Source organism: Trachemys scripta, chromosome 11 (genome assembly GCF_013100865.1).
Source record: "Trachemys scripta elegans isolate TJP31775 chromosome 11, CAS_Tse_1.0, whole genome shotgun sequence".
NCBI classification, from domain to species: domain Eukaryota; kingdom Metazoa; phylum Chordata; order Testudines; family Emydidae; genus Trachemys; species Trachemys scripta.
Window position 1 is genome coordinate 30,811,260 of NC_048308.1, and position 288,358 is coordinate 31,099,617.

At 40.6% G+C, this 288,358-nt stretch overlaps 1 protein-coding gene across 5 annotated transcripts; it reads right to left on the bottom strand.

Moving 5' to 3' along the window:
- Positions 1 to 3,682: 3,682 nt before the first annotated feature.
- RBMS1 (RNA binding motif single stranded interacting protein 1) lies at positions 3,683 to 193,309 on the bottom strand. Of its 5 annotated transcripts, none has more exons than XM_034785626.1 (14): positions 192,899 to 193,307; positions 101,098 to 101,273; positions 65,181 to 65,239; positions 62,479 to 62,570; positions 42,445 to 42,602; positions 38,544 to 38,623; positions 23,163 to 23,269; positions 21,427 to 21,476; positions 21,230 to 21,323; positions 17,859 to 17,909; positions 11,316 to 11,426; positions 10,109 to 10,189; positions 8,397 to 8,479; positions 3,683 to 6,203 (listed from the first exon to the last, which is right to left on the bottom strand). In XM_034785626.1, the coding sequence occupies exons 1-13, from the start codon at positions 192,971 to 192,973 to the stop codon at positions 8,402 to 8,404; spliced, it is 1,212 nt and encodes a 403-aa protein (XP_034641517.1). In that variant the 5' UTR covers positions 192,974 to 193,307; the 3' UTR covers positions 3,683 to 6,203; positions 8,397 to 8,401. The 5 variants fall into 5 exon arrangements, with proteins under 5 accessions (XP_034641517.1, XP_034641516.1, XP_034641518.1 ...); XM_034785625.1 differs by having other exon boundaries at positions 23,154 to 23,269; XM_034785627.1 differs by lacking the exon at positions 192,899 to 193,307 and adding an exon at positions 131,066 to 131,695 and having other exon boundaries at positions 23,154 to 23,269.
- Between the last annotated feature and the right edge of the window lie 95,049 nt (positions 193,310 to 288,358).

A 288,358-nucleotide genomic window follows, 5' to 3' on the forward strand; every position in this document is an offset into this window, starting at 1 on the left:
ATATATTCACAGTATTTGTTGTAAAACCCCACTTATTTCTAAATTAATATTAGCAAAATCAACAAACAAAATACCCTTCCAAAAAACAGACACTCAACCAAGCAACAGAAACACACAGGAAGGACAAACCACATATACACGAAAAGCACCATTTGTTTCTGTGATTGAAGACTAAGCAGTAAATTAACCATAAGAGACATCATACAAACACAGGAAAACTAAAAAAGGAAGAATTAATAAAACGAATCCTTCTCAAAGTGTAGCAGTTACATTCCCAAGAGTACACAACATACTGTGGGTGTCCTGCAGATGAATCACAAAGTAGTGGCCAGATCTTTTCAAAGTGATATTTAGTTTAACCATTTATTTATTCATGATTCTCCTATTTACTTTTGTTTCCATTAGTTTTATCAAGGAGTAAGGATTTTTTCCTATCCCATTCGCATTTATATTTTTGGGCAAATATATAAATATTGGAAACTGTGGTTGAAGCTTTCAGAAACACCTAAGTCACGTAGGAGCTCACAGAAAGTTAATAGAACTAAGACATTTTTGAAAACTTTACCTTTCTTGAAATGACTTTGCAAAGACGTTCAGGAGATAAGGCCAACTGTAATATCAACTTGAGATCCAGATTCATTCAAGAGAAGAGGTATAACCAAAATGGCTCAACTCTTGGCCAGGCCCTAATAAGTGAACTTCAGAAACCTGCTGAACATCATGCAATTCATTCTTAAGCATATTATTTGGATTGGTATTCCAGTTACATTGTGATACTTTGCTTTTCATATCAAATTTATAAATCTTTTAAACTCAAATGGGAAGCCCAGGTCGGAATTGAGAAAGACCTTGTCTAGCGACACTAGACAACACAATCTAATTAGTTTGGGGAACTGGAACGAGAGCTAAATGGTCTTGGTCCAACATTTTCAGTAATAGGATTCCTTTCCTATTAATTTACCACCACGAGATATGATCAAAGTGTTATCCAGTGAACAAGTCTCACATGTGATTGTAGTTGCATAAAACTCTAGTTTTACAGAACTTTTGTAACTAATACTAATTTAGCTAACAATAGAGAGCATGTTTTTATTAACAGCATCTTGGCAAATAAGCTACAAAATAACAAAGCAAAACTGTGTTCAATGGTCAGTCAAGTCAATTTTTGAACAAGAGACCTGTTACCCGTTGGTGAAAGAAAGACCAGTTTTGAACTACAGAGCTCTTCTTCAGTAATTTTACGATATATAATAATATATATAATTGTGTGATACACACCTAAAACTCAGTGTATATTTAAAGTATATTGCATACAGAGCATGGACACCAGGACTGGAGGAATTGGGGGACGAAGCCCCCATGCACAACAGCCCAACCCTCTCAGAGCCTGAGCTCCCTCTCCTCCCACCTTACTAGAGCTCCTGCTCCTCCTACCACGTCCATCCTCCCACCCCACTCTCCTTACCTTACTCTCTCTGCTGATCAGTCCGAAGCCCTCTGGTGACAGGTCTTTCCTGCTTCCCAGACCTGGAGGGTCCCCGGCACCTTTCCGCTGTAGTTTTGCTAGCCAACAGGTGAGAGCTCAGTTGCTGGCATGTGGCTCAATGTGGAGTGGGACCCAAGTGCTGGCCAGGTCACAGTGCTCTCTCTCCCAGTCTGGTTTTAAGGGGTGGGGGACAATGGCTCTTTACACGCCGGAACCTTTGTAGAAGTGTGTATGGTGATGGTGATGGACATGGCCAAAGTGGCAGAGGAATTAATACTTAAATATCCCACAAAGCGCATATGTTTCTTTTGTTAAGAAGTGTGTGTGAGGGGTTATGGCACTCTGGCCTCCCCAACGCCGGTGATACAGAGATCTGTATTATTGAAGACTGGGTGATATATTGTGTGGCATATTCACCAGCCAGGCAGAAACCACTGATCTCAGAGTATTGATTCTTTTCAAATATATTTGATTATGTAATAAAGAGCTAAAGTGCATCATAGTGCTAATAAGAAAAGCTATTAAGACCCCATATAAAATTGGCAATAAAATAGAACATTCGTATTTGAATACATGAATACTATTTATTCATTCCAATTAATTTAAGAATGATAGTAAAGAGGAATATGGTCCCTCACAGATTTGTGTAAATCTTCACGCTCATTTAATTTTAGATGGGTGAATTGTTGAGCCACAGGTTAGATGAACAGCTCGACAAAGCAGTAAACACAGTATACATTCACTTATGGATCTCTCTAAATTTTATTTATCCTTCATTAGTATGCAGTATAGTCCAGTCTTTTCATTTATGCAATAAGAATTAGTACAGATGTTATTTTATTACGTAAGTCTAAAATAACAATCATCTCCCCTTGCCTGGCCCCCAGAGACAAACCGGAACTCAAAGCTCCTTTGATCAGCTCCAAAGGAGAAAAATCATGCTGTCAGCATCCTGGCTGTCACTACATCTGTATGTATGTGTTATAATAAAAAAGCAATTTTTTGTTATTTCCCCTTTTCTTGGAAACAGCCCTATATTATATATATATATAAAAATAGGGCTGTTTCTAAGGAGAGGGAAAGTAACAAAAATGGCTAGCGTGTAGTGAGTCTGCTTCACACCATATCTACAACATCCCAGAAACGGCTATATTTTAGATCAGGGGTCGACAACCTTTCAGAAGTGGTGTGCCAAGTCTTCATTTAGTCACTCTAATTTAAGGTTTTGCGTGCCAGTAATACATTTTAACATTTTTAGAAGGTCTCTTTCTATAAGTTTATAATATATAACTAAACTATTATTGTATGTAAAGTAAATAAGGTTTTAAAAATGTTTAAGAAGCTTCATTTAAAATTAAATTAAAATGCAGATCTCCCCAGACCGGTGGCCAGGGCATGGGCAGTGTGAGTGCCACTGAAAATCAGCTCGCGTGCCGTCTTCGGCACACATGCCATAGGTTGCCTACCCGTTTTAGATATTTGGCTATTTAATGCTTGGTCGGGGGAAAGAGTTTTTGATATTTTGCAGTAAGTTATTTGGTTTAGAAGCCTGGGGCAGGACAACACACACATACCACATGGAACAGCACCTCTTGCTACAGATAGCACAATTGGAGGGAAATCTCTTTAGAACATCAATACGTCTGTGTCCTTCTGTATGTTTTCTTTTTCAGACAGAGGCTAAAGGTGACCAATTAACATGATCCACTTGCACTGAAGTGATGCTAATGCTCTGAGTGAAATTCACTGGGATTGTACATCCTCAGCCAATTTAATTCACAGCAGCTGGCACTGGCAAAGCACTTTTATGCAGCAGTGTGATGTTAGTGACTGTAACTGTTAAATCCCATGTTGCTTGCAGACTTTTTATGGAGAAAGCTAGGCCTGAATTTACCATTATGTGCGTAGGCCTGAACTGAAGCAAAGAAGGGCATAGCTTTTGCATTCAAATCAGATATTTGATAAAACTATTATAATAAATCATTGCCTGTTTGCTCTTAAAGAACAATAAATAACCTGTAGTTTAAGAAAGCTAAAATTCCATTTTAAACAAACATTTGGGAGGGAAGGGGAGCCTCTGAGAAGTGGAATCCAAATTTGAGCAGTTCAACACGAAGAAACGCTAAAGTTTCACCATAAGCTGTTTGGGGTCCATCCGTTCTCCAGATATAGTCAGAATTGAAGAGAAAGAAGACATTTTCATTTTTTCAATCTTTTTTATTCAAAAGTTTTCAAAAGAAATAAAACAGAAAAAAGCTAACAATCTAATCAAATGTACAGTTCAAAAATGTCTTTTGGCGTTTAACAACAAGTCCTAGGAAACAAAACTACAGAGTTATCTTGAACCGGACAAATAAGTTACCACTGGCAAGTTTGTGGCACTAGAAAAACAAAAATAAAAAATTAACTCTCTTGATCATATAGATATCTCTATGAAAATCTTTTTTTTTCAATCTGTACAAAAGGTCTTTCTTCATAAATTAATTTTTTTTATAATTTAATGGCTGTCTACTATGTGATGTTTAAGTAACTGATTATTTCTTTATGTACAGAGGTTAAATTTCCCAAATCTTACCCAGACAATGAGTATGGCACTTAGTTCAGACGTTTCTAGCAGCAGCTCTTCCCTCCCTCTAACACAGCTATTATATTGCAATTTTAACGAATGCAAAAAATATCAAGTAGTGAGAGATCCAAGAATGGCAATATACCAGATACAGGGAAGGTGCTGCAGGAAGTCTGGACTTTTACAAAGCAGTAATATTCCAGGGAGCATAGAACCAATAATACCACAACTTTTTTTTTAAAAAAAGAAAAGAAAAAACAAACATCTCTTATGACTATGTAATTCACTAGAATCTACACTTCTCAGAGCAGCAATTTACTTTTGAAACTATGAAATGTCACCGACATCTATACTCCAATACTCACACAATTTAAAAACTAAAAAATACTTGAATGAAGTAACTGCTTAGCCCTAGCTCCTGAGCTAGGATGATTTGGTCTGTGGAAACAGGGAGGGCCAGCAACCTGTCCCAGTACAAAAAGAAATAAACTTTGAGGTAGATAACTGATCATATACAGCTGACCAGACAAGTACACAGTTTTGGAAGACAACTTAATTTATCATTTGATTTAAAACATATGCCATTGTAATAAAAGAGCTTAATAGCAGTGAATTATCTAATACGTAAAAATACAAATAACTGTGTATTTATGAATCAGGAATTTCATAGTTTCAAAATTGGTTTTCTTTACACTTAACACTTGTAGTGATGATGTAAAGCGTGGCACTGCTTGGATCCAAGTCTTCCTTCATGCTTTTTGTGTCCATACATCAATTAAAATTATAAAACCTAAATGCAAATGTACAAAAAAAGGCACATTCTCCTAACCGCAAACTGGTCCGGCAAAAATAAAGAGTACAGAAGACGTAATGCTGAGACAAATCAGAATTATTGGTTACTGGCTCTTTGTTCTTTGGTAAAGTTACCTTTAAAAGTGCCAAGTCTTTTTATTTTTATTTACCTACTATAGAGAGCTAGTACCCAATCAATTATGCGTCTACTTACATCTCAGCTTATGTTTGCAAACAAGTCCTTAGCTTTTGCCATTTTGCTGTAATAGCAAATTTTCTGTTTGCTAGGTCTCAGCACAATCATCAATCTAAAGCACTATCATTAGTATAAAGGAAGGACAAAAACATTCTGTGATATTCCCCCCGCAAATTCCCCCCTCTACCTACACTAAAACTAGAACATCAAGTTAGTTTCTGAAAAAAGGCAAAAAAAGATTTTACATTGCATCATACAGCAGAGTTCCTAAATCATTCAAACTATCAGAGGAAACTATTGGCATATGGCCTTACAAACAATTTATCCTATTAAAATTCCCCCAGTCAGAAAATGTGTTTCACACAAAACATTTTTCCCCTCTTGCATTTCACTACCTTACATATTATGTGAAAAAATCATTAAAAACACCTACTACACATTAAAAAAAGCCAAATTTTCAGCAATTTTTATTGACTACCTTTTAAAAGCCCTATGCTGCTGTTTTACAAGGCATAATAGACCAGCTCATTTGGTCAAAGCATTCTACACCATTAGTTTGGACTACTTACTGAAACAGCTACAGCATGAAAGATTTAAGGCAAACTGGAATTTATAGAAAAGGATAAGACACTTCACACTACGTTAAAAGAAAAACAGAAAGCTAAGAGAACAGACACTAACTGCAACACTGCACTGTAGCAACACTCACACACTGCAAGCACAGATCATCATTTTAGATGTTTTACTATTTTAAACTTCAGAAAACCCATTTCATACAATAAAAAAAAAAAAACAAAAGAAACAAAAACAAACAAACAAACAAAAACCCAAAATACAAATTCTGCCATGCACGTGAATAAGTCTTCGTGGTCATCTGTGCATACCCAGAAATTTGGAAAAAAAAAAATGCGTCATAACACTTGATAAAAATTTTCTTACTAAAATAAACCTGTTCACAGGAACAGCTACTAGATGAATTTAAGGATTTTTTTATGCACCTTATAGAACTTATAGCAAAAATAGTTTTAGTTGATTTCATTATAAATAATGTTTTCAAGAACCTGTGCAAAACTGTCAATAATTCCTAAAGCACAATTGATCAGTAAAATCCATGATTGTTTCAGCCTTTGCACCCTTCTCCAGGCAAGGTCAACACTGGATATCTGTAACATAAAGAAGTTGGAGCTAGAGCAGAGTTACTTTTGCATTGTCTTCTATTGTAGACATCTATGAACTAAATTGTTTCTTACCTCAGATGTAGTTTTGAGAGGACCAAGTGAGCCTATGTACATACTTGACACCTGATCAGGGAGGTGCCAAGTGCCCTGGGAGTTGAGGGTGCTCAGCACCTGCCCGGATAGGTCCTTTGCCTAATTACAACCTTTTTTTCCCCCTCACACACAACCATACTGATTCCCCACTGGAAGTTCTGCTTACGGAGAGCTTAGGGACTGTGACCCTGCACTCAAACTACTGTTTTTTTTTTTGTTTTTTTTTTAAATGGTAACTACTGTTGGCGCATTCATGGTGAGGAACATTATTTAGCAGATTCAGTTTAGTAATTTTAATACTCTTCTCCACCCTGCTATTCATTACTTATAGGGACCATACTGACTCATAGTGCATGTAAACACTGATAACAATGCTTCTTAAGACATTACGTTCATGCAATATTGACTTTTAAGGGGAGTGCTCAGTGTTTCCAATGGTGGCTACTATAATATGCCTCAGAGAAACTGGGTAGCAGTTTTACCATCTCTTCAAGAGGCCAAATGCTGTCCCTTCTGCTCTGTGAAAATGCAAAGCCCCAAACGAGTGGAGATAATACTTGTCTGTTGCTAGGGACAGGATATGAACAGCAGAACTTTGCTACCCTGTGGGCCCTGGATCACTGCTTGGCAGCAGCAATCTCCACAGGCCTACAGGGAAGGCTTAGGACAAGACCATGCATCCGATCTATACTGACCCACAAGCCAGATGCCCTGAATTGGGAGCATGCAGGGGCCATGGTGCAGTAATAGTCCACAGGATGTGCCTGGGTAATCGCGAAGTGTAGGATTTAGGCCCCTCAACCTCAAAAGGAAGAATGGGAATGTGCAAGGCCTGTTTACTTGGGATTCCTGTAGGGGCCAGTATTTGGCCGATATCAAGTAACAAACACGCAGACACGTTCACTATTATATGGAATCGGATAAAATGTGCTCAGCTACTGAATCTGTTTATATGACAATTATTAGACTTCTTGAGTACAGAAGAAATTCTTATCTGAATACTTGGGATGAGAGCAATGTTACCAGTTACCACAGAACATACTTGACCTGCAAAACCAAAGGTAATTGAGAAATGTATGTATCAGTGAATGTGCAGTAGGAAAACAGGATTTGGTTCAGAAGGAGAGGGTCATACGTACAGAAGGTGCACCATCATAAAACTGCTGGTGCTTTCTGTGTTTCTAATAAACCTGTATCATGAGAGCTATAGAAATGAACTTTTATGAACCTTTCGGGGCACATAAACAATGCAGCAAGAGATTCACTTTGTAGTGCATGAATAAAGTTCTTTCAGTGTGAAGTCTAACAAAACTTTATAAAAATGTATGCAACTGAAGTATAGGGTTCATGATGGTTGGGGGAAAGACAAAGCAGAGAAGCGTAGGTCTTGGAAGGATGGAATGAAGAAAATGGAATGCTAGGGAAATGGTCAAAGCAAACAACACTTTAAAGGTGGCAAGCTATAAAAAGCAGTGCTGCATGGAAGGGGTTACAGTCCAAACAAATGAGTGACTTATTAAGAAAAGCAAATGGAACATTCTCTATGAAAAGGAGGAAATTAACTAACTCTGAGACAAATTTAAGCCAGGACTAACGCTTTGTTGACCAGTCGGTCTCCTTTCTACAGTAGTAAAGACATGGAAGGGGAGTCTTTACAAGTGAAACTCAACAAGGATTTCCTTGAGGAGATTTCATTGCATCATCCCACTGGGGGTGGTACTGCTTCTCTGTAGGAAACCCACTTCCAAGTTAGTGCTGGGATTCAAACTGTTCCCTGAACAAGTCCGATGACATGCATGGAAGCACTGATGTCTCAATGTGAAAAGTTAAGGTAGAATGGCATGCAATTGTGCGCCAGAGAAAGTACTAATAAATTATTTCAGATAATTCATTAAGGGCCTAATCTTGAAGCCTGTACTCTATTTTTTCTAATTTCTTACTCTGGCAAAAGTCAAATTGACGCTGGGCACTGGCCCTAAATTATTAGCAGTTTTATTTAGATTACATCACTTTTGTAAGCTGCAGTATATTGTACATTTAGTTTTGAATTCATGTCTTTTTCAGAGTAACAGGACAAGCCCCTACCTCAGTTATTTGTTTTGCTGATACGTATATGGAGAATGGTCACTGGACGTCTCTACTGTAACCTGCTGTTGACCACTAGCTTCCTGTAAAAGAGGAAAAGGGGTTGAGACATGATGCCCAGCAATGCCTAGAGATTTTGGATGCCTCTGTATTCTGTTGACACAAGACACTTGACTGGGCCTGGCTTTCAGAAACTGTTAAGCATCTTCTCCTCCAGCCTTCTAAAAAAAACCAAGCCTCTCTCTAAGGTTTCTCAAGTTAGGCACCCCAAATCTGATGCATCCATCTTGGCCTTAATTTTTATTTATAATAGAAGATCTAATTAAATATAAAGTGATCAAGTACAAGTTCTATTTCCTAAATTGCTATAGCAATAACTAGACAATGTGATGAGATTAACAGAATAGAACCAAACAAACATATTAAAAAATGAGTGAATAAATTCTGAAGTTTTCTGTAGACCACTACAAGTCACCATCTTTGTGCTGTGAGTCAGTGTGAAAAACAGATGTCTGTATTCCCATAAATTTTGTGTCTATCTGCTTGAGTACTGTAGTGTGGCTGGCTCTATGGAACACTAAGGATTAGTTCCGCTAGAGCTCTCAACACATATCCCAGTAACCAGGCGATGACTAATTCAACTGCTAGAGACACAAGGTGAGTGGGCTAGTATTTTTTATTGGACCAACTTCTGTTGGTGAGAGAGACAAGTTTTCAAGCTTATACAGAGCTCTTCTTTAGGCCAATGAAAGCTAGTCTCTTTCACCAACATAAGTTGGTCCAATAAAAGATATCAGATGAGATAAGATGAAATGAGATGAGGTAATATCACGGTACCTGCACAGCTACAATACCACAGCATAATTCAATGTCTGGTACTTAAAAGGACAATATAATGAATCCACCACTGGAAGTTTGCCTCTGACACCTCTGGGGAGATGTGTAAATCATACTGACCAGGACAAGTGTCTCAGGACAAACGGACTCTGAAATGGATAAAAGCTGGCCTGTAAACTTCAGGGTGTGGGCAGAGGGAGATAAAAGAAACACTAGGGAATGAGAAGGTGCAGGGATGAAATCTGCCTTGCCCAGCCCCAATGCTGGGGGTTCTTGGGATAAGTGGGGCCTATGTAAACTTGCAAGGAAATGCTAAGGTTTAAGTAAGATAATACACATATAGGCTTTTTGTTCCTTAACCCTTTTCCTTCCTGTGGATGAATAAATAATACTTTGATTTGAACACGCTATTCTCTGTCACTACATTTTTTTAGTGGCCATGGGTCAGAAGTCTAAGCAGGGGCCAAAATCCAGCTGGACCTGTTGAGGACATGGTTGATGGACAGGAGTGGTGTACATAGTGTGATTACACCCTAAGAGTTAAAGGCCTGTAACTGGGAAAGACTGCCCAAGGAGACACTGAGAATGGTCAATGGTATAGCTCCCCCTGGAACTGCAACATGCAGTCACATCTCAAAGCTAAGCAGGGCGGGGCTGGATCGCTGCTTGGATGGAAGAACTAACCATTAGACGTTCACGTTGGTGCAGTACATTTATTAGATGAAAATAATGACATGGTGGTAGTTTAGTAAAACTGAATTTGTTCTTAAAGGTCCTGCATAATGTAACGTTTTCATCTGTATGTTTTTTTCTGGCAAAACAATAAATAAAACAATTTTGGCTATAATAGCCTGCCTCGTATAAAATTTACCAACCTCAACAGGAACAGCTGCTGTCTGAACATGTGTATACTGGGGTATGTAGGCTCCTTGCATAGCTGTTGTGGCTGGCATGTACTAAAAAGATAGAGAATACGTTCAGCTAAAATAAAATCTGATACACACCCCATAACATTTTTTAAAATATATATTTGAGTGCTTTGGTAAGGAAGAGGATTCAAAGCAAGCTTCATCAAAATGCAGAGAGGTGAGGTGTACAGTGTTGTTACACAAACTCAACTTTGGCCTTCAGAAACAAAGAGGTTAAGTATTTTCCTTCTAAAAAAATTCCAGTCTGAGTCTTTTTCTTAACAGTATGTACCCAAGGAGGAAGAATGATCTTATGGTTAAGGAACTGGCTTGTAACAGAAGATCTGTGTCAAATTCTTGTTCTGCCATACACCGTATGACTTTGAGCAAGGCTCTTATCTTTGTGCCTTAGTTTCAAATCTGTGAACATAGAGGATAGTATTTCTCTGCTTGACAGAGGTGTTATGAGGATAATTACATTTATATTTGAGAAGTGGCAATAAAGTACACTGATGGAGGCCAGACTTTATCTAAATAAAGTATGCCATGTATTTTTTATTAATTTAGTGTATTTGTTTCCATGAGGAATGCAGTTTAAACTAGGAAGCTCATGGTGTTCCTTTAGGTCAGTGGTTCAAATTTAGCTTAAGTCAATAACGAGCAAAAGTTACCATCAGACGGGTCTCTTCAATCATCTGTATTAAATGAATTGGTATAGGTACTTCTCTATGTCAAACTACCATCTGGTATGCTAGATATAACATTGCACAGAATTTAATATTCAGATGTAAGAGGTTTTTAGCAGATCAAATGTTTTAATATCAGACAAATGTATGTGAATCAAAATTTATTTACAACACTGAACCCTTCAGAGTGAACTCAGCACCATTGTTTCTGCTTCAAGTCCAGTTCTAGAATTAAAACTGCTTAAACTGGGCTACTTTCATTTGCTTTGTTCCATGTATTTGGAGTGCATTTCACACGACTACACTAGCTTGTTTGCTTACTCTTCTGCCCTAAAGAATCTGTACTGAAGTGTGGAAACAGCTATTTACATTTTGAGGAGGAAAAACACTTAGTGGGCTGGTTTTCATGTACCCTACACAGATATTGTAATCAATACACAACATTTGCCCTTTGTATATGCTGAGCTTTATATTAAATTGCCACATACTGTTCCAGTACTGCCTAATGAAAGGTGACTCATCTGTTGTGTCAGAGGGTTTATCATTGATGCAGGCTGTAGTGACATGGTGTGGTCCATGGAGGGAGTCAATACAGCACCCTATAGGAGAAAAAAAACAAGTTTAAGAATGAGACCATCCAGATTTTAATAACACTTCTCTTTTGGCTCAGGCACGTAGAACATGGACTTTAATTCCGAGAGCGTATACCAATGGGTTTTCCCTAACCCGCAACAATGAGTCTGGATACTAGCTGGTCTTGAAGATCCTAAGGATTTTACTCCATTTTATAGCTAACTAGCCGATTTATACATGCACCAATCTGAATTTGTAAACTAATTGCTTAACTACCAACCAAAAGTGCAAGATTTGATGTACAATGGATAGACCTGCAAATACACCTCTACCCCGATATAACGCTGTCCTCGGGAGCCAAAAAATCTTACCGTGTTATAGGTGAAACCGCGTTATATCGAACTTGCTTTGATCCGCCAGAGTGCACAGCCCCGCCTCCCCGGAGCGCTGCTTTACTGCGTTATATCCGAATTCATGTTATATCGGGTCGCGTTATATCGGGGTAGAGGTGTATTTCATGTGCCACTGTCTTATAGAGAGAATATTTTCCTCAACAGCAACAAATGATGCACTTCCATGACTGCCTGTGCAAGTTTCATACCCTTGAGTTAGGCATTGTAACTTTTGATCAGGGAAGAAACCGTTTCACTAGGGCACGAGTACCAGAGGGCTATGTTGTAAATACCATTTCTTCTGTAGAAAGTCTATCTAACATGATGGGATTATCACATTCGTGTCACGTCTCTCCATCTTCGTATGTACAGTAGACATAGTTTTTAAGCAGCTGAAGTTGCCAAATATTCAGTTGCTGTACAGGTGCTCAGAAAACTCATAAGAATGCATGGTGGTTAATTTAAATGGATGGATACAGATGGGGTTTATTTCCACCCTAAGATATTCCTATAAAATTAGGTTTCTAAATATATTGTATGTGTTATATATGCAGGTGTGTGACCGAAAAGTGGCTTAGGCTGAAAATTAATAGAAATAATTATAGCATACTGAAAGTCAGTGTTTTTGAATGAATAATTTATTCCTTTTACAGCAGGTCTTATATTTTGTATAAAGTACTGAGTGTAGTTAGAAAAACAACCATGTGACCAGTGTCGATGAAATGAGTCACAGGCACAAACACTGCAAGAATTTCCTGTTCTGCAGACTGCAAGCGTCTCTGCAAAGCAAATGAGAGAGAGAGAGCGAGAGAGAGCGAGAGCACGCACAAGCTTCCACACAGGCCGAAAACCAAAACTGAGAAGTCAGGAATCTAGATCTTTCATTTCACCGAGATAATAGCTAGAATTGCACACCTGTAAATGGAATATCCCTAATAGCATGATAACCTATTAATTTGCATTTCTCACAGGATAACTTGCAGGCTTTCATCCTTGTTTATCATTTCAAAACTCTACATTGATAAAGGGTGTAAATAAAATCAGTTGTCTCCATTAATGACAAACTTGGAAAAAATATGCATCAGTTGGGCATGTTGAAAGGATGTAAGTGTTCAACACCATCTTTTTTGCTTGCACAAACAGAAAACACTTTGCCAAAAAGATTTACATTTTCCAGCCTGCATAAGGAGGTTAATTAAAGTCAAGGCAATTTCCTTGCTAAATTTGAAAATGTGCTTGTTTGTCAGCCATGGCACTGCATATATTAAAGCACGAGTCAGTGTATATAATGTCAGTACCAATAAACTCAGTCATTTTGATGTGGAATGGTACTGATGAGGGGGGAAATATGATGGGCAAATTATATATATAAAAATACATGACTGTGTGATATAAAAATATCATAGCCACGAGGGGGGTGACCTGCATTACTCATGAGCGGGGAAGCCATGGGCAACTAAATGAGTGCCCATAAATCTGTGTATATCATACCATATATTTTGCTTCTGTAAAACAGGTGGCCTGAATTATTTTAGATCTGCTCTAGAGCATTTTTAAAATTGGCTCTGCAATTTATCACATGGATATTACCACCACATGGGCTATGTCACAAAGTGTTTAATCTCAGCATCCTAAAAAAAGGATGTACTTATCCCTCGGGAAATTGGCGCTAGGGATAAATGTAGTTGTCCTCATCAACCTGCCTTTCTGAACACACAGACCATGTCCCTTTTCCTTTCTATCTTTCACTTTCAAAGTGACAAAAAAAAAAAAAAAAAAAAAAAAAAAAAAAAAGAGAATGACTATAGCCCAGTGGTTAGGGCCCTCACTTGAGAGGTTCAAGTTCTCTCATCTCATCATTTGGGAGTGGAGAGGAATTGAACTGGGCGTCTCCCACATCTCAGGTGAGTTTCCTAACCACTAGGGTGAAGATTATAAGGAAGGCCACTGCCACCTCTTCCTCCTGGCTGTTTTGTATGGGGATAGACAGGCTCTGAGTATATCTACTGGATTAGCTCCCACAGGCAAAATAGGTAGGGACATGACCATCTCCATCTGGACTGAAGATCATGTTGGGACTTAGGCATACAATGCATCTTGGCGTCTGCCTGAGAAGCAGTGCACATGCCCAGAGACAGAAACTTAGGCACCTAAGAGAATTCTACAGCAAATATTTAGGTGATGAATGAGCTTAGGTACCTAGTGTTCAGTGGCAGCTGAGCAGGATTTTGTGGATTGCAGTGGTGCCTAAATATTGGCGTTAGGCACTTAACTTAAGTCCCTTAGTGAATCTGGGCCATTGTTATTGAGGACCAGCAAAGGGGAGAGCTGAGCTCTGACACAGAAAGGCTGGGCTAGTTAAAATGTGAAGTAGCAGGAGTCATGACTGAGCCCCAGTTCCAACTGATCACCTCCTCTTCCCTCCTTCTTAGCCTACAGAGTCCCACGCTGGAATCACCAAAATCCAAGAAAAAATATGGAAAGGAGAGTTACTTACCTTGTAGAGAAATTGTAATTCTTTTAGATGTTTTGTCCCTATGGTGCTCCCACTTCAGGATGTGTGCACAAATGTGCACTCTTGATTGGAGATTTTGTCAGCAGCACCCATGGGGCCACACCTGCCTCTTACGCAACTTTGTGCTCCAGTGTGAGGATGTTTAGGTGAAAGTGGACCTGCCACTGCTCCAGTTCCTTCTGAACCCCAAAGCTCAAGAATAACTCCAGAACATAGGGAAGGAGGGCAGGTAATGCATCAGCTCTGTAAGCATGCACAAGAGCACCATGCTGGGAAAAAGCATGCACTGATGACCAAGTGGCAGCTCTGCAAATGTCTGAGACATGTCCCTTCTTCAGTAAGGCTATAGAAGTAGACTGCACTCTGGTGGAGTGAGCCATCACTCCAGGAGTGGGATGCACCCCTGAAACTTAGTAATCCTGAAACCCATTTAGACAGTCTTTGGGTGGAGATCGGGTGCCCTTTTGTTCTTTCTGTGGTGGAAAGTAAACATCTAGGAGAAGCCCTGAAGGGCTTAGTCCTATCAAAGTTAAAAGCAAAAGCTCTTCTTATGTCTAGTGTATGGAGACTAGCTCTTTCTCTTGAAGGGTAAGGCTTGAGATAAACCATCGGCAGATTAATTAGGACATTCATGTGGAACTCTGAAGATACCGTAGGTAGGAAATGGGGGTGAGGGAAATGATGTCCCTTTGTCACAATAAACACCATGTCTAGTGGGTCAGCCATAAGGGCCTCCTAGCTCTTCTACTATCCTGGCTGAGGAGATGGCTATAAGGAATGAGATCTTGAGAGATAGATAAAGGAGGCAACAGCTCTCCAGAGGTTCAAATGGGCTTTTCTTAGCATGTTAAGAACTAAATTGAGGTCCCTTGGAGGAACTGGTTTCTTGACAGTAAGAAAAAGGTTAAACAGGCTTTTAATGAACTTTGCAGCGGTTGGGTGAGCAAAGACTGAAAACTCTTCAAAGGGGTGTGTGTGTGTGTGTGAGTGTGAGAGAGAGAGAGAGAGAGAGAGAGAGAGAGAGAGAGAGAGAGGAAGGATTCTTCTAGCTGCCATTAGAGCCTATCTGAATTCAGCTATAATCCTGCAGTTTGCAAATTTACAAATTATGAATGTTGGAAAGGCGAGACTCGAGAGGCGGTACCAGATCAGAAAATGTTTCTATATTTGGGTTTCCCATTACTGAGTAGCAGTCTGGATCTCTGGAGAGCTGACCTGGTTTATGTTCCAGAGAGCCATCTAATACCCATGCCTTGAAATGACGTAACAAGAGGCTGGGGTGAATCATGGATCCGGATTCCTGGGTGTAACGATTCACTGACAGAGGAAGACAGAAAGATGGTTGCAGGAACAGTCAAAGAAGCTCTGGGAACCATATTTGCCTTATCTATGATTGTGCGAAGAGGATAGCCACTGATCTCTCCCGTTTCAGCTTATTCAGGAGATTGAAGAGTAATGACATCGGGGATAAGCACAGAGGAATACACTAGGCCGACGGATACTGACAGCACCTCCCAGTGAATTGCGACAATGTCCTCCCCTTGACCAGAACCATTGGCACTCATCAGTTAGTGACAGTAGAGTGTTGTTGATGGTAAGGCTATTTTGCCCTGCAGTGAGGCCTGGAGAATGTCCAGCAAGGAATGCTGAGATTTTGCATATCCTCTAGTGGGATTTGTAAGATCTCTGTAGTTCTTTTCACAAGTTCCTGGAAGGCCTTGAAATCATCTAGGATGGGAAGCGGGGACATAACAGTCTCTTCTGGTGAGGAGGAGGATTTGTGGGAAGGAGGTGTCTCCTCTTCTGAACCTGGCTGCTCCTCCCCTGGAGGCTCCTCCTGTGAACTAAGACTGGTGACAGTTGTTGCTGTTCTTGAGGAGTCCTCTTATGAGGGTATCCTGTAAAAGTGCTCAACATAGGGGACCCACTGTAGTGGGATGTAAAGAAAAGAGGTAGGACCCCAAGGTTGTTTCTGCCAGATGTATATGCTACTGGGACTCTCCTCCTTGGGATGCACTCCAAGGGAAAGAGACTGTAATGTAAAGTGTGAGAAACCTTAAACCAACAACTCAGAAGTCAGATGATGTCTTGGGGGCAAGTGGTGTTTGCACAGGTTTCCAGCGAGGGACCAGTGACTGCATCAGTACTGGCTGTTGAGAATTCACAGATGGAACCATCAGCTCTGGAGCTATGAATTGGTACCAGCGGGAAGTCTCTCTCAGTACCCTTCCTGTGGGTAGCCAGAGAGCACATCAATGCCAGAGGTCAAGTCCCCCTGTGTATACCTGGAGACCACACTGATACCAGAGGTCAAGTTGTCATGGAAGGGTAAGTAGACTCTAGAAGATAAACTGGTGCTGGAGGGAAATCCCTGCCAGTACCTCTCAAAGGAGAGAATTCAGTTTCTTCTAGGTACTGGGAAGTTTGGATAGTGTTCCTTGGGAGGCTGCACGTTGGGAGGTACCAGAGACAATATCAAGGAATGGTCCATGCATTCTTTACCATTAGCTGAGGAAGACAGTACCAAGGAGTTGAACACCTTGATGTTTGAGGAGTCCTTATATTTCACAGGCACTGAGTCCAGTACCATCTCTGATGCCCCTTGAAGTTGCTTGCTGGATGCTTATCAGTATTCAGCAAGGTCTTTTGAGCCAGTGCTGGGGTCTCAGTACTAGAGGGAGTAGAAGCCTCAGCAGCATCCACACTGGGATGTGAGGACTCATTAATCCCAGTTTGAGGGGGTGACTTTCCACTCCTCTTGGGTTTCTTGTTTTTTGGTGTTTTGGAAGAATCTGAAGGGCCTCCACAGTCTTTGCTTACTGGAGCAGAAACAGTCACCAGGGAGCTCTGAGGTCTGAAGCTGATGTACAGTGGGTGGGAAACTGACTCAGACCCCACAAGTCTCAGAGAACTTTCCATAAGAGGAAGTTTTAGTTTATCCTCCCTCTGTTTATTTTTTTAGATCTTTTGAATCCAGTGCAGATCTCACACCTGGAGGGGATTTGGAGTCTCCCCAAGGCAGCCAAAGTGCCTGTCGCTACAGGGCAAAGGTATGTGGCAAGTCAGACAGGTTTGAAGCCTAGTATCTTGGCATAACCCATTAGGAAAGTCTGCAGAAGAGAGCCAAGTTGGACTATAGACCTACCCCAGGCAAAAAAGGGAGGGGGAATCCCCCAAAGCACAAACTGTACTAAACAAATGAAAAACTAAGAGAAAAAAGTTAGCAAGCTGTGCAGCTAGCTAAGTGGGCACTGCAACACTCCAGCTCAAGCTGCAGGTGGCTGAGAAGGAACTGAAATGGTAATGGGCCTGTCTTCCCTATATACCATCGCACCAGATCATGAGGAATGTGTAAGGTGCAGTCATGGACTCCCAGGCACTGCTGGCAAAATATCCACTCAAGAGTGTACAGGCGCGTGCACATCCTGAAGTGGAGCATTGGTAGGGACAATTACTTGAAGAAGAATGTTTGAGATCTTCAGAAAGCTGTGAAGTGTTTTATATCTACACAAACACAAGCGACAGTGGGAGAAGGAAGCATAAGAACTTACGGGGTGCTGCATTATATATGGTTGAGGTTGCATCCAAGAAGGACTCTGAACCTAGAACAAAAATAAGATTTAATTTTCATCATCACACTATTTTTCTTGAATGCACCCATTTTAAATATCATGATTATTTTATCAATCATAACATAAAAAGCCTTCACTCGTTCATCTGCTTACCTAAACCAGCCTCTGTCTGATGTAGACTAGGAAACACGGATTCTTATTAAAACTTCTATTTACAAACCTCAGCTCTGTTGGAAGGAGTAAAACTACAGCCTAATGGGAAGGCAAGATATGGACATAACATATCATGTGCAACTCTCAAAGCAGTATGTTTTATTCACTTTAATCTAATTTGTAGTGCAGCCCTTAGAAACTCTTTGGAATACTCTGTAAAGGTCACAGTGGAAAGAGAAGTTTGGCTTCCACTCATGTTGAAATGTGAAATGCCTATGTGTCCTTGGAAATCCCAAAGGGAAAAGTAACCAGGAAGACTTGGAAAGCACAAGAGTTTATGCTCACGTGGCATTGGAATGAAAGGACTGGCTAGTCTGATAGTAGTTTCTATTCAGTTTGCAATGGATAAAATACAGTAATTCTGCTTCAATCTGTTACAGGGACAAGAATAATGATTAGCAAAGTTGGGTTTCTCCTGATAGGCCAAAAGAGTACAGTACTTTCAAATACCAGGAAGAGGGAGTGTGGTTCTGACAAGCACTCTCTCCTCAACAGCAAGCAGCTCTTTGATTTTCAGAGAAAATGAGATTGACTGTCTGAGACTTTCTGACTTAAGGCAGGATAACTTTAAAAGAGTCTTATAACTACACTGATAAGCTAGTCTGCTTCTCTAAGTTGAAAGAGGCCCAGTTTAAAGAACCATCTATTACTCCTGCTTTTACAAAAAACTTTTTTGTGAGAGAAGTCAAGGCAGGCTAGAAACATGGAGCTGTCACCTCTCCATCGCCTACCAAGAAAGTATGCAGAGGATGAGGAAGGTTTCTGATCTCTTCTGTGCACCTAAAATAGGTTAATTAGTGCTGCTGGAGACTTAAGGCCACAAGGTGCCTAAACCACCTCACATGGAGTCCTGTGAGGAGTAAAGGCAGTTAGACCTTGTTGGGAATTGAGGTGACTTTCTGCAAGATCAATATTTCCTGCCCTTCTTTCTCAATTATTTTTCTGTTGAGTCACACTGAATGACTCTTCCTTTTCAATCATTAAAGAGCAGAAGCCTGCTTCTGCAACTCACTTTATAGAAGGCAGATCGAGGACCAGGGAATTCAGGAACCCAGACTCTTTAATGCCAAAACGGTTAGTGCAATTTCACTGGTGCTTTGACTGATCTCTTCACCTGACTCATGACTTTCATCTGGGTGTATCAGAGGTGCAGAAAGAGTACAAACAAACACTAACCAAACGTTATGAAATCTGATGTCCTTCAGTAAAACTAACTCTAAGAACAGGTTTTGCTGCACCTCAAGGAAAAAAAGTCTCATTTTCATGATGCATTCTGATTGTGTAAGTGATAGAATGTTCAGCAAGCATGGATCTGTAATTAAGATGTGACTAATACACATATTATGAAACTCTTTTGGCCAGAAAAAATATCACTTCCTTCTACACAGAATTATTCTTTCATTTTCATTTCTAATTAAAAGGATGCAACCATTTCAGATAGTACAGTGTGAACAGTGTTTAAACTGTTTCATTCTCTAGAATCTGAGCCTTGTGCCACATGTTGAAAAACACTGCTAGTAACAGATATTTGGAAATATGCAATACCATATGCTACAGATTTGAATGGGAAATAGCCTAGAAAACCTGCATTTTATTCACAAGTAACTTCTCAGTGTTTCCATGTCAAATTCCAGTTTTCACATGCAACGAAGGAAAGAATCGGAGAGATTCCCTGAAGCACAGTGAGAGCCTAACAAGGATTCGCTTTGTGTTTTTAACAAGGAATAAAAAACTAAAATCACTGGAATTTTGCAGGGTAGGCGGGCGGAATGGTGGAAGCCAATAATAATTCTCAAAATTTACTATCAAGGCAGTACCATAATGTCCCCCCCACCCCCCCGCAGGATGACCAATTTTCAATAGGTAGTGGAAGCACAGATTAATAGGCCCAGTCTCGTTCGCTTTCCTCACCTGGGGCTGCTGAACCATCTGAAGTTTCTACAAGGGGACAATATAGGCCTTAAGTGGGAACAGAGGAACATGCAGGTCTTGTGCTGACTCTCTGTATGGGGCGGTATTTCACCTGTTCTGCACAAATGGTTCAGTTTTGCCCTTAAACTCAGTTTTATGCTAGGAAATGGGAGGTAATTGCTAAATTTAACAAAACCAAAATCTTCAGCACTTCATATGTTAGGATTTTTTACTCCCTTGGTTTAATCTTTGAACAAATCTACTTTGCTTTTGGATGTCTCTCCTATATGAAGTAAATGTCTACAATAGCTAAATTAGAGAGACATGGTGGGTGAGGTCATATATTTTATTGCACCAACTTCTGGTGAAAGAGAGAAGCTTTTAAGCTTACGCAAAGCTCTTCTTCAGACCCGAGGAAGAAGTGAAGCTCTGTGTAAGCTTGAAAGCTTGTCTCTTTCACCAACAGAAGTTGGTGCAATAAAAGATAATACCTTACCCAACGTGTCTCTCAAATATCCTGGGCCCAACACAGCTACAACAGCACTACAAACAGCAACAGCTAAATGTCTCTTTAAGCGGTGGTGTGGCAAGTCGGCCTTTCCCTAATGCTACTGAACTGCAGCAGTAAATCCGGACTCCTGCTTTGCTCATATGTGGAAATATTTGTACTTGACCTCACGGCTGTCCATGACTTTCTCCCAGACATCTGAACTCTTCTTCAAGCTCTCTCCCCTAAGGTGTAGTGAGTGTCTAAATCTCTTCTCAGGACTCCTTACGCTTAAAGGAAGCCCCAGCTTCATGGGCAAATCTTCAAGCAAAAGCTGGCCAACCAAATCAAAGAGAGTTTAAATAAAGGTATTCTCTTACAAATACACCACAGACACAAAAAGGATTCAGCAAACTGCCACAGAGGACAATAGAAGCTATATATGAAATCTACAAGTGGCCAACAAATACCTTAGCTGTAACCACAAGCAACAGCCTTTACTTTGCAAGATCCCTTACATCTAATTACATTGCTGTGCTACATAAAATAAGCAGCACTTCAAAACAAGCACCCTGTTAGTCACTCATGTGGCATTTGTGCTAATCCTGTATGGAATTTAATAGCTATTATTCATTTAAGTTTAGCATCTTTGTAGAGACCCATAAAAAAAGATGTAGCAGCTAGTAAATAAGCATCAGTCCCTATGAATCAATTCCGCGACTGAGCTCTAAGTACAAACCTGGTACGTAGAAACCGGAGAAGCAATATATGGCGTAATAGATGTTTGAGTGATCATCCTGTTTGTTGCAATACTGTATGGGGAAGGATAAAATCTACAAAATAAAATAAAAAAAAATTAACCCTACAAATATAATAACTCTATGTATCTTTCATAATGCAGAAAATTCTTTTGTTTAGTGTCACCACTTGACGTACCCATTTTGTAAAGCAGCTGTAGTTGGATCATAAGTAAGCGTCATTCCAGCCTTTAAGGAAAAAAATAAATATGTACATATATATATATATATAAAAAATGGAAGAGTTGACAAAATTCTATTTTGGAAATTGTTTACATAAATCCTTCTTTAAATATATTATTTTTAGTAAAAAAAATAATCAGCGATATTTTATTTTCTTGTGCTGAGGGAAAGGTTAACAGTAGGCGAAAGTAATTAAATAGTAAAAGGAGTCACTGAACTATAACGTTGGCTCAGAATACAGAGTTTCAGTATGAAGAGAGAAATGCACTATCTGAAAAATTGGGGTGTGTGTGTGTGTGTTTCGCCTGTGTGCATTAACTGTAAAAATGAATGTGGAGAACTGTTCTTCAGAAGATAGATGTGAACATTTTCATAGCCTCAAATGTTTAATCTTACTAAAGACAGTAAAAGCATATGGAAGAATTATCTTGGATATTAAAATTTAAGAAAGACTATGATATCAGTGTGATTGGGAAAAACAGCATGTTGCCCTGTATTTGTGTATTTCTCTCATATGTTGTAAAATACGTACAGCACTGTATTTCAATCTTAATTGACTTACAACATTCACATGACTTAACCCATTTCAATGCTGTATGAACAAAATGTTTAGTTATATATGACTGAAGTTATGTTTTTTGGCAGTTTTACACTGGATGTATATATTTTGGGTAAAATCCTGCTCCCCTGCAAACTTCAATTGAGTTCAAGAGGATCAGGATTTCATCTTTTGCATTTACATAGGGACACAGGACTGGAATGGGCCTCCTGGGTCACCAAGCTCAGTTCCTTACTATCACAGTCAACTCTGTCATATAAATCCCATTCATAAATTTATCAAAAACCGTCCTATAACCAGTTAAGATTGTTTGCCCCCACTAGTCCGATTGGGAGGCTGTTCCAGAACCTCCCTCCTCTGCGGGTTAGAAATCTTCTTCTAAATTTCCAGCCTAAAAATTATTCATGTCTAGCTTGTATCCATCTGTTCTTGTGCCAACACTATCCTCTAGCTTAAATAGCTCTTCTCCCTCCCTGGTATTTACTCCCTCAACGTATTTATAGAGAGCAGTCATATCCCCTCTTAGCCTTCCCTTTACTAGGCTAAACAAGCGAAGCTCTCTTAGTCTCCTCTTGCAAGGACTCATCGATTACCAGAACTGTACAAAGTATTCCAGATGAGATCTTACCAGTACAATGGCATTAATACTTCCCAATCTTTACTGGAAATACATTCCCTGATATATCCTAGAATTGCATTTACTGTTTTCATGGTCACATTACATTGGCTACTCATAGTCTTCCTGTCATTCCCAATACGTCAGGTCTTTTTCATCCTCTGTTGTTTCCAAATGATGAGCCCCAAATTTATTAGAAATTTTTTTTAGTCCCTAAATGAATGACCTTGTACTATTAAATTTCATCTATTTCTATTACTCTAGTCCTCAAGGCCATCCAATTCCTCCTGTATAATATTCCAATCCTCCTTTGCATTGATGATCAAGTTTTTTAAAAGAAAAATAAAGATGCATTTAAATATTTTATAAAAAGTTACAAACTGGCATGAGAGAGGTGCTGGTACATATTTAATATGCCAAAAGGCCAAGCCAAGAAGTCTATATACTTATCATTTTTGTAAGTATTCATCATCACACACCCATACTGAAGCTTGAAGGAAGGACTTACAAGTCTCACCTCGCCTTCTCTATGCCACGCTCTCCCGTTCTGTATGTATTTGTTCTGATTCTGTCTCTTTTTCTGTCCTCCATCTGCAAATTTGCACAATAAAGGTTCTGCAGGAGCTAAAGGAATAAGGAATATTTTGAATTAGGCATTTTTGTATAAAATGTATTAGGCATTCCAAATATTGTATACATTTATAAGTAAAACACATTAAATTTTATTTACTTTTAAAAATACTTAATGTTAAAATTACAGCATTAACACAGACCCTTGATAGAGCATCAACTAGTGGGCAGGACTGAACATGAGAATACCTATTCCACAATACAGTGTACCATCAATAATTGACAATCAAGTCACATGCAACTAAAGAATACAAATCTTGAGGGATACGGGGACCAATCAATTTTCTTCTAACCATATATATCCAAAACTGTTTAAACTACTTTTCTTTTTTTAATTTTTTAAAATAGTTTAATGTGTTGTAAAGGGGCATTCTCAATGTAAAATCTAGTCAGTTTCTAAAAGTCAATGGGGGTCTACATGGGCACTGTGGTGTGCAATATGGAATTAGTTGTGAGACAGGTGCTTAACTATCTATGGAGGGTAAATAGCTAAACTGATCACATACAAATACCGTCAAATGCCGAAAGCAAACTAAATGGAAAAATAAATAACATTTTCTCTACAGAGAATCTCTTTCAGTTACAGTCATCATGTGTTACTTCTAACAACAGGTTAAATGAGATATAAAATGAAAAATTTAAATTGACTTGTCCCTTTAAGATAGAGATATAACAAGACGGTAACATCAGGTACAGCTATGGACTAGTTTCTTCTTAGCTCTTCTAGTTAAATTATTATATTTCAATTTAAAATGCTGATATAGTAAGACTGTTAGCAAGACACACGGCCATGATGTGTTCTACCATGTATCCCAGGTGTGTTCCATTGTTCTGTGAACTAATGAAGACTGTGGATCTAGTTCTGAGCTGTGCCTTTCATGAGGTGCAGTCCAGGAAGATAGTGGGTTGGGGCGTGGGGCTTTATGTCACTTTTGGGCTTCTTGCATTCTGGGTCAGGTTCCCATTGTCAGTTATAGCAGCCCTTAGACGTTTCAGTAGCTTCTCACAGGTGCATACATTCTGCTGGGCTAGGCCAGAATAGCCAGAACTCAAGCACTCTGGCACAAAACTCCCTTTCTTAACACTGCTTCTGCTCCCCCTGTCATGCCACAACACTGAAGGTTTGATGAGGAAGCAGTGTAGGCTGTTAATCCAGTCTTACGCCACTTTACACTGGCAGATTCCCAGCTGCTTTCCCCTTTTCACCTCTGCAGCATAGAGGGGACAGAGCCCAGAACTGAAACCTGAAATTATTGACTATTTTCCTTTTACCCCACTCTTTGGTCAGCCTCAGAAAATGGGATCACCTACAGCTTGATGGTGTTTTCCCTTTTCTAGTCTTTACATAGCAGACTAACCATGATCACTTCTATTTCTTATCTCAAAATGTAAGCAGTCATAATGAGAAAATATAGGTGGAAAAGTTTGCATCTTACTTTTTCCCTATTATTACCCTAATTATCACCCTTCTGAGCACCTTTCACTGATGCACAGTCTTTTCCCACGCCACCTCTCCCACAGGGTGGAAGTATTATTGTGACTTGGCTCTTCACAAATCACTGCCAATAATTCCTACTACATCAGCTGTCTATGCTGTTTCATGACACTCCTTTATCGTTTCTCTAATAGGTAACACTCCAGTGAGAGAAGGCTGGATCTAAAAACGTGTAGGTTTCCAAATGTGAAGTAGACATATAGGATTAGGAGACAAGAATCAAAATGGTAGCACACCTATAACAAAATAAGCAAAAATCTTTCAATATAGATATAATTAGTGCCCAAACGCTATTCATACTGTCTAAAGGTGCTAAAGCTGATTGCTTCTTTCATCTTTTGTATGACTTGTTTCTGAACCTTCAAACAGTGTGGACTGGATAGCTCAGAGGATTAATAACAAGGCAAAGACTTTCACCTCTAAGCCATCAGTTTAAGTCTGCCTCAGGCTGGGTGGTCAAGTCATTATCTGGGGCTGGCCTATATGAAATCAATTATTGATACTATTTCTGGTTATACTGGGAAAATACTCACATCAGACCTGCATACTTCTTGGCAGTCTTTCCATGAAAGATGCATGGACTCAGAGGCAGAAACACCCTCACAGGTGGTCCCTCGTGGTCAAGGTTGAATATGAGGCATATCAGTGAGGAAGCTTGCACCGCTACTGCCTACATTGTATATACACCTCTACCTCGATATAATGCTGTCCTTGGGAGCCAAAAAAATCTTACTGCATTATAGGTGAAACAGCGTTATATCGAACTTGGTTTGCTCCGCCGGAGTGCGCAGCCCCGCCCCCCCAGAGCGCTGCTTTACCGCATTATATCCGAATTCGTGTTATATTGGGTCGTGTTATATCGGAGTAGAGGTGTATTCAGTAGACAAATGGAAATATTCAGTGTCTGGGTCTAGAAATCTGGCACCTTCCATGAAAACACTTAAAAATAAATGTTAAGGGGAAATTACTTAATATTGCATAGTGATAAATTAAGATAGGGACAATTTAGGCTGACAATATGGAAAAAAAATTCTTTGAGATGTATAGGACCATAGAGTAGTCCCACAAGGGAAGTGGTGGAAGCCCCAAATGGAAAGGACAAATACTGACAAACATACTATAGGGAGCAATGCTGCACTAGCAAGGAAATGGACTCTAAAGCCAAGAGTCATTTCCCATCTCTGATGTCTACTGTTGTTAGAAGGGGCTTTTTATTTCTTATCCTTCTGTATCTTTTTGGGGAAAGTCTCTTATGAAGGTACTGAAGGACGTGTACTAGAAAGGCCATATTTCTATACTCCTGCCCATGTTGGATAGCATCTTACTCCACAAATTGTCCCATTGAAGTCAATGGGACTACTCTGGATCAGGCGCTACTCATAGTGAGTAAAGATATTGGACTCTGGCCCTAAATATTTTTAACTCCTTGATTTCAGCATTTTGATGCATCCATTGTAATGCATGTAAGCTTATGATTTAACACAGGGAAACATTTATGGCACAGAAGGAGACAGTGATCCTATATATGTCTGGTTTTTTTATAGGTTACTTTAAACTGTGTCTAATGATACAGGAAGGAGATGTATTTTCTAAAAATATACTGTAAATTTTGATGTGGTGAAGAGAAATTGGCTTGAGTCATATAAAGGTGTTAAAAAATTCCCGCTATATACTTCCAACCACACGGGTATATATTAGTATAGCGTTCACAGACAGTGAACACTTACAGCTGCATTATTCTTTCTTTATAAACCCCTACAGTGAGATGTGCAAAACTTTAACACAAGGGTTCCTTTGGAAGTTATGTTTTCCACCTGTGTTCTTATACCAAAAGAGTGATTTACTTTGTATTGTCCAAACAAAATCTGATCAAACATTTGAAAAAAGAAAACACAAAACTTTCTGCATAGCTCAGTGGAAACAGTCCCCTGACAAATTTAAGAAGAAAAAAAGTCAAACAAACGATGTATAAATGATTGAAAAATTACTTTTATGTATTGGACTCTCAATAGCCAAATAGCCATGGCAAAAAACAAACAACAAAAAAACCCAGCAACCCACATCCACCTGCAACTTGCCTGAAGATTGTGCCCCACCTTTTGGGCATGGACCTGGCCGTGGTGATCCATGTGTTTTTGCCTTCCAGGCTTGCTTATTGCTACTTATACCCAGAAATGAAGCCATATGCTTTGCAAGTTCCAACTGGTATAAAATGCAGCCACCCATAGGGTTAAGTCCACAAACTGCTGTGAGCACACTGCATAGTGCTCTGGTTTTTGAATTGACTCCCCAGTCCAATTGGACTGACCCATTGCAATTCAAGTTCTCTGTCCAGACCCCCACATGCATCACCTGTTTGAGCCTAACTATTAGCTCCCCCTCTGCAACCATGACTTCCCACAAAAGCTATGTTCATCAGAACCATGAACCAGTCAGCCACCAATGGGAGGCTCTTGAATACAGGACACAACCTGCAGAGAATCTGATCCTACACTATGGAACTCACTCCTGAAACACATAAGAATGACAGGCCTCGCTGCATTCAGATATTTAAAATAATAATTATAATAATAATAATTAAAAAAAAGAAAAAATTAATTTCTGCAGCATAGATTTCCTTTAGTAAGTTCCACAAATACACATTTCACTTGAACATACAGACATATAAAAACCAACTACCTGCTAGTCAAGCTATTTTTCCATCAGGCTGGGAAGGAAGAAAGATATATAGTTATTTCTATTTTTTAATAGTTGGGAAGTGCTCAGGCACCTAACATGATGGGGACCATTTAATTACCTAGATAGACATTAGACAGATTTGTAGTATAGAAACTGTCGTTATATCGTTGAAAGAGAGTGGAATTTTAAAAAACACCTCAGTGGGTTAGAAACAAGTCTCATGACTTCCAATTGAATTTGTGCTCCTAAATCACTGAGGTGCTTTTGAAAATCCCATCCTATATAATTACCGGTAGTTGTAATAAGCTACTATAGTGATGTCCTTTGTGCTATTAGACTGAGGTGTTCTTTATCTGTTGCATGCATTTTTCCTCAGTTAAACTGGTAGAGTGATTAGTGCTTCATGGCTGGAAGTACAGAACACCTGCACCTCTCATGAAGTCTTTTTCATCTTACCACAAATTTCTTCTCTCCCTCCCCCCTTTAAAAGGAGAAGAAGACTGTAATGTTACTCAGGCAATTCAAATGCTACGTTTTCTATAAGGATGTAAATTCTTCTGTTGCATATACAGGACATGTATGTACAATAGCAGTCTGTGTTGCTTGTTAAATGTATACCTTCATATACTCTGAACTGAGCTGTCAAATATTTACCATAAAATATACAGTGGCAAAGTTAGTGTTACTGTAGCACACTAAAGTTTTGAATTCCTTTTCTTCTGAATGCTAATTTTCTCAACATTACAGTTGCATTCACTTTTGCATTTAAAATACAGAAAACTCAACAAGGTGGTTTTAAAATACTACTTTTTTAAACGGTTTGCTTAAATGCTGCATATTTTAGTATTTTTTTCACAGCATATTGCCAAGGAACAAAGCATATGGTACCAATGAATTCTGACATTAAAACATCACTACAACGATGCAGAAAGACCATACAGCTAGACACTTTTGCCAAAAACTGGATTTTTTTTTTTTTAAATTAAATCGTGTCTGTCTAGTGCAGGCCCAAAATCATAACAAATATCGGTAGCTTTATTTTTTTTGAGAGAGAAACTGAATGGACTCCACTGTCATCAAATTAATCCTCGTTTTGTTGAATATAAAGCCCAGGGGCCAAACGTCATCTCCCTGATCCTTCTAACAGTGCCACAGTAGCACATTTTGAGTTGTCACAATTAACTTCTCTCTCTCTTCAATTACTGTTCCTTAAAATTAAACAGCAGGCACAAGATGAGAGAATTAAGAAAAAAATAAAATGTTATCCTAAATTTAACATTTTATTCTAGACTTAACAGGTGAAATCCTGGCCCCACTGACTTCAGAGGGGCCAAGGTTTTACCCAATAACTCCAAGGCCTACAGTAACTGTGGTTCTTTCAAAGGTGCTGTCCACATGTATTCCACCTCTGGTACATACGCGTTCCATGCCCACAAGATCTGAATTTTTTTGAATAGTATTGTCCATTGGGGCCGCATCTGAACCCTGTAGCTGAGGGCACAGAGTGGGTCAGCTGCAACCGTCCATCAGTTCTTTCACTAAAGCAGAGTTCACCTGAGATAGAACTCCATAATATCAGGGAAGGAAGGCAGTTCATGGAATGCATGTGGAAAGCATATTTTGAAGAACCAGTTACTATAGGCTGAGTAACCGGCCTTTCTCCTTCTAGTGATTGTCCATATGGATTCAATTCCTGGTGACTCACAAACAGGGAGCTCATTTCCTGGAGATGGGTGCTCTGAACTGGAACACTCTACCAAAGAGGAATGCTGAGTGAAGCTGTGAACAGAACTCCAGGTAGCTAGGTAGATCTGAATCCCTGTCTCCTTAGATGAGCTGTCACAACTGCCAACCACTTGGTGAATTCGCTCAAAGCCATGGAGAGTCTGAAGGGAAGCACCTTGTGTTGAGACTTTCCCACCAGGAACCTGAGGTATTTTCTGTGAGCCAGATGAACTGTAATGTGCAAAAAGATGTCTTGCAAGTCAAAAGACATAAATCAATGTTGCAGATCTAAGCCGGGAATTATAGAAGCTAATGTTACCATCCTGAACTTGAAATGACTGACAAATTAGAGTTGAAGGACCAGAACGAGGCACCAAAACACTTTTCTTTTTTGGGATCAGGAAAAAATGAGAGTAAAACTCTCTGCCTTGGAACTCCATGATTACTTCTACAGCTCCATTTTGCAGAAGGGAGTCCACTTGCTTTCTTAGCAATACCTTGTGAGACCGGTCCTGAAGAGTGATGGAGAAAGGGAGATGGCGGGACTGGAACTGGATGGGAGTACCCCTTGTCGGCTGTTTCCAGGACCCACTGGTCTGAGGTTATCTGTTTTCAGGACTCCCCAAAACAGTTCCTAAACAGAGATGGGATGTGAGAGGGGCAAGGAGGAAGGAGAGAAAGGTAGATCCTGTGGGTTTAAGCGACTCTTGACTGTACTATCAGAACTGCTGATAGAAGGTCGATGCAGAATGTGTGGTGGAGGAGAAACGGGAAGAGTGTCTCTTCCTCTGAAACCTCAGCCTCTTCCTTAGAGGCTTGGACAATCTTTGCTAGCTGCAGTAGTATGAAGGAGGTTGTCTCTGTTCGATAGTTCTGAGACCTATATTATTTTCTCCTGGGGACTAGGATGTACACCCCCAGAGAGCACATGGTGGCCCATGAGTCCTTTCATATGTCCAGAGCTCTGTCAGGAAGAAGAGATCGCAGCCTTCAAAGCGTTGGTCCTTGATGGTCATTTGGACCTCCTTCAGTATTCCAGAGGGGCCCGGTGCATTGTGATTGCAGTTGCCATACCATGAGCTACTATGTCCACGGCATTAGTGGCCTGTAATGAGGTCCATGCAACCAGTTACCCTTCTAACACCAGCGACTTGAGCTCCTTTGTGTGTTCCTGCAGGAGCGACAGTTGATGCGAGTTCAGGAAGGTGTATTTAGCCATGAGTGCTTGGTAATTTGATATGGGTATCCGTATACTGGCTGAGGAGTATGTCTTATGCTCAAAGAGCTCCAGCTTTTTGGGGTCCTTGTCCCGAGATGTTGCCTTAAGTGGTCCCTGCTGTTTAGATTTCTTTTGGAGTCAGCCACTTCCAAGGACGGGTGTTGGATGCTTATAAAAATATTCAACTCCCTTAGTGGAGACTTGGTAGTGTCTTTGACATGGGTGCCATGGGCGGATGTTGCTCCCAAGAAAGTCTCAATGTCTTTGCAATGTAAGAGCATCTTCTGGATTCCCTGTCTGAATAGCTTGGTTTATGGGGCAATGAGTGGGCAAATACATGAGTGACATTTTCTCAAGCCCTTCAGAAGTAGAGGAGGAACAGGAATATAATGCTTTCATAGGTGGAGCCATTTTTGGGGGATTTTAAGGTCCCACAATATCCTGTACTGGGATAGAGGTGGTGGCTGTAGTCAGTGCTGGGGCCAATAATGTCCCAGTGGAGGCCAAAAATGATGACTGGCTGGTTGGATACTGTGTCCTGCTCTGGTGAACCTCGTGGGCAACAACAAAGTCAGCTCTGAGAATGTTCCTGGCACTCCGGAAGTGTGTTCAGTACTGCAAAGCGCAGTCTGGGATGCTCTGATGTCAGTACTGAGGGTGGGAGCTTAGATGCTTGTGCTGGGTTCTTTGGTGCTGGCAAGGGAAGCTCTGTTGATTGTGCCCATTGCTTTGGTGCTGCAGTTTTGGTGTTGAGATCTTTGGTGCCAGATACTTGGATTCCAATGTATCTGAGTGGTGTTGAGGCAACAGTTGGACCTACTCTGGGCTTTGAACTGCTTCCTAAGCTAGATCTATTCAGTGCAGGAGAGGGAGATCTAGGTCTCTGGTCACCATGAATGTGATATTCCTTACTTCCTCTTTCCTCAGAGAAGAGGGTATGGAAACTTCGGTGAATTCGATAGTTGAGGAGTAAGGCTTTCTCAATGCTAAATGAGCTCTGGATCTCGAGGTAAATCCTTGGCTTACCAAGGTACTAAGAGTCAGTCTGATCCTGTGTGGCTGTCTTTTCCCCTTCAGGAACCGATAAAGCAGTCACGAACCTCTACGAGGAAAAGCTTCAGGTGGAATTTTCACTTTTTGGGTCCTTTTGGTAAAGGAGCATATACAGCATATGTGTGGTATATGTGCTTCCCTGTGGCAGATGATGTGTTTTTAGACTGTCATCATTAATGGAAATAATTACCTCGCAGAAAGGACAGGATTTGAATGTTGGAGACTTCAATGCCTCCATGTCCAGGACGGTCCAGTGCCAGGGCACCTCCCGGATTTGAAGACTTCTTTCTTTGTCAAAGAGCTTAAAAGTCTGTAAATCTAATTGCACTAACTATATACTAACTAAAGAGAAAACAACTGCACAGTGTGCAGAGATGGGGACATTATAGGGTTCTGTCTCAAAGCGTCGGGGGTAAGAAGGAATTTAAGCGTAAATGGAACTGCCCTGACGTTTATGCCCTTGGCTATGGGTTCCAGGGGGCATGCAAAGTGCAGGTGCAGTCCCAATGGATACTACTATTCAAAAAGATTCTGATCCCTCATTCGTGGTGTGCACACTCACCAGAAGTGGAATACACATGGACAATCCCTAGAAAAACTATTTCACAGCCATGCAATTCACCTCTTGCCACATAATTATGCTTCAGAATCTAAGCTTTCATTTAAAATAATAAAATGGTTGTGAAGAAAGCCTTTGAAACTTAACCAAGTGCAAAACTGATGTTGTGGTGTCTGCCCAATAGCTCAGAGATGTTAACTGCCCTATTATTCTCCATGGAGTATTAACTTTTGAAACCTAATGACGACAATTTACATTTTAGCATTTAACTATTTCAGCTTATCATTTTAGCAGGAACATCCAGGTAATGTGCACATCCATCAATTCCAAATTGCATTCCACATCTTCCTAGGTGCCAAACCTTATCTGTCCCCACCACTGAGCTGCCAAAATTTCCAGGCTCCCTCTGACAATTTCAGTTACATGTTTTCTATATATATATTTTTTTAAATCAGTAGTACTTTGAAAACTAAAGACTATGGGTCTGTTTAAAATTAAATATTACACAGGATACTATAATTGACTTTCATTTTCATTAAGTCAAGAAAAAAAAACCCCTCAATTTAAAATGTATTTGTGACAGGCAAATACATTTCCAGAATGCTGCACTTTTTTGTCTGAGAATTTAGATCAAGATTGTGAGAACATGCACAGGCACTTGCCTGTATCTAACTCTCTAACAGAACCTCAAAGTTACGAACTGAATGGTCAACCACACAACCTCATTTGGAACCATAAGTATGCAATCAGGCAGCAGCAGAGACCAAAAAAAAAAAAAAGGGCAAATACAGTACAGTACTGTGTTAAACAAATTACTAAAAAAATAAAGGGTAAGTTTAAAAAAAGATTTCACAAGAAAAGGAAACTGTTTCTGTGCTTGTTTCATTTAAATTAAGATGGTTAAAAGCAGCATTTTTCTTCTGCATAATAAAGTTTCAAAGCTGCATTAAATCAATTTCCAGCTGTAAACTTTTGAAAGAACAACCATAATGTTTTGTTCAGTTACAAACATTTCAGAGTTATGAACATTCGTAACTGTGAGATTCTACTATATATTGATAGTTAATAGAGATCACTGCTACAGATAGTACCAAACAACTTTATGGAAACAAATTGTTCTATAAATGACCTAATAATAAAAATTAAGGGTCAGATTCTGATTCCCATACTCGCAGTGAATAGTACCTTACACCATGGATAGTCCCAATGACTTCAATGGAACTACTCATGGAGAAAGGAGCCACTTGGTGTGAAGTATGATGAAAGCAACAGGCTTAACCTAGTGGATTCATAAGAAAATTAAAATTAATTTACAAAATTAAAAACACACAGCGCTGATCTCTTCTGGTAGTTAAAAGAATTTTCCAGCTCTGACTCCTAAATCTTTTGAGAAGGAGAAGAGAGATAAGGACCTAAATCTGGATTTAGGGTCTTCTGAAAATTCTTTTGCTACTTCTGTTCTCTACCAATTTACCAAGGGCCAGATTCTTACATTGAGCAGTACCTTACTCTATGAGTAGTCTCACTAATTTCATGAGATTATTCATGGAGGAAGGCATTACGTAGCATGAGTAAAGGTGGCAGAGTATGGCTCCAAATTAGGGCAAAACTAAAATACTGCCCCCCCCCCTTTTTTTGGTCTTCCAGCTCAGAACTTCAAACCATAAATCAGACCAATTTTATAGAACCTCTGGATTGGCTTTTAGCTCTGGAATGAGCTATAAAACAGATTTCACACAAAAAATGTCTGGGATTTGCTTTCATGAGTTGTTGTGGAGAAGACATTCAAACACTTGAGTTCTGATGCACACACAGACACACTTACATTCCAGATCACTGATGAAAGATTAAATTTAAAACACAATTTAAGTTAACTTGGGTTAAATTTGGATAATGGGCCAGATTGACTATGATGGCAGATAGTGAAACTTGTAAAAGTCAGCTGTGTGTGTTGTAGTTGTGCAAGGTACTTGCAATGCTCACTTCACTGGAGATCTGCAGTTGGTCAATGCCACCTAAAAAATAGCTAGTACTGGTTGGCAGAAGCTGGAACACACCACAAATTATAGAAACTAATCCATGTAAACTCCCATTTTGCTAATTAATCAGAATATGAATTAAATTGGACTTAATATTTTTAAATAAAACTTAGGCACCCTTTTTAAAACTGTAGAAAGTTACTTTAAACTCAATGGACCAAAATCTGCCTTCAGTTATACTCATGCAACCCAATTCTTCCAGCCAGAGCACAACTATAACTTTAAAGGAGCTGCTCTAACTACCGACCATCTTGAATATTTGGGCCAAATTCTGTTAATTGACCACAATGGAGATCAGAAAGGTCCATACCTCAATCTGCCAAATATTTTATGTGATATGAAAAAAAAATCCAAAACCGAGGGAAAAAAACAACACAATCATTTCTGCAGGGAAAGTCACAGTGCTATGGGATTCATTTCCTAAATGTAAATTCACTTCAGTGACACAATTCACTTCAGTGACATTCAGATTTCACAGCTTGAGAACCTTTAAACACTCCATTCTTCAGTAAAGACAATTACTTTTCTTAAAAAAGAAAAAGGAAATTAAATGCAAGTTATGTTAAGGTAATATCGAAACTAACTAATTGCACAGGTAAAGTTAAAAAGGCAGCATATGCAAAAGTTAAGGCTCTCCCAGTAATGTTACATGAGTCATGGCACATCTCATTTTATGGCATAAAATGAGAGAGAAATATTCATCTAACATAGTTAACAAAATCCCAGGAAAAGAAACAATTGTTAAAAGAAATCATACTTTAGTGTTCGGCACATTAGAAATGCTTCAAGAGATAGTAGGTACTACTGTGGATTTATAACATGGTTGATTTAACATTGACCTTTGAGCCTTATCTTTTTGCATGACTTAAAAAACCCCAAACCAAAACAACCCTTTGTAATCTTGACACCACATCAATATTGGGGTGAGGGAGTGAGTTTGCACTTAATACAGGATATAGGTATTTGGGTAAAGAACCAGCTTAATATTAATCTTGGTTAACTCTCAGGGTTGGGCACTTGTAACTGTTGATTGTTTAATAGTCTGCATAAGGAAATAGTTCTATCCTGCACCTCCCTTAGAAGTTCCACTGTCAGGATACATACTTGAGCCGCATTCATTATTTTTGCCTTTACAGGGCACTTTGCATTAAGGTTTCCTGATCTGTCTTCTCATGCTGCCCAGGAGGTCCAGCTCTGTTTCCTATAACTTCTTTCATTTAAAACCAATCTTTGTTATTTTGACTAAAAGAGATGTTCTTCCTCCTACACCTATTTCATTACAATCCTCCTCTCCTACACTCTCCATCCTGGAAACAGTGTTTAAATATCCGGCTCCGTTTGCTGATTTTAGCCAAGTTTTTAGTACACAGTGTTTCAGTTTAAACATGCAGTTCTACTTTTGCAGTTTCATTTTGTATGGCTCTAAACTTGCTCCCTTCTCACTCCCCCAAAGGATAATCATCTACTTTGTACAACTTTTACCCTCTTGCTATCCATTTAGGAGCAGACTGTGCCTGGAGCTTACATGGGTGTGAGCCTTCTCCACTGCCTTTGCATGGCCTGCTAAGGGCCAGGAAGCTGCCCCATGGCCTAGTCCCCTTCTGTGTCAGACTGCAGTGCAGGGTCGGGAATCGGCTGCGCCTCCTGCAGGACTACAGTAACTCCTCACTTAACGTCGACCCGCGTCGCTGATCAATTAGAGAACATGCTTGTGTAAAGTTGCGCAATGCTCCCTTATAACATTGTTTGGCAGCCACCTGGTTTGTCCACTGGTTGCAGAAAGAGCAACCCGTTGGAGCTATCTGGTGGGGACTTGGAACCAGGGAGGACCAGCAGTGCCCCAACAGCTCCCCTAAGTTCCCTGTGCGGCAGCTGCCCAGCAGGCTATCAACTGCCGGCAGTTCAGCTGTCCCTTCCCCCACTGCCATGTGCTGCTCCTGCCCTCTGCCTTGGAGCTGCTCCTGGGAGCCTCCTGCTTGCTGTGCAGGGGTGGGAGGGGGAAAAGGGGTACCCCCTCCCCCTGCTCCTGTACCTTATCTCCACAGAGGGGGGCACAGGAAGGAGGGAGCTTGCTGGCAGCAGCTGCTGTCTCAACTTGCTGATCTACTTAAAAAGGCAATGTACTTAGAGTGGGGTCAGCGTACTTAACGGGGCAATGCACGTCTCTCTCACACACACACAGTGTAGGTCTCTGACTCTCCCTCCCTCCCTCCCTCTCTCTCTCTCACACACACACACACACACAGTGTGAGTCTGTCTGTCTCTCTCTGCCATGCTGTCATTTCCCTCCATTCGTGCTGCCTTGTAGAGTGCGAGGCTACAACAACAACATGTTAACTCTTGAAGGCTCAGCCAAGTGCTAGTTCATCATTTAGCAGCAAGGCATTCCCTGGGAAATATCCCACCCTCTTGCACCCTCTGACTCCACCACCTCAGCAAGCGTCACAATCATCATTGCTGTGTAAAGTATTAAATTGTTTGTTTAAAATTTATACTGTGTGTGTATACATATACACACATATACATATACATGCAGTCTTTTGTCTGTTGAAAAATTTCCCCCTGGAACCTAATCACCTCTATTTACATTAATTCTTACGGGGAGACTGGATTCGCTTAACATCGTTTCGCTTAAAGTAGCATTTTTCAGGAACATAACTACAACGTTAAGCGAGGAGTTACTGTATATCAAGAACTCCGCCTGTGTCAGGGAGCATTAGGAGCAATTCTACCGCCACAGAAATCCTCCCCAAGGGACAGGGCAGCTTCTCACCACCCACAACTCCAGACTGTGCCTACATGGTAGTACCACTGAGCTTTTAATGATGTAGCTTCTCTCAGTGATGTCCTTCCTCACCTACTTATTTGAATAATGAGCAGTGGAATACTAAGTATTTGTAGTATTAACAATGAGTGCATCTTAGTGTCCCCGGATAGTCACATTTACACAGTGTGTGCCCCCATCCCACTTGTTCTACAAATCACTCCTATAATATAATCCTGCCCAATAACTTGCTGCTTCTACCTGGTAAAAGCAGATAGTACAAGGGTGTAACTCTGGCTTCAAAAAGGGCCCACTGTAGGCAGGGTGTGATCAGCTATGATAAGCTGACAGCTGCCCATCCAGGCGTGGGTAGGACACAGAGCTGCAAATGAGCAAGCTAAAAAGCACTAGCAGGAGCTCCCACAATTTTGCAGTTGCCAGTTTTGAACAGAATCTACACAGTCCTTTCCTTTTGGTTAGAAATATCTAAATATTGATTAGAGCTTTGTCTGCTCCTACTCATGAGACTTTTAGTGGTGTCTAAGCAATTTCAGTATTATAAAACAAAGCAAAATGAAAGGGGACAAGAGAGCAGTTAACATTCAGTGAAAATAGTACCATTATCTACCTGCTGCCTCATGGATTTTCCACCTCACAAAATAATTATAACTAAATAGTTATTAAACAAGCTAAATTATTTTTTTGCTGTTTGTTGTTTTCCTTTTCCTGTGTTCTCTGTGCCAAGGTTTGGGCATGAAGGATGTGTCATCAATGGGAGGAGAACTCCAGTAAATGTGTTAATAGAACCTTAAGTTGTCAAATTCTTTCTTGAATGTCCCTGTAAAATAGTTACCAAAGGAAGCCTGGAATCTTAGCCATGTATTCTTTCCTCATGTATTGTCCCATTTTGCTTCCTAATTTACTCTGCTGCTCTGTGTGATAAAATTCTCTTTCCGTGTTATATAGAGTGACTTCAAATTTAATTCATGGAATATGTGTTTTCCTGTAATTATATTTTTAACAGGCAAGATATCAGTGAAGGTGGTGTGAGCATAGTCTCTCGCCACTGAGCTCCTATGCATTTTGACTCTGAATTCTTTTGTATTTTTCTGGCATTTTCTGTGGGTCTCTTTTTTCCCTTGCTCAAGAACTTGAAAATCTGTTTCTGATGCCAGAGTGGAAAAATTCAATGCACTTCAAAAGGATTTTCTGTAGGCAGGCCACAAAGATGTTGCTCATGGGATCCAGTTTGCCAGGAAGTGAATGACTTCAAACAAAAGCATGGGTAGATGGCAAAAGCATGGTAGTAAGTTTAGGTCACTTTGTTTAAAAAAAAAAAAAAAAAAAAAAAAAAAAAAAACAGCAACTAATTGACCCATGGATCACCAATCAACCTCTGCTCTAATGAGTATACAATTAACTTCAGTTGGGGTTACACAGGATGTAAGTTAGTGCAGAATTTGGCTCAAGCCTGCTTTTCTACTTCGTAGAGTGGAACACAACAGCACAGCTTCCCAGTGAAGCTCTACTGTGAAAATGAAAACAATCATGGTGTTATTTTCTACAGAAGTGGCATTACTGTGTTCCAGACCAGCAAAATTCTAGCTATCCAGGGAAGCAGTGTTACATTTTAATGAATGACAAACCAGGTATAACAATCCCCAGGACTATCCTTACAGTTTAAGCATATCATCTATTGATATATGTTGTCAGAATAGCAATATAAGCAACATACCAGAAACTCCCGGTGGTGTCTTAATGAATTTTCCATTAAAATGAGCAATCACTGCTTCACATTTTTCTGTTGATTCCATCCTATATAAATAAAGGATAAAATAGAAATTAAACTTTTGTCTGGTTTCTGCGTTTGAAAAAGAAACAAAAACAGATTTATTATGGTTTCTTGCTCTCCTTTCACTTTTGTGACTTCCTTTTGTGTGTGAGAGCAACAGGGTAAAATTAAGGGTAAAATTAAAAAGAATTAACTTTTTGTGCAAAGTGATAGACTCGACACTCTGAAAATTTAATTTCTCTGTTTATTAGGTCATGCCCTGCAGAGCTCAGATAATATGGGTTATACAAGTTAGGCCATGTATACTCAATTTCCAAGGGTTGGCAATGGGACTATTACTACAGGATTCTTGGTGTTTGGATCCTAAACCCAATGCTTCAAGAAACCCTCCCTAATTTCTTCCTTCCGCCCACCTTCTTAAAGGTTGAGAGGCATGTAACAGGAAAACCCTCACCCCTGAATTCTCCTCAAGAGGGTCTCTCTTTCACCATCTTCCAACTTTATAAGGAAGGACAAAGAAAGGCCAATGCCTTAACCCAAAATTTAGTTAGGTTCTGCAGTAAGTGGAACAGAAAGCAGCTTAGCATCTCAATGATGCAGAAGGAGCAGGAACACTCGCTCCCGCAAAATCCTAGATAATGCAAAAACAGAGATGCCCAGTAAACCTTATAATGGAAGTTAGGGAATCCACCGGCTTCCCTGGCAATGACATAATAGCTGGAACTGCTCATAATTGCTAGCCAGAGTTGCCCTAGAAGAACTAAGCCACAAGGGGTGTGGCCATTGCTTTGCTTAGTATAGGAGCCACAGCAGGCACAGTAGTGTTTCCCCATTCCTGCTGTTGGGGGGGGGGGAGGGAACACAGTGGCCCTGACCTAATTACTCCATTGCTCCTTCAGAAAGTCCTACGGGAAGGGCAACTTGCACCAGGTGGAGTGGGAATAGGATGTGTCAGGACAGCAAAAAGGTAAGGGTAGGCTAAGAGGCGACCTCAAGGCATCTAACAGTAGATGCTATGGGGTGAGTTTAGAAGGCCAGAACTGCAAATAGCATGGACTTAGCTCAGCACATATGTTGTGAATCCAAGAAGATCTTCATGAGCTCAGACAGAGTTTGAACCCGTTTGTGATTATCGGCAGATTCGGGATTCTAGCCAAACACATCTAGTATGGCATGGGCAATAGCAGTGAAAAGTCCATTCAATGAGACCAAACAGACGGGTTAATTCACATTCATTCATTCAAATTTCAAACCACAGCCTCTTTGAGACAGACACCAAAGGGCAGTACCACTGTTGGCAGTGGTTTTTGCAATGTCCACTAGGCATTAGAGTAAGAAAGCCAACTCCATTCACACAGCACACTGAACTACCTTCAGACAGTCCCGACTTTTAGTCATTACCAACCTGCTCACCCAGAGATGAAAAGCAAAGAGACAGCAATTTTAATAGGAGTATAAATTTAACAGCTGTTTGTAAAATGAAGTCAAGGTAATATATACAAAATCATTAAAGGGGATTATTATCTGCATATTACATTTGTGAAACTCAGATCCACAAGTTAGACCATATGACTAAATCACCTTCCATTCATCAGCAAACTACAGTAACCAATGAGAGGTAAAAATTGGTGCTTTTGGACTCCTGGTAGTCTTCCCACTCAGACCCTGGGAAATTCTTCCATAGCCAAGAACCAGGATCAGCAAATGGGCAGACAGAACAAAAGGGTTTGTTCACAAATGTAATTGGAGAACCAAGAGAACTTGGAGAGGGCTCTGGATTGCTGGATCTGAATCACTGTGTTAGTCTCAGATTCAAATCTAGACTTGACAAAATCTATTCTGAGGTTACTTTCTACTAACCTCCTAAAACATCATGGACACAAGAACTGAAAGCTTACTGTACATTCATTCGCATGTCCCTTAAAAACCTTCAGTCTCAAAAAGGCATTCACCCATTAATGTTCAGACATCTAACTTGCAGTACTTGAGTATATGTGGATAGATGTCAAAATATGGTCTTATACAACTCATCTATATAGGTTTCCTCTCCTGTTACTGTAAAAGCCAGACATATTTCTAAATGAACATAGAGCTGTTTCAGTCTTAGTATAGTAGAGAACCCACTCAGAAAGTACAGATTTTGAAGCTAAGGTCTTTTTTCCAACACACCCACAACACAAATGGTGATTTGGATTTGCAGATCTCTTGTGCACTTTCCAGAATTTTAATGCTCTTCTGGCATCTAATGCCACAAGAGTTTAGGGTAAAATCTTGCCCCAAATACCTCTTGTTTAACAGAATGAGAAGCAACTTGCAAAGAGAACCATTTCAGGGAGACCCTATCATCTTGTTAATTTCCCATAAGCAAACTCACTCTCTAAAATATTTGGATTTGACTGAACAAATCAACAGACTTCTGACTATATGTCAGGTGGCATACAATGTTCAGATTCTTCTCTATACAGTTCATGAGAGCACCAACAATTTTATATTCTCCTACTTTTTCAAATACAAAACTACCACAACATAGACAAACTATCAGAAATGCTTATCCAGTCATCTGGTCTTCGAAATCCAAGAGGACTAATTCTACCTATCATCAGTGTTTTTGTGGCACATCTATATGCTTAATCATACATCTTTTAGGCTCTACTTCCTACATATATTCAAGGAGTGCTCCCCACTGCAGACACTGTTAACAGAAATCTCCAATCCAGTTCTCAAATGTGGTCATTCAGCTTGCACACAAAAGAGATCTTGACTGTTTTAAAGAGTGACCATGAGTTGATCTAGGCTTAATGCAGGACATAGAGACAGAGAAAATAAATGCTAAAGGGCCACAGGAGAACTCTGGGCATGGAAATCTGCTATAGTCAAATAGCCAGTAACTAAAGGAAATGCAGACCCCCAGGGGCGGGATATTTGAGAGCTGAGTTGACCATGGAAATAGTGTTTGTTCTTATTGACTCAAAGGGAGAACCATTCCCATTTAGAGGTCAAATGCTTTTGGTGTAAGATTTATTATGGAGGATCAAAAATATATTTTTCTCCAAAATGGCAACAGGCGCATGAGCCAGAATATGCCAAGCACTCACAATACAGAGTGATGGGTCTCTTTCTTCAGAAAAACTGATGCAAAGAAAGGTATTTCAGTAGTGCAGGAGACCTCCCACATCTCCTCCATCAGGAAATCTAGCCTCAAAACTGGATTATAGAGGCCAGGGTGGGGTTCTGCTCATACAGTACTTAACAGGGAGAATTTCCCTTTGCACTTGAAGAGGCCCTATTTAGGGGAAGTAGAGGTCTGATTATCAGCCTGAGGCACTGTTATAAGTTTTCCTAATGGATGGGCTTAGGGGGATGTGGAAAGGAGGGTCTGTGATGAGAGGATTTCAGCCCAAATCCTTCCATGGATGTTGGCTATCATTAGGGGTGGTTGAGAAGGCTCCACATACTTCCTGCCCACTTACTCAGGTGTGGGGGAGGTAGGAGCAATAGCTGTGCAAGGAGACCCCTGCAGAAGTGAAAAGTGGAGTCTTGTTCCCACTTGAACCCCTGCACTGGTGCCCAGAGCAAGCCAAAATTAGCCCCAAATCTTAGTTGGGAGTCTGGCATATTTGGCTAAGCAAGGCACAAATTACCAAAGTCCCGCTGCATCTCTTAATTAAAAAGGGATTCAAATTAAAAGTATGGTATGCTTTCTGTAATCACTTCTTCTTTCTCCTATTCTGGGTAAATCTGATTGACAATAGCTAGAAAAAGACATTTGTATGATGAACACTATTGATGGACACATGGTTTACGTAGTACAGAATGAAAAAAGCAAATAAGCAAACTACAATACCTTGCAAAGCCAACACCACGACTTGTGCCACTGGAATCACGAAGTATCCTTGTAGAGATAACTTGCCCAAATGGCTTAAGCATATTCTCAAGCTCCTGCTCGTCCATTGACAGCGGCAAATTGGAAATATATAAGTTAGTTGGATCTTGTTCTTGTTGCTGAAACAGAATTAAAAACTGCCATTTAATTTTCAAAATCAATAGAGTTGAAAGAAATCTTAAGAATAAACTATGTCTATCATTACATCTGTTTTTCTATGTTTATGATTCTCAGGTCCCATATACAAGCCTTTCTTTCCCTGCATCACCCACTTTAAACAACTGTCTCAGTATAATTATTCAAGCAAGGAAAAAAACCGCTTAAAGCATGTCTAGAGTGACTTTTTATTAATCTTAACCATTCAGAAAAAAAGTGGAGATTAGTACGAACAAATGACCAGTCTTAACATATATATCATATCTTTGTTTTAAGGTTTTTGGAAAGAGGGAAAAATATTAGAGAGGAGCAACTCAGGGAAAAACAGGATTGAAGCTGGGAGAAAAGAAAAATTAGACTGAAGGAATGGCACCCTGAAAATGGAGGAGGAAAAGAGATAAGACAAATAATAGGAAAGGAAGAAAAAACTGGAGTGAAGAGATAAAAGGGATGGAAAAGACAAATGATAGAGTGCATTTTTTTTTTAAAGTATACTGGCAAAATGTAACAATAAAAATAGGCAGTTGTCCGATGCAGATAAAGCTGGGCAGGAAATGGTTTTCCTAACCTGTGAAAATTCTCTCATTCCACATTGGGACGACAAACAGACACACAAGCACACAGTGAGATGGAGCATGAGCAGAACAGTCAATAACCCAGCTGTTAAGACATGCACCTGGGATCTGGGAGACCGGATTCACACCCGAGATTTGAACTTAGGTCTCCCACATCCCAGATGAGAGCCTTGACCACCAGGCTATTAGCTGTTCTGGGCTCTCCCTCTCTCTCACTGGTTTTGATCAGAAATTCCATCCTGGACCTGATAAACCTTTTTGTCAAAATGAATACATTCCAGAAAAATTCCTGACCAGCTCCAGATTTATCCAAACAAAATTATTTGAGTGAGCTATAGAAATCCATGAATTTAGTCAAATAATGTGTGTCCAGTTTTATATTACCTGGAATACTAAATATAGTTAATTAAATACTGCTTCCTCCCTGGATTCACCAGAATCAGGGCTGGATGAGCTTTAGGACATATTGCAAGGTACACCTATATTCCTTGGCTTTTACAGAAGACATAGGGAGGGATGAGTGGAGTGTGATTGGTATTGTGTGAGAGCTTGTGATGGAAGCGGCTTTTTAATATTACTAATTATTATCGTACAATACCCCAAAATGTGCTTCACAAAGAAGAGGAACACAGTCTCTGTCCCAAAGAGCTTGCAGTCTAAATATAATATAAAAGAACAAGTCAGAACAAATAACGAGTGGGGAAGAAAGGGAGGACGAAGGACAGAGTGACAAGGTCACACAGTTACTCAGGTTGATTGTGCACATTTGGTAGTCTAACAGGTTTTCCCTCCATTATACTTAATTTTATACAGAATTTTAATTGTCCCATTTCTCTCTGAGAAAGGACACAAGAGGGAAAAAATTTTTTTGCCGCACCTTCAGCCATTGCTCTAAGCTTTATTACTGACCAAATCCTTCTCTATAAACTTGTGATTACTTTGATTTTTTTTTCTTGAAGATAAATCCACTTAAATCCTGGCCCACGATCCCTCACAATCTAACTACAGGATAATGCCTCAACAAAGCATGCCTTTGTCATCTCCCATCTGAAATACAGCAACGAAACATACGTGAGCATGACTCTAACAACCCTTAGGGAGCTTTCTACCATAGGGTAAAGCTCATCTGTGCAGGAAACAGAACCTTCTCGGGGCTGGTCTAGGAGTCAGGAACAATTCACAAAGGAACTAAGGACAATTACAAACCCCACCATCTTCTGCTCCATGTGCAATGCACATTTCTTTACCCTTCCTTCCCCAATATAAACTCACAGCAGTGTGTACATTTAAAAAAATAAAAAACAAAAACAGAAAAGAAACCCAAAACCCTACCAAAAGAACCCCCTGCACAATACACACAGTTCTCACCCTGGATACAAGGTCTGGTCTAGGTCTACACTACAGACTGATGCCAGCAAAGCTATGTCAGTCCAGGGTGTGAAGAGGCAGCACAGTTGTATCGGTCAGGGATCGCACCAGAAGTCCCTAGTGTAGACACAGCTATATTGGCAAAACTGAGCTTTTACTAGTATTGCTTGTTATGCTTGTGTGGGATGGTTTTATTATGCCAGGAGAAAGCACAACTTTGCCAATGTAGCTGTGTCAACACTAGGAACTCTTTGCCAGTATAGTACACCAGTATTTCTATACCATTGAGGCAGTGCTAGTGTAGACATGGCCAGGATGAGAGACAGAATGAATCCCATGTGACAAGATGTTAGTTACTTCACTTAATGTACTACTGGAAGATGCTCAGATGATGATGAGGATGATATAAGAACCTATACAGAATTACACACAACCCCTCCTCTGTGTTAAAAGAACATTAATAAGGTCGCAAAGTCAAGCACCGAAAAGTTAGGAAATGCCAGAATTAAGGCTGACTGGGCAACCTTATTTCAACCTCTTTGTGCCTTTAAATTAAAATACAGTCTTTCTTTACATGAAACCGTACTATTTTCCCTGCCTCACTGAGTGAGCAGAATGGATGGTGCTTACTTAAACAGTTATTCAATATTTTGTTTTATCCACCTTGTTCCATGTGGGGCCCTACATCTTACTTACTGCCCACTATTCAAACCCCACTCTGATGTTGGAATTATTAATTTCCTCACGAGTTTGTCTATGGTGCTCATCCCCTTTGTATAATTTATTCAAATATTAATGAATTTATTTTCAAAACACTCCTATGAGATGAAGGGGTATTATTATCCTCATTTTTCAAATAAGAAATTAAGGAACAGAGATTAAGGTCAAAATATGTGGTAATTTTGGGTTCCCAATTTGAGATTCCTAGAACCTCATTTTTCAGAGTACTTAGCATTATAGATCACTGTAGCCTTGAATGGGTGCATGCTCAGTGCAGACTGAATCTTCGAGGAATTTTGCTACTAGAATTTAAGAACCTTTTTCTAAGCATATGTGAACTGAACTGTGATTTTCCAATGATTTATAACTTGGCCAAATTGGTGCAGAGATTCATGGGGACAATAAATGGCACATTCTTGATAAAATGGCTGCCAAATTCCTGCTCCAAAGCATAGGGGTGCTAAAGCTTTTCAAGTAAAAGGTTGACAGAATTTTTAAAATAGGCAACAGTGTATTTTTTTCCTAGCCTTCTTCTCAGAAATAATAGAGCCATTTGGAAGAAATTTTCCAACAATATTCAGCTGAGGTAGATACTTGGAATTGAAAATTTCACTCCAGATTGCTGAAGTTTGGCAAAGTTATAAGCAATTGAAAAAAGTCTTATTAACATTGACCAACACTTCCATTACAATAGGGGTGCTCCCAGCTCTGCCTGTAAACAGAACATATCCGAACCCCTGATCTTCCCTCCACATAGTACATATCAGCCATGCCCCCTGCATCTTTCTACACACTTTGATGTTCCCCTATACAAGTATCCATCCTCTCCACAGCTGCAGAATTCAGAAAAGTCACTTCTAACAGAGGGTCTAGGGAACATGGCTTGAGAGGGGGCTTCAAAGAAAGCCACAAATATTGGGATTGTGAGCTTTGCTTTAAAGATACCTTTGAGATTAAATTGTTGCATTATATTAAAAATTTGTGTTTACACAAAATTATGTAGCATACGAGACAGACCCAATGAAAGTTTGCATCAACATACAGTACCATTTGTTTTTATACACATACTCTGTACACAAACCATTCTGGGAAAACAACAACTGAGGCAGAATTTTATGAGCCAGATTATGTTCTTTTGAGCAGGAGGCTTTCACCTTCCAGTCTAGCCCTAGGTGAAAGTTGGGTGAGGAATATTTGAGATGGAGCAGAAGAGGTTCTACCAATCTCAGCTGAGAGTATTTGGTGTTCAGAAAAGGCTGGTAAGAATGTTTTCTGGGGGGTCTCAAGCTATGTTGTGCCCCTGCTGCCCTATGATACTACTAATGCTGGCCACGTATCAAGATAACATTAATCCTTTACCTGTGAAAAGATGTACAAGGGCAGACCCTTATGCTCATGTGAAGTTCTAATTAAGTTATAATTAAGTCAATGGGACTCTAAGTGGATGCAAGGGTCCATTTTAGTGAACCCCTGTGCTGGAACTATTATATTCCCTTGTCCACATGGGCAAGTGTTTTTTGGTAAGAGGGTGTTTTTTGGTTTAGCTGATCTCACTGGGAAAGGAGTTTAAGCCAAACTGGAGGGTGGGGTGGGGAGGGGAGGGGGGTAGGAGGGAGGGGGAGACCGCAAACACTCATACCAGAATAAGAGTGTGCAAACAAAGTACAACTATACCACCGTAACTATGCCAGTGTAACTTGTAAGCAATTTTCCTGTGTAGATAAGACCGATACAGGTTCTTATATCATCTGTATGATTGTAATAGCTGAGTGCCTTCCAGGAGCTCATTAACACCAACAGATATTAAAGATATTACCTCACCAACCTTGTCTTCGATGACAAACATCTGTCATGGATCAAGGTCACAGATAGCAGCTCTCAGCTGTGGTGGGGGTGGGGGAGTGGGGTGTTTCCAAGGAAAAAATTTGGTCAGGACCTGTGGTGCTCCAAAACCTCTCAAATTTGTAAAGTGTGTGCATCTAAATATATTATACACACACACACACACATATATATATATAAAAATAAAGATTGAAAAATGAATATTACAAGTTATATATTTGTATGCCAAAGAAAACATGCTATATTCAGAAACAAGGAATATTTTATATATATTTTTATATATATAAAATATGTGTGTGTATATATACACACACACACACAAACGTACGTACATAGATATATACACACATATATAAAAATATCTTCATTGTTCATTTATTCACCTTGACTCTTACTTTCCAAAGAAGTGAGTGCTTTGTTTTCAAATCTCCTCTAATGGGGTTGAATAACTCTCAAGTTCAAAGAATCCTCCAAAGAGAAATGTATTCCCATCCCAGAGACTCTTCCCTTGTCTGTTCACTCTCGTCAATAGGATTTTAATTCTCAATCAAATCATATCACCACATCACAACTGATAATTTTCTGGGTTCAACAAAATTTGTGTTGTCTTAATGATGTCTCCTTCACTGCATTTCAAATGGTCAGTGAGTGACAAACATGATGGGTTTATTATTATTATTATTTTGTATTGAAAAAATGATTTACCTAGTCTGAGGCAGGTCATGCAGCAATCTGATGGCTTCAGGCACTTACTGAAAATAATACTGAATCCATATAGTATACAGTGAGGGCCTGTGGCTTCAGTTATCTTAGATCATCTCATTTCTCCTTTGCATTAGACGAGTCAGCAGAAAAAGAAGACAAGAAAATGGATCCACTGAGAGTCTACAGCTCACATTAATATTCATTACTGTGCACTGTTCAAACCACGAGGGAAAAAGCCTACATTACGATAGCAATATTTTTGACATAAAGTTCAGATTTCTCTGCTACAAATTTGAGATGAGGATAGCTTTAATGATTTTAGAATTAGCTTGTTATTTAGGTTCTATTAGACAATTATATTTTTATACATTGAGCTGGGTGAGCTGTGGGTTTTCAGTTTCTTCTTTAATGAACGCTATTAGTAAAGGATTTAATTGAAGTTTCTGCCTTGGGCAACACAACGTTTTATTCCCAGTCATATTTTAATTTTCTGAAACTCAGGCTGTTCTTCGCAAGAATACTTCATTTGGATTTTTCACATTTTAGTACTGGATGTAAAATATGTTTGCACTCAAGTGTCCTAAAACTTATCACTTTAAAATGTATATCGTACAAGTCTGAAATTAGCTCCTTAGAGTGTTTTACTAACATTATTACTGTATAATAAACAGGCTTGCATTAAAATCTGAGACTCTCTCATTACAAAAGCTTGCCAAAATTTGGGAAGATTGAAAAATAAATATTACAAATTATATACTTGTATACTGTATTCAGAAACAAGGAATAAAGGGGGATATTCACTTTACTCACATAAGTCAGAATAATTAGGCTTTATGTAGGTGAATTGGAGGGTCCCCCTGTCTGGAGCTGCTTCTCCAATCCAGGGGTTGGAGTTGCTGCTACTGCTCCTTCGTGCTGCATGTAAGGTGCATTAAGGCTGGTAGATCACAATCATCCTTGGCAAGTAGGGGGAACTAAGCCCTCTCCACATTCACTATGCCATAGATGGCTCTCCCTACACAGCTTCAACACAGCGCCTTAACCCTTCTGCCCATCCTCCTCTCCAAAGTGAATTTCACTCTAGAAGAGCACAAGTGTTCCACAAAAGCATATCAATTGTTTGTCAGAGGAAGAGTCTAGATTATTTAATACATTTCCAGGGTTAGCAAGAATATCACCAGCTATACATGTAAATCCCTTTCAAGTTGGAAATGCAAAAATATTAAATTATTCCCTCTAAAAGAGGTGACATTTCTTGAAGGAAATGTAAGAGCTCTTATGCTTTAAAAATTTTCTGTACTCAAATTGCTTATTTTGCATCCAAAAAAATGGTTGTTTTAAAAATAAGCAAAATTTTCTAAAGATACCTGGGGTGAATTATGGCCAAGTTTGTAAGCCAAGCTACATATTATCAGCATCAAATCATCTCGCTTCACAAATGAGGGGGTGTACCATGTAAAACAAAGGAAAGTCTTTTTATTTAGAATATGTATTAGAACATTACAGCAACATGACATTTATAGTAAACAGCGTAAAGGTTTGATGCCTGACACTGAAATGCACTGGACCATCCTTATGGTCTTAAAACCTATGGGATTTAATTGAGACTTTTCTGAATCACCCTAGATAGAGCAGTAAAATATATTTAAATTCTATAGGATGGTACAAAAAACAATGAAAAGGTTATCATTTTCTATTTAATTATATAGGACATATCTATAAGGACAAATTCATTGCTGAGTGCACTGCATCTTTAATTGCAATGGAATTGTGCTCCCTTACTTCAGTGGTAAATTTAGCTCATTGGGAGGTCTGCATTAAGGAAAAGTTCTGTGCTCCAAGACAAGAACTCAGATATCTACGGAAAACGCCAAAAATATAATGAGTCTTTGTTTATTTTTCTTCTATTTTTTGCACATGCAAACAAACGCATACTGTTAATACTAGGTTTCCCAGCCCCTCCAAATTTGCTCAGTCTTTTTCCTGTGTTATAACCTGTATTCCAAATGAGCACATTAGATTGGGGTTCTCTGAGGTCTGAAAGCCTAAGAGGGCAATTGCAGATGACGTCAATAAAAATTCTACCTTCTTGAAGTGTGTGTGCGAGAGAGAATTACAGCCACCCGCATCACCTAGAAGGGCTTCCTTCAAAGCTCAGTTAACTCCATTCCTGATACTCCAACAGGACATCCCAACCATATTGTCAGAGTGGATGGCACAGCGAGAAGACAGGACTCTGAGGTGCTCTCTCCTCTCCCCACAACTAGACAAATAAAAGTATGGAAGTGGTAGCAGTGTTGCCAGCTCCACATAGCAGGAAGTCACCAGACAAGCCCTTAAAAGTTGCTAGATGTAGTTGTTTAAGCACTCAAAAGGAGTCAAAAGTGTCACCAAACAAAATTTCCAGAGAATTCAACAGAAGAAGAAGATATATATATACACACACACACACACATATACACACACACACAGGCGAGTACAGTCACAAAACCATTCACAAGCAGCTCAACAGTGCCGATAAGATCCATTCCATGCTCTTCTTACTACATTCTGTTGCACACCAGAAGCAACTAAAACAGTACGCTGTCAACATCAGGAGGCTCCAAGGCACCCTCTGCTCATTGGGAAGGAAACTGCAGCCCTCTGCTAATTGGGAAGAGCGCTCTGTACACTGCAGTCCAGGTTGGCTGGGGTTGGTTAATTTCAGCTGAGCCTTGCCTTTCTTGCCAGCCTGGATTTAAGCCAACAGGTTAGTGAAAGGGAGAGCCCAGAACCAGGGGGAAGAGGGCATTCGCCTGACCTGAGCTCAACGCTGCAGGGAGCTAAGAAAGTAGATTTAAAAACAAAAGTCTGCTAGCCGGACCCCTTCCCCCCGTTTCCAGGGTTTCATTTCTGAAAACAGCTGGGCAGCTAACCCCAGGCCAACCCAGGGGAAGGAGTAAAGGGGAACTGAAATCAAGCTCGCTCCACCTTTGATCCTGTAGTAAGAGTTTCATTCTGGGAGGCATGGTGCCCCCTACCCCATTGGGGCACATGGTCCTGTCTCATTCCACTCCACCTTCCATCTGTGTGGCTCTCCTCGCTGGCTAACCTGCCTCCCCCACCCAGCCCGCTTCATTAGCCATCTTTCCCTGCATTACAGGGGGTGCTGCCTAATATGGAGCAGTGAGAAAGAACACATTTGGGTAAAAACAAGCCCTGGCTAATGTGCTGCTCTCTCCAAAGTGCGCCTGGCTTTAGCAAAGTGTTTAATTAGCCTCCACAAACTTCTTTTCCTCGCCTGCAGATTATAGTGATCTCAGCCCAAGAAGCCCTGGAATGTGATTCCTTTCGAGGACATGCTCAATTGAGACATGACGACATTGGCGTACAACAGAATGTAGTACAAAGAGCATGGAATGGATTTTATTAACATTACTGAGCTGCTTGGGAATGATTTTGTAACTACATATTGGTGACTCCTTTCTCTGAATGTCTCTGTATTTGGCAGTGAAAGTCACTAGATTTGTCACTGGTCACTGACACTTATTTTCTTGCTAGGGAAACCAAAAAGTCATTAAATCTAGTGACAAAGTCGCTAAGTTGGAAACACTGATGGTAGGGAGGGCAAAAATAAAATAAAGAGTGTGAGAGAGAGCGCGCAGACACAGGACAGAAAGGGAGGGCTGGGGATCTCCCTGTGAAAAGTCGGGAATACTACGTAAAATTTCCTGCATCTTAGACTAAAATGTTTTATGCAAAAAGCAAATAAACTGAACATAAAACAATAAAAGGAATCCTATCTGGGATTTCAGAATAACTTGACAGTGGAAAAATTATATTACAAAATGTGCACCAGAAACCCAGATGTGATCATCCAGCTTCTGTCACACTCACAAACCTAGAAAACCTTTAAAAAAAATCCATCAGGAATTATATCCTTCTCCCTAGGACACTAGATTTCCACACCCACTTCCAAACTACAACCATAACCAGGGCTCCCAATGTTTCTTTGTCCTACACAAAAGAGTACCATACAAACCAGATGTTTGCTTTTATGTAATATTTTGGCACCAAACTTGGTTAAACAGTTTAAAATTCAGGAAGTCAGGAGAACAAACAAACAAACTTGTTAACTTGTCCCTCTGTCTGACTCTGGCAGGCAGTGGCCTAGTACATTATTAACTTCTGTAATTCCCCACCTTACTGAGAACTGTCTCATTGTACTTTGTTTCACATCAAAATTATACACCAATTTTACAAGGGAAAATTGGTTTCTTTGAGTTCATAGTTATGTTGTTTCACCACAGTTGAGGTCTACCCTCACTTCCATGTCTGGCAAATCAGTAAACTGTGGCAAACACATGCAAGCAAGCACAAACCCACAACTTGCCTCTGGTATTAGAGATTTGACTGTGAAAAACCTGAGTTTATTCAAATGTAAATCTTTCATGAACAAATGATGAACCAAGCAGGGTTTGCATAGCTCTAAGGACCTGATCCAAAAGTTCACTAAAATCAATGGAAAGACTGCCACTGACTTCATTGGGCTTTGGATCAGGCACCAAGGAAATCAATCATGACATTCACACGTGTTTCTCATCTGACAGTACACACAGTACTAAATTCTAAGCCACTGAGCCATCCAGATTTCATAAATTTTGATTCAGTAATTTATAGGGCTGTTTATTAATTGCAGTTAACGTATTTGATTAACTCAAAAAAATTAATCGCGATTTAATCAGTTTTAATTGCACTGTTAAACAACAGAATACCAATTGAAATTTATTAAATATTTTGGATGTTTTTCTACATTTTCATATTGTATTCTGTGTTGTAATTGAAATCAAAGTGTATATTATTTTTGATTACAAATATTTGCACTGTAAAAATTATAAAAGAAATAGTATTTTTCAATTCGCCTCACACAAGTACTGTAGTACAATCTCTGTCATGTAAGTGGAACTTTCAAATGTATATATTTTTTGTTACATAACTGCACTTAAAAGCAAAACAATATAAAACTTCAGAGCCTACAAGTCCACTCAGTCCTACTACTTGTTCTGCAATCGCTAAGACAAACAAGTTTGTTTACATTTACAGGAGATAATGCTGCCCTCTTCTTATTTACGTCACCAAAAAATGAGAACAGGCATTTGCATGGCACTTTTGTAGCCAGCATTGCAACAGGCATTTACATGCCAGATCTGCTAAACATTCGTATGCCCCTTCATGCTTTGGCCATCATTCCAGAGGACATGCTTCCATGCTGATGACACTAGTTAAAAAAATAATGTGTTAATTAAATTTGTGACTGAACTCCTTGGGGGAGAACTGTATGTCCCCTGCTCTGGTTTACTTGCATTCTGCTATATATTTTATCTTATAGCAGTCTTGGATGATGACCCAGCACATGTTGTTCATTTTAAGAACACTTTCACTGCAGATTTCACAAAACACAAAGAAGGTACCAATGTGAGATTTCTAAAGACACCTATAGCACTCGACCCAAGGTTTAAGAATCTGAAGTGCCTTCCAAAATCTGAGAGGGACGAGGTGTGGAACATGCTTTCAGACGTCTTAAAAGAGCAACACTCCAATGTGGAAACTACAGAACCCGAACCACCAAAAAAAATCAACCGTCTGCTGGTGGCATCTGACTCAGATAATGAAAATTAACATGCATCTGTCCGCACTGGTTTGGATTCTTTTTCAGCAGTACCCGCCATCAGCATGGACGCATGGCCCCTGGAGTGGTGGTTGAAGCATGAAAGGACATGTGAATCTTTAGTGCATCTGGCACGTAAATATCTTGTGTCGCCAGCTACAACAGTGCCATGAGAATGCCTATTCTCACTGTCAGGTGACACTGTAAATAAGAAGCGGGCAGTATTATCGCCTGCAAATGTAAACAAACTTGTTTGTCTGAGTGATTGGCTGACCAAGAAGTAGGACTGAGTGGACTTGCAGGCTCTAAAATTTTACATTGTTTTATTTTTGAATGCAGTTAGTTTTGTACATAATTCTACATTTGTAAGTTCAACTTTCATGATGAAGAGATTGCACTACAGTATTTGTATTAGGTGAATTGAAAAATACTATTGCTGTTTTTTTTTACAGTGCAAATACTTGTAATAAAAAATAAAGTGAGCATTGTACACTTTGTATTCTGTGTTGTAATTGAAATCACTATATTTGAAAATGTAGAAAACATCCAAAAATATTTAAATAAATATTTGTTGTTTGACAGTGCAATTAATTGTGATTAATTTTTTTAATTGCTTGACAGGCCCTAGTAATCTACGTAGAGCATTTTACCTCATAATTGGCACAATGCGATCATATGCCCAGCACCCTCAACTCCCATCGACTTCAGTGGGTGCCCTCTGAGGGCACTCAGCCCCCTTCAGGAAATGGCCTAATGTTGGGGGCTTCGGGAGCATAATAAATGATTGCTCTAGTGAAAAAAAAATAGGAAGGTTTACTTTTAGCAACAGGAATCAGAATGTTTCCCTTACTCTTTTCTCACCACACACTTCCAAGTTTGTCTCAGAGACATGTCTGATTGGACATGATAAGACAAACATAGAAAGAGTGCTCCTTTAGATTAATGCATGCCATATTCCTCAAGGCACTGAAGGGTTAAATGTCTACCTTAATAAGCTGAAAGCTAGGTTCAACATTTGTTGTAAAAGGGACAGGAACAAACAGCCACTAATGTTAATTTAAGTAGAAAAGTGGTGATGAGGGGTCCTACATGGTGTAAAATGCTCAGCCATCATCTGAAAGAAATTAATAAAAGCCTCCCTGTGCATGTGGAACAGATCCTGAAACACAAGAAAGAAACTTGGCAAAATGATAAGACATCTGTTTTCTCTTGCTCTGGACAGGGTCACAGCTAACAGATAGCTATTCAGAAACATGTGACTCGGCAGTGCTCGCAGCATGGAAGATCCTCTGGCTGATACAGCAGGGATTAAATGCTTGTCTGCCTTTTTACAGAAACTCTTCAAGTTTACAACTGGCCCATATCTAATTTAAATATCAGTTGTAGCTCCAGCTTTAAGACAGTTTGTCCAATGACTGTAAGTGAGTTGAAACGGCATTAGCTTAATTTTGACTTGCTATCTAGCATTCCAAACAAACGGTATATTTTTAATTAGCTGCCTAAATATCTTAATTTGTTTTCACAAAGCACAGCTATAGTATAAATGATTAGAGCAAGACAGGTTTAAAAGGTAGTTTTTAACTACAGTACAACACTGCAATCAAGTTTGCAACCATCTATGTAATCATATGCTTCTTGTCTTCCTTGACACTCTTGCTTTCTCCTTAAATCTACTGCAGGGGAACACGCAGCAATTCTGTAACATGGCCCATTATCATCCTCATCTTCAACACAGACCTACAGCCCACCAAGAGGTCCCAGCATGGGAACAAAATGCAGCACCACAGGCTGAGATGGGTAATTTCTGTGGGCTGCAGCTCTGAATTGAAGACAAGTAATTGCTAACTGTTCCATTTTATGCAAATTAGGTTTTAGCCCTTGGGCTCCTGAAATGATGGTCATTCAGTCCTCAGGTGGGAAAGGTTTGGCCCTCCTTTAATCTACTGTATAAACAATTTTAATCAACTTTCTTGTAAAGTAATATTCTCTACAAGTTCCCTGTGTTTTCTATACAGCTAATTAGAGTTTGCTAGTGGGAAAGTTAAGGAAAACTGCTTAATTTTCTTAAACTAATCCATCGTCATTCTAATATGGGTTTTTATTGTACTGTCTATAGAAATGCCTGCAAAATGGGCAGATAAAATATATTTATGCAAAGTATTCAGTGTCCATAAACGGCTGTGAAAAAAGTTTGCTAGAACTCGCCTGTTTGCATGTAACCTGTTTTAGACATTCAGGAGTCAGAGTCCACTTGCAAAATAAAACGTTGTAATATTCCTCACCATATTTTTACTACCCTAACTAATCAGATTTAGTGCACTAGTTACCATGGTAACCCACAATTATTTACTTCCCTTTCTCTGCAGGAATGTAAACTGACTTAATTCTCCAGCAGGCTGACATGGTGAAGACCAGTACAAAAACCCAGTACATTCTCAAAAGTCATATGAGTTAGCCATTTGCCATAGTTGTTCACTCAAAACCATGTTCTTTGGCAGTGACCTAAGGGGATGTCTGCCCTACAACATTAAACAGAGATAAAAAATGGTTAACCTTTAACTTCTCTTACAGAGATGGTTACAGGTGGCACACAAGGTCTTTTTTAGATACAAGCAGGGACAACAATGTGCAAGTCAGATTTTATGTAATGGTGACAATGCATATCTCCCAAATACGTTTAAAAAATAAAATGTCAACTAAAAGTGAGTTAGTGCATTAAAAAATGATTGTGTAACATTTCTGGCTGGGCTGTCAGCATGTGGTGAGTGCTTCATGGCTCTGTCTTCTTAACTGTTAGGAAAAGAATATAAAGATTACTGGCCGACATTTGCACACAGATCATTCTGGGACGAGACAGTGGCCTAATATTAGCTCATTACATTGTCATGTGGGAGATATTTGGTCTTCTGCTTTCTGAGCCAGCAGAACTTGGCAGAACAGAGAGATGATGCTCTCAAGGATAGAGGGAGAAACAGGGAAAGAGTGGGATGGAAAATGTGCTTTGCATTGCTATCACAGGCATCCCTAATAGACAATCTGGGTGGGAAACAGTGTTCTATAAGGGCCCTGTTACCTGCTCATCCCTGGAGGATGTTGGGATGGCTGGAATTGTTTTAGCTGGAGATCTGATGCTATGTCCTGTAAGGCAGAGGCATTCCCCAGTTGTTATGGAGTCAGAAAGTAAGGGAAGGTTTAAAAGGGAGGAAAATATGACAATATGAAACTCGAAGTCCTGGTTCCTAGGAAGGTGCTGCTATGGGGGCAGTATAAAGCCAACAGCAGTTGAGTAGGATTGGGCAAATCTCTAAATGGATTAGCAGTAGCTCCTTCCTCCACAAAAATTAAATGTAAACATTAACACATGGAACACCCATCTCTGCTATTGGTTTAAGCTACATAAACCTTCTCAATCCATCCTGTGAAATTCTTACTGAATATATTAAAAGCTCTTTATGAGGAAGAAAAATTTCAAATATTATCCAATAAAGACTCAACATACAGAATAGTTATTAAAAACAAACCATACACCTTTCACCATATTACTTAAGAAACCTGAACCAAATAAAATATGTCATTGTTATACTAGCAACCTAGGTGAGCTCAACAAAGGAGAAACCAAAATGCCATGTGAAATAAGTAGAAAACTCTGGATTCGAAAAACAGTCAGCTAATTACTGACCCTGAAAAATGGAAGGTTATCTCTCTGTTCCTTAAGGGTCCCATTCTCTCTTATTCAATTCAACAGGAGCAGGATTGGCACTAATTGTTTTCTATCCACTTCAACAAGCAGTATACAAAATACCATGCCATCACACAGTAAACTCCATTATTTATAATCTAAGAATGCCCTAACACACATTTTTGCACAGTTATATTTTATTGCAGTTAACATCATATACAGTATTACAAGATTTAAGTTAACTGGAGACTGCAGAAGCAATCCTTCAGTTATATCCCAGTTTATGTATCTTCCAGGTTATCTATCTCAGAATTATGGAGGGCTAAATCCACTCTACCAGGATTCAATAGTATGATTTCAGGGAATAAGTAGTTTAATCCTAGTCCTTAAAGCCTCTAAACCTTTTCCCACTGGCATTTAAAGTATGATATGTTAATTTCAAGATGGCATTTTAAACATCACTTCTACAAAAGGCCTTTTTCAACAACATTCTAATGCTCTGAGGAGAGTCTATGTATGCCAAAACCTGGCTTACCTCCATAGATCCCTGAACATTACAGCATTCAAACAAGACAAGAGGCATGCTTAAAAGGGATCTTTATTTCTTGTCAATCCGTAGTAATGGAATATTGCTGAACAAGTCTTAGACACAATTCATTGTCAATTCATGAGGATGGAGACATTCCTAAGTGCCTCTTTGACAAAAGGACAATCCTTACTATGAAGATGCTGTGCAGAGCTTTCAAAGAATACAAAGTAGTAGGTTCCTTCAGAGCTATTAAGGTCTCTTTTATTAATCTGATTTAGGGAGCCAAAGCAGAGCACAATCACTAAATTTGAAATAGTAAATGAGAGATTTTTATTTTTATTTTATATGTTGAAGTGTTTGTCTAGATACTCCAAGTGCATGTACAATTAGGCAATTACCTGCGTTTCAAAAAGAATATAAAATAATTAGAAATTGGACTCTCCGTTTTGGATAGTCAATTAATTCATCAAGACTAAAAACACCTTCATCTGCACTATTAGTATTCATGCCTGGTACACACCTTGTCTTCCTGCCTCAAGAGCCTGTGATGAGATCCAGGCCTTGCATTATGCCCTGAAGGTCATCAGACTCTGGTTCTGTCAGATCAAGTGAGGAAGGTGAGAATGCCCCTCACAGAAAAATTATCCTCCGGGAGGGTGAGAGTTTGAGTGCCACAGCTGATCAATGAGGGCATCTCTCAGCTATTCAGGGCCAAACTATTTAGAATATTACACAAAGCCAACGTCTCAAGTTGCACCCAGAAACCAACTGGAGGCCACCACCTCCTAATTCACCTCATAGCTTACATCACAACAGCTCCATATACACACTGAAAAAGAGGGGTAACACGATGGGATCCTACATGAAATACCACTTGGGACAATTGCTCAATACCCACCCTCGGGGAATCTTCCAGAATAAAAAGGAATTAAGCCACTTGAATCCACAGGTGAGTCAATAACATCTCATGGTAAACAGTATGAAAGACCTCTGACAGCTTTAGAAGAATCAAGATGGACACCTGATCGCCATCACCGAGAGCCATCATCAACCAACACAACCAGACACTGTTGAAGTTGCCTCACCACAAACTTCCCAATAATGTTCCCTAAGTTTAGAAAGAGGGGTAGAATTGAAAACATCAGAACCAAGAGATAGTTTCTTGTGCAAGAGCTAACGATTGCATCTTAAACAGACGCTGGCATTTCAACATCCCTAAGGAAGATAAATGCCAATTATCTACAATGACCCATATCCATAGTAGTATTCAGCAACCAGGGAGGACGCGGATCTAATTCGCAGGATGTGGGTTGAATCCTATGACTCAGGCCCCCAAATCACCTCAGTGAGGAACAATAGCTGAAACACAAGTAGAGAAGATTATGTTCTCTTGCCACGAGATCCACTTCCAAAGCACAAAGCTCAGTCAGATTCTGAATGATCTTATCCACAAAATAGCTTGACAGCACACCAAGTCAAATATTTAACATAATCACTGGGAATAAACAACTTGGCTTAATTATACTGTTCACAACTTGAAGAGTTCTACCAACTGGGACTTGCAGATGCTGTAGTGGAAGCAAATCATTTTTAATTCAGATCCTGCACAGCTACAGCATGAGATTGCAAAAGTGCTGCCACAGTCAGATTTAGAACAAGACTTCCGCCAGCTAGATTTCTTTCCTACTGCTTTATCTGCTGAAGGTCCTCAGAATACCATACTGACTGTGAGCAAGATGAGGGTGTTTAGGAGCCACATTATTGATCATTTGGCGAATACGGTCTTATTATATCAATGACAGGTCAAGTCAATCAGTTGACCAGTATTCCTCCCCAAGCTCACTTGAAACTGGTTGCATCAGTCTCTGAGGCAGACCATGAGCAAGTAGGGTGACCAGATGTCCCAATTTTATAGGGACAGTCCCGATTTTGGGGTCTTTTTCTTATATAGGTTCCTATTACTCCCCACCCCCGTCCCGATTTTTCACACTTGCTCTCTGGTCACCCTATGAGCAAGTGGTTGTTATGGAAAAGGTACACCCCAACCTTTTCAAATGACAAGGCTGTAAACTACACTGTGAGCAAATTGGACCGCACAATTTAATTATAACAAAATTTAAAGCAGAAGGCAGCATGCAAAATGGGTAAAAATATACATACTATTTTATATAGTTCCCTGTATATAAAAAGACTGATTTTCCAAATCTTGGCCAAAATTATTTTAAAATGACTAGTGATTCTGAATGCCTCAATTTTTAGGCATCCAAGATGAGACATCTTAAATAGGCCTGATTTGCAGAGAGAAGCAGGCCCTCTTAAGGTATTACAGATTAGATGATCAATATTGAGGCACTTAAAATCACTGGGCACCTTGGAAAATCTTGGGCTTGGTTCACATTTTGAAAAGAAACAAAAATTACTCTCATATCAAAAGTTGGCATACCAATTTCCAGTACAAAACAAACTTGTACGGATGCAATGACTTATTTTAGGCACTCAAGTTTGAAAAATGTGGCCTGTGTGTTCTTGAGTGGTTCAGAAATTCAACAAAATTTTTACATATTCAGGACTCAGTTTTAACATTAGTGCTTACATAAAGCAATATCAACATATTTCATTGCTATTCAAAACCTGCTCCTGTTTGCTACCAGGTAGGGTAGACCCATTATATACGTATTTCAAAATGATTGTCTCAAACTAGAATGCTGGTCTTGCTCTGAAGGCATTATTGGTCATCAAAAATTATATTATTTATTTAGACAAAACATTCATCATCATTTTAACATACCATATCTTAAAAAAAATATTTAAAATATTAAATGACCACCAATGAAAACACACACATGCACACACAAAGAAATTTCACACCTCCCTGTATGTACGTACGTTCATGTGTGTCCGTCTGTGGTGAAATATACATTAAGTACTAAACATTTGGTTTCTATTTTGTTGACCTGGAACCTGTCCAAACACATCTCGTGTTGTTAGCTTAACTGTCCTCCTCAGCTGAGGAACTGTGGAAAAAATATCTCAACCGGAAAAAAAAAAAAAATCTGTACATAGAACCCCATGAATAGCTCCTAAGGCTTTCTTGATCTGTTGTATACTGTAATATTTTTTAAAAAACAGATTTAATCACTTGAATATTTTGTCTAGCTAGAATTCCACCTCAGAATTATTGGTTTTAAGAACTACTAAAAACTATTTATATACACAAAATATGCACAAATATTGTCTTTATTTATAAATTTGCATCGGTTTTTACGGCATTCTACTGGAAACAGGGCATTTAACAAAATGATTATTCATGTATTACCTCCCCAAATTTATGTCTTTCTGAATTTACAAAACTCACCCTCTATTAAAAAAACAAGAGTAATTGTTAACTGCAAATCTGATGCACAGGCAGGTACCATGAAAGGCAGACATTATAGCTGTTCAGAGAAAGATAATTCAGCTTCATGGAAGATTTTGATATTTTGGAATGGAGAACCAAAAATTTTGAAATTCTCCAAAAACTTGAATGGATCCCTGGCCCTGAGGCAGTCTGTCATGCGGTTCTGGGACAGCACACTCTGGAAGCCTGGGGTCCCTGGCTCTCAGCTGGTGGGCTGCCCCAGGGCAACAGACCCTGGAAGTTCTGGGGTCCCTAGCCCCGGTGCATCCACTTGGTGGGATGCTCCTGAGCCACAAACCATGTAAGCCTCTGGGATCCCAAAAAGCCCACCAGGCAGGCTATTGGAAAGCCAAGTGGTCTAGCAGGAAACCAGGCAGGTTTTGAAACCTGCCTGAGCCCCACTCCTATCAGAATTTTGGTGAAGCCAGTCTGTCTTCAAGGAACATTTTTTTATTTTGATAAATCTGAAGAAACACTGTTCTGTTGGAATTTTTCCAATTACCTGTCCAATTACCTTGACACCCTATACAAGAATACCTCGACAAATATTTTGGGACTTTCAATTATCTATGTGCACCTAACTCCTACAGGCTTCTGAAAATCCCACATTTAAGTTTTAATTCAGTTAACATAAAATATACTACAAGCCCTACAATTCCAGTATATGCTGTTGAAAATTCACACCCCCGCCCACCCCCCAAAAAAAGAAATTTAGAGTGTGCTTCCCTATCATTACTGAGGCTCACCATCTGTAGATACATTAGGAACCGTCTCTACTCCTGGATTCTTTGGTAACTAGAACTGCTATTTTTCTCCTTCTGTACCAACCAGAAACTTGTAATCTATCATGTTAGCTGTGGATTTAGCTACAGTTATATAGAGTGGATTTCTCCAATGTGTTCTATTTGAAGATCCCCATAATGACAACTTGAAAGATTCAGCTAGTAAAGAATATGGCAGACCGATTACTCCGTGGTGCTCCACATACCGAGCACATAATAGCTGTGTCCTACAAACTACAGAAACTACTAATTTGTTTCCAGCTACAATTTGAGATGTTGACTTTAATCTGTGAAGTTTTATAGTGGTTATTTTAGGGCCTACTCTTTCTCCTACTGCAATCAGTGGCCAAAAAAAAAAAAAAAAAATCCCATTCAGTTCAGCTGGGGTGGGGGGGGAGGGTACCTTTCTAAGACTGAGTTCTAGCTAACTATCCCCATTTTTAAATTCTGAAGTATGGTGGGGATTGGAGACACTGCATCCTCAATAGCGGGCCTTCAGCTTTTGAATGTGTGTTGCCAATGATCTAAAAAAGCACAAGTTTGTTCACTTTCAGGTTACACTGCAAGAATTTGCAGAGTACTTTTAAAAACTTACCTTTGCCATCTGTGCTTGGACTCCGCTAGCCTTCAGAGCGGAAACAGCCTTCTGAGCAGCTGCTGGGCTGTCAAAATCTACAAAACCGTAACCTGAAATTTAAAACATCTTTTACTGAGAAGCAAACAACCATTTTATAATGAAACAGTGCAAAAGCATTTTTTTTTTTTAAAACACGAAATTTGTGCTGGTGGAAGGGGACAATTTGATAGCCTTGGAAGCTGAAGATATTCATTTAGTCACAGAACAGAACAGCAGGCGGGTAAGTTGCCCAGCACTGTCCCACCAATGTCCTTCAACCACGAGTTGGAGGAACTACTTCTCGCAGTAAGAAGACAAGTCAGTTTTCATGCCCATTCATTTGTGGCTTATGCCAAAGCTTCCAACAATTATTATAATACTTTGTGTGATCTGGTTATTAGTCCATTAGGAACTAACCTGAGATCATATAGGCCACTAAATAGCAATCTCACGTTAACTTTTGGTCACTAAAATCCTTGCCCAGATTTTAACAAGCAACCTAGAAATGAAAGCCTCTGTACCCTATTACCAATCACCTAAACCATGGTGTGCTGATAAAATTGGTAAGCTATAGTTATTCCATAACGTGTACACAAGAGACAGTAGTTAGTTTAATTATACGATACGTGAAATCCTGTCCGCCAGTGAAGTCAATGGGAGCTTTGCATTGACCTCATTGGGGCCAAGATTTCACCAAGTGTTTCTAAAATGCTTTATATTGTAGCAACACAGAGAGATGCTATAGACAACACCAGATTTTTTATTTTTAAGTACAATAAACTAAATAAATAACAGTCATTTTTAATTCTAAAAATTGTCCCTGATAATTCTGGGAAGTACAAGAATTTTTTACATATTACAAGTTGGTTATTAAGAAGGAATCTACCAATAGACTCCAGTGGAATTGGATGGCAAACAAATGACGCCTTTTATCAGGCAGTAACCTTACAGGCTAGGGTTTTCAAAGCTATCTAGGTGTTGGGTGCCATTACCTAATGAAACTAGCCACTGTCTGTCTTCAGGTCCCACTGAAAATCACTAGGAGTTAGGTGACTTAATCCCCTTGGTGCTTTTCAAAATCCCACTCAAAATAAACAGCCCTGTAAAAACAAGAGCAATCTTTGACTCAAGTCTACTTTGATAACAATAAATAAAATCCCAGTGCAGCAGAAAATGGCCCTGTGTCTCAGAAAGTGGCACTATTCGCTCTTAAGTATTGAAGCAAATCACGAAATAGGTCATTACAGCACACTGTGCTGCTGGAAATGCCACATTTTAGATGAGATGTAAAACTAATCCACTGGCTGCTTGTAATCATTAAAAATCCCACATCACTTTTGGAAAGAGTAAGGGTGTTATCAGAATGAAAATTTAGCTTCAAATACTAAACATATAAGGCTTGCAATACAATTAAATGTACCTTATGGATTCTGTATAGAGAAAACTATGTGCCAAAACATAACTTCTCGGAAGGAATATTGCCATTAAAAGGACACCCATCAGCTTTAAATCTGGTCACTTAAAAATTATTATAAGTAATTTCATGCAAAAGTGTTAGCAGGATTCGAGCCATAAACAGTACTCATCAGTTGACTTCCATAAGTCTTTTCTGGATTGGTGTGGGTGTGAGACAAACTAAGTACTGTCAAACGCATTAATAAATTGAAAGTATAGAAAAATAGTTCTCTATTTTTTCCCCAGTTACAGTATAGCAGGTGTATATGTAAAACTTGGAGGTAAAAAGTTTTCAGATAAGTACAGATTTTGAATTCAGTGTTCCTTTGATTGATTGATTGATCCTGTGTTTAGAACCCATTCTGCATCATTGCCTCTAAGTTCCCCATAAAAAGATGGAACTCTATTAATGATGAGCTTTCCTTTCCTGCCCCTGCTTGTCAGCTTTGTACTCGTTCATGAGGTCAGTAGTTAACATTGCTAAGTCAGCCGACTCCATTCTTCCCTTTGCTTAGAAATTATCCTCATTATTGTCAGAAAGAATGTCTGAAACCTGATACGTGAGTGTCTGTTGCTACACCTCCACACACCACTTGTGTTGCTGGAGTATGCTCTCATAATAATATATGAAATTTTGAAGGACAGTGCACTAAATTAACATATCCAGTGTATCTGAAAGAAGTTTATTATTTTTTCCAGCTATAATTATGTTCATGAAAACAAACCCTTTCTCTCCCACCAATATATTCAACAGGCATAGAACAGAAACACAATTAGGGTATTGGAACATGTAATTAAGTACTGCTTAAAACTACTCTGTTCTAATTAATAGAGCCAATTTGCACAATGTGTAATGTTTCCAGATACTTAGTGCAGTCTAATGGTCTTTTGTAAAGCACTCTAATCTCCCCAAGCAAGGGGGAAAAAAAAGCTGTTTTCTAACTCCATTCTCCTTTTTTAAAGCAGGGGCTAAATATCAGCAGTGCTGTGCCTATTAACTTAACTGGAGTCATCTGAAGTTTTGGCACACTGCTTGGGCATGGACTATTTGCCAATTGTACTGGGGACAAATATACAGACATTGGGCAAGACTAAACTTTGGTTTGGAATAAGAATGTATTTCATACATTCACTCACTCACTCTCTCCCTCTCTCACACACACGTTAAGAATATTTTAAAATCATTTGAAAACAAGTAGGCAAATATAATTTAAAGACAAACATACCTTTGCATTTGTTTGTTGTCTTATCCAAAATAGCCTTTGTGGATACAATTTTCCCATATCTAAAATTTTTTTAAAAAGGAAATAAAATATTATACTTGTGACATCCTGTTACAACAGAGTCCAAGATTGTGTAATTTTATTATTAAAATGTATTATTAAATCTTTATTATAAATTATTAAATCTTCCGTTCACTTAATTTATAATGTAACAAAATATAAGAATATATTGATAGAAACAGAAAAAAAAATCATAAAGAAAAAACTTCAAACTTTAATCCTTGATTTATTAGATTTATATAGTAAGGTTTCCACTCTAATGTTCCATAAGTATATAAAGATGACAAATGTAATATGTTAAAGATGGAGCTTATTCTCACTTTTCATCTACAAGTCTGAAACCACTTTAAAAAGGTGGGCATACATCATTATTCCTATGTTACCTTATGTGTAACACATACTGCTTACCCAAACTCGGGAAAAGTATGTGTGTAATTTTAAACAAACAAAAACATGTGCTAGCTAACATGTTAAAACCCTAAACATGATAAGTGGTTTTAACAAGTGTTAGCTGATTTAGATGAACTCCACCAGATAATACATGGACCAGTAACAATGTGTTAAAACTAGAAGCTGTCCTGACTTCACTAGGATTCTAAAACATATTTGCTGACACTTTAAAACTAAAAATAACCACACTCTCTTTTCCCTAGTACTGACAACCCCAAAAGGAAAGAAATTCTCAGACCTGCAAAGTGCTGAATAGAACTGGTCAGGAATTTTCCACTGAAAAACTCACTTTCCACAGAATCAAAATTTTCCACCGAAATTTTTTGATTTTCCATCTGAAAATCATTTACAGTTCCATGGCTTTCCCACTCGTTGGCAGCCAGTCTAGGCTTCCCAGGCATTTTGTTTCCACTGGCGTGCAGCCAGGAATCCAAGGGCGTTTATTTTGTTTCAGAAACATCATATTGTCCTGTTATGGGATGTTCTGCACTTCTGAAACAAAATACTGTGGGATTTCAATTCCATGAAGAATTTCTAGTGGAAGTGGAGGGGTGAGCAGTTTGCCCAGATTTGGGATGTAAATATTTCCAAAAAAATTTAAATTTTTCATAGTATGGAGATTTTGTTTCCCAGTTCACCTCTAGTACTAAGTACTCAACTCCACTTTGCTGCTGGCATTCAGCACTTCACACGCTCAGGACCAGAAGTCATTGAGAGAGTTAGTGGCAGAATTAGGAACAGAACGTGGGTCTCTTGACTCCCACTAGACCACAACTTCCTCTATTTGCTTTCAAACTACATGTAATCCAGACACAAGCAGTACACAAGAAGGAGGAATATGGAACACAGCTAGTTCTTTACACAGAACAATAATATACTGTATTACATTAATACCTAACAGGATACTGTGCTTTCAATGTACAAGAACTGAAAATGCTAACTGAATTACACAAGTTGGAAAATGCTAAAACTCATCACAAATATGCATAAACCAACATATTATGGAATGCAGGAGAGAGTGCAGCATAGGCAGCTCGTCAGCTGATATATAACCACAATAAAGAGGGGGAGGCAACTTTGAGTTGCCGGGTTCTTATGGAGCTCAGTAAGCAGTCAGACAGCAATAGGGATGGTGAGAAGGCAACATGTTAGACCACAGCAGCCACATAGTCTAAAAGTTATTTCATTTCCTGGTATAATACAGGAATATATGCAGATCTTTGCATATTTAGCATATTATGTAAAAAGTTGTAATGTAGCAATAGCAAGTTGTCACAATTCAGGGCAACTGCACTTGTATTCATGAAGTTTCACTGAAATGTTTCTGAAAGAGGCAGGAATGTACTTATGAGTCAAGAAGCCAGGTTGTCAAAGCCCTGGGATCTAACAGAGGCCAGTGCTAGTTGCATAGAGGCCCTGTACCGTCACCAGTACTATGGGTACCCTGCCTCCTTGCCTCCTAGACAGCATAGCTCCTACAAATAACCAGCTGCCCTGGAAACCCATAAAGGGGTTTCAATAGTATGAAGCTGTGCTAGTTGCTGGAGACCTGTCAAGCCACAGGGCTAGAACTCTAGAGCCATCACAGTATTTCTGTGATAGTCATACAGCAGAGGTGGCACTTTCCCTTTTTAATTCCCCATCTCCAAGCTAGAATATGAGGTTGTAGACTTTCCTGTACTCACAGAAACATTCTGGTCCTTTATTTAGCTGGGTATGTATACATAGTAATGTAAATCACAGGAGTTGTTTCCTAAATATACAAGTGACTGAAGGAAGCTGAGAGGTTCTGGTAGGTACACTAGAAATGAGACACTGCCCTTCTACATTAGAGTAGCACATTTACCAACTTTTTGTCAGACTGTACATCTCACAGTTATTTAGGGTTTTGTGTGCCACACAGAGGGATTCATGAAAACTTTTATGATCCCCGAGCATGCCCAATCCTTGTTTCTCTAGGGAATTAATATTGGGGAAATCACTTGTGTTTTAAAAGAGGTACAAGGAGGAAATAACCCAGTTTGATTCTCAGATCCCAAACTTAGTTTTCATGGCTCACAGTCGGAAATCCCCACCATCCTTTTATTTGTGAACTGGACGTGAAACTCATCGGATAGATGACAGACAGTAAACCCACTCTGCCATTTTTACAGAGTAGAACCATCTTCAGAGTAGAATCACACTTTATGAAAAACAGTGCTTTAAAAATACTGGAAAATCTCAAAATACTGAATGACTGCTAAGATGATGATAATAAATTGGTGCATAATATTTTTCCCCCAGATGAATTGTTCTCCCTCCCTACCAGGACTGATCTTGTGTGTTATCTTCTCCTTCTAACTGATTCAGCCTCACTTGCTTAATGTTATTAAGCCTTCTTTACACATGACCTTGTTTTAAAATATGCTTTTTTGAAACAGTATAGCAAAAAAGTACATCCACACCCTTTGTTTATTCTAGCTTAAACTACTTCTCTTGAGAATCATTGCATCTATGCAGCTCTGCATTTTTTTTTGAAACAGTCACAAGGCACTGTTGTTGCTGTTTTTTGCTCCATTGTGGGATGCCTACTGGAATCTACTGGAATTCTGGGATTTGATGTCAAATGAAACTCCCATCATTCCCCTCCTGGCATCCCTATAAATCATCTCTTTTTGTCAGGCCACGCCATTTTTGAGCTACTGATAGGTATCCTGGAGAAAACACTGCTCACTGTTAGGGTTGAGATTAATTCTGATAAGCTTATTGGCATACATGTAGGTTCTTCTATTATTTTAAATTCGTTTTTTCTGCAATGCTTTTTACCTCAAGAATAAAGTAGGTTTGCATAGGAAGTACTGTTTGGTAACTTACAGCTGTTGACAATCACTCTTATCAGTCTCTGAAGAGAAAACAGGCAGGTATCCTTGGCAAGCTGTCTGCTGGGAAATACAAAGTGAAGACCAGGAGCAGTGCAGCCAGGGAATACCCTGGTCAGAAGGAAGAGAGATGTGGGTCCCCATGAAGAAAGGCAATGGCTGGGGAGCTGGAAGCCGAGTGTGGGTGCTCTTGCTGAGTCACTGAGAGGTTAGATGCAGAGTCATCACTTTGTAAAACACATTTACACACTGGTGATGTGGTGTTTTCATCTTTTATCATTTAACATTTTATTAGGAATTGATATTGGGGGAATTCCAATGAAACTTCTCAGCCTAATTTTTCATAATAAAACTTTTATTGATTCAGTGTAATATTACAAACTTAAAACCAGTGGAACCGTGGCCAAGCATGCATAAAGTATTGAAGTGCTTCCATAGCTCGACTGATGAGCTCATATAGGTGTGTTGGTGGGGAAGGAGGGCTCCAAACCATTCTCCTTTTTCTGGGGATGGAATGGCTTGGGTTGGGATCAGATTTGGTGTCTAAGAATGGGATCCCCCTGTAATCTGGAGGGCTAAAAGTCAGCTGCCAGTATTCTGTATTCCCCACATGGTGCAGGACATAGCTAGGTGGGGGGACATTGATCACAACCAGAACCACAATATGCTCTAGAAGAGCTGCTTGCTTGTGAATCATTGCCAGCAGCCTTTCCTGCAGGTCCCTTTCTGTGTCTCGGTACTCCCTTGAAAGCCTCTGGGCCCTCTGCCAAGATGCACTGACAAAGTCAGCAAACATCTCCTGCCTTGTCTTCTTTTGCTTCACTTGAAAGGTTTTTCAGGTGCTCAGCAGCTAATAAGCCTCCTATCCACAAGGACTGGGGCACTTCAGGTGCTACAGGAACAGACAAATGATACAAGATGCTGTTGGCCCAATAGTGGTCTCCACACCAACAGTGATAAAAAGTTATTTGTCCCCCTCACATTTGGAATCCTACTGTCATCTTCTCTTCCCAGGCTGGAGAGATGGTATGTGGTTTTCCTGCCTCATTTCCCTTTTCTATAGGGCTCCGGTACTAATGCAGGCTTGAGTATTGGTGGTGAGCTGTGGGTGGGTGAAGAAGGGGTAGGTTAGTAACTGCATGTCCCTCTCTGCAGGTTGTCTTTACGCTGGAGGATGTTTTCTCGAGGCATGTCCCCAAGAGGCAGAGAAGAGTCTTGTTCACTGAGGTAATAAGCAAACTGGGAAGATATGCAATGCCACTATTTGCTTCCAGTTTGTGCAGAAGTGGAAGGGATACACCATCTCTCTTGGCTGCCCTGAGAAAGCTGCAAGTGCCTTGCAACATCCATGTAAAAATAGAGCATCGCCTTTGCTTTAAATTCTCTTTCATAACTTCTACATAGCAGTACAAAGTGCACTACAAAATAGACTTCTGCAGTAATTGGTTTGAACCTACAGGGTTAATTCTGAGAGTCTCATTAAAAATAGTCATGAATGCTGTACAATTTCTATGCATTTTGAAATGTGTCAGTAGCCTAGTTTTAGCAGTTTACTTCATAGATTGTAAAGGCAGCTAAAAGCTGAGGGCAGTGATTAAGTTGTGAGCCCAAGTACTTTTTCTATTGCTTTTTCTGTTTCTGTATTTGCTGTTACAATAAACATGCCAGCATTGCATGTGTTTTATTTTTAACCCCTGCAGGGCCATCATCTTGAGCAGGGGCATGGCAGTCGACCAGAAGGAAGGAAGAATTACATGACGCAAGGGGGTGGCATGTTTGGCCAAAGGTTTTGGGACATGATACTTCACAGAACTAAACGCTTTAGAGCTTAAAGTCTCTGCTAAAGATGCCACTTTGAGCAGGGCTGGTGTTTTGGGGGGGGAGGGTATGAGAGGGAAACAGGGTAGCTGAGCATGTGGTGAGAGGCTCTGTTCAAAATGGTAGCTGCCAGATAGTACACGAAACAAAATTGTTTAAATCCCCCTTTACTGTTGTATTGTAATTCAGCACATAATATTTACTAGTAGTCTCCCCTATGCAGTAATTTCAGGCTGGCTCTCAGCCTGGGTTTTGGAGGGCATCTCTGGCACCTGAGTGTCTGGCTCAGAATTTGGCATCCTGAAGAGATCTTGGCTATTCAGGAGAGTCTCCTCCTGGTCGGTGCCTTTGAAGATTGCTTGGGTACCTTCTGTAGCCCTCCTCCCCAGCTTGCCCAGAAGCCTATCCCAGGGTTTGATGTTGGCTTTCCTTGCCAAAATTTGGGTTGGTTCCTCACGGAACAGGCAGGTAGCTGGAGGCTTACTGGAGGTCCTGTTGCTGTCCCTTGTGTTACCGTAGCCCTGCAGAGCCCCTTCGCTCTGTGACAGCACTGTTCCATATCCTGGGAATACCCCTTTTCCTTCATTTGCTCTGACAGACATTCATAGATTCAAGGACTGGAAGGGACTTCGAGAGGTCATCGAGTCCAGTCCCCTTCCCGCATGGCAGGACCAAATACTGTCTAGACCATCCCTGATAGACATTTATCTAACGTATTCTTAAATATCTCCAAAGATGGAGATTCCACAACCTCCCTAGGCAATTTATTCCAGTGTTTAACCACCCTGACAATTAGGAACTTTTTCTTAATGTCCAACCTAGACCTCCCTCGCTGCAGTTTAAGCCCATTGCTTCTTGTTCTATCCTTAGAGGCTAAGGTGAACAAGTTTTCTCCCTCCTCCTTATGACACCCTTTTAGATACCTGAAAACTGCTATCATGTCCCCTCTCAGTCTTCTCTTTTCCAAACTAAACAAACCCAATTCCTTCAGCCTTCCTTCATAGGTCATGTTCTCAAGACCTTTAATCATTCTTGTTGCTCTTCTCTGGACTCTTTCCAATTTCTCCACATCTTTCTTGAAATGCGGTGCCCAGAACTGGACACAATACTCCAGCTGAGGCCTAACCAGAGCAGATTCGTAGATTGTGGCATTCCAGTGACAACTGTTCAGATGGGCCTGGATATGCACCTCTGTCTAGAGGGCAAGGAAGTGCAGGATCTCCATACAGGATCACGCAGACACACAGGGCATGGCTGATATAAATGATATGTGGCTCCACGTGTGTGAACTCGCCACGATTTGGAATCTCAAAGGGGAGCTCTTGGCCAGGGGCGGCTCCAGGCACCAGTGCATGTGCCTTGGGCGGCAAGCTGCAGGGGGCGGCCTGACGGTCGCCGTGAGGGCGGCAGTCAGGCTGCCTTCAACGGCATGCCTGCGGGAGTTCCACCAGTCCTGCAGCTTTGGCGGCAATTACACCGAAGGTGTGGGACCGGCAGACCTCCCGCAGGCATGCCACCGAACCCGCATTACCAGCGGACCTCTCACGGGCATGCCGCCGAAAGCTGCCTGACTGCCATGCTTGGGGCGGCAAAATACATAGAGCCGCCCCTGCTCTTGGATGAATGCTAGCATTTAATTGTGGAGATGACGTGCAGTAAAAATGACCCTGACGCAGTACAGGGCACAGAAATAAACAGACAAGCCAATCCAGGCAAGAAACCATGCAGTGTGGGATAACAGTGGGAGGACCGCCAGAAGCAGAATAGTTAATCCAAAATGCTACCGCTGTTGCACACATCCACATGTACCCTATTCAAAAAACAAACAAAACCCACCCTCATTCCAGTCTAGAGTTAATTAATCCACTTTGGAAGTGCAATTATGCAAAATAAGGTATCAGATAATTCAAAAAAATAAACTTGTGTGTGGACGCAAAACAGTTTATCTGGAAAAAAATAAGGTAGCCCAAAGAATAAAACAAAAAGCTTTGCCATGTAGACAAGGCCTTACTGTGTACCTTATGTGGTCTCTATGCAACTTATACACATTCTGCATGTTGCTAGATCCCTTTCTGTTTAAAAAGGGGGAGGAAAGACTACATTTAAGTACCTCCCCAAGTGAACATGGATAGCACAACAGTGCATGTAACTTTTTTTGGGGGGGGGGGGGGGGGGGGGGTAGGGGAGGCGGCGTGGCGCAAATCAGTACTTTGCTCTTTTCCAGGAGACAAAATACTTTATTTATGTATCTACACACACATACATAATATTTTATATAAATAAATAAATAAAACAAATCATCCTATTTTGGAGCAACATGGCTTAAAATATTTCACATGAAATATAGTAAGCAAGTTCTATGTCACAAACCTTATCACACACTGAGATGAAATGCCAGACAGAACAGCTACATTCAAATAAGTGTGAAGCGAGAAATCTTAAGGGAGATTCTCATCCCTGCTCTGCTCTTTTTGCACTGCCCAGGAGGTACAAAGAAAATGGAGACTGCCTATAAGCACACTACTGGGGATGACAGCAGCATGAGGGAGTTTCCAACAAGCACAGTCAGCAGAGGTGGTTCCTGCATCTCCCCTGCTCACAACCGCAGTGCAGGAAATTGCCAAGGCAGGAGCATGTTGGGAAGGGCATGTAGGGAGTTTAGCTGAAGCGCAAGTAACTCCCGCAATCTCAGGTTGGCATATGGCCCCTTGGATGCAATAGCCAGCTGGTACAGTTTAGAGCAGGCCTAAAGCTAAGGTTGAGGAGAAAAATCAAGGAGCAGTATCTGGCTCCCAGACAGAGGCATGCGCCGCTGCCACGCCAGAGCCCGAAGCCCTCCTGCACCCTGCCCCCCAACTCCCTACCCTGAGCCCCCCCTGCTGCACCCCACACCCCAACCCCCTGCCCTGAGCCCCCTGACACATCCCACACCCCTCCTGCACTCAAACCATGAGCCCCCTGCTGCACCCCAATCCCCTGCCTGCACCTCAACTCCCTGCCCTGAGCCCCCGTCACACCCCTCATACACCCTCTGGGAGAGGACGGAGTTGGGGTGGGGACTTTGGGGAAGGGGTTGGAATGGGGGCAGAGAAGGGGTGGGAAGAGGCGGGGCCCCATGGAAGAGGTGGAGTGGGGGCAGGGCTGGGGGCAGCGACGGAGGGAGGTGTCAGTGATGCAACCATTGGGCCAATGAACTAGCCCTCATGTGGCCCTCGTGGTCATTTGAGTTTGAGACCCCTGATTTAGTCTGACTTTCTTATAACACTGGCCTCTGGATTTACCTCAATTAATTCTTGTTTGAACTAGAGCATTTCTCTTTGTATTTGTCCCTTTGAATCTCCACCATTTCAGAATGAAGGATGGGATTTTCAAAAACTCAGAATTCATTTAATTTAAGTCTCACTGTTTTTAAGTAACTCATTTCAGTGCTTTTGAAAGTCTCACTTGAAGTGTTTTATAGGGAATAAATACCATCTAACCCAGTGGATTACATTTACTAGTGATACCAAGTAATCAAGGAATTTATGAGAATATTTTTGCTGATTCATGCATATGTTTTGACTAGGCCTACAAAATGATGGAGATGATATTTTTTGTCGGTTTGTAGAAAGTCTACTTTTTCATGCTGTAGAAGGATCTTAAATACAAAGGTTTGGTTAGAGTGCAATTTTTACAATTATTATGATGAAATCCAATCCCTGAGCGTGTATATTCCCTGGAATACCAAGAATACTCCTTCTTTGCATTTTCCCCACCTTTAATTCAACATTTAGATGAAAATATCAATATGTACAATTGACAGTTATTGTAGGAACTAGATATTATTATTGACGTATAGCAATTACCAATAATAATTTGGTACAAACAGGTGAGCTGCTCTTCAGGTTCAAAACCAATAATTGGAAGGTTTGGTTGTGTATATCATACTTTAAGAATTGTTGTAGAGGAGCAAAAAGGAATCTCAGTCACTGGAGGTTTTTAAGAACAAGTTAGACAAATACCTGTCAGGAACAGTCTAGATCCTGCCTCAGTGCAAGAAGGATGGATTAGATGACCTCCTGAGGTCCCTTCCAGCCCTACATTTCTATGCATCTATGAAAAGCAGAAACAGCTATTCTATTAACCCTTGTAGTTTAGTAATCTCTTTGGATCTAATCACTGAAGTTAATTTTTTGAGGTGTAATATGTAGAAAAGCAGATATACTGCAGTATAAAATTATATAACTTATCAATAGAGAACTGGGAAACAGCTTCCAAATTTTTGTGCAATGTTGAATACAATAGATAAAAAGGTCACTATGTACTTTAAGAATAGGTATTTTGTTATATAGTGGTCTAGCTCTTTATACACTAATAAATTTTGAATGATGAGTCTGTAATTCTTTCTTTGGGTTCTGGTGATTTCACATGTGACTATAGCCTAGTCTTTTAAGCTATGGCATCACCAAAAACACGCCATGGAATTATGGCTCCACTATTCAGTCACCTGTCATTTAGGGTAGGATTTTCAAAGGAGCTCAGCATGGGTCTAACTCTGCTCCCACTCCAAAAGGAGTTTTACCATGGGACCAATTCTACTCCCACTGAAGTCAAGGTAATCACCCACTGATTTCAAAAGGGATCACAGGTAGGTCAAAACTGAGCACTTCTGAAAATTACACCCCAAATCTAACCGTAAGCAGAAAGCCACACAGCGAGGATGCTCAACATTAACACAGCAGTGAAATTACTAAACTTAGTTTGGTGTGCACCTATTCAGGCAGTAGTTTCCTCATAATCAAGTAACATACTGCTTGCTTGACTTACCATATTACCAGTATGAATAGATAGAAATTAAGACGAAGGAAACTGGAAAAGTGAAAAAAAAAAATCATCAACTAGCAACTCTCCCCCTTTAACTTTACCTCTCCCAAAGAGGTCATTTTATATGTATGTAACTCAGTAAACATGCAAAGATCTCTGTCATAAGAACATAAGAATGGCCATACTGGGTCAGACCAAAGGTCCATCCAGCCCAGTATCCGGTCTTCTGACAGTGGCCAATGCCAGGTGCCCCAGAGGGAATGAACATAACAGGTAATGATCACGTGAACGCTCTCCTGCCATCCATCTCCACCCTCTGACAAACAGAGGCTAGGGACACCATTCTTGAATTTCTCATAAACGTGAGGTCACACGTTATTTATACCAGTTCCCACTTCCTACCAAAAAAGTGTCCATGTGCTGAGGGAACATAAGGAGAGTTGGAGTTTAAGCAGCAAACTATAAAATGAGAAAAGAATACTTTTCTGTATTCTTTACAGACCCTTCCACTCCAGGAACCCAACCTATTTTCTGACAACCTAAGGTGATTTAGCATAAGCTCTGAACCATCTGCCAGGGTGTCTATCAGTTTAATAGTCTGGTTTCCTTACAGTTTATGGGTTAAGAAGGATAAACCATCTAGCAGAAACACGAAGTGATTTGATCTTTGACTCACACTTCAGAAGTACATATGTAGTCTAAGTAATTGTGCCATACTTAATTTTTTTCAAATACTAACGTATGTGTCAATCAAAACATTTTTATCTTAACAGAACAGAGGTAAATATGTTATTTGACTAGGCAGAATTTGATATTATATTTTTTATAATACAGATGTTTATTTTTAAACATTTTTTCTATTTTTACCTATTTAGATGTTCACAGTTGCAGGAAATTATGGGTTTGAGGGGGTCAGACAATTATTTAATGATAGTAGACTTTGAGAAACAAGAAAGGACAGTTACTTGTTCCATAACTGGTGTTCTTCGAGATGTTTTGCTCATGTGTATTCCACAGTAGGTGACTCCAAGCTATACCTGATGGAGGCGGGTAGGAGTTTAAGGGTTACCCGGGCGGAGCACCGCCCCACCAAACCCGGCATCATCCCTTGTTTGGGAGACGATGACATAGTGCGATGAAAAGGTGTGGACAGAGGACCACGTAGCAGCCCTGCAGATGTCCCAAATGGGGACATAAGCCACGTAGGCTGCTGACGAGGCCTGAGCTCTCGTCAAATGAGCCTTCACTATATTAGGCGGGGGAACCCCTGTGAGGTCATAACACGAGGTGATCCAGCAGGAGATCTGCTGGGTGGAAACCGGTCGCCCCCTCATGCGCTCAGCTGAAGCAATGAAAAGCTGAGGGGATTTCCGAAATGGGCTGGTTCTGTCTAGGTAAAAGGACAGCGCTCTACACGCATCTAGCATGTGTAGGCGTTGTTCCTCATTGGAGGAATGGGGCTTAGGACAGAAGACCAGGAGGAAAATGTCCTGATCCATGTGAAAAGCCAAGACTACTTTTGGCAGGAAGGCCAGGTGCAGGCGGAGCTGGACCTTATCCCTATGGAAGACCATATACGGGGGCTCGGAGATCAGGGCCTTAAGCTCCGAGACCCGGCTGGCTGAGGTGATAGCCACCAGGAACACCACTTTCCACGACAAGTGGGACCAAGAACATGTGGCCAAGGGCTCGAAGGGAGGCCCTGTGAGGTGGGAGAGCACTAGGTTCAGGTCCCAGGGCGGAACCAGTGGTCTAGCGTAAGGGAAAGACCAATCCAGCCCTTTTAGGAACCGGGATGTCATGTGGTGTGAAAACACTGAGTGGCCCTGCACTGGTGGGTGGAAGGCAGAAATGGCTGCCAGGTGACCCTGACCGAGGAGGGCACCAGCCCCTGGGACCTAAGAGATGAGAGGTAGTCGAGAATGAGTTGGAGAGATGCGGAGGAGGGGAGGAGCCCCTCTCCCTCGCCCACATGGAGAACTGATATCATTTGGCCAGAAGGAACTGAGGGTGGGGGGGAGCATGCAGCCCCCTTTATGGCGTGACAAAGAGGTGCCACTCCGGGGGTCGCAGCGGTGCTCCCCGCTACGGGTACTGCTAAGGGAAAAACTTCCGGCACCGGTGCACGTGGCGAGCACGCACACCTACTGTGGAATACACATGAGCAATCACTCGAAGAAGTTGTTAAAACTTTATAACCATGAAAACATATCATCATCACGTCAAAAAATACATATACACACGATAAATGTCCTAAAAAACAAACCCCAACACACTCTAGTAGGTTATCAAGCAGCATTTTCCCTACTTTGCTATAAATTCAATCATCATCCATGTTCAGTTTGTGTGTATATGGTGAAATCAACATTTACAGATAAAAATCTAATCCTGCCAAACTTATATTCTACCATAAAATATTTGGTAGTAACATTTTCCTTTTTACATTAGGTGAAATTGACAGCTTAGCAGAGTTTACTAAAAAGTTCAAAGTATATTTTTGTTTACATAAAATAGGAGCGTTTCTATTTATTCTATGAATCTATTAAATATTTTTGAGGGGCATGAATTTACATTTACTGTCTAATAAATACTCTAATCACAAATGCTGGCCGATATTGAAGACTAGTACTCTTGTTATTTTATTGCATGAAAGCATATCCAAAGTTAAATAATTTAGGTCAGTATGAACATCAAAAGCTACTTCTATTAAGTATTGCAAATATGCATTTTATGTTGATTAGGCAGCATTTTGTTCTATTTAGGAACACTATTTTTAAAGCAGATTAAATGTGCAGTTGTATGTGGATGTTTATTAGACAGATCTATTTAGAAACTGACATACTACCATTATATTTTCAGTGTGGCACAATGCAGCTGGCAACTAACGTAAGGTAGTTCTACAATCAAAAGATTATAAACGTCCAAAACAAAGTCACTTGGTGAGGGTCATTTCTGTTATCTAATGAAAATATTTTTACAGCTACTCAGCAGCACTTACAGATGGTCAAACCAAATCTACAAATGCTATTTAATCAAAATGTAAGAATATATATTGTTAAAACAATCACACAAAATATCAGCAGTAATTATTATTAGAAAAATCAGGTTAACATCAACCAGTCCCTATTTTCTTTCTTCCAGACTAATCGGTATCTAGTTTAATAAAGGAAACTCTTTGGAAAACTCTTAACATAGATATAGAAAAATGATTACAAAAAGACCTGGAATTCTTACCTGCTTACCTTTACAAAAAAAGGTACAAAAATTCCTTATGTCATTATCAATAAATTCATAAATGAGAATCTATATTTTGCTACAGAATATTCACAACATATGCCTGTGTCCTAACTAGCTTAAAGGCATTTCAGTACATGGAAGGGGCTTGCTGTTTCATACAGCTATGCAGAGTAAGTGTTCTAAGCACAAAATACACTTCAATCTAAAAAGATGATCTGAAAATAATCCCAGTTTTGGGGGGAATGTGTGTGTGGGGGAGAGAGAGGTGTCAGTGCATTGTGGAAAGAAATGGAAGAGCAAAGTGGTATTTATTTTTTAAAAAAGCAAACAGTCTCACCCTGTTCTCTTGCTTTAAGACTACAGAATTCACAGGAAGTATTTGTGAATTAGGACTAAAACGCTGAATAAAAGCTGCATTTCAAAACACCCCCCACAAAAAAGGAAAGCCATCTATTAAATACAACAAACCAACAATAACATTGTTCGTGTGGCTCATACCAGAAGTATAAAAAGGGAGAAAGAAAATGGAGTTCCGCATAAACAATAGAAAAATGAACTCATTTGGAGGCAAAAAGAAGAAGTCCTCCTCAGCTTTAAGTAACTCAACCCTGGAGCGTTTTTACTACAGTCTGACAACTTCTTTTAGCTCTTGGTTTCCTGTCCAGACGTGATCCCAAATCTACGTAAGGAATCTGGAAGCTGAGAAATTAAACAAGGCGGAATGCTAATATATGTTTACAGACAAGCATATGATAACTATGTAGACCTACACATGTGGATTTACAAATGCACGTTGCCCTAATCTGAAGACAAGGAAACATTTGTATATTCAGTCATAAATCCTAGCAACAAAGTCTGAAAGCTAGTTGGGAAATGGAGTTAAAGGGAAAAGGTCCATTTCATGAAGCCCAGACTAAAAGCTCACCAGGAATAATTGTGAACAGACACAGAATGCAGTTAAAGAACATGCAACACAGTATGTAACCCTCTCCTTTCCCTTCATGCTCTAACCAGTCAAGATCAGCTGGAAAGCGTGAGTTGATGATTCCTAGATTTGTATATCTAGAGGCTGGTTAAGGTATGTTGTCAGTGGGAGGCCTCTGAAAGCATGCCACACAAGTCAAAGAAAGACCTACTGCCAGTTTGTATGACTAAGATGACACAAAGCAGACTTAATGGGCCTTAGATCTGGTGCACTGGTGTTCAAACCATTTTTAGGCAAAGGTACTCATTTGTTCTTAAATCAAGCTCTCATGAGGAGCTAAGTGACTTCAGCTCTGTTGGGCGGGCAGGGGGGGAAGCCTTACTTGTTCAAATAATCTTTGATCCCTTTCAACTTTATGTGAACTGTAGTATATAACTAGATTAATGCCATAAATCTATTAGTAAAACATGCAGAACAATATATGCTCTGCTTTAAACTAGCAGTAGTATGATGGTACTTAACTCCTGATTAAAAGGTCTGTGAATTAACTTCTAACTAACATTATGGGGTTTCTGTTGTATCCATTAGCACTCTGATTATTTTCTTTAACGTCTAATAACTTAATGTCAATCTTATTGAAACTGCATTAAAAGGACAAGTTATTCTAAATCACTGCTTGAACCTCCACAGGCACCATTTCTTGTCACCTTAATAAGCTAGCACATAGATTTGATTCTGACTTGGTACTGCTTCCCTGGTCTCAAATCACAGCTGTGCTGAATAGCAAATATCTCAGTTTCAATAGGGAAAAGGTTGGCTCTCAAGTAGTTCACCCCAGGGGTCAAAATACTGCAGCAGGGCATTTAAGTGCCTTTATGTTATTGAGCGGAAACATCAACTCACATATTATTGATCATAATTGGGTAGCTCTGTTGCAAGATGTCTGCAGTAGTCTTAAGTGCTGAGAGACTGGGGCAGAGGAATGTTATGCTTTTAGAAAAAATGCAATCCATCTGCTGCCCAATTTTAGATACACAAGAGCAATAGCTAGTTCTAGCACAAAATCTAAAATGCAACCTTGGTTGTTGATGCATCAGGGTCATATTCAGTACCACTTCCTTAGGTTTTCACTGCGGAAGAAAGGCAGACCTGTGAATACTGATTAAAACAAGCAGGAGGCAGAGCTTGCTTTCTACAGTTTTGCAGCCAGAAGAAATGGTAGTTACTTATCTGGAAATTTGTTTTCTGTAACCTAGACATATACTGTTTCAGTTCAAATCACCATTATGCAGCTCTGGTCCCATTAGTCAAGTAACCTTAGCCAATCCTGACTGAAGTCTTTTGGAGTTCTCAACCTAATTTTATTCTCAGATGACCACTCCATTGCTTGTGAAAGGATCAGCAGTGTGAACCTTCCCCCTTTAGGATGCTAAATGACTATCTGAAAGAAACCAAAAGCTGAACATGAGGATGAATTACAGTGTCTGAATCTTTGCTACTGAAGTGGTTATCTGACAATGCCCTCTTCTAAGTCTAACTGGAAAACTTTGAACATGCTTGGATGAAAGCTACTCAGAAGGGGGGAAACATAACGGACAATGCAATCTTTTATTTATTTTATTTTATTTTTTTTAAAGAAAGAAAAAGAAGATAGAATCCAGAGAAACTATGTGGACATGTGAGGAGGAACTAATTCTTCAATAACCCTGTAATGTCTGCATCCAGCGTCAGAAAACTACTCCTTATACTGTATCTACGTCAGTCTGCAGTTCTTCCTGCATACCCATAGGATCACTACAGAGGGGAAATGCTGTGTGGGAAGGCCAGGGAATGAACCTTGCAGATCAAATGACTCAGACCACAGTATCTCAAAAAAAGTTTAGTAGCAGTTAGACATCTAACAATGAATGCCAGTGAAAATGAAGTAGGATCAGAAGCTAAAAGAGAGAAAGAACAAGTTAAAAATTACTTAGAAAAGTTAGATGTTTTCAAGTCACCAGGGCCTATTAAATACATCCTAGAATACTCAAGGAGCTGACTCAGGAGATAACTGAGCCATTGGCGATTATCTTTGCAAAGTCATGGAAGGCGGGTGAGATTCCAGAGGACTGGAAAAGGACAAATATAGTGCCAATCTGTAAAAAAGGGAATAAGGACAACCTGGGGAATTACAAACCAGTCAGCTTAACTTCAATAGCTGGAAAGATAATGGAGCAACTAATCAGGCAATCAATTTGCAAACACCTAAAAGATAATATGGTGCTAAGTAACAGTCAGCATGGATTTGTCAAGAACAAATCATATTTAAGCAACCTAATAGTTTCTTTGACAGAGTAACAAGCCTTGTGGATGGGGAGGCTGGAGGGGGAAAAAGCCAGATGTGGTATATATTGACTTTAGTTAACACTTTTGATACTGGCTCGCATGACCTTCTCATAAAACAAACTAGAGAAATACAACCTAGATGGAGCTACATAGGGTGGGAGCATAACTGGTTGGAAAACCATTCTCAGAAAGTAGTTATCAGTGGTTCACAGTCAAGCTGGAAGGGCATATTGAGTGGGGTCCCGCCGGGATCAGTTCTGGGTCTGGTTCTGTTCAATATCTTGACCAACGATTTAGATAATGGCATAGAGAGTACACTTATAAAGTTGGTGGACGATACCAAGCTGGGAGGGGTTGCGAGTGCTTTGGATGATAGGTTTAAAATTCAAAATGATCTGGACAAACTGGAGAAATGGTCTGAAGTAAATAGGATGAATTTTCAATGGTCTGAAGTAAATAGGATGAAATTCAATACGGACAAATGCAATACTCCACTTAGGAAGGAACAATCAGTTTCACACATACAAAATGGGAAATGATTGCCTAGGAAGGAGTACTGCAGAAAGTGATCTCGGGGTCATAGTGGATCAAAAGCTAAATATGAGTCAACGGTGTAAAACTGTTGCAAAAAAGCCAAACATCATTCCAGGAGTGTCGTAAGGAAGACATGAGAAGTAATTCTTCTGCTCTACTCCATACTAATTAGGCCTCAACTGAAGTACTGTGTTTGGGCACCGCATTTCAGGAAAGATGTGGATAAACTGGAGAAAGTCCAGAGAAGAACAAAAAAAATGATTAAAGGTCTAGAAAACATGACCTATGAGGGAAGATTGAAAATAAGAGAAGATTGAGGCAGGACATCATAACAGTTTTCAAGTACACCTCTACCTCTTTATAACGCTGTCCTCGGGAGCCAAAAAATCTTACTGGGTTATAGGTGAAACCGCGTTATATCGATCCACCGGAGTGTGCAGCCCCCCCCCTACCCCCAGGAGCACTGCTTTACTGCATTATAGCCAAATTCGTGTTATATCGGGTGGCGTTATATCGGGGTAAAGGTGTATATAAAAGGTTGTTAGAAGAAGGAGGGCAAAAAATTGTTCTCTTTAACCTTTGAGGATAGGACAAGAAGCAATGGGCTTAAACTGCAGCAAGGGCAGTTTAGGTTAGACATTTGGAAAAACTTCCTGGCAGGGTGGTTAAGCACTGAAATAAATAGCCTAAAAAGGTTGTGGAATTTCCATCATTGGAGATTTTTAAGAGCAGGTTAGACAAACACCTATTAGGAATGGTCTAGATAATACTTAGTCCTGCCTTGAGTGCAGGGGACTGGACGAGATGACCTCTCGAGGTCCCTTCTGATCCTATGATTCTATGAATTCAGTCATTTTTTTCAAAAGCTGTTCCAGGGATTAAAAGAACCCACACCTTTCAAAGGTATAATATGAAACCCAATTACAGTGAACCACAAATTCACAGACTACTGGGTCAATAAGAGAGATCTGCAAGCAAATTAATGCTTACTGAGAAAGGACTGGGACTGTCTTCTATACCACACTATATTGCCAGACCGTCAGAGGGTGAAGAAATTGACACTCAGTCAGATGTTCTTCTGAAACCCCTAGTTGGGATGACCTCAGCAAGGAGCATGCCAGGGAACTGCCTGCCAGAAAAATAAAGGAGAGCAGTTACTGCCAAGTTCTGACCTCTACCACTATAGCAAAGCAACTTGAAGGAAAAATCCTCAGTATGTGTCTTCCATACTAAAGGAGATGAAACTTAGGGTTGTCAAAATGAGACAAACAAGGATGAGCAGAAAAGAACTCTCTTGGATTCTGCAGCGATAGGAATCACTGACTCAAGCACCTATCATGACACTCTCATGGTAAGCTTCCCAAGAACCATTTACAATTCTACTGACCTAAGTCTCTCCCACTGATGAAAACTGGGAACAAAGGCGAACACTGCGATGAGAGGTACTCTTCTCTGGACCACGAGCTAAAGTTAGGACAGTTTATTATATTCTTCCCCAAAAAGTATTTCAGTTTCTGCCTGTTGCTTATGGAAAGAAGAGGGTTAGTCTAACTACCAGAGAGATGAAATGGAAAAAATAAATGCCCTTGAGACACTACAATGTCTGCTACCGTAGAAGCGCATTAATTCTCCATTCACAGAATCACTAACCCACAGCTTTTGCCTTAAAACCTGGTGGCCCTCTCCTCCCTTTGCAGCAGAGATGTAAACAAGTGTCTGGATTCTCTACAATGATTTCTGTGGAGCAGCACTGTTTAAGTGAACCAGAACATATGCTCTGCACTAAATTACTGTACACCAATGGGCTAGTTCTCCAGCCCAGCATGAATCCATACCACACCACTATAGTTCAGGGCCTTGCCTCAGGACACAATTTATTAGTTAAAAGAAGAACTTAGGCAAAGTATCAAAATAAAGCATTTTCTTTGCCAAACACAGGCTATAATTGCCTGAGGCTTTCCCCCACTCGCCTCTCAGCCAGAGCCCAGACCCAGCAACTTCCATAGGAGTCTTTCTACACCCTCAAGTTCTCACTCCTCAAGCATCCTGGGACCTACGGCTGGGTTCTTTCTCCTAACCCAGGGACTCCTGCCATTCTCCAGTTCAACTGACCTCTTTATAAGGACTAAGTGCTCTTTAAGCCATCACCTGACCCCTAACTCCACAGCCTCAGCTGATAAGCCACAGGTGGGGCTGGGCCCATCTCCCCTTAAAAGGCCTAGTCACCCTGCAACACCCTGTTCGGTCCAAAAAGCAAACAGAATGTTAGGGATCATTAAAAAGGGGATAGAGAATAAGACTGAGAATATATTATTGCCCTTATGTAAATCGATGGTACGCCCACATCTCAAACACTGCGTACAGATGTGGTCTCCTCATCTCAAAAAAGATATACTGGCACTAGAAAAAGTTCAGAAAAGGGCAACTAAAATGATTAGGGGTTTGGAATGGGTCCCATATGAGGAAAGATTAAAGAGGCTAGGACTCTTCAGCTTGGAAAAGAGGAGACTAAGGGGGGATATAATAGAGGTATATAAAATCATGAGTGATGTGGAGAAAGTGGATAAGGAAAAGTTATTTACTTATTCCCATAATACAAGAACTAGGGGTCACCAAATGAAATTAATAGGCAGCAGGTTTAAAACAAATACAAGGAAGTTCTTCTTCATGCAGCACACAGTCAACTTGTGGAACTCCTTACCTGAGGAGGTTGTAAAGGCTCGGACTATAACAGCATTTAAAAGAGAACTGGATAAATTCACAGAGGTTAAGTCCAATAATGGCTATTAGCCAGGATGGGTAAGGAATGGTGTCCCTAACCTCTGTTTATCAGAGGGTGGAGATGGATGGCAGGAAAGAGATCACTTGATCATTGCCTGTTAGGTCCACTCCCTCTGGGGCACCTGACATTGGCCACTGTCGGTAGATAGGATACTAGGCTAAATGGACCTTTGGTCTGACCCGGTACGGCCGTTCTTATGCTCTAACAGTTACACCTTTCAAAATAACACTACTCTACAGCCAAAATGCTTCTGAAATAAATGTAGTCTAACTTTACTAATTCTGGGTCACTGAGAACGAAAATGATGCTTAAAATTGTTGATTGGCTCTAGTTTTCAAGATATGCTATTGGGTCAGTATATACGACCCTTCACTTGGGAATGGCGGAGGATAAGTGAGTTATAAAGGGAAGGGATCTCAATTTAAACCAGAAATGACTAAAATACAGCTTTGACTGGATCTATGAATAAATCTATGACTGGGTTTGGACAGTACTTGCTTTTTAGGCAAAACAAGGAATGATGCAATCTGAAGCTGGTATTGCATCATACATGATATGAATTGCATCATGTTATTCCTAGAAGTCATGGATGATGCAATCATAACGAAGCTTACATCACTCTGCTGAACAAATTGCCCCATATCAGCTCTAGAAATCATAGTGTCGTGCTCTCTTATTTGTCAGTGTTTGATTTTGCAAAGGGACACATTTCTGTTTAGCCAAAGTGAGCAGAGATGCCTCGTACTTGTGTGAACAGTGCAGATAACTTCTGCTATGTTTGTGGTGAAGTGACTTTTGCATCACAAAAGCGCAGTATAACTACTAAGGTTAAGAAAGCCTATCACCTTTATTTTGGCTGCAAAATTGGAGATCAGGACAAGAGGTGGGCCCCACACATATGCTGCAACACTTGTGCAACAAATCTTCGCCAGTGGTTGAACAGGAAAAGGAAATCTATGCCTTTTGCAGTGCCAATGATTTGAAGAGAGCCAAGAGATCATACCAGCAATTGTTACTTCTGCATGGTGCCTCCAGTTGGGAAAGGTGTGTCAAAGAAGAAAAAGTGGACTGTGCATTATCCAAACATTCCATCAGCTATACACCCAGTACCCCACGGAGAAGGATTGCCGGTTCCCGATGCACCAGAATCATTCTCACTTGAGTCAGACCATGAAGAGGAAGAGGATGAAACTTCTGGTCCTGAACTATCAATGTCAAAGGACCCACATTTTCTCCCATCCTCCTCCTCTGAGCCACACCTCATAACACAAGGTGAACTAAATGACCTGTCAGGGATTTGGAACTACCCAAGAGTAAGGCAGAGCTGTTGGGCTCCAGACTACAGCAGTGGAATCTCCTGGCAGGTGATGTTGGGGTTTCCATGTTCCGTGACCGTCAAAAGGATCTTGTCCCATTCTTCTTCATGGAAGCGTGTAGCCTGCAACAACATTGATGGTGTGATGGCAGCCCTCAACATCTTTCACGATCCAGATGAGTGGAGACTGTTCATTGATTCATCGAAGACGAGTCTTAAAGCTGTTTTACTGCATAATGGCAATGTTTTGCCATCAATTCCAGTTGGTCATGCAGTCCATATGAAGGAAACCTATGACAACATGAAACAACTTTTGAGGTGCATAAACTATGACCAACATCAGTGGCAGCTTTGTGGCGATTTGAAGGTTGTTGCTCTCTTGCTTGGTCTGCAGACTGGATACACAAAGTACTGCTGTTTTCTCTGCGAATGGGATAGTCGTGCAAGAGATTCCCACTACATCAAGAAATATTGGCCACTCCGACAGTCATTGGAGCCTGGGAGGAAAAGTGTTCAGCATCCACCACTTGTTGAATCAAGGAAGATTTTGTTACCACCCTTACACATCAAGCTGGTCCGATGAAGAACTTTGTCAAGGCCATTGACAAAACACAAGCAGCTTTCAAGTACCTCCGTGGAAAATTTCCAAGGTTAAGTGAAGCTAAGATAAAGGAAGGTGTCTTTGTTGGTCCTCAGATTCATGAACTTCTTCGAGATGATGCATTTGACCATGCACTGCGTGGCAAGGAAAAGACGGAATGGAAAGCCTTCCAGTTAGTGGCAATAAATTTTCTTGGAAACAAGAAGGCAGAGAACTACAGGTTGGTGGTGGAAAACCTCCTCAAGGCATACAAAAGCCTTGGTTGCAACATGTCACTAAAAGATACATTTTTTGCACTCTCATCTAGATTTTTTCCACCGAACTGCGGAGCAGTGAGCGACGAGCACGGCGAGCAATTTCACCAGGACATTGCAACAATGGAGAAACGCTATCAGGGCAAATGGAGCCCATCAATGCTTGCAGACTATTGCTGGACAGTGACAAGAGATGCTCCATTTAATGAATACAAGAGACAAGCCAAGAAGTGCCGAGTAGACACTGAATAGGACTAAACTATGTACAGAATAGTTTTTTGCCTTTTGTTTCATAATACATTTTATTTATATAACCCTTTTGCTGATTTTTAAAGTGTTACATAAACAGGACAGGTGAAATATTATCATGTAAAGCAACCATAAACACATGAAAAGGTGTTTACAATTTATGATTAAAACTCTACTATCTACACAATATACATAGACATAAAATGTAAAAACTTAAATATCTTAGAAACAGTAGCCAGTTGTTTTAATTGTCATATTTGAATTCAGCACATCAAAATACATAATAAATAGCACATTTTATCTCTGAAGCAGGCGACTTCTCAAAAATTGTAGACCAGTGTAATTTGACAGAGAGCATTTTGTGATGCCATATCCTTGATTGTATCATCCTATTTGCTCACATACTTGCTCTTCTGCAAAATTCTGTAATGTGCAGTGGCTGTCCCTGATTTTAAGAGGAATTAGTGAAGTTTGACTGCATAAGCAATTTAAGAAATTGGTGGAAATAACCCTAAAATTCCCTATGGAACAAAACAACACACAGCTCATCTGGGAAGAAGCAGAAAACTCATCTTGAGTCTCTTCGCATCATTTTTATATTGGCATAGCACTGTATAGTCAAGTGGCATGACTTTCAACAAGTTACTCATGATTAATCTCAATGTAAGAAACAGCAGAATCAGGCCCAGCCGCCTGACATCAATATACGTTTAAAATAGTTTAATTCTGGTATGCTATCTGCAATAATACAAAGGTTCATAAACCTCAGAGAGACAAAACCTGCTATCTACTTTACAGGTGCAGAAGTCTATTTTGCAGCAGAACTAGCATGGTTCTACTGTGCAGGCGGGGGTGAGAGGTATAGGGTGGTGAGTAACTGAAATCATCACACATGGGTTACACACACCCTATGCACAAGCCATTGATCCATAAAGGAGCTCTGTACAGTATTATACAGAGAGATGTGATGTGGGGCAGGAGGATCAGATACTACATGGCTCCCCTCCACCCCCCGCTATGCTGAAGGGGAAAGAATGCTTATAGTACAGAAGTGACATACAGAAACTCTGCTACCACTCTGACCTTGACAGGAGGAGTGCTCTCTCACTTTACCTCGGACAGTTTCCAAGCACCCAGCCAAATTATTCAGGCTGAATACTATGGAGAAGATTTTTGCTTTAGTGTACCGTGCAACAAGGGGGGCGGGGGGAGACAGTGAGCATGCAGTTCAACTGGCAGTGCACTTTTATACTGCTTAAATGCTAAGCCTTTTGCAACACAGACCTAACATTAGTTTGATAGCAAACTGGGGAGTCTTCTTGCTCCCATTACAGCCAATGGGAATGGTAGGCTCTTGCAGGTGGTGATCAGTGCTTTCCAGGATTAGGCCCTTGGGATCATACTGCAAATATATAACAAGCAAAAATTAAGGCTGCTGTTCTCTTGTGGGCATATTATTTTTTTACACACACACCCCATTTGTTAACATGGAGTGAAACAAGCTAAGATGCCAGTTCAAATGATGGAAAGGGGGGGGGGGGGAGTAGGAAAAAAGAAAGCACAATGATATGAAATATTGTTTATATCCAAATCCTAAATAATGTCTTTTTAAAAATAAAACATAATTAACTACAATGTATTTTAAAGTAGCATGTCTCTATATACACACAAGATACAAAAAATTAACATTCTTTGGAATAAAAAGGTCACAATTTTTTGCCCAAAATATATGGCAATGTCATTCTAATATGAGAGGTTAAGAGGGAACTTTTGGTAGCAGCTTAAATTAAAAACAAGTGAAAGATCAGATCCTCTGCAAAATATTTATCTTGTTCTCAGCAAATCAGTGTACTTCAAAGCTTTTTCTCTGGGGATAATGGAGTTGGATTCTAAACTAGATGAAAGAGAGGACATGGAAACAACAGGATAAAAGTGCAGAACACACATTGCAATTTATTTCTGTTACTAAAGTCATGATCCTGCAACCCATTGCACAAGTAGCCCTTACTCACATGAGTTGCCCCACTTACTTCAATGAAACTGTTTGTGTGAGTAAAGGTTACAAGAACAGTCTCCAAAATCAGCTGTTTCATTTTATCATCATCACAAATGATTCTTTTGTATTTCCTGTACTGTAACATTTGGCATTCCAATTAATTGTTTTCTCTATACAATATATCTGTTTGCAAGCATTAATATTTTAAATGGCAGGGTGTTAGCTACATTCCAGAGGGGGGGAAAATTCTATAGGTTTGATTTGCGTCAAGGGTTGTTTAAATTACACCAATGCAAGAGGCACTGTTTTGAACGTCATTACAAGATAGAATGGTAGGGATTGTGGGAAAGATTTCAAGCCCTCGGTTAACATTTTATACCATACTCTGAAGATAATTTACAGTTTTCTCTCCACTTCCTCAGTAACAAAGGACAGTCAGAGCTGGCAGGGTCTGAATTTGCTTGTTTGTTTACATTTGCTGTTCTTTTTAAATGCAAAGAAACATTGTAATGGTTTATTTTTCATTTTGCTTATGATTTGGGCATAGGGTTATTTTATCAAACCTACCGAGAGTGCTGAACATTAGCAATGCTGCACTAAAATCCCCCTAATAAAATGTTACCAATATAAATAATTGGTCTTAGAATGTGACAAGAGAAAACTGTTCACTTTTCTCCTTCACAGGGCTGGATAATTTTAACATTACATCGTTCAGACTTTAGTAGAATGAGCTTTTTACAATATGGGTAACAAGACAACTATTGTTTCAAAGAGTTAAGTGAAACTGCATTGGAGCCTAAACTGTATTTGATTTTAAAATCTTGTTCTCATATGTGACCTCCTTTTCTTTACAGAAAACTGCCCCCATTTTTGTCAAGATAGCAGTCTGAAAGTTCATGTGGGGAGAATCCAACTCAGAGTCCAAGCTGTGAAGCACTTTTGAAGAGTCTGTAGCTGAAAATGAACATGTCTGAATCTTCGGATCATGCCGGATAGCTTATGGAGAAGTGACAGTTTTTGGAATCTAAACTGCCAGCTAAACTGATTGTTTTAATACTTGTTAACATTTATAGTAGCCTACATTGATGCTACTTATTAAGGATCATGTTCCCATATCCCACGTGAGACCAGACCACACCCTGCCACAGAAAAACCTCCAAGAAGGGTCCTTGGGGAAGAATACACCATAAGCTGCCCCTAGCAGATTTTTCCCTAAGCTCTTCTGCAGGGGAGAAGGATTGCCCCGCCACAGAATGAAAGCCTGTGGATCCCACAGCATGTACAGGCAACATGCTGCCATATCAACTCTCTCCTACTTGATATCCTCAGCTGAGTGGCTGCAGACCACTGCAGCCAGTGCTTCCTTCACCAGCAGCTGCCTTTGAAACATAAAGAGTGAATTCCCCTCCCATAGTCCATGCCTCACCCTGCATCAGAACCCTGACCCCACAGACGACTTTCCATGGGATGCGGCCTGGGGTCGAGTGCTGAGGTGGCTGACTCCCACTTCTGTGAGCAAAGAACAAGCTGTGCATGCTGACTGACTCATCCATGTGTGGATCTCGCTGAAGGGTGGGAACAACTGGACCCAGGGTTGCCAATGTGCTGTTGCCATCAAAGGAAATTCTGACTCCGGCTGTCAAAATTATTATTTGACTTATTCTTACATCTAAATAAATTTAATCATCACAGTGAAGATGGAGTTTAAAATGGTCGCTATTATTAAGTTAAGATTTTACCTGCTTTTGCTTTAAACACAAAAGCCTCTCAGGAGGTGCACAGCACCTCAAAGGATCAGGCGTGAAATGACAACTCTCTCTTCCCTTCCGGGTCTTCCTTCAAGCTCCCCCTAAAAACATACAAAGCCTTTCAATAATAATCCACTAGAAGATATGAATCTAGAACAAAAAGATCCATGCACCCATCAAGATTACTTTGAGAGTGGGCCTTTATTTGATCATGCACTATAAACATCTTTCAACTTTACTTTCTGTCCAGTTAATATGTAATCACTTAGGAGAGGGGACAGTGTCTTCCTTCGTCTGTGCAATGTCAGTACAGCCACTCATTATAACCCACACAAGAAGCTTTGATTGCTTACAGTTAAATTTGCTCAAGTGCACTAGCAAATCACCACAAGTAACGGAAATTACCACTTTAGACAACATTAACTAACACCTTATGCCAAGCACAATTCCCATGACATGCCACCCAAACGCCATTATTCACAAATGCCTCTATGCTGACTTGAAAAGATAACCCGTCAGTCTCGGGCCTCTTTATTAAAAATGACAACAAGGGCTCCTATAGAAATGAGGTCCCTTCTTTTTTCAGCTCAACTCAGCTGAGAATCAGTGGCAACCACCAACAGGCAGAAAAGGTTTTAAATGAAATACTGGTTTTAGAAAATAGACGAGTGAAGCGCCAGGGCAAGTGGAGAAGGCACAATTAAGAGAGTTATGTGTTGCAAACTCTGTGTTAAATAAGGCCAACAGCAGCAGTCCTTGAAGGAACACAGAGTAGCTTCTGGTACCAGACAGTATATAACTGAACATAGTCATTTACTGTGAAGTTCTATTTTTTCCCCCCAAATAAAAAGTAGAATAAAACTCTTCTATAAACAAGATGTTACTCATTTCTTGTCCAGAGATGTTTGCAAAAAGTAATAAAATAAATATAAATCTCTTAAGAATTATTTAAAAACCTCCCCCCCCAACATATTTCACTATTCTGTTTAATTATAATGCAAAATGAATGTGAAGTTTCACTGCAACTATGAGATACAGACACACCTAGATTCATATACTCCAAGACCAGAAGGAACCACTGTGATCATCTAGTCTGACTTCCTGTATGACACAGGCCACAGAACTTCCCCAAAACAATTCCTAAAGAGTATCTTTTAGAAAAAAAATCCAATCTGGATTTAAAAGTTGTCAGTAACGGAGAATCCACCACAACCCTTGGTAAATTGATGTTAAAAATGTACACCTTATTTCCAGTCTGGATTCATCAAGCTTTAACTTCCAGCCACTGAATGGTGTTACAACTTTCTCGGCTAGACTGAAAATCCCTTTATTAAATATTTGTTTCCCATGTAGATACTCAGATTAATCAAGTCACTCCTTTATCTATTTAACTTAACAAAAAGAAGCTTGACTCAAGGAGCTCTATCGTTATAGTCTCTAGTCCAAAAGGAAAGGAGTGAATAAGTAGAGAAAAAGGAATACAGGAGAACTACAGAACGGGAAGATACTCAGAGAAAATACTTTTGTGAATTTAGCTTTTAATTCCCCCATTTCCTTGAACTGTATATCCATTAAAAATCTGAATGAGATGTACAAGGTTCTTTAAAGATTGTGATCAGAGAGAACACCTTTCTGAATGAGTTAAAAACAAAACAGAATTGGTAAAGCTGTTCACTATATCCCAACCACATCTATCTCCTAATGAATTTCACGGTGTAAAAAAAGGTGTCTGTACCGATCTTAACTGACTGGAGTGGCAGCAGCTCCCTCCTACAGTAAATCTGAAAACTCTAATTCACATCATATCAATACTGAACGTAAATGAACAGCGCAGACAAATGACAACCCAATCAGAGGTCATAATCACATAGCAGCAAAGAACAGTGAAGCAGAAGCATGTCAAATGGCTGGTCACATGACAAGTTTCAGTTATAAAATGATATTAATATTTCTTTTTGCACATTTTTGGACGCTCTTGACCAACACAAATAAAAATTAAACTAGTCAACAAAAATCTTAGATTGTGAAAACAAAGCTGTCTGCCACATCTGATTCGATCATTTCAATATGAACAGGCCCCTTCCAGGAAAACAGTTTTAGTTACCTCTCTGCCACAATGCTGAATTTTTAAAGTTGTGCAGCTACTTTTTTGCTGAAACAAGTGCTTAAAATAAAAAAAAACTCTACAAGATTTATGATTTCCCGTGTACATATAAAACAAGGCCAACCATTACAAGATTGTGTTTCAATGTTCTGACCATCCTGGAACAGAACAATGGTCTGCAGTGGTAATTATATCACTAATTTTATTATCTGAAACCAGCTGCTTTCCTAGTTGTAATCCAATTAAACATCTACATAATATCCAGTACAACAATAACATAATAAGGAGGAAGCCCCCTAAGTGAAGCTATCCAGAGCAAAAATGGTTTAAAAATATATTAAACTAGTTTGTGAACAGTTTATAAGCGATGCAGTGCTACCAACCAGGCTTGGAACTGAACATACCTAAGCTGGTCTGGTGATTTAGGCTGCACTGGAATACAAGTAATTTAAGTTCAGCAGCAATAGTTAAACGCTCTTCCTGGGATTATGGAGCATCAATGAGAAGGAGGAAGGCCTGCTGCATTACTCTCTGTACTCCCATCCTGAATTAGTGATGTAATGCAGTGGTCCCCAGGCTTTTCAGGGTCAGCCCCCAAGCAAGTGGCTGGGGTCAGAGCTGCAGCCTGGGCCTGCCACACCTCCTTGAACACTCCTCTGCACCCTCCCTCCCCTGCTCCAGTTTGGGGACCTCTGATACAATGGCAGTAGAAGAGGACCTGGGACCTTTCAGATCTTCCTGCTGAAGATGATGCAACACTGCAGAGGAGAGTGGCAGGTAAACTGTAGGCAAAAAGAAAGAGGAGGATGAAGGGCTAACAACCATGTGGATTGAGCATAAAGGTCACGAGTGGTAAGGCACGGTTCACACGGAGAGCTGGAAAGCACCTAGAGTACATGTCAGAGCAAGTTACCAATTAGGGGCTGAATCCTGCAAGCTCTGGCTCACATTAGTGGACCTTAATCCCATCAGTCGTCTCACTCGAGTCAGTGTGACTGCTGGTATGAGTAAGAATTTGCAATTTCAGATCCTCATACATTAACTGTAAACTGTAAGTAATGAGCTTTTGCATAACAGTGCCCAAATAAAAGCTATAGTTAAAACAAGCCCCATATAATGTATTCTGGAGTGCAAAAACCAGCACAGCACACTTTCACCAGCTACTTCTGCACTGAAGGAGAGGGTGTAAAATGAGACCCAGATGGTACCAACCCTACATCCCAGAACTGTGCAGGGGAGATCTATTCCAGGGCATGAGAACCTATGTGGCACTCCCAGCCATATGGGCTTGGGGAAAGAAACTGCAGGAAGGAGCCAGCCAGAAATTGAAGACAGCAGAACAGCTGCAAAAACAGTTCATGCAGGGACAGACAGAGACTGATGATATCATCACTGCTTTCTGCAGTTTTCACTGTGAGCATTCTCGCCTGGGCTGATTGGCTGTTTGCTACAACCCCTCCTGTTTCCCCCCCTTCCTTTGTCTTTCCACTTAACTAATATCCTCCTAACATAACATCACCCCCACCACTCCACATACTGAAAACATGACGACATTTGCCAGCCATCACACTGATCATGCTGTTTGTATGTTACATTCATTTCCTCTGCCCTCCATCTGTATTGTCTATTTAGATTGTAAGCTCTTGGGGGCAGGGGCAGTCTACTGCAGATTTGTACAGGTGCCTAGCACAATGGGGCCCTGTTCCCAGATGACCCCTAGGCACTACCCTAATAAACATGATAAATATTTTACTTTTTCAATACTTCTGCCCCTGGCAGACCAGATATGTTTTTGCTTTTACAGTGCAGGATTGGAATAGTAGGCTTGTGTTTAAAAGGCCTATTCAGAAATGTAGGTTTTTCATTTTCAATGGAAATGCCACTAATACCATCTGAAAATATCTGCACTCCCAGGTGATCCACCTTCACAAAAAGTACAATACGCTGTTTCAATCTGGCAGAAAAAGGACAAGCTGCTCCTACTGGTATGTTGTTAAAAGGGCCAGAGGAAAGGAGGTGGGGAGCAGTAGATTTCTATAGTGGGAAAAATATTGGCCAAAAAATGTTCTATTTCTCCAGAAAACTACCATACTTCTCAAAAAATCATAAAAGCATTATTTAAAGTGGTGCATAAATGAATACAATTTACATATAAACTATAGGGCCTCACTGCAAATAGAACAACAAGCTCTACCGTTCTATAGTTAGATAAGAGCTTTCTATAGCAACTTTCCAAAAGAATGTAATCAAAATAAAAACCACCGTTCATGTTCATCACTGCCAGCTCCTCAATGCCAGAACTGAACTTACTGAATGAAGCAATGAGAAGAAAAACGAAGTCTTTGTACCACCAGAACCACATATGCAACTTTTTATAGAAGAATCTGTATAGTAACTCAAATACTCTGATTAATTATATTTAAAGATTGGTTATTTTGCTATAAAATAATCCCAATTGAATATGACCTTTCAATATTATAGTATAATGTGCAAAGCTGTTTTGGAAAGGGAAATAAAAATTGATATGCATGACAAGTAGCTTGTGCTCTAACTGTTTTTTATTTGGATGCTTAAAACATCTATATATAGCACAATAAATGTATAACTATTTATTTTATGGACAAAATTAACTCCTCTCTCCATGAGGCCTGAAGAAACGGGCATAGCACAAAGAATTAAGTAGGAGTTGGTGGATGGAATTCAGCTCGTAGCATCAAGGCAGGCTATGAGACTACAGCTTAATCCTTCCACACTCTTGTTGTATAGGTTTCTAGATCCTGGATCTGCCAAAGAGTATATCTATTAGGCCACTTCCTAACCTACTCACCACACACCTATTAACCACTGCTTATTGTGAGCCAGAGAGGAAACCACTTCTGCACCATGCAGGTATACTGTGGACTCTGCACTCACACACCTTGCTCAAGACTATCCCTGGAGTTTGACAGCTCAGGGGACTTTGTGTAGGCCTTCTTGTAAGAGAGTGAATTCCATTCTATAAAGGGACATTGTCCAGTTAAAATTATTACAGGTGTTTCTAATAACATCTTAAATTATAAGAACAACCAACATTTAAAGATCTAAGGTAAGATCCTGATTCCTTTAGCATCAATGACAGCTTTGCAACTGACTTTAATGGGTCAAGGATTTCACCCCGGTTTAATTTTGTATTTGACTCAGTCTGAACAAAGAAAACAGACCATCAGTTTCACTTCGTGGCTTTTATGTGACAGCACAATGATACAGTGTTTTGTTGTAAACACTTCAAGGAAAGGTCTGAATACACATAAAAACCTGTTTTCAGTTAATCAAATCAAACATACCACATTTTTACTAATTTTATGTTCTATAATAAATACATAAATGAGAACACCGTTTTTCCTGAAAGCAGCCTGGCAATATCTGATTAGTAAAAAAAAATTAAATAAAGTGTGAGTAATTAATGTCGGATTAATATAAACTGAGTTAGACAAGACAAAAACAGAATTTCTCTTGACTTCTCATTTACCAAGTGCATGTTAAAGGTTGTTTATGAATTTTTTAGCAGTTATAAGATCAGTAAGTGGCAAGGAAGCCCCAGTAGAGCAGCTGGATATTGCAAAACCCAGTTTGGAAACTAAATACCATGTCTCCCAACTACTTCCTGGAAGGCTGAACAGTTTAGACAGAATTGCAGAAAGTGAGAATTTGGCATCTGGAACTTTCCACAATTCATAAAATTGAGCCTCTAATACTAAGCCTCTGAATCAGAAGAGTCTTGTTTCCAGAGGATAGAACTGACATCAACTTCAGTTGCTAAAGGGCTATGTTGGCAGAGAAGCCTACAGTTTTTAATAAACTACCCAGATTTTTGATCAAATGTTCCAAACCTTGGATTTTAAAATCTTCTGGAAATCTCACTTGGTTCCTCAGCAGAAATGGAGACTTTTGAGATAGGACATTCTCCTCTTCTAACATAGCAATCTCTTACCAGAGAAATTACTCATAGAAACCAAACTCTCAAAAGCTTCATCTATCCTCAGAGGTCTCAAGCTCACATTCAGGAACCATTTGTCTTGCCACCAAAAAAGGCAAGAGCCAGCAGCTCATGAACTGCAGCTAGGTACAGAAGAGTTATCCCAGAATAGGCTCTGTAGCAAAGACATAGCCAAAGATCATTCTATAATGAACTACAGATTGAGCAAATAATTCAGAACCTTTGCCCAATTCAAGAGGCAAAGAACAAAACCAGAAAAAGATCACAATTTTTTTCTATGATTGCCAGAAACACACACACACACAAACAAACTGGGGAAGCTCCAAGAGAGATAAGAGAAGTCTGCTCAAGATGACAAAATGTTTAAAGTTATGAGTGCTTCCTGATACCAGTCAAGCTACTGAAGAGAAGCAACAACCCCTTCAATCTCAACTTGGAGGATCCTGAAGGTGCTTCTGTATTGTTTTTTTTTTTTAAAAACACACAAATTAAAAAAAAAATAAGGGGGAAGAGGGAACTCTTCTACCACACATGTATCTAGAATGAGTTAAATCTCAGAGAAGTCATCTTCATGTGCAAGGCTGTAGTATTTCATAAGTTATGAATGGCTCCTTTCACAAAATTAATTATCTGCTCCATTTTTAGTAAGATTTATGAGAATCTTTTTCTGTTTGGAATATGTCCAAATGGAGCCAGTTTATTCTTTCAGGACATACACTATAATAAGTCTATTTTTTTCTGTTAGGTGGTCCAGCTCTTTCATTACAATCACAAGACTATTGAAACAGTGAGTATTATCCTGAAAGCAAGAAGTTTTATTTTTGCAATAAACATAAAATTTCTCAAACCAGAAGTTGGTAATTTTCTCTCAATAAAAATTTCATTTTTCTAAATTAGGCGTAATATTATTTTCTCTCTACAGATACAATATTCAGCCATGAAGATTTGGAACTGTTATAATAATATCTTTCAAACAAACCAGTCCTTAATACAAATTTATTTTGAAAATCTAAAAGTCTAAAAGTTCTTCTGACCATATTATGTCATTCAAGAAAGAGCTATTATATAGTTTTAGATTTTTATATTCTTGTTTTTTTCCCCCCTTACCCCCCCCCCATCCCTACCACTTTTTGCATTGGTAGCCCAGGATTTTTAATTATGCTATCTTTGTATATAATTTGATCTGAACTGGATATAAAGACTACAGGAATAATGGACGCTGCCTGTTTAAGAAAATAAGGAGAACAAAATTATGAGAAATGGGACAAAAATGCAACAACAAAAACACTGCTGGAAGTAGCTAGACAACTGGTAGTAATATTTGGTAGTGGCAGGCAGGAACTATTGCTGAGCAGGTAAACAAAGTTAGGAGGGATATGAATGTGGCAGAAAAGAAAGAGAAAGAACAGTAAGAAGAGAGGACCTGTGAGCCTGATGTTTACAGTGATGCCAAAATTTTCAAAAACAGCCACTTATTTTAGATGCTGCAATTTTTGGGTACTCAATATCTTTGGGCCTGATTTTTTATAAGTGCTGAGCACTTTTATAGGAGTTGTAAGTATTTAGATCTATCCAGCTGAACATACCTTCCCATAACAGGAAGTTGATGAGCTATTTGAAGAGGGAGGAGATCATGGAAATATACCAGCATTGTGCAGCCACTATTTGGGAAGAGGACAAGTGGTGCCCATGAAACAGGCATGTAGTCAGGGAGGTGTGAAGAACTTCTGAGAGCGAGCCATAAAGGCAGATATGGATTGGTACAGTCTCTGGAATAACTAATTCTGGACTCATTTTCATCAGTGAAAATGATAAGAATACTGGCATAACATACGCCGATCTAATTAGTATAAAACAAAGCTTCATCAACTGACCTGCACTACTCACACTACTTTTAAGGAAAAAAAGTAAAATAAACTTCAGTAAGATTATTGACAGTTATATGGGCACCAAAATTGATCAAAGAATCCTGTTTTTATAAGAGGGAGCAAGAAGGGGGGAAACCCAGCCCTCCTTAAAAGAGAGAGGCTCTACTTGCATGTAGGAGAGCAAGGACTCTAAAAATAAAAAAGTGAACAAATGTCATGTATGCATTTAATTGCACCTTTTGAACACAATTTGAAAATCTGGAAACTGAGATCATTTAGACTTTGGAATACAGTTTAGAGAAAGTGGTGAAAGCTCCATCACTGGGATAATGAAATGCAGAGGACAACATTCAAAGATATAATACAGAACAATCCTGCTTTGCCAGACGAATTGACAAGATCAAACTAATATGAGTGATTAGGCTGGAAAGATTTATTTTTATCTGTAAGTGTCAGTAAACGTTGATTCCACCACATACGCACACAATTTTTTCAAATCAATAACAACTGTAATTTATAGACAAAGTCAGAAAAATGTTTCTTGAGAACTTAGAGTCTGATTTAAGGATATTTACTTTGCATATTGTAATGTGATGTTGACAATTTGTGTTTTAATTTTTATAAAGCTTCAACCTTTTGAATCTGAATGACTACTGTCATTAATTATTGGCTGATATCTCCGCCCATAATTTCACAGCAACTGTGAAAATTTAAAATAGATAAAAATAGAAAAAATGCTTAAAAACATAGATATTATCCATTGAAATTATAAATCAAATTCTAGCAAACCTAAATATGACCCCTCCAGATTTAATTTACATGAATTTATGAAATTACAGACAGAACGGCAAAAAAGTTTTGCTAAAGTACAAATCAACAGTCCAGCATCTATTTTTCCAGAGTGTCATCTAATGGTTCAAATAAACTGGGGGCCAGGACTTATGGTTCTTTTCCTGGCTGTGTTGCTGATTAGTGGTGACACCAGTGACAAGTCTTTTGACATATCCTCATTTACTAATCTGTTAAATGGGGGACAAAAGCTTGTGTAATTAATAAGGTTATTTGAGGTTTAATCAGTGTTTGAGAATCTCAAAGAGGTTCCTTATAAATCTAAACTATTGAAGTGTACTTTTGCAGGAATGAAAAATTCGGGGCTTTCCTTGTTTACCAGATAGCCTGTAAGTTTCAGTTTCCACTTTCCATCAGTGAATTTTACAAGTATAATATTTTGTTTCAATAATAGTCTGGCAAGTCTTTTGTGAATCTTGAAATTTTTTCATTTTTTAGAAAGTCAATGTAGCAGTCAAGAATTATATGTTCCAGAGAAGAAAGTGATTGAAAAAAAATAGTGTAACTAATATAATTACACACCCACCCCATATTCAGAAATGCCCCAAATGCATGGATTTATACAACAGCCCATTGATATGAACTTTGCTAAACACTGTTGTCTGTAAAAAGATTCTTTAGGTTATGTCCACACAGTGTTTTTTAGCCCTGATGTAGCTGCACTATAGCAAACCCCCAGTGCAATCGTACAGCACTAGTGTAAATCCTAGTTTGAAATTGGTGAAAGCTGCCCCAGTGCAAGTTTACACTGGTGCAGCTTTATTACACTAGAGGTTTGTCTTGGTGCAGCTACATCAGTTGCTAACGGAGAAGATCTTAATCATATGCTTTTAAAAACAAGCTACACAATTGTTTGATAATTTTCAAATGTTTTTAATCTTTTGTGATTACAGCAGATAAACAAGCAGTCAGGAGCATGGGTGTCCATGGTTTTTAAATCAGGAACCTGGGATACACGTCTTTACTATATATTTAGTCTGTTCTCTGCTTCTGAAGGTGCCACACACGCTCAGCTCCTACTGATTTCAAAAGCTGACATTTTGCATCACATCGCAGAATCAAGAATACTAAACATGGGGCTAGATTTCTTCTCGCCTCATAACATTAGCACTTACATCACAAACGTCCTGTAAGTTTTAAAAGACTGAATTTTAAGAGTAGTACTTACGGTTGACATAGTTTTACCAGGTCCTGGTCAGTGGTGTTTGGAGGCAGTCCTCTTATGTAAAGGTTTGTTTTACTTAATTGATCCCAACCTGAGTTGCTGCTGCTACTGCTGTTGTTATTACTGCTGGTGGTGCTGGGGCTAGGAGGAGCCATTGGGTGGGATGGTACAATGGACGGCTGCAAAATAAAGACAGAGCGAATTGTCAGAATGAAATACAGACTAATTGCAGAATGAACAACACATTTGCCACTCTGAACATGTTAACTCTGTGCAGTTACTCGTATTCTAAATACACCCGTTTTCACCATATTGGCATGGGATCATTAGGCATACTCTAATACACAGAGTAATAATCTCAAAACACTCTAAATGCAGGACACTGATTCAAATTACATATACCCTCTGCATGTCTTCTGAATCCCTCTTTCTGGGCTGTTCTGATCAGGACACCTCTCAGGATTAGGATGAAAATGGTCTGGGCTCCCAGGAGATGGGGGGGGAGGGGTGGCAGCCATGATAGTGAATCTCACGCCAGTAGACTCCATATGATCTCTTATTTTCCCCCAAAGTCTGATGTCAAAAAGAGAGTGGCGAGTGAAATATCCTTTCCCCCTCATTATTTTGTCCACCAGTTAAGCCTAATATCTGATACATCAATTTTGGTCCATTAATTCCTGGTTTCACATTTTCCATTATTCCGAAGCATGATTTTAACATTGTGCTTGATCATATCAGTGGGCCCTTTTTGTTGGGTTAATCCAGTGTTTCTTTCTCCTTTTCCCATCAACATTTATTATAGGGTATTTTGACATCTTACAAACTTTCACATACTTATTTACAGTGAGTTCACAACTAGAGTAAATGTGTACTTCTAATGACAACAGAACTATAGAAGGTAAAAATTAAATTTCATAGCAAAAAATCCTCCTTTATCACTCTTGCCTCTGCGTACCTTACACAGATTGATCTATCCTCAACTCCCCTGCATAGTAGGGAAGTATTTTTATTATGTCACTATTTTACAGACAGAGAACAAAGGTTACAGGCCAGATTTTTAAACGTATTTAAACACCTGGGTACCCAGTGGAATTTTCAGGAATGCCTATGTGACTAATTCCTACTGATTTCAGTATTTTTGAAATACTTTGAGAATCTCAGATAAAGGGCTCATAGAAATCCAAATTATTAAAGTTTCAGTGGGAGTTAGGAACCAAGGCATGGTGAAATACCAGTAGGCACCTCTCAGCATCTTTAGGCACCTAAATACTTTTTAATGATCTGGCCCTAAGTGACCTGCCTACAGTCCTACAGAAAGTATGTGGCTGAGCTGGGAACTGATTTCAGAACTCCCGAATCCTAATCCTGTGCCTTAACCACAGCACAATATGACACACTATAACCAGAAAGGAATTCCCTTACAAAAAAGTATGTGATGTTGTAATTAAAGAGCATTTTAATGCATATGCATAGACATGGGGCAGAGCTAAGGTTACATATGTAAATTCCATAAATTGCAAGGTTTATCCTGGTAGAGTGTGTCCACAGGGCAGAGCCCCTTTCCTGAAAAACTTCAGAGCTACACAGCTTGGGAAGGTAGGAGTAAAGAGTTACAAGAGATTAGGATGGAAGACAAGATGAAAAAAAGTGAATTCTAATATAGATTTGGAGGTGGACACTTAGGACACAAGAAGAGTGAAACTATTCAGGAGTCATGCGGGGTCATGTATTTCTCTCTTTTGTGTTTTCTTGGGAGGATACTGTAATCTCTTTTAATTCAGTATATTAAAAAGGTTTATTATACAATAACAATAAAATTTAGTTGCAACATCCAGTTTAACACCATAAAATTAGGTTTGAAATGCAGAAATATGAATTTTGGACAACATCGATACCCAACTGAAATGTTATGTAAAGGAGCTCTCATGCATGCTCAACTGCTAAAAAACGTCAAATTTAAATCTCAAAGGATTATTTTAAATATGAAAAAAATCTGTCCCCTAAAGCATTTTTTTTTTTGCAATTTTATAATTCAAAAGCAGTCACTGTAGAAAACTTTTCATAAAATATCAAATTTCTTTTGAAAGATTTACATTTTGAGCTCAAGCCTTGACCCAAAGTTTTGTCCAGGAATGATTCAAAATCGGAAAGAAATTAAACTCTCCCTTCAAATTTGTAATAGAAACACTGAGGGATTCTTAACTGTAGCATCACTACACATGCAGTTAGAGCATACTGCTTCCACTAACGCAAAGCAATTTTTTTAGGGTTGTAAGCTAGGCGCAAAGCAGTTAACTTCAAAATATTTTCATACTGCACTAAAAGCTAGGCTTGCATAATGCTATTCCCTTCCCTAAATCGGTCTCTTTTGAAAGGTACACTAATGTATAAGTTGACGAAAGATACAATTGTTCTGTTTAAAGTTTCACAGTCAACTGCTTATCTCATATTATATTATACATACACACACACACACACACACACACACACACACACACACACACTCCTTCCACTGAAATCAGTCACACCCATGCATATATGTCTGAGGCCAAAATTTGGCTCCCAGATGGCAATTATAATATACACATAGCAAACAGAAACTATTTTCAACGCTTTTTTTCTGTGAGCTTTGTATACAATTCGGATCATAAAATCTTGTTATATTATGAAGAGTGTAAACATTATAACAGGGATGGCCAAACAGGGCTCTTTTACAGTTAAAGCGCAGCTCGTAGAGCCCCCTACATCCCCTCATCCACTACCAGACCAGGGGAGTGGGAGAAGCTTGGTATCTCTGCCTTGCATCAGGGTGATGGAGTAGGGGCTTCTGCCCAGCAGGGAGGGAGGTCTCAGGGCTTCAGCCCCGCAGGGCATGCCTCTCGGGGCTTGGGGCTTCAGCAGGAGCAGAGCTGAAGCCCAAAGTCCTGGCAGGTACTTCCCGTGGGGCTGAAGCCTCATCAGGTGTGTCCCAGCTCTCAAAATTCAGAAGATTGTCGCATTGTCATGGCTCAGAGGGTCAGTCAGTAAGTTTGGCCACCCCAGCACTATAAACTGGTTGGGGGCGGAGGGGGGGGGGGGGGGGGTAGACAAAAAAAAACAAAAACAAAGAACACCTCACTTACTAGTCTGTGGCAAGTGGAGAGTGAGTTTTTCCTCGTGAATGCAGGGGGAAAGTCCCAGGACACATATTTATGAAGAAATTAAGCTTTTTCTTAAATATGAAATTGCTTCTAGTCCTAGTGGTTATATTCAAATAGGAAGTGAATGTAAGTCTATTCAGTGTTGTGTTCTTAAAGCTACAGACAGCTTTCAGTGGCTGCCAGCTTCTCCTAACTTTACCAACCTCAAAATGCATTACAATTACAGATGTTCAAAAGAGTGACTTAGAAACACACAATCACTGGATTAAAGGGACAGTGACATCTTAAAACCATATACTGTAAGCAAATTTCTTTACCTATTTTATTAGTAACACTGTTATATTAAGAATGAAATAACTGAAAAAGTAAAATTCATTTACTATTATTTACATTCTTTACTTAAAAAGCAACAGAGGGTCCTGTGGCACCTTTGAGACTAACAGAAGTACTGGGAGCATAAGCTTTCGTGGGTAAGAACCTCACTTCTTCAGATGCAAGACGTGAGGTTCTTACCCACGAAAGCTTATGCTCCCAGTACTTCTGTTAGTCTCAAAGGTGCCACAGGACCCTCTGTTGCTTTTTACAGATTCAGACTAACACGGCTACCCCTCTGATTCTTTACTTACTTCCTATACTACTTTTAGCATGTACAATGCGAAATCAATTATGCTAGTTTCACTTTTGTTTGTTGCTAGTTTTACTTTCAAATTCTTATTGTTGCGTAGCTTGGGTTTGAAACACTGTTGAGAAATGTGTTTGATTAATAGCAGATTTTATTAACAATAACTGCAAATGTTTCGATTGGTTTTAAGTTTTAAAAGCTTATTTTACAAAACAAATTCTGCTCCAAATTAAAATGAAGTCTCTTTAAGAGCAGCAGTTAATCTAGTGATATGAACTTAAACATTTTGCAATGTAATTTTTAAACTGGAATCTACAAGGCAACACATTAATTCCTAATGTTCCTATAGGAACATTTTTCGAATTAAAATGAATTACAGAATCTGAAAATTAACGCTAAATCAGTGTAAATTATTAATAAAGCTGAAGAATAGATGGTCTTTGCTGTGTAGTGACAATACCTCTTTTCATTATGTCATTCCCAGTCCACATTGGTTTACCATTTCCTTCCTACTACTCATTCCCAGAACTAATCAGCAATTAGACTTTCCCCCAGGAGTTTCCTCTATATCCCCTTCAACACGCACTGACTCACCTTCTACGTAAAATAGGTCACTCTATTGCTATACTGTGCCTCCTTGTTCCATTGGTAAGAATCTTCAAAACCCTCAGAGGCTCACTCAGAGACCCTACTGCTAATCCTTCACAACCTCATCCTGAGAGCAGTGATCAATGGAAAAGTTACAGGTAATAGTCACTAAGGTGAAATTTTTCAAGGGCTGAGCATTCCCAGTGGAAGGCCCTCATCTGAGAAAGGCAAAGCCTTTGCTCCTCTTATGTGATTGTGACAGGTCATCCTTTTTGGCATTTTTGTAACAGCAGAATTGCCTGTCAGCTTTTCCTCTGCATATAAAAACAAACAACAGGAATAATCAGAGAATCATATAAGTGTAAGACCATAAGGGACCTCGAGATCTTCTAGTCCAGTCCCCTACACTCAAGACAGGATTAAGTATTATCTTCTAGACCATCCGTGACAGGTGTTTGTCTAACCTGCTCTTAAAAATTTCCAATGATGGAGATTCCACAACCACCCTAGGCAATGTATTGCAGTGCTTATCCCCCCGGACAGTTAGGAAGTTTTTCCTAATGTCCAACCTAAACCTCCCTTGCTGCAATTTAAGCCCATTGCTTCTTGTCCTATTCTCAGAGGTTAACAAGAACAATTTTTCTCCCTCCTCCTTTTAAACAATCTTATAACCATATGTAATCCCGAATAAGAAAGCAGCACAAAGTGATGGGAGTTTATGGTCTTTAGGACTGAACCATTCTTTCTTTAAATTTCATATACTAGATACTACAGTGATGGGTTTATTAGTAATTTATAGATAAACTCATCTGTATTTGAGGACTTGGGTCACAGCCATCATCGTTCCAGACAAGGAGAAGTGGGCTCCTTTCACAATCAAAGGGAAAGGCTGCTGTTTGGTGCTTCGAGATATTCCTCTGACCCAGGAGTCCAGCAGACTGCCCTTTGGTGCTCCCAGTCTCTAATTGCCCTGGGAAACTCAAACAAGGAGACTTGAACCTGAATATCCCGCATGCTGACAACAAAATGCTACTCCTGTCCCAGCCTTCTATAGCTCTCTAATTTAATTCAGACTATAAAAGCATGTTTATGGAGTTGAATATCGTGTATTTAATTATATTTTACTGTTTAATTGATATGCTCCATGTGGGGTGGAGGGGGGAGAAGATCACATTTTTAATAAAAGACTTTTTTATGTTGTTTAATAGAAGTACAGATTGTAAGTTACTTACAGCACACACAAGGTGCCTCTTTTAGTCTAAAATGCCACTTGGATGGTTCTAGAGAATCTTGTCATTGGCATTCAGCTAGTTATAGTCAAGTAATTACGTATGAAGTACCTACCACTTAATCCACTTAAAATATTGGGATGATGAAAGGTAGGTAGGTTGGTTGAGATAATATACAAATTGGTATTGATGCAAAATTACTGAACTCTGTGTGTGTGTGTGTGTGTGCGTGCACGCGCACGCAGATGAGTGGGGTGAATGTAATTAAATTATAACATTACTTCTGAAAGGTTCTGGATAGGTATTAAACTGGAGGATGAAATCCTCTGTCCACAGTTTAGGTAAAGTTCCACATGCACAAAGATGCCTTGGACTGAGGGAAATGGAACATGTCATATCCACTGAAGTACTAAGTTACTATCCTTTACTCAAAAGCAATCAATGAGCTAACAGGAGGAGGTTGGAAATAGGATGTATGTTCTGGGCTAAAAATAAATGCCAAAGAGAAATTAGTCTGACTGCTCTCTGATGAAGACAGTTGACTATCCCGCTTCCTTTTGAATCAGCAAACATTGAACCTGGGCCATTGCATTCCAAGGTGCTCCTTATCCCAACAAACTGATGTCTGTAGTGAGGATTTCACTGGGAGAGTCCCACAGGCTTCCCTTTAATTAATTTCCATCTTTCAACCACCCTCTCTGATGCAGTATGACAGATTGAGCAAAGGTGGTGATTTCTGGAAGTCTTTGGAGTCCAACTTCCACTGAGCAAAAAGAATACCCAATGGATGACACAGAAGGACCTGCTGTTGCAGTTTGCATCTTCTGTCTTGAGGCAGGCTCTCTGGCCCTCTCTGCAGTCTGTCAGCTCTCTGACACAGAGTCAGAAAGCACTTCCAGTACCCAACTCAACAGAAAGAGTTTCAGGAAGCTGGGTCCTCTGGATCCTCTCACAGTTGAGAAAGTCCTCAGGCTTACATGGCCCCTTCCATACCCACAACCTATCAACCTCCTAAACTCTTGTGGGGAGTGGAAGGACCCTGCAGTGGAGGGGAGAGTGGTACCTGCTTTATATGTGAGGCCTACACATCTTCCTAGGTCTCTCAGACTTACTCCATTCTCCCCTTTCACATAGGGCTATGGGCCTGACATCTGGACGACTCACAGTGCCAAAGAGATAGCTGCAAACCAGTGTATGTCTGGAAATCCCCATTGATATTCAAAGCCTACTCCATTATTTCCTTTGTTCAGACCTTTCTCCTCATCTGGCAAGGGTACTGATGCTCCAGAGGCTGGAAACAGAAACAAGTGCATTCTGAGAGCAGGCAAGTCCCTTCCATGCAGGTGACATCATCACACAAAAGCTCTGCATTATTATTAAACACTATTGAACCAGGTGTGAGGACCAGTGCAAGCAGCAAGAGGTAAAGGGAGCCATTCACAGTTGGGCTGCTTTGAAAGAATCTCTAACGTTTCAATGGAAGCAGAAGAATGAGCCTTTCTTTCCTTGAGGACCTTGCTCCTGGATCTGCTTGTTCTCCCCAAGCAGTGTTTCTGAAAACTTCACTGACTGGCTCGTCCATCAGTGCCAATAGAGGTGCACACTCCTCCTGCCTCTTGTCTCTGGGACCCAGGACTACCAACACTAAAGCATATAAGCTATCGCCAGAAGAGAGCAGGCAGAGAGAAAAAGAGCTGAGCTAATTCCCCTGCTGCTTTGCACAAGCTATCAGTGACTTCCCGCAACAACTCTCCTGCACATGGCTGCTGACAGCCTTTTCCATACCCATCCTTTCTTCCTCTCAGCCCTGCCTCTCAACTCCCTGGAGGAAGCTCTGAAGTTTCTGCTGTCTATATCAGAACAGAACCTTGCACCAGCCAGGCAACTGAGGCATGACATGGCAATTTAAATAATCTAAAACTAAACTAAATTGACACTCAGAAAGTTAATTCACATTTTACTGTCTAGGGCCTCAGTGGGCTTCTTGGTGAGATCCATGAATGCAGCATTACCATGGGTAATCTAGGGGAGTTAGTCAGGAGGAAACCAGGGAAGGTAAAGAAGCTCAAGTGCCTGAAGGAAGATGAGAGCTTTCTGCTGGGAACTGTGAGCTGCTGGGACAGATGATATCTGCATGCTTTTGTGGTCAACCCTTCATTTAGTAGGAAGATATGGAGCACTTGTTGCCAAGTTTTAGCCCAGGCAAAAAGGAATCAAGCTGTGATTACAACAAAAACCAAACAAAAGCTCTTTGGAGCAATTTTATTTAATTAAATATTAATAAGTTTATACAGGAGCTATAAGGTAGGAGCACAATATTGAATGCAAATAATAAAGCATGAGCTTTACTTTATACAACAGCTAGGGAATGTATTCCATTTGTTGGTGTAAATCAGAATCAGGGAATGCAATATTACAATGTTCTCCATCACTGGAAATTTTAAAATAAAAGATTGGGTGTTTTTCTGAAAGATACGCTCTACTTCTAACAGGAACTTTAGGGAAGTCCCCTGGCCTGCAATATGCAAGAGGTCAGACTAAATGATACAATGGTCCCTTTTGGCTTATCCTCAGAGATTGTCCTCCACAACTCCCTTGTATGTGCTTCTGACGTATCAGCCCAGAATGTGGATGACAAAAATCAGCCTATATAAAATACAGTTTCAGGCATTTATTCTACCTCATGGAAAATTATCCAAAACTCCAACGCACAAAAACATCAAGCTAGATCAGAGCTGGCATGTTCAGAATTTTCTTATAGTTTCACTTCTCTGCAAGTCAGCAAATATCTTATTGTTGTGAAATACCCTCTCTGAAACTCGTGCTCTCCTGACAGACATTAAGATATCCATTAAATACTGTTTTCAAAACTTCAGATCTCCCTACCAACACAGATGCCAAGCATAGCAATCACAAGTTATCTCAAGAAAACAGTGCAGCTCAGCTTTCATTGGGGGCATTAACTATCCCTTTGGAGGCTGCAAAAACACAGGCACCCCCGGTATTCAACTGACCGGAAAGCTCCAGCATTAGGGTTCTAGGAGTTAACCTAAGGTAACACTTGAGTAGGTACATCATGAATCCACACTCTGCTCTTACCTTCTCAGGGTGCTAGGCATCATTTTGCTTTGAAGTCTGCTGTTTGCCCCAGCTACACATCTGTGTATGTCTCAAAAGGCCAAAAAGACCCATATCCCAACAAACAGCGTTTAGGATTATGGGAACCTTTTTGATACAAGAGCACTGTACTGAGATTCGGATACCATAAACTAACTTAAATTTATTCAGAGACCTGCCCAATGCCTTTTTGTTTGAATAATGGTACTAGTGTAAAATAGTAGACTAGTAAATTTTCCCCCAAAAAACTATTTTTAGAAGAAAAATGGCTTTTTTGTCAACACAAAAATTTCTGCAGCAAGAGTCTTTTTAATAAACCTCTTCTTTCCCCCTTTCCCCTCTCCAGTCCCCCCCTAAACAAAACCTTTGGTTTTCAGCTGTTGAAAACCTGAAAACTTTTAAAGACTAATTCTGACAAAAAATAAAACCTTTCTCCATTTTCATCTAAAGTTTTGAAGAGATCAAAAACAATTCCCGAACAGCTCTAGTAAATAGTCTCTCTTTCCTACCCCAACTCCACAGAGTTAGGGGTTCCATAGGGAATACTGATGAACACTAGAAATGTTGATTTCAGCTTGTTTGATACTTGCACTGAATATCGCATGTAATGGGGATTAGATGCTGCTAATAAACACATTTTACCAATTAATACTATATTTCTGTTACAAAGTCTATATCCTGTTAAAATACAAACTAAAAATATTTAAAAATCAAATTATACAAATGTTAATCATTAGATGAAATGAAAGATTAAGTATTTTTATTTAAATTAAAATGTTGTGTTCCTGTTCATTTTGCAATATCCTGCCATTCCCCTCTTCCCTTTAGACAGTAATTACAGGACACAAATGTTAAGCCATAAAAGATATCTGTCGGAAGAAGCATCTGCTTTTTTGGCAAACTCCATAGCGTTGGTAGCACTGGAACTGTTGCTAGATTGTTTGTCACAGGGTTAGACCACAGATGCGTTTTCTGGCTGATATGAGAGCCGGCATGTCATTTTCTATTTATTCTATATAATTTTAAACACTGAAGAACTTGTGCATGTCTGTGTATACGGCAATCAAGTCCTATTAAAAACACATTGTACATGACTGCAAGTCTGCTGTGTCTGCTGCTTATTACACTTAGCATAACTGTCTCACTGTTACTATGTGCATACCACCACCCCAATCTTAAAATTAGAATGTAATCTCTTTGGATAAGGACCAACTTTTTGTTATGTACGTGTCCTGTACCTAACACATAGTTCCCCAGCCCCTTCCGCATTTCTGAGCAAAGCCTTTAGGCACTACAAATAATGTTTTCACCTCTCAGCTCATTGTGTAGACTGAGACATCCATAGCAACTCATTTGGATACTGTCTACGAATTAAGCATTAATTCCATACACTTTCTGTTGCTTGAACATGCAGTTTTTTATTTAAGCTTCATAAATACATCCTTACACGTAGTAAGTGACAGTTACTCTAAAATCAGTACTTACGCCATTCACTTATTTTACATTATGTGTAATTTTGGATACATTTCCCAACAGCACGTGGTTCTAGCTATTTCCAGCATTTACAAGAATAGCTATGTTGGCATGGCCTCTTCACATAAATGCAGTGTATACCAACTGTAGGAGCTTTTCTTATCTGTGTAGGAACACCACCTCCCTAGCTACACTGACAGAAGCACTCTTCCAGCAGCTTAGCTGTGTCTACACTAGGGATTTTGTTGGCATAGCTGTGTCTGTCAGGAGTATGTTTTTTTTCAGATCTTTGACCAACATAGCTAAGCCAATATAAGGTTTTAGTGTAGATCAAGCCTCAGAGACTGAATAAGACTTGGAGACTAATTACTGCACAGCTGCTAATAAGCAATGTCAAATATTGGCTGATAACTTTAAATACTCTGCTCACAAACACAGTAATTACCATTTGTAAGAGGCCAATGGGACACCTAATATACCACCCTGTTCTAGTGCCAGAATCACCCCATACCAAGAGTGAGTAGTCTGGTCTCATCCGCGGGGGGACATGAAGGGGAAACATTTCCTCACCCCAAGCCACTGATTGGTAATGGAGCTGTTCTAAAGCCACTGCTGCAACCTCTGCAGATGCTACAACCTCCATCCTCAGTGTGTTTAATGGGTGCATCAACTCTCCATATATTGTATAGCAGCGGATATACCAGCCCTACTCCTGCTTTTGCCTGGCCTGCCCCTTCTCCCTGTATGGAAACACAGTCGGAGCCTATCTGCAACTGGGCTCCCAAATCTTGATCTTCACCTAACAGAGCTGCACCGATTCCTCTGTGGAAGAGGAGGAGGAACCAATCACACAAAGAACCTAGCTATGCAAGTTTGTATCATGGAGGTTGGAAGTTAGGAAGGGGGATGTACTTTTTGTCCCCACCTGAATATATATTATTTAGCACTAGATTAGATTATACACTGAAGTACAGATCAGCTTTGTAATTTATCCTGTCTAGCATAATAGCTCCCTCGTTGAGGCATCTAGTCTATTTTGAAATCTCAGAGCCTGTCTATCCTGGGGATATTCATATCGCTGTAGGCCCACTCCTCTTCTGTAGATGTGGTGAACCAACATAACACAAGGCTTGCAGCAGTATGGCTTACTCTGGTTGGTGTGGGGCCCTCTACCCTGGAGCCTGAATCTCGGTTGCTCTGCACTTCATGCTGTCATTTACACCCAGGCAAGAAGAGCTAACTGGGTGCACAATGGTACCAAATCAGAATGGTAGTATCTTACACGACCTTGCACTAGAGTGAATGACCACACAAGGTGCGGACAATAGAGAATCATGTGCCGGGGTTCTCACTGTGAAGCTACGCAAGTACAAATATTTCCTTGTTATACTTTTGCCGTGGCGGAAAATTGCGCAGATTATGTTGAGCAAAAGGTTCTATAATCATTTTTGAATTGCTTGCTTTTTAATTTCAACAAGCACTCATTTGTCTCTGTATTATGCAACATGATAAAAATGCAACTGCTACCATTTATTATAGGAAGAAGTCACAACAGGATGTGCATTATTTTATTAGGAGGCTACTGGTGCATGGCTCAAATTCATCTACCAGAGAAGTGCACCAGTAGCCTACTAATACATAGCCAGGAGTGCATAATTGCTAGCAAAGTTTGGCTTGTTTTTTTTTTTTTTTTTTTTTTTAAGAACTGTTTTGATTGATGTTTACGTATACCTATGCTTCCACCATGAAAAGTAGCTCCTCACTAAGAGAAAGTAGTAGGGAAAAGGCTATAAATGGAATTTCTCTACAGTTTTGAGATTATATACATATATATTAATTTTACCAATAATTTTCTCTTTGTAAGGACCTAGACTATTTATTTAGTCAGACCCCTTCTCCTAACTCCCTTTTCCCAGAAGCTCAGCTGGCTAAGCAACTGTAGTTTGTGTCCCAGGAGTAAATTCAATTCATTTTCTTCTATGAAAACTATTTTGTAATAGCAAATAGCTTCCAACTTAGCCTTTACACTTGAAGAAGAGATAAAAGTGGATGAAAGGGCAACAAACTGCTGTTGAAATGGTAGTTTGGGCCTTCAACGGAAAGGGATGGAACTTCAAACGTGTCACTATTTTCTCCTTCAGCCCCTTCACGCTTACCACCCTTTTCCATACCATATATTCCTGCAATCAATGTTGCCCCATTCATCCATCTCATATAATGGGGTGCAGACATTTGAGGGACCAGGCCCCAGCTGTATGTCTGATATCATCTGAAGAGACCAGCCAGCCATATTTGAAATCTATATGCTGGTACTGCATATTCCTGATCCTTCTATGCATCTCCTTTCCAAATTGTTATAAGTATACAGAACTACATGGGGCTGTTTCAAGAATGTTTCCATAAACAATCAGCAGCTCTTTAAGGATGGATTAAAGAACTTAAATTGCTAGACTTTTCTCTAACAATTTAAAAACCAAACCACATTTGTTTAAGGTTGTTAAGATTAAAAAAAAAAAATACTAGCGGTGTAGTTTAAATACACTTCATAGATATGATTCTCCATTATCTTGCATCTTGTGTAATCATTTACATCTGTACAAAGTGAGCACAAAATAGGTATACAATACTGTCAAATCAGTTTTACGTCTTTTTCACACATGTAAATGACAGGCAATAGAGAATAAACCCCAGGTATGGCAGTAAGAGTACAACTGTACTAAATGTACTGTCCTGGTAAATATTTTAAAATGCAAGGAAGATAAGGTATACAACTTGCTCCCTTCAAAAAAGGGTCATTTTTGCTGTAGGTCACGCTGAACTTTAGTGATATTGAGTTTGCAGTTCTCCATGTGAAGGAGAACATAGCATCCAGGAAAGTAAATTTCCTCCATAGGAAGAGACACAAACTGAAGAGAGACAAATGGAATATAAGCCGCTGAATATTATTATAACACTATGCAACATTTGCTGGTTTCTATTTTGGAGTGGGGGGGAGGGGGGGGGAGAGTTAGGGACGTGGAACTGACCTCGCAGAATGCCCTGAAGCTTCCTACTTAAGGACCAGATTCTCATTTGGTGCCAATCAGCTTAGTGCCATTTACTACACTGGCGCTGATTTATACCAGCTGAAAACATGGCCCTGGTGTTTTTTGCAAATATCAGTAATGTACAATACCTATGGCTTGGAAAAGGCTAGTTAAGCTGCAGAAGTGTATTAAAATGGAATAAAAATGTGCAAGACAGCAACAACATGTGAGTTAGCGTCTAATACAAAAGACTGAGGAATAAGTTCCGCTTTGACTTACCTACTGATTTCTCAATTTCATTGTGACTGTATGCAGTGTAAATAAGGCCATGGGTAAAATTTTCAAAAGTTCCTAAGTGACTTAGAAACCTAAGTCCCATTTTTCAAAATTGACTCAGGCACTTGGAACCTAAGTCTTATTGCAAGACAATGGGACTTAGGAGTGTAAGCATCTAAGTTACTTTTGAAAATCGGCCTTTGATGCTCTTAAAAAAAAAAAAAAAAAAAGTACTCATTGTCTGTAACAGTGGTGTGCAAACCGCGGCCCATCAGGGTGATCTGCTGGCTGGCCGACAGACAGTTTGTTTACATTGACCGTCCGCAGGCATGGCTGTCCGCAGCTCCCAGTGGCCCCGGTTTGCTGTTCCTGGCCAATGGGAGCTGCAGGAAGCGGTGGCCAGCATGTCCCTGCAGCCCGCACTGATTTCCTGCAGCTCCTATTGGCTGGGAATGGCAAACTGCGGCCACTGGGAGCTGCGGGTGGCCATGCCTGTGGATGGTCAGTGTAAACCAAATGTCTCGCAGCCTGCCAATGGATTACCCTGATGGGCCGCGTGCTGGTCTATAGGGGGGCTTTTGGCACTGAGGTAGCTGCACCAATGCAAACCCTTGGTATAGATGTATGGCATCAGTGTAAACAATGGCCTGCAGCTTATGCAGATGTAAGTTGCACAGGTGCAAATCAGGCTAGCAGTTCTATACAAGGAATTTGCTCTAGTGCAGACAAGGTCTTACAAAAGTGCTTTCACTGAACAAAAACACATTGTTTAGTATACCTCAGAAGGACAGCCAAAGTGAATTCTGTTTAAGCCTAGAGGTGGGAGAGACAAGAGAACTTATCTCCATAGTTTCAAAGGAGAGAATATGATTTAGAAGTGCAATTCCCTAATGTCTAGGGAAATCTGGCTAGATAGCAATGAGGAACAGGAAGAGTGTGCTTCTCTGGGTTGCTTTCTCTTTTTAATAAGAAATATGTGCATGAGGACAACATCTTTGCTTTTTTGAGATCTATCTATCATAGCTGCTCAATCCTCTACTGAAGTTATGGTGTTCACTTGTATGATGTTACAATAACCCCTTCTACATTCAAACTCCTGGATTCGGGACGGCGGAAGGGGATACTTTAGGTTACACTGCATAATAACCCATTTTCCTGAAAACAGATATTCTACAAAAGGTGAAGAAAATGATAAATTAAATGGTCTTAGAAAAATTTCTACTAAAGGGATAGTCAATTTAAAAAAATAGGAATTAAAAATCCCACACATTTTTGTCTGAAAAAGGTCTAATACCCACTGGTATTTGTAACTTCCAAGATTTCTGGAACTGAAAGAGGTTATAAGGGAACGTATTCTTTTCATTTTTCCACTTTGTTTGCTTTGTGCATTTGGCAGCACTTTGTGTACCTAATCACTGAAACTCTCTGTGTAGCCAGCCAATTTCTCTTTGTGAGAATGACAGGGGAGAGACAAAACATTTTTAAAAATAGGAAAATGTGACTGTAAAACAAAACTGGCAGGGGGATATAGGGACAGGTGTAATACCTGAAACTACTTTAAACACTATTTTTTTTTTAAAGTGTATACTTTATGTTGAGAGTTTCCCTTTAAGTATCAGCAAGTCCTACATGGTTCTTATGTGCTACTTCCAATAAACAGATCCCATATTTGTGGCTGGTACCACCATTTTTATGTGCAGGTCAGATGACCAGCGTTCTTTATTTCCACATCTACATGACAGTCTTGAATTCACAGCCTGATTCATGTCCTGGTAGAATGGTAACCTACCCAAATTCCTGTTAAATCCAATAGCTGTTGGATCCGAAGGTGGCTTTATTTTTGTTTGATGTTAGTTAGCTCAATGACACTGGTATATGACTACCTAAAGTGGCCCACCAGAGCAGTTAGGCTCCTGATATCAGCAAAAAGCCTTATGGTCGGATATTCAAAGCTGCTAAGCATCTACAGCTCCAACTGACTTCAACAGAATTTGTGGGTGCTCAGCACTTTTGAAAAATCAAGTCATTAGTGACTACCAGCTGAAAAGATGAGATATGTTATGGCAAAGCATAGTCAGGGGGCTTACTCTCCCTTGCACTACATCAGTAAGAATAAATTTGATGGTCTGGGTCCACAGTTTTGAAGCAGCATTTCCATTCATCAATGATTTACTGAAATAATTATAGAAGTGGTAAGGATACTGTGAAATGCAATCAATCTGCATGTGCACAACTTTTTAAAACCTTTTGGTAATTTTCACATCTTCAAGTCACCAGTGTAGACTGCAGAACATATTAAGCACAATGACAAACTTTCTAAAGTCACCAATATAAAATGTAACATACCAGCTTCTACCCAATGCAAAACACAGGGGGATACACTCACCTAAAACAGACATAAAAACCAACAATATTTTACCAACAGAACCAAAGCAAAAGAACATTCCCAGTCTAGTTTTACACTTGCCAAGCTCTACACATAGAACAAGTGAAAAAGCACTGGTTGTCCAGAGGACTCCACTAATGCCCCAAAGAGGACACCCCTCCTGTAACTGCTGGTGGGGCTCCCCAATAGGTTTAAACTAGTGCAATAGGAATGGACTTATGTCTAGGTCCAAGCAGGTTTTGAAGAAGGAGCTGGAGTTGTTGCAATGTCCTGGACAAAGGGTATTGAGGGGAAAAAAAAAAAATCAGATCTTGACAAGGTTGTGGGATGGAAAGTGGATTGTAGGGAAGAGGGATCAGACAGGAGCTTTAGGCTTCGAATATCAGGAGTTAACAGTTCCTCGGTCGGGTACGAGAGCTGTTGTAATGTCAAAAAGTGTTAATACAGTTGGCCACATTCTAAGGTCTGGCCAAACTGTGCTTAGTGCATGCCCCAAGGGGGGAAACAAAGATGATTTTACATCACCTTTAGGCCCCTCGATTCTAGGGCCAGCAGAGATATGATTACGCCTCCAGTGCAATTTTCACCCTACTGTTAATGGCCATTCTCGTAGCAGCAAATCACTTAGCACCCTTTCCCCAGCTGAGCACCTTACCCCAGCAGCTTCAAGGTGGGGTGGCACAGAGCCAGCATAAGCATGCTGAGAGAACCCCAACCTGGCCTGTTAAGCCAGCTTTATGTCCCCTTTATGCAGCTAGAGTGGCACAAAGGATTCTTGGCACTCTTAGAATCAGACCCATTATAGGGACATAACGGTGCAAAAGATTCTTAGTGACCTTAAAAATCAAGCTCATTATAGGAAACAGACTTTAAACTGACATGTATACACTAATTTAAAGGTAGCAAATACATTTGATATTCATGTCTCTCAAACAGACCCACAATTGAATTGTACCAAAATGTTTTTCCTGTGGCTGATCATCATGAGTGGAAGGGAAAAATGCACACAGGGCATGAACATAACAACATACCACATGTGGCAACATCGACTTATTTGAAAAAAAAAAATAGTATAAAAATAAAGCTGCAACACAGGGAAAAGATTAAATTTGAATTTAAAAAACATCTGTTTGAAAATAGTACTTGTAAATCCGCATCAACAAATGATTATATGTGGAGGTATTTTTAGCATGAGCTTGTCCCTTATCAGAATCAACTAACATCAGAATAATTTCCTTTATAAGTAACATCTTCCATTCTGAAGGTCTCACTGTCATATTACAATTGTGTTTTATTCTACACTTCCCGTTATCCTTGAAATCAGAAGTTATGACAATTATATAGTGATAGTTGAGGTGGCACATCCATTCTAAACACAGTATGTCCCTAACACAGTATGTCTCAACCGGTGGTACATATACTCAGAGGTCTTCCAGGGGGTACCCAATTCATCTAGATCAGTGTTTCTCGACCCAGTGCTTGCAGCCTCAAGGGCGGTCATGGGACGGGTTTATGGGGTTTGCAAGTGGAGGGCTGACATTAGGAGGTGGTAAGCAGGGTAACTGCCCCATGCCATAGCTGAAGCTAAGTTACTCGTTTCAGCACCAGGAGGCGGAGCTCAGGCTTCAGACAAGGGTCACAAGTGCAAAACAGGCTCAGTCTCACATTGAAATGCAAGTACAATATCTATATTCCAATGGATAGATTTTATAATTATATGCTAAAATTAGAAAGTAAGCAATTTTTCAGTAATAGTGTGTGCTGACACACTTTTGTATTTTTAGGTCTGATTCTGTAACAAGGTAGTTTTTAAGTGAGGTGAAACTGGGGGTACTCAACACAAGTCAGACTCCTGAAAGGGGCACAGTCGTCCACAAAGGTTGAAAACCACTGCCTTAACTTATTCCCAACAATTTGCCTTTGGGGCTGAAACTTCATTTTTTGCTGGAGCCCAGAGATAATTTTTTTTAAAGCGATGATGAAGAAACACAGACATTTTTTAGTTATCAGAGTATAAAAATGGTTTTAAGTTATTAGGAACTTTGTTCAGATGTTTGGAGCTCAAAATAACTGAAACTGCCTTGTCTTAAAACTGAAGTGTTGGCATACACTTAGTCCAGAATTATTAACATATCCTTCACATGAAGAAATCTGGATTTGAAATAAAATTATGAACGTTCAACAAGAGCAGGACACTGCTCTTCAGTGCATGCTTAAGTCAATAAGTAGCACCCAAAATGCTGCCGGGATGGATGTGTGATAGTACAATTAATCATTTTCATAGCCATTGCTGAGCATGGTCTACTTCAAAAGGAGAAGAAGAACAAAGTTAGATCTGAAAACCTTTCTAAGTATTATTTAATGTACGTAAAGCAGTAGAGGGTCAAGATCCTCAGCTGGTGTAAACTGATGTAGCTCTACTTAAGTTAATGGAGCTATACTGATTTACGCTAGATGTGGGTATGGTCCTATTAGTGCTAAATACTGATACTATAATACAGTCATTATACAGCTCCACTATAATCACAGAGTGCCAGAACAGCAACCACGGTACTAACACATGTGCAGGCAGTTGGCCAGGATACTAGCACTATTGCTGGCATCACAGCTGGTGCACATGAGCTCAGCACCTGCCTAAAACAGTGTTCCGTTGTGGGGTGGGAGGACATTTCACTCCATCTCTACTTCTCCCACCCTGCCTTGGCACCAGTCTCCTGTCAAACACATGCAAAAAAACCAAAACTGCTCGAAGTGGCCACTGAGCCTGCCTTCGCTGTATTTTTACCAATGATGCTCTAGTCCTTGGTACATCAGCACTGCTTAGAAATCCTGTCCCTAAACAGGAAAGGAAATCATTGGTGGGGCCTTGGACTGTAGAGGAAAATTCAAGAATGTATTTGTCAAATATAGTAAAGGGGATCTGCTTGCAGATATTCCATGAGTGGATAGATGCTAAATGACAATTATTCACTCAGCTGTAGTCACATTATTATAGTCACTTCCCATGTATGTAAACTCTAAAGAAATTGGTCCTGGAATACCAGATAAGAACTGCTCAACTTCATTTTCCTATAGCAATAATCCTATCTTTGCAACATGTCAAGCTGTGTAACTGTGGAATGCTTAATGTTTATAACCAACTATAATAATGATTTACAAGTGCATCCCAAATAAGTAAACAATTATGGAGCCATATTACCTTGAAATTGAAAGATTAGGGGCTGGATCCATAAGAGGATAAACTGTGAGTCTGAGTATCTCTGATTTCATAAGCTTTGTAGGTTGGGCCCGTTCAATATTTGGAAAGGAGACATCAAGGGGGAAAAGAAGTTAATGAAACATATAGGTTCATAAGTTTTAACGCCTTTGTGATCACATAGTTAGACCTCCTGCATAATACTAGGTGAAATCCTAGAGCCTGTAACTCCTGCATTAAGACCAATAATTTGTGACTGAATTAAGTACATTTCATACACAAAACTTTTGCTTACTAGACAGAAATAGGACTCCTGCTGAAAGAAACGTACTTTCTCCTTTAACTGAATAAGCAAACTACAGACTTCGGCACTGGTGTCACCAGTCCAATTTCTTACTGGAACAGATTTATTATAAACAACCATAATCCTAATTTGGGGGCAAATCCCAATTATTTTACTAACACGAGTATTCCCCTGGACATCAATGAGACTACTCCTGTATGTATGGCAGGCAGTATTTGAACACTGAATTTAGTCACTTGGATTCTGAACTGTGCACACGAAGCTTTATGACTAATTTATTCTTGCATCAATGCATACATATATATTTATGGCTGCGATTACACTTGGACGCTGAACCATTAATTTCAGTGATTTAGAACTTTTTGGGGTGGGGAGAGTCTTTGTAGAGCTAATAATTCCGGGTTATTCTAGATGGGGGGCGTCATCCCCTCACCCCAATTTTTTTTTGGGGGGGAGGGCGGGGGCGTAGTTGACTGAATGGAATATCTTCAAACCACTCCAACCCATCTTACAGGCTCAAATACTCAGATAAATGAGTGCATTTCAAAAACAACATAAATTAGTACTGAAATATATTATATATAATGTATATCTTTATAAAAGCAACAATGATGTTAATAAAGGGCAACATTAGAACTGAGATCACACAAGGTCAGAAACTTTGAAAGAGTGGACTGCACAGCAAGAAGAGGTTACTCAGTTTGTGCAGTAACTGCAGTTCTTCAAGATGCGTCCCCTTATGGGTGCGCCATTTCAGGTGTACATGCAACTCTTGAGCCCTGTATCAGAGATTTTTCTACTAGCAGTGCTCGTTCAACCCATACATGCGCCTCCTTGTGCCAGGCACCTATATAAGGATGTGCGAGAGAACTGCCCTCAGTTCCTTCTCCAGCTGAATGTCTCCACAGAGAGCAGTCCAAAGAAGAGGGGAAGGAGGGTGGGTTGTGGAGCACCCATAGGGGGGACACACCTTGAAGAACTGCAGTTACTGCACAAGGTGAGTAACTCCTCTCCTTCTCTGAGTAGTGTCCCTGTGGGTTGTCCACTTCAGGTGATTTCTAAGCAGTTTCTCCAGAGAGAGAAGTGGTCTCCGAGAAAAGGCTACAATTGGTGAATGGAAACCCCAGGAGATGGAGCTATGATGTCCTGGGCATAACTACTGCCAGGGAAATGGACCTGGCGGCAGTGTCTGCAGCATCCACGGATGCCTGAAGAGCCGTCCTGGCCAATAATTAGCCCTTTGAAATGATGGATTGGAATTGCCCCCTCTGTTCCTGTGCCTCGTGTTCAATAAAGGCCGTCAAGCTATTCTACTTTGTGAAACTGAATTTGGCCATGACCGCCTGCTAATTTTCAATCCTGCAGTGCAGAATTAGGTAGAAGGTGGGAAAATAAGAGTCTTTAGGGGGAATGTAATACTTTTTAATCCGCCCCTTTGCACATTGATAGAATAGTAGCAGGTGTTTGCTACACAGTTTTACCTGGATCCAGGATTGCCTTGCTGATGCATATGCCACCCTTAAGTGTGTTGTTGACTGTAGGACAGCCAACATCTCATGTTGTGAATCCCTGACCTCTTCCAGTAGAATTTGAAGAGTGACAGCTATCTTCTTTATGAGGTCTTGCAATTGCTGAAAATTGTTGGCCATGGAAGGTGGTGGAGGCACAACTGCTTTTTCTGAGGCAGCTGGTTGTGGAGGAGAGGACTGAACAACCCTAGTCTCCCTTTGAGATGGTATCAGTGGTCTGGAGAATTGCTGTTGGTAAGCAGCTGAAGGAACCCAGTATGGCTGTGAGGGGGGGGGAAGAGGCATACAGGAGAGGTGGTGGCATGCAGGGTTGGTTCTACCATCCTTGATGATGGTCATTATCTTTTCTGTAACTGTCAACAAATGGGTTCCTGACAGGACATGTTGGGGAACCCTGGACTGAAATAGAAAAGACTAATTGCAAGTCCCCTTCATCATCTTCATCCAGTGGAAAAGCCCCCAGAGAAAAGAGTCTTGCAGAACAGGGGACAGTAGCAGGCTGGAGACTGAGGTCTTGGTACCAAGAGAGACTTCATACCCATGAGGAGCAGGGATTCAGGTACATCTGATATGGACGGGTTCCTTGTGTATCGACACTCTTATGGTACTGAGTAGGGAATTGGTACCAACACAGTAGCAGAAATGCAGTAGCTTAAGCTGATGATACCATCAATGGCAGGTGTGCCGATGTAAGTCCCCCCCCGGGAAGGAGTCTGGCACTACTGCTTGCTCTGTACTGAGGGTATCAAATTGGTAGGTGCAGACTGAGGGATTGAGTCTGCTGGTACTAGAAAGGGTCGCTTACCCTTCTTGCCTCTGAGAGAGGGTACTGAAGCCCTGTCAGAGCTATGTCTCTCCCTCAACCTCTGGGGCTTTCCAGCTCCATTGGTATCAGTGAAAGAGTCCTTTGACTCAACGGTACTGAGCCAAGAGGTAGAGGTTGTAGATCTCGTAGGGGACCTGGGCTTTTACAAAGCAAGCTCCTTCAGATGAGAGTACATACTTCTCTTTTTGGGAGCCTGCTCAGAAGCCTCCAATGATCTTTCCCTTCTCAGGGGAAGCCTGCACCAAAATAGATGGGGAGCTGGATTTGTCCGGAGACAGATGTACGAGGGCAGTCTCCTAACCTGACTCAGACGCTGGTTGAGTGCTCCGTCATTAACAATCTCAGCTTAATCTCCTAGTTCTTCCTTGCCTTCAACCTGAGAGGTAGTCAGGGGAGCCTTCAACCTGAGAGGGAGACATGGGACTCTTCCAAACAATGAACACACTTAGAGTAGCCATCATTTACTGGGATAGCCTCTCGGCAGCACAGGCTGCATGTGAAACCTGGTCAGCCAGGCATGCCCCTTCAGGAAGACAAGGCTTCCCAATGAAAGAGAGGAGGAGAAAAAACAAAAACAAACAAACTATCCTCTTACTGTTAACACTTATGTAATAAATATAACTATTGAGGCTGTCAAGCGATTAAAAAAAATTAATCGCGTGATTAATCACACTGTTAACCAATAATAGAATAAATATTTTGGATCTTTTCTACATTTTCAAATATATTGATTTCAATTACAACACAGACTACAAAGTGTACAGTGCTCACTTTATTTTGCTTACAAGTATTTGTACTGTTAAAAAACAGAAATAGTATTTTTTCAATACACCTAAGTACTGTAGTGCAATCTCTTTATCATGAAAGTTGAACTTACAAATGTAGAATTATGTACAAAAAAACCTGCATTCAAAAATAAAACAATGTAAAATTTTAGAGCCTCAAGTCCACTCAGTCCTACTTCTTGTTCAGCCAATCGCTCAGACAAACAAGTTAATTTATATTTCTGAGAGATAATGCTGCCCGCTTCTTGTTTACAGTGTCATCTGAAAGTGAGAACAGGCATTGGCATGGCACTTTTGTAGCTGACATTGCAAGGTATTTACATGCCAGATCTGCTAAACATTTGTATGCCCCTTCATACTTCGGCCACCATTCCAGGGGACACACTTCCATGCTGATAACGCTCGTTAAAAAAATTGTGTGTTAATTAAAATTTTGACTGAACACCTTGGAGGAGAATTGTATGTCCCCATCTGTTTTACTAGCATTCTGCCATATATTTCATGTTATAGCAGTCTTGGATGATGACCCAGCACATGTTCATTTTAAGAACCCTTTCACTGCCTATCTGAGAAAACGCAAAGAAGGTACCAATGTGAAATTTCTGAAGATAGCTACAGCACTCAACCCAAGATTTAAGAATCTGAAGTGCCATCCAAAATCTGATTAGGACAAAGTGTGAAGCATGCTTTCAGAATTCTTAAAAGAGAAGTCTTAAATAGAAACTACAGAACCCAAACCACCAGATAATGAAAATGAACATGCGTCGAGCTGTACTAAAAACAACTAATGATACTAACAAAATGAACTATAAAAAGAACATGAAATAGCGGAGGCACACTTAAGTTGGGCACGCTAGAGCTAGGCTGAGGCAGTAGAGAAGGAACTGAATGCAGTTCACCTGTGCATCCCTATACAGACTCAGCATCCAGCATGACGAGGCATACGGTGCATGTGCAGGCCGAAGAGGCATTGTTAGCGGAAAAATCTCCAATCAAGGGCTAGAGAGATGCCTGTGCACCTGAAATGGAGAGCCCAAAGGGACTTAACTGGAATAAGAACTATAAATAAATAAATAAATATCTCTACCCTACTGCACACTTTCTATATGAATTCATAAAGAATCTGAAAGCCTCCTGCAATTGGACCAACCACCCTCAGCTCTCATTGACTGCAGCAAGAGCGCCTTGCAAAATTGAGCTTTCTATCCGTGTTGTGGGCAATTAAAAAAAAAAAAAAAAAGAAAGAGAGAGAGCTGGGGAGACCATAATTTTGACATCTGTTCTATTAACATTTCAGAATTAACATCGAAGTAATGCCTGACTTTATTTTCCCCTAACCTTTTTACCTTGTATTAAACATCCATAATCCCACGGTAAGTAGAACATGAAACTGTGGAATATTTGAAGCAGCTCCCCAGGTCACTACATAAAAGAAAGCAGTATTTCTTCATTTGTTTTATTACTGTTATACTGTATTTCTGTTGTTAAATAGCACTTTTAATAAGTTCAAATCAACAAAAATATTATACAGTGAATTAGGATTCTGCATTCCTTTCCATGAAAGTTTCCCAACTTTTTAACATGTTTAGAGTTTTTAAACACCCAAACAAGTTAAACTGTAGTTCTGATTCCTTCAAAAGTTTTCCCTAAATTTGGAACACATTTTGAGAGCAATTAACTTTTCGCCAAGGCTAAGACCAGGCCTATACTTTAATTAAACCAGTGCAACTCTGTGTAAAGCAGTGTTAAATCCATGTAGTTAAACCAGTGAAAACTCCTGTATAGACACACGAACTGATTTAAACCTGGTTTACGTTGATTTTAGCTTAAGTTAGTGGTGCAAGCTAAATCTATAGAAGCCGATTTTTAAATTGGTTTAAGAGTGACCACACAGGAGTTTACACTGGTTTAAACCAAAATCTACTAGAACCAATTTGGTGAAACGTGTGCAAGTTGTGTGCAGATAAGCCCTCTAACATTTGAGTTAAAAACAGTGTTAGTTTAAGTTCTCTGCCTAGCTAACACATGGCTCTCCCCCCACTCTTCTCCTCTCTCTATTTGTAACTCATCCGTTCCCTTTCCTGTTGCATCAGGAAACTCTAAATACAGTGGCTTCTGCAGGGCGCTGTTATAATTACCACAGTGTACTGCAACTGTGAAACTTATGCAAAGTATGTAACAACTACTTCAACAAGCTAGAACAGGCAGAATTTAATGTGGTTATTTTGGCTTTCTAGAAATCCTTTCTGGCTAACAGTTCACCAAGAATGAAAATGATACATTTTTTGGAAAATATTTAATTTGGCATAAAATTTTTAAGACATAACATTTTCCCCTAAGCAGCTCTCGTTATAAAATAAAAGCATCTGCTTTACAGACCACTAAAAACTTTCATAAGAAGTTGAAGATAGTGAGCTCTGAAGGAATGCTAGTACAGAGTTCCTAGTCTCCATGACTTTTTATAACTTTTGTTTTATCCTGTTTCTCAAAACAAATCTAGACCAATAATAGAATCTTTAGAGCTGTGAAAAATGCACTCACCAGTACAAAAGAGATGTATTAGCAACAGCTACCATTTTCACCAACTCCTGTGAGAACATATTTTAAACCACCTTCTGAGGATTTTATTTACTTGACTTTAGTTCTGTGGTGATGTATTATAAACCCTGTCAAGCCTCTGGAAAAGGTTCCCCCCCACCCACTGAGTAATCCTAGTTTAAAGTTTACTACACTTTCTGAAATGTGTTAAGTCAAGCATTCATCAGAGTTGAAAGTTTGAAAAAAAGAAACAGCAGACATTCAAGACAAAACATACATTTCTGTTTTCTCCCAATAAGCAAATATATATGTTTGTGTATACACACACACACACACAATCATATAATATACATATACACACACTTTAAAACAAACAATTAAGCATTCAAACAAATAGACAAAAGGATAATCCATCAACCTGTAAGAAATCTTAAACAGCAATTTCAAATTTTTCAAAATACAGAAAACATAATCAATCACTTTTTCTAATCTATAATGTCGTATCTGACAGGTTAGGGCGCTTCCTTTTATTTTCTTTCGTTCAAGTTTGTATTATACCTATAGAAACGCAATGATTGTTTATGCTTGAGAGATCAGATTTGCTCAGTGCTATACAAACATCTTTATAAGACATTACAAAAAAATAATAAATGTAAGATTTCTCTGCACTGATGTTTAATAGAAAAGCTGAGAGTCTGTAAGGTCATTAATGTCAAACATACTTCATATGCAACTGATCAGGTCAATGTAAGGAATAAAATAATACAAGTCTTACCAATTTGAAAAAACTATTTAATCATAATACAGCAAACTAACAGTTATAAACTAAATGTGTATTTGGTCTCTTTCTCCAATCCCTTCCCCTCCCCCATACATGCACACTCATAGAACAGTACTGTGTAAGAACTATTTCTTAGATTTTTCTACAGAGTTTCATGCTTTAAAATTCTGACCATGCCAGTTATACTCCTTGATCTCTCATAAATTTAATGAGGTCGCTTGACATACACGTTTACAAAAAAGAAAACTGAAGCAAGAGGAGAAAAAAAACCCACGGATGGTATATAGGATTACAGGTATAGCATCTTGATACTTTAAACCCATCATCCTGAAAATGAAACATTTTTTTATCTGAGACTAGCAATGGTTTGCTTAATTTAAATGTTTTCTAAATGCCAGTTTTATCTTCAAACTCCAAGAAAACCCCGTCTATGACATAGAAATTGCTGTGAACAGAGCTACATGAAAGGATTAATCAACAGCATTGTATGTCAGTCTCTAAACAAGGCCAAACACTGAATCAGAGTTAGATTCATCACGTGCAGTTACACCCAGTTAATCTGCTTAAAAGCAGCAAACTATGTAAATCTACTTATACTGGTGAGATAAACATTACACTCATCAAAATATAACAAGAACCATTGTTACCAGGCAAAACTGTTAAAAATAAATTAAAAAAAAAAATCACTAGGCTTTCTAACAGCAGCTCAGATACTGATCCAGCATCTACTGGTAAGTCTCAATGGTTACTTCATCCTAAACCTAAATAGCTACTTGCGCTGGCCCCCAAAAATCAGAGATGAGGAAAAGTGGGCTGAACACAGTGATTTAAAATCCCAAATCAAATGACTACAGCAGCTCTACAAAGAGCAGATGGAAGGGAGGAGGCCCAATTTTCCATCACATTGGCATTACACGGGCGTAAATATGTTGACTTCATTGTTGCTATCTTGGATTTACACAGGCAAAACTGAAAGGGGAAAATTCAGGCTCCCTATATACGTAGGTTGTAATGAAGAGAGATCTAAAAGAGTCTACAGCAGAGGGTGAAGAGGTATTACCACTTATTATAGACTCTTCACAGTAAATAGAATATCCTCCTTTAAAAGAAGAGTGAAAATATTAGACTGTATTTAGCCACTTTCACATAGCACGTATGATCACAACTGTTTTGACAGACAAACTACTGAAGGATAAAACCAACTGGGATAGGCAATGCATTCTTCAGCCAGACTTGAACTTGCATTCTGTTTTTGTCAGGGCATTACCTGCCAAGTTACTATTCACTTCTGCAGCTTTAAACTTTGACATGAGCTCAGTAAGAGCACTTTTAACGTGTTCATCTGTCCGCAATGCAGGCAAATCCTATTTAACACAGATGACTTCAGAGACCAGAGCTTGCTACTCACCCTACCACTATAGAAGAGGAAAAGATTAGGCACCACCCACCTCTGTCTGACCTGAAAATGAAGTAGCTGACTGGCTCCTAGGAGCCTGCGTACACAGAGAGATAGAAACAGATAGCAAGCATAGTACTATAATCACAGATTCCTTTGTAAAATGAACATTACTTTTAGGCGACATATAGATTTTATCAGTGAAATCCTGGCCCCATTGAAACCATTGGGATTTTTGCTATGGATTACAATGGGCAAAATTATATTATAATTCCTTCCCACTAAAGCTGACAGCATACTTCTTTCCTTTTGCTGATAGATTGCAGTCAACTTTCAGCAACAATCTGGCACCAACCAGAAATTTTGACAGAAAAAACAGATTTTATCAAAGATTCAGGATTCTATTAACATCTTACACCATTCTGCTACCACTTATAAACACATTATAATTGAAAAGCCAGCACGGGCTATCCCAGAGTATTTACTTTTCATTTTTAAAATTCTTTTAACTTCTTCTCTGGCTCATATACTGGATACTCCCCTTTAACATAAAAGAAAACCAGCCTCTTAGAATACAAATACAATTTTTTTGAAAATGGATTACATTAAATTGTACATCAATAAATCTACTTTATATCAAATGGAGGGTTAGACTCATATCCTGTGACACTAATTCACCCATGCAGGTGAAGTCTAAGTGAAAATAAAATCACCAAGTCACTCTTATTCCCAATGAAGTCAATAGGAGTTTTGCACAGACTTCAATGGGAAAAGGCTCAAACCACAGCTCCCTATGTAGGAAATGTTTGAATAGAGAATGGCTAAACACTAACAAAAGAAAGCTCTGGTACCCAGGGTCTAAGGTCTACATAATACCCATGCATTCATTTCTTCCTCTACTACTGAAAAAGAAAAAAAAAGTCTGTTTGTTTTTCTAATTTAGTCAGGCCTTTTAGTTCTTTGAATCTAAGGAGTGCACTGTGAAAAGAAGAGCATCTTATCAGCATGCTCCAGACCAGCAGGCTAACTCAGATCCTTACACAAAACATACAGCCCTTCAGTAAAGAGGCCTCACCCTTAGAGTTGTCCTCCCTATTTCCTTGCTAACACCCTGTTGCACGCTAACAAACAAATGAACACACCAGACCCTAAGGTGCCTTACTTAATTAACTATCCTTTCAGGTAATGTAAGAAAATAGTGTCTAATACATTGGCTTCCCTTACAAAGTATGCAAACACACGATACAAGAGCTGAACTATGATTGCATCTGGGGGATTTGTTTATTTTTTTTTAAATCACCACCCAATAATCATATTTTATTACATACAGACACACACTTCAAATGCGAGAAGCAATGATCACACATTGTTGGATGTCATCTGCAGAATGTTGTTGAGATATCATCATAAGTGATTTGTATTGTAAGGATGTTTCTTTAAAATGGGGGAAGAGAGCAGCAAATTATGAAAGCTCACTTAAACTCTAAGTAAAGATAAACCTAATGTACACTGTTGCACTGATTAATTATCATAATCCTAATCATTCACATGCTTACCTATCAGAGAAACATACATGAATTTTAATTTTTTTAAAATTAAAATCAGTAATTCCATGAAACCCTGTAGTAAAGTGACGCTCTGTTACAATGTGATGTGATCTGATATTTCTATCTTTAATGCATCCCCACTCCAGACAGAATGACAATGCCTCCTGCACCATTATGATGATAAATTAATTTGTTTTCACTGCTGGGGGGGGGGGGGACTCAAAAGGTGATTTGTGTTTCCCCCTCCCCAGCCCACAAGAAAATAAATGACAGTGTGTGGTGGTCGTGAGTTGGTTGGGGGTTTTTTTGGTCAACCAAGCATCTTGCCACTGACTTCTAATCCATGTAACCTTTTCTATACAAGCACAGGGTCCTCACTTTTTCTGACAAACCTAAAGCACATGCTTTTTGTTTGTTTGTTCGGTCAAAGGTTTAATTAAAACTGGTCTGTTTTGTAATAAATACTATGTGACAAAGCCAATACTAAAAATCAGAAACAGGAAACAGTTTTCCTAGTCTCTCCCACCCCCACCGCAGCAAAGGATGTTGGTCTAACCATTCCAGCTGTTTCCAAAACTTAAGATGCTAAAATGTCCGTTTCAAAACAGTTCCATAGATGTGAATGGTTCAAGTTTATCAAAACTATCTGTCTGCTCATAAAATGTCACAGGATTTCCCTTGTACTGCTAGGGGAAAGGGAAGGGGAAGGGGAAGGGGAGAGGGGGGCTGGGGGGGCTGAAGCTCAGCCGCGACAGCCGAGGTTTTTTGGAGGGTATGGGGTTTTTTGTTTGTTTTGAAAGCACGTTCGTCCTTTTTGTCATTTTATCAGAAAGGAAAACATTCAGCCTGAAGTTTCGATTTTCAATGCATGTTGCAACTTCACTCCTTACCAAAAAAAAAAAAGTGTTGCAGAGCTCAGCAAAGCCAGGGCTCCCTGGGCGTCACACAACACGCCTCTCCGCTGCTAAGGCCACCCGGCTGAAGTCGCCTGACCGACACCAGATCTCCTCTCTTTCGGGTACTCAGCAAGGTCACCACCACGCAGCCTCGGAGAGGGGACTCTCCGTACAAGGCAGCGGGACGGGCGCAGCTGATCGCTAAGAGACTGGAAGTTACAGCCCCTGGCATTCACCCCCCCCCCCCCCCCCCCCCCCCCCCCCCCGACGTACCCACTCCTCCCCCTCCCGGGGAGGGGGAGCGCTACTCTCTTACCTGTTTCCTATAGGGAGTCCTGCTGCCGCCCGCCGGGTTACTGCTGCTATTGGGGAAAATCATCGCCCCGCCTAAGCCCCAGCTTCCCCTCGGGATGGGCAGCAAGTTTTGTGCCAACTTGCGCGCAGGGGCGGCTGCGGTGCGGGGCGAGGTGCCTCCCTCCCTCCCCGGCGGCGGCTGCTGCTGCTGCTGCCTCCGAGCCGGAGTTCCGCGCACGACGACGCCTCTCTCCCCCTTCCGCTCCGGGGATCAGCCGCGCGGCGCCTACCCGAGCAGCAGCAGCCGCGACCGAAGAGAGTTCATTGATCTGGCGGCGGCGGCAGCAGCGGGCGCTTCCCCAGCAGCGGCAGAGCCGATCCCACCTACCAGCGGCCTCAACCACCGCCCAGAGAGAGAGAGAGCAGCGCCGCAGGAGACAGCCCACAGCAGGCTCTGCGCCCGGCCCCTGCGCCCGGCCTGCCCCGCACGCCGCCGCCTCCTGCCCTGGCCGCTCTGCTCTGCGCAGCGGCGCTCGGCTGCCGCCCACTGCGCGGGACCCCGGAGGAGCAGGCGGCGGCCGCCCCTGTCCCGCCGAATGGTTGCTTCTGGCCCCCGCATACCGCACATTCCACGGTGCAGCCAGCAGCTCCCTGCGCACCAGCGGCGGCAGCACTGCGCCCCTGGGCTAGGCGCTCCGCGGCCAGGCGAGCGCTCCGGGGGGGCGACGCCTCCGCTGCACCTGGGGAAGGGCCCGAATATGCAGCCAGCAGGGGTCTAGTCTAGCCCTTTAATTTGCAGGGCCAGCAGCAAAGCACCCCCCCGCAGCCCTCCTTCCCCGGGCTGGGCAGAGCTGCGCCTTCGCTAAAGCTGTTCAGCCTGGCCCGGACGCACAGTTCAGTCTCACAAACGCAGGGGGAGACAGGGCCAGAACCGGCCAGCCTAAGGTTTTGCATGCTCGACCTCTAGACCAAGGTGGAAACCAGGCGCAAATCCAGAATGGATCGAAACTCGTTAAATGGCTGAGAAGGGGGCAACTTCTCATGGGGCCAGGGGTCTGAAAACTAACACCTGGATCTGGAATTTTGCAGTGGCTCAAACCAAAACCTTGGATCCAAACAACCCTAAACTTTGGGGCTAGAAGCCACCATGCTCGTGAGCCTGTTTAAAAACGTACATAGTCAGAAATCTAGTTCAAAACTTTGCAGTTTGTGTACATCTCTTCAAATATGTGATTCCCTTTCTTACACAGGATCAGAGAGAGACTGCAAGTTTACTTTTCAAAAGGACCAAAACCCTGTTCCCCTTGTAGTCAATAAGAGTTTTGCCAGTGATTGATTTTGCCTGTGTGACATCTACTGGATTGTCCCTCATGGCCTGAAAGAAGAACTAAAGTCATTAAGTCCAAAATCTCGCCTTATGGTCTGAGATAGATAGCACAGTTTTGGGGAATTCATCCATCCTAAATCCCACCAATCCCTCCAAATAATTTTTTTTTAAGTTTGAGGGAAATCCTATTCCCCCATAAAATTTAGGGCCTTGGGGAGTTTCGCAATTACTGGAAAATTAGATTCCTAACGTTTGTTGAGGAAAAGGGAGGCAAATGCCTTCCAAATTTTAGATGTGTTATTCAGAACTCTCAACCCTTTTTGTTGTGCCCTATCATTGGTTATGACTGGTTTATCTATAAAATAAAATTAGACTTTATTCAACTCCGTAGTTTCATAGAGGTGACTCTGTAAGAGGACCTTCCAGTGAGGACACCTAGTTCCAAGGTTTTCTTTGGTATTTTTTATTCTCTTTGATAGTAAGCACTCCAAAAATGGATTAGGAACATGGATTGCTGGGAAGAAACATAGATTTGCCATTTGGTTCAGCACTGAAATGTTGAGCTGCATACCAAAACTGCTATGCCAGCTCTATAGTGTTTGGTGCTGGTAGCAACTTGGAAAATGTCCACCCCTCTGAACCTTCAGTTTCTTTTTGCAATAAGCAGTCACTAAATATTTTGGTGCCATAGCACTTTGCTGCCCTAGACAACAGCATACTCTAGTATAGCCAACACTGAAAAAGCAGTGCCTCTTGGCAGAACTGTTATCTGTGTAACAGTAAACATCACCAAAACACACAAAAAAACCCACACAGCACTTAAAAACTGAACTCATCCACAGTTACATTCCATGTTAAACCTGACCTTTGAATAACTGTTCAGAACTAGTCAAAAACCACTCCCGATGTGTGGTATGTGCACGTGCTATCTTACTTCTGCATGCTTTGAATTAGTATTTCCAAGGGAAAAGAAGAACTGCACAAGGCTGGCAGCACAGTCTTCTAGTACAGGCGAGTCCCATCTTACGCAGGGGTTCCGTTCCGCGGTTAGTGCGTAAAGCAAAAACCGCGTATAGTCAAAATTACATTGAGTTGAATGGCGGGCAGAATCGCCCGCACTACAAGTACAGTATTAAAATTGTTATTTTTCTCTTTTTTTTTTCGACCGCGTAAAGCTGAAATTGTGCATGTTAAATGCGCGTAAGATGCAACAGACTTGTAGTCAATAAAAGTGAGAAAGATCTTCACGAATCCTCTACTCTTACAAAATGACTTTGGGAGTAGGAGACACCTGAATTGATATCTTCCTCCTGCCCCCAGATAACAAAGGCTTCTGAGGAACTTCAGTTTTCCCTTTCCCAATACACTTAAAAACTGGCAGGATGTAGACATTCCATATTCCATCACAGGTATTTTTAAAGCACCAATCATTGTGGTACTTAGATATCATTACAGGAATTAAAAGATTTAAGAACATTTCAAAAGGGAACTCTAAAAGCGGGAACTCTGCACTTTCATCCCCAGGTTGCTATTCTTTAGAGAGGATGTGGATTTCCCTCTTGTGAATTCAGTATGTGGCACGTGTTTTTTCAGGGACACTATATATAATGTTTGTGGTATAAAACATGTAACATTAAACCATTCTGTGAAAATTTGAATAGAAAACATCACCCTCAAGAGAGATTTCTTTTATTTATACTTTTGTTTAAAGGAGATTTGCAATGGCATTGTCGGAGGAGAAAGTGTATTAGCCTTGATGTCCTGGCCAAAGTAGCATTCAGCCTACCAAAATTCTCCCTGCATATCCAAATGTATACAGTAATCTTCCTCAATTCTTGCCCTAAATTATGAAATAGTCTTGCCTTGTGTGCTGTTAAACAATAGCTATGTTCTACCCCAGAGCTGGCAGTGGCATTTTAGTGATGTAATGGTGGGTGAAGTGATTTCTGTGTCTGAGACCGAGTGTGCGTGAGAGAGAGAGAGAGAGAGAGAAGACTAATAAGGCTCGACGGTACCTTCTGGGAGGAAAAGTGTTCTATATGTTTAAGATTTTACTGAGCACTTTTCCCACATCTTTTCTAGGATAAAAGGATCATCACTTGTTTGCAAATAAGACCCTCAGTCTTACCCTGCTAAGAGTAAAAATATTGAAACAGGCTCTTTGAAATGTATACAGAAGTGGACATTTAAATCACATTTGTCAAGGAAATTAATATTAATTGTGTTATAACCGATGTGAACATATGTGTTAGTATGCAGGCACCTTCCTGGTTAAAGTTATAAATATGCAATTCAGTTTGTTCCTGAGGGGAATTGGTAAGCATGGAGGTTCTAAAGGTACCTTGATTAATATTTTGACAGTTTCTTTAACTACCAGGAGTTGCTTAGTCAAAAAAGAAGGCAGCTTGCGGAGCAGAGCTAGTTACATTTTGTGGTTAAAATCTTCGTTCATTGCATGTTTATTGTTCAGAGATAGTTAAAAGATGTGTATTTGTGGATAAATTAAGGCCAGATCTGAGTTGAGCATACCACCAAGGGGTATCTGAACACCTAGACAGCAACAGGAAGCCTTCAAAGGAGCTAGAGAATATCTGGAAAACTTGGAAGCTTCCAAGTAATTACCATCAATCTCAGCAAACAGCAGATTGGTGAAACTAAACTCTTATTCTGTAAACAGTTCCACATACATAAATCACAGCTTCATGATTCAAATCAAATCCATGGTTTCTTACTGTACACAAAGCTAAATGAACTCTGTGGAAACCCTCCATCAAAGGTCATTCACTGCTGTGGTGGGACAGGTAGTGTTTCTGCCACTTCCCTCCCTAGAGGGTTCTGTTTTAGTAGGGTAACTTTAGTTTCCACTAGGGGCTCCTAGGAGCCTAGTCTGGATGTGCTGAATTCATGCATTCCACCAGCTGCCCTGGCCATGTCCCCTTGTGAGCCAGTGCCACCCATATGGGGGGGCTGTCTACACACACCCCTGGTGCAGGGAAGGTTATGAGCACTTTGCACTCTCCCCTTCCAGTTGGGTCTTTCTACCATCATGGTCCTTTGTCACAGTATGTGTCAATTTATGAAGCCCAGCCCACTGAGCAAAAGGATAAAATCTGTAATCACTTCTGCAGTCAGCGCTGTTCCAAAGATGTTTCTCCTTGTAATTTAATTTACTTTATTCCACATATCATGAACAGTGACATCTAAATCTAAAAGTGGGTGTGCCATACTGACACAAAGAAATGCTCAGAGTCAATTTACCGCACTGGGTAAAGATCTTCCAGTGTATGACACAAAACAGGTCATGCAGGTGGATGCTGAGAAGCAGAACAATGCATAAGAAACATTTTAAAATATGCTAGATGGGATATGAAAACAAACTGCATGTTAGGAGTGCTGAGCATTTCCTGGGGGGGAAATGCTGTCAAGGGAGCTGACAGCATCACACAAAATCAGACTTTAACTTTAGCACTAAACTGTTAAGAGATGGAGCAAGAAAAGCATTTAAGATAATGGCCCATGGAATAAAGCAAACTAAATTACAAGGAAAGCTGCCTCAGTGACTGTTAAATAATCTCCCAATTAATTGCTTTTGTTTAAGCTTTATGTATCATAAGTTAAGTGTCCGGATGACCAAAAGTAAAAAATAAATAAATCATATTTTGCTAAATGAGAAAGTGAGGGAGAAGTCAGCAGAACATGGAAGAAATTAAAGTCATGAACATGCAAAGTGCTTCTATTCATAAACTACAATATGACATTTTTCTTGGGAAAAGGAAGGACATACTGAAGAAACAATGATTTCTGCAAAAAAACTTACAACTTACTAAGAGGCAGAAGAAAGATACACAAGCAGAGAAAACTAAGAGAATGAGAAACAGTTGTTTAAGAACATATTCCTAACATTACAAAAATAGTCACAGGAATATATACAGAAGTCAAATAGTCAAAAGTAAGAATGCAACCTCCTGCCTACGTTCAAGAGCAAAAAGTAAAGACAGATCAGACTCTTCAGGGAAACCATTTTCACCAGGGCTGACTCAAAACAGCTGCAGCAAGATATCCAGATTTAAATTTTGGAATTTGATTTTTAAAAATGCTGTATCACGACTGATATCACACCCATTCTTTGTCATCTTCACCTATCCAGAAATCCAGTTCTAATCCCACCCTACCATTTCATCTCCTTTTTCAAAACAAGTTCTTCCTCTAGCGTAAATCTCTGATTCCCTCTCCCCTTTTTTCCATCTGTTCCACAGCTCTATGCTGTCTTTTCTCTGTAACTCTCTGAGTAAAATTCACTCTTTTATTAATGCTGCCAAATTTAGTGTATGTGAAATGCTCTGGCCATTGAGTTGGTTCTTCTTTTGAAATTTCCCCTTAAAATCTACCTTTCCATTGTAATTTATGTCTGACTTCTTGTTTTGTGAAATGTTGTATGAAGGACATATTATAAAAGCAAATCACACCATAATAGGTAATTTTTTTTTATTTTCTTCATTGATTATTAGTGCAAAGAATGTGAATATAGTGAACGATACAATCTATTGTTAATACCATACCAGCACTTTGTAATATTATGGAATGTATTATTTATTTCTTGAAAGCCATGGTCAAGACATTACTTCATAAGAGCATTTCCACTGTCAAAACAAATGCCCCTTTGCTTATCATATGCTGTACATTCTGGGAAGTTTAAGTCTGAAAGATATTACTGTAATGCATTATACTACAACAGGAATCTAAGGAAGTTGCTTATATTTGACAAATTAGGTAATGACAACACAGGACAAAAACCAACCGTGGTTTGTGAAACTAACCAAAGTGACTCAAAAGAGCTGAACTCTGCCATTGGTATGATAATGCCAGACACTTGTTGGAACCTATAAAACAATTCAGATTCTATAAACAATTGCCAGAATTACTGTAAAACAAAGTGATAAAGATGGAGTGAGATGACAAAGTATATAGGTAATATTAACCAGTAAAGCAGTGAAAACAGTGCAAATTCATTACTTCATCAAGAGTTGCATACACTTAAAGAAAGACTTAAAATATCCAGCTACTCTGATATAATTATTTGCTCACTGTTTTGTATATTTAGGGAGGGGGGAGGAGTAGGTGGAGACAGGGAAAAGTTACCTACTACTTAACATTTTTTATGAAATGATAAATGATCTCTTGGAAATATTTGTGTGCATAATTATGAGTATGTTGAAACTAAGGATGGTAATAAAAGAGAGAGAAAATCTGGAAATACCCAAACATACTTTGTAAAGCATCAAAATAAAGGTGTTCCATAAAGCAAAGCTTGGTTACATATGCTGATGCTCCAGCAGAGGATGGACCATGTGAACCAATATTTTTCTCCTACTACAAACTGGCTAAGTTTTATTTATTTCTTAGAAACTTCAGAAATAAGGAAGAGACAGAAAGAAATGCAAAGAAACCTACAATCAAAATGTGTTTGAAGATAAAATAAATAGTCAGAAATACTAAAGAAAGGGAATGTTGTTTAGTGGTTAGAGTACGGAACCGAGAGTCAGTAAAATTTATGCATTTTATTCCCTTCTGTGTCACTGTTTTCATATCTGGGACTGTGAACTGACATCAGTGGGGTATTTCAGAGCTCAGAACTTCTGAAAATCCGACCCCAAATCTCTCTGTGGCTCAGTTTTCATAACTATAAAATTGGGAGAGTGCTTAAGTGATTCACAGAGATGTTGTGAAGATGTTTGTAAAGAACTTTGAACCCTTGAATTAAAGTTAAATGCTATTAACTGAAACAAATTCTCTAATAAAACAATGAAGAAGACTGGCATAGCTACATACATCCTATCATCATTGGTTGCCAAAATAGGTCATTATAAAAAAAGGAAATAGAGGCAGAAAAAAGGAGTAACTTAAAATATGGCATAGCATACAAAAGAATAGCAAGCATGTGACAAACTGGAACATGGGACATTATTGCCATTAATGGCAAGACTAGGCCACCAGCCCCAAGCTGCATGCTTGCAGAAACCTTGAAGAAAATAAAGGGCAAAAGTTTCCTCTGTACTCTGGATAACTATCCCCAGTTCTGAACTTGCAAAAGATCCACATGGCAGACTGGAGAGAAGAATTTCCCACTCCACAGATGATAGTATTCACATCAATAGCTTAGATCAAAAACAAAATCATGACTCCTTCCCAACTATGCCTTTGTCCCAACATTGACACTTGCTAATTTTTAAAACCATGATTTCAGAAAATGTTCCCTGGAACCAAGTACTGTTGTATTTGTTTGACATGCTGATTCAGCTCTTGGCCTCCAAGCTGCCAAGAAGGTATCTGTGAGTGTCAGCTGCTGTGTGAAAAGGAGGAGGTCATCAAACTCATTTCATAATTCACTGAACAGCTATCAACTAAAAACAATTTTTGGCTACCACCATTCAGAACTATAACTAGCAATGAACTTCTTGATCATCCCCCCAATTACTACCTCAACTCCCATGACAAGAACTAAATATCAGTCCAACCAATAGTTCCAGCACCAATTTCCACTTTCAAAGATTGCATTTTTCCACTTATTATTCTGAGGTGCATGTCGTGCAGTAGACATAAGAAAACAAATTTCCATTTATGTGCAAAATTATTTACGGTGCTCCTCATTAGAGCCATCATAGGATATGGGAGACAGTTAAGATTTACAAATGCACATATAATTGGGCCCCAGAAAAGTCAGGAAGTTTCTAGTTAAGGTTGCTACAATGATCTGACCTCATCCCCATTGTGAAGTTGTATTACAATAGGTTTGGGTGAACTAGTCTGGGCAAAGAAAGAACAAACCTGAACTTTTGCCCATTACCTGAACGTTCTTTGACATTCTCCACTGCTTTAGTAACTCTTCTTTATCTTAGCCAGTTACAGCTCTGCTCTGGGGCTCCACACAGCAAGGGGTCTCCCAATTCCAAGATCTCAAAGGGAGACTTCCATCAGAGCCAGTGATAGGATCTTCACACTGTCCCGCTGCCAGCAGTCCAAGTGACTTACAGTTATTTCTGAGCATAGTGCTTACTACCAAATGTAGGTCCATAGAGTTCAATGCAAACACTTCAGAGTTTATGGAATTCTAGAACAGCGGTTCCAAACTGTGGATCAGGACACCAAAGTGGGTCATGACCCCATTTTAATGGGGTCACCAGGACTGGTGTTAGACTTGCTGGTGCCTGGGACTGAAGGTCCAAAGCCCAAGTCCAAGCCCCGCCACCCGGGGCCAAAGCCCGACTCCCACCGCCTGGGGCTGAAGCCAAAGCCTGAGGCTTCACCCCTGGGTGGTGGGGTATGGGCTTCGGCTTCAGTGCTGGGTGGCGGGATTCAGGTTATAGGTCCCCTGCCCCAGGCTGAAACTCTTGGGCTTTGGCCTCCCACCTAGGATGGGCCCAGGCTTCATTCTCCCCTCCCATCCCCCCAGGGTTGTGTAGTAATTTTTGTTGTCAGAAAGGGGTTGTGGTGCAATGACGTTTCAGAAACGCTGCTCTGGAACATTAAGGATTTCAGCAGCTGGCAATAGGGTCACTCCAGGGTTTGTTACTGGGAAGAACTAGGGAATGGATCTGGCAGGTAGAATTGGACTATTTTCTCCATGGTATTTAATTGTGCAACTACCCAGACATCTGCATTTGCACACATTGGTTTCTATGTTTCTTTATCAAGTTCATCTCTGGTGTAACTGGACACAACTCCAATAAAGCCAGTGGATTAACACCAGGGTTAAAACTTGGTCCATTATGTTTATGTGATACCTTTTCTGGTGATGTGCCAACAAGAGGTGAAAGTCAATAAATACCACCTTCCATCCTATTAAAAGATAAGTATTTTACCCCTCCAAATCATAAATATCACTGAAAAGATACGGCTTGGGAGTTTGTAAAATCATAATCACACACTGCTTTGGACTATGTTATGTCTTTCAGGTCATTAATGTAATCTAGTGTGCCACAGTCTAGTCCAAAACAACATCCCATTATGTTTGATGAAGTAAGCTGTGAAAAACAGGTGAGTTTTGTACACCCACAGGTAGCTTGTGTGCTGTAATACTGATATGTACTTTATAAACTATGAGAGGTTACCAACTTTGAAAAGCAAACATACCCGCTTCTTATATTTTCATTGTAATCAGCTACTTTAAAGCAGGCAGTCTCATTACTATAAATTGCACTGGAGGCATTTTTGACTTGCAAAGGAATTCATAAAAATCATGTCAGATCATGTCAACTAAGAGGTTATATAAATCACATTTTTCTACAAAGTGAAAAATACATTTCACATCCAAGAAATTTCAGATTGGTTTATGAATAGAGCCCACTGTTTTAGAACTTTGTGATGAATCTTAACATGACTGTGGGCCCCAATAAACCAGACAATATGAAAAGGAAGTTAAAAACCTAAAAAAGGCTGGATCTTTGTATATTATTCCTCCTACCCACTATACTTTCACCAAGGCTGTTATTCCATTCCATAGAAAGACCAGTTCCTGAGAGGTCCTAATCCTGCAAGGCATTATGTTCACTGCATACACACAGAGAAATTAGATAAAAACCTAACTACTCTTGCTGGAAGACTGCAAAGTAACACTACTTTATTTCTTAGAAATCAAATTGCTAACACACAAGAACCATAAAACAGAGAGAGACAAAGCAAGCTGCTCCCTAAAACAACGAGACACAATTCACCCCAAGCTAGCTGTTTACAGACTGACTGCTGCTCCCAGATACTTCACTACAAAGCCCTTTAGTCTGCAAGCCAGGTCAGGAAAAACCCTTACCACCCCCACCCTTGAAGTGATAACTTGCAATTCCAACATAGTCCTCAATATACCACACAAAGCAATTAAGCATGCACACAATTTAAGCATATGTTCATATAAATGGTCTTCTTGAAGATACTACAGCCTTTGTCTACACTAGGAAAAAAGGTGTGTTCTTAACTCAAGTTAGCTAAATCCAAGTGACAAATCAATTTGTAGTTTTCACATGTGTTATTGGGTCAAGGTAAACCCTAGGTTCCCCCATAGTCTTTAACTCAACCTGCTAGTATGTGTTAAAACTACAAACTGACTTGTGTTACTTCGTGTTACCTTGTGCTAGCTAACTCCAGGTAAGAACCCACCCTTTTTCCAAGTGAAGGTGCACCCTAAGATTTCTCATGTGAGCACAATTTCTATGTGCATGGTTTTGCAGGATTTGGACGAGCGTGAATAAAAAAAGGAGGCAAAATTAATTTCTGGTGTAATTCACACATACTGATTATCTTCAACACATATTATACCACAGATGAATTTGGTCAAATGCTCTTAATTCATGTAAAGAAAACAGGAAGCTTGTGAGGCTATTACCTGAAATAGAGATAATTACTTAAAATGCAAACACAGCTAGATGTCTATGGAAAAATATTTTTTAAACAAAAAAAGGTAAAGTTTTGTCTGAAAGCTAAGGCCCTATCGGAAATCCCTTTGAGCAGATTCACTCAAAAGAAAAAACTCATTTTTGTAACAATTTTCAGATGAAATATTTTGACATTATACCAATGTAGCAGACAGCGAAGAAAGTACTAATTTCCCCAGAAATGATGCCTCTATTCCTCAGAATATATACATCAATAATTTAGACTACTTTTGAAGTCTTTAATAAAACAAATTGCACCATTTGTCAATTTACCAAAAGGTTAATGGAAACATGTATTACTCAAACATTTCAATTTAAGACAATTATATCACCTTACTATCAATATACTGTATTCTATCTTCCACAGTACAATTATTCTGTTGGCTTAATTGATGAAAATTAGTTAATTAATGATTTTCCATTACATCAATCTGTCAAAATTCAAGCACTGAATCAATTGCACTACAATTGGTTTGTTAAAATATAAAACTGTTAAACAATCAACAACTCATTAACTACCAGCTATACCTGATTCTCAGTGCTGATTACATGAAATTAGCAGCTCACTTAGTGATGGGAATTATTTTATGATACATTGCTCCAGATGTTATTTTGTGGTGTACTACTAAATTGTTACTTTTTAAAATTTCTTTCAAGAGTTGTGAACCATAAAATAAAAGCACCTAATAAGCAAAAAAATAATATCTTCATGCAGAGAAACTCCAGGTTTCAAGTACAGGATTTAATGCTATTTACTGTACTATTAAGCTTATTTGGTAGCTGATCAAACTAATCAAAATGTAATTTGGAAGAGTTGGTAGAAACATGTGGTGAATGTATACTCTCTTTTCACTGAACTCTCAGCTCTGACCACAGTCAAAACAGAAAGTAAATACCTACTTACAGTTTTAACTACTGGAATATAAGATCTATAAATCATAGAATCATAGTACTAGAAGGGATCAGAACGATCATCTAGTCTAACCCCTTGCCAAGATGCAGGATTTGTTGTGTCTACACCATCCAAGACAGATGGCTATCCAGTGTCCTTTTGAAAATCTCAAAAATACATTAGCAAAATGCCCATGCCTTTTGTCCTCAGATCTGAAACCTGGTCTACACCTAAAAATGAGATCAACCTACATCACTCAGGGCTGTGAAAAACTGTGCACCCTGCATGACTTAATTAGGTCAACCTAATCTCCCCACACTGTAAACTCAGCTAGGGCAATGGAAGAATTCTTCCGTCAATTAACTACTGCCTCTTGGAGAGGGGGATTACCAACATCTATGGAAAAATCCCTTCCGTCAATCCAGGAAGCACCTACACTACAGCACTACAGTGGCACAGTTTCAGCACTGCAGCTGAGCCACTGTAGCTGTCCTGTGGAAGACATACCCTCAGTTGGATTTGCAAATGAAGCCATCTTTGTTTAAAAACAATACTGCAATACTAAACAGAGTACCATGTACTACCGTATGTTTGAAATCTGATTAATAAAGTTGTGTAACTGTTAACATAAGAGTGTAAAAATGGTGTGATTTAGCAATCTGAATCTAATATCTGAATATTAGTGTCTTATACATATAAAAGGAGTGTGCGTGTGTTTAGAACATGTGTATAATGAGAAAACTTAACTTCAAAATTTCACTCTATACAAATCTTCCTTTAAAGGCTAAGCTCATGGTTACACTTATTTCCTATTCAGTCATTTTCTTATTTAAAACCATTGAACTTTAATGTGAAATACAATCATTACAAAACCAGAAAGGAATTTGAACAGTAACAGACTTAGGCACGTGGACAATATAATAATCATAAGTGATGTAAATAACAATTGCTGTTACTGTCTGGTCTGATTGAATCAGAAGATAGCAAGAGTCAAAACCTATCTCCTGCATAGATAATAGCCTCTTTACAGCTCTTTGGTTGTATAGGCAAGTCACACGTGCAAGATTTGTTGCACAGAAAGCCAGCCTTCTCCAAGATGATTGGCTCTTCAGCTTCTTTGGAGTGGGTTGGAGAGGAACTCACAACTAAATGCTCAACAGACTCTAAGATGACATAGTCTATGTCTACTTAGCACTTTTGTCAGTCAAACTTTAGTCAGCCAGGGTGTGAATAAACGACCCCCTAAGCATAAATTTTACTGACAGAAGCACAGGTGTGGACAGTGCTATGTCAGCGGAAGACGCTCTCACGCCGACATAGCTACCACCTCTCATGGAGGTGGCTTTATTATGCCAACAGGAGAGCACTCCCGTCGACATAGACCATCTGCATAAGACACACTACAGCAGTGCAGCTGAGCCACTGTAGTGCTTCCAGTGTAGAGTAGCCCTAAGACATCATGACTGACAGCATAGGCCTTAGTTTAGGGAGGAGTTACTATACATCATCATAAAAAAGAGTGAGGAGACCAGTTCATAGCCTGAATAATATTAGAACTCTGGCTTCCTGCTGCCTGCAGTTCCTACAAAGGATTATCATATTTGGCCAGAAAGATGCCATTTCTGATTGGAATAGTCAAAAGGTTTGAAAAATAGCCGCACAAATATTACATTTGACAAGTTTAGTATAACACATATTACATTATTTAGCACTTAAAAGTGAAAGACAATTTCTCACTACAAGGCTTACAGGGAAGGTAGGTACCTAGAACTGATTAATCTAACAGATCCTAAAGTAACCTCCATGCCTACACTGGTTTGGGTTACACTTTAACTTTAATTATTAGCTAACTATACAATGCTTGATTGTTAAGCTTGAAAATCTTGTTGCAAAAAAACAAACAAAAAATCCATATGATATCACAGTCAAATATTCAGAGAAATGGGTCTACTATGTCTTACTGTATCAGAGGGGTAGCCGTGTTAGTCTGGATCTGTAAAAAGCGACAGAGTCCCATGGCACCTTTAGTCTATAAGGTGCCACAGGCTTCTTTGTTGCTTTTTATGTCTTACTGATTATTTTTTCAGCTACCAGTATACTCTTAAGAATTTCTAAAACAAAGTGAAAACCGAGATTTTCAGATTTATATCCAGGAAGATAATGATTATGCAAACTTTAAGGTGAGACATGATTTTTTTTCTTCATTTTGCCCCAAAGATAGTATTTCTTTCAATTACTTCTCCCAGCTCATTTGGGTTTTTTTTAACTGCATTGAATTAAAATTTTAAAAAAGATAAAACGGAAAAAACCTCTCATGTTAATTTTTAATACGTATGTAGTTTTATGTGTCTAATTTTGAGGTTCTTTCTGCCAGTTAATGGGATTTTTTTTCCACTGATTTCAATGGGAGCGGTGTCAAGTCCTTGATCCTACCATCTGATATGTGCAGGCAAACTTATGTGGAGATCCGTTAAAGTCAATTGGTCTCTGCATGCTGCACAAGATTGGGTATGAAGGATAGATCCTGCAAATGGATCTATGTGTGTGCATGGGGCTCTCCCCATGGGCCCCTGCACAACGTCAGGCTTGTGCCCAAACAGATCAATTTGTAGGACCTAGTCCTTAGATTGTAAACTTATCAAAGAAGGGATTTAGGGACAAACTGAGGTCTCATCTATTCCTGGTGTACATCCAAAGTGATTCCTTAGTCCAAATGTTAATGGGTGTAATTGGGAGCAGAATTAGCACTTCTTTCTTCACACACAATTTTAAAGAGCCATGTACATCAATGGCATAATAATAATATTGTTAATTGATATTGCCATAGCAGCAGACAGAAACATAAAAAAGAAACAAGAAGAGAAAATAGCGAAGTACGAAGAACTCTGCCACGGAGTGGAATGATTATGAAAAACTAGTACAAAGACAGTCCCAGCGATTAGTCGAGCACTTGCAGCAATCCCTAAGGATATGAATGAGCAGCTCAAGGACACTTTAGGAGTTATATCCTGAAGACAGTGCTCTTTGGCATTGTGAAAATGTTAAGGAAAATCAAAGGAGAACAAGTGCATTTGAGCACCTAATGCAGGAATACTGCAGAGGGTTTTAATGAAACTCCTGACTACGCGTCAGTTTGTGGTCAGGATTGATGATGACTCATGGGGATAAATTTTAGACAGTAGCTTTCCCCTTTTTATGCTTAAAGACCTTATCTGTTGTGAAGGCTATTTGTTTAAAAATACAAAAACAAAACAAAACATCCCCTTGATGTAATACTGAGGGATGATAATGTGGGGGACAGCATGAAATATCAGATTTGCATCTACTTTATGTAACTCATTTGTACTATGTATAAGGCCTGATCCTGCCATGTAATGTGCACTGTGATCACTGGCTTCTTTTCTGAAATTAAAGGGAAATATAAATGAAATTCAACAACATCTGGGTATTAAAAGTATTTTCATTTGAAAAGCTCTACAACAGTAAATGAATTCCACTTATTGTTATAAAATACTGGATAACAAGCTTGTTACACAAATGGACTAATGCAGACAGATATTTCATTTTTGTGCATAATTATGATACTTTAATAAGGGTGGGGGTAAAGTCCCTTCTTGGCTGGATCTCCAAATTGAAAGGGTTTTGAAGGTAATGGAAGTAAGCATTGTGCTAGGACTCAGGCATGATTACTTCCTGCAGGCATGTTTTTGTCATTGTGCCGCCACCCCTCCCTGTGACTTCTAAACAACCCAGGGTCACAGTGTCCTCTCTTTAATTAGTATCTCACTGCTGGAGGGAGGGGAGCATGTCAAGGAAAAAAGAATGAGAAGACACAGTAAACAAAGGTCCTCAAGGGCAACTTAATGATTTGGGCAAGCAATGGAAAAAATGCTCAGTACTTTGTTGGAGGTAAAGTTAAAAAAAACAGAAGATGGTTGGGGTTGGATATAATTTTAATATTAGCTATATCTATTTGGACAAAATAGAAGGAAGTCATGTTGAAATAGGAACACATTCTGTTCCCAGAAGGATTTATCTCCCATCAGATGAGTATATAATCTGTATTTTACAAGAAGGCCAACTAAAATATCGGTTTTACCCATAAAGCTGTTGAAAGCCTGAGGTACACTCTGTGGGTGTTTCGTTTATTTATTTATTTAAGTATAATTGAGTTGTGTGGGTGAAAATAATTATTTTTATTTTCACTAAAACTTCTAATGCTCAATACTTTATATGGAAAAGTATTTCTGCTGCAAGGCCTAAATAATTGATATATTATGGCTGAATAATTTACATCTGCATTTTCCATATTTGCCAACACTAGAAATGTATGAATAGGGATATCTGAGGAGAAAATAAGGATATGACAGGATATAAAATAACGTTATAAGAACTACACCAATTTACACCAGCACAGAATTTGGCCCAAAGAGGCTTTTAGAGGGACAAATCAGAAAAATGGCAAATGTCACTAAAATTAGGGGCTGTCCCTATTAAATGGGGTGGGGGACTGGTGTATGAGTTAAATATTTAACTGTTACAAGGCCTGCTTTACATTTTTTGAAGGAAAATTGGGTCTGAATTCACAAGATGACACAAGAGAGAAATTCTGCATACATCTTGATAGCTAAATGTAGCCCAGGATTCAGCACTCAATTATTTTCAAGGGTTGGGAATGTAAATTCTTCTGCTTAAAATCAATGCATTCAGAGCATTCTCTGGTGCTCTTACAATATTTCAAATACATTCCTCTCTGTCTTTTCCTGTTTGTTTGAGTTACTAAACTTTACATGCCATATCATGCCACTGTTCTTTCAGCAGAACTCCTCATTCAAAGCAATGTAGAGTATGGGTTTAAAGATGGTGGCATGATATGAAGCTAAGTATTCTGTTACTCTACTTGAAATTTAAATATAGTTATACCAGTGGTGCCAACCCTTGTGATTTTATCATCAGCCTCACAATATATGGTATTTTTCTTCAAGCCCCAAATTCTGGAGTCAGGTGATTACATCAGAATCTCACCATTCATTTAAAAAAAAAAAAGTTAAGTTGCTAGCCCTCAGGGTTATGGGAAATAGCTTAAAATCGGGAACTCTAAAGGCTCAAACACCAGAAAGCAAATAAAAAGAATCCAAAATGATGCCAATACTCTTATACCCATGTGAGTGGAAACTGAATGTATATTAATACACCTAATTCACCCTGCAGGTCTCCTCAGTTCCTCTTTTTGTCAAACGGAGAAAATAAGGTGCCTACAGTGGTGGTTGAGTAAAGGGTCTAGGCTATCTTAGCTGAGAGGTACCAAGTTCATCCTCTATGTCATCCAAACGCACCTATTTGGGCAACCCAGCCATGCAAATTAGGAACAAACCCATAATTTGGACGAACTGGTTGAACAGGAACATTGTATGGATTCAATTTCCCAATTTGTCTGTGATGAGGACTCTGTCACTTTTCTAATACTAAAGCAATATTATGACCTGGCACCCTCCATAGAGTGGCAGCATTTACAACTAAGACATTTGCTTACACATCAATTTTGCCCTAGATCTGCCAGACACTCCAGAACTACTGGGAACCTTAGAAATGCTTCATAAACTCCTCAGGGCCATGTCATCTAGGTATACTTTGTTAATGAAGAGGAACTCCATTAGTCCAGAGTTCTTTGTGAACGTGTCACAGTCTTTATGAGAACCCTAATGGCAGACCATATTATGTAATGTTAGAAATGCTTCTGAGGGTCTCAGACTACACTTGCTACAACAAAAGATTTTGTTCAAAATGTACTGGGCGCCACAGGAGTTGCACAAGATAAAGGCCTTGTCCTTTGATGTTTGTGGCGCTGTAACAAAGGAAAAGAAACCTTGATGCATATACTATGAGACTGTCCAACAGTCAGGCAGCTGTGGAAAGAGGTGAACACGAGTTAAAATAGGGCTCGACTTCAGAAGCCAAACATTATATCCTAGGTTATTTCCCTGATAAACTGGGTTAATTTTCACCACAAAGCCTTTGGTTCTTGAGCACTTCAATGATCACCAAGAGCATGATTTTACAAAAAATGAAAGAGAAGGCTTATGCCCAAAACAGAGTTGTGGTATTTGGATCTGAGTTAGCAGCTAAACAAATAATAACTTATCTCCAGAGAGAGCAATTATAATGAATTTGAAGAAACTTGGACCCTGTTTCTAGGTACATTTGGATAAAAATGTTCAGATGGCTCAAATAATGCCAGACCTTCATTCCACCTACCCAGTTCTCTTTTTCCCACCCCTCCTCTCCCTATTCATGTATGTCTTCGCTTCGCCTATTTTATTACAGTTACCTTCACCCAAGTTATGTCTATATAGTTTTGTACTGTCTGGTCTTGCAGCTTTAACAAGATGTAGAATTGCGTAAGTGCATAATGCTATTTGAGATTCTGTGAAGTATGCAGTATTTGGAAACATACACAAGTTGTAAGTCATTTACCTTTTTGTACTTTTTATTGTCTGTTCCTTTATGAAAATAATAATAAAAAAAATTAATCACACACACATACACAAACAAAAGAACCCAAAATGTTTTATTTTTGAAATCTCATTATTTTTAGGTCAATCTCATGATTTTTAGCAACTTGACTCATGCTTGTAGATAACACTCAGGGGGTAGATGATATTGTAATTCTTCAATGCCTGCAGGACCCCCAAATAACTGTATCAGAAAATGTCTAATTAACTAATGAAAAATCCAGCAAACAACACTTAGCTCTAAACTGATGAGAAATAAAAAGTATATTTAAAACATATGAATGTTAGTTTTAAAAACACTGACATTGATTAAAGATTTGCATAGTGAACCACTTACAAGAAATTACCTCAGCAGGGTGCGTGTGTTCAGTTTCATAATCACAAAGCGCCCTGACTCCATGGTATTAAATTCCAAGCAAGCGTGCATATTAAGCTGAATTTAACTTTTTTCAGGAAATGACTTTACTCAAGATTGAATACAGCTGTTAGCAAAGTCCACTGTTCCAAAAAATGCTTTTATGCAAACTGAAAAAAATGGTTCTAGAGGTGTGGATTCACTTTTCACTGGTCCCACAAGCAAGATTCTGATCGAGTGGCAAACTTCATGGAAGCCAGGCTGTATTTTTAGAAAGTATTATTGAAAAAATATTATTTAAATATTAAAAGATTCTAACTATAAGAAAAAGTTGTCTATGCAACAGTTGTGGTTATTTAAACAACTATTCAATTTTTTAAACAACAGAATGCTAAGAGTCTTGTTATTTATATTATTTTCTAGTGCAGGAAAGACTACGATGTACCACCCTTTGCTTTGTTTCAGACACAAATATTAAAATCTCATTGGTAGCTCTTTTGTTCCACTCACTATTTCATTTTGGTTCTGATCTGGTTTAATATACACAGAAATGCACCATGGCATATAGAGTGAGGCCTCTACAGAGGAAATGCTGCCAGCTAAAAACACAGGATGTAATCGAGACCACAAGAGAGACATACTCAGTTATAAATGTTGAACTGTGTTGGAGGTATGGGAAAGAAACGACAACTAATTTTTCACTGGCTGTTTTAATCGTTTCAGTGAAATTCTTCCACTCTCTAATACCTCCAAAATAAGAAGCATAATATATAAATGATTACATTTAAAGCTATATAACTTCTGTGCCCATCTTTCAAAATCTATGTAGTTATTTTTCTTTGGGATAATTTACAATTTGCTGTTTTTTTCATATCACATATCTCCAGCAACAACAAACTACATTCTTTATGTATTATAGTCTTTAAAGGGACACTGACAGGTCAAATTAGCCCAAAATGTAGATTTTTAAAAAATTAAGCCTTTAACAAAATTAAAACAAATGGAATTTTTGTGTGTGACATAAACACAAACAAATTCCCCTTCAGTGTTTGCAGTTCAAACACTGTGTTAGTATAGGAGAATCAGAATATGAAATAGACATCACTAGAAAACTGACTATAAATAAAAGTTTTAACTGATTAGCCTCTTTTCTATCACAGTCTTCTCTATAATAAATGGTCAAGAGTGAATGAGATTTCTAAAGTTCTTTCAGTGTTAATCATCTACAGTGTTTATCACAACATAGGTTAGTACATTTGTTTTGTTTTTTATAAATATATATATATAGGGCTATCCCATCCCCTGCAGGGATGGGGCAGAGAATGGGGTCAGGGACCCAGCCACTCTGTGGCACTGTACCAACCCCAACCCCGGGAGCTTTCGAGGATAAGTCAATACTGACACTGTTGGCAGTAACTTACCCATTTTCCTTACTGCAATATGAAAGCATTCCCTAGGAGGGGCTGTGTTTGGGTCAGTGACTGGTGGGAGACTCTTTAGCAGCACAATTGTGCGGACACAGGACAATGGGGGCAGAAAAGTGCCAGGAGTCAGTGCAGGGCACAGAGTGTTCATGCAGATAGCCCTGTGTCTTGGGGATCTGCTGTTTGGGGGGTTTCTGCAGGGAAAGGGACAAATCCAACCTTCCTCCCAGAAGAATTTATAGTAAATTCCAAAGAGTTGAAACTCACTGCATTTCCTGTTTCCTCTGCAGGTGTAGCCTTTGCAGGCTACAATGAGGATCATGATTTTTAACCTGATGCCATTTTACAATACACATTAAGGAAATTTTATTTTATGAGGTTCTATTAAATTCATTCTACATCATAGCCTCTGCTTTCAGACAAGTTCAATTAGAACGAGCGCATTGTACTTGCTGTGTAACTTTTTTTTTATTGAAAACAAAGAAAATATCAGCAACAGACTTTGAACAGGATTTTTTGCATCTAGAGTCTTTTGTAGCTTATGTCAGCCATCTTATTTATCAGCTACATAGTCTGAAGAAGAAGAAAAAAAAAAACCACACACACACACAACACTTTTCAGTTGTTCAATTAGCCACTAGAGGGAGCTCAGAAATTCTTAGGCTAGTAGGAATAAAATTATACTTAACTTGACTAAGGAAATGAAATTTTTAATTGGTCAAAGCCTTTGTACATTTGTGTTTATGTGCACTCCATACCCTCTTCAACATACATGCATTAACCCCGATCCTGCAAAGACTTATGAACATGCTTAACTTTACACCTTGTGAAGACTTCAATGGGACTCTTCACAAGGCGTAATGTTAAGCATGGGACTAAGTGCTTGTCCACACTTGAAATGCTACAGCAGTGCAGCTGTGCCACTGTAGTACTTTAGCAAAGATGCTACCATGCCGACAGGAGAGTTTCTCCCATTGGCATAGTTAATCCACCTCCACAAGAGGCGGTAGCTATGTCAACGGGAGAGCTTCTCAGACATCGCTCTGTCTACACTGGCGGTTAGGTCGATAGAACTGCATCACTCAGGGGAGTGGATTTTTCAGTGTAAGTAAGTTTGAGGTGTAGACCTAGCCTAAGTCTTTGCAGGACGAGGGTTATATTTAGTGTTAACAACAGTGTACTGGGCATGTAACAACTTTACAGATATAATGGAAGGCAAGGTCCCTGCATCAAAGACGTTTTTATGTAATGTTTGTATGTATGTATGTATGTATGTATGTAAAAACACAGAGACATACACACTCTCTTTCACACACACATATATACGTATGTACAAATTCCCCTTCAGTGTTTGCAGTTCAAACACTGTTAGTATAGGAGAACCAGGATGTGAAATGGACATCACTAGAAAACGGACTATAAATAAAAGCCCTACATATTATAAACACTCAATAATTGCTTAAGTCCCACAGTGGGGCTGCGTTGGGGTACGTGGGTGGAATAGGGATGAAATCCTGGCCTCACTGAAGTCAATAGGCATTTTGCCATTGAGTTAAATGGGATCAGGATTTGTCTCTACAAGAACAGATGGGGCCTCTCTACCAACTAAACAGATCCAGTGTCCCTAATACCCTATATTTTGGGTGAAGATTGGAAGGGCCATTATTCCAGCCCATGGATTGCAGTAGCAGTCATGGATGCACACAGATCTGTGACCTGCCTGCAGGTAGGGAGAATAAATTCCAGTCCCCACCTGCCCAAGCACTCACTCAGTGCCTCACACAAAGCAGGCTTTGTGTAGGAGAGGTGAATTTCGCCTTTATCAAGTGAACTAAGAGCAAAGCCAGAATTGTCTGCTTTTCCCATTAAAAATTCCTCCTCTGGTAATATACCTATTATAATTATTTCCTCCATGTGAGAGAAGGGTGAACAAGTTTGTACAAAAATTTGAGATTTGCATTCATCCGTTAAAAAAAGACCCTGAAGGTGTTAAGCGCTCTGGCCCTGATCCTGCAAAGCACTTACACACATGCTTACATTTAAGCCCAGGAGAAGTCCCACTGCAGTCAATGGAACGATCCATTTGCTTAAAGCTAAGCACATGCCTAAATCTTTGCAGGACTGGGTACAGATTGTATGGCAGTTATGCTTCCACTTCCCTCAACCCACATGCACAGGAATGAAACCCAAATAAATCATGGAGAATTATTTCCTCCAAAACATATTAGCCCAGTAGAAATCAACTAAAAATCATATGACGACAGATCCATCTTGGGAATTTATGAATACTTAAAACGTGTAAGTCATACAAATAACCAAAGTGTATTAAAACTATATTTTTTGCCTATCTAAAGGTCAATCTATTCTTTACAAATTGTATTTTATTAAAGTTTTGAATAAAGCTACAGATTTATCAGTTTGTTCATGCCACATAAAATCAAAAAATAATTCTTTTGTGTCAGTTAATTCCCTGAGTTTGCATCAGTGCTTGACCTACAGAAGGCCAAAGTCCGCTCTCTTGTAATGCACATGGGTGCAAACCCACTGACCACTGTGCTACATGGGAGTGTTAATGTACTACATGACTAGCAAAACTATATGTGAATACAAAGGCTTTTAGTAAGAATGAGTGATTTATTTGGAAAATCCTTTTACCGTTTTGACCTACATTTATGAACTGATGTTTGGAGTTTGCTAGTTCTTAGGGCTCGTCTACACTGGGGGGGGGGGGGGGAAATAGCGTAGCTGAAGTCTAAGTATCTTGGATCGAATTACCTTGGGTCCACACGGCGTGGGATCGACAGCCGCGGCTCCCCCGTCGACTGCGCTACCGCCACTCGCTCTGGTGGAGTTCCGGAGTCGACGGCGAGCGCGTTATCGCGTCTTAACGAGACACGATATATCGATCCCGGATAAATCGATTGCTACCCGCCGATACGGCGGGTAGTGAAGACGTACCCTCAGTTTCTAAAGGCCTACAGCCTTTATACCAACTTTGAATTAATTTATTTCACCTAAACAGTTAGGGTAAAATTCACCCATGTTCAAAGAGGACCAGCACAAGTGGGACTTACAAGATCCATAGCCTTGTGTTGGCCCTTAGTGAATCATGCATTCAGTAGTAGGTGTGCCCTACTGCACAGAGTACAACATTGGAACATGCGAGACCAGGGTTCTATTCTTGGCTCTGCCACTAGCTTGCTGAGTGACTGGGGCAAGTCACCTGAGTGCTCCATGCCTCAGTTTCCCCATCTAAAATCGAGAGAAGGATGTTGACCCTCCTTTGTAAGATGCTTTGGGATCTACTAACAAAAAGTACTATGTAAGAGCTACATGTTATTATGGGATGGGAAGCTATGGTTATTCTTCACAGCTGATTTTACTGTTATTTTTCTGTTCACACTACATAACTCTTTGAAATGTTGGGAAAAGTTATCATGCATCACTCTACGGACAGCTTTTAATTATATTCTGTATGTTTAAACACAACATCTACTTATCAAATTATTGTTTTAATTTTAATACACACCAATAATAGTCCTTAAAATATTGACTTTAAGTAAAAAGGCTATAAGCTTAAATTGCTTATATGCTGCATTCTTCTTGCACAATACAAGAGTGTGATGCATGTTACGCAATGCAATGTGCAGGGTATCGTGTGAGTTGTTCAGACATCTTGATGTTTATTCTAAACTCCTTTTTGATAGTGGATTGTTGTACAGCATTTAAAGATGCTAATTCAGTAAAACATTTTAGTGGAACTATTCACATGCTTTAAGTTAAGGAAGTACTTGAGTTCTGGCTGAATCAGGGCCAGATCTGGGCCCCTGGACAATAAAGCAGAGATAGAGAAAACAGTAGATGACATATGCTTTAAAATTCTCTGGATATTGTGACAGAAAATGAGAGTTACTGAAGTATTTAATTAAGGCCTATTTGACAGGTTGTGTTAGCACCAGGGCAAATAGGAACTGGAAAACCACTAGATGGACTGATTTTTTTAATTCTTCCATTGACCTAAGGGACTTTACCCTTATATTTTATGCCCTTCCAGAACAGGCAAAAAAGAGGCAATATTTGGGACTAGGAACATACTATTCACTGGTCCCATCTTACTCCTACTACATTATTGATTATTAATATAATAATAATGCCAAAAGGCCTTACTCTGGGGGGAGTGGCCTCATTGTGCTTGGAGTGGTGCAAATACAGATCAAGAGACAGTCCCTGACCCAGAAACCTTACAGTCTAAAAGACACAGGAACAGATGAATGGCTGGGGTTGATGATAGTACATTCAAGTAATTGAACATGGTGATGACTCACACAGTTTTGTGTTACTGATGTTTTTAACTTGGAGTAAAGGTAGGTTATGGGGCAGTGACAGGAATAAGGGACTTAGTATAAATGAGGAAAGGAAGGGGAAGAGTGAAATCATCCCTTGGCACCTGCCTAGCCATGATGATCTAGCAGGGTTTTGTATGCACCAGATCACCTTTAGTTAAAGGACTTGTATATACCGGAAATTAGTCCTGATTTCAGCAACTGGTGGTCAGCAAAGCTGCACCAGTGCAAATCCCTACTGTAGTCAATGACAGCCGCAACTTGCACTGAGAGCTTAACCCTGTTTGAACCCAGGATTTGCTCCACCAGTACAAATTCCAACTTTGTCTACACTAGAGGTCTGCACTGGAGCAACTACATCAGTTTCTAATCACCAACTGCTGAAATCAGGTCTAATCCCTATTATAGAGAAGACCTTTCAAAGCCTGAAAATGCAAAGTTTCCTAGTCTGGTGACTAATTCCATCAGTTCTGATGTGATGCCTACAAAACCCTGCCAGAACATCATGGTACCCTCTAAGCATTGATATAAATGACTGTACAAGATGCAGGGTAATTCAGGATCAGGCTCCTCAGTTAAAGAAGGGCACATTCCCATTTGAAATCTAGAGGGGGAGAATTTTTGTTTTACAAGACTTTAGATAAACCCTGTGGCATGAAGGGCATTTCATTTGGACTATGACTCAATGGACTAGTGAATTATTTGTTTGTTGGACTCTTGGTTGCACCCTATGGCTTTGCTCTTCGTTTTCTTTGGGGTTAGGCTGCTCCTGCCTCTGGAGAGGGAGAACCTGCCCTGTGACAAGGAGATCTTCTGCACAGGAAATATTTCATTTACACAATATTTTCAAAGGGAGGCTGCATACAAACATTACGCAGTTCCCTATATTGAGGAATAGTCTTAAGCAGGTTGTTAGTAACTGATATATTTTGAATGAACAAAGGAGAACTATCTGCTTTATTTCTGGGTCACATAGCTAGTGGCCATATAGTTTCTATTAAGACATACTGACAAAGGGCGGAAGATTTACAAAAACAAAGGCTCTGATAAAGATACATAAGTGCACATGCCAATTTTGGATCCTGCAGAAAGAGGCAGAAAGGGGCAAACTGTTATTGACTAATATAAACTTAATGTTCTCATTTAATTAAAAATAAGAGGAAGGGAGTAAATGATAATTCCAGCTCTTAGAAAGCATTTAAATGCAAGTGAACAGAATCAGGCATAGGTCAGATCTGCTCTCGTATATTGACAACGATGCACTTAATAAGAATTATTATTATTATTATTACTACTACTGAGGGTTTAAAAATCATTCAAACAATTCTTGTGTAAAAAAGCATGTGTGTTGTTGTACATATAGTTCTCTATATTACTAGTGTTGAGAGTTGCCTACCATTGTATTTCAGACTTGCTTTTCTCCTTCCAATGGCAGTTAAAATGAACCAGTCCTTTGTTCAAATAAGGCAGCAGTACTCCTCTCCTCCTTCTCCCACCCACACTGCATGAAGCCCTTCTGCATGATCTTCAGGAATTTGGTCTCTGTTGTGTGAAAAGATATGGCCAAATTTGGAGGTAGAGAGAACCACTGAGCATCACCATTCCCTTCCAAGCTCAGGGGAATTCTCCAGAGTAAGATAATACTGACTCTTATTATATTACATGAAGGACCCTTCCACATTCTCAGACTCCCTTGGTGTCATGGAGAGCAGAGTTGGGCCCTACGTGGGAAGGGAATTCATGGGGGCAATTATGTATGAAGGTTCAAAGGTGCTGCACAAACATCACATAAGGACTTGGTTTAAATGCTGATACCCCACAATCTGTGGGATTTGCCCCATATAATAAAACTTTCACAGGTTTGGAAGGCTCTCTCTCAGTCTGCTCTTTGGGAAGCAAACGATGCCTTACTAGGATGACTCGCAGTAAAGTCCATGAATTTCATCTTAGATTCCTTGCATCCCCATTGGCTTTTCTTCATGGAGGGTAGGATTTGGTCCAAAGTAACTAAGAAGTGTATTGTGTGTCAATGAGGGGAAAGTAGCATCCTCAGCAGATCCAGGATTCCCCTTTTTTAATCCCCACTCCCTTTTTTAATCCTCACAAAGGCCTGATCACATTGATCTTATGCTAGCGAAGGAGGGCTGGATAGGGCTCACTCTTGGGAGGATAGAGATTGTCACTAGAGCCCAATAGGTGGTGTTTCCTAAATGTGTTCTTATTTTCAAGTGCCACATTCTAAAGCCATGTTGGCTGTCTAGAAAAGCAGACATTTGTTTGCAGTCCCATATAGTAATTTAGCACTTCCGGAGTTGTATGTGCTGATGAACATTATATTCTACATGTAAAATAACATGCCTTTAAAAAAAATTAACAAAAATAGACCAAAATAGGGAATGATCGTATTGGCTAACAACTTTCCAATCCAAGCCCACACACACACTTAAGATTTATACAACACTTTCCATTTCTGAAGCATTGCACAAATAATGAATTCCCCCAACACTCATGTTGTTAGGTATTATTGCCTCCATTTCATAGATGGTGAAATACCCAAAGAAATGTCTTTAGCTGACTACCCAAGAATAAACTGCAGGGGGTAAATCTAAGTTTTCCCCCCACTTGTTAATTGCTTATTAAAATTGTTCAATAATGGAGCACAAAATTGTTCAGTTGCAATACTAAGCATAAAAAGCTTTGAGAATTTTTAAATCTCCAGAATGAATTTTTTCCCTGACCTACACAGTACATACATTGATTATGGCTAGCAATAATTACCATCCCAATTTTAACCACCCCAATTAAAACAGATAGACATTAACAACTGCCAATGTTAGCTAAAACTGTTTATTTCTATACCAGGTGCATGGAACAATATGCTGCTCTTTCTCCACCTCACTGATGCCCTCTCACACCTTAAAATCTAACTGATGACTCAACTGTTCTAGACTAACCTACAAGGTGTTCCTGTTGACCAACCTCCCTTGAATTCAAGGAGTGGAGGAGACAGGCCATTCTCAGTAAAGGGGTTTTCTAGCTGTGGAACCAGGGCCGGCTCCAGGGTTTTGGCCCAAGCAGCCAAACAAACAAAAAAAAGCCACGAGCACGATCTGTAGCGGCAATTCGGCGGGAGGTCCTTCGCTCCAAGCAGGAGTGAGGGACCGTCTGCCGACTTGCCGCCGAACAGCTGGACGTGCCGCCCCTCTCCGAAGTGGCCGCCCCAAGCACCTGCTTGGTAAGCTAGTGCCTGGAGCCGGCCCTATGTGGAACTCATGTCCTCTAACCCAGCATAGGAATTAGAGTTTGCTAGCTTTCACAAGGTTCATCTTCTCAGACAACCATTTGCTTGAACTTTGGACTAAGATCTTGAGTTTTAACTTTCAAATCCTTTTCCCCTCCTTTATATTTTTAAAGTAAATTTAGGGCTGATCTGACAGCTGTGGAGAGAACAGTACTCCATTTAGCCACAAAGGAGATCCAGTATGGCCATTCCCCATACAGCCCTGCCAATGTGCCTCAAACTTGTTCTGGGAGAACTGCCTTTAGAGCGAAATGAGTGATTCATTAAAGCTTTAACCTTTCTGCTGAGACTACCATAAAGAGTGATAATGAGTGGCCTTCCTAACACGAATTACTGCAAAATAAGACCAGCATCTCATGTCACAGACACCAATAAACTGCCATTTAGCTCCCAGGTCTCTGCTACTTCTCATAGCTACGCCAGGCAGGTCAGATTGAAATTAACAAGACCTATTCAGAACCTTATGGAAATCATGCCGTTTTCATGTTGTTGCTGCGTGGTGGAGTAGTACACTCTGGAGGAGCAGCAGTAGATTAGCAGTGATTTCTCTTCCATCATTATGCTCAGCCCCACCCTTTGCATCAGCCAGGTAGAGGAGACAGAAAGCTCCTCTGCCTTCTAGCATGGAAGGAATGGAGTGGAGCTTCACATTTAGAGGACACCCACTAGCTAGACACCAGACAAGAAAGATGGAACCCTGAAACAGGGTCCAGGGACAGCATGTTGATAGAAAATTCAGGAAATTCCCCCTTCCTAGACAGTGCTTTGATCCTCATTGGTAGTTTCCGCCCCTCCAATCCCTAGCACCATCTTCTTCATATGTAGGTCAGGGGCGGAAGCTTTAGTTTTCTGTCTAGTAAGGGTCAGGGAAATCTTTGAAGCATTACCAATCCACTGAGCTATCAAGTTCCTTTGTGCTATTTATGAATCATTAAAACACACACGTTAAAATACTGACTATGTTTTAAACTGCATAATTACACTCAAACTAATAAATAGTTTCCCATCTTACTATTTCTTAAAACTATTTTTAAAATGCTCTCCTTTATAAGCAGAACACTCTACTCTAGGGCACTGTGATGTTATGAGAGGTTGGCAAACAGTTCCTTGGGTGTGGGAGGAACTCTGCCTTTGGCGTGGTGCCTCACTATGTACCGAAAGTGTGCCAACATCTCAACATCCACACACCCTGTCACGTTTCTTTTTTAACTAACCACAGAAATGAAACATAGTATGCCATGCCTTATTTACATTAACCAAGATTGCTATTTACAAATACTTCAGCTGTGGTATCTTAGCCTTTATAGATATGATTATTTTTTCCAGCTATAGCAGACTACCTTCATTCATTTTCACTTGATGAGTTTGTTTCATGTCCAGTGGTGACAAAACAATTTAATCAATGAGAGCAGAATGGTTGGTCCTTTTTACAAAAACAAAAACACCTATGGTACTATATCTGTTAATCTTTACTGAAGACAAGTCACACCCCATTTCCATACATTGCAATGGATACTAGCTAAGCTATTCATTTCTCAATGTTGAGTTCTTGGTTCATTTGTCATCATGAAAATACAGAGCAACTCATTTGTATATTTTAATTAATCTTTTACCAAGACTGTGCGCTGCTGGTTAGGGAATACTACACAGTTTTTGAGAAGCAATCCGATCTAATGCTTAGAGCACAAGCCTGGGAGCCAGGAACTCCCAGATTTTAATCCTGGCTCCATCACTACCCCGTGTCCCTTTTCCCCACTGTAAAATGGAGTAATTTGTACTACTTATTATTTGTAATACATTAATGCCTACAGGCCCCAATTCAAGAGAAGGGCCCCTCTACAGGTATACTATTCAGAAAGGTGTTTTTAATGGCATGCCGAGGTCCTGGCCGCCAGCCCCGCTCAGCCCGCTGCTGGCCTGGGTGAAGGGAACCCCAAGCCGGTAGCGGGCTGAGCAGAGCCAGCGGTCAGAACCCCAGACCAGCAGCAGTCTCAGCCGCTTAGCCCGCTGCCGCTCTGGGGTCCTGGCCGCTGGACCTGCTCAGCCCGCCGTTGCTCTGGGGTTCCGGCTGCCGGCCCCTAGAAGTGAAAGTAAGGCAGAGCGTGCACGCTCGGAGCCGGCCGATGCTGGGGCGCTCTGCTGTGGCTGGAGGCATGGTGCATGGCACGCTCCCAGCTGGGGTCCTGATGGCTGCTGGAACTCTCCTGCAGGCTGGCGCAGGCTGCCCCGTGCACTGGACTAAGCAGCTGGCAGTCAGGAAACTGAAAGGGGCCGGCGGGAGGCGCGGTGGAGGTTTCCACGTCCCAGCCTGTCCTGCTGCACTACAGGGCACTACAGGCACGTGCCGTCCCTGTGGCGTGCACAGCTGCGGCCTCTGGGGGGGGGGGAAGGGAACAGCAGGCCAGGAGGCCTTTTGCTGCTGCCCCCCTTTTGCCTGCAGATGCAGTGTCCCCACACAGCCCCAGCTCCTTGCTGAGTTTTCCAATGTGGGCTATAGCAGGGACTCAGCGTGCCATTAAAAATCGGCTCGCAGCCATGGTTCCAGCCACTGACCCAGCTCAGCCCGCTGCTGGCCCGGGGTTCTGTCCATCCAGGCCAGCAGCGGGCTGAGCGGGACCAGCGGCCGGACCCTGGGCTGGCAGCGGGCTGAGCAGGGCAGGGGCCCCGCTCAGCCCGCTGCCGGTCTGGGGTTCTGGCCACCAGCTCCTTCCAGCCGTGGTTTCAGCCGCCAGGTCCGCTCAGCCCGCTACCAGCCTGGGATTCCCTTCACCAAGGCTGGCAGTGGGCTGAGCGGGGCTGGCGGCCGGGACCTCAGCATGCCATTAAAAATCAGCTCTCGTGCCACCTTTGGCACGCGTGCCGTAGGTTGTCAACCCCCTGCACTAAACTGATAAGATCTGCATTTTAATTTTATTTTAAATGAAACTTCTTAAATATTTTTAAAACCTTATTTACTTTAAATACAAAAATAGTTTATTTATATAATGTAGCTTTATAGAGAGAGACCTTCTAAAAATATTTAAATGTATTACCAGCACGCGAAACCTTAAATTACAGTGAACTTGGCATACCACTTCTGAAACGTTGCCTAACCCTGCCCTATCCTAAAAGTTTAGCTCCTACTTGTGGTGGGGATTAGAAAGTAGGAGTGAGAGTCCATTGCCATTTCTATGCTATTGGCATTTTTAAAACAATATGAATTATGATTCAAACAGAATAGTTTATGACCAAGCTAAATAAAAACTAGAAACCAGTTGATCAACACTGTCACTCGATAAATCGAAGTTTTAGTCCTATTGTCAATAGCTCTCATTAGGGTGTTTCCAGTTAAAGGTTGTTGCAGAAAGTGCTCTGTAGTTTGACAATCAGATGTGACCATTTAATAATAAATTTGTTGGTGTTCATTATATCATATTTACCATATGCTTCTATGTGATTCAGTTTTAAAAACAGTTACAAGTCTCTTTATAGCTAATGAAAATATCACCAAAACAACAAAAAACATCTTTAACCAAAGGATATTTCTGTCAATATTAATCTCAAACTGTGTTTCTGCCAGGGGTTTTAAAATAAAGTCATCTGAAAATCATCCAATATGAGAAATCATAAAACAAACAATGGAGAAAAAAAAGTTAAATAAGTTATTCTTTCTTTAGAGCTACAGTATTCCAAAGAAGACAAAGAGTAGGTAGCAAACATGCTAATCATTCTATCAGAGCCACTACAATGGAATTTCCACCACAAAGTCCAATTTTCAGGTTTTATTGACTAAAATACAATATGTAATTTGTCTCCCCAATTGCAAAGTTTGCAGTTAACATTTTAGTTGCTATCATCATAATTAATTGCATTAACTCAGTAAACATTCAAATCCTTCCATCCAGAACACAGTCCCAAATCTAAACTGTGTGCTGGGTATCTCCAAGAGAAGGCTGGAAGGAAAACAAAAATCAGTATGTGGGCTCCATATAAGCACATAAAAAGCTGTACAGAATCAGGCCCCTAGTGTTTAGTATAGCTCACTGCCACCTGGAGACACATTCAACATTCCCTGCATGACTACAGTAATTCAACCACTTTCCTGCATTCCACAGCTGGCCTCCCACCACCATTCAGCTAGCAGCACAGAACATAGGTCATATTTTTTTCATCAATTTTTATGCAGAACATGCCACTGAAAGCAGTGGGGAATTTTGCTTAAAAACTGATGGCTCAGAGTTCTTGGTGCCTCGAGGTAGATATTCACTGGCAAAATAAAAAAAACTCTTCTTAGCTTGGGTTAGCTAACTCCGGTTAAAATAGCAATGAAGACACAGCAACTCAGCTTTTAATTTAGGTTAACAGATCGAGTTAAAAGCCTATTTACTATTTTAACCCAAGTTAGCTAACACAGGCTAGCTAACCCGAGTTAAGAACACACTTTTCACTGAAGGGGGGTAGAGGGGGAGAAAGACACACTCTCAGTAGCGTGACTGTGTATAAAAAAAGTTATATTTGTTCTTTGTTTTCTGTATGTTAAAACTACTAACTTTCTAGAAGATATGCGTACCCTGGGAGCAATAAAATGGTTGTTTGGAAACCCTGCAACAATCCTAGGGCAAATGCTTACTACTAAACATAGTGCTTCAGCTGTGAGTAATCTTATTGCCTTCAGTAGAGTGACATGCTTGGTAGTAAGTGTTTTAGGATCACATCCTTAGAGGTTTTATTGAAAACTAAAGTGTATTGATAGTTCTCTTTTCTTCTAATTGCAAATTCATGTAGTGTCACAGACTCTGTCAATTTTTGTCTAATTTCTGCAAAAATGAAAGGAAGACGAGCATCTGAAGATGCTTTATTTTAATACCACAATTAGTTTAGTAAGTTATGGGGTTTTATATTTTTCTAGTTCTAGAAGATGGCCTGGTTCTTGCTGCTTTATCTCCTAAACTTACTTATTTATTTATTAAATCTATCAAATCTCAAAGGGAGTTAGTATTTAAGGCAAACTAAGCCTTTATTTCTTTGAATCAGTAAAGATATTTAAATTTGAGAAATACTTAATGAGGCTATGTGATAGCAACATTCTGGGAACTCATACTATAAGCATTTGCTTGCATGGAATTTAGCATAATTTTAATTCTTTTAAGACTATATCAGTGCAACTTTATGGAAATAATGTTATAATCTCAAGGGAACTTCATTTTATGGTCCATGTCTACAACCCTTACTCATCTGAGCAATTCCACTGATGCTGATGGGACCACTCTGCATGACTTAAATTACTGGGTCCAAAGTTCTTCAGACAAAACAAAGAACCAAACCCTGCTCACACAGTATTTCCCCCATGAAGTGAATGGGAGGAGTGACTGAAGTCAGTACCATGACTTCTTTCCGAGCAATGCTGGACTCTTAGTCCCACTGAGAGCATGAGACTATACGTGGGACTGAGGTGAGCAGGATTTGCCTCAGTATGGGGGCAATTCAGATCTACTGAGATCATCTTCTTAAACAATATCAGTGAAACTAATGTATGGCTCTGCAAGTAGGATGAAATTCACCTCTGGTGTAGAGGACCAGATCAATGCCTGTGCACCACTTAAGCCCTATTTTGAGGGCATAATAGCATTCAAGTGGTACATATGTTTTGTGTTAACCCTCTGTACAGGAATCAATCAGATCCAGAAAGAGAGAGTCTACATTAAGATGTAGGTTACGTTATTTGTGGTTTATTCTGCATGTGCATGTCATTTTTACTAATGATTTGTGTTAATGTGAATTTTTGACTTTTAATTTTATTATTATTATTATTGTCTAAAGGCACTAACCCAAAATTCTGGAGTAGCACATCACTCCATTTTCATTTCTTTAAAAACTGTTTTTATATTACAGATGTGATAGTAAAGCATGGAAAAAGAAAAAGTCTCTTTTGTCCTCCTGCAATTAAAAAGATCACAGAACATTGTTTCCAGTTTTTAAAAAGTATTATTGGAGTGGAGTTCCTGTTTGTTTGGGTTTTTTTCAGTTTTAACCCAGAAAGAAACTTTGCAGTCTAGCACTAATCCTTGCTAATGGGGATTTATTATGGAAACACTGTTAGCCCGTTATCTACAGTAGAATGAATAGCACCAGTACAAAGAGAAGATAGTGTATAACTACCACTGAATACCATCAAGTATTTTTAAAGAAAAATGTGCTGGCAATGAGCAGAAAGTAAAAGTATATACCTGGTCAAGAAAACTCAAGACAGAGTTACATTTAAAAGCAATTATATGTTAATTTAGTACGTCATTTTTAGAATATTAAAGTTATCAAAATCATATGTTTCAAAGTGAGGAATTTCACAGATAAGTCAAAATTCTGTTAAAATCAGTGGTGTTACTTTGGATTTATGTTAGTGCAAAAAAGCAGAATGTAGCCTAAGACTCCTATATCAACCTCATTTTGGGGCCAGTACCAGAAAATACAGATATCCTCCTTCGCAGTGCTCAGTGCCTTCTTCATTTAAGAGAAAGGAAGTTCTGAATATTTAAGATGTGAGATGCTGTGATAGCTCTCCTTTCCCAGGACACTGGGAAGAGAAGAGGACTGGGATAAATTAAATCAGTTTTTAATCCAATTTACTTAAATTGGTTCAAAGCCCTGTGTGGACACTTAATTCAGTTCACGAGTGGCTTATTTCAGTTTAGCTTAAACCTGTCCTAAATTACTTAAAACTAAATCTTTATAAGTTATATTTATATTGATTTAAGAGTGACCACACAGCTTGTTGCACCAGTTTAACTAAATCAATTTAAACATCACACTTTTAATTACATACTACAACTCAGCATGTAGACAAGCCCTCAGGTTTGCTAGGGCTTTTAAAATGCACTAATCTGAACCAGGCCAATAGAAACAGGGACTCTCTGCAGTGGTGAAGTTGATAGGTACTGGCTGCTGTTTGGTAGTTTACAAGGTCCCAATTCAGGCTTGAGTTGCTGCTTCAGTTCCTCTTTAACTAGTGGGCCAAGAAGCTCCATTGAGGGAGCTTACATGACAGGCCAAATCCTCACACCAGCGCCCAGCCTAAGCATTCAGCATCGGAGAGATGTGCACGGAGGTGGGGATAGAAATCCTCCTTGCCCAGAGGCTGCAGGAGTGGCTGCAGCAAGTTTCCACACCTCATACAGCTATACTGGTGGCTCCATTCCTCCCCACACTTTGCTGTGTCTGAAGTCACCATGGAATTGCCAAGGGAAAGCATTGGTGCAGCTGCCAGGGGGCCCTCTGTGGCCATGGAGGAAGAAACAGGATTTACCCAGGATGCAGAGTTTTATAACTGTGTAGAACACTGGCCTCCCAGCAGCCATTACTGATACACAATAGAGAATAAAAAAATATTCTCTAAATGAGCTAGCAAAGCTTGATGATCCACAGTGGACACAGCTATTACTACTCCATCATGGTGCCAACCCTCCACTGTAACGACCAGCAGCATATCACAGACGATCCTTTAGCTTTAAAAAGCAACAGAGGGTCCTGTGGCACCTTTGAGACTAACAGAAGTACTGGGAGCATAAGCTTTCGTGGGTCAGAACCTCACTTCTTCAGATGCAAGTAATGGAAATCTCCAGAGGCAGGTATAAATCAGTGTGGAGATAACGAGGTTAGTTCAATCAGGGAGGGTGAGGTGCTCTGCTAGCAGTTGAGGTGTGAACACCAAGGGAGGAGAAACTGCTTCTGTAGTTGGATAGCCATTCACAGTCTTTGTTTAATCCTGATCTGATGGTGTCAAATTTGCAAATGAACTGGAGCTCAGCAGTTTCTCTTTGGAGTCTGGTCCTGAAGTTTTTTTGCTGTAAGATGGCTACCTTAACATCTGCTATTGTGTGACCAGGGAGGTTGAAGTGTTCTCCTACAGGTTTTTGTATATTGCCAAACTGCTGAGCTCCCTCCCTGATTGAACTAACCTCGTTATCTCCACACTGATTTATACCTGCCTCTGGAGATTTCCATTACTTGCATCTGAAGAAGTGAGGTTCTTACCCACGAAAGCTTATGCTCCCAATACTTCTGTTAGTCTCAAAGGTGCCACAGGACCCTCTGTTGCTTTTTACAGATTCAGACTAACACGGCTACCCCTCTGATACCTTTAGCTTTAGACATTCTTCTTTCATTCTTCACCCAATAGGTGACTGTTTCTGTACAGCTGAATAACGATCCCTGCCTCAAACCATGGATGGCCTCAGCTGTGTAGGCATATTATGCAAAACAGTCCCCACCCACCCAGTATGAACTTAGTTTATTTTACATTCAACACATATGAATCCCACTCAAATGTTACACTGTTACTGGTGCTTAATTTACACAGTTCGGGTACGAATGCATGTCAGTCTCACTTTAAATGCTAGCTCTATTGGAACCTCCCACTCTGTAGAAAGACCTACTTGTTTTGGAAAGGAAGAATTCGTTAGCTACTCAATGAGCATTCGCTTATTAAAAAAGACTATGTGGGATACAACGTGGCAGCAGTTGGTGCACAATGATGACACCTTGCTCTCCATCCAGGGAAAAAAGAACTAATTCAAAGAACAGTGAATATCGGTTGAGAAAATAGATTTTAAACAGCCTTAAAGTCATTGTGTATGCATATAATACAGATCACCTGATGGTTCTGCTTGGGAAAGCTCCATCTAACATCGTTAGCAAATATGCTGCAAGACTGCTAATGAATTTCTGTTTACTTTCCTATTTTCAGAAAAGCACCTCCACCAACTGCCTATAGCTCAGTTCTCTGTGTTAAGCAACAATACTATCAAGCCTGTGCTCTCCATATTAATAGTATTTTATTTTTGAATTACAAGATGGCACTTTCTCAAAACTGGAAAGAAAGAAAGAAAGAAAGAAAGAAAGAAAGAAAGAAAGAAAGAAAGAAAGAAAGAACCTTCAAAGAACACTTAACTCAACTCTGCATCCTTATCAGCCTAAACTGGATTATTATTCCCCTTACCACCATCTCTACTACAGTGTAGAAAACATTTTACAGATATTATGACATAAATTGTAAATGCAAATCAATATAGTTATCATTCTACTTATACGGCTCTCTGAACCTAAAGAGAAAAGGTAGTTCAAACATGTCAATTTCAATTGATATTTTATTTCTACAATAATTAATTCTAATATAGCTGAATGATTATCTGAAATTACCTTTTCTACTCCTAGAAAATACCATAGGCCAAATGGTTATTCTGCTCAGTTAAGGACAGAATTTGACCCCAAACTGTATGTAGAGTATTTTGGGCATATGGATTCCTTCTGTTACTCACATGCTTTCAAACTGTGCTCCATCAGTTGTAGATACTTATGAAAACTTGGAGCAGAATGCTTTGAAGGATAGTCTGATTGGTGTTAATCTTTTTACAGTCCACCATAAATGTCACCCAATCTAATTAATTTCCCTAGATTTAGATAGTTCAAATATTGCAAATTTAAACCCATATACTGCCATAATTCCATGCATGAACTTCCACTAATATCAACAGGAATTTTTCATAAAAAAGTAGCAGAATATGGTCCTTATATTTCTTAACAGACACTTAGTTTTAAAAAAATTAGATTAGTTTAGAATTAGAAACACATTTAGAACTTTAATGATTCACAGATTTATAAACTTATTCTCCTTCACAAAGTTTCATCATTCTTTAAAAAAAAAAAATTAATAGAAAAAACAGAATTACCTATGTCACTATATTTCTGTTGTTATTATGAACTGCTCTGAAACATTTATTGTATTATTGGCATACCAAATTGAAATTTCAATTCAATTTAATCCAATTTTAAAAAAACACTGATCTGCCCGTCACTTTAAAAATACCTTTATTTTTTTCCATCTATAGTCTATTTGCATTTGATATCTCTGAGTCACTGTATCAAGGGAGGGACCAATGTGTTGATCTTAATTTATTGCAGATGTGAAGGTGCACAATAAGAATCAAAATTAACTTTGCAATAAACTGATTAGCTGAATACCGAGCAATGGTTGCAAACAAATGCAAATATCCACAAGTCAAAAGAAAGCTTGTGTTTTTCTATGCCCTTATTATTGTATACCTAATTCGTCTCTAGTTTCAAAATGTAAAATTATGTTCCCCATGCACTCAGATATCATGGGATAAAATTACAAATTAATATATTCTGTTCTTGTTTATGTTAAAAGTTCCAAGAATGACTATTATATGAGTACAATGAAGGTCTTTTAGCTGTATGCAGACATGAAAGCTCAGTTCAACTGCTGTTTAATTGTGTACACTCCAGTGCTAGGCAACTCTCCAATGCTTATTGTAAACATTGTATAAGGTTTGTCAGGATCAGCACAATAATGAAGCTTGTGCTTTTTACACTTAACTTTAAGTGACAGTTACCTTTTCTTTAGGATTTTATGTTTATCTTGTGCTAGATCACAGCTAGGGACGTCCTAGTGGGTCGGCTGTTTCCTTGTTCAGCATGACAAGCTGCCATTTATAGCCGTAGCCTAATACTCCGTTCATGTGGTGCCATTTTTCCGAACAGAGACAAGCTCTGTTATCTTTGGCTTGCTTGTCTCTTTTGCATTGGAGAAGATATTCATTACAAGCTAACAAATGATGGCTTCAATAAATGAAAAATGAATGCACATATTCTGCAAATGCAGCATGTACATTTTGAGAGCAATCAGAAATACTTCAGTGCTTTCACAATTTATAGTTAGTCTGAAAATATCTCTGCCAAGTTCTAACAGGTATTCTCCCACATAAGCCATATGAAATTGGCACCATCAATCATAATCTATAATCACTATGAAGTTATATTTTTCTCAATGTAAAGGAATCTTCTGACTACAAAAATATACATCTGCGGCAAGAAATACAAGAATATGTGCAGTCCCTGAGTGGTGAGTTATTAGAAACTGCAGATTGGGTGTGTAGACAGAAAATTGTAGGACAAAGAACAGTACATTCCTGAACTTTAATTCTATATAAGAAGAAAGTTCACTTATTGTCCAAAGGATCTCACTTACACATTCCAAGTTTCCATTATATAATTGCTTCTGTATTTAGTACATAAAGGAAAGAAAATCCCAGCAGGGCAGTGAAATTTCTCCAAAGAAATAACTGTTTAGAACTGGTATAAAATGCCAGTCTTCTTAGCTGCAGAAGCCTTTTTCTGTGCTAAATACTGCAAGATGTGCTCTTCATAACTAGCTGTCTTACAACAAAATAAAATAATGAATTTCTCCAGCTTGCCCTCAACCTCTTACATGTATATCTAACAACCAACACAATGTTCAGTCTCACATAACAGATAAACTTTCAGATAAACAGATAAACTAAAGTCTGCCACCATAGAATTACAGGTAAAACAGAGGTTGCACTTAGGTCTAAACCTGCAAAACTTTAATCACGTGAGTAGTTTTTACTCACAGAAATAGTTCCAAGCCCACTGTTCACATGATTACATGTTTGGGGGATCATGCACAGAAGAGCTCAATATTGTGAAAATTGATATAAGAGCCAAGCTAATCACTTAGGCCCCAGTCCTGCAAGCTATTCCACAAAGGTGCATCCCTGAACAGAATCCCCCTGATTTTAGCAGCACTCAGCATGAACAACTCTTATACCCGCAAAAAGAAGAACAGGAGTACTTGTGGCACCTTAGAGACTAACAAATTTATTAGTTAGTCTCTCAGGTGCCACAAGTACTCCTGTTCTTCTTTTTGCGGATACAGACTAACACGGCTGTTACTCTGAAACCTGTCTTATACCCGCAATGACCCAATGAAGCCCAGAAGGTTCTGCATGGTCACAGGGGGTCTGTTCACACTGAACATATGACAGGGCAGAGACTTAACTTGTCAATTTGCCATAGCTTAAAGTAAGCAATATTTTATAAATGTATTTAGATACTAAAGAAATTGCAGAAAAATATCTTTATTTTAGTATGGAGTTTACTTTGCAGAAAAAGTTCTTCATATGCTTAGTCTTTGACAGTTACAAAATTATTAATTTGAAATATATGGAGGAGGAGATATAGGAATAACAACAGTATTTTCCTTGCTGTTGATTCCAGTTCCGAATATACTCTTTACTATTTGAGAAAAAATCCCAAAACATTTTGTCTCTCTTCAAATAAAGTTACTGGGCCAGATCCTCAGCAATTCTTTGTGCTGACCCAGTGGCAGCAGCTGAGAATTCCCCTTCTGCCTCCCCTCATGGGATAGGAAGAATTCTGGAATAGGCTGGGGTTGGAAGGAGTCAAGGCAAGAGAAAGAGGGGCTGGCGAACAACGTGTTCTTGCAATCCAGAGCTCCAGTTTATACTAGGACTTGATTCAGCAGCAGCCTGCATGATCAGAAGGCAAGTAAAAGGGGCACAGAGCTACCTATGGCTCCACTTTCCCCATGTGCACCAAGTGCTGCTCTGATACACTCCCTAACCCATTGAGAAGATGAATTCATACAATTCTTGTTGATCTTAGTGGCACTGAATGTGGATAACCAAGTTCAATAACGCCGTACTTTTTTCTGTTGTAGATTATTTTTATATGCAAATTTCACTTGATAAGGCTGCAGATGCTTCTGTGCAGATGCCAATGAGGATTTAGGACCAAATTCTCCTTCCTTGTAGGAACAGTTATCTGTATGTTTGGAAATGCGTTACTTAACATCACAAATTTAGACCTTCCCTGATCAACAGCAAAATAAAAACTTGGATGCTCAGGAGAGTCCAACTAAAAAACAAAAAAGGCTAAACCAACTACACAAAATAAAATGTCTAATTTCTCATCAAACAAATTAATTTGAAGTAGAATAAGCAGAAAATGAATACATATACATTTAAAAACCACAAATATATATCCCCTTCCCCGCTGCTAACCTGTGTTTACAGTTAACTGATTTAAACTTTTGGCCCTTCTTGAAAGAACTGAAAAACATTAATTAGTTACATAATGATCTGTTTCTTTGCAAAAAGAATTATCTGTTTCAACTATTTCTAATGCATAATTTGATTATGAATTCTTAGCTACATATCAGTCATGGGATACATTCCATCCTTATGAAGTAGTAATTGGAGAGAACTTATGCTTTCAAACAGAAGGCCAAATTCTGCCTTTGGATGCAAAACAATTCCATTTGAAGTCAATGGGAGCTGCACTTGTATATCTGAAACAGAATTTGACATATAGCAAAATGGAGCCCTTTCTTCATATTGGGGTCAAATTCTACTCTCGAACTCTTATGCATCCTCATTATACTCTGTGGATTTGCATGGATGTAACACGGCAGAATGTGTCTCCTGCTCCAATAATTACAGTACTTTAATTACAGCTCATAAAAGATCATTATGTATGTGGTATATTATATATTTAACAACTTTAAATTTGTACTTGTATGTAACATGAAGGAACCTATTCCTGGTTTGCTCTCTCATTATAAGGCCTGAGTTTCTTATGATAAAACTATAACTTCTTAAATTGAAATTACAAATAAAAGTAGTTATATAGCTTTTGAATATAACTTACAAAAAAAGCACAATACAAGGGCATGAAGAAGATGGCTGCATGTGGAAGCTGTGGTATGTATATGGTTCTAGCAGGGGAGCTGGAACACAGGTATGTGTGTATGAAGTGTCGCCTGATAGTGTTACTGGAGGAAAAGATTAAGGGGCTAGAGATGCAGGTAGAGACCATGGTGGAGTTTAGGCGGGGGTTTGAGCAGCTGATGGAGGACAGGCAAGGAGGGGCTGAAGGAGAGTGTCCTGCAGCGCAGGTAGAGGCAGAGGACGGTGAGAGGGGAATGGAAGGGGGAGAACATGGGAGGTGGAAGCATGTGACTGTGAGAAGCAGGCCAAGGAAAAGAAGGGCCAGCGAGGGGGGAATAGAACTCAGGAATAGGTTCGAGTGTTTGGATAGCGAGGTGGAGGGGCAGCAGGTGGCGGCTGAAGGTGGGAGAGTGAGGAAGAAGAGAAGAGCGGCTAGTCCGAGAGAGAGAGGGGAGGAGTTGATGGAGACAGCACCAATTCTGGGCCCCGGGAGGAATCAGGAAGGCATAAGGGGGAGCATAAGGGAAGATAGGAACAGGCACAGGTCAGGACTAGAGGGACTAGAGACTAGATTACTAGATCGCACTGTTGCCAGGCGAAGGCAGGTGTATGTAATTGGAGACTCTTTACTGAGGAGATTGGACAGGCCTGTGACCAGGGCGGACCCGGAGAACAGAAGGGTGTGCTGTCTACCGGGGGCAAAGATACGCGATGTGGACCTGCGGTTGAAAAGGATCCTAAAAGGAGCAGGTAAGAACCCCTTGATAATCCTTCATGTAGGAACGAATGACACGGCTAGGTTCTCGTTAGAGAGAATCAAGGGAGATTATGCCAGGCTGGGGAAGACGCTCAAGGAGATAGAGGCTCAGATTATCTTTAGTGGGATTCTGCCCGTTCCAAGGGAAGGGCAGCAAAGGGCTGATAGGATTGTGAGAATAAATAGTTGGCTAAGAGAGTGGTGCTATAAGGAGGGCTTTGGGATGTATGGCCACTGGGAGGCTTTCGGGGACAGACACCTGTTCTCGCGGGATGGGCTTCACCTGAGTAGGGAAGGAAATAGACTTCTGGGAGGGAGGCTGGCTCATCTTATCAAAAGAGCTTTAAACTAGGAAGTTTGGGGAGAAGGTTGGGAGATGCACAGTTAATCTCCACGCCAGATTCCAGTATGGAAAAGGTGAGTAAAATGAGAGGAGACATAGCCGGGGAGATGAGATTGGACATAGGAAGGACAGGGGGGACGGACGCAAGGAGGCCCGCAACTTATAGTGCTACGAATGGGAGACAGGCTAAACGACATACATTAGGGTGTTTATACACCAATGCCAGAAGCCTAGGTAATAAAATGGAGGAATTGGAGCTCTTGGTCCAAGAGCTGAAACCAGATATCGTAGGAATAACGGAAACGTGGTGGAATGGCAGTCACGACTGGAACGCAGGTATGGAGGGGTATGCGCTGTTTAGGAAAGACCGGAATAAAGGTAAAGGTGGGGGGGTGGCATTGTATGTCAATAGTGAAATAAGCTGTAAAGAAATAATAGTTGATGGATTAGATAACACAGAGTCCGTCTGGGCAATACTCACACTGGGTAATAGGACTACTAGAGCCTCTCCGGGGATAGTGCTCGGAGTGTGCTATAGACCGCCGGGATCGACCCAGGATATGGATAAGGAACTATTTAATGTGTTTAGAGAAGTAATTACTAATAGAAACTGTGTAATTATGGGGGACTTTAACTTCCCAGATATAGATTGGGGCACAAACGCTAGTAGTAATAATAGGGCTCAGATGTTCCTAGATGTGCTTGCTGATCAATTCCTTCATCAAGTGGTAGCTGAACCGACGAGGGGGGAGGCCATTTTAGATTTGATTCTGGTAAGTAGTGAGGACCTCGTTGAGGAAGTGGTAGTGGGGGACAATTTGGGCTCCAGTGATCATGAGCTAATTCGGTTTAAAATACATGGGAGGAGTAACAGAATTAAGTCAAAGACTAGGATTTATAATTTTAAAAAGGCCAATTTTAACAAATTAAGGGGACTGGTAAGGGAAGTGGATTGGGCAAACGTATTAATGGATCTAAAGGCAGAAGAAGCCTGGGATTACTTCAAGTTAAAGATGCATGAGCTGTCGGAGGCCTGCATTCCAAAAAAGGGAAAAAGATTACAAAGCAGGAGATTTAGACCGAGCTGGATGAGCGACCGACTCAAAGGGGCGATTAGGAAGAAACAGAAAGCGTACAAAGAGTGGAAGAGGGGAGGGATTAGTAAAGAAACTTACCTTAGCGAAGTCAGAGAATGTAGAGATAGAGTGAGAAAGGCCAAAGGCCGTGTAGAGTTGGACCTAGCGAGGGGAATTAAAAGCAATAGTAAGAGGTTTTACAGCCACATAAATAGGAAGAAAGCAAAGAAAGAAGAAGTGGGACCGCTGAAGACTATTGCCGGAGAGGAGATTAAAGACAATCTAGGCATGGCGCAATATCTCAATGAATATTTTGCATCGGTGTTTAATGAGGCCAATGAAGGTATTAGGGATACTAGCACCACTACAGAGGGGCATTCGGGATGGGGGATTACCGTATCCGAGGTAGAAACAAAACTTGAATGCCTTAATGGGGCTAAGTCGGGAGGACAGGACGATTTTCATCCGAGAATATTGAAGGAATTGGCGCGGGAAATAGCAGGCCCGTTAGCGATAATATTTAATGAATCTGTAAACTCGGGGGTGGTCCCGTTAGACTGGAGAATAGCTAATGTGGTTCCTATTTTCAAGAAAGGGAAAAAAAGTGATCCGGGTAACTACAGGCCTGTTAGTTTAACATCTGTAGTGTGCAAGGAGTTAGAGAAAATTCTGAAAGAGAAACTAGTTGAGGACCTGGAGGTTAGTGGCAATTGCGATAAATTACAACATGGTTTTACGAAGGGCAGATCGTGCCAAACGAATCTGATCTCCTTCTTTGAGAAAGTAACGGATTTATTAGATAAGGGAAATGCGGTGGACCTAATATACCTGGATTTCAGTAAAGCGTTTGATACTGTACCCCATGAGGAATTATTGGTTAAACTGAAAAACATGGGGATCGATATGAAACTCCAGAGGTGGATAAGGAATTGGTTAATGGGGAGAATGCAGCGGGTCGTATTAAAGGGTGAACTGTCGGGTTGGAGGGAGGTTACTAGTGGAGTGCCTCAAGGTTCGGTTTTGGGACCCATTTTATTTAATTTATTTATAACTGACCTCGGGACCGATTGCAGGAGTGGGCTGATAAAGTTTGCGGATGATACGAAGGTGGGAGGCGTTGTAAATTCGGAGGAGGATAGGGATATCCTGCAGGGAGACTTGAATGAGCTTGTGAATTGGAGTATCAGGAATAGGATGAAATTTAATAGTAAAAAGTGTAAGGTGATGCATTTGGGGATGACTAATAAAAATTTTAGTTACAAGATGGGGACGCATTGGTTAGAAGTAACGGAAGAGGAGAAGGACCTAGGGGTCCTGGTAGACCGCAGGATGACTATGAGTCGACAATGCGACGTGGCGGTGAAAAAAGCCAATGCTGTCTTGGGAAGCATTAGGCGAGGTATATCTAGTAGGGATAAGGAGGTCCTGCTTCCGTTGTACAAGGCACTGGTGAGACCTCATTTGGAGTACTGTGTGCAGTTCTGGTCTCCCATGTTTAAAAAAGATGAACTTAAACTGGAACGGGTGCAGAGAAGGGCCACTAGGATGATCGGAGGAATGGAAAACCTGTCGTATGAAAAGAGACTAGAGGAGCTTGGGTTGTTTAGTCTGACAAAGCGAAGGCTGAGGGGGGATATGATTGCTATCTTTAACTATATTAGAGGGATCAATACGAGGGAGGGAGAAGAATTATTCCAGCTTAGTACTAATGTGGATACGAGAACGAATGGATATAAACTGGCCGTGGGGAGGTTCAGGCTTGAAATTAGACGAAGGTTTCTGACCGTCAGAGGGGTGAAATATTGGAACGGCCTTCCGAGGGAAACGGTGGGGGCGACGGACCTGTCTGGTTTTAAGATTAAGTTAGATAAATTTATGGAGGGAATGGTTTAATGGTAAAACATAGTAGTCAAGGAAAACCAAGAAATGGTAGGTAAATTGTATAATGGCTGACAGGGGTCAGGCTGGAGACTCTTGCCTATATGCTCGGGGTTTTACTGATCGCCATATTTGGGGTCGGGAAGGAATTTTCCTCCAGGGCAGATTGGCTGAGCCTCTGGAGGTTTTTCGCCTTCCTCCGCAGCATGGGGCAGGGATCTCTAGCAGGAGGGTTTCTGCCGATTGAAGTCACCTAAAACAGGATTGGGGACTTCAACAGCAGAGTCCAGGGAAGGGGTAGGGACGGTTTTATGGCCTGCAGCATGCAGGGGGTCAGACCAGATGATCATAATGGTCCCTTCTGACCTTAAAGTCTATGAGTCTATGAGTCTATGAAGAATCTCATTTGTATTCCCAAGAAAAATTTGGGGTCCAATGATGTGTTCTGTACTCAGGCAAAGTTCCCAGTGACTTGAGTGAATGAATATTTACAGATTGTATAGTTATTTATTTACCTTTCCATTGTATTAGCAGATTTAGCAACACAACAAAAAACAAATTGAAAAAAAATATTAACTACCGAATAATGTAGTCAATGGAGGTTACAGGAAGGATGAATTTGGCCCACTCTATCTGATTAACTAAAGGGCTTGTCTACTCTTGGGAATTTACTGAAATAGCTTTACCAGAATTATTCCAGAATAGCAACAATATACTGCACCTTGCAGTCCTTAGTTGTGGTGTGACTTAGTTTGCTTCAATGTCAATAATTCATTTTAGGGCCCAGTGCTTCTCCCACTGAAGTGAATGGGAGAAGTAGCAGGCACAGAGTTCCTACCTCTGGCCTTTCACCAATGCTTTCTGCTACTGAAGTTGGGCATCAAAAGACCAGTAGTATGGCTATCACCTAAGGGTCAGTGGTGTCAAAGTAACCAAAAGTTACCAAATTCTAACCTCAAAGGATTATTGCTATTGAGGAAGGTGGAAGAGAGGGCTGCCTGTCACGATTTTTTTTAATTCATTGTCATATTTTCAATCAGCAGCATCAACAGTACTGTGAGAGATTTAAAAACAAAAACGAAAAATAAAAACTATCAGAACTCTGCAACCTGTACTAGAAATAGATACTAGACCTGGGGGAAATTAGCAGGAGAACAGGTGATGTTATCATCAACACTTACCCTCAGGGTTTTCTGACAAGTAAGAGGGAAGGATACTTTATGTGCCAGGATTCATAAGACACTTGCTGTCAGAGGCTACTGAAGAGATGCACTGAATCACTGCATCCCACATCTACCCTCTTTCCCAAACAGCAGCATCCACTTTTTGGGTCATGATGGTCCCCTGTGGCAGACCACCACCAGAAAAATGTGAGTTGTATGTGACCTCTTGGTGACAGCCTCCCCATGATGGGCTACAATGGGAACAGAGAGCACTCAACAATTAAAAAAAATCAGGCATTAAAATAATAAAATAATGTTCCTTTATATCCAGTATTTGTCATGAGATGCTAAGAAGCTATCCTGTGGTGCACTCAGCAGTCCAAATCTTCAGCTGGACCTGCTATTCACTCCATAGGAGGGATAACTGAGCCTTTAAGCTAAGCATTCAGCTCTTCTATCCACTCACTGGAGGAAGCTGGGATATTGCTTCTACTCCAAGTAACAGATCCACCCATCCAATTGATGGCTTTTTTCCCCTTCAAGCAAACTTCTTGTGAATTTCCTTGGCTATCGACACATAACCAGCATAACATGCTCTGGCACATGCCTGCTGAATTCACATTGATTTAAGAAAGACAGGTAAGTATTTTGGAATGGCACAAATAGGAGAGGTGTATAACTATAAATACACCTCTACCCCGATATAATGTTGTCCTCGGGAGCCAAAAAAATCTTACCGCGTTATAAGTGAAACCGTGTTATATTGAAGTTGCTTTGATCCGCCGGGAGTGCACCCCCCTCCCCCCGCTTTACCGCGTTATATCCGAATTCATGTTATATTGGGCCGCGTTATATCGGGGTAGAGGTGTAATATAAACTTTGATGTATGAAAGCACATATCTATGTGCACACAATTTGAGGACATGAAAATATAAAGCTTAGGTCACTGATATTTTGGCTGATGTGCTGATGTGCTGCACATTTTGGATTGCAATACAACATTTACTATACATATTGTTCGTGCTGTGATAGATGCTTGTTTCACTGCTCACCTGTCTACTCATTTGTGAGGAGGTATGTTAACAGTCTGACTGGTGGTGGGTGTGTATTTTGTTTAGTTTTTGCTTTATTAATTTTTTCTTTTATTTGGATTTGTACATATGCCCAGGGACATTGTGATGGGTGAATTTTTGAAAATCTAAAACTAAATATGTATTTAAAAAGGAGGAAGGGGGTGACTTTAAGAGTTTTTGGAAACTTCATTTGTTCAGAATCTTTTTTTATATCCTCTCCTCTTCCTTCCGTCAGGAAATCCCTGACATTCACCCCATTCTCAGGCACTAGACACAAATGGAAAAGTCCTGCAATAAACTACAGGAAATGAATAGAAATAGTAACCTTCAATTCCAAGCAAGGAATTACCCAAGTCACACAACTCCGTGGCATGGATAATTTCTCACAGCATGGCTGGAGCAGCTCAGGACTGCCAATATAAACCCCCACATCCTTCCTCCAAAGCACCTTATCCACTCTGACAATCCTATCAGAACAACCCACACAACAGCAGTCCTGCCCACCAGCTAAACAGCCAGGCAAAACTCAGCTCTTTCAGAAAAATCACGCCTTTCACTCTGACTGAACTTTATTAGAGACTAGAACATAAGCTCCTACAGAACACTGCTTCCAACCTCTCTGTATTGAAACAGGAACTCCCCTTGGCTAGCTGGCAGCTAGAGGTATCTCCAGACAGATGCCGTACTCTCTCCTTTATTCTGTGCATTTTCTTTCTCCTTCCCTTTCCTGCCCGATTCTTTCCCTTTGTCTTTTTTTCCCCTAGCAATTTTCCTCTTTTATATTTATTTTCTTTTTATTCATTTCCTTTCTCCTGCTTTGTGCTCTCTCCCTTTCTCCCCTCACCTCTTTCCCATCTAAAAAGGCAACATAAGACTGAGGACTGGTCCACTCTTAGCTTTATGGGCCACTTAATGCACCTCCCCCGATGAACTGAATACCAAGGGAGCAGAGAAATGTGAGCTAGCAGGCTGATCCCTGAGCATGCAGCCCTGTAAATGCAAGCTACTTCTGTGGCTAGATGCAAGAAGCCACTGCCAGAGCAAGGGAGGGATGGAATGTGGCTTTCAAGAAGATGCCTATGGTTTTACCTGCCACCAAAGGAGAACACATGTAATGGAGGCTAGGCTAATCCTGTCATGCACCTTTTTGGAGCCTTCCCCCATTCCTTTCCTCTTCTTTCTTGCCCATGCTATTCTTATAAATACTGATCACAAGCCTCACATTAAAACCACAGGGGTTGACAACACCATCATCCGCAGCTTCTCATTCCCAGACACCCTCCAGCACATACTCCAGCCACAGCTGCCCAGTTTTGCACAGCTTCATGTCCTACCTCTGCCATGTCACAAGAAATGTTACATATGGAGCTGCACAGACACTGGCAGCTATGTGCACATGACAGAAATAATCAGGACAAGAGGCACTATTTAGCACCCTTGATATCAGCAAGGCCCCATGTGCTCCATAGCAAGTTGCATCTAAATTCTGATTTAAAATCCCTGGATTGGCATAAACAGTAACCTGGTGCAGCCTGGACATTCTGCAGCAACCTCATGTAAATTAAAAATGGAAGTTTTAATAAAATGCATCTGAAATTTATTTTGATACTAAATTCAATTTATTTAGAAAAACTGAAAGCTTAGATTCTGGCACAGTATTCTACAGCAGGGGGTGGATTCTGTGGCTAAGGAATTACAAAATAAATGGGATACTGGATACCAGTCTTAGCAGAAAGACCAAGATTTGAATGAACTTGGAAAATGACCTATTTTTTCAATCCAAGAGGTATTCCCTCTAGATCAGAGATCGAACACATGGGTGAGGCAGTGTAGAAAAAGTTACCATGTGTGTCCATCCGTGTTACCCATGATGGAATTCACAGATAACAATCCAGCATCTTTTATAAATAATAATTTCACAAGCATACCATATCAGATCATTCATTTAAATGAGCTGGCCATAATTTAGGGTTATAGCACACAAAGAACTCACACTGTGGTCATTAGTTCTTTTGAGCAAACATGGTATTGAGTGTAAAAACTGTGTAAATGTAACATTATTGTTGATCACTTAAAGTCAAAATTAGGAAATCCAAAGTTATGGCTCCAGCCCCCGTCAGCTGTTTTGCTTTTATATGTATAGAATTTTGTATAATTTTACCAAACTTTCCTAACAAATTCACCTCTCGTACAAGAACAAGAATGGGAAATGTCTGCCTAAAGGGGTGGTTTTTCTAGTTTATAAGTGCCTGAAAACAAACTCGTAATGAAATTGCTGTCTCAACCATAATTTATTTACTGTAACACAGTAGTGTTGTGCCAGCAGAAGAAACTCACATTTTAAACAGTTTACCCCAGATATTGGCCCAAAGAGGATGAGGAATGGAGTCTGAAACCATTAGTAAAATGCCATCTGCATATTTGTAGACTGTATACACTAGAAAAGGGAATCCCTTTTATGTCTTTATTCTGCACATGCCATGCCAAGAGTTCACAGTGATGAAACAGAAGGAGGAAAGGCAACAAACCTTCAGATCCTCTCTTTTTAAAACAATGATACTGATATTAGACCTACCTTGTATGAGGCACCTCAGAGTCTCTGATCCTGTTAACAGAGATGTCCCCCAACAAATGCTCCCATGCAATCAATTTTTTTCTCTAATCTTCTGCATTTATCAAAAGCCTTTTTGTCATTAATCAGTACTGCTACCAAGTGGAAATCAGAAGGTCACAGACATTATTCATGAAATTCAAAGTTTATGTCATATGCCCCCTCTTAAATGCTTTTTCTTAGAGACAGAATGTTTTAGCCACTGCTTTTCCAAATGAGTCACTAATACCCTTGTTTTAATTCTGCAGCTACTGATAATTTGAAGTACTAACCTCCTCCACTACCACCCTGATTGAAATAAAATATCAATATTACAGTACGCTGAAAATGGAAAATTAGATGTGACATTTTGCTGCAAGGCCTCCGAAAGTCCCATTCTCATTCATTTGATTTATTTCTTTGTAGGTCATTTTGGATGGCTTTAGAGCTGAAATATTGTATCTATTTTTTAAAAATCTCACAGCATGTATTAAGACAGCTTGTTCCATTTCCCTCAACACCCTTCAGTCACAAATATTGAAACAATAACTCTACTGTGGCTGGAATAGTTTGTACCATTTGATGCTCAGATACCTAAACAAAGAACTTAAAATGTTTAATAGCATGCAGTGGGCTAAATACTGCTCTCAGTTACATACAAACAACTTCACTCAATAGATACCGGCAACCTAAGAGCTATATTCTGCCCTCTTTCAGGGTCGGCTCATGCCGCCTCACTCCCATGGATGTGAGAAGCCATAAACCCAGCCAAGTAAACCCCATGGTTCTGTCAGACAGGAGACTCTCAGCAGAGAGGCAGCAGTGTGGAACAGGCCAGTAATACAGAGGGAAAGTGCCCAGTGGGGCCATAACTGTGAGAATCCAAAACACCTCACATGCAACTCAACAAAATATTCCACACTGAGGGAAAGAAGGAGCTAAGGATGCTATTACAGCCCATGGGTTGTTATAGAGATTGTGCTGGTGCTGCACAGCCTGAGATACAGGGGAATTCTGTTCTCAACCCCCATGGAAATTCCAACAGCAAAGGCCATTTACTCTGGCTTAGCACAGATTCCACACCATTGTGATCATCTAATCTGACCTGCCTTATAACACAGCTCCCCCAACATAATTCCTAGAGCATAGCTTTTAGAAAAACATCCAATCTTGACTTAAAAATTGACAGTGATGGAGACTCCACCAAGACACTGGTAAATTGTTCTAATGGTTAATTATGCTCACTTTTTAAAATATACACCTTATTTCCAGTCCAAATGTGTCTAGCTTAAATTTCCAGTCATTGGATCATGTTATACCTTTGTCTGCTAGATTGAAGAGTCCATTGTCAAATATTTGTTCCCCATGTAGGTACTTACAGACTGTAATCACCACCCCTTTCTCTTTGTTAAGCTAAACAAATTGAGCGCCTTAAATCTATCACTAAGACAGCTTTTCTGATATTTCAATCATTCTTGTCTTGGCTCTTCTCTGAACCCTCTCCAATTTATCAACATCCTTCCTGAATTGTGGACACACAATATTCTAGCAGCGGTCACACCAGAGCCAAATACAGAAGTAAAATAACCACTCTACCCCTACTCAAGATTTCCCTATTTAGGCATCCAAGATTCGCATTAGCCCTTTTAGTCACAGTGTCGCACTGGGAACTCACATTCAGTTGATTATCTACCGCAACCTCAAAATCTTTTTCAGAGGATCAGGATTTTGTCTTCAGTTCACTCAAGTCCCATTAACATCAATAGGATTTGTGTATGAGGAAAAAGGGCAAAATATGGCTGTAAGTTCCTACCCTAGGTATAATGCTTCTGATATGTTTGTAATGGATTCTGTATTTCTCCCTTTCTTTCTGTCGTAGGCCTTGAAGTTGCACTGATTTAACTTAAACCAGTTTTTAACCCAAATTTCTTTATACCAATGCAAAACCCTGTATGGACACTCTTATTTCACTTTAAGAGCAGCTTATTTCAATTTAGCTTAAACCTGTTCCTAATCAGCATAAGATAAAGTGATATTAGCCAAGTTTATATCAGTTTAAGAGTGTCCACACAGCTTGTTGCACCAGTTTAACTCCATTATAAATCAACCACACTTTTAGTTAAACTGCTGCAACTTTGCATGTAGATAAACATGTAGCCTTTTGCATGTAGTCTAACAGATAGACAACCTATGCCATAGCAGAATGGAGGGTGGTGGATGAATTTGAATAGATTTTTATTTTTGTCATATGCTCAGCCTGGCCAAAAATTATTTTCAAAAAAGACTACTATGCATGCAATATAACATAATAATTTCACTAAAAATAGATTAAAGGGCCCTCTTAAAACTGAACAGTAACCTTTGGTAACTAATCGTGTCACCATTAATACGAGTATCATGGCCAGACAAGTCCATAGGAAGAAATATAGAAGAGAGTATTTCACCAGTTTATAACCAACTAATCTAAAATTATATTTCTGTCTGTTACCTGCTTGTGACTTTGTTTAGCCTCTATTAAAACATAAGCCACAGTGTTCTCGATACCATATTGATTTCAATCTCCTCTGAACACAGGCCTCTGTCACTGCATCTCAGTCAGGTGGATTTCTGTTGTATCGAAACTTAATTGAGCTGGGATTGTCTACCACAAAGCTTCTCAGCTCAGGGGGCACCTCCAACTGATGACTATTCCTAACCTGGCCCTAGACACTAGCCCCTAACCCCACTTCCTAAAGCAACTCCTAACCCCACTTCCCCATCAGAGAAAACAGGACTTAAAGTTGGTGTCATTTTCACAATCTTGCAAAAAATACAAAGGCCTCTACATTGATTCTCTCCAGGGGACCCATGTTACCTCAGCCCATTCCTGTGCTGCTCACCAGGTTTCCTGGGCCTCTAACAGTTGTTTATAATGATTTTCATCTTCAGGATTAAGAAGGCTATCTTACTTCATGGTTGTGTCTGTGCTCCATGTTCAGGAAACATGCTTCCATACGGTCTATTTGACCATATAGATAATTAATTTTCTCTATTTGCATTTCAAACCTCCCGTAGAGAAAAGGGGAAACCTAACTAGACTGGCACATCTATTTAATGTATTTCTCATATGGAAGCATCCTTCACTGGATGGGGAGAAAGAGGCTGGCTCCAACTCCTCAATAACCAGGGAAATAGAGCCATCCCCTTAAATAAAGGGTCATGTTAGTCTGTTTGTTCTTTCATTTTTTACCACATACAGGGCACTTTATTTATACTCAATAAATTCATCAGCAAAAGATGTTTGTGAGATTATTCCGAAAACACTGAATTGGGGACACACATCTTTCAGTAGAAAATGGTACCGTACAGACATCAATCTTAAACCGTACTCTATTGAACCATGGAGCTCATTCTCTCATGTTCCCATAACTGAACTGATAAGAATACCCTGTGTCTTACACTGACAGTGCCTTACCAGGTATAAAATCCTCTATCCCCCAATGACTTTCAGAGAATAATCCCTTCTACTCCAAGTCCAGGTAGAATGCATCCTAATCTCTGAAGTCAGATTGTGTAGCCATGGATTGTATAACATGATTTGATATAATTCCCACAGTACTTACCTGGTTAAAATAATACATGATAGCATGCAACACACAGGGCCAAATTGTGTATTCTCTGCTCACACGCACAGTCACACTGAAGTCAAAGGTAAGTGCCTACCAGTGTGAATAAGGATTCTACAGTCAGGCTCTGTATATAAATATTGCTCCAAAAATCAAATGTTTTTTTTTCTTCCAATTCTTGTGCTTTAAAACATTTTCAAAGCAATTTTAGCAGAGGGGGTATTGCTCCTCTTACTGAACTTAGTGACATGTACTGTAGTTGCTATCATGTCAGACTTATGAAAGAATAAAAACCCACTGGCCCAGGAAAAGGAGTTTTTAATTGCAGAAGAGGGGCAGCAAAGATGGTGATCTCCTACCATAAGCAAAGTCAGTGGCTTCACCACAGAATCTGGATTTGTGGATATCTAAAAGACCAGACACTATTCACAAATGACTTGGTAATTTAAAAGAATCAATGGAACTGTCAAGATCACAGTTGAGGGATTTTCTGAACGTTGTCCTGGAATGGACCAGAGAACTACCATTCTAAAATCTATAGTTTTCACTCCACACATTATTGGTCTAATAAGAGATTGCTTCCTATACATTGTTGAAATGAAACAGAAATCCTAGATTAGGTTTGAAAAATTAGCAGTGTTCCAAGGGGATTTTATTCTCCAATCTTCCTATTTTCAGGGGGGGGGGGAGTGGAATGGTTAATTCTGTTGTTACAACTGCCTGAATTGGAGACCTCTGCTCCACTGATTTCACCCAGGAGACTCTCACAGGTAGGTGGAGACAGACAGAGCCCTAAATTATAACCATACCATATGTTGTGCTGATAGAATGAGGATTCCTGTTGATCATATGTTATTCTGTAATATGATTTGCAAACCTGCTAAAACAATTAATAAATTATTCCAAAATTCTCACCATATACACCCTGGTTATTAAAAAGGAAAGACATACTTTGTTTCTACTAAGAGGATATTTGGGAAAATGTGCATTAAATCATAGCTTTCTATCCCATCCACATTTGTGGAGGTAGACAATCTTATATCTTCATGACTGTGAAAGCAGCAAAGAATGTTGTTTCAGCTAAAAACCAGAAGAGAGAGGAGCAGATATGGATTTGACACTATTTGATTAGTTAGATATGGAGTCTAAGACTGCCACTAATCCATTTTTACAGTTCTTATAGAAAAATGATTTAACATAATACTATTATAAAGTCAAGTCAATATTGTAGTAATTTTTATGCTCTCTGCCATGGCAAGCTTGAAAACTATGAAAAACCTGTTTATTATGGTAATATGAACCCTTCGGAAAAAAAATATTTCCTTTTCTCTCTTTATTTAAGTATGCTTAAGTTCCCAGTAGTTTTGAGAAACAATTTAAGGGCCTGATCCTGAGATGTGCTGACCACCTGCTGGACCAGAACCAAAAATATAAATATAAATTACATTTAAAAGGTTATTATTGAGCTTTCCTCTTGTAAAAGGCAAAGAGCAGGGCATGAAATTCCACTTTGGGTAAGTAGGGATCTTTCCTGAGTGAGAGCCATCAACTTCTGCTGAATTTAAGCTTTCATTAAAAATAAAATAATAATAATTAAAAAAAAGAAAGAGATTTTAGGCCTTGTGGGTGTATGATAACCAGTGAAGTGCTGTCTTCTTGAATCTGCAGAGACAAATCTGGCTGCCGTCACTGCTAGAGAAGTTAGGATGTCTCAGCTCCTGCTGCAGTTAGGGTGGCTGACAGGGTCATCCACCATTGTCATTAGGAGTAGCATTACCCTGGGTGAGTTGCCATACCCATACTCAGATGGGGCATGACTGGAGACAGAAGCCTGGCCCAGGAGGGGTTGCGGTTAGGGGCAGAAGTGTCTTTGAGTCTGGTGAATAGGCTGAGCCTTGGGAAGCAAGCATTGGGTAAATTTTTCAAAGCTTTGCAAAAGAGTATCTCTGCTTCTCATTGCTGCTTAATGGCACATCCTTCCCATAAGATTGGTAGCACCAAATCATGGTCCCATTTAAGTCTATTGCATAGCTGATTCACAGAGAAGGACCAGGATTTGGTTTGTAGTTGTTAAATTAGTGCTATCACAGTGCCAAATCCAGCTTATGCCTGGGATGACTCAGGCCTTCATTTTCATACATACTGGAAAGAAGTCGCTCACTTTATTGTTACACTTCTGCACTAGCCTCACAGCTTTATTTCAACTCCTTGTTAATAGTCAGCTACCAAAACAAGCCATAAAGCTAAAAGGAGATTTAACTGGGACAAGAGTAGAGGTTGCCTCTCTAAATGTTTTGGTTTGAAAAACCAAACACAAATATATCCTTACACTTTCTTTAACAAACTGATATATGCGGAGGGAAGGGGGGGGGGAGAGTGTGTGTGTGTGTGTGTGCACGTGCGCGCGCACAATAACTGGGTCATTTTTCAAGCGGAGGGAAGCCTGAACCTGCAGACATAGGCCTGGGAAGTCAGGAAAAAGAGAGAGTGCCACCTCTGCAGAATGTTTCTTCTGCCCCCTGCAGAAGTCTCTGTGAGGACTCCACAGAGTTGGAGGAGGTAGGTAACTGTCATGGCTCTGCTGGATTCTTCCCCCTCCAAACACAGCTGGAGTCTGTAGTAACTTAGACTTCTTCCTCTTCCATAATTTGGAACCTCCTTGAAGGGATTCTTTGGGCAGCTACATTTGTGGGAGATGACAAAAGCACAACCCTTGCCAGAGCATGCTGTCCAAAAGCCAATGCAGCCACCAGGACTAGGCAGAGTGCAGAAGCAATGTGCCTGCCTGAGATGCCCCTGGCTTCCAGTGGATTCTCAGTTCAAGAGAAATCCAGAGGTTAAAGAAAGGAACATCCAAGCTTCTCCCATTGAGAAATGGTGGGGGGAAGTTTTATCTTCTGTGGAAGAATGGCATGAAATTTCACAAGTTAAAACTCATGGTATTTCTACTCCTCTGTGTTGATTATTCCTGTGTCGAGTATTAAAAATGAAAATAAGTTTTAAAATGCTGATACACACAGTGTGATAGAGGACTATTAAATCTTGCAAACTACTCTGGCTACAGACAGTTCTATATATTATTGTAATATTTAACTTGCCAGAACAAATTTAGTATGTAGAGATACTACACAGAATCATAATACATGTAGAATAAAGTCTGACTAATTACACCTCTACCCAGATATAACACTGTCCTCGGGAGCCAAAAAAATCTTACCGAGTTATAGGTGAAACCACGTTATATCGAACTTACTTCGATCCGCCGGAGTGCGCAGCCCCGCACTCCCGGAGCACTGCTTTACCGCGTTATATACGAATTCGTGTTCTATCGGGTCGCGTTATATTGGGGTAGAGGTGTACTTAGAATTAGGAATAATTTATTGTAGTGAAATGTGGCAAATACATTAATGGGCACAAAACAAAAGTTAAAGTTATCTGAACTTAAACTTTTTAGAGAATAATGGGATTCAGTTTTGATTAAAAACCAGACTATGGTCACATATCACAATTTTGAAAAACCTCTTAATTTATCTTTAAATGTCTCTCTTGCATAGCTCAGGAATAAGATCACAAGCCATTACAAACTTTTTAGCAGTTTTATGGCAGAGCTGAAAGTGGGCCAGTACAGTATACTGGTAAGAAGTGGCCACCAACGGAGGGGTGGGGGGGAGGAGGGGAAGAGGAACAAAAGGGGCAGCTGCCCCAGAGCCCAGAGATTTAAAAGGGTCTGGTGCTCCCAGACACCGCTACCGCAGCTGGAGCCTCGGGCCCTTTAAATCGCTGCCGGAGCCCCAGGTAGTGTGGAAGGGATGGCTGGGGGAAGCTGACCCCCAACCCCACCAGGCCCCCGTACTGGTAAGTCTTTTATCTTACTTTCACCCCTGTCTTATGGTACATTTAAAAGGATGACAGATTTATGTGGAGTATAGAGCTCTCTGAATACAGTAGCGAAGATGTTTGTACTAGCAAGATACCATGCTGCATTAGACACTTCCACCGCAATATGTTGCTTAGTTTGACACACAAAAGTGAGGACTGTCCTTTGTCACTTCATAAGACAATTTCATATCTACTTTAACAGCAATGTAAACATTCGTTTCAATAAATTCTCTGTTCGCTTTTTCATCACCAGTGAGGCTTGTGTAAAACTTTAATTTCCCCTTTTAAATTTGGCTATCAGCCTGTAAAATAAATTATTTTACCTAATGAAATGTATCTGCTTTCTGCATCAATTTACAATCTTTGCTACTACCTCTAAAGTTAGAGTAATACTTCATAGGGATAAAACCTGCACCATCAAGTTCTATAAATATTAGTTCCTTTCATAGTTGCTACAATGTTAATTTTGCTGATATTAAGTTACCCAGTTGAAGCATGCTACAAAAATATTACAACAAAACTTCATTCTGAGATACAACCTTTCATTTCTGAAAGGTTGTATCTTATTACTGTACCGTTTAGGAAATATGATTCTATAATCATAAATAGTATTAATTAATTACTGTAAAGTGTTTGGTAACTAAACAGACCACCACAAAATCATTGTCTAAATTAAAAATAAAGATTAATAAAAATCTTTAAAGAAATATTGTCAAACAGCACAAAGAAATGAATATCTTCATGCACAGACAATAAATTTTGTATAAACAGATCACCACTGTAAAATGGAAACCAGTCAATAGAATTAGAATGTAATATGGCAAAGTGTAAGGAAAGCTGTCTATCTGCTTATGATATTTAGTTGGTAGTCCATCCTTTGAGATTTTCCTGAATCCCACTTCATATTCAACAAAGGGAAAACAAAGCATGAATATATTTTTAAAAACTATGTACTGTATATATATTTATTGTAAAACCAGTATTCATGAAAATTCTCACTTGAGTAAGGTAAGCAGGATTTGGCCCATTGCTGTGATATGAACTGACATAATAAAATGGATTGTCTCTGTATAGCACCTATCCCAATAGGGCTTTGATCCTGACTGAAGCCTCTGGGCATTACTACAATACAGACACTTGCTGAATTTTTTTTATTTGAAAGTTGAGAATCTCTCTTAGAAACCTAAGAGTTCAATAATAAAGTTTATTAAAAAAAGTAATTGAAATGTGAAAAACAAATAGTCTCATTTATCGCAACACATGCAGGGATATATAGAAACTTCAAAGAGTTGATACTCTGTACAATGATGCTTCAAAAATTGCATCTCTGAGGTATCACACATAATGTGATACAGGAATTGTCAAAATAAACACACATTTATTACACAGTACAAAAGACTAAGTAGACATGTCAAATCATAACTCATTGGATTGTATGTATACTGCTGCTCCTCAGAGGACACCGAATGTTGTTCAATTTCTATTTTGAACAAAATTTCAAACTTTTTTTTAAATAGCCACAAATATTTATTTTACATGCTAAAGCCAGGACTCTCTCTTTCATTGTTTATTCTATACATTTTTTGGAGTCCATGGGCTCAATAATCTATTTTACTGTGTTCAGCATCTGGATCTGGAGGGGTCATTGAATCACAGCAAACTATTTCCCTTCTCCCTATTTCAGCAGAGTATACTGCTGAAATAACTGAATATTTCATTAATAGGGCCATGGAGATGTTAATAAAAATATAAAGACTGGATCATTTTAATTGCATAATGTATTTTTGAGGCAAAGTCCTTTACAATATGAAAATTCAACCTTACAGGTCCACTAAATTTTTTTGTAATTTCTAATTAATACTTCTGTGGAAAGATTCATCTTCTAAACAGTCCCAGCAATCTCCTACTATAAATTTGCAGCTCATCTGTTAATCAGTGTCTATTCCATTATTATTCAGATCTGGACAAAATGTGAAGCAAAAAAGCTCTGGTTTAGGAGAGTATATTCCTTTAACAAGAGTAATATCTCACCCTCATGCTACAGCTTTAGCAAATGCTGTCCAGCACAGTTGCAATTGTTGTTTAATGAAGACCACAGACATTTTACTTCAATTACTAGAGAATGTAGACTGTCACCTAATATGTTGGTTTCTGATCTAAACAATAGTGCAATTGAATTTTGTGAATTAAAGTAATTTTTCTACACTTTCAGATCAGGTTTATGAAGAGAAACTGGCTTACATCAGCTGAATTATGCATACTTTTATGCATACTGAGGCATACAGTTATCTGCCTTTTTATTTATTGTGAGGAACTACAATTTTCTTTTTTTTTTTTTTTTTAAACCCAGGACATCTCAAACATAGGAAATTTGGATTTAATCACCAAATCTGTGATTTCATGTATGTAGGTCAAATGGATGTGGGTTCCACTCAGCTGAAAAAAAAAGATGAGGAGTAATGTGATTTCAGTCTGAGTAATTTTATAGCAAAGACTGCAAGATATGTTTTGAAGATGTCATTGACTGCGACACAAATCAATATTAAAAACTTATACAGGAAGCACACTTTTAGAAGATGGTCCTTAAAGCTATTTCATAGGCTCACAGATTTCTAGAATCATAAATTACAATAGCTTGCACTTGTAATTAGGGTATCTTCTTCAGTTTCCCTCTTCAATTATTTACAGGCCAAAAACAAAAAACAAACAAAGCGGCATTGCATTATCTATATTAAATGTTATGTACTTTGTTTCTAACTTACTAATGGTACATAAAAATCACTAAGGTGAATGTTCCAGTATAAAAGTGTTTTTTTCACCTGAGTGTATTTATTTATTATTCATCCAGCTCAGTGTTGAATGATACAGCAGGCTGCTCTTTAGGCATGCTATGCTGCATTATTTTTAAAAGATACATTAAGCATACATGGCATCTAAAAAGTAGTTTTGATTATTCCACAATATTTCTTTAAACTACAATACTATGTACACAAAGTAGTCTTCACTTTCATATCTTTGAAAATGTGGATTACACATTTGAGAGAAAATTTAGTAATTCAATATCATTTAAATGTCTTTCACCATAATATTCCTACCAGTTTCGGTCTACAATTAAATACATTTCAATGCCTTATCACTGTTGACTTTTAAACTCTCTCATGATTGTCAAACTTTATTTTTCAGCCAAATACTGTAATTCATATTTTACTTTAAAACAGGGGGTACAACAAACAAGACATTTGATCAAGTTCACAATTTAAGAGGAGATTGTTCTGCAAGTGCCACAAAGCCAGATATATTTTCACTAGCAAGCAAAGCTTGATTATAACCTGCACAAGCAAGTTCACACACTGTATCCACACATGACCTGTTGTGATTTGTGAGGAGTGACATTGGTGGTTGAAGAGGCTTATGCTAAATGTTCCAGACAGCTGATGCAACCACCTCTGCATTTGCCAATTTGCAGCATGATGCTTCTAGAGCGGTGGGACTGTCGGCCCTTACAGGCTCCAAAAAAGGGCGGAAAGAGACTTCAAATCCACCCAAATTAACAAAAACCAACTGAACAACCGTTTATCTGCAATCAGCAGGTCACTGGGCACAACATTAAAGGCAGAAGTTGGATTTTGACACTCTCTTTAAATTCAGGAGTTCAGCAATTGTGAAAAATGATTTTTGAAGGTCTAACCAACAGACAAGGAAAACCAATGTGTGGGTGAAACCAGCCTAGCGAGTATATTACATTTAAAACACACACTTTTTTTTTTAAAATGAGATCTAGCAGCTGAGCTGAAAGCACCCTCCCTCCCAGTTGAAAGTTACAAAGCAGCTACAATGGAGAGCAGCAGCCTGGGCGCTGGGCGTTAAACTTCGGCTCCGTTTTTTGCTTAAAATGAAGGTTTTAACAGCGGACGGAGGCGACACCAAATCCTAGGAGCTGCCCAATAAAGCCCGACAAGGGCACAGAAATGCCCTTCGCAGCCCTGATCTCTATTTAACGGGGAGGGGTATTGAGGACACGGCTCTGGAGGAGACACGCCACTGATCCCTGGGAGGAGGAGGAGGATGGGGGAGCGGCGGAGAGGGCAAGGCAGAGTTGGGCGAGGAGGGACAGCACGGGGTGGGTGGGGAGAGGAGGAGAAGGCAGCTGTGCAGCCTGCAGCGAAGCCAGCCCCCGCCCCGCTCCCCCTCACCCCGGCTGGAGGGACAGGAGCAGCGGTGGCAGAGGCAGGAAGGGGCTGCCGGCTCTTTCCTGTCTGAGTGTGTAACCCGATCCCGCCCCCCGCCGCAGCCCCCTCCTGGCCTCGGGCTATAGTTAGCAACATCCAGCAAGTACAGCTGCAGCCCAGCCCAGCCCGGCCGCCGGTACCGTACCTTAGCCTGCAGATACTGGGGGTAGTAGTAGGTGGTGTACTGGGGGTACATCTGCTGTTTCCACACTTTGCCCATGAAGCTGGAAATGTCGCCTGCAGTGCAGGGGCGGGGGGCACTTTAGGGGGCTCCAAATGCCTCGCTCTTGCCTCTTCCTTTCTGGCTGCTGCAGCTTCTCCTCAGCGGAGCCCAAACCTTCCTCCTCCTCCTCCTCCTCCCAGCAGCAGCAGGGAGAGACCGCAGCGCGCCCCCAACACAGGCTCGCTCTCTCCTCCCCCCACAAGTTTCCTCAAGTCCCTGCCCAGCCACAGCCCGGCAGCAGCGCCAGCCCGGTTCCGACGGCCCGGCGCACTGGGAAACGATCAATACAAGTGTGAACTGCAGCCGCGGCAGCGCTCGGTGCCAGGCAGCTGAGGGAGGGGGCCAGGGGAGGGAAGGGGGGCAAGGGGCGGTGCTTAGGCCCAGCTGGGCTCGAGCTGTGGGCTGGAGTTTAACCACTGAGGACTTACTGGCATTAGGGAGCCGCAGGAGCTGGGCAAGGATGCTCGCTTCCAGGCGCAGGCTGCAGCATCGTTGCAGCCGACAAGTGATCTAGGATCAGGGCAAGCGCGGTTCTAACCCTGGAAAAGTCATTCGGCGTTAACGCTTCTGGGTAGGAAGGACTCCATATTCCTGCTCTGCCGAAGGGGGAGTGCAACACACACACTGTGCATGACCTTGCTGGCTGGATTCTGCTTTATCATCTCCTTTGAGCCTTGAGATAGCTGGCACGAATGCAGTGGTGCAGGGCACAAGCCTCAGTGCAGAAGTGGATCTAGTTCAGAAAAAACTAGCATCGCTTTAACATTTCCTTGCAGGGGGGACATGTTCCTGGCTAAAATTTCTCAGGACACCAGTACTTCACTTACCAGATTTGCCTGAAGTGTAGATTAACTGGTGTGCCTCATCCTCAAGTGTAATCAAATAGGGGGGGGGAAATGACATCCATTCTAACAGATGGTGGTGTATATTTTCCTTTGGAATATAAGCATGCTTGTTTGTTTGTTTCTTTAAAAGAATTTCACAAGTTTAGTTTAGAGAAAGAAAGGAAAGGCAAACAGGTTACAATGTAATAAAAAACATTTACTTCAGATTGTTTTTGCTTCTGATCAGCATATATCCTCCTCCTACCCAATGCTGCATTTTCCAACATGCACTTAATGAATTCTCAGAGAGTCTAAACAGATGTCACTTCTTGTCAGGCTGTGAAAATTATGGTTTGTGTCCCAGGAGCGCTGGTTTATTAATTAAATATATAGGCAAGCTCCATGAAAGCTGCTGTGCTTATTAGGGTTAACCTAGCTAAAAATGGGGGGAAAGGGAAAGATGTGGCATAAAAGCTGAGTATTCACAAGTATCCCTGCATAGAGTGTAAAGGCAGCTTTTAAGCAGTCCTGCATCCTGCTACCATCAAATCTTGTTACTAGCCCAGGTGTGGATAGGTGATTGCAGATAGTCACCAAATCCTAGAGAAGAGATTTAGGTTTCTGCTCTGAGGTTTGCAGCAAAATGATGCTGCAAATTAGCTGATCTGTCACTAAAAGACAGATCTATTTGCAAGTTTGGTCATGGGAGGAAATTCTTACTATACTTTATGGACCACACTGATTCAAAGACTAGTAGAGGAGGTTCTGCATCCAGGAAGATGGAACAGGAGTTCCTTGGTTTTTAGGCTACCACATGACTGGAACCCCAAAGGGAATGGGGCTGAACTCAGGAGGGGTAATTAATATTAAATTTGTACCTGAACTGGTGATGTTCCTGGTGAGAAAAACAAAGGTCATGGACAGAGAGAAGTCTGGCAAAAGGGAACTATCAGGTGGCTGAGAAGGGCCAATGCCATAATAATCCCGTGCTCCGGGATTGCACAAGTAGTACGACAGACAGTTGAAAAAGCCAAGTCAGCACAGGACAGAAGCAGTTGCCTTCTGGAAAAGATGCAGTTCAAGGACTCCAAGTTTATGCTGTGAAATCTGGACTGTGTAGTGGTTGAAGTGAGGAGGCTGTAATGTGTGGTCACCTGTTGGTGCGGGTGGGGTTTCAGAAACTGATGACAAGTGTGTGGCCATGGCCAAAATATTTGATGCTACTCACCAACTTGGCAATTATACACCAGAGGCTTCCAAACTGTGGTTCAAGGATCTCTGGTGGTCAGCAGAGAGAGCTCAAAGATCGCAGAGTGTTGATTCTCCTGGTTTCCTATTGAGAGAGGCAGATTAGGATAGGGGGAGGGAGGCAAGAGAGGGAAAAGAAAAGCAACAGTAGCCGGTGTGAATAACTCTTTTTTTTAAGGAAGGGATAACACTCTTACTGCACTAAAGACAATTAGAAATACCAGGAAAACAGTTGTGTATTCCTTTCTACCTAAGCAACTATTGTAGTTGCCACAAGAATGTTAACAGTCTAATGTGGAGGGTCATGAATGGGAAGTATCCAGAAGACAAAATCTCTTAACTGTGATCCACACAATTAAAAAGTTTGAGAACTTCTGGTATACATAGTTCCAGCAGTTATGACTGCAGCAATCTCAACTTAGTTGTGTCAAGTTACTGGAAATACACGATAGCTGCCAATGAGATGAGTAGTAATACGCACTGTTACTATGACTGCTGAAAGCATGAAAGAACAAATCTGGCTAAGAGTATTTTATTACTGTGATCATTAATATCAACTGCTATAACTAAAGATGGGCTCCTAATTCCTTTCAGTTGCTTATAGCTACCCACCCCCAAGTTTTTTTAATCTGAAATGTTCCCTGCTTGGTTTCTGCCCAAAAAACGTGATTTATTTAAAGATGGAGCAAAATTGGGTCCAACTTTAAGCTATAGAAGCTAGATATTCTACCAACCCTACTCCCCACACACACGCACTTACTTCCAATTGAAATATTTGCTTTTATTTATTTTTAAAATAACTTTGAAATTTGTAATATATTCTATCGGGTACTGTAATTACCACTGAGAATTTAAAAATTAAGGAAAGGACCTGATGGTGCAAAATTCCACTCTTCTAAGCAGTCCTTCAGTCCTATAGAAGATGAGTGAGGATTTGCAGATCATGCCGCAGTTTGAATAACATGAGTTCAGAAGATGACTTCTTCTTGGCTTGGTCCCAACTATACGGAGTCAGCTCTTCCAGTCATTCTTCTCCATTCCAGTCTTGAAGCAGTTCATCAGAAACTCCATAGCTAATTGAACCCTTTAGTACAATATCCATGCAACTAATTTTGGGTTTTCCAGCCCTTCTCTTACCCTCCACTTCTAACTTTAACACCTTGTTTCTGGTGTATTCTTCCCATTTCTTTTTACTCACCGAAACAATCTGAACATGGAATCCCTCAGCTTTTGTAATTGGTACCACCTTCACACTTCCGCTAATTCATTCATTCCAAACATGTAATTCCAAGCATCCATCTTAATATTTTCATTTCCAGTGTACTGAAGATCTGATCCTGTCTCTTCCACAGATTCAGAGCTAGAATTCAGAATGAGTTAGAAGATTTAAAGAAATTACATTTTAAAATCAGCATAAATTACATGCATGCCCATTAGAATTTATCTGTTTGTTCTCAAAGATGCATTTTAAGGCAGACTGCTCCTAAATACATATTTGTTAAGCATGGATCAGTAGAGGAAGCCTCAGGTAAGACATCTTTACCTTAGAGTGACTCAGTGGTGTCCCTTTAATATAGAATGAGTTAATTACTGATATTCTGTGATTAAATGGAGAAGAAACTCATTTTGCTTTAATGCAAAGTTAAGTCAGAAGAATCCAGTATTCAGAAGTCAGGAATTTCCCCAGAGTTAAGGTTCTAACACATAGCTCCTCCATAGTGCACATAAAGATATATTTCCTATACCCATTTTCCTTGCTAAATGCAAACAGTTTACACAAGATGTAAATTTTCAAAAATGACCCCAATTTTTGGGTGTCCAACCTAACACACATTATCATAGCATATCAGGGTTGGAAGGGACCTCAGTTATCTAGTCCAACCTCCTGCTCAAAGCAGGACCAATCCCCAACTAAATCATCCCAGCCAGGGCTTTGTCAAGCCTGACCTTAAAAACCTCTAAGGAAGGAGATTCCACCACCTCCGTATGTAACCCATTCCAGTGCTTCACCATCCTCCTAGTGAAAAAGTTTTTCCTAATATCCAACCTAAACCTCCCTCACAGGGGGGTGGATTTCCAGAGGGTGGGCGCTCAGCACTTTGTGAAAATCAGGCCCTTTTTAGATGTCTAAAGTCAGGCACCTGAAAACTGAGGTACCCAAAAACATTTATACATTTTCAAAGTGACTAATGTTTATTGTTATTTTATAGAGAAGCAGAAAATTAAATGCAAATGACAGAGTTTTAAACTTTGACACAGTATTGATGCTTTTTGACTTAATAGCCTATCATGTGTCCATAATTATGGGGCATGAGTGCATCACACTAAAACAAACGTTACAGGTTGCACAATGTACCTCAGATAATATTGAGTAATAATGACTGAATTGTCAAATTTAATGTTGCCCTGATGGTAATGTTTGCATTTAATACCTTATACTGTGACCATAAGCATGGCATTTGGGTGCATCAAGCAAAACAATCAAATTAAGACTGCTTACAATGGACTAACCACTCACTAGGAAAAAAAAACATAATAAAAATTAACGAAAGTGCTTCCTTTCCCTAGTTTAGGCCTTATCAGGTGACGGATTGGCTAAAAAGAAAACCCTGCTCTGATGGCTAACAGGTTTGGGTTCTGCAGGCCTCCAGAGATTGAATAAACTCTATAGCTGGGAACCTTCCTTTAAGAATTCCCTGCCTCCAGAGCTCGTGAGTGAGTGTCTGTGCACCAATGTTAACCATGTTAGGGAGTGCAGCTTCAACATGGTTGTGTCCTATCCATGTTATAATGTGGCTGGGTTGTGCCTATCCAGACCAGATCAAATTGTGTTATAATCATATGGAGGGAATAATGCTAAACTCTGTTGTTCTAACGTTGTTCCCTCAACAGATAACAATGTGACTTGGTCTGGTCTAGACAGAAAAGACTAAACTGTGCTAAAATAGGATTAAGAGAGAGCAATATTTTAATTGTGTGGCCATATGGCTAGCGCACTGGCCTGGGGACTCTGGAAACCTGGGCTCTGTTCCCAGCTCTGCTGTTGCCCTACTGAGTGATGTGAGGCAAGTCACTTCATTCCTCTATGCCTGTAAAATGGGAATACTGAGTCCCTTGGTAAAGTTGTACTAATAAAAAGCTACACAAGATCTAGGTGTTGCTATTATTATTGTTATTAACACAGTAATTGTAGTGTAAACAAGGCCTGTGAGTAAAAGCACATCACATGCTCCCATCAATAGCAATGATGTTTAGGGAGAAGCATTTTGTCTTATCAAGGTCCAAAAATCACATAGGGCTTTATCAATTAAATCCAATACCTTGAAATTTACCAAGAAGTAGATGGGAATCAAATGCAATGCAGAGTGTGCAGTTGAAATATATTCAGCAGAACTCATTCCATTAATTGCGTGCATGACACTGTTCATCAGCTGACTGTACTGACCTGAAAATGACCAAAGTGTTGATACCAAAAATGTCATCGCTTCTGAATAATCAGGAAGAAGTGAACAAGAATGGACTTGTGGTTAGGCTGAGATCTTAAAAGTTAAGCGATCTGGGTTCAGTTCCCAGCTCTGTCCCAGACTTTGTATGATCTTTTGCAAGTCACTCCACCTCCCTGTGCCTGTTTCCCCATATGTAGAATGAGGATAATAGTCCTTTTCTCCCACTCCTTGTCTCTCTTGTATATTAGCTTGTAGGCTCTTCAGGGCATGGACTGTATCTTGCTATGTGTTTATACACTGCATAGCATAATGTGGCCTCTAGGTGTGACCATAATATACATCAGGGTAGGCAACCTATGGCATGCATGCCGAAGTCGGCACACGAGCTGATTTTCAGTGGCACTCACACTACCTGGATCCTGGCCACCGGTCCAGGGGGGCTCTGCATTTTAATTTAATTTTAAATGAAGCTTGTTAAACATTTTAAAAACCTTATTTACTTTACATACAACAATAGTTTAGTTATATATTATAGACTTATAGAAAGAGACCGTCTAAAAACGTTAAAATGTATTACTGGCACGCGAAACCTTAAATTAGAGTGAATAAATGAAGACTCGGCTCACCACTTCTGAAAGGTTGCCCACCCCGATATCCATAGTAACAGCAGCAGAAGCAGGGTATTGTTTTTACTGGGAGAGTGCTGAGGTGATACAGGATACTCACTGTGTCCTAATCTTCTCTCAAGTGGGATAACAAAAAAATCAAACTGCAGTTCATAACTCACAGGACTAGCATACTGCAGCTTCAAATCCTCAGCCAGTCTGGTTTTTGCTCTGTTTTCACACACTGTTCCAATTACTTTCTAGTTGTAAAACCTTCCAGTTGTAATGCCACCCTTAGCCCTAGCCTATGGCCTTGACTGTATTGCAATGCAGATGAAAGACCCTTCAGTTTAGGTGGCAATTGGCTACCCTCCTAAGCACAAAGGCTAAATAAATGGTCCTGTTAATAGGCCACCCAGATGAAAAGCATTTAATTGTCTTTGTCATTTAAATCAGCACAATAGCTGCAGCAGCTATTAACCTCTTCCAGACTCAGATATTTATTTCAATTAAGTGAAGAGATGAAACTATCTTTACCTTAACACCTACCAAGGTTTAACAACACTTAGCTGACACCCACCTGAATATGGTTTGTTCTGGTCTACACTTACCACTTAACCACCTTCTCCACTGGTTCAGCTGGACTTGCTACTGACAGCTGTGTTCAGTAACAATTCGGTTTTGGAAGGTACACAAGGTCATACAGCCCGCCAAGCTTAGCCATACCAACGTATTCCACTGGTGTATCTACACGACACTTCTGCAATGGGGCTCTCCCTCTCCTAAGATTCATCTACACTATGCAACATATCCATTATTGACAATGGGTATCAGCAAGGGATGCAATTGGACTGGTTCTGAAACAAATTTGGTCCCATCTATAATTGCAATTAAACTGTTTTCAGCACCAGTTCTGCTGCACTAGTGGCCAGTAACAGCAATATTTCTAGGGTAATAATACAAGCCTGAGGAATAAAATCCTTTTTTGCCACATAACCATCATATTCTGGTCTATCTTGCCCTAAGATATCCAGTGATTCTAAGGTGATGTTATGATCTTAATACCTCTTTTTTTCAAATATTTCTCATATAACCAGTTGACACTTACACTCATCACTGTTTGGTTTCTCTCCACTTATCCATTTGATATACTTTATTTCGTATTTACATTATATACTCCCCGCACTGACAGCACAAACTAGTGGTATTCTAAGGGAATGTGGCCATAGCTGAGAATTTAGTTTCTAGTTATACATTATTTATTAGGCACTTCCATCAGTGCAGTTCCTAACTGCTCTGGGGTTACTAGCAATATTGGCTCTATTGTTCCAGCAAAGAAACAAGGAACAGAATACTTGCACTTCTGCAAGTGTTGGGCACCTGTGTGGGTGCGAGTCCTTCATTGGCACATAACCTGTCAATTCTGTGACCTGTTTGGCACAATACTTGCAATTCTTTCCCACCCCCCCACCTCCCATCACTCAATGGGGACTAGTGAAGAAAACATTAGGTTTTCTGTCTCTTGCCCAGATCTGTGTGTGACTGGAAATCACATTCTTCTTTTCACAGCCATCTGACCAACCATCCTTTGATATTCTTGAATCCAAGGAGTCATTTCAAAGATGGACTAGTCTGTGCACAATTTTTCTCCCATATAAATAAAGGTGCAAATGAGTAAATATATTTAACTTATTTCTGCAGAATTTAGGGCCAGATTGTATCACTGATTTTAAGCAGATTTCAAGACAAATAGTGATTAAATTTGATGCCACATGTGTCTCTAACACTTCTGCTATAAAATGCCACAATTTTTTCCTTTCCTTCCTATTGTTGGGCCAAAACTATTCCCAATATGTAGGTACTTCCAGCTGTGTTTGGCATGGGAGGCATGTTAAAAAGAGTAAGCCAACAGTGGAGCAATCACAAGATCCTCTTTTAACCCTGTAATCCACCTTTGATGACCTCTTAAAGGTCAAACTGCAATTTAATTCATTCTGTAGTTTTACAATTTTAATAAACTGAAAAAAAAACACCTTCTACAATAAGAACAATGGGTATCTGTAGTGACTCAATTTTAGTTTTGTCAGTGGAAATTGCTTTCTTACTGATCAAAACACCGGGGGGTTCCTTTCTAATTTGCCATTCTCTAGCTATCACAAACTATTTGCAAATGCATGTTGCAGTGATTTAGAATGTACTAGGATATCATCTAGGTACATGCAAATAAAAGAGAGGCTTGCCACACAGAACTTCTCCAAAACTGAGAATCTGAGGTTGCAGGACCACTGAGTAATTCAAAAGGCATTGCCATACTCCTGGATCTGCTGTAGAAGGGGAGGCTTCCCCCTCTCCTTTGAATCCCGTTCACATGGGTGGCGCATGAGCCACCTGTTCGGGGAGGTAGGCCCCACCCCTTCTGCCCAAAACCTCATCCCTTCCCCCTCCAGAGCCCACCACCACAGCCACCAGCTCCATACCCACCCGAGCACCCTCAGCTCCAGAGTGCCGGGCAGTGCAGCCTCAGTGCCTTTAGCCCTGGAGCATCGGACAGTCTGAGCACTTGCCCCAGCCACCCTGAGTCCTGGCCTACAAGTCGGCCGCCCTAGCCCCAGCCTGGGCCACAGGGGAAGAGCGGGAAGCAGGAGGGGGCCTCTGGGCAGAGCATGAGTGGGCCATGCCTGGCTGTTTGGGGAGGCTCAACCTCCCCTGGCCTGTGATATCCACTGCCCATGCTTCCAAATATCCCCTTTTTGAGATCAAGGGCCAGATCCTCATCAATGAGTTACACTGATTTACACCAGCTGAGACTCCTAGGGTGGAAAACCAAATTCATCCAGCCGTAATATCCCATGAATGATCTATTGTGGCAAAAGAAGAGTACAGTAACCTGTAGAGTGACTTTGTTTAGTTTTCTATAATAAGCACAACATGTGTTGTTAAGCAGCTATCTTGTACAACTTAGGGTGAGGCCCAGGCAATTAGTTGAAGGCTCAGTTATCCCTTCCTGATGCATTTCATTGATGGCTTGAAAAGCCCTTTTTTCTTTCTTTGAAATTGGTAACTAGTGAAATACCAGTTTAATAAGATGGCATCCTCCAGCGTCAGGTTCTGTTGATACAACACTGCACTATCTCAACCTGCATCTTGGCTGGATTGGGAGAACAAAACCTGACTTTTTTGGTTTTTAATCTGAACATTTTCTAGGAGCTGTTTATGGTACCTATTGGCCCATCCTCTGCACCCATTATTGAAGTATCTGAGTGCCTCACAATGTTTTGTTGTGCTTACCCTTACAGAATCCCTGTGAGTAAGGGAAATCTCTCTCATTTACAGATGGGGAACTGAGGCACAAAGAGACTAAGTGACTTGCTCAAGGTGTCACAAGGCATCTTTGGCAGAGGAGGGAATTGAACCTGGGTGTCCTGACTCCAAGACTAACACCCTAAAGTTGAATCAACCTAATGTTAGGAAAAAGGTTTTAATCCCGATATAAACATGTAGCTCTGTGATGGAATAAATCCAATAAAAGCTTTGGGATCTCACCTTCACTCTTTCCTCTGCTTGTCAGAAGCATTGAGAAACCTAGCTGGAATAATTTCCTGCTTCAGATCCAGAGTGGAAAGATTTTTAGCATTTAAAATTCCTTGCAAATCTTGTATTGCACAACAAATCTCCACTAATTTCCATTTTATTTAATTTTTTTGCTGAAAAGTTACTCGGATACAAGATTGCAATTACAATTTTGATTCCTGAGGACACAACAATTGTCTTAAATCCCAATCCAGCAAGATGTTTAAAAAAAATATCCCTAGCTTTTAGCATGTCCCATTAGTCCACTCCAGCTAGCTGCCCACCCTTCCAATCTCTATTTATCTTCCTAGCCAGATAGTTGAGGGATTATAGATTGTGAGAACATAGAATGTTTGGTTCTCTCAGTTGCAGTGGGATGTTACTCCAAAAAGACTACATGCTGGCAGGATCTGTGGTATCATTTTATAAGTTTTTATCCATTTTGTATAATTTTGGTGTTTATTTAAATAAACATGGGTCTTTACACTTCCGAAATGGATGTGACAGAGATTCACTTTTCACTAGGGATGGCACAAAGGCAAAACACTAAGAGTTTTTTCTCAAGGGACATTTTCAAATGTTAATATAGAAATAATTTTGAATTTTATAGTTCTAGATGGTTGCATGTATATACTGGTGCATTTAAAACTCGGATGAGTGCTAAGAATGTACAAGATACTTAAATTGTTCAAGGTTCACTCATATCGCAAGACAAATCTATGTTCTACGAAGGATCTGAGGTCAAAACACATTATAGTGTCTTAAAAAATGCCCTCAACTGCATGTTAGAAGTTGTGTGTGTGTTGATCAATACACATATTGGTCAGTATTGGAAATATATGTGGAAAGTTGCTGTCTCTGGGCTTGACCCAACATCTGCTGAACTCAGTGAAATAACTTCCATTTCCTACAATAGATGCTGGAGTGGAACCTCTGTGACTAATTGGTTCAGGTGAGGCCTGCTCCAAAGGTTTGTTAATCTCATGGAGTTCTTTAAAAATGCTTTATCTTTAAAAACTGCAAAAGTTGTATTTAGAGATTATAAAAAGTATGTGTGACTTATATTTGATACATGAAATAATCATTTTATATGGCTATAAAAGAGACCAGTGTATTGTCCGTGAAAACATTAGAGGTACGGTGAAGGGGTTTGTTCATTTGGTGTTTTTTTTAATAAGAATATCCATCCCATATTACATATAGTTTATTCCCTCCTCTAGTTCCACTGGGGGTGTGTTGTTTTTGTTCCCAAAATATTAAACATCCCATGAGACAATATACAAGAGACTATTCTGTTGATAACTAAAGTAAAATATTTTATTTTAGATCATTATGGTTGCTATTCTGGCTCAACTGCATTAATGGTCATCTATTGCCAATATGCTTGGTTTTAGATTAAAAACAAACAACCTAGAAGCATCAAGGAACCAGTAAAAAGATGGGTCTGGACTATGCATGAAATGCTAATTGTTAATTCCTATGTCTTTTTAACAACCTACATACCTACAACCCCATTATATCGTTTGGGATTTGCCCATGCTGCAGGGCACAGTTAACCCAGGCTTTTATCTGGTTTTAGCCTTAACTCCTGCCTCCTACTAGACACCCTGAAAAACCACTGGCCCGGGCTTGGAGGTGCTGTAAGCCCAGGCTAGTTTACCCAGCTGGGGGTGTGCATTAGAGCCTGGGCTCCACTTCAACTTAGGCTGGAACTCATCCACTTTACAGTGAGGATAAAAGCTTAATCACTTGAGTGCTGATAATCCTCAAAACGCCCTTTCCACAATTCTCCCCAAAGGACAAACAAGTTCTTCTGTAGTTGACATGACTGACTGGGAAAGAATTCTAGAGTGTCTCAGCACAAAGAACCATGGAGTATGCCTCCATGCCCACAACCCCTCTCCTGCCACCACCCCCCCACACAAATGGTAAAGATACAGTAATAGATAGCGATTTGCTATGGAGATGCTCACACCTGGGTTTGGCTAACCTGGGTGCTCAATCACTTGGGGTAACAGCGCAGCATAGACATACCCATGCACATGTGATGAGGTCTATACTTTACCAAGGAGTGCAGGAGTCAGCTGTATTGTTACAAGTAGAGATGATGAGTCCCAGTCCAACCTGTAGCAACTAGTCAAAGTTAAAGAATATTTATTTTTCTTATTTGACTAAACCCTTTCTCTTTCCTCTATGTTTAGCTCTGTTCCCTGAGTTGCTGAGAGCTACACACTCTGTAACATGCATACTGCAGAAGTGAGATCTCCATGGATAAGTCCTTGTTCCATTATGTAAAGGAGTAGAAGCTACTAGCTGGCTCTTAAAACAGAACAGTAGTTAGAAGGCAAGAAGAGAAACTAAAAGGAAAGGAAAACCAGAGAAAAAGGCTCTGGAATATCTTTACCAAAGGAATGGCTATAGAAGCCTGAAGTAAAATACTGCAAAAGCTTCATGGACTCATAAATGGGATGAAATACTGGCCCTACTGAAGTCAATAGCAAAAAAATATGATTGATTTCAATTGCACCAGAACCTCACCCCTTGCGTTTACATCTGTGGAAAGTGCTACCATTCTGATTTGGAGTAGACCACACATGTACAAGGCAGTGGAAAATTAGGTGCTTCTGGGAGTCTGTAGTGCTGTCAAAGCCAGCTAATCAGATTTGCAGGGCACTAAAGAGACAACTGCTCTGTGGCAAAAGCCAGAGAGATGCAGAAACTTAAGCATAGGATAGAGAAACCCTTCCAATGACTGAAAGGAGCCTAGAGTAGCAGCTCAGATCTAACAGTTTTGTTTTTATTATATTGCTGTTCCACTCTCCCAAGTTCTGACACCAGTGTCATACTGCTGAAGAGAAGTAGTAAATGTCCTGGGCCTTATGGGTGAGCTTCCCAGTACAGAAGAAATCTGGTGGTGTCTGAATATACTCATTTTATTTACACACATACCAGTCTAAGTCTTGGAGCAGAGGTGGTCAAACACCATGCAGGAACCCTCTTTCTTTAGGACTCTCAACCTAACGCCAGTGCTTAGTACTCAGGAGCAACACTGCTTCAAGAAGTGACTCTAATCAGAGACCCAGTCAGAGAGTGAACTCTGATGTGCTTACAGTTCCCTCCCTCCCAAAGCTGCTGCTACACAGAACCATGCACAGCCCAAAACTAACACCACAGCATGTCTTCCCAAGACTGAATATTTGCTCATATGCAAAGAAAAAATCTTGGGCAATCATGTGTAACAGTGCAATCTGGTGCTGCTTGCCATAATAGTATATTTTTTATTTTGTCTGCAACAATTAACCACTATAGTTTGAAAAATGTGCATCTAATTATCCCTGGACACATGCACCTATTTCCGCAAGCATATAATTTTGTTTTAAGAAACAAAATAAAGATACCTCTCCCCCAGATGAAGTCATTGTTATTATACTAGGAAAACGTGCTAGTATGTAAGTGGTCTTGACCCAAGAGTTTACAGTTTAAGGGGTTGATCCTATGAAATGCTGAATGCCTTGAGTTCTCAGTGGAGCCACTTTGAAGGTATTTATATCTCACTCTGGGCACTTGCCTCCTCCGAGGAGGTGCTCATCAATCTGCCTAGACCACAGTCCAGGGATGCAAAGTGTCCAGGGATGCAAAACAATATTTAGTTTTCATAATTTTTTATATTTTATCCCCTCCCCTTTCCCGTTCTGATCCAACGGAACAGTGGCATCGTAGCCATCCTCTTTAACCCCTCTCTTCATCTCATCTTTCCCCTCATATTTCAAAGGCCCTGTTCCCCAATACAGGGCCACCTTCCCTCCCAATTCTCCCCTCCTTCTGCACTTCCCATCTCTTCTTTTCAATTCTTCCTTTTGTAATTTTTTCTTCATATTCTTTTGTATGCTTCAGTTTTACTGATTATTATACTTTTTTTGAGATCATTTTACTGTTTATTATGTATTTGCTGACATGCTGTGAACATTTTCTCTTTTAAAAATCGGTATAGAGTAATAAGCCATCCAGAATATTGCAAAGGAAAGTTAAATTAAGCTAAGACAACTGAAAGAGGGAAGAAATATTAAACAAATTTAAATGCACCAGCCTCTATATTTTCTTCCCATGTTTTTCACAATATATTTATATGAGAATTTGAAATAGAGACATAAGTCTCCGACAGCATTCACATATTGCTGTTGTCAGTCAAGTTTTCTGCAAAAAAGACAGAGTAAGTTTAAAGCTAAATCTCTTGTAAAAAAAATCAGCAGATAAGCTGCAAGGGTCTTTAGTTTTTTGCTACTTTGATTCCCAAGTGCCTTGTATGATTTCCTTTCACATACAGTACATTATCATCATAGTATAAGGAGATAAAGATTGAAAGAGGTACCTGGACAGGCTACTATAAAGAGAAAAATGATGAAATTACCTTGAGTCATATTAGGAGTACACCTCTACCCCGATATAACACGACCTGATATAACACAAATTCTGATATAACACAGTAAAGCAGTGCCCCGGGGGAGGAGGGGGGGGCGGGGCTGCACACTCCGGTGGATCAAAGCAAGTTCAATATAACACGGTTTAACCTATAACGCGGTAAGATTTTTTGGCTCCCAAAGACAGCGTTATATCGGGGTAGAGGTGTATATACACCATGCACCAGTTCTATTGGAAGCATATACACACACACACAACTTTGCTCCAAAGTTAGCATGTGATCCAAATCTAGATTTAAACACCCCCACATTTTAGAAGGAGAGTGGAGTTAAAAATCTAAATCTTGATCCAGATCCCAATTTAACAAATATTCCCCCTCACAGTGGGCCAAATCAAAACCCCCCTATGAACATCACCAGTGGTTCAAACTTATTTGTGAATTACTTTGTAAAGAGCATATCGCCTCATGATAAATGCTTATTTCACCATCAGCAACTACTTTAAGAAACTGTCTCTGATATCAGTAGAGGATTTTGGCTTAGCTTTTAAGATAATGATTCATTAACATTAAATAGTCACATTCAGAGGCCATGCTAGTGTTAGGGTTCCCCCGGGACCTCTTCCATAGCTCGTTGCTGAGTTACTTTTCTCTCAGAAGTGATTAGTTAGGTCAGCCTTACAAATTTCTGTATTTTGCAGTTTTCCCCTTAGCTCCCAGATGGACCTAAGATAATTTCATTTTCTTCTTCTTTTGGTAACCTCTCTAGGTACGTGTTTAATTCCTTACACTATTAGAGATCTGTGGTCTCTTGTACGTAGGATATAAAAATCTATTAACCACACACACACACGAGCGATCTATTTATTTTTCATAAGATATTTTATGGCTTGTTTTTCATTAATTCCAAGGACCAGCGTCACAAAAAAACACCACCAAAAAACAAACAAACACCCAAACCCACTAGAGGGACACCTTACCTGTCAAACATCCATAAAGTATAGATCTATCCAGGGGCTGGGGTTGCTGGCCATGTAGATGGGGAATGGCATTCCAACAAACCTGGCATAGATCAGAGAAGTGTGGGTTGTTCTGCCCCCAGCCCTGTACATCCCCAAACAATAAAAAAAAAAAAAATGATCCCTCTTCCCCCTTGCAGCATAACCAGCTTCCATGTTGTTTTGTCATTGGTTTCCCCACTGTGGCTGCACATTGCTACCTCCTCCATGGGGAATCAATGTTGTGGTTGGGGAGTTAATGCTGATTAGAGCATCATTAAACTACTATTTTTTTTTTGCTCTGAAGGTTTGTTCTTTATGCATAGGGGCTCCTCCTGTTTAACCTCTCCTCACCCCAACATGCCCCATGGTTGTGGAGTGACTTACTTAAGGGAGGGGGAAGATTATGATGAAACTACTGCTTTCCCTTTTATGACCCCAATCCAGTTTCTGCCAGCTACTGCTAATATACGTGGAGGGGACTACCTAATCCAAGATGACTATCATATACCTGGAGATGTCCCCTATAACATTGCAGGATCTTGCAGAAATATAGGACCTTTACAATGATTGTAATAAACGGTGTCATCCATAATATATGTGGTTTATAATATAAAGCTGTAATGCCCGCCTTAAGGTGGGACTGAAATGTGTTCAACCAAGTAAAAGCCCTCCATAAAAAATAAATAATAATAATAGCAGCAACATAATATCTGTTGAATAGCTTTGAGCTGAGAATTTTGTGAAGTTCTTATGACATGTTTAGTATTTCCTGCTTTTGGCAAGGCCAGAAATGTTACATAAACAAGCCTTCTCCTGGTATTTTGGGGCTTTCCACTCCAGTGCCAGGCAGAAATCAGGAAATCACAGAGTTGCATTTAGAAATGAATACAGAAAATAAGTTTTTGTCTTTGAACCTCAAAAAAGCTTTAGGTTCATACTGGTTCTTGTTTTTTCCAAACAAGGATCCAAAAACCCATCCTCGTTTCGCAGCATAACAGTCTCACTTGCTGATTTCCATAGTGATGCGTACTAGGCAGGAAGCCAGCAGAGAAATACTTACCAGCAAATATTCTGGAACCAGCAGAGAACACTGAACACATTTATGACCTTAGTGCACAAATAAAATGACACACATTATAATGTACACATTAAGCAGGGAATGATAAGAGTGAGATGCTAATTGATCTCTGAGCTAAGCCATTATTATTGTTACGTGCTGACAATGTTTTGTGCTGTACAAGACACATACAACTTACATTCCCTCCCCCAAATAGCTGATGATCTAAACAAGACAGACACAAAATAGACAGGATACACTGGGAAGCCCAGAGGAAGGAACGAGAGAGAAAACAAAGCTAAATACACTTTATTTCACATCCTCTTCCTACAATAAATGGAAAATATTTCCTTCTGCTATTTTGAGCAGAGGGGAGCAGACAGCAGCAGATCCAGGTGAGGAAAGCATGTGGGATAGGGAAAGTGCTGGCTCTGCACTGTGCTCTCATTGATCCTGGGAAATCTCTCCTGGGTACACCACGGGATCAGGCTGGGTGCATAAAGAAGGGATGGAATGAGGGGACAGCATTCTCAACACCATCATCCCAGCATTAAATTACTGCTGATCTATCAGCAGTGATGTATTTTATTTCTCCCAGTGCCCCACAATGGGAACCCTTCTGAGCAGGGCAGTACCATCCAGAGAAACCACGTGAACATGGCTCCTAAAGGAGCTGTATTGCCTTAGAAGAGAGCAGGGGTGGGATGAGGCTAGGAACAGGGGCGGCTCTATGTATTTTGCTGCCCCAAGCATGGCAGTCAGGCGGCTTTCGGCGGCGTGCCTGCGGGAGGTCCGCTGGTCCCACATATTCGGCGGCATGCCTGAGGGAGGTTCGCCGGTCCCGCGCCTTCGGTGTACCCACTGCCAAATTGCTGCTGAAGCTGTGGAACCGGCGGACCTCCCGCAGGCATGCTGCTGAAGGCTCCCTAACTGCCGCCCCCACAGCGAGTGGCAGGCCGCCCCCCACAGCTTGCTGCCCCAGGCACACGCTTGGAGCGCTGGTGCCTGGAGCTGCCCCTGGCTGGGAAGCAGTACAGAGGTCACAGGGCCTCTGGCACACCTTGGAAGATCTCCATGCATGAATTTCTTCTGACATTTCTACAAGATAAAAACCCCATCTTCCTAGAGAGTGATCAAGTTCTAGCTTGTGGAGTTCCTGATCCCCTACACAGTATATTCCCATATAAAGGTCAATTGGGCCATAGTCCATCTGGTTCTGTACTCAAAGAAATTTATTTGATTCCTCTGGCATTTGAAATAATTTAAACAAAACCAAACCACAAACCTATTATTATTAGTTGCTCTGCAGAGAGGCACAGGAGAACATGCTAGAACAGAGTAGTCAATAGGTGGACTGTGGGCCAAACCCAGACCACCAGATGCTTTTAAAGGGACCCTGAAATATTTTTATTTGCTTATTATCAATTTTTTAATTATTTTCTGTGGAATCTGCACCTTGACCAAGAAATCTGGACCTTGACAAAAAATATTTGACTACCCCTGCTGTAGTTTAATAGCTGGAGTTGCCTTAGTTGCTGATTAGTTTGGATGCGGCATTGAAATAATCTATTGGGTCTTGGTTGCTGGTTTCTCTGGATAGTGCAATTATTAAATAATTGGTGTGGTCTTCATTGTTAGCATCTCTGGAAACTGTGATAAAGTATCTGATGGGCCAGATATTTAGCTGGCGTGAAAGTGTGGCTCCATTGACTTCAGTGAAGCTACATTGATTTCTACCAGTTGGATATATGGCCTGGTGTCTTTTGTTTTGCCCCCCAAAATTATTTCTAACAGTTAGTTGATGGAAGACAGAAAACTCTGTCTCACAAGGATTTGCAATAATTTTCCCAGTGGACTATCAGTCTGAATTAGCACCAAAACGATCCTAGAGAAAATAACTGCCTGCTTGTTCAGAACAGTTCAAACATTCAGCTCAGAATTTTACAATATTTTGAATAAAACTTTTCAGATTTTCTTCTTCTCCCCTTCCTCCCCCCCAACATGTTTCCCCCAGAGAGAAAAATCCTCTACAAAGCTTCCTGTAGGAACCAAATCCTGGCTATTTTTCTGTAATGCCTTTAGAGCTCACTTTAAAGTATGGGAACATTTTATCTAGCTACACCTCAGCTCTTGCCATAAACAAATTGCTTACTATCTTCTTTTTTGACAAATTGACACCCTCCAGGCAATTCTTGCATGTCCTCAGAAAAGCTGTAATACTTGCTCTGCTCCATGTACCATGCTGACAAAACATGTAGACTAGTATTTTATGCATTGTCTCAAAAGACTTCTTAAGAACCTGCTTAATTACAGTCATCTTTTTATCTACTATGTCAGCTTTTTAATTGGGTCAAAAAATCTACGGTGTAAGTTAGACATGCTCTCTCTTATGAATCTATGCTAAGGATTCTTAATCATAATTTTCTAGGTGCCTCTCTATCCTATCCTGATTATTGTTCCGTCTATGCACCCAAAATCCATTTTGTTGGTGATCTCAGTCCAATTTCTAGAAGACAGTAGTCCATATTGCACAATCTTCCATCCCAATGTCACCAAGGCTGGCAGTCTCAACAGAAAGGCTGAGGACTAGAATGGACATGGAAACAGAAGTACTACTCACTTCCCACAGGGAATCTCTCCAGTTCCGGGCTCATCAAACTGGTGGTCAAAGTGAGCAAGTTCAGACTGATCTACAGTAGTAAGTGAATGTTTTCCAGGAGGCCACAACACGTGGAGAACCTCCAACAATCCTGCAAGCAACAGCAGATTAAGAACAGATCCATTAATCCTTGGACCCAAGACCTAGCTGTCAGGGACCCAGAGCTCAACAAAACATACAGCTTCACTAATGGAGAAGCCCAGGACCAGGATGCTCAGCATGGACAGATTTCACTGGGGGCAGGGACTGGACTTGGCTTCCCTATGTTGTCTCTTATGCCTCAGTTTAGTATGCTGCTGTGTTATGCTTTAGGAGATATGATCTGAACTATCCCACTGCATTGTAACACAAGAGGCAGCTAGCAGCAGGAAGACAATGTTACAAGAGTGCTCTGTGTTTGAGTGTATGTAGTGAACAGAAGGAACACAATCTACTGGCACATAAGAATTTGTATTATTATCTATATATTAGCAGGTTAAATAAAGTACATTTAAATAAATAAATGTACTGCAAATAGCTTCCAATGTGCTGCTTTTAATATGCATCTCCTAACATGGGACATGCCAACCAATAGGCCACATGAGCCCAGCACAGATTCACAACATGAAGTAGGCGCGTCAGCACTTGCAACTCCCATTCTTAATGGTACCAATGGTGGTGGATAGATGAAGCATGGTCCTCTTTTCTCCTATCTCCGTACAGTATCCAGAGAAGCTAGGCACCAAGAAAACACCAATAATTTAACCTCAGTATGCCAAATACAGTTAGTTAAATTATTCACTGAAAATAATCTCTAGCAAATTTACCCTTTTCCATCACTTGGAATCTGATCCTGATTTCTATTAATGTACTGAACAGTTTATGTGAACAAATTTCTGCCTATGGTTTGTTTGTGAACTGTTCATATTGACTAATTCCTCATTCATGCTATGGGACTTAAGTGACAGTCACACGTTTTTCTTCTCTCAACTGGTTTACTTCACTACAATTTTTATAACAGGAGACTATCAAATGCCAAGTAGCAAATAGTGAGTAGTGCACATCCAGGAAGACTTTTTTGGATAGCATGTGCAAACATTAGTGAAAATGTCAAGATTCACAAATGTTTGTTAAGATTCTTAACTCTGGCCTGCTCCTCACTTATCTGTCTTCATCTCTCATTGTCTTGCTCCACCCCATCAAGATTGCCACTTTGTCCACTTCTTCCACATATCTCAGTACTTTCTTCCACCCTGCCCCTTAAGCACGGAAAACCTTACCCTCTTCTCTTCCAAATCCCTACTGGCTGCTCACCACTCTTAAAAAACAGATTGGCTTGTGAGAAGGTAAACTATGGATTTAGGAGCCTAACTGTAGTCTCCTATTTTTGAAAATTTTGGCCATACTGAATTAAGTGAAAAACAAAACAAGAAAAATCAGTACACTCTGAGTGGGCTTTCAACGTGCAATACTAAGCATGATAGGGATCTGGAACTTATACAAGATGGATACAAACTTAAACCTTGAAATTGCGATCAGCAAAATCAATCAAATCAAGCCATCAAAATTCTGGGAAAGCATAAAAAGATGCATGGAATACCAGGCTGAAGGAACTATTTTAACACTGCATAAGGGTTCAGTGAAGCCATAATATTGAGACCAGTTCTTGTTACTTTATATTACAAAAACAAACAAGATGCAACACAAAGCAATCACAGTGATACAGAGATCCCCCAAATCTTTTCTTAGAACCATGTTGTCATCCATTTCTACCCAGAGCTCTCCATTGCCTCATTTGGGAGCTCTACTCAGAAATGATTGGCACAGTAGGACCTCTAATTGTTCACAGAGGGTATGTCTACACTCCAATGTAAGCCCAGGGTTAGTGGGACTCAAGTCAGCTAAACCATGTTAGGGAACCTAGGGCTTGAGAATCTACATTGTATTTTACCCAAGGTTAAGAATTTTCTGATCCGTGCTCAAACCTAGGACTCTGGTGTCCACTCTGCAGTGCATAGACCACCCAAGTCAAACTGACCATATCCCAGAGTCCCTAGTGCCCCTCCCCACAAAATGTAGCCACTGCCACCCTAGGAATGTGCTGCACTGTGAGAAAACTTTACTGCCCACCCTGCACATTATCAGGAAGTAGCTCACTTTGCAAAAAGCTTAATCAGTTCACTCAACATTACAAAGCCAAGATGCTCTCTGATGGAGTGCTTGCAGATCATTACAGAATGCTTAATGCTGACCTGAGCTGCTCTTGTTTACCAAGGTGACGGGCTTCCATTTTCAAAAGAGTAGATTGCAGATTGTTGGGATAGAGAGGACAAAGGAAGTTGTCCTATGGAATTGTTGGGTACTTCCAGGTGACTTCTGGGAGCTGAGCAACAGGGCTATGGCTACACTACAAATCAATAGGGTTGGGACCTTGGGTCCCAGCTTGACTTGTGCTCAGACTCTCCAGCTCGGCAGGATCGTGGGACCCTTGGTCCGAGCCCTGGGTTAGCACAATTGCAGTGTAGACACAAGGGGATTTGCCTTGATCCCGACTCAAGCATGGGCTTAAACTGCAGTGCAGACATACCCAGAGTGTTAGAGAAATCATAGCCTGATGTTCACAGGCATTGAGCAACCCAGCTCCCAGTGAAGTCATGTGAAATAGTTAATATGGAAAAATCACTAAGTGTAGAATAGGAGCGGCTCTTACAAATTTTTTTTTTTTTTTTTTTGTAAAACTGAGTTAGATCAGAATTTGTAGGAAAAATATAGAAACAAAACTGAACAACAGTGGAAGATCTTGCTGAACTTTTTCTTGTGCAAAAAATGTCTGATTAGGCATTCAGAATATCATCAATGAATTTAACATCAATGGTAAAATCTGATTACTACTGAACATCATTAAGCACTTGCTAATGTAACACTTCAGAGATGTTTCAAACATCATTTATTTTTTCTTTTGTGCCATCATCATTTGTATTATCAGTGTAGGAATCACTGAAGCTAGAAAAGAAAAAGGCCTATTCGATCATCTAGTCTAGGGGTAGGCAACCTATGGCACAGAAGGCGGCACGCAAGTTGATTTTCAGTGGCACTCATACTGCCTGGGTCCTGGCCACCAGTCTGGGGGGCTCTGCATTTTAATTTAATTTTGAATGAAGCTTCTTTAACATTTTAAAAACCTTATTTACTTTACATACAACAATAGTTTAGTTACCGGTATATATTATAGACTTATATAGACCTTCTAAAAACGTTAAAATGTATTACTGGCACGCAAAACCTAAAATTAGAGTGAATAAATGAAGACTCGGCATACCACCTCCGAAAGGTTGCTGACCCTGATCTAGTCCTTTTTCTGCTAATATGGGATTATTTCTTTACTGAGTACCCTGAACTAAAGCCCTGGCTCTGAACCCTACAATATTGATTGGAATTTGGATCAGAATTTTCCAAATGTCCCCTATGTTTATAATACCAAAATCCCTGATCTGAATACTCCATACTCTGACATGTTCAAGATGGTCAATTTGAGCCCACTTATATTTGCTTGGGATTTGTCTATCTAAAATTATGAAAGCAATGGAGACTCCACCTTGGAAAGCTATTAATGAGTCTTATCATTAGGACATTCCTGACGTTCAACATTTCCTCGACAGTTATACTAATCAATAGCACACAATGGCATAACCATTGCATGAGTGACATGAAATAAATACCAACTGAGTTGCACTATGCTAATATTTCTGTACCATGCTAGGACATGTCTATTAGTATGGGAGAATTGTTTCTCCTCACCTCATGTCACTTCAATCAGTTTCCTGGTGGACTGCACACATTTCTGCAAGGTTCTGCCCACACAGATTCTGCATGACAATGTGTGTCTTTAAACACTAAACAAGGAATGTTTTCCCTTTACCTATTATGTTTTCTACAGAAAAAGTCTCTATCATGAAATAAACACAAATGAAGCTGTCTGGGCAGTGTATGCGCCCAGGCACACAGCCTCATCTGTGGATCTGCAGCAATTAATTATAGTTATGCTGAAATATCTGCAGAGCATTTGTATGTATAAATTATGTATCGGGTGAGGAACAGCACACCACAGGATATACGTTGCTGTTCTCACAAGGCAATCCCATTCTTCAACTAATATATATTACCAAGTGAAACTGATTTTAATTAATTGGTGCCTAGCATCTTAATAGGAATAATTTAAAATAAAAACAAACAAACTTGGAGCATCTTTTCAGAGATGTTGTTTAGCCAAAGCTTCAGGCAGAAATTTATCCCAGTTCTACCCTTACTTAAATTTTATTTTGAATAAAAAAAACCCTCAAGTTTTATTGTATGTCTTTTAATATGTTATTCAAGCTCCATAATAGCACAGATACAAGCATAAAACAAGGCTATCAATGACCAGAGTTTAAAGCCAGTGAAGTATGTGTAAAATATAAGCATATGATTATCCCTCTTATTATGGTTATTACAAAGCATAATGAGCAGTGTCAGTTTGTTATCTTATCATTGTCATATTTTGTGGATTCGCCTGAGAGTAAAATGTAAATGCAATTGCTGAGCACAAATGAGTCAATGGGCTGAGACGCATGATAAAAGAGTAATAAGAAGGTGATCTGGTTTAGAGATTATTCTTAGTTATACTAATTGTATGCCTTGAAATTAATAGTCTGCTACAAACATGACAGGTGGTTGAAGTTAGTTGCGAAAGAAAGAGCAGCAGAATCTCCAGAAGACAATGTAGTTTCTTGCTAAACAGAAGAATTTATTTGCTGACACCTAACGCTTAATTTATTAAAACCAGTCTGCTTTGTGACCCCTATTCAGGGCACATGTTTAACTTTAAGCATGGTGATTAAGTCCCACTTGGTGTTCTGAATAAAAGATGGATTTAAGCATATGCTTACATGCTTTCCTGAAGTGGGGCCTGAATATGGAAAAGTCAGCCTTCCGCTGTAATATTCACCTACATTCTTAACTTTATTCCCCCCCCACTGTGACAAAGAATGCTAAAATGGGTAACAGGGAACTAGAAGATTTGTTTAAAAACAACAACACACAAAACATTATATTTTTTTCAACACACCTGCATAAAATGAATTTGTAATTAAAATGAAACATTTTAATGATGCGCAAGCAGAATTTATTGCGGCTTTATCTCATACAGCTTAACTCCTGCACATACTCTGTCTTCTGCTCTGCTTGCATAGAAATAGTGCAGCCCGTGGGAAGATTCTAAAGGCGTAAATTAATCTTGTGTGAATAACACAGGCAAAACATCCTGGTTGTTTACAGTGATGACAGAATTCTGATAGGTTTGTTTTAATACTTAAATTAATAATTATTACACTCAAGGAGAAATCTAGGGTGGGGTTGGGCATTACAAAAACATGGTCAGTATAAACTACACACTCTAGTATTTCTTAATTTATTTTTCTGTAGGGATAGTACTTAGCCTGAAATTATTTTAGGAGGAGAGGGGCTATAATATTTCCTTAAGGTTCTGTTGCAGGAAACATTAACATTCATTGACCTTGCAGAGGAAATTTGTACTGATGAGTGGCATTATATGAATAGTGTATTAAAGAAGCTTATTAGAGATAGGAAGCATCCTATGCTATTCAGAGATTCTATTACCATTTGAGATGTGCCTGTCATAGAGTGTTCACGTATAAGGGACATTTGGAACAGTGGAAAAATACCAGAATAGCCTGGCTAAGCCATTCTGGTTTATTGTAGCTCATTGCTCAGTTTTAATCTGAAAATTGTTGTTAAAAATTAACAGCAGCATCTTATTAAAAATATGTATTTGACTTTTCCTGTTTTAACTACATCACTTTATCATACTCTTTTGTTTTTAACCAAGCACTAAATGTTATGGGAAATATACATTTACTTTTGTGATTACAGAGCCACTATCAGTTCTTACTGTGGAGATCTGGGCCAAAAATAGATATGCAAACTGCAGCAATCTAAATAGAGAGTCACCCTGCAAGTTCTTCCTAGGAGGTGTAACACATCTCATTACCACATTTTGGAAGAAATATGCTGTTAACAGAGTATTTTCTTCTTGTTTTGAGGGCATGCATAGAATTATCACTTGATAATTTATAGGGTGCCAACTGTTTTACTGCATCTAGTGAGCAATAAAGAGCTATAGGGAACATGAAGTTTGTGGCACCTGCAGCTCATTAAAAGAGCACTATCAAAAAATGAAATGTTTAGGCATCCTGTAATGCTTGCATGTGTCACATACAGAGGACTCATATTTAGGCTCAATCCAGTAATGCTCACTTATAGGGCCAATGAAGATAAGATATATTATAGAGGGAAATATATGGTCAGATCATTGGATAGGGGAAGGAGTACCTGATGGTACTCAATTCACAAATGGATTGATATCCTTAGAGGGCCACAAATCTTTCCTTAGTAGTCATAGAAAACTTTTCCTAGTAACTGCATTTTCTTCTTTGCCTTCCTTCTCCTATCAAGACCTCAACTGGTAAAAATTACTAAATTAAAATATAAATATAATATAATATAATCAAAAGGGAGATGTATGAGGGGATTTAAAAATCAGATTTCATCAGATGAATCAGAGAGACTGATAGCATGTAAAAGGAACTCTCAGGATTTGTACTTAAAATGAAAACAAAAATGTGAATACATTTTTTGTTGTTGTAAAAAGAAAAATGTCTGGTTGGAAGAATATTTCAGGAGCATTGCCAAAGGCAATATGTACATAAATTACAGGTGGGGCTGGTAGCTCTGCCTATTATAATAGGAAGTGTTGGGCAACCTTAATAAGTCCCTATTTTCAATTGCTTATAACTTTGTGAAACTTTAACCATTTGGGTTGAAGTTTTCCATGCTAGGTATCTGCCCCAATCTGATATTTAAGAAGAAGAAGAAGAAAAAAAAAAAAAGCCAAAAAACAGTTCAGCCGCTACTGAGAACAAGACTAGGGGAAAATATATTGTTTTGCCCATGTTAAAAAATTTTTGTTTTTTTTTCTTTGAAGTGTTCTAGAGCCCCCATGCTTTGGAGCAGGGACTTGAAATTTGGCTATGAGGTGGCCTGTGTCTCAGGGATGTGCCTTTTGCAATCACCATAAAAATCTGCTCACATTTGACCAAGCCTTTGGGGAGTGGGGTGGGGAAAATCAGAGTTTGGCCATGCTCAGTAGTCTTCTTTGATTTGAACAGGTAGAATCTCCAAAGTTTCCATCCTCACTGAGCATACTTAAGCCTCTCAGCTCCTATGTGTCACCACACTGGTCATAGGCCAGTCCGACAGAGCAACTGAGCATGCTCTAACTCATGACAATGGAGGCTAAGAAGGACTTTCCCTGTAACTGGTCCTTCCAGCTGCTCCAGTCTGGGCACAGAGCAGGGAGCATGTTTCTCCTGTGCTTTCAATGACCTGGTTGCTGGTGCCCAGGCAGTGTGAAGGAGGAGGCTTTTGAATACAGAGGGGACAAAAGCTGGTCTAGGAAGAGGGAAAAGGTGTAGATTAGGACAAAGAGTCTGATGAGGTTGGAACCGGAGGCAAGGGAGGGGATTGTGACTATGAGTTAGAAGGGGAAGAGACTGGGATTGGTTTGGCAAGAAGGCTGGAAACTAGGGGTAGGGCAGGCTGGGAATAGTTGGGCATGGAGACTGGGACTGAGAGCCATGGTGGAAAGAAACTGCGACTGGGAGCCTTGGCTGGGTGGGAGTAACACAGATTGGCTGAGGTCCTGGGATGAGAGTGATGACTGGGACAGGCTGGACAAGGAGACTGGGTGTAGGAACCAGAGGGGGTAGGGAACAGGGGATGGGATGAAGAAGGGGGACAGATCTAACAAGAAGCCAGGATGTAGTGAGGACTGGGACTGGCTGGACAAAAAGGTTTGCATAGCGAGCCAGGGAGGGTATGGTGGGGGAGAGAGATGGAGATTGAACGAGATGTCTTATCAGGCTAGGAGCCTAGCTGCAGGGAAGGGAAGAGACAGATTGGATGAGGAGCTGGCTAAGGAGACTGGGACTCTGGCAGCAAGCTCTCAGGGGGGAGACCAAAACTGTATAGGCAAGGAAACTGGAACTGGGACTTGGTAGGCAAGGATAATGAGATTGGGACAAGGAGCCTTTGATGGGGGAAGAGACAGGACTGGGAGAGGTTGGAGGGGCAGGGCAGAGGGGATCAAGTTTGTGGGAAACAGACAGAAGAGTCTGTGCTCACTTCCCTCCAGAGCTTGGAATGGAATTCAAGATCCAAGGGTTCTAGAGATTTCCTCAGCCATCAGCACTTATTTATGAAACTCACTGGCAAAAAGTGTCTTACACCTCTCCAGTGCTGGTCCATACAGATAATGACAACCTACCACTATCAGTTATTCCATTAGCCCAAGTGGTAAGGGCCGTGTGGTCGATCTACAGGTTCCAACTCTGCTGATGAATGATGTGGGCTTCAATGTGATGCCACATGATGGAATTTTTTTTTCCAGTTTGATTTTTTAAGAGCCCAAGAACTTATATATGAATATACAACATAAAAACTATGTTAAGAGAATGTTAAGATTGCTGAGTCAAGCCCTCAAAAGTCAGGAATTGTTAGAATAAAGTTTACCTCTAGAATCTTAAGTTGCCCCCCCTTGTGCATATGCATTATGATTCAGTCTTTAATTACGTGATCATATTCTATATTTCTTTGTTTATTCTTAAAAGCTCAGCATCAGGAGTTTACGTGATTATGTGGAAATGTCAGCTTTAATTTAAAAAAAAAAAAAAAACCAAGAAAATAAAACCAAAAGTTTTCTCCACAACTGTGAGAGTTGGAAAGCTTAAAAATGTCAATCCTACTGGCTCAGAAACCAGAATGTGATTAAAAGAATCTGAGTCATGATTTTTGAATGCCTTGAGTTGGCAGTGCTGCATAACGTACCTGCTAGAGTTAAACATTAGATGGAGATGGTGATAAAGCTGATGAGGAATATGAAGGGGTGCGGGGGGGGAGGGGAAGACTCTTAGTAACTTAATGTTACAGCTGTAGGTGTCCCAAAATGTTTTTCTGCATATTCATGGAAGAAGCATACAATGCATTTCCTAGTATCTCTCCATGCACCTTGCTCTACAGGAGACAGTGGTGAGCTTCAGTGCATCTTATGCCAGCAATAAAGCTCCATACCTGTAAAAATCTGACTCCTAGCACAATTTTTTGTAAAAAAAAGTCAGCAAGCCTACCATAATTACTCATAAATACAGTAAGTCTTAATTAAGTTTAAATGAATGTCAGGACTTCCCTGCAGAACGAAACTTGTCCCCATGTCTCACTAAGGGGCAGGGAGGGAAGGATAAAGGCCTTTTTAATTAGAGTACTGGAGTGCACAGCTGTGTGAGAGGAGGTCCAGCTCTACACATGCTAATTACCAAGAATAGGAGGGAGGCTTGTTATTGTTTTTTCCATGTGATGTGTCTCCCCATCTTTGCAGATTAAAAGGCCTAGCCTGAGTCTTTCTACATTCTACGGATGGGAAAATTGTTTGCAATACAGTGGGAGCAGCTCCACCCAAAGCATAAACTGAATCTGCATCAAACCCTTTTGTTTTTCATACATATTTTTCTTTAACCATATTATTTTTTCCATGACCATCTGCATTTCCATGTTTAGCCTGGGACCTGATGTGCAAGTGATAAAATGCTATTCGGTTCATTTTTGCAAATCCAGAAGGTTTGGCAAAGCATGTGAACTATAAACCCTGACCCTCTGAGACCTTGACAGTTTGCCAACTACTGTGCATATCCTCATTCACCCTGCCTTTATATTTGCATGGCATTCTGCCCATGGTTGATGAAAATCTGGATGCAACATGCTCAGAGTCTGCGTGCGCGCGCGCGCGCACACACACACACACACGGCAATTTCATATTGTTATAGGGATCCCTTTGTAAAGAGCAAAAAACAATACAAACCAGAATGTTTTGCATGTAGAGAAATGCCAAGTAAGAAATAGAACAACTGACTTATGCAACAGTAACTCCTATTGAAATTTGCATCTGTTTAAGCCAGCAAAGTTGGGCCCATAATATCTATATGAACAACCACTTTAGGAATGTTTTTAATCCATGTAGGCCCCAATTCAGCAAAGCACTATAATACATGCTTACCTTCAAGCACATACTTAGGTGCTCTGCTGAAGAGGGATGGCCATATGTTGCTCATTTGGGGCCTAAAAGGTCAAATTAGACATAGGGTTTATAAACTCACATGTTATATTGGAGCTTAATCGAATGGAAAGGTGTCTGGAAGGTGTCTAATTATGAATCATGCAGTGACGTTAGTAAAGAGCTAGTGCCCAAGCATTATTTTAGAAAGGTAATTCTACGACACCCTATCACAAGTTTTCCCTCGTTCTCCTCTCTCTGGATGCAGGCAGCATGACAGCTGCAAAAAGGAAGTCTTTAGCAACATGGAAGACATTAAACAGCCTAATCATACTGCCTGAAGATAGTTTGTTTTCACAAATCTTGATTGCTCATTTTGAATGAGTCATCTTAATTCAGTAATCCAACTATCCTCCAGTTATAGGCCCATAATTTTTTCAGGAATCTTGTAGTTTTGAATGATCAAGAAGGTAAAGCAATTGAGAAATAGAGGTGACTTGCCTGTTAAAAGGCTAGCTGTAACTAGTTTATTGCTTGGGTAACAGTGAACCACTATGAAATGCTTTCTTACATGTTTGCTTCAGAGATGGCAATGTAGGCACCCAGAGCTTTACTTAGGTAAATGGACACAGCACCTACTATACAATATGTAGTGATGTAAGGGAAACACAAAATGAGGATCTCTAAATGAGCTGTCCAGGTTTGAAAATTGATCTGAATGAAGTCTATTAGATTAACCCATTGTACACTATTCCTAACCTTGAACAGTGTGTTTGGGAGTGTGCCCACTGAATACACACTTTCACATGGCAAGGGGCATAAACCTCTGAATGGGGCTGGAAGGGGCTGTGGCCAGTATTCCAGCCCATAGATTGTAGCTTTGCTCCCTGCCTGTAAGTTGGTTGGAGGATGGAGTCTCTTCCCCCATTCACATGGAGTTCCCTACACAAAGCCCAGTTACTCTTTGTACAGGGGCATGTGAATTTCACCCAGAGATTATTTTCTATCAATAATTATTCTAGTTATGCCCCATTCCACACTTTGGTTCCTTTGCCCTTATTATGCAGAAATTGTAAGAAAAAATTAAAAAGCAAGAGAGTTGATTTTGCTGGTAATTATAAGGCCCTGATTTCTATATAAATGTCTCAACCTCAATGCAAAGCTGATCAATATCAGAGAATCATTTTTATGGTTACTTTATGTAGCCTTAAAATGAACTACAGAATCAAAATAATAAAAGCATATTTTATTCTTTTAGAAATTACCCTCAATATGCAGGATGAAGAATGGACACCTCTGGCCCAATATTTTGCAGTTCTTCCCTCAGAAGAAACAGATCTCTTGGTATGATTCTCAGTGGTTTTGTGTAAGCCAGGGGAAGAGGTGGGGAGGAAGATCCTATATCCCTGGAAATAAGTTTTCTTCCTCCTATCTGCATCCATGACTCAATCCATTTCAACATTTGAAAGAAAATATTACTGTAAAGCCATGAGTTTTGTGAGTCCTTGAAGTTGTTAACTGGTACAATATCATCTTCTGATTCATCAGTGAATTCAGAGAGCCAAATTTATCACTGGTATGTCTCCACTGCCTTCACCTGGGTTACAACAGGGATGCATTTGTTCCAGTGTAAGTGACTGTTTAATAGGAATGCCATATACTTTTATAATTTTACATAATATTCCAAATATAGACTCAGACTCTTAAGCTTCAAGTAATATTTAAGCTTCCCATTTACTTCTCTTACAATAGCCCATTCGATATTGCCCAGTACTCACTTATTTTTAAGCAACATTCTCTATATTTTCCAGTTTCCTATTAAATATTTTCCTATTAAATATTTTTTTAATTTAAAGTTTGAAAGAGAATGAGTATCTGCTATTTTCATTTTATTGTTAGCACTGTAGTACAAGCATTTCTCCTCTCCTTGACACATAACTTAACTGATTATAATCAGTTTAAGTTCCCCACCACAGTAGAGCTAAAGAACTCGGATAGCTATATCTTATTTGAGAGCAGGAGTTTTTCCATTGTCTTGCGAGGAGTGCCTGCAGTACTTTGATTTGTCGTGGAGGGCCCTTGGGTTGGATTAGATCCGTGATTCTCAATCTATTTTCCACTGTGGGCCGCATATGTAGCTCCATGTATTATGTGGGCTGCAACCACACAATATATATGCTATCTGTATGGCCCCAAGAATGTCACATGGGCTGCAACTGTGTGCTGATTGGGCTGCAAGTGGCCCACAGGACACAGGTTGAGAACCACTGGATTAGATCCACACCCCATTTAGTCTTAATCCATCCCTAGAGAAAGCAAACCAGTGAAAGGACTCTGACAGACGTGCACAGGCTGAAATTGTGGACAAACAATATCACTTGTCCCATAACCTCAGCCGTACAGAATGCAATGCCATCCACAGCATCAGAAACAACTCTGACATTATAATCAAAGGGGCTGACAAAGGAGGTGCTGTAGTCATAATGAACAGGTCGGATTATGAACAGGAGGCTGCCAGGCAATTCTCCAACCCAACATTCTACAGGCCACTATCCTCTGATCCCACTGAGGAATACCAAAAGAAACTACACCATCTGCTCAAGAAATTCCCAGCTACAGTATATTTACATGGACACCCCCCTCAGAACCCCGACCAGGGGTATTCCATCTGCTACCCAAGATCCATAAACCTGGAAATCCTGGACGTCCCATCATCAATCCTGGACGTCCCATCATCTCTGGCATTGGCACTCTTATAGCAGGATTATCTGGCTATTTGGACTCTCTTCTCAGACCCTACACTCCCAGCTATCTTCGAGACACCACCGATTTCCTGAGGAAACTACAATGCATTGGTGTTCTTCCTGAAAACACCATCCTGGCCACCATGGATGTAGAAGCACTTTACACCAATATTCCACATGAGGATGGACTACAAGCTGTCAGGAACAGTATCCCTGATAAGGCCACAGCACGCCTGGTGGCTGAGCTTTGTGACTTTGTCCTCACCCACAACCACTTCAGATTTGGGGACAACTTATACCTTCAAGTCAGTGACACTGCTATGGGTACCTGCATGGCCCCACAGAATGCCAACATTTTTATGGCTGACTTAGAACAATGCTTCCTCAGCTCTCGTCCCCTAGTGCCCCTCCTCTACTTGCGCTACATTGATGACATCTTCATCATATGGACCCACGGAAAGGAGGCCCTTGAAGAATTCCACCTGGACTTCAACAATTTCCACCCCACCATCAACCTCAGCCTGGACCAGTCCACACAAGAGATCCACTTCCTGGACACTACAGTGCAAATAAGTGATGGTCACATAAACACCACCCTATACTGGAAACCTACTGACCGCTATATGTACCTACATGCCTCCAGTTCCATCCAAAACACATCACACGATCCATTGTCTACAGCCAAGCTTTAAGATACAACCGAATATGCTCCAACCCCTCAGACAGAGACAAACACCTACAAGATCTTTATCAAGCATTCGTAAAACTACAATACCCACCTGGGGAAGTGAGGAAACAGATTGACAGAGCAAGACGGGTACCCAGAAATCACCTACAACAGGACAGGCCCAACAAGGAAAATAACAGAACACCACTGGCCATCACATACAGCCCCCAGCTAAAACCTCTCCAGCACATTATCCACGATCTACAACCTATCCTGGAAATTGATCCCTCACTCTCACAGACCTTGGGAGGCAGGCCAGTCCTCGCTTACAGACAACCCCTCCAACCTGAAGCAAATTTCCTGAGGGTGGTTAAACACTGGAACAAATTGCCTAGGGAGGTTGTGGAATCTCCGTCTCTGGAGATATTTAAGAGTAGGTTAGATAAATGTCTATCAGGGATGGTCTAGACAGTATTTGGTCCTGCCATGCGGGCAGGGGACTGGACTCGATGACCTCTCGAGGTCCCTTCCAGTCCTATAATCTATGAATCTATGAATCTATGAAATACTCACCAGCAACTACACACCACACCACATAAACACCAACCCAGGAACCAATCCCTGTAGCAAACCTCATTGCCTATTCTGTCCCCATATCTACTCTGGCGACACCATCAGAGTTCCCAACCACATCAGCCACACCATCAAGGGCTCATTCACCTGCACATATCCTAATGTTATATGTGCCATCATGTGCCAGCAATGCCCCTCTGCCATGTACATTGGCCAAACCGGACAGTCCCTCTGCAAAAGAATAAATGGACACAAATCGGACATCAGGAATGGTAACATACAAAAGCCAGTAAGTGAACACTTCAATCTCCCTGGTCATTCTATTACAGATTTAAAAGTCACTATTATTGAACCAAAAAAAAAAAAAAAAACCTTCAGAAACAGACTTCAAAGAGAAACAGCAGAACTAAAATTCATTTGCAAATTTAACACCATTAATCTGGGCTTGAATAGGGACTGGGAGTGGCTGGCTCATTACAGAAGCAGCTTTTCCTCTCCTGGAATTGACACCTCCTCATCTATTATAGGGAGTGGACTACATCCACCCTAATAGAATTGGCCCTGTCAACACTGGTTCTCCACTTGTGAAGTAACTCCCTTCTCTCCATGTGTCAGTATCTAATGCCTGCATCAGTAACTTTCACTCTATGCATCTGAAGAAGTGAGGTTTTTACCCACGAAAGCTTATGCCCAAATAAATGTTAGTCTTTAAGGTGCCACCAGACTCCTTGTTGTTTTTGTAGATACAGACTAACACGGCTACCCCCTGATATATGACAGACTCATTTTCCAACATGGAGAGACCTGGTTAGAGCAACAGCAGCAGCAGATCATTTTAACAGTAGGATTTGGATAAAATATTTTCTAACCCTTCTATTTCATTCTCTAGCCTTTGCAATGGGGCAAAAAAAAGGCAATTTTCACCTCCAAAGAGGAAATGTGAATCACAGAGATGATAAAATCATCATATTCTAAAAGAGGAAGCCTGGCTTTTTGAGATCATGTAGGACCAGATTAAGGCATTGGAAGACCTTTCAAGATGCATGTGGCTTTCCATTTCAAGTCCCAAGTTTGTTTCAGCTGATTTTTAGGCAGAGGCACTGGCCAATGTTCAGGGGTCAAAACAAGTCCACCAGTCCAAAAAAAAAGTGTCTATACAGGTGCTTATATGGCCCCCTATAAACTGCATTTCTGCTCCTCCCAGTTATTTACAACAAAAACTTCTCTCTCTTCTTTCCTTCATAGCCTGTAGTCCGACAGGGTTTTCCTTTTTATGCTTGCTTATGTTTGTGTGAATGAGCGATTGAGTGTGTTTAGAGATTCAGGTTAGCTAAAATCCTTTTTCCAAAGAACACTAACCCAGAAAAGTAGTTAGAAGGTAACTTCATGAGCTGTGTGAAACCTCGTTATGGACTGAGTTAAAGCCTCATTGAGACTGTGTGTGAATTCATCCTTCTATTAACACAATTGTCAGGATAAGTTAATCACAAGCCCCCCACCTAAGACAAAAGAGTTTGTGAACTCACTCAAGCATTTTAGACTGAGGGTACATCTACACTACAGGGGGGAGTCGATTTAAGATACGCAAATTCAGCTACGTGAATAGCGTAGCTGAATTCGACGTATCGCAGCCGACTTACCCCGCTGTGAGGACGGCAGCAAAATCGACTTCTGCGGCTTTCTGTCGGCGGCGCTTACTCCCACCTCCTCTGGTGGAGTAAGAGCGCCGATTCGGGGATCGATTGGTGCGTCCCGACGGGACGCGATAAATCGATCCCCGAGAGGTCGATTTCTACCCGCCGATTCAGGCGGGTAGTGTAGACCTAGCCTGAGTGGGCAGAGGAGTTTTGTTGAGTATTATTGGGGGGGGGGGGTTAAAGGGAGAACACACAGAAACAGACAGATCCAGGAACAGTGCAAGACAGCCACACAGAGTCTGAAGAAGCAGCTGAAAGCACAAGGTTTGACCCTGGAAGAAACCTGAGGAGAAGTTTTGGATCAGGGTGCTGGCGGAAAAGAAGCTTGTGCCCATGAGCAAAATAAACTGTTCTGTGCTATTTGATTCCTTCTGCATTTAGAAACACAGGATTTTGTACATTCTTTGTAAGTAAACAAAACTACAAAGCAATACCTGACTATCACCAGTTTCTCCATCCAACTGGAACCACCTACTAAAAATCAGGTTTAAAGGGGTAATAGTACTAAAAAAGGTGAGCGCTCCCCTTCTACAGTCAGAAACATCCAATCAGAGAGCCCAGAGAACCAATCACAAACTAAGGGAAAGCAGCAGCTTATCCTCCCCAGCCCAAGCAACACAGCCCAGTTCCAGTTGCCTACGTACCATGTGCCAACTACACTCTGGATTAACTTCCACTCATTCATAGGAGCACAGGTTGCTGAGTAGTGCAAAGGCCCTTCTACCTTGCTGTTATTGTTTTAGACACAAATTCAAACATATTCAAAACAATGCATCTGAGCTATGTGTGCAAAATATGCAGTTGCACATGCAAAAACTTGGAATTATTTTCAGTTGCACAAGACATTTCAATTATACATCTGAAAATAATGCTGCTTTCGCATGCCTAAGTCTGTAAAGATATGTCTACATTGCAGCTGGGAGTGTAGTGTCCCAGCCTAGGTAGACAGATATGAACTAGCTGTGCTCGACCTAATGCACTAAAAGTAGCAGTGTGGATGTTGCAGCACAGATGGCGGCATGGGACAGCCATCCAAATACAAGCCCACCTGACTCGCTGGGTCGATGCTCTGATGACTAGCCCATGCCACAGTGTCAACACTACTATTTTTAACGCACTAACTCAAGTAGAGCTCAGGCAAGTTTGTGTATCCAGACTGGTTGGTACATTCCCAGCTGCAGCAGATCTGAATTGCGTGCCTTACAGCATTGAAAACACTTCCACCAGACAGAATAATATATATAGCAGTGTTTAATTACATAGTAATAAAACCAACACAGTATAAATGTAAGTCAATGAGAATGACCCTGTGTGTTTTCCTAAGATATAAGATCCAGGCAAACATGACTTCATGGTCTCAGGTTTTTAGAGATATATCCCATCACAGTGCCTGATAATAATCATTAGGATGGAGTATTGTTACAGTTGTTAATTGGCAGATATATGTCTGAATGCTTGGATAGCTTTTTGATTGGTTGCCATGTAGTTTTTATTACAGAAAATCGATAAAGTATACCCATGCAGTATGAACTGGGCTTTCAAAAAATACTGCAAACTCCCACATCTATCTTGCTGCTCTGCAGTTTTGATGGAGTATTTTTTCCTCTCTTTTTAAAAAGAGGACAGAGAACAGGAGTATTTCAAAATCCTCTTATTTCAATCTTTAGGTGTACCTAAGAGGTGGTCGTTAATGAGGGCTAGGGAATTTATTCTCTTTAGAGTGAATGTTAATTCAAACATTCACTGTGATCCTGATATGTGTCTAAATGCAGTAAATCCCTTATTTATGAATATAAAGGCCATGAATAGGCTTTAGAATACAGCCCTAGGGGGCTCTTCAAGTGCATGAACCCGACAATGTTTAACATGTTCATTTATTCTTGCAGAACTGCTTCAAAAGGAAGAGGGGTGGGGGCGTGGGGGGAGGGAGGAGAACTGGAAGCTGCTCTTGTTTCTCAGTAGTTGAGGAAAGCTTCTTGTATGAACTGAACAAAACATCCTCTGTTTTGTAGATGTTTTCCTGCACTATATCCTCTGCACTTCACTACCAAGGATTCAAATTTCTAGAACAGGGCTGTTGCTATAGCCTGAAATAAGCACATACATTTTTTATGACAATCTCTTGTATAAATGCAGCTTTTGGAACACTGACAGCCCAATAAAGAAATCTGGCTCATTTGGCAAACAAATAATTGTTCTGGTATCTGAGAGCTGATGAGAAATGTTATTAAATGGCTCCTCAGATTTTTGTGATTTGATTTTTCAAGGAGAGTTCCTAATGCCATCAGTCAGATGTTCTATTACAAGAGGAAGAAGGGTAGAGTACTCTGAAAGCTAAAAGCCATTAAAAGTCAGTGTAATCTACAAATAAGAACTGAAATATGCTTGTTCTGCATGGAACATAATATCCTAAATTCTGCTCTTATACTGAGGTGGATCCAGATTAGCTCCATCAAAGTCAATGGAATTATGATGTTGTAAATCTAAATCAAAATTTGATCCACTGAGTTATAGTTTTCTTCACTGTAATGATGTGGCTGCTGATAGCACTGCAAAGAAGCAGCTTATGGTTTGTAACAGTCTCCGTAATACACATTGTTGTTTTAAAATTCGATAGTGGACAGCATTGTTCCTGAGTTTGCTGAAGTCATCAAGAATCTAGGTAATTATCATAGTTTTTCATGATCATTAAGACTTTCCCCTCAGAAAATTGAATGTTTTTCATGATCATTAAGACTTTCCCCTCAGAAAACTGAATGTTTCATTTTGATAACACCACACCCATATCACCCTTAAGATACCTATCAGACTGGAAGCCAAATACTCTTTTGTTATCTCCGAAACATGCAAGACTAAGAAATAATTTGCTTTAGATGCAAGCCCAAAACAAACTCTTTACAAATTTCCTAGTTAAGTTCTCAGAGTACGGTTTGACATACTGGAACAACTATTCACAAGATGGTGTGGCAGTTCAGTTGCTTGATTACCATCAGCAGAATGATTGTTTTTGTGATTCTCTGAAGCTTGAGGTGGAGGAAGGAAAGCATATAAACATCTGAAAGAAAAAGCCAAGCCATAAACAACCATATTATTCTGATATTCCTTATGATTATCAGTTGATATTAAAAAAAAAAATACACCCAGTGAGAAATGAATGAGAAGCAGAGAACATAGAGGAGAGAAAGATAGGTGAACAGAGTGATGATAGTTCCACAGCACAAGGGCCCAGTGAAAGACAGAAAAGTGGGTTGTAACACAAGCACTGGCTTCTTCCCTGCCCCAGGGGTGCTCAACCCTCGCTCTGCCCCAGGCTCCACCCCCACACCACCCCTCTCCCGAAGCTCCATCCTCTTCCTGCCCAGTTCCAGCCCCTCCCCCGAGTGCTCTGTCCCCACTCCTCCCCCTTCCTCCTGCAGAACAGCTGATTGCAGTGGGCAGGAGGCGCTGGTAGGGAGTGGGAAGAGTTGATTGGCAGGGCCACTGGCGGGCAGCAGACACTCGTGGGGAGGGGCAGAGCTGGCTGCCAGTGGGTGCTAAGTACCCACTAATTTTTTTTCCATGGGTGCTTTGGCCCTCGAACACCTATGGAGTCAGCGCCTATGGCTTATAATGCAAGCATCTGGCCCACTTGGAAAACCACAATGAAGCAAAAGTAAAAGATGAGTAAAAGATGAAATGTGGAAAAGAATGATAGACACTGTTTAGGCAAACTGTATCTGAGTAGGAAACGGACCAGGACCCAGCAACTCAAAGTGGCACCAGACCCTGCCATAACAAACTAATACAAAACCTGCAGCCATATTTCCACCACTATAATGATCTATACCTCCCACAACACAGCTGTCAAGGTCCAGAGGTTCTGCACAATGTGGTGTACTCACCCAGTGCCCTAAATGCCCCAGTAACAACTATGTGGGTGAAACCAGACAATCACTAAGCTCTCGAATGAACTCACACAGGAAAATGATAAAAAAAGATACAGACTTCCTATCACTCATAAGTGAACACTTTTGCACAGAACCCCATTTATGCCTGGGTGCTTAAATCCATACCTTTGCTAGACACTAAAACACATGGACTGAATAGAGACATTGGATTTATGCTTATTACCACAATCTAGAACCACTAACAACCCTTTCCCTTATATGTGTTAACTACTTATGCTAAACAGTCTGTTCCACCCTGTATTTAGCTATGACACTCAGGGCTAGTCTACACTGGCAATGTTGCAGCGCTTTAACGTGGCTTGTGTAGTTGCAGCAGAGTGCTGGGAGAGAGGTCTCCCAGCGCTCTAAAAAACTCACCTCTACGAGAGGCATAGTACATTTCTCAGACCTGAAGAAGAGCTCTGTGCAATCTTGAAAGCTTGTCTCTCTCACAACAGAAGTTGGTCCAATAAAAGATACCACCTTGTCTCCCTAGGACACAGTAAAACCTTTATCAAAAAATAAAGGGATGGTACAATTTCTCTCAGGAACGCTGAGAAACTTACCTAGACATCTCAGTAAGCATGGGGGTAACATAAAACTGTCAGTCAGTCCTTGGCAGGTGGAAAAACTGAATGACAATATTAGGGGAAAAAAAGGAACTACACTGGGGGAAAGTGTAGGACGGTAGCACCGATGTGCTGGAAGATGCAGATTCCCAAACCATAGGGCAGAGGGTCTATCTACTACCAGCTATGGGAAAGTTCAAGCTCTAATTAGCAGCTATCAGTAACCTGCAAAGGCCAAAGAAGCTCCCTGACTTTAAACTTTACTGCCAGATAATTTAAGATCTAGAGAAAAACCAGAAACACCAACAGATTATGATTATGCAGGATTGTTCTGAGAACAGGGAAAAAACATCACCAGCACTTTTTCTAGGAAGTATTGTATTGCAAGCACTCACAGCTGATGATCTTGGAGCTTACTGGGACTTCGCATTTATAAACCAAAAAGTAAATGTTTCCGTAATTTTGCCTGGAGAGCAATATGTGTTGGGTTAACTGTTAGTGTTGCAATTGAAAAAAGGGGCTGAGGATATAATTCAGAGCATATCTGCCGATCTTTACAATGCATCATTCTTTAAAGAATGCTGAGCTTGGGAGGAGGACAATGTAGGGCGGGATTTAAAAGGAGGGTGTAGGTGTCTAAATTGAACATTAGGCACCATTGGCATTCACAAAACCGTTATTCAGCTGCTACCTAACCCTACTGACACCTAAAGTCCCCAGATATCTGAGTTTCCACTGTTAAAGTCCATTTTGGCACCTGGGCATGCACACAGACTTCCAAAATCCTTAATTAAATATTAATTGGAGAAGGGAATGGAACCTGGGTCATCCATCTCCCGAGTCAGTGCCCTAGCCACCGGCTATGGAGTCACTCTCACTGTGGCTCTGTCCGAATGAGTATTTAAGTAATTACATGAAGCGGAGCAGGAGAGATTGAGAGAAACCCAGCCCAGAACACCCCCTTGTCAATCCAATTCTTAATGCTACATAGGAGTCTAAAAGCTGAGGACCTGATTTACATGTAGAAGGGATGCACAGATCCCACCCCGCCTCCACAGAAGCTGTACTCAGCTACCTCCACACTGTCCAGATTAACCAATGGGCACTTGGTGCATTTGCACAGGGTCCCCATCTCAGGATTTGGGTAGGTGGTGTTACAACCCAGTGTACAAGGTTGCAACATTGCTCATGTTTGGCTCAACTGCTCCTCCATCAATTTGGGGGAGGGGGGAGCCAATTGCGCACACTCCCTAAAGGTCTTTAATCTGGGTCTGCCTCCCTGGCAGTCTCTACTTTCTACTTGGAGTGTACTCTGGTTCTGAGGATCCTCACAGGGAAGGGGACATGCAGTGGCTGTTCCAAGACACAAGCAGAGATCAGGATGGAAAAAAAATACAACTCTAAGCATCTCCCATTCCCACCTCCCCCATGACTCCGATGCTGCAGATTCCCCTCCATGCCTGATCTCCATTTGTAGATATTAACACTTCCTCTCTCTTAAAGGTTTTGAGAGGATTGTTTGTCAAGTGGCATGGTAGTAAAAAGCACTGTGTGTAAATGAAGTATAATTTCCCAAATGGGCCAAATTCAGACCAGCTTTAAGAGTTGAACTCACACCAGCTCAGGGAGTTAGCCAATAAGCTTACATTGAATGGAAATTTAAATCATATATTTTACATTCATTTAATATTAAAATACTAGTTGATAGCTGATTCTTAGTTACATGTGACAAAGACTTAGATTTAAATCTCATTTTTTAAAAAAGAATGATGTGATTATTTACAGGCATTGCCATCTGACCAGCAAACTGCAGACTCAGTACATACAAATACTACGTGTGCCAAACTACACAGTTGTAGACACTAAAATAAATCCCCATGACTCAGACCAGAAAGGAGAGTCAAGCTAATTTAATACACCTTTGATTTCTTCAAAGTTATCATTCATTCTCATAAAAGACCAATCAACATAAAAAAATATTCTGTGGACACATACCAGCATGTAGGATGATTTACAGTAATTGCTTTGCTATACACATGAGTGACACATAGGCAGAGGACTGATTACATGTAATGTAATAGGGATCTTCATAACATTTCTGTAATTACATTTCACATACCCAGAACCATTTTTTCCCCACTTTAGGCAAACTGGAAAATGTTGGAACCTGGGAGGTCCTTAATTCTGTCCCCAGTGTGAAACTGATTAGCACTCTATCAACACTGGGTCTGACCCTGCAAGTGGTGGTTAGCACTTAGACCAGTGGTGGCGGTGGGCAACCTGCTGCCCGCGGGCCGCACGTGGTCCGCCAGGCTAATCCGCAGGCGGGCTGTGAAACAGTTTGTTTGCATTGACCGTACACAGGCACGGCTGCCCACAGCTCCCAGTGGCCACAGTTTGCCATTCCCAGCCAATGGGAGCTGCAGGAAGTGGTGTGGGCCGCAGGGAAGTGCTGGCCAGGGCCGGCGCTTCCACTAGGCAACCCTAGGTGGTCGCTTAGGGCGGCAGGATATGGGGGGTGGCATTTCACCGCCCTCGGCGGAATTTCGTCGGCCATTCCTATGGGCGGGAAGAAAAGCGGCCGCAGAAACGCTGCCGGGAATCAGGACCGCCCAGAGGGGTTTCTTCCGCTCTGGGTCTTTGGCAGAAATTCAGCGGCGGGTCCTTCACTTGCTCCGGGACCTGCCACCGAAGTGTCCCAAAGTCCCTGAGCTGAAGGACCCCCGCCACCGAGAATGCAGCTTCAGAGGAGGAGCTGCCGCTGATTACTGAGGAGGAGCGCTGTAGCCCAGGGTGGCAAAACCCCTAGCACCGCTCCTGGTGCTGGCCACTGCTTCCTGAAGCTCTTGTTGGCTGGGAATGGCTAACCATGGCCACTGGGAGCTGTGGGCGGCCATGCCTGTGGACGGTCAATGTAACCACTGTCTCGTGGCTCACCAGTGGATTACCCGGATGGGCCACAGGTTGCCCACCACTGACTTAGATTGATTTCAGTGACGTTTTGTCAATCTCAGAATTGGAATAAAAATTGTTCCAGTTTTGCAAATTCAAACACAGGTGAAAAGAAAATAACTTTAATAATGAACAGCCACCTAGCTTTCATCTTAAACACCTTTTGTTGCTAGGATTGTGTAAACTGATGCATCTCTGTCTCGTTGAATTTGTGATCATAAAAATCTTGCGATCCAATCAGACTCTCTAACATGACAATATTATTAATCATAAAACTATTTGTCTGCTGCAAATGAAGCATTTAGTCTTCTGTGGCTGGATGTACCCATCATGTCCTAATGATCCATTCTCTGGGCAAAACATGCATCTATTGAATATTATTCTGCTTATTCAGATAGCCGAGAGGTATATTATCTTTAAAACAGAGATAAAAATATAGGCCAAATCCTGCAAATATCTGTATGCTTAACTTTACTCCAGGCTCTCATAATCTTGCATCTTAATTACTGCAACATCCTTTTCTCTGACCTTGATAAATGCAATTTTGTCCCACTCATATCCATTCACAAAACTGTTGGAAAGATCATTCTGTTAGCCAATCGCTTTGACCATCATCCATCTCTATGAATCCCTCTATAGCATTCCCCTTTGCTATCACATGAAACATTAGCTACATCTTCACTTCAAGGCTCTTCATGACTTATTCCCATTTACCTATCATCTTTCATTCACATCTGAAATGTCAGTTTCCTCTTCTGATTGGCCAATGATAACAATCAACATTACCCACTTGTTAAATTTTCAAACAAGCACCTTTCTGCTTTCTCTCATGCTGCCCCTCATACTTGGACAGAGTTCCTCATAAACATCTGCAAAACTCCGCCATCAAATCCCCCCTTGAAAAAACTCTCCTTTGGCTTACTGGTGAGGGAGACCTCCTCCTAGTACACTAAAAAGCATGACCAAATTTCTATAATCTTTAGCCAGGTTCTTTGAATATTATCCTAATCCTGAACAAGTAATAAGTAATGTACAATGTAGGATGCTAAACTGTTATTGTAACTTTGCCTTAATAAAAAGTTAAAACCAAACAAGCTGCCACCTCCTTTGTTGTGAACTTAACAACAATTAGACTACTGGTGCGCTGATACCATGGCCTATCTTCCTGACCAGTACTGTCTCAGGGCTTGTCTACACTTACCAGGGGATCGATGAACGGTGATAGATGCATCGGTGGTCAATTTAGTAGGTCTAGTGAAGACCTGCTAAATCACCCACAGATCACTCTTCTGTCGACTCCTGTACTCCACCGTATCGAGAAGAGTAGAGGGGAGGCAATGGGAGAGCAGCTCCCATTGACATCGTGTAGTATGGACCCCGCAGTAAATAGATCTACACTACATCAATTTGAGTTATGCTATTCACTTAATTCAAATTGCATAGCTTAGATCGAATTTCCCCTGTAGTATAGACAAGGCCTCACTGTTTCTTTGTACTCCACCACCTATCTGTATCCACCCTGTTGTTTCATCTTATACTTAGGCTATGTCTACCTGGGAAGCTAGTTGAAACTTTCTGATGTGCATCTGGTAACTTATAACTCACATCAATAGTGTGCAAATGGGATGCCTGTTCCATTTTCAATTTGCATCTTGTATACACATGGCAGTGGTTTGCTGCGAACTAAGGAAGTAGCATTCTCAGGGGGTATCCCATGGTCCTTTGCTTTATGGTTGAGCAGCATGCAGCATGGGATTGTTTTTGCTGTGAGTTGTGGGATGCAAAGCAGAAGTCAGGCAGATTCAAATTAACTGCCCCCCCAAACAAACTCCAACTCCAACTCCATGTTTTTCTTATTTCCATTCCTAATTTCCTTTGTGGATGGGCTTGCGCCATTTCTGAATCACTGTTTGCCAGCATGTACCCAGAAATGCGTTGTGCTGCTATGATGGTAAGTACGAATATGCAGAGGCTGCTTGGGCTGTATTACAGCAGTCAAACCCAGACACATTCAGCATTGGACTTCTGTTGCAACGCTGAGCAGCTGGTGTCGGTGCAGGAGAATATTCAGCGGCAGCATCAGCAGTTCCTCCAGCAGCCGCAGAACACTGAAGCTATTGCACCAGGACAAGGCTGCTGAGTTATTGGAACAAGAGGACCAGTTCCTGGATCAGCTACACAGTGTGCAGCACTGTTTCTGGGCCTGGCAAACCAGTGTGGAATGGTGGGAGAGGATTGTTCTGCACATCTGGGATGACCAGCAGTGGTGAGACAATTTCAGGATGGGGAGGGCTGCCTTTTGAGAACTGTGCAGAACTGACCATGAAGTTGCAGCAACAGCAGTGTCCTGTATCCACAGAGCAGCAGGTTGTCATTTCCATCTGGAACCTGGCCACCCCAGAATACTACTGGTCTCTACCAACCAATTTGGCCTGAGAAGATCAATTGTTCCCATTCTCATGCAAGTCTGCTATGCCATTGCTAAGGTGCTGTCTAACCAGGACCTAAAGCTGGGCAATGCTCAGGGGATTATTGATGGCTTTGCATAAATAAATAAATTAATGGAGATATCCCATCTCCTAGAACTAGAAGGGACCTTGAAAGGTCATTGAGTCCAGCCCCCTACCTTCACTAGCAGGACCAAGTACTGATTTTGCCCCAGATCCCTAAGTGGCCCCCTCAAGGATTGAACTCACAATCCTGGGTTTAGCAGGCCAATGCGCAAACCACTGAGCTATCCCTACCCCCCCCATGTAATATGCATGCACATGGTTCCCAAACTGTATAGGAGCAGTTGATAAAACTCCTTTGTCTATCATTTGCCCCTTCCCAGCAGGGCACAGAATTTATAAACAGAAAGGGATATTTCCCCACAGTTGATCACCATGGCAGGTTTACTGACATGAATGGTGGGTTGTCTGAAAGGGTGTATGATGTGAGGACCTTCTGGAACTCAGCTGTGTTTAGATTAATGGAGAAAGGCACGTGTGTCCCCAGAACTACTGTGGATATTAATGGTGTGGAGGATGGTCTAGTTATTCTGGGATACCTGGCTTATCTTCTGGTGCCCTGGCAAATGAAACCATTCACAGACCACTTAGACAAAAGGAAGGAACATTTTGACTATCGCCCGAGAAGCTGCAGAATAGTGATCAAGTGTGCCATTTGAAATGCAGATTGACCTGCTTATAGAATCATTTGGAAGCAGCAGAAAAATAATGTCCTGACCATTATAGCTGCATGCTGTGTTCTGCACAATATTTGCAAGACCAAAAGGAGGAAAACCTTAATGATGGGCGGGAGGCTGAGATACAGAGACTTGCTCGGCAGTTCAAGCAGCCAGCAAGGTGTTCCATAGAGAATGCTAATACCAGGGGTGTATTGTGAGGGATGCCTATTGTTCATATTTTGAGTTTCAAGCTGCCACATGTGTAGCCACACAGCAAACTGCTAATCTATGGGGAGAGGGGTGGAAGAAAGGGTTGGGGTAGACTATGAGTAGCTCTGTATTGTTTATGGGTGGTGGAAATGGGTCATTGCCTATATACTTCTGTAAAGCAATGTGGATTATTTTAGCTTTATTTAAAGGATTTAGTGTGTTACATGCAGTGATGAGTCATAATGTACCAAAATTGATTTTAAAGGGTTTTTATGAAACAGTAACAAAGCCAAAAATAATATTTTAATTGAACTGATATATAAATAACAATATCTTTTTATTTGAAAATACATTTACCAAAACAATCTCCTTGCTTACTAACAAAAGGCAAGTCTTTAAATAAAACAATAGTGCAAACCAAACTGAAAGTGCAATAATGCAAACAGTGCAATAAATATTATATTTGAATGACCCTCCTTCTGTCTTAGAATGACACTTAGTGTTAAAATAAAAGATTAGAAATCCTGCATAATAGATTATAAATAAACATCCTTGAAGAAATTCCTCAGATCTGGACCTCTTCACAAATTAGCACACATTGGAGGGAAAGCCTGCACAGGTTACAGCCAAAACTGCAGATTTCTCTTGTCATGAGTCATCACTTGCAGAAATATATATTTAGCATGGCAGATAGTGGGTGGGACAATAGCAAACTGAAGCCAGAAAGCTTCATGGGAGACTTGGTAGCAGTAGGGATGTAATATCTCTTTTTGGATTTGTCAGCGAAACAGTATCAAATGATGTTTGAAATTTGATACTAACTACAAATATGGGGAATGGGGTCTGACCTCGTTAGTGTTTGCAAAACACACAAAATCTGGAGGCCCATCTACTAAAAAACAATATGACTGAATCTACTCAGTGTTCCATGTACTGCACTGGCTCTCCATTGAATCCAAGGTTCTAGTTCTGATCTCCGAAGCCCACAGGGTCTGACTCTGAGATTGGGATGCTCAGCATCTTTGGGAGTGGACCCTTAATGGCCTGGGCCCTGGCTTTCTCAGAGACCTCTCTCTCTCTGTATGACCATCATATTCCCACAATGGCCATGCTCCTCAGAAACAATGCAGTTTATTTGACTACATAGTTGAGACTGGTAAGATTAGGAGAGACAGTTTTCTTCTTCAGGATAAAATATGCAAGGCTCATCTCATTGCCAGAGCTCTCTCACAATGACAACATTTATAAGAATGCACAAACAAGCAACAACATTTGCTATACACGCTTCTCTCCTTCTCCTCCAAGAGGAGAACCAAAGGATCAATTCCTTTAAGACTTCATGATGCACCCATATGGTTCTATAAGGCATACTATGGTGCATAATGGAGATAAATATTTAGGTAAATAGATGAGAGATACTGTAGGTTAGAGTAATGAAATGGGAAGTATAATGAAATGAACAATCACATAAAAAAAAATCACATGACTTGTTAGTTAATGTTACTCTTAAACAGCCTTGTACATTTGTGAATACCATTTCATTAGTAACTACCAAACTACAATGCTTGTGAACAAGTTGTGTTTCTTTAATTTTCATGCTAACTTTGCCCCTTATTGATAAATCACTTACTGAGAATGTAAAAAAGAATGGGAGGTGTTTAATGTACTCCGAAGAGTAAGGGTTTTTCAAAATGATATTTTCTGCATGCTCTCTCTTAAACCCAATCCCTAAAAACTCAGTTGTACAGTACATTTAAAAATGAATTAGTCTTATTTCTGAAGTAATTAATTTACTTTAAAATCATGCTTACATACAAAAATGAATATCACATTAGTGTGCTCAGAAAATGGAGTGCAATCATATTCAGAAAGCATTAACTGCTTACCCATGTTCTAATGGTTCATGCAAGGTACCTTTTGGAGCCAGAACTCCTGGGTTCTCTTGCACTCCACAAGGGTGTTGAGAGCTTTAATTATAATAAAACATTTTGCGAGTCTTAGATGAAAGGTACAATAGACAGGCAAGTGTTATTAGTAAATAATATATAAATGCCTGTATAATGTTTTACATTATTAAAGCCTGATCACAAAACCTTGCTCTTGTGAGGAAACTTTACTCAGGGGAACTGACCTTGTAAGATTTGACTCTCATACTGTGACAAATACCTAACTCTGTGTGTGTGTGTGTGTGTGTGTGTGTGTGTATACATACATACACACACAGAGAGAGTTAGGTATACATATAATTAGGGCTGTCGATTAATCACAGTTAACTCGCGATTAACTCAAAAAGATTGATTGCGATTAAAAAAAAATAATCACAATTAATCGCAGCTTTAATTACACTGTTAAATAATAGAATGCCAATTGAAATTTATTAAATATTTGTGGATGTTTTTCTACATTTTCAAATATATTGATTTCAATTAAAACACAGAATACAAAGTGTACAGTGCTCACTTTATATTGTTTTTATTACAAATGTTTGCACTGTAAAAATGATAAAAGAAATCGTATTTTTCAATTTACCTCATACAAGTACCATAGTGCATTCTCTTTATCATGAAATTGCAACTTACAAATGTAGAATTGTTTACATAACTTCACTCAGAAACAAAACAATGTAAAACTTTAGAGCCTACAAGTCCCCTCAGTCCTACTTCTTGTTCAGCCAATTGCTAAGACAAACAAGTTTACATTTACGGGAGATAATGCTGCCCGCTTCTTATTTACAATGTCACGTGAAAGTGAGAACAGGTGTTTGGATGGCATTTTTGTAGCCAGCATTGCAAGGTATTTACATGCCAGATATGCTAAACATCCGTATGCCCCTTCATGCTTCGGCCACCATTCCAGAGGACATGCTTCCATGCTGACGACGCTTGTTCAAAAAAGAATGCATTAATTACATTTGTGACTGAACTTCTTGGGGGAGAATTGTATGTCTACTCCTCTGTTTTACCCCATTCTACCATATATTTCATGTTATAGCAGTCTTGGATGATGACCCAGCACATGCTGTTCGTCATAGGTGCCGACTACGTGGGTGCTCTGGGGCTGGAGCACCCACGGGGAAAAATTTGTGGGTGCTCTGCAACCACCAGCAGCTGAGCTCCCTGCCGCACCCCACACCCACTCCCCAGCTCACCTCCACCTCCTCCCGTGAGCACGTCGCATCCCCGCTTCTCCTCCCAGGCTTGCCACCGTGAAACAGCTGTTTTGCGGCGTAACAAGCTGTGGGAGGGAGGGGGAAGGAGCAGGAATGCAGCATGCTCAGGGGAGGAGGCGGGGAAGAGGCAGGGGTGGGGATTTGGGGAAGGAGTCCAATAGGGGCAGGGAGGGGGTGGAGTTGGGTTGGGGACTTTGGTGAAGGGATTGGAATGGGGGCGGGGCACAGGCGGAAGGGGGCTGGGCAGGGATGTAGTCAGGGCAGGAGTGGAAGGGCACTAGCACCCACTGGCTGCAGGAGAAGTAGGTGCTGTGACAAGGTTGGGACTCACCACCGCAGCGCCTCCCCCGGTTGTCTCCGGGAATTAGCTCTGTCCAGTGGAGCATCCTCTGTTGGTGGTTTCCCGTCCATTGTCTCGCCCTTGGTTGGCTTCTGAGCCCGCGTTGCTCTCCAGCACGCGGCATCCTCTTCAGGACCACTGCCTTCCGGCAGTGCCCCTTAGTCCATCCACACCCCCTTCCGGGGGGCGGTTGATCAGCAGTCTCTCTACACCCCAGCCACCATGTCCAACCACACACCCCCAAAGTCTAATCCCTCGTCAGGGATCTGGTGTAGTCTATAATGGCCGCTCCCTACAGCTGATGGCTGGGTGTACTGCAAGGGGGGGACCCAGGCCCACCCTCTACTCTGGATCCTGGCCCAGGGACCCTCTGGCGGCAACCTCGCTGTCCTCCTTCTCTCCCCTTGTCTGTCCATGTCCCTGGGCCACTTCCACTTCAGACCCTTGCACCAACTAGGCCCTTCCCCTCAGGGCTTGCAGCCTGGCAGACACTGGACTGGAATTCCCTTCTGCTCCCCCAGGCTTGCCCAGCACTGCGATGTCCCAGGTGCTAGTCTCCCCCTCTGGAGACAGACCTTCCCCATGAAGGTCTGGGACAGACTGACTGCTCCCTTCCTGAGCAGCCTTTTTATAGGGTTGAGCCGGGCCCTGATTGGCTGTCTCCAATCTGGGCCCCGATTGGCTCCCACTAAGCCCTTCTCTGATTGGCTGCCCATCTGAGCAGGCCCACTGGCCTGCTGCAGCCTAACTTCTCAGGGAGTGGGGCAGCCACCCCACTACAGCGCCTATGCTGTTCATTTTAAGAACACTTTCACTGCAGATTTGACAAAACACAAATAAGTTACTAATGTGAAATTTCCAAAGACACGGCACTTGACCCAAGGTTTAAGAATCTGAAGTGCCTTCCAAAATCTGAGAGGGAGGAAGTGTGGAGCATGGTTTCAGAAGTCTTAAAGAGCAACACTCTGATGCGGAAACTACAGACCCTGAACCATCAAAAAAGAAAATCAACCATCTGCTCGTGGCATCTGACTCAAATGATGAAAATGAACATGCGTTGGTCCGTACTGTTTTGGATCATTATCAAACAGAACCTGCCATCAGCATGGACACATGTCCTCTGTAATGGGAGTTGAAGCATGAAGGGACATATGAATCTTTAGCACATCTGGCACGTAAATATCTTGTGACGCCAGCTACAACAGTGCCATGTGAACACCTGTTCTGACTTTCAGGTGACACTGTAAACAAGAAGTGGGCAGCGTTATCTCCCGCAAATTTGAACACACTCGTTTCTCTGAGCGATTGGCTGAACAAGAAGTAGGACTGAGTGGACTTGGAGGCTCTACAGTTTTACATTGTTTTGTTTTTGAATGCAGTTATTTTTGTACATAATTCTACACTTGTAAGTTCAACTTTCACAATAAAGAGATTGCACTATGGTACTTGTATTAGGTGAATTGAAAAATACTATTTCTTTTTTTTTTTACAGCGCTTTAACAGTTTGATTAATCACAATAAATGTTTTAAATCTCTTGACAACCCTAATGTGTGTATATATATACACACACACACAAATACAAAATTATAAAAATAAATCAAACCATATCAATGATGTCTTGATAAATTGATAGACATGAACCTACTCTAATGTCACTTTTGTTTCTGGTGATGATACAGACATTCTAGTAGCTTAGTCCCCAGCTAAATACAACAGGCCATAATCTCTACTGCAATCTGTGATTTCTGGGGTGCAATTCAGACCAATGTGGGGTTGTGACACCATTTGCCCTGCAATCCTGGGTCTCTTATTATGCTGTGCTGCTGCAGTTCCCAGCCTAGGATGCTCACAACCAGCCTACAAGCATGCAGGTCACACCCTGAAGTGTTAGTGTGCTAGACAGCCCTAGTTCAGCAGCTCTGTCTCCAGCAGCTTGTCTACATTGCCACAACCCCACTCTGGTTACCAGCAAGGTGACCCCAACACACTCCCAATCCTGAATTTCTCCAAAACTGTGTGCTCTGTAATGTCCAGCCCTCTCCTGGGCAGTTCAGAGAAATAATAAGGTTCATTAGTTCCTCTGAAGGCACAAAAAGCACATCACAGTTTATTAACTTAACAGAGGTAAATACACACTTTCATTTAAACACAGCATTGAGTTGGTTTATAGTAAAAATAAAACAAATGCATTAACAATAGGACATAGGTTAAGTGGTATCAAGTAAAAGGAATACATTTAGAAAGGGTTACTAGCAAATAAAAATGAAAACACATCTAAAAGTCTAAAACTTAAGCAAGGCACAGGCTTTGTGCAGAATGCTTATCCCACCTATATTCAGTTCCTAGACACTTCAGCCCTTCACTTGGCTGAAGGATCCATCATTCTTAGCTTGCAAGAGCTCTGTTCTCTTGTGTCTGACTAGTGATGGATGCCAAAGACGGCTTCCATCCTTGCTGATATCTTCCAAAGTTCTGTGAATTTCTATGTAACTGCGTTCTATGTAAATGGAGCTTCCATTGTTTTTGGTCACTGTGCTTAATTTCATTGGAAACAGGTAGATAGCTGCCTTCCCTCCTGTTTGGGGGAAAGTCTGTTTCTTCCTTTGGTCACAGACTGGAAGCATAAGTGCATTAATAATCCATATTTCCTCATTTAGAATTAATACATACATTTTATAAAGATATTAACCACCACTGTGTCATTAGCTTTCAGAAAAGACATCACTCCATACACTCTTGTAATAATTGATACAGTCGATTCAATTGCTTGTCACTTGAGGCCCCCTCCCAGTCTTTATAGGCCAGTAAGCCTTTGAAATGGATTTTTCTGAGGGTTACCCCTCAAAATAAAGTTTATTCAAGTTGTGAGGGAGGTGACGTGAAGTCTGGTGGGGATGGAAACTCCATCCTCTTTCTTCCCCACTTGGTAGCTTAATAGCTTTGTTTACCTAATATGTAAAAATGGACCTTCATTGTCTTTGCCTGAAGACTGGGCTGGTCAGAGAGAATCAAATACATGTTCCTTTGTCTAAGGCAGACCTGTTTACCAACTCCCATTGCATGCCTGGCTTGAACACACTTTAGTCATAATTCTAGCATATATCCAGAACTCTTAATACGCACCAAATACATGCATTACACAAGAATATTAATGATCAGGGAGTCATTAGTTTTCAAATGATACCTCACAAGGCATATTTTGTACAAAGATTACTACAATAGTGTGTAGGGTGTGAATACAGGGTGCTTAGCGTCCCACCATTTATTTATTTATTACAGAAGGCGCAGCAGACGGGGGGGGGGGGGGGGGGGGGGGGGGGCTATTAGGGACTCTCTGCCCAGCCCTGGACACTGGACACATTTTAGAGCAGCCTAAACTGCACCAGCTGGCTATGTTCCCCAATTGCTCAAGTCCTTTGCACTCTGGCTACATGTCCTGCCAGCCCCTCACCATCATTGCCAAGAGCTGTGGGAGGGAATAAGAAATAGGGGGAGAAATAGGGCTCTATTCGGGCTGGGGACACATCCGCACTGGAGGGGCAGGATTCCCTCCTGAATTGTCTTTGCTCCTTTGTATTATCTAAGCAGTGGAAAGTGAGCTTAGTGGGTCTGAGAGTCTGGTCCAAAGAAGAAAAATACAAATTACTTTAATACACAAGGGCCCAATCCAACATGCTTTGAAGTTAATGGCATCTGTCCATTGACTGCAGCAGGATTGAATTGGTCCCTATATCCTTCAACTCACAGCAGGGAATACAAAAAACCAAAATCAGAGAACTTACAAATCATTTTAAAGGAGGAGGGCACAAAACCATGACTTTTTTTTTTTTATTATTTTTTACGAATGAGAAGAAACAGACACTCTCACTACAAAGCCTCATTTTTTCTTTGTAACTTTATAAAAAAGCTCATAGGATTGTACTAAACAGTGATTAGGGTTCACTTGTTCTACTTTCCTTCATGCAATATACAATGATGTCTTATTTACTATTAGTTTTATTTGGTACTGTGTAATTACTACGCAACCCTTCAGCTCAGCTTTAATTAAAAAGTTATCTTAGTCCAAAGACTGGAAAACTTGGGTTCTTTCAGAATATATTAGACAGCGAAAATATGAAATTAAAAGAAAACAAAGTTTTGGCCAACAGAAGCAAGTGACTCATTTCCTTGTGAAAACACACAAGGTTTATGTTACTCTGGCAATGCTGTTCACCAGTCCAGAATAAAGTTTCTTTGCTCTCTTCAGAGCTTTTATGTATTCCTGTTACAGTCTGTGTTTCACAGTGACCTGACATTGAACCAAGTTATTTAGTTATTCACAAGAGACTGTAAACTATGCTTTAATTTAGATCGCTCCCAAGCATGAGCATTGGACAGAAATTTTTTGTTAGTTTACCATAATGTGGACTTCACATAAGAACTCTTGTTTCTGAAGCATATTGGGAATATGAGACACACAAGGAATTTCTGATTGTGTGTTCTCATGATAAAACAGAATTGCCAATCCTGCTATTACATTCACATAGTGCTACAAACAACAAATATGCCAAGATTCCAAAGGCTTGTTTTCTTAGGGAAATTGAATAAATCATAATGTGATTTATGCCAAATAAATTTTATAAATAAATTTAGGCCAAAATACAGTTTTTTAAAATCCAAATTTATAATCTTATTGTGAAATTAATCAGATGTTTCATGAGAATATCAGCATAATGGGGATGTAGAAACTCTGTTCTATGGAATCTTATCTGTGCCAAAAAATTTCTACTAGGACAGCAGCTCTCTCAAATATTGATTCAATAGATAGTGTGAAAGGAATAAAAAGTTCTAGGTTTAAATACAAAGTAACAATTTGATATTTATTACCTAGATGCTTTGAGATGTCTGCTTGAAAGCCAGAGATGGCAAATTGCTGCACCATCTTGGAGACAGCCAAATGTTCTGCTTCTTATATTTTTAAGAAGGCCATGTATGGGAAGATTTCTCCAGAGTTTGGAGTTAAAAGGGAATAAAGGGGATTTTTCTGCTGAAGTTCTTTGCTTAGGCTGACAGGGAAGGTAATTTCAGTGTTAATAGAACAAGCATTCTCATAGGAAAGTTATGGGCATAACAGCCCTGAAACGCTCCATAGGAAAACTTCTACAGAACTCATATGAACAGACTACTGCAAATTTCTCCTGAAGTAGCTGAAACTCATGGTCAAATTTTAAAAAACGGAGTAGTGTTTTCATATGCACAAATGTACGTGCAAGTGAGTGGCTGTATCTACACTTGTATACATTTTTATTCATTTGCATTCAATATTGTTTGTGCAAACATGTTTGGGTACCAGTGTTTAATTTGTAATAAAACATGAACCTGGACTCAAGCAATTAGGTGCTGGAGCTCAAGCAATTTTTTTACTTTCATAACTGATGTGTCAAGCCCAGAGGTGCCAGGGCTATGGACTGCTAAGCCTAGAGATGCCAGGGCTAAACCCTGGCAAGCCTTGGCACATATTAACACTGTTGGGCACTAGATGGATCTAGTCTATTTGCATATTTCAGTGTTTATTTTTTTACTATTATTATTACTTTTACATTCTGATGAAGTGCCAGCTCACCAAGAGAGAGAGATGGGTGAAAATATTTTGCATTTCTGCTAATTTGCAATAGACAAAACATACATACAGATTTAAATTATAATACTATAATCTAGTCATTGTACAGAAAATGGAAATTTAAATAAGTGATTAAAATTTAAAAGAACAGTTTACATTGTAATACTCTACAACCGTATGTACTGCCATAAGTATTCTTGGACTATATTATGGGGCACTGCAATAGCTCCAAATTCTTGTTATAAAATATGCATGAGCCATAACTGCCTGTGAAAGCTGGATGGTGAGAGACAAAAATAATAATTGTGTTCTTGGCCTTGATCCTTAAGACGACGTGTCTCTCACACTTTAATATACAGTAGCTAACAGAGCATATTAGTACTTTATGAAAAATGAAACATTTCTGCTTACACTAAATTGACAGTCTGCAACACTAATATTTAAGTATACTAAAAATCAATAAAGCGGCACTAATTTACATAGGACTGATACACAGATGTTGCTTACAGTAAACTCATGCAACTTTAATAGCAAAATTCTCCTGTATGGGTCCACTCTGCAGCTTGGAGCATGCTCCCCAGCCTGGGTAGACAGACTTGTGGTGGCTCTGCTTCAGGTAGTGTGCTAAAAAGAGTAGTGTGGACGTTGGAGCATCGGCTAGCCAACACGTACAGATCCAGGGGGTTGGGAGGGCTTGTCGTCGGGCAGCTCACCCATGCTGCAACCCATGCAACAACGTCCACACTTCTATTTTAGCATGCTAGCTCGAGTAGAGCTAGTGCATGTCTGTCTACTTGTGCTCCCAGCTGCAGTATAGACGTACTCTAAGATTTACTTTGTTCATCTCAACTCTGCTACTCAGCTCTTCTGATATGTTTGGAACTCTCTGACTGCGAGATGTGACTTTACAGGTTCAAATCCTTCTTCAACAGCAGTCAGTGGCTGAACACAACCTTCTTCACCCCCCAAACCCTCCTGTGCATTAACTTCACTGGCTGCAGGATTGTGTGCATTTTTGATATACAGATAATAATAAAACAAAATTATTATTATTAATAATAACAATACATTGTCCTTTTTGCACTTGTTTAGCATCTGCTAAAGTGCATGTTGGGAGGACAGGGTAGCAGAATTGAGACCTGCCAAAGCAGTTCTGAGAGTTTTTTGCCCTTAATATGATGAAAAACAAAGGGCAACTGGCTTCATTTTGATATCTAAACCACTTTTCCCCAGAGACACATACACTCGCTCTCTCTCTACCTAAGTACTTATATGGCCCCTATAGCAATAGTATCTAAATAGCTCTCCAGTATTCAATAATAGAAATAACAATTACCTCTCTTTCTTCCTTCCCAGCCAGCAAGAGAAATAGCTTGGTTACTTTATAGCTGTTTGTTAGTGTATGTTAGCCTGCATACTATGTTTCGGTGCGTGGAAAATGTACTGAGGAAAAAGCTAAAGTAAAAAAAAGTCCCCCATTAGTCAAAAATCATGTGATTCTAGTGGACCACAGTTGTTGTGGAAGGCTGTGGTCACTGAGGGAGAAGGGATAGATAGGGCTTTGAATATCAGGACAGCAATCTTCATCTGAACTCTGTAGCAAATGGGAGCCAGTACAGACGGAGGAGCAGAGTGCTCCGGTGATGTGTTCATTGTAGGGCTGTCTATTAATCGCAGTTAACTCACGGGATTAACTCAAACAAATTAATCGCGATTAAAAAAATTAATCACGATTAATTGCATGGTTAAACAGTAGATTACCAATTGAAATTTATTAAATATTTTTGGATGTTTTTCTACATTTTCAAATATATTGATTTCAATTACAACACAGAATACAAAGTGTACAGTGCTCACTTTATATTATTTTTTATTAAAAATATTTGCACAGTAAAAATGATAAACAAAAGAAATAGTATATTTCAATTCACCTCATACAAGTACTGTAGTGCAATCTCTTTATCATGAAAGTGCAAGTTACAAATGCAGTTTTTTTTTGTTACATAACTGCACTCAAAAACAAAACAATGTAAACTTTAGAACCTACAAGTCCACTACTTTTTGTTCAGTCAATCGCTAATAGAAACAAGTTTATTTACGTTTATGGGAGATAATGCTGTCCACTTAATTACAATGTCACCTGAAACTGAGACAAGGATGTGCTTCCATGCTGATGACGCTTGTTAAAAAAATGCATTAATTAAATTTGTGACTGAACTCCTTGGGGGAGTTTTTACTCTGTTTTACGCACATTCTGCCATATATTTCATGTTATAGCAGTCTCAGATGATGACCATTTTAAGAACACTTTAAGATGACCATGTTGTTTGTTTTAAGAACACTTTCACTGCAAATTTGACAAAATGCAAAGAAGATACCAATGTGAAATTTCTAAAGATAGCTACAGCACTCGACCCAAGGTTTAAGAATCTGAAGTGCCTTCCAAAACCTGAGAGGGATGAGGTGTGAAGCATGTTTTCAAAAGTCTTAAAAGAGCAACACTCAGATGCAGAAACTACAGAACGCAAACCATCAAAAAAGAAAATCAACCGTTTACTGGTGGCATCTGACATAGATGATGAAAATGAACATGCATTGGTCCGCACTGCTTTGGATTGTTATCAAGCAGAACCCGTCATCAGCATGAATGCATGTCCTCCGGAATGGTGGTTGAAGCATGAAGAGACATGAATCTTTAGTGCATCTGCCATGTAACTATCTTGTTACAACAGTGCCGTGAGAATGCCTGTTCTCACTTTCAGGTGGCACGGTGAACAAGAAGCATGCAGCATTGTCGTCTGCAAATGTAAACAAACTTGTTTGTCTGAGTGATTGGCTGAAGAAGAAGTAGGACTGAGTGTGGACTTGTAGGCTCTAAAGTTTTACATTATTTTATTTTTTAATAGTTTTTTTGTACATAATTCTACATTTGTAAGTTCAACTTTCATGATAAAGAAATTGCACTACAGTACTTGTATTAGGTGAACTGAAAAATACTGTTTCTTTTGTTTTTTACAGTGCAAATATTTGTAATCAAATATAAATATAAAGTGAGCACTGTACACTTTGCATTTTGTGTTGTAACTGAAATCAACATATTTGAAAATGTAGAAAACATCCAAAAATATTTAAATAAATGGTATTCTATTAGTGTTTAACAGCACGATTAATTTTTTTAATCACTTGACAGCCCTAGTTCATTGCAACCTGTATTGCTAAAGAGAAAGGATGCTGCATAGTGTAGCTGATGGAGCTCTCTCAATGTACATGGCTTCATTGCTAGACAAAATGCCTTTCAATAATCAAGCCTGGAGGTCACAAATACATGGATCATGAATGCATTGCATATGTGACTTTCTCACCACTCCTTTTAATAACCACTTTAAAGGGAGTGCTTGCAAGGTTTTTGCTTACAAAATGAGTTGCTTTAACAATAGTTTTTTCTGCCTGCAGAACTTTGTTTACCCTAGGACACAGGAAGAGATGGGTTTTTTTTTTCTGGTTTAAATACCTTGCAAGGATCAGTTGTCAAAAGAATTTTAAAAACAACATGACTTATGCCCTATAGTAAACAAAGCTGTGCGTGCATGCTTGTGCTAGAGAGAATATGCACACACAGCTTGGTTTATTTCTGGACTGCCCTAGAAGTCACAGTTATGATTTTGTCCTGCTGTTGCAAGGATTGGTTGTCAAAAGAATAACACAGCCAAACATGTAACTCAAAATTATTTTTTAAATTAATTATTTGAATGGGTCAAAAATCTTGATAGTGTCTCTTTAAAATGTTTTTTCTTTTTTGGCTCTGAATTTAGTTAAAGGCAGGCAATGTAGTTTAAAAGTTGATATGCACACAACAACAGGACACTGATCACTAGCACTGAGAGCTAATATTAGTGCTAAAAACTGGTGATGCTGGACCCTCTGAACTGACTTCAAGTCACACTGGAGTTAATAGAAGTTGTCACTAATTGCAGGGACATTAGGCTCCTTTGCTTGTGCTATCTGCACACCACGGGCCAGATTCTGCTCTTACACCAGTATAAATCCAAAGTACAGTCTACTGTATTCTCTGGAGTTGCTCTGGATTTTCACCAGTGTAAAAGAGCAGAATGTGAGTCAAAACATGGCACCATGTTTTGGACAGACAACACAGGCAGCACCCATCTGTGGAACAACTGTTTATGGCCAGCCAGTGAGCAAAATCTCAACAGAACAGACCAAGGGCCAAATCCCAAGCCAATGTTAACCCGGATCCATTAACTTAAATGGAGCTATGCCAATTTACAGCAGCTCAGGAGCAGACCCTCCAGGAATTCAGCTATTCGTCACCTAATTTTTTTTAAACATGTGCCTTTACAGGAGTTACTCTTAACCATGGCCACATGTTTAGTAAGGTGTCAAAAGTGACAATAGCTTTCTGTTTCCATCCCTACAGCCATCTTCCAGCTCCTCTATTCCTGTGCTCTGCAGAGTGAGTGACAGCTGCCCATACTACACAAAAGTTAGAGTGGGTATGAATGGGATGTGGGAAAATATTGGGCAAAGAGATCTGGAGAGAGAAAAATGCTGCAAAAAGAAACGAAGAGCAGAAAAATGAAAGGATAAAACAGGAGTGGGGGAGGGGAAGGGGAAGTGGAGGAGAGATGTAGGAGTGGTGGGTAGGAGAAAATTGAGGGAGATGGACAAAACTGGTGGAGGAAGAGAAAGTAATCAAGTGAAAGGAGAACTGGAGGCAAAGCAGATGGGAGGAAGATAAATAGTTTGTTGAAAAGAGGAGAGTGTTTAATAATAATAACTTTTAAATTATTTAATTAAAATATTTCAGTCTGAGAGAAAACCCAGACAATGAAGGCTGGGAAAAGGTGAACCAAACACAGAAAAAAAAAAAGAAAAGAAAATGTTAGGAAATAAAAAAGGGAAAGAGAAATATCTGCAATATGCTCCACTTCTTGCTCCTGGATGGTGTGTCCATGGATGGATGAGTTATGGATGTGTTCACAAGGTTCCAAATATCTTAGTTGGCAGAGAGTCCTGCAAAACCTTGGGCCACCTCTACATCACTATATGTGTTACTGTGAAACTGAGCTGACAGGGGGGCTGAGTTAAGTATGAGCTGGAATTCATTCATTGATATATCAAAGGAACCTCGTCAACAGGCTGAGCTCAATGTTTTTGGTTACATTGGGCAAGAGATGTCACCTATTCAGTTCTGATAATAGGAAATAAATGGGTCTACAGTGATGAAACATTAATATTAGCTAGAAACTTGGGATCAAATTCAAAGCTTGGGTAAGGTGTTACATTTCTATTGAAAGCAGTGCAGCTACAATCAGTTCCAAGTTTGAACTTGGTCCCTATTGTCAATGGTTACATGGCATTCAGATACCAGGATGATGGGTAGAGTACAGACTTTTACACATGGATCAGAAGACATAACAACATGCTATTCAGATGACTTGCTCTCAGACAAGCTCGAGAATTGGCTTTCACTGGACAATCTGTTGCAGTGGTATTTTGAATATGCACACTAGCAGTTTAGAACAACTAAATCAAATGTTGACCACTCCTGCATTGTCCTTACTGTCCTTAACCGCCCCAGTGACTTCAATGAGAGTTGAAGACTCAAAGCACTTCACAGGATTGAGGCCTTAATAAGAAATGACAGCCCACTGCTTATTTCCCTCGATTAACAAACCTCTTTACCTCTAAATTTTGCACAGTTATCTGTGGAAAAAGTTGCCCTGTTCTCCTTTCTGTCCCCCACACTTCCATTTGCTCCACCTGTTACGTCTTGTCTTCACTACAATTGTAAATTCCTTATCTCGTATTGTTTGTACAGTGCCTGGTACAATGGAGCCCCAATATGGTTGGTGCCTCCAGGTGCTACAATAATAAAAATAAAATAATAATTAAAGTTGGGCAGGTGGGCATAAGTCCTTAAAAGGCCAAGCCTAATTTATGTAGATGCCACTTTTTGGCTAGTAAAGAAGGCTTCACACTATCGGGATAATATTTTCACAAAGTTGAAGTGTTATTAGCAATTTCTCCACTGGATTAAGCATCAACTTGCATTCAGGCAAAAGCAACCAGGCAGAGTCCATTTTTTCATTTCTGTTTTTCTAAGTACTGTATATAAGCAAACAAAATCTTGCATTTTATTTATATTTTTATTCTCTTACGGTTCTCTTGAAGTCTACCAGAACTGTGATGAACTACAGAATCTTCCCATAAACCCATCTGTGCTTCATCAATGTCCTACAGTATGTTAGATAGCAACTGGTAATGCTACGTGACTTCCTGCACCAGCATAATTAGGTTTTAGAAATAGTAGATTTAAATCTTATAGGCCTATGATGAACTTGGGTGGGGAGGGGTGAATGTTAACCCACCACCAGAAAGTCTTCAGTGGCATGCACGGCTATCATTGGATGTACAGGCACTAGTCTTTAGGGAACAGCAGTAACTGAATGAACATGACTGCAATCGGTCTGTTCTTTCATGCTATGCCTTAAATCCTATTTATTTCTAGTTCTTTTGCATTGATGGAAATTATTTCTAGTATGCAGTTACCTTCTACGGCGTTAATAGGGGAATTCCCTCTGCTGTATTTGACAAGATAATGTGAAATCTCTAACCAGGTATTTGTGTATAGGATACAGTTTTCTTGGCTCCTTGCTGACGATTGCTGTATGGATTATACAGACAGTTGGCCTTGGCGAGCCACCATAAATGTGAAGATACACCCACGTAACTAAATATGTTGATGAATAGAGCTCTTGGTCTGTGAGTCATGCAATTCTACTTACTGTATTACTAAGCTTAGGGAAACAGGCAGCAGCCCTCAATGAATGCTTGCCTCTGTTCCACAGAAACTTGCCTGCATACATATTTTATTTAGTTCAAATAGAAAATTCCTTAAAATAACTTTTTTGTACTGTTCTGTTCAAATGGTATTTCATCCATAAAAATCCTGCCTGTAAATTCAAACCCAACTAGACTGAACATTTGTCTCTGCATACTTTATTTTTTCTTTAAAGGCTTTTGAGCTGGAGCATAAGCGTGCTAACTTACTGACATTTATACGAGTATTTTGCTATTATATTTTTATTAAATATGACTGAACTTTACAAATAAAATCCCCTCCCTGTCTGAGAACTCCAGTTTATAATGGAAAGTCCAACAGTGCTGCATTGCTACAGTGTCCTTATTAATTTGAGCATCAACAGTACAGTTGGTGCTTTATAAACAAATTAGACAATGATCCAGCCAAGATGCTTATAGTCTTTGTCACAAAAAGACAAAAAGAGATAGGATACCAATCACATATGATCCACTGGTCTGAGAATCTGTCCATGGTCATGTTTTAAATAAATTATGACAGTAGACTCCATGGTTTGTTCTTTTGCATGCCTGATAGGATCAGGGCCGGCTCCAAGCACCAGCTTGCCAAGCAGGTGCTTGGGGTGGCCACTCCGGAGAGGGGCGGCACGTCCAACTATTCAGCGGATGGTCCCTCACTCCCGCTTGGAGCGAAGGAACTCCCGCCAAATTGCCGCCGCAAATCGCGATCGAGGCTTTGTTTTGCTAGGGGCGGCAAAAACCCTGGAGCCGATCCTGGATAGGATTCAGTTTTGTTGAATTATAGAATAGAATATCAGGGTTGGAAGGGACCTCACGAGGTCATTTAGTCCAACCCCCTGCTCAAAGCAGGACCAATCCCCAAATTGCTCCCTCAAGGATTGAACTCATAACCCTGGGTTTAGCAGGCCAATGCTTAAACCACTGAGCTATCCCTTCTACCCGAAATTTAAAAAGCCAGGCCAGAGATACTAAGGCCCAGATCCACCATGTAATCAATTGGCGTTAATAGCCTAAGTGACATGCCCAAGGTCACAGAGGAAGCTGTGGTAAAGCAGGGAATAGGACCAAAGTCTCCCATGTGCTAGGTTAGAACCCTACCGACTGGACCATAGTGCCTCAATAGTATTAAGAACAATGAGCGTGACACACACAAAAACATTGGTCTCATATAAGTAAATTAAAAGCAACAATGCAAAACAACAAAAACACAAAACTGGAATTTAGCATAGGCCAAAGCAACATACCTGTATAAGTGAGTGCACTCACTTTCCCAAAGCTAGAACTAGAAAATGACAGACATAACAGTGTCAAAGTGCCTGCATCAAGAGAATCTTTAGCCATAAGTTGACAATTAAACATTTAATTTAGCAATCAAACAAGGATCTACATCCACCCAACATTTCCCAAAAGAATTCTATGACATCCCAAAAAGAGATTATCTTATAAACAGGATATGCATAACAAAGTTTACAGCAGTGCCAGGGCTTCTTCAAAACAATGAAAAAAATCCTATTTTTCTATTATAGCAATTGTCTTGAAGACAGAATTACTACAATATGCAAATCTGTAAAAATGGAAATAAACACTGTAATGTATAGTGTAAGAATAATCATGGCCATTATTATAACAAAGTTTAGGTGCATCATTGTATTTCTTCCCTCCCCCACCTTTAAAAAAAAAAATAGAATAAACCCATAACATAATAGGAAAGGATTAATGTGAGTTGACTGCTGGAGAGAATGGAATTACTTAGGGCTTTTCTACATTTGAAATGCTACGGTGTCACAGGTGCAGTACTGCAGCTGTGCTGCTGGAACGCTTCTGTGTAGACATTACCTACCCCGTCGGGAGAGGTTTTCCTGTCATCGTAAGTAATTCACCTCCCCTCTACGGAAGAAGTCTTCTACTGATGTAGTGATGTCTACACCAGGGGTTAGGTCGGTATAGCTGTGTCTCTCAGCAGTGTGGATTTTTCACATCCCTGAGAGACATAGCTATACTGATGTAAGCTCCTAGTGTAAACCAACCTTAACTTTGAAGTTAATCATAGAAACGTAGCACTGGAAGAGACCTTAGATATCTAGTTCAAGCCCCTGCTCTGAGTCAGGACCAAGTAAACCTAGACCATCCCTGACAGTTGTTTGTCCAACCTATTTGTAAAAAGCTCCAATGATGGGGATTCCACAACCTCCCTTGGAAGACTATTCTAGTACTTAACTATCTTTATTAGTTAGAAGGTTTTTCCTAACAGCTAACCTAAATCTCACTTGCTGCAGATTAAGCAGAGTACTTTTTGTTTTACCTTCAGTGGACAGGGAAAAGAATTGACCACCATCCTCTTTACAACAGCATTTAACATATCTGAAGACTATCAGGTCCCCCCTCAGTCTTCTTTTCTTAAGACTAAACATACCCAGTTTTTATAACCTTTCTTCATAGGTCAGATTTTTCTAAATCTTTTATTATTTTTTTCCTCTCCTCTGCACTGTCTCTAATTTGTCCACATCTTTCTGAGTGTGGGGCGCCCAGAAATGGTCAAAGCACTCCAGCTGCAGCCTCTCAGGTGCCGAGTAGAGTGGAACAATTACCTCCCATGTCTTACACACAACACTCCTGTTAATACGCCCACAAACTATATTTGCCTTTTTTAGAACTGCACCACATTGCTGACTTATTCAATTTATGATTAACAATAACCCCCAGCACTGTTGCATCCTTCTGCTTAGTGGAATGACTGAGTGTGTGGTATTGGTAATTATACATGTTCTAGATCCCAGCGCAAAGAGAAACAAAGGAAACAAAATCTCAGCCAAAATTAAAAAGCTGTGAGATGCTCCAAATATCAGATTACTTTTTTCTAGATCCACTGAATTAAAGAGGGAGGAGATACTTTTGGGGGTTGGTGCTACCAGTATGGTTACTGAATTAAATAAGCATTTCACACTATTGATTAAATACTTTCTCAAGCCAGTTTTGGGAGTGGACTATTTTCCTATAGCTATAGGGCAGCTCTTCAAACCTAGGAAAGAAAGTATATGTCAACTTGAAAGAGTTTCAATTGATTCAGAATACAGATGTTTGCTTCATTAGCAACATAGTTCAAAGAGGACATATCCACCCCAGTGTTCTGCTCACTGAACTGGCTCTCTGGTGTCAGCTTCAAGGTTTTGAGTCTAATTTTCAAAGTTCTTAGTCCTACTCTTCAAAGCCATCCAGTGGATTCAACTATACTACTTGAGAAACCATCTGTCTCTCACTTTGCATAACCACAACCTCCCACAACAACTTGAGCAATGGAGCTATCTACCAACCACAAGAGTGAGACTCATGAGTGTGTGGAACAGAGTTTTGCCAGCAGCTGTCTCATGACTGCGAAACTCACTTCTTCGAGAGCTCAGAATGACCATAAATCTTCAGAACAAAACGCAACGTGCACTTCTTCAACTTAGCTTCCCCACAATATTAATTAAAATAAAAGAGTAAAAAAAAAGCAGAGATCCTATTAATATACTTACATATAGACCTCAGAAGGCACTCCCTTATTATGGTGATGAACCTGCTATAACTGCCTATTGCAACCCAGCTGAGCTCATTAATGTGCCTGGAGGCTGGGCCGGCTAGTCCTCAGGCTCAGCTGAAGTAGTTCATTCCTGACAGTGGGTACAACATTGCAGCTTTTTTTACTCATGTGAAGAGTCCTATCATCGACTATTTGTGTTGGTAGGGGCTGCACTGAGTTAAATACAGCTTGAGGGCCTTATGCCCTAATTTACAACCCTGCAACCACTCTGAAGCAAATGGAGTTGCAATGCAGTGCAGAATCAGGCTCCCAAACATATCAGGAATATGGATTGAGGGACCTCAGGAGACTGAGGGACCACACTGGAAGTTGTGCATGTTTTAAGGATTATATATATTCATTCTAGACAAGATGGATTATCATTCAAAGACTTTTACTGTTCATCTTTATATGGCCCATAAAATTAAAAAAAGCAATAAATAACATGCTGCTTTCTAATGCTCTCTCTTCAATTTTAATTAAAAAATATGTACCAGTAAAGAATGACCTTTTCTATCTGTCAAAATTCTTTGTGCTTGAAAACTATTAAGATCAAATGATGTGAAATGTAAAATCAATGTGGCAGCATCTATACAAAATGTTTTCAGAAAAATATATTTTGTTGCAGGATACTTGCTTGCTATACTGATCTAGTACATGCTATAAAGAGACCTCAGAAGCTTAATCACTAATTTGCAAACTTGACTTTGCAATAGCACATTTATTCATGGGTTAGAAGAAGGGTTGAACTATGAATTGTCACAGCATGATGATGATTAAATGAAGTTACTAACCCAGAAAAAGAATTTGCCAGTTTATACCAAAATAAAGGTGACTGAACAATTAGATAAATGCTTGGTTGTCAAATATGCTGCTACTAGGGTTGCTACTCATACAACATTTTCTTCTTCCAAATTAGTGCTAATACCAGTAAATTTTCACTTTCAGATGCAAACAAAGCAAATTAAGTAAAGTATTTGAAGGATTTAAACACTAAAGAGAGAGAGAGAGGATTTGATTTAGGGTGGCCTGAGGGCTTATAACAGAGAATAGGGGGATGAAGTTAAATAAAGGAAAATGAAGGATGAATATTAATGAAATCTTCCTTTTTTTGAGATGTTGTATAAATGACAAGAGAGGGCTGGTGTCAAGGACAATGACTGATTATCACTCCTTCCTTTCAATCTGGGGGTGGATTCTCTTACCCATCTCTGTCAAAGATCAGATTTTCTGAGGTTACATCCCAACATGATGGTGTTGCAATGTTCAGATTTCATTCGGTGAACTTGTTTGCAGAGGGCTGGTTTGAACAGATTTATAGTTTCCCTCCCATCCCAGATTACAGGCTTTGTATTAAATTCAATAACTCTTGACCAAAAGGATGAAACTAGAAATGCAACTTAGCCACACAGTGCTAATGCAGCTCTATGTTGAATCCAGAGAACAAGAGGGTTCAACACCTGGGGTTTTGGTTATTCTGTGCAGTTGAGTTCACTCATGACAAATAAATGAATGAAGGGAGGAAGTGTCTAGACTGACACCAGGATTTTCAAAACAGGCTAGTGATTTTGCTGCCTAAATTTTTGGGTGCCCAACTTGAGACACATTGGCAGGGCCTGATTTTTAGAAATCCTTGAGCTCCTACCATCCAAGAATCCTCCACAGAGTTCTCCAATTTACATTTGTGCATTTAATCAACATCTGTCAAAAGAGCTGTCCTTTGCAACTTCCCAATAAGGTGATCTGTTTTGTTTTTTTAACCATCGTAAGATGCTTTTAGTGATTTTTGCTTTGCATTCTGCCATATTTATGACATATTCACAGTTTGGAGCAAATAGGATTGCTCCTTGGATGGCTACAACATCATGTATTTGTTTGAGTAATCTGTTGATCTTTGGAACTAATCTCTTTTATATAAGTCATATAGTCAAAGCTCTTTCTATAGCTTTAATAAAAAAGTCCTGTGGGACAAGGAATGAGTCTCCCGCTAGGTCAGTATAGCTTTAAGCAGGCTGTGTACACTCAATAAGTTATAACAATTAAGTGCACGATATACCTCAAGAAAATTCAGTACTGTTTTTCTTCCAGCAATAAAACATCTTTAGGAGAGAACAAAGAGTCAAAGTTATAATCAGGTCAACGAAATTACACTGCATACTATTTTGCCTACAGCTGAAGATAGGTCAAATTTACTACTTGTTTATTTAGCCTATTTATTTTATTTCTCTGGTCACAGTAAAATTATATCAGAATCTTTACAACTGCAGTCCATGGGGTTTCCCATCCAGCATAAAGGATAGTATCATTTGACTGATCTTTCATCAAAACAGACCTACAGCAGTTTGTTTACGTTACCAATCACAGGGACATAACAAAGACTCATGACAAAGGCAAAGATTTACTGATATGTTACATTTAGGTCGAACACTCTCGGTTTCCTTGTGGAAAATTTCCTTTATATAGCTGCAAGCACTGTATGTGCAAAGTAAAAAATTTTCTCCCTTAAAAAGATACTGAACTGTGAAACAGTTTGGCTCAAAGTTGGACTTTCCTTAAAATGGTTATAATCTTGTGGGAACTTCCTCTGACCTGTAAATAGCCACTGAAAATACCCAACATTCTTTTGCCAAGAGCTAAAAATAAAATAGTTTGGGCCAAGTTTTTTAAAGCGCATGTGCACTTTTGCATGTCCAAAATATTTGAGGACATCAAATACGTGAGCCTGATAACCAATTCTCATCACCCAATCAACTAGGGAAATGAAGCCTGTTGTGCATTTGGAAGATGAAAGCCTAGAACAGAAACAAACAATCCTATTGCATTTTGTAAAGACAAAAAGGCTTAATAATTATGTCACTACTTGCACAAGTTTCCTGTTTGCTATTTGTGGGAATGAGTTAGTGCAAGAGAGAGAATGACACTTATGGCAATTGTACAAGGTTTATGTTTTATTTATCCAGGCCAGGAAGATCCACATGAATGCTGAGCATCTTGCTGGTAAAAGCTGAAGTGAGAGAGACTGGGATGACTTGATACCAGGGCTACCCAATTTTGGAAGGGTTGCACAATTTGGAGCATCATTAAACTGTTTTTACTTGAGATTAATGTGAAAATTCCATCCATTTTGTGATTAAAAGAGATTTTTGCCTGGGATGTAAGTCAGGTCAGAATTTAGGCCTGAGCCTTTTATTCAATAGGAAAAGACTGTCCTTGGCGCCATTAGAAACAGCAATGGGGGTTTTGATGATATGAAAAGCACCTTTGTCTACCATGTTTGCAGATAGGCCTGATCCACCATTCCTTCTTGCCATGCCCCCAAATCCATTGAACTTCCAACTAGGATCAAGATGGAGCTTTGAAAGCTGCAAACAGCTGTCTTCATAGTACAGCTCCTCAATTAAGATCAGTCACTGATTTTGTTGTAGGACCTTGTGGATTGTAACTGTTCCACAGACAGGGTGACCAGACAGCAAGTGTGAAAAATCAGGACAGGGGGTGGGGGGTAATAGGAGCCTATATAAGAAAAAGACCCAAAAATCGGGACTGTCCCTATAAAATCGGGACATCTGGTCACCCTATCCACAGATACCACTCTGGTTATCACTTCTGGGCTAGAGAATGAAAATAACTCCAAATCCTGATTTTTAAAAGTGTTATTGAAAGTTCTAAAAAATATTTTAAAAAGTAGGTGAGGGGTTTGTATTTTATTTCTTCCTAAATTTCATGTGTTTATACCTCCATTTTGAAAACTCCTAAGTCATCATTGCAGAATATCTGATCGATTAAATAAAAAATATAGTATAAATAGCAAAAGAGTTAACTTGCAAGTTACAAATCTTAGTAATTTTGGCTTTAACCTTCAACATGAAAGAAAAAATACCTGCCACAGCAAGACATTTACTTAGTTACTGACTGTTCCTTGTTTTCAGGATCAATTCTTTTATAAGCCCTTGGAAAGATAAACCGAGCAATATATCAAATGGGAAAATAGGGCTATGAATCTGACTAAAGTTGTTTGCTTTGAGTTTTTTAGTATACTCCATGTGTGCTAAGGATGAAAGATGAGGATGAAGTATGTGGCTTTAACAAGCTCATTTTTTAAACACTATTTCTTATTTGGTTTCCTTTTATTTTATGGTGTAGATTTGTATTTAAATTACTGAGCAACTTATGTGAGGATGTATGTATTATTTTCTAATTTAAAATATGTACTATTTGTTTATTTACATCTCCTAAGTACCTAAAGAGCAGAGGCTAGTGTATTATTTCATTGTATTCTCCCTATGACAATGAGCTCTGGAACTCATTGTACAACTATGCAGGCACATTTGATAAGTTAGGACAATACTCATTCAGTGGGTGTGTGTTAGTTACAATTATACGTATAATAGAATTCTACATATTTTATCAATACTTGCAAGGTAAGCAGGTTAAAAATAGTAAAACATTTAACATACTATGAATACTTTCCCCATATATTTTCTTCAAAGTGTTGCACAACTATTGAGTAATCCTCATGATACATTTGGAAGCATATAATTCCCACTCTATAGATGGGGAGAGTGAGGCAGACAAGGGTCAGATTTTCAAAAATGATCTTTTAATTTCATTTCAGAACTTCACATCCCAGGGCCTGTTGTTCGGAGCACTCAAAACTCACACTGACTTCACCTGGAGTACTAGTGCTCAGCAGCCCTGAACATCAGGCCCCAGCTGTGAGAAGCTAGTCTCTCAGAAACTGAGCCACACAAAATGAACCCTACATAAAGTGAGCCCATCAAAATAAATCCAAGACAGTAATTATTTGGGAACTGTAAACTGCAGCTTTGTTATCATTAAGTTAAACAACATAATTCTGAGTAACTTATTGCCGGTCAGTTATTTAAGGCCTATTTGTAACCACAAAAACCAGCCTCAGCCTTAGTAGGGTTATAGCCATACTAAAACCCTTTTCTGGCACAAAGTCACAGCTGGCCAAAAACAGCATCATCTTTCCATCTCTACTGCAAAAACAAACAACGGCTCCTTGGAGAGACACTCCAGTTCTACAGACCGGGGCCAGCAGTGCCTTTTTTGCACCATTCTGGCAGCACAAAGCCAGGAAGCCAATTTAACCAGCTATCTGGAGAGTCCCATTGTGTAAGTGGTATCCCTACTAACAGAAAGAGACTATGCAGACCCTCCCAGAATAGACCCTTCCATAAGGGCGTGAACCAGAACACCGATACTCTCTGGTGATCCCTCGCTGTCACAGTAGCTTGATTACAGGCATCTGGGCACAACTGAAGTAGAGGCTGGACTGATCCGCAGCCAGCCCCAGGATTGAGGATCCATAAAATATAGCAAAGTCTTTACTCCTTCCCCAATTTTCCAGTCCAGTGCCAGGGGTAGCTCTGTTGGATCAGGGAATCAGGCCCTAGGAGTTCAAAATCCATTTAAAGATGCGCATTCTTGAAGGAATTGTGATCCTCATTCAATCTTAACTGTGGATGTTTTTAAATTCCATTTTTCACAGAATTTTAGATTCCATACACAAAGCTGCAGACATGTACTATCTGTTGTCCCAGTACGCATGCAGTGTTTTGTTTATGTGGAGAAGTGTGCCTAGCTCTGCAGCACTTGGTTCACAAATGACTTGCAGTTCTGTTTGCTGGGGTTGGAAGTGAATGGTCCCTCCCCACCCTTTAGGTTTTCTCGGAAGTTAAACTTGAACTGCCAAGAGGACAATATTCACAACTATTTCCTTCCCCTCATCCAAGCTCTGGGAATCCTCCTTTGTACCTTGTTTGGAGACGAGGTCATCTGTCAGGTATGTGTGGTGGTGGGGATTTCAGGCTCCTTAGCTTCCTATTAGCGTGAACAACCTCAGCCCGTGTAGCTGTCTTTTGTGCACATAGGCTGAGGTTTGTGAATGTAAAGCTCAGCTCAACTGACTTTGAGTCTCAAGGGAAATATTTTGCAGAGTTCTGAGAGATTCTTTAAGTGTTGTAATCTACCTAATAGCTTATACAGTGTAATTATGCACAATGACTTTTTTAAAAATAAGAATCCACTCTTTCAATTTTCACTATGGTTAAATAATTTGAATGACAGGCCAGGCCACTTTCATTAGGCACTGCAGCTACATCCTGGAGAGGCCTGTGTCTCAACTTGATTAATCCTGGGAAAAGTAATTATTGTTTTTAGAAAATCTGTTAACCCTGTCTTGTGTTATCAGGTTCTTCCTCATTTGACTGTAAGGCAAATATGAAATAAGATATTTTTTCCTATATATAAAACATTTGTATTTTTAAAACTAATTATTCTACTAAAATAACTTGTATCTGCCTGTTTAAGAATACTGAAAACCCATTGATTTCCCCAGAATTAAGTCTTATTTATATAAAAGCAAATGAAATATAGAATCATAAGTTTCTCTTCAGCTGATAAATTTAATGTGGATTACCAGAACCCAGCACAAGGAAAATTTGTGGTACCAGCAGCTTCATTTTGGCCTTTAACTTACTTTTTTGAAAATTCTGAACTCTATTCTGAAAAGATTAAGTAACATGGGCTTTTCCAGACAGTGTTTCGACAGTTCCCAGATCATTATGGAGAGACATACTCTGATTAAATGCCTAGTCTGGTGGTGTTCAAACAGCCTGGATATTATAACAAAATAAATAGCGGTAGAACAGTAATTACTAAGATTAACATTAACACAGATTTCTAAATACTGAAGGAAAGGAATGTTGATTATTCACAAATGACAAACAGACTCCAATTGTTCCTTACATTTTGGATCATTATGGAGATTTTTTTTAAATAAATCAAAATGTGTTTCCAGCACAGGATGTCTGGAAAAGTTTCTTGAACTCCCTGTCCTCTTTACAAGCCAAATGAGTATTGATCTCTTGCGATTACAAATGTCAGTCTGATGGAGTGATGTACCCAGAATTAGATGAGTAAATCCCTGTAGGGCTTTTGGGAGTTAGTGGAGGGACTCCAAAGTAGGAAATGGTTGAGGTTGTCTCACCTGGGGAGTCCCTCCTATCTGGGGAGCTAACGTATCATGAAATTAGAAGTCTTTCTTCCAGATCTTCAAAAAATATTTAGATGTGAAAAGTAATGCTGACCTAAGTTTGCCATGTGGATTTTGTGGAAAAACTCAACAAAGTGGCTGCATCAGCTTCTTCACCAAGAGAGCCTGAACCCTGACGAACAGAATCAGGGATACGAGGAAAACCATGCAGCTCTTCCTTCCCCTACTTCTACATCTCTCTAGCCGGCAGCCACAGGTTTCTGGTCCCCTCCACTTGCAGAAGCAAAGGGAAACATTTGGGCCCAAGGACCTAAGTAAAGCACTTAATTGTATACAAGGGTCAGGTCCTCAGTTCTCCCACATTTACAATAGATCAAGGAGAAGTCAGTGGTTTTCTAAAGCAAAATGAGTTCATGGACTAAGCCAAGAAGTCTCCAAGCTTTAAAAGCAACCTGGAACCATAGAACATAATGTTAAGCTTTCATAATATGTAAGTAGCCAGTTCCTGAGAGAGAAAACTCCTTCTGTGGCCTTTGAGCTCAAAATTTCCTGAGCCATTTCACATGAACCCAGAAGAGCTGACTGACTCCTGTTCAGTGGACTTGCTGTAAATAGTAGTGCAGGGTTAGTGTGGTCCTGGGCTACTGTTCAGAGTTCACCAGTACAGCAGAACCAGCTGAGAAATTCCACAGAAGTAATGGAAATGGTAGAGTGGTTTTATGTTTTTCGATTAAAAAAAAAATACTAAAAGCTTAAAAAGCCACATTGGATTACCACCATCAAGTCTGCATCTCAGACAACCAATTAAAAGTCAGTACTTACTTTTTGAGTGACATTTCAGATAAGAAAAGAGAAACATAATTTGCAACATTGTTAATTCACTATTGCAGGACACAGCCATGTACCATAAGGTCTTAGGTAAAGGATGAATGATTTGGCTACAGTTTCAGTCTTAGACCCTTATCCTGCAATAGGATGACCAAAGAGCAAGTGTGAAAAATCGGGACGGGGGTGGAGGGTAATAGAAGCCTATATAAGAAAAAGCTCCCAAAATTGGGACTGTCCCTATAAAATCGGGACATCTGGTCACCCTATCCTGCAATCAGATCCAGGTGGGTGGACTCCTGAGTCTTTGCAGATCCCACTGACTTATGCATCGGTGTGCAGCTTCATTAAATTCAGGCAAGTGAATTCAATTGCAGGATTAGGGTTTTAGATCTGAATTGCCCTATTTGGTGTGTATGTTCCTCTTTTGCAGTCAGTGATGAAAACCGCATTACTATTTCAGTTGTAAATGTTAATATTTATGTAGCATTAATTGTATATAAATCTCTAAGATAACATTTATCTGGGCACTTCAGTAACAAATGGTTGAGTCAGTGTCACCAATAAAAAAGCATGACTTTTTGTATCAACTTACTTTCTACCATACAACCATGTAATCAATAAAATTATTCGTTGCAAATAGTGGAAGAGCAGATCTGTTCAGTTATTTACAGCACCATCCACTGGAAAGATTCAGCTCTAACTACTACCAGCGAAAGGAGCAAGACCTCACAAAAATCCTGTTAAAATATTAATGAGAAATTCACCGGTTCACATGCATACTCCTATTCACTACTTTCCATTGGAGAGCACTTTCCAACATTCTGACCTTCAGTACAGATGGATTCTAAAGTTAAAAGCATGGTGCCAGCAGTCTGCACTGCCACGCAGTTACAAAAAAATTTCATGGGGCCTTTGCTATGATTGTTGTGTTACAACAAAACAGGAGACAAGAAAAGGACAGATGATCCACAGAAATGCCACTCTCATAAAACTGCTAAGGCCCACCTACCAATCAATTTACAAACACACAAATACATAGTGAAGCCAAATAAGGAGGCAGGACAGAAAGGACTGAGTGACTCAAGGGGTTGCTAATGGTTTACGAAGCCCATGTAGGATGCTGACTAGTTCAAATCAGACGTAGGTGGCTGGTCAGGGGCCTAGATCAAATGAAAGGAACTGTTAGCCTTAGTCCAGTTGCAAGTGGAAGAATGCCCATGTGCTTCTCCTTAGTGGGAATACTCATCTCAGGGCTTGTCTTGCAGCTTCAGGGAGGCAGATGTTGCTGCCTTTTTGGGGAGCTAGCAGGTATACAAGACACCTCTAATTGCATCCAAGTTTGATGGGTCAGGAAAAAAAAATCTACCAGGTTCTATAGACAGGGACCAAGCTGAAATCTTGTTTCTCCAAGGGGCAGCCATTGTTCACAGCCTGCCCAGGAAGGGATATAAACGATCTAGGATATTAAATACATATAACTGGAGTTAGTTCATTATTAAGGATACAAAGAAAACAATTGCTGTGCTGAGCTTCAGAATCACAAATTATCTTTTCCTGGGCAACAAACCCACACAGAGTGCATCTGTGTTTAAATGCAAACTTGTACATTTAAAGGAATTTTTAGCTTGTGAGTTACAAAGACACGAATGAGCTGCATGTCAACCCAAGCAAGTGCCAGTAAAATATTTAAACACCTCATCCCTCCACATATTCTGTATATGACCCATATTTTATGTTAATTACTTTAGATCTGTTTGAGAATTTTAAAAAATTCGACTTGGGGCGGACAGGAGCTCCTCTGGCATAAAAATGCTCCCTTAGTACAAATTATAAAGAAAGAAGACTTTAGAAAAGGTGCAACAAGCCTGAAAAAGCTTTGTAATTGTGCTCTCTCTCCCATCACTATTTTAACAGTCCTGCTTGCAGCTCTACATGACAAACTTAAGCACAGCAGAAAGGGAAACAAGCATAAAACATTCCCTTTACTCATATGCTGACTTAACTCACTAGCTTTCTCTCTTTCTCTTATCCATATCGAAAAAGGCCACAAAGGAAAAAAATCACACCACTGAGCAACACTGGAAGCACTCTGAAGAAAGAATATGAGTAGGACATAGATACCTCTGTAGAACCAAGCAGTTAGCTAAATATTTGGGGTCTTGTGGGTTGTTTCTGTTAGTTGGAGAAATTGATGGAGTCAGGCATTTCTTTGATGCAATCCTCTTTAATTACAAGCAGTGTACACGAAGTCCTGCTTTTTTGAACACAATAGGAATCAAACAAGCAGAGATAGTTTCTTGGCTCAAAGTTCCTAGCCTCTTTCCAGCCAACACTCTAACCAAAAAGCTCTCCCTATTTGCTTTAATGACCATGTTACCAGAGCTGCTCTTGCTGTCTGTCTCTGTCTTGTTTCTGCCCCCCTTCCCCACAGCTCCAAACAATACTCAGCCCCTTGCATTTGCATTCAGTCCCCAACAAAACCCTTCCATCCACATAACATCTTCTGACTGGCTTTCCCTGTGTCCTCTGTTTGGGGTGATGGCTCCTATTGTTTGAGTTATCTGACTCTAAAAAAGACTCATGCTGCTTCTTACATTAATTCTGAATGAAGGATGGCTACTGCATCCACTTACAAAATGATGTTTTACCCAACCTTCATCGAATAATGTTGTAACTACTACATATATATATATATATATATATATATATAGTGACAGACCCAGACCAGTGGGGTACAGGAGTCTGGTAGAGGGCAAATATACTGGTCACTGGATGAGTAGTTTTCTGTTCCCTGAGTGACCAGAGCAGGGACTGCACGAGAGTAATCGGGAACCTGCTAGAACCAGTTAAGGCAGGCAGGCTAATTAGGACACCTGGAGCCAATTAAGAAGAAGCTGCTAGAATCAATTAAGGCAGGCTAATCAGGGCACCTGGGTTTTAAAAGGCGCTCACTTCAGTTGGTGGTGTGAGGAGCTGGGAGCAAGAGGCATAAGGAGTTGAGCGTATGTGCTGCTGGAGGACTGAGGAGCACAAGCGTTATCAGACACCAGGAGGAAGGTCCTGTAGTGAGAATAAGGAAAGTGTTTGGAGGAGGCCATGGGGAAGTAGCCCAGGGAGTTGTAGCTGTCATGCAGCTGTTACAGGAGGCACTATAGACAGCTGCAGTCCACAGGGCCCTGCGCTGGAACCCGGAGTAGAGGGTGGGCCTGGGTTCCTCCCAATTGACCTGGACTGTGGGTTCTTCCAGAGGAAAAGGTCTCTGGGCTGTTCCCCAACCCACATGGTGAATCTCTGAGGCAAGAAAATCTGCCAATAAGCACAGGACCCACCAAGATAGAGGAGGAACTTTGTCACAATATACACACACACAACAAGCAGGCATGGTGATTTACAAGATGGATAAGCAAAGGAAAACAAACCTGTTATTCACTTGCATTCTTTAAGGCCACAATGTGTTGAGAATAATAATTCCAACCAAACTGGACTTACATTACCAGAAAATGTAAAGAGAGAAATCCCAGTCTAGACCATCACCTCAGCCCTATAGAAGCTGCCCGTGAAGTCTTACTGATCCAGGACAAGGAACCTAATTGACCTACAGTCTCCAATCATGCCACAATATCTTCCCTTGGGTCCCTGAGCAATGGCTGAGGAAGGTGAGCTGAAGTTAACCCTCTGTTTGCTGTTGACCAGGTACTGCCCCAGGCTCTGTCGCAACACAACATGGTGGGAGTCTATGCTTATTTGTTATCTGGTTGTCTAATGAATTTTCAGTGTTCTGGATGTGTGCACTCTACTGGTCTCATAAGTAGCATTGCAGGCACTGCCAAGAAAATAGTAATAGGATCATCTGTCTAATAAAGCCAGATATTTCTTAGTTCAGCTTCAGTGAAGAAACAACTTGCCACACCAGCAGCTGAAACACGGTGTGTCAACAAGATGGAATGTGACTTATTCCATGATGCAGTATGCATTAGAACAGAAATCAGTACATGGTTACTGCTTGACATGTGGGGTCAGTTCAGGCGTAATAACAGCACTTTGAGAGTATGCTGTGATGGAAAACATCTGGCCCATTTGGGCCTTCTCTTAGATAGCCAATATCCACTGACAATAAGCCAGCTGGTCATTCCTTTCATAAACACCAGTTAAATATTTGCTGAAGTTCGTTTAGGAAACATGCTAAATATGAGAGGGCTGAGCTCTGTGAAAAGAGAATTTGTAGGTAGCCTCAAACTTCCATTACCCCCTTTTGGATCCAAGAAATGCAAAGCTAGCACTGTTTGCCATCATATAGCTGAGATGGTGTCTCAGATCCTCTTGAGCACCCCCTCTAGGACACTCAGATTGCTGTGAGGGGATCCAAACACTGAATCATTGTGGACTTTAACCCTTCGGACTCTGAACAGAATCCCCTGGCTTGGGGCCTCTAGGCACACTCTCTGCGTACAGCACCTCTGTCTAGCAACCCTGGCAGTCCAACTGCTTAGCCCCTGGGACCACTGATGACCCCTCAGGCTTTCCTACAGCTTAAAAACACACTATCCCAGAACTCCAGCCATGTAGACACTCTGGGTTCACAGGTTAACTCTTTAACTGCACATAATAGGTGTAACATACAACATAAATACAGATTTTGTACAGGATCCTGAAATAACATTTCTCCTTACTTAATAGCATGAGAAATATACAGATTTATACAAAACAATAAATGCCACACACTTTTCCCTGCCTCAGTTTCCTCATCATTCTGGAGCATTCTGTGGGCTGGGTCAGGGTTCTCATAAAGTGTCCAGTATCTTTCTGTTTCAGGGTAGCAGCCGTGTTAGTCTGTATCCTCAAAAAGAACAGGAGTACGTGTGGCACCTTAGAGACTAACAAATTTATTAGAGCATAAGCTTTCGTGGGCTACAACTCACTTCTTCGGATGCATATAGAGTGAAACATATATTGAGGAGACATATATACACACATACAGAGAGCATGAACAGGTGGGAGTTGTCTTACCAACTCTGAGAGGCCAATTAAGTAAGAGGGAAAAAAAACTTTTGAAGTGATAATCAAGATAGCCCAGTACAGACAATTTGATAAGAAGCAAGTGTGAGAATACTTACAAGGGGAGATAGATTCAATGTTTGTAATGGCTCAGCCATTCCCAGTCCTTATTTAATCCTGAGTTGATTGTGTCTAGTTTGCATATCAATTCCAGCTCAGCAGTCTCTCGTTGGAGTCTGGTTTTGAAGTTTTTCTGTTTTAAGATAGCCACCCGCAGGTCTGTCATAGAATGACCATACAGGTTAAAGTGTTCTCCCACTGGTTTTTGAGTATTATGATTCCTGATGTCAGATTTGTGTCCATTAATTATTTTGCGGAGAGACAGTCCGGTTTGGCCAATGTACATGGCAGAGGGGCATTGCTGGCACATGATGGCATATATCACATTGGTAGATCTTTCTGTTGCAGCTCATGGCTTGACTTTTGAACCATGGTGACTCTCTCCCCCTAGACCAACTTACTTCCTTTGACCTCAGTTGGTTTCAAAGCTAAACTGAGCCTCTCCTGATATGAAACTATGCTAATCGCTTCCCTTCTCCTGCTTCCTGTGTGGCTGCCTCCTAAACCTTCACCCATAAGACCTTTGTCACCTCTGTTTATTGTGCAGCAGGAGAGCGATAGTTACATGTTCTTGATTCAGTTTTCTTCCGTTTTCCCCAGATGACTGACGGAATATGACTGGCACTAAAGTTGGAGATCACTTGTTGGTCTTAGTTTTATGAATGGTGAAATAATGGCAATCTCAGGGAGAAGTAATAGAGAAGGAATAGAAGGAACAGAGCTGTCTGATATGGGGATGGGGAGAATATGGGAGAGAGAGGGTCCATGGCAAGGAAAGACAGTGAATCTGAAGACAAAGAAGCAATCTATAAATGCAGAAAGGAGCCACGCTATGAAAAATAACAAAAAAACCCAAAAGACAGATTCATGTAATATAATGCCTCTTATTATCCTCTTTTTAGCTTCCCTCCTTTCACTCGTGATTCACTAGGCATGACCTGATCCAAGGGATTTCCTTTTCCTTGCTTAAACCACAGAGAGAAGTTTATCTTTTTTTTTTTTTTTGGTGTCTCTTACCAATTTAATGATAAGAATGAGGATGAAATTTGAGCACTGAAAATCAAATACTAGCTCTCTGCAGTGTCCTCTACTTGTAGTTTCAAAGTATTGCCTGAGTGGAGAGTTCCAACAAAGCTTTGGCCACATGCCCACACTGATGACTTCTCACTTTGTGTGTGTGTGCACGCACACACACACACACAAGCCTCAGAAGAAGTATATGTTGAGTATTATGTGTGATGTAGTTAATGTAGGAGAATTAACTTATTTTCAGAAAACATGGGATATGTATAGACAAACTGCCACACATTTTATAGTATTTGCAAGATTAGTGTTTTGAGCTACCTCCATTAGGTGGAGCTAGAGAGAAGGAAGCAGCATTTAGCATCCTGAAATGGACATTTTGAAATGAGAGAAGCTGGTCAATAAAAGATATTACCTCACCCACCTTGTCTCTCTAATATCCTGGGACCGACCTGGCTATTCTGCGTACATTTTTAAATAAAGCAGATGTGTTTTCAGTTGTCTCTGAAGTAACAATGTAACTTCTGGCATAACATCTGAAGTGTGGTGGTGGATTCAGCTTTATAGCCACCATTACCTTGCTACAGATGCCAGAAGGGTTTGGAAAGAATTTTCTTTCTTCATTTTGACATCTGCTTTCCTCCTCTTCTCACCATGCTCCTCCCCACCTTTCATATGAAACTAATGCAACCACAGCATCCAGAAGCTCCTATGACTCTTATTTACAAAAAGTGGAATAGCTTCAAAGAAGAGAGTCTGAGGAACCCCCATTAAAAAAATATCAGAGCCCTGTGGCTTGGGCATTCTCCTGCAATAGGGGAGCCCCAAATCCCTTCTTCAGATCAGGCAGAGGGGGAAATTGAATACAGGTTTCCCACATCCCAGACGACTGCCTTGATCACTGGACTAAAGCTTCCCCCTGAAAACTGAAACAAAATTTCCAGCTCAAAATGAATGTTTTGTTTAGCCCCTACCAAAATGTTTTGTTTTGACTTGAAAGAATGTTGACTTCTCAGTTCACCAAAACATTTTAAAAGATGTCATTTTGGTTTAACCTGAAACTTTTTTTTTCCAGACTTGCCAGCAAATTGAAAAATCCATTATTCACCCAACTCTAGTCAGTGAGTGTCACTTTCCTTAAGAGAATTATTAACACGATGACTAGACACTCCATGAAGGTGGCTATAGTGAATAATATGGATGAATTAAAGATAGGAAGAACATTCAGCTGGAAGATGTTAGGTTACATGATCTTAGGTACTTCTCCAAGTACAGTTTCACTGGGACACTGGAGTCACAAGTCTGAAGAGCAGCAACCTTTAGTGAATTTATTTCCAGGCATCCACACTGACCTAATATTTGTCCTATTATTACTCGCTCCGCTGTTACTGTCCCAGACTGCATGCTTCAACTTACTGAATAAGACATCACTAGCAAGTGATTTTGCCCAAACTCACCTGATGCTTTCGGATTCAAATATTTTCATTTACAAGGAAGCATGAGTAGGTAATGAAAGTGAAATTCAGCAAGACCCATGGTCTCATGTAGAGTGGGCAAATAGTGTGGAAAATTGTTCACAAATATGTTCATGGACTCTGAATTGCTTTTGGATTTGGCCATTTTCTACTGTTTTTCATTCATGTTTTGCAAACACTTGGGCAAGTGAAGTATTGTTTGTAAGAAGTGAAATTTTAACAGATATTTATATAATTGCAAAATAAAATTCATTTCACAGCAATAATTGCTTTGGGTAGAAACCATTTATAAAGGCTCAATCACTCAATCAGAAAACAAAAACAATATCATATAATTTAGGTGACCAGGCAGCTGTAGTATGAAATTCCAAATACTGCAAAGTTGAATGAATAATTCAGAGTTCTCATATAATCAATAGGCAGAAATCTGCTATACATAGTATTCAAATAATTTTGAATAAACCAATACATATGCATTAAAGGTTTTGGTGGAAATCTTAGAGGAACACCCAACTCCTTATGAATTTCATGTTTGGGAGTGGAGAGCTCTCTTTTGTACTTGTGGAAGGACTTTTCATATATTTAAATGTAATTTGCATGAGTTTTACGAAATAACTGAATTTCCCCCCAAAATAAAGTGCTACAGATGTCAAATTTTAACATCTTGTGACTATTTAAAAATATTTGACTAACATGAACATTTTAAATGAAAAAGTAGAAGAAAAAATTCTGGTCAATAAACAGACTATTTGGATGAGAAATTAAGCTATTAGCTCTCCTTGTTTTACTTCCACCATCTGCTAATAGCAATAATGTATGCTGAAAAGCTCTGCTTTAGCAATGAGCAGTCAGCTGCCTACTAGAAAGAAGGAAGACACAAAAACTAGGAACCTGACACTCACAAGCTACCTTCTTATAGAAGGGCCTGATCACAATCTTATTGAAGTCAGTGAGACATTTGCCATTGACTTAAATGAAACCAGATTTAGGTCCTAAATGCCCAAAACACAGCTGAATCTTAAACATAATATTGATTATCACAAAGTGGATATAAATAATAGGAGGCATAAGGCACACTGGACACTTAAGGAATATGGGTTTAGCAATCAATGGGACAGATTCTGATCCTCTTAACTGGATTTAAAGTACAGAAGAATGGAGTTAAACTATATTCAGTACGAGTGAGGGTATTAGAATTTAAACTTATGTGGAAAAGGAGAAGTCACAAACAGAGATATTTTCTAATTCAGTGTAGAGAACACAGGAGAGTACGATGCTTCAACAAATTATCAGAGAGAGTTAAAAAAATATATTAAAAAGTAAAGCGAAACAACTGCATAATTTGGGAATAAAAGACTAAGGCCTGGTCTACACTAGGCGTTTATGTCGAAGTTAGCGCCATTACATCGAATTAACCCTGCACCCGTCCACACTGCGATGCTATTTAGTTCGACATAGAGGTCTCTTTAATTCGACTTCTGTACTCCTCCCCGACGAGGGGAGTAGTGCTAAATTCGACATGGCCATGTCGAATTAGGCTAGGTGTGGATGGAAATCGACGCTAATAGCTCCGGGAGCTATCCCACAGTGCACCACTCTGTTGACGCTCTGGACAGCAGTACGAGCTCGGATGCTCTGACCAGCCACACAGGAAAAGCCCCGGGAAAATTTGAATTTGAATTCCTTTTCCTGTCTGGCCAGTTTGAATCTCATTTCCTGTCTGGACATCGTGGCGATCACAGCAGCACTGGCAACGATGCAGAGCTCTCCAGCAGTGATGGCCGTGCAGTCTGTGAATAGAAAGAGGGCCCCAGCATGGACTGATCGGGAAGTATTGGATCTCATCGCTGTGTGGGGCGATGAGTCCGTGCTTTCTGAGCTGCGCTCCAAGAAACGGAATGCAAAGATCTATGAGAAGATCTCAAAAGACATGTCAGAGAGAGGATACAGCCGGGATGCAACGCAGTGCCGCGTGAAAATCAAGGAGCTGAGACAAGGCTACCAGAAGACCAAAGAGGCAAACGGACGCTCCGGATCCCATCCCCAGACATCCCGTTTCTATGAGGCACTGCATTCCATCCTCGGTGCGGCCGCCACCACTACCCCACCACTGACCGTGGACTCTGAGGATGGGATATTGTCCACGGCCGGTTCCTCGGACATGTTAGCGGACGGGGAAGATGAGGAAGGAGATAAGGAGGACGAGGCAGTCGGCAGCGCTCACAACGCTGATTTCCCCGACAGCCAGGATCTCTTCATCACCCTTACAGAGATCCCCTACCAACCCTCCCCAGCCGTTACCCCGGACACAGAATCTGGTGAAGGATCATCCAGTAAGTGTTGTAAACATCTAAACATTTATTTTTAACAGAACAGGAATATTAACAATTAAAAGAATGGGTTGTTCATGATTACTTTGCCCTAGGCACTTAACGGTTCAGTCATGGGCAGTGCAAGTTTTGAAAAAAAATCTAGCAATGTCCGGTTTTCCGTGATTGTCCTGCCCAAGCCGCTCTACTGTTTAGTCCCTGCTACTGCAGCTAGAGTAAAATGCGGTCTATATGTGCAGGGATAGAGCAGTAATCCTCCCGGGACATCTCGATGAAGCTCTCCTGGAGGTAATTGGAAAGCCGTTGCATGAGGTTCCTGGGGAGAGCGGCCTTATTGGGTCCTCCGAAGTACGACACGTTGCCGCGCCACGAGACTATCAAGTACTCGGGAATCATTGCTCTGCACAGCAGGGCGGCATACGGCCCTGGTCTTTGGAGGCTTTCCCGGAGCATTCTCTCTCTCTCGCTGTCAGAGATCCTCATCAGGGTGATGTCGCCCATGGTGACCTGCTTTGAATTAGGTAGGGGAATGTTAGTGTTGGGACTGCTTGCTCGTTCCTTTACAGAACTGTAACCGCTGGTTTGCAGCCACGCGGTGGAGGCGGGAGAGGGGCTGCCGAAAGGGATCGTTCCTGGGGACAGCCGCGAGGGGGTGGGACAGGGGCAGAGTTCCCGCTTGCCGGATTGCTGGCAGCAGGTACTGACATTGCTTTAAATGTGAAATGAGGCCAGTGGTAATATAAAAGTTTTAAACTGCCACAAGTCTACGGCTTACCATGTCTGCCTGCAACAGAAATTCCGTTGTGCTGCCCCGCTTCTCAAATGTGCTGTGGAAGACCCCAGGCACTGAATGCGAAGGCCGAGAATTCGACCTTGTGCTGAGTGCGCATGTGATAGGTGCTGTGCATGGTCTTGTTCACAGAGAAAGACTATGTTCTTGGTTCACAACTACATTTATCTTTCTGAGGAATTCACTCCCTTTTTCCCATTCCCACAGCCACATCTGCGACTGTCTCACAACCTAGCCTGGCATCACACTCCCAGAGGCTAGCGAAGATTAGGCATAGGAAGAAGAGGACACGGGAGGACATGTTCTCTGAACTTATGGCCTGTTCCCAAGCCCAGGCAGCACAGCAGACCCAGTGGCGGGAGAAATTGACCCAAATGCAGCAAGCAAACATGGATCGGGAGGAGAGGTGGCGGCAGGAAGACCAGCAGGCGACTCAAACGCTGCTTGGACTACTGAGGGAGCAAACAGACACGCTCCGGCGCCTTGTGGATGTTCTGCAGGAACGGAGGCAGGAGGACAGAGCCCCGCTGCAGTCCATCTCTAACCGCCCTCCCCCGCCACCAAGTCCCATACCCACCTCACCCAAAGTGCAAAGAAGGAGAGGCGGCAGAGTCCCTGCTAACTCTCACTCCACCCCTGCAGAGAGCTCTAGTAGCAGAAGGCTCTCATTCCCCAAAACTTGAAAAGTTCTTTCCTTCCCGCCTGACACAAGCCCCCGTCCAAGTTTCACCTCCCAGTTCCATGTGTAGTTGATAATAAAAAATACGTTCATGTTAACTACTGTTTCAATCATGTTCTTTTGGAGGAGGAGGGGAAAGGGGGTTGGTAATTGGACAGGACAGTCACCTTTGGCAGGGTACATAGGCGGGGGCAGGCACAGCAGCAGGGCACATACACAGTGCAGTGATGCAGTGACTAGTTACCCTGGTTAGTCTGGGAGGTTGTTTTCATGTTATGTGGTGGGGGGTGGGTTGCTCTGTGACTTTGTGGCGGGGGAGGGCAGTTACAGATCTTAAGCGGCAGTCCTTATGCAGGATCACAGAGCCATGCAGCAGGGGATCTGTAATCGTCCTCCCCCTGCCACAAAGTCACATAGCCCCCCCATACACACAGTCCCGATCAGGAGGGGTGACAGGCTCCGTTGAAACAACCATCCCACCGCAGCGGAGCCCGTCAATCCTTGAGTTTAGAAGCTTCATTCGCGTCACTACACTACACCCGCTCCGCACCACAGTCTGCGTCCCAGTTTTAAAAAATTCCCGCGAAAACAGTATTAAAAAAAACGGTGTGCATTAACAAAGTAGAACTATTTTTATTTCGAAACGTGTGTTGGAAGGGGGTGAAGGGGGTATGTAACTGGGTAGGATAGTCAACATTAACTGGGTAAAGAAACGGGGGCAGGTTCAGCTTCTCTGTACACAAACTTAAAAGTCACAGGTTACCCTGCTCACTCAGGAACTTTGCTTTCAAAGCCTCCCGGATGCACAGCGCTTCCCGCAGGTCTCTTCTAATCGCCCGGCTGTCTGGCTGAGCGTAATCAGCAGCCAGGCTATTTTCATCAACCTCCCACCCCGCCATAAAGGTCTCCCCCTTGCTCTCACAGAGATTGTGGAGCACACAGCAAGCTGCTATAACAATGGGGATATTGGTTTCGCTGAGATCACAGCGAGTCAGTAAGCTTCTCCATCTCCCCTTGAGACGGCCAAAAGCACACTCCACCACCATTCTGCACTTGCTCAGCCGGTAGTTGAAGAGTTCTTTTTCAGTGTCCAGGGCGCCAGTATAGGGCTTCATGAGCCAGGGCATTAGCGGGTAGGCTGGGTCCCCGAGGATGACTATAGGCATCTCCACATCCCCAACAGTTATTTTGTGGTCCGGGAAGTAAATACCTTGTTGCAGCCGTCTAAACAGACCAGAGTTCCTGAAAACACGAGCGTCATGAACCTTGCCCGGCCATCCCACGTAGATGTTGGTAAAACGTCCCCTGTGGTCCACCAGTGCTTGCAGCACCATGGAAAAATAGCCCTTTCGGTTAATGTACTGGGTGGCTTGGTGGTCCGGTGCCAGAATAGGGATGTGAGTTCCATCTATGGCCCCACCGCAGTTTGGGAATCCCATCGCTGCGAAGCCATCTATGATCGCCTCCACGTTTCCCAGGGTCACTACCTTTGGCAGCAGTACATCAACGATTGCCTTGGCTACTTGCATCACAACAACCCCCACGGTAGATTTGCCCACCCCGAACTGGTTCGCGACTGACCGGTAGCTGTCTGGCGTTGCAAGCTTCCAGAGGGCTATGGCCACTCGCTTCTGTACACTCAGTGCAGCTCGCAACCGGGTGTCATTGCGCTTCAGGGCAGGGGACAGCAACTCACAAAGTTCCAGGAAAGTTCCCTTCCGCATGCGAAAGTTTCGCAGCCACTGGGATTCATCCCAGACCTGCAGCACTATGCGGTCCCACCACTCAGTGCTTGTTTCCCGTGCCCAGAATCGCCGTTCCACGGCATCAACATGACCCATTGCCATCGTGATGTCCTCGGCGCTGGGTCCCCTGCTTTCTGAGAGGTCTGTGCTACTCTCAGACTTCAGGACATCACCGCGGTGCCGTAGCCTCCTCGCCTGACTTTTCTGCATCTGCCTCAGGGAAAGGTGTATGATAAGCTGCGAGGCGTTGAGAGCGGCCACAACTGCAGCGATGGTCGCAGCGTGCTCCATGCTCGCAGTGCTGTGGCATCCGCGCTGTCAATGACTGGAAAAGTGCGCGAACTGATTTCCCGCCGGCGCTTTCAGGGAGGGAGGGCGGGAGTGATGGACGGATGACGACAGTTACCCAAAAGCACCCTCGACACATTTTGTTACCCAGAAGGCATTGCCGGCTACACCCAGAATTCCAATGGGCAGAGGGGACTGCGGGAACTGTGGGATAGCTGACCACAGTGCACTGCTTCGAATGTCGACGCTTTCACCGTTAGTGTGGACTCACAAAGTCGAATTACTGTCCTTAGTGTGGACACAGACGTTCGACTTTGCAATATCGATTCCAAAAATTCGATGCAAGTAAATTCGAACTACTCTCGTAGTGTAGACAAGGCCTAAGATTGCGGAAACTGCCTGGATACATGGCAGACTGCCACTGAATCAGAAAGCGACATTCATACAAAATGGACACACTGAATAAAACCCCATTACCACTGTGGAACCTGTCCTTACAAAGATACGTGATGCACTAACTTTGACAACAGCTGCCTACCTTGTAATGCCAATAGAGCTATTATCATTGAGCTGAACTTTTTACATCCAGCAGCTGAACGCAAAACAATCAATCTGAAACTTTAAACAGGTATGAATGGTTAATCATCTGCTCCTATCTTGCATTTAGCAAGGACAAACCAGAGATTTCAACAGGATTAGAGTGTTAGAGAATTTGGGGGGTAAATATTGCTACGTTATTTTTTAGTGTTGTTCAAAAATATATTTGAGCAATTCATTAATGCTGTTCCTTAGTCTAAAAAAAAAAAAAAAAAAGTGCACCAGAAAATATTAGAAGTGTCCTAACATTTCCCAGGTATCCTTATGCTATATTTGTCTCTGGAAAGTGCTCCCTTCCCTCTTGATTACACTGATTCAGTGCCCTGCTAATTTCATCATGCACATCTCCTGTTTCTAAAGGTTACGTTATCCATTTGGGGGGGGAGGGGGAAGGGAGACACCATATATATCATACCATGTGACTGAGGTGACCAATTACAGACTGAACTGTGGATATTGCATACTCCAAGTGCCCGTTACAAACAGTTGATAGAAACAGACTGATGTTCACCGCACACCAGCCCTGAAAGGGAAAGGAAGCTGAGAAAGGGCCACACAAGAGGGGCTTAGGCTGGACAAGCAACCTGTGATTGGAAGATGAAGATAAAGCTCAGCTGAGCAGATGTGGGCTGGGCTAGTACCCTGTTTCCCCGAAAATAAGACATCCTCCGAAAATAAGGCCTACTTACAGTTTTGCCTCTCGTTGTAATATAAGGCATCCCCCCGATAATAAGACCTCCCCAATAATAAGGCATCCACCGATAATAAGGCATTTTTCATTTCTGAAAAATAAGACATCCCCTGAAAATAAGACCTAGCGCATCTTTGGGAGCAAAAATTAATATAAAACACTGTCTTATTTTCGGGGAAACAGGGTATAAAGCCAGGAAGCTGGCAACAGAAAGGTTGTGTTGTATCCACCAAGCAAAGTATTAACAACTTCAACAGAACTTTATTTACAGTGGAAGTCTCTTTGCCAAGCTGTAGCTGCACACTCTGTAACTCTCCCAGCCTCCTCAACTCCTCCCCCTCCTTCCTGTTTCCTGTCCTTTCAGACTCCCAATAGCCAGTGCTCCCAGTTCTAATAATCACATGCAGCATCTAAACACACATTCCCTCCTCTCTTAAGAAACTTTCCAAATTAAAATAAACGTTGTTCTAATCACAGGAACAAATATGAAACAAGACACTATACTGTTGGCAGGAATATTACACTGAAAACACTGTAGATACTACATAACATAGTCTTTAGTCCAGGCAGGTGGTCGTCTGAGTCTGACAGGCCGTCTCTCAAACCCTGGTTCCAGTGCTATGTCTTGTTGTGTTGGTTCTACAGTGAAGTCATCCAATGCAGACTGGGTGTTGGCATAATCTCCTCTTGGTGCATAGGCAGGTGCAAGATAAGAAGCATTCCATACCCGCCCATTAGAAAGTCGATAGGTGTAAGGTCCCTTCTTCTCTATGATTTTAAGAGGAACTGTGAATTTGTGGTCCCCTTTGCGTAAGAGTCCAGGTTTTTGTCTTCTAACAAAGGAACCACACTCAAACTTTGGTTCCTTAGCACCCCGCCGTTTGTCTGTGAAAGCCTTAGACTTTGCTTGGTTCTGTTCAACTGTCTTTCTCACATCATCCTTGTGTGGGGCATCAGGTCATGCCTTTAACAATCCAGCAATGTTCAGTTTAGTAGTCATCTGTTTCCCATGAAGTAACTCTGCGGGTGATCTTTGCGTTGTGGCATGGCGTGTAGCCTGGTATGCTTGCAATAAATCAGTAGTGAAGGGTATCCACAATCGCCCTTCCAGTTTAGCTGTTTGCAAACTCTCTTTTAAACTTCTGTTAAACTGTTCGATTTCCCCATTGGCTTGAGGGTAATATAGGGATGACCTCCTGTGTAAAATGTTCCTCTCTGCTAGAAAAGTTTCAAATTCCAGGGAAGTAAATTGACTACCATTATCTGAAACCAGTTCTTTGGGGTTACCTTCCCAGCTAAAAACTGAAGAGAGGAACTTAAATACTGTAGCAGAAGAAATTGGCGATGTAAACGCCACCTCAGGCCATTTGCTGAAATAGTCTATTAAAGTGATGGCATAATGACAGTCAAGTGGAACAGTATCAAAGGGTCCTACAATGTCAATCTCCACTTTTTCCCATGCAGATTCAGGAAGAGGAACAGGCTGTAATTGAGGGGTACATGTCACTGCTGTCTTATCATGCATTTGGCAAGTGACACAGGATTTTATGAGTGCTTCCGTTTGAGAGTCCATCCTTGGCCACCAATACAGATCCCATAGTCGTTGTTTGGTTCTGACAATTCCTGGATGAGTATCGTGTGCCAGGTGTATGAGTTTTGACTGTAATCCTTCTGGCACAAGTAGCCGGTGTGTACCTCATAGCACACAGCCATCGAGCAAAGAAAGTTCATCCCGAACTCTAAAATAAGGCAGCAAAACTGGGTCAAGTTTTTAGGGTTACTGGGCCATCTCTTTGTCAGAAATTCCCGTAATTTTTGTTGAATTGGACACGCTGAACAAGAAGCTTGAAATTGTTCTCTTGTAACTGCAGTAAGAGTGCTTGTAATAAGCGCAACTACTACATCCTCATCCTCCGGTGGACCATCTGGTGAAGGCAAAGGCAGGCGAGAAAGGCAATCAGCTACCACATTTTTGTTTCCAGGCTTATATTCCAGTTCATAATTGAAAGAGAGTAGTCTTGCAGACCATCTAGCAATACGATATTCTGCTCTTCCCAGTCCTTTCGTGGTGAGCAACGTTGTCAAAGGGCTGTGGTCTGTGCGCAACTTGAACATGCGGCCCCACAGGTAAGTTCTCCATTTTTCAGTAGCCCAGACACAAGCAAGTGCTTCTTTTTCAACTGTAGAATATTTTCTCTCAGCATTACTTAGTGTCCTTGAAGCAAATGCAATAGTCCTCTCTGTGTTGTCCTCATGAAGTTGTCTGAGGACAGCCCCAAGTCCATAATCAGAAGCATCAGTAGTTACAATTGTGGGCAATGCGGGACTGAATAATGCAAGTACTGGACTATGTACAATCAAGTCTTTCACCCTTTCAAAACTAACTTGTGCATCCGTTGTCCACACTAAGGTTGAACTTCTCTGTAATAATTCTCATAACGGTTCAATGACAGAAGCATAATTGGGAATGAATTTTGCATACCAGGAGGTAAGACCCAAGAAGGAACTTAAGGTTTGCAAATCTGTTGGAGGAGGAGCATTTGAAATTGCCAGGATATGATCTGGATCAGGTTTTAGTCCAGCCTGTGAAATTGTATGCCCCAGAAAGGAGAGTTCAGTTTGTCTAAATTTGCATTTGGACCTATTGAGCTTGAGGCCTGCTTTGCTGATGCAGTTTAGTACAGACTGCAGGTTATTGTCATGCTCCTCAGTAGTATTTCCAAACACAATAATATCATCCAAATAGCACTGAACTCCATGTTGATTCTTCAGAATCAATGACATCATTTTTTGAAAGGCACTTGGGGCTGATGCGAGACCATATGGAACATGTTTAAAACGAAATAGACCCTCATGTGTAATAAATGCTTTGAGGTCTCTGCTATCTTCATGCAACATAACCTGGTGGTATGCAATCTGCAAATCAAGAGTAGAAAACATCTTTGCTCCACGGAGTTCTGCAAATATTTCCTCTATGTGAGGAAGAGGATGGCTGTCAATCACAATAGCTTTATTTGGCTCCCTTAAGTCCACACAAAGGCGAATGTCTCCACCCTTCTTCTGCATCACTACTATAGATGGAACCCATTCCGAGGAGTTAATCGCTTCAATAATGTCCTTTGAACAAGTTTTCTAAGTTCCTCTGAAACAGCTTCCCTGACTGAAAATGGTAAGCGCCATAATTTCTGTCGTACAGGCAACACATTATTCTGCATTTTAACCTTATGCAGAAACCCATAAGCACAGCCGAGTTTCTCCTCAACCTGGAGTTGTGTCCCAGCTGAAACTGGTGTGTGTACCGCAAGAGTGCTTTGCTGAGGAAGATCAATTCGTCCATTAACTACCCTGAGATTTAAAGCAGCTAATAAATCTCTGCCAAGGATAGGAGTGCCTTTGTGAACAATGTAGAATTCTGTAGTTACACAGCAATCACCAAAAGTAACTATTGCTGGCAAGCAGCCATGTACTGGAATATGGTTTTTCAAATAGCATACCAAGTGATGTTTGGGTTCAGTAAGAGGCACATCTTTAAAATAATGCAAATAGATGGAATCAAATAGTATAGATACTGCTGAACCAGTGTCCAACATTAGCTGAATAGAGTGTGATTTGCCTGAGGGTATAGCAGAAACATTTACAGTGCACTTTATCTGTTCTGGAATATGTGCAGTAGTGATTTTTGTCTACACTCAGCACAGTAACATCTAGTATTGTAACTGCATGCACCTGTTGATTGAACTGGCTACTGCAACATACTTTAGCAAAATGCCCAATCTTTTTGCAATGATTGCACTGAGCTACTTTTGCTGGTCATCCTGTGTAGCTTGCAAGATGTTGTGGGGATCCACAGCGAAAGCATGCTTTTACTGTATTTTGCATTTGCTGATTCAGTGGCTTTTCCTTAGTTTTCCTTTTGCAATTGTTTGTCTGCAGTGATAGTGAACTTTTCTACAAAGGAGTCATAGCCTGGACTGGGCTTCCTGTACCCTGGCTCATTATTTTGGCTTCAGCTGTAGCTGACTCAATCTGAGTAGCAATGGTGATTGCTTTTTCTAGGGTAAGTTGTGGTTCTAGAAGTAAGCGTTCTCTTACATGAAGCATTGTTGTTTTCTCAATGAGCTGGTCTGTAATCATCTCATCTGCTATATTCCCAAAGTCACAAGTTACAATCAGACTCCTCAGGGAAGCCATATACTGCATTATAGTCTCCCCTGGTTTCTGCTCACCCTGGCGAAATCTGTAGCGATTAGCTACTACATTCACTTTTGGCACAAAAAAGTTCTTTAATGCAGTGAGTGCAGTCTCATATTTATCATCTGCAAAGGGAAAAGTGTAAAATATACACTACCCTTCTGCTCCTAGGCAGTGGATTAGCAGAGCACGCTTTCTTACTTCAGAAATCTCTATAGCACTGATTGCAAGCAGATAAGTCTCAAACATACGGATCCAGGCAGTAAAAGCAATTGGAGGCTCACCTGGGCTTTGCAGAAAGGGTGCAGGTGGGTTCAGAGGCAGAAGATCCATCCTCGTCGCCAAAATGTTGTATCCACCAAGCAAATTATTAACAACTTCAACAGAACTTTATTTACAGTGGAAGTCTCTTTGCCAAGCTGTAGCTGCACACTCTGTAACTCTCCCAGCCTCCTCAACTCCTCCCCCCTCCTTCCTGTTTCCTGTCCTTTCAGACTCCCAACAGCCAGTGCTCCCAGTTCTAATAATCACATGCAGCATCTAAACACCACAGGTTGGTAACTATTCTCTGTGCCTAGGAGAGGGAAGGAGGGAACCTAGGGAAAGAATACGTCTTCGGGAGTCTGGATCTGAGGGAAGGGTAGGGAAGAAAGCGTGTGGGAGGTGGTTACAAAGCAGCCCAGAGAGAGACAGCAGCAAGGTTGGGGATTTAGCAGTTATTGACTGTGTGTTGTGGGGTCCCTGGGCTGGAACCTGATGTAGAGGGTGGGCTTGGGTTCCCCTACCAGCATCTGGCATACCCTGGACAGCAGGTCCAGTGAGACACTATACCTGGAAGAGGAAAGCACATAGTGACCTGGCCAGAGGGCTGAGTTATGAAAAGGAAGATGCATCTCCTGGAGCAAGAGAGGGGCTGCAGAGTGAGAGAACAACATGGAGAGAGACTGGACCTGGAAGAGAGCTAATCCCTAGAACCATCATGAGGAGGTGCCATCTGCAGAGAGTAGAGCACCCCATAACAAGATCCAAATTTGCTCATAAATCCTTTTAACTGGACAAACAAATTCATGAAAGTCCTGGGATAACTTTCAAAAGCACCTAAGTGACTTAGGAGTCTACCTGCCATTTTCATAAGTGATGTATGAACTTCGCCTCCCAAGTCTCATTAAAAATTAGTGGAATTTAAGCACTTTTGTGTGTAGCACTTTTGAAAATAGGACAGAAGCACTCCTTGAAAATGATGATTTATTCAGAAAGTCAAACAGAAGATAGAGCTAAATCTGACAAATAAATTGTACATAGTTAACAATGTGCTGGCCCCTTAAACCAGGCCTACTGTCCAGCACTGCTCCCTTCCTACAGCAACAGACACTGGGACTTCTTGTCTGAAAGGTGCCTCCAGCAAGCTGGAGGGAACCAGGACTTGATTAAGGCAGTGGTGTTGAGGCCCAGACCTAGGGTTTCAGCTATTGAAGTAATTTGATTACAACAAAATTTTGGCTTTCATTTAAAAGAAAGTTTCTAGCAAAAGTTTGTGACACTTAGGTTGTGCTTTCAAACTTTTTTTGTAACTGATGCAGCAATAACTGCCTGATAGCGATCTGTCTGTAGTGATCATGAAACTATAGTTCTGAGAGATGTGAACTGCCCTACCCTATACAGCTCAATGAGATGTTACCAGTAGGACTCTCTGCTCCATCCTAACCAATGACTCTGTGCTCGCCTACACATATATCTCAGCTTCAGCAAAGCATGTTATCAGGCCACTGGGAGGCAAGGCAGGTCCTTGCTAATGGCATGGGGGCAGAGCCTTGCAGTGGAGCTAAGTTGAGGGAGGGGAGGCATGTTATGGTGTGCCGAGGGCACCAGATTGCCATCAGTGGGCTCCAGAGAGAGCTAGTGCTGCTGGTGGGTTTCTCCAGTAGGAGACTAGAAAGGAGGAATGGCCAACACCTGAGATGCATCTCTCCAGTCATGGAAGAAGAGGTCAAAAGAGACAGCCAAATGAGGTACTCATAAGTACTTTATGAGTAATGAGCATCTGTCTACCTGCGGGGTTTACTACACACCCAACATGAGGTAAAGTAGACTCATCGGTCCATATCAGTGGCTATTAGCCAAGATGATCAGGGATGCAACCCCAAGCTCTGTGAGTCCTAAATCTTTAAAAGCCAGAAGCTGGGAGTGGCCGAAGGGGAATGGATCACTCAATGATTGCCCTGTTCTGTTCATTCCTGCTGAAGCATCTGTCACTGGCCACTGTTAGAAGATAGGATACTGGGCTAGAGGGACCATTGGTCTGAACCAGTATGGCCATTCTTATTTTGAGCAGGGGTGGTTTGGCGAGAGAGCCAGACACACCAAGTCCCTAGAGGGAAGTGAGGGACTGTAGCAGAGCAGAAGGAGAAAAAAGTGAGGAGAATTCAGGGTTGGACCTGATGCATGTTTTGATATCCAGAGTGCAAGGCTAAAGCCATCTGGAATGCAAGAAGGCAAGGCCTTGGCACAATAATTGGTTCAGAGTTTTTTGTTACTGTGATGAAGGGCCTACCCTACATAAGGCCTGAACAGTGGGCCCTCCAGGTCTTTTCATCAGGCTCCTACCCCGTGAGCCTCCCCCCCGGCCATCCCACCTGCATACCCCAAGCTGGCTGTGCAATCTGCAGCTGGTTCACTTCTGAACCATGCCAAGGGCACATCTGTACATGCTCTATAATCTAATTTCCTCACCCTCATGCCCTATCCTGATACTAAGTTGTGGGACCTATTGACACCTGTTGAAGGTGAGGAACCCCAGTGAGCTACCTGTATTCCACCTTGGTCCCACAGCCCGCTGGGGATATTAGTTGGTCATGAAGCCATGAGCACAGGTGGGTACCTGGAGAGGTTCACCCCTATCCCTTATGCCTATTTCTTTTGTGGCATGATGCAGCCTTGGCGCGTGCCTACCTTGAGTGCGCCAGGTTGCAGCCCCTTTTCCGCCTCCTCCGAGACCTACTTTTGCATTTTTGGCTGCACTTCTCCTCCCACTTTCTTATATATGCACACCCCATCTGTTGCCCCACAAAGTTGCAGGACCTCCTTGTCAACCTCCTCCTAGTGATGGCCAAAGTGGCCATCTATAAAACCAGGGAGAGTTTGTTGGCCAAAGGGGTTCTCGGCAACTGCAGGGCCTACTTCCATTCCTCTCTCCATTCACACATCTGGGCCGAGTTCCTCTGGGCCACATCCGCTGGCTCCGTGGACACCTTGGAGGAGCAGTGGGTGCTGTCTGGGGTTCTCTGTTCAGTGTCCCTTTTAGGCTCCCTACTTTTGACCCTTTGATCCTCACACCTGTCCTTGTTTTTTCTTCTGTTGTCCCCCGTATTTATTTGAGTCCTGGCTCAATGGCTGCTCCCTTGTGACAAGCTACACCTGGAGGAGAATCAGGGCTGATAAGCCTTTAATTGATAATGCAGGCCACCTGAGCAAGGGGCAGGCTAAGATGCTATAAAACCAGTAAATACAGCATAAGAAGGGAACTGTAGTATAGAAGACCTGCAGTCACTGTCTGGGCTTAGAGAGGAAAAGGAGAAAACTTGGGGGTGAACAGAAGCCCTGAAATCCT

Coding starts and splice junctions, on each gene's coding strand:
- RBMS1 (XM_034785625.1), bottom strand. CDS start 192,973: ATGGGCAAAGTGTGGAAACAGCAGATGTACCCCCAGTACACCACCTAC. Junction 42,603..62,478: donor TCCAAGCACAGATGGCAAAG/GTAAGTTTTTAA, acceptor ATTCTGTTTCAG/CAACAAGAACAAGATCCAAC. Junction 21,324..21,426: donor ACAGCTGCTTTACAAAATGG/GTACGTCAAGTG, acceptor TTTATTTTGTAG/ATTTTATCCTTCCCCATACA.